The 248,307-nt window shown below is 39.3% G+C and overlaps 6 protein-coding genes and 2 long non-coding RNA genes across 19 annotated transcripts in view; 5 read left to right on the forward strand and 3 right to left on the reverse strand.

Annotated features, from left to right (window-relative positions):
• The window catches only part of CDK6 (cyclin dependent kinase 6), a 256,008-nt gene extending 174,862 nt beyond the window's left edge, over positions 1-81,146 (forward strand). For both annotated transcript variants that reach the window (XM_058725094.1, XM_058725095.1), the window contains 4 exons: positions 5,674-5,783; positions 59,773-59,823; positions 65,011-65,146; positions 70,712-81,146. In XM_058725094.1, the coding sequence (XP_058581077.1) occupies positions 5,674-5,783; positions 59,773-59,823; positions 65,011-65,146; positions 70,712-70,858 (444 nt within the window). In that variant the 3' untranslated portion in view covers positions 70,859-81,146. The remainder of the gene's footprint in view (positions 1-5,673; positions 5,784-59,772; positions 59,824-65,010; positions 65,147-70,711) is intronic.
• A 13,907-nt stretch (positions 81,147-95,053) lies between these two features.
• LOC131509412 (uncharacterized) lies at positions 95,054-96,618 on the reverse strand. Its single transcript, XR_009260480.1, has 2 exons — positions 96,168-96,618; positions 95,054-95,270 (listed from the first exon to the last, which is right to left on the reverse strand). It is a non-coding gene; the product is annotated as an uncharacterized LOC131509412 (long non-coding RNA).
• Positions 96,619-96,723: 105 nt separating this feature from the next.
• FAM133B (family with sequence similarity 133 member B) lies at positions 96,724-127,267 on the forward strand. Of its 6 annotated transcripts, none has more exons than XM_058725101.1 (11): positions 96,726-96,862; positions 107,361-107,458; positions 109,338-109,416; positions 110,565-110,639; positions 110,752-110,784; positions 111,255-111,317; positions 111,882-111,974; positions 113,304-113,354; positions 120,936-121,028; positions 122,576-122,623; positions 125,776-127,267. In XM_058725101.1, exons 1-11 carry the CDS (start codon positions 96,839-96,841, stop codon positions 125,860-125,862), a joined length of 744 nt encoding a protein of 247 aa, XP_058581084.1. In that variant the 5' UTR covers positions 96,726-96,838; the 3' UTR covers positions 125,863-127,267. The 6 variants fall into 6 exon arrangements, with proteins under 6 accessions (XP_058581089.1, XP_058581087.1, XP_058581088.1 ...); XM_058725102.1 differs by having other exon boundaries at positions 96,727-96,862; positions 122,576-122,617; XM_058725103.1 differs by lacking the exon at positions 96,726-96,862 and adding an exon at positions 96,976-97,211.
• A 230-nt stretch (positions 127,268-127,497) lies between these two features.
• Positions 127,498-160,757, forward strand: LOC131509410 (calaxin-like). 3 transcript variants are annotated; one of them, XM_058725108.1, is made up of 6 exons: positions 127,498-129,564; positions 145,137-145,292; positions 145,545-145,649; positions 152,259-152,410; positions 155,622-155,726; positions 160,634-160,757. In XM_058725108.1, exons 1-6 carry the CDS (start codon positions 129,417-129,419, stop codon positions 160,670-160,672), a joined length of 705 nt encoding a protein of 234 aa, XP_058581091.1. In that variant the 5' UTR covers positions 127,498-129,416; the 3' UTR covers positions 160,673-160,757. The 3 variants fall into 3 exon arrangements, with proteins under 3 accessions (XP_058581091.1, XP_058581090.1, XP_058581092.1); XM_058725107.1 differs by lacking the exon at positions 160,634-160,757 and adding an exon at positions 157,642-157,738; XM_058725109.1 differs by lacking the exons at positions 127,498-129,564; positions 160,634-160,757 and adding exons at positions 140,029-140,869; positions 157,642-157,738.
• RBM48 (RNA binding motif protein 48) lies at positions 158,381-165,915 on the reverse strand. Its single transcript, XM_058725100.1, has 5 exons — positions 165,678-165,915; positions 164,581-164,771; positions 162,498-162,643; positions 160,457-161,022; positions 158,381-158,632 (listed from the first exon to the last, which is right to left on the reverse strand). Exons 1-5 carry the CDS (start codon positions 165,786-165,788, stop codon positions 158,546-158,548), a joined length of 1,101 nt encoding a protein of 366 aa, XP_058581083.1. The 5' UTR covers positions 165,789-165,915; the 3' UTR covers positions 158,381-158,545.
• An 85-nt stretch (positions 165,916-166,000) lies between these two features.
• On the forward strand, positions 166,001-221,372 carry PEX1 (peroxisomal biogenesis factor 1). Of its 3 annotated transcripts, XM_058725096.1 has the most exons (24): positions 166,027-166,275; positions 171,396-171,539; positions 174,596-174,679; positions 175,352-175,466; positions 175,558-176,243; positions 178,130-178,249; positions 181,560-181,683; positions 181,932-182,032; positions 182,924-183,006; positions 184,122-184,254; positions 196,018-196,114; positions 198,031-198,201; positions 199,614-199,768; positions 205,082-205,271; positions 205,475-205,641; positions 207,077-207,211; positions 210,501-210,565; positions 213,982-214,124; positions 214,203-214,306; positions 215,076-215,252; positions 216,882-217,112; positions 218,269-218,466; positions 218,752-218,882; positions 220,605-221,372. In XM_058725096.1, the coding sequence occupies exons 1-24, from the start codon at positions 166,147-166,149 to the stop codon at positions 220,687-220,689; spliced, it is 3,768 nt and encodes a 1,255-aa protein (XP_058581079.1). In that variant the 5' UTR covers positions 166,027-166,146; the 3' UTR covers positions 220,690-221,372. The 3 variants fall into 3 exon arrangements, with proteins under 3 accessions (XP_058581081.1, XP_058581080.1, XP_058581079.1); XM_058725097.1 differs by lacking the exon at positions 220,605-221,372 and having other exon boundaries at positions 166,017-166,275; positions 218,269-218,461; XM_058725098.1 differs by lacking the exons at positions 218,269-218,466; positions 218,752-218,882; positions 220,605-221,372 and having other exon boundaries at positions 166,001-166,275; positions 216,944-217,092.
• Positions 221,373-221,646: 274 nt separating this feature from the next.
• LOC131509414 (uncharacterized) lies at positions 221,647-234,176 on the forward strand. The gene is made up of 2 exons (XR_009260482.1): positions 221,647-225,819; positions 231,747-234,176. It is a non-coding gene; the product is annotated as an uncharacterized LOC131509414 (long non-coding RNA).
• GATAD1 (GATA zinc finger domain containing 1) lies at positions 233,045-243,446 on the reverse strand. Of its 2 annotated transcripts, none has more exons than XM_058725110.1 (5): positions 243,056-243,446; positions 242,148-242,273; positions 240,442-240,501; positions 236,770-236,953; positions 233,045-234,438 (listed from the first exon to the last, which is right to left on the reverse strand). In XM_058725110.1, the coding sequence occupies exons 1-5, from the start codon at positions 243,305-243,307 to the stop codon at positions 234,248-234,250; spliced, it is 813 nt and encodes a 270-aa protein (XP_058581093.1). In that variant the 5' UTR covers positions 243,308-243,446; the 3' UTR covers positions 233,045-234,247. The 2 variants fall into 2 exon arrangements, with proteins under 2 accessions (XP_058581093.1, XP_058581094.1); XM_058725111.1 differs by having other exon boundaries at positions 236,748-236,953.
• Positions 243,447-248,307: the final 4,861 nt, after the last annotated feature.

Below are 248,307 nucleotides of genomic sequence, written 5' to 3' on the forward strand. Positions count from 1 at the left end.
TTTTTAGGTGTTCTATGTATATACCATTTCTCCTTATACATGGTGTAAAGTAGGGATCAAACTTACTTTCTTCCAAATGGATGGCCAGTTGTCTTGATTTCAAATGTTGAAGTATATTTTCTAACTAAGATGAAATTCAGCACCTCTAATAAGAGTGTTAAACTCCATAAATAGATCAGTCTCTTATTGGACTTCATTCTTTTTTTTAACCTGTTAGCACCTACTGTTTTCATTTCCATACCTTAGAATATATTTGCAAATTCTCCTCACCCTTATTTCTCAAAACTAGTTTTAGCTCTTTTTTAAGCATTATTCTGCCAGAGGCCGTGTATTGTCAAAGTTAAAGTCCTCCCACAAATCATTGCATTGCCTTAAACTTTCATGTTAATATAGGAAGGACAATTTTTTTTTATAGTATGACTTTTTCCCCATCCTAGTCATGGTCTGTCTCATCATTTATTTAGTTTTTAAGTTCTTCAACAATAGTATATCATTTTATTTATATAGATTTTTTTTTTTTTTAATTCTTCAGTGTTTTTTTGTTACTATTGTGAATAGGATACTTTTTACATTATATTTTGTAACTGACTTATTAAGATTTATGTATTTATTTTATATCTTATGTCTACCATCAGCTAAATTATTATTATCCTAATAATATTTTTGTTGTCATAAATTTTATTTACCAGAATATAAGGCCAATATGTATAGGGCAGAATCCCTTAGAAATACAAGGAGATTCTGCGGGGGAAACAAACAAAAACTCAATTCTCTTCCAGAGTTTGACAAAGTATAGAAAAATATAAGGATCTGTATGAGACAAAGCCTTATTAATAAAGAACCTCAGATTTAAGAGAATTGCTCTTCTGATACCCTATGATACAAAATCCAGGTATGCACATAGTCCTTCAGAAAGCAATAATAAATTCTTTCAAGTAGAAATTGTACAGGTTACATTCTCTGACCATGGATTTGTAAACCTAAGATTCCAACAATTAAAAAATAACCATAGGGGCACCCAGTAGGTTGAGAGTCTGACTTCAACTGAGGTCACAGCGGTTCTTGAGTTCGAGCCCCGTGGGTTCTGCACTGACAGCCCCTGCTTCAGATCTTCTGTCTTTCTCTCTCTCTGCCCCTCCCCCACTCACTCAAGCATGTGTACTCTCTCTCAAAAATAAGCATTTTTTTAAAAAAGAAATAAATAACTTGACCATATGGAAATTTTAAAACATTTTTTTTGAGTTTATTTATTTATTTTGAGAGAGACAGAGAGAGTAAGCAGGTGAGGGGCAGAGATAGAAGGAGAGAGGAGGGATCCCAAGCAGGCTTCTCACCGGCAGCACAGAGTCTTACTCGGACTCAGACTCATGAAACTGAGATCATGATCTGAGCCAAAACCAAGAGTTGGACACTTAACCAACTGAGCCACCCGGGCACCCCTAAAACACTTTTCTACATAATGTATTCTTCAAAGTAGTTTATTCTTGGATTAAAGAGAAAATTAAAGTTAAATTATATATTATTTAAAGAACGAAAATGAGAAAAGTCCACTTAAAAATATATAAGTAAATCTTCTATCATTATTTAGAATTGAAAATAAGTCAAGTTTCGACTTAGACAGATAAAGGCAAACAAAGAAACTAGGATGGGGAAATTTATAAAGATAAAAGTGGAAGTCAATAAAGTATAAAATAAAACAGTTATTCCCCCAAAAGGGAAATAAAGCTCTATGTCAGTTTTTAATAAATAATACAACTTAAGCTCCTGGAAAACTTGATATGAAGAAAAAACAAAATTACACAACATTAAGAAAGAAAATTCGATTTTCTCTTTCTCAGAAAACCGAGGAAACAAATGACATTACAATAATTATAAGAAATACTATGTACAGATTTAAGCCAATACATTTTAAAATCCAGATTAAGGGTTTTCATGGGGAAATCCTTCATCATTACCAAAATTGACTCAAAAAGAGACAGAAATCTAAACAGACTTAAGAAATTCAAAAGATTGTTAAATATGTAACTGCTAACAAAGATCCTGACCCAGATGTTTTATGAGTGAGTCCTTTTAAGAGACTGATCATTCTGATGTTGCTTATAATATTCCAGAATACAGAGGATAGAAACCTTGCACATTTCTAATATCAAAACATGAAAAATTAACCCAAAAAATAAAACTGTAGATCAGTCTCACTTATGAATATAAGTTAATATTCTAAATAAATATTAACAGATAGAATCTAAGGGTCTATGAAAAGAATAATATATCATGATTGGGAGTGATTTACTCCAAAAAGGCAAGGATGGTACAATATTAGGATATCTATTAGTGTGATTAATATACCACTCATAGAATGAAGGAGAATGATCACGTGGTCATTAATAGACATTTAAAGATATTTCATAAAAATTCATTATCCATTTTGACTGGTAACTAATTTTTAAAAGGAATAGAGGGGCGCCTGGGTGGCGCAGTCGGTTAAAGCGTCCGACTTCAGCCAGGTCACGATCTCGCAGTCCGTGAGTTCGAGCCCCGCGTCAGGCTCTGGGCTGATGGCTCGGAGCCTGGAGCCTGTTTCCGATTCTGTGTCTCCCTCTCTCTCTGCCCCTCCCCCGTTCATGCTCTGTCTCTCTCTGTCCCCCCCCCCAAAAAAAAAAAAAATTTATAAAAAATAAAAAAAAAATAAAAGGAATAGAAAGGAACTTTCTAAACATATCAGTATAGTTATTTTAACTGTCTACACATTGATTTGATGATCATGATAGGTACACTGATTAAAGTACTACAAGTGAAAACAGTCCTACTAAAGAGTTTGGGGATGGGTAATCAGTCAGAAATCAGAGCCTCTTTAGAACAGCTTAAAATAATGCAATATTCAGATTAAAATTTTCATTCCATATGATGCTAGACTTTATTTCAAATGGAAGTGAGAAGGTGGGTGTGTACACTATGTTTATAAACCACTAGCGGAAGAAACTTTATGGGCCATTTACACCCACACTTTTGTTTGCAGTGTATCAGAGAAGCAGGGAAATATTGATAAAGCAGAAATAATTTATGCAAGTAAAAACTAGAGCCCAGAATTAGATGCTCTTCTTAGCGAATGGAGTAAGTGCCTTCTTTCTCAGGAATGACTGGTGATTGAATTTTGCCCAATTATCTTCTAGTGATGATTGCCTTCAATCATTAATTAAGTATTTGTTAAACCCCAGTTGTTATGCGAGCAGTATTATGATGGGTATTTACAGATGTAACCATGGATAAAATCGGGTCCATGCCCTCTGAAACAAACCGTATTATGAACTATGTTACAAGGTGTGATTTTTCAGGTGGCACTGGGTTCAGGGAGGTGATGGCATCAGAGGCAAGCTTTGTAAGATAAATAGAATTTCCACATGTGGAGAGAAGAAATGCTTCCCAGACCAGAACAGTATCAACTAAAGCATGGAGGCAGGAGCTGGAGGAAATGTCTATATAATTGAGTGGTGCTCAGACCTAGCCAAGGATCAGTATTACCTGAAGAACTTTGTTAAAAAAAGAGAGAGAGAGAGAAGAACTCCAAGGACCCCACCTTGGAGACCTAATTCAGTGACAGAGATAAGGCCCAGACATCTATGTTTTTCTAAAATCCCCATGGATGATTTCTGATGCACAGTCAGGGTTGAAACCCAGTGATGTGGTCTAGTATGTGACCAGCCTGTAAGGATTATGAAGATACTATGGGATATACTGCTGGAAAGATAGAGCAGAGCCAATGATAACTGAGTAGCACTATATGGTATTGTAGGTTTGTTTGCTTCCTTTTTTTAAAGTTTATTAATTTTATTTTGAGAGACAGAGAAAGCACACACATTAGTGGAGAAGAGAGAGAGAGGGAGGTAGAGTATCCCAAGCAGGCTCCACGCTATCAGCACAGACCTCAATGCGGGGCTTGATCTCCTTAACTATGAGATCATGACCTAAGCTAAAATCAAAAGTCGGACACTTAACCAACTGAGCCACCGAGGCACCCCATCTGCTTCCTTTTTTTAATTTCTATTACATCACCACCATCCTTCCATTAGATATCAACCAGATATCCCTTACACAAAATTTGACCTCTTGTGTGAATTCAAAGGAAAACCTGTTAAATGAGAGGAAGAGGAGGAACCGATCAAGAATCTTGTTCCAGTAAGATATGGCTGTATAATCCGCCCCCCCCCCAAACTTAAAACAACAGTCATTTTATTATCACTTCTAATCCTGTGAGTTGACTGGACTCAGCTAGGCAGTTCTGCTTGCTCACTGTGACATTGGCAGGGGTGGGCCACAGTTGTCTGGGGGATCAGTCCAACTGGAATGTCCAAGACGGCTCACTCGCATGGCTTTCAGCCAAGAGCTCAGCTGGGGCTCTACAGTGGAACATCTTTGTGGGCTTCTCACTGCGTGGCACCTGGGCTCCAGAGGAAGTGTCTCAAGGGTAAGCATTCAAAAAGGCCCCGACTACCAGGCTTCTGCTGACCTAGTTTTGGTAGCCTCGGATATATTCTGTTAGTTGAGTTGACCAGATCACTGAGGCCAACTCCTCAATGGAAGGTGAATTTAACTCCATCCCTTGATAGGAGGAGCAGCACGTGCCCACAGGAAAGAAGGAAATAGATGGCTGTCGTGTTTTGGAGAATTGCTACTGCATTCTTCATGCACCAAGTACTATAGCATCAAAATACATAAAGGAGAATTTTAGGAAGTTTAGATAGATGTCAACAAAAGTACAATTAAACAAAAACAATAAGGATAAAAGGAATCTGAATAATACAAAATGCTTATGTAATAGATTTATGTCTTGAATTCCTTATCTGACGGTAAAGAATATTACTTTATTTCAGGCATCCATAGAATATCTGCTCTCCCCAAAAGAGAAGCACTTGAACCCCTATATACTGTATACAGTATTTATATACAGTATAAGGCTGAAGCCTATACATCTGTTTCCTTACCTCCCAGCCTTGCAGAAGTAGTTACAGTTGTGTTTGTTTCACCTGTTACTGTACACTACTCTGTATTAAAGGAGATTCTTCCTATTTGGGAATCCGGTACTCTGGATGGCTTTTTTACATATAGTATAAACAATTCAGTTACACATTCTGTCTTAAGTTGTTTTTTATTTGTTTTCTGAAAAGAGCGGCATTGAAGGGGGTTTATTTTAATTTTGCACAGTCTCATGATACGAGTAGTTTTGACTTGTCCTGGGTGCTCTTTATACTTCAAGGTCAACATCTAGCAACCACTGGACTCATCTTCTGATTTCCCAATACTACTGACCTAGGAATTGAGCTAGAATCATTACCTACACTTATTTTCCATGTATTTTTTTTTAAGCCCCTTAACAAAAAGAACAATTTTAAGATTCGTGTTTTTTTAAGTCTTTGCTTTGCTTTCTGAAATTCAGTTATTTTACCATCCTAGTAAGAAACACCCAAGTCTGAGGTGGGAACCCAGGTTGTGGGGATGATGTCATTTCCTGACCTGTCAGTAATGAGTCCTAGTTGTTTATTGCTTCTATCTCAGCGTCCCCATATGATGGCTAAGAGCTCTTTCTGAACTGGATCTTGGCATTAAACCAGCCAGGATGAGAAGTTTAAGCAACCAGCCATCTTCCTCAGTAACGCTCAGATCTGTTTGCTGTTGCAGGTCGTCACGCTGTGGTACAGAGCTCCAGAAGTCTTGCTTCAGTCCAGCTACGCCACCCCCGTGGACCTCTGGAGTGTTGGCTGCATATTTGCAGAAATGTTTCGTAGAAAGTAAGAGATGCCTTTTGTTTCACTCTGCCTTCCTTAGAAAGAGGCTTTTTGGTCTTCAGTAATTTAAGTGATAGCAAAGCATTTCTGTTGCAAGTAAGCTCATGCTAGGTCCAGATCCACCTGCCTCGGGTACCGTGTCAAAGCCTGTCCTGGAGATGCTGTCTCTATGGTGTACTTACGGTGTAAGTCCTTACGGTGTACTTTTGTATGACTCTAGCTTCCAGCTCTCAGAAACTCTGTTTGGAAAGTAACATGCCACTGTTCTTATGACTTATTTTTGTTGATGATGATAGGACATAAAAATATCCTCACGGTGGACTTTGTACACAGGAGAAGGACAAAGGCTGTTAAATGTATGGAAATTTTGATGGTGAGAATAGTTGCTTAAACAGAATGTTCAGATTGAAAAGGAATAGGTAAAGAAGATGTCAGCACTGCTTCAGAATATTGAAAATGCTGTCAGATGGAGGAGAGATTAGACATACCCAGGCACCACAGAGAGCAAGACAAGGACCAAAGATACAGAAATTACAGAAATAAAGACTTTTGCACAGAAGTGGGAAAATCTAATGTTAGGCAGTCCCCTGAAGAGACGATTGGGGTCACTGAAAGTGGTGTATCCTCACTGGGTATTCAAGAAGAAACTGGACCACCACACATTGGAAGTGTTTGCAATGGCATTCTTGGAGTGGGTGGATGGGCTAGATGACCTCCAGAGCCCTCTGATTCTGAGAGTCTATGATTCATTTGATTTTCAGGTCACAACAAGTAGCCAAACAATACAACAAAGATCTGCCGGGAAAATAATCCATTCCCAGGCACGAAATTCAGCAAATCAAAATTAAGCAGAGAACCTAATCATAATCTAATGACTCCTTGTTTTCTATTTTCATTTCCCTATGTCCCTGGGAAACGTGAGTTGGGAAGCTGAGTATATTCCCGTTGCGCATGTTATGTTCAGAGTGTTGGCTACATGATAGCTCACAAGGAAGAGAAGTGCTTGACTCTTCTTCTGTTTTAACCAAATTAAGTTTAGTGCATGTAATAAATTTGAGGACCTATTTTTAGAATTCAGCATTTTTGTATATTGCTCACAGGAAGGGATCATGCCAAAGAAATCAAAATACATAGATGTTTGATGCAGGCCTACTGTATGCCAAGTACAGGACCAAACTTCTTCCCTTCTGTTACCTTTTTATGCTTCCTTATCAAAGATAACTGAGAGGCACCTGGGTGGCTCAGTGCGTTAAGCGGCTGACTCTTGATTTTGGCTCAGGTCATGATCTCTTTGTTCGTGAGATCGAGCCTCACCTTGGGCTTTACCCTGACAGCCCAGAGCCTGCCCTGACAGCCCAGAGCCTGCTTGGGATTCTCTCTCTCTGGCCCTCTCCTGAGCACATGCTCTCTAAATAAATAAATAAACTAATTAATTTTAAAAAAGATAATTGAGATGCAATGATAAATTCATTTGTCTAACATCAAGCAGCTAAAAAGTAGCAAGGGTATTATTCCAAATGAAGTCTTGTGAGTTTTAATCCAATGTAGTTTTTCTACCAAGGAAGGAAGAAAATAAGTAATATTGAATTCAGCTGCAATGTTTACCAAACAAGCTAAATAAGTGGTTTGGAAGTGTAGTCCTTGGACCTACGGCATCAGCATCACTAAGGACCTTGGTAGAAATGCAAATTCCCAGCTTCCCCCATCCCTACCCCAGCCCACTGGATCAGAGGCTCTTGGGCTGGGGCTCAGCAACTTGTGTTTTCACCAGCCCTCCTGGCTAGTCTAATTCACCCTCCAGGGTAAGGACCACGGGATTGGATGACAAGATCACCAGAGATGAGCAATGTAGATGTGCAATTCCCAGACCTCTCCCTTAGAGATTCTGATTCATTACTAGGCTGGGGCCAGGCATTCTTGTTTTTAATTCATCAGACAAGTGTAGAAAACATTGGGTTAAAGCATTATGGTCAGAACAGGAAATAATTTACTGTCAGTATGGCAAGGTGGGAGACAAGCAGGCATTCTAGTTCATCCCATAAATAACTTCGTTCACCTAAGAGCTGATTAGAGAAATGTCTGTTAAAATTACATTGATATGTCCGGAATTGTCCTCAGATATAAAGATTGATCCTGCTTTTGTAATAAGGGGGAGAGTGATCAGTTTTGGGGGTTTTGTTTTGGAGGGGCTGTTTATTTTTAAATAGGCTTCATGCAGGGTTTTTGTTTTGGGGGGACTGTTTGTTTTTAAGTAGGCTTCATGCCCAGTGTGGAGCCCAGTATTGGACTTGAACTCACAACCCTGAGATCAAGACTTGACCTGAGATCAAGAGTTGGATGCTTAGGGGCACCTGGGTGGCTCAGGTGGTTAAGCGTCCGACTTTGGCTCAGGTCATGATTTCTACGTTCTTGAGTCGAGCCCTGTGCCGGGGTCTGTGCTGACAGCTCAGAGCCTGCAGCCTGCTTTGGATTCTGTGTCTCCCTCTCTCTCTGTTCCTCCCCCACTCACACTCTGTCTCTCTCTCAAAAGTGAATAAAGATTTAAAAACAAAACAAAACAAAAACAAAAAACGAGTTGGACGCTTAACCAACTGAGCCGGCTAGGCACCCCTGATCGGTTTTTTTTCAATAGTACAAGACTTGAATACCAGCCACTATTGATGATAAAACCATTATTTTTCTGAAAGATGTTAAAAGAAAGATAAAATTTAAGATATGTAGTGTTAAGCATTCACTAGTAAGGAATTTGCTGTATTTCTAAGCTAGTTGCTACCTATGCAACGGTTGTAACCTGAATTTTCATTTTATAGCATTAAAGCACTTTCCCACTGAAGTGGTGACATAATTGCTAATCTGGTTCCCAGTCTAGCTTGCAGAATCCTATATAACCTGGGATATATATGAAACATTTCTACTAATTCATCAAAACCTATTTTCCATTTATAACATTTTTTTTCTACGGAAAAACTCATTCTCTCTTCCAATCCAACATGACAGGGATACCCGTCTCTTCACCCCAGCATGGAGTCTGGGAAGGGGGACTCAATGTTGGAGGCTTAGGGAAACGCTGCTTTCATGATGGCAGCAACAGTCTGCTTCAGTTTACTAGGAAAGTGAGATGATGAGTAGAGACCCGTTGGCTTTTTAGATGTGCACAAAAGAAAGTACTCTGTCTCTTGGACCCTTGCATAGAGGTAGTAAATTGAGAATTAATTGCCTGAAGGAGGAAGCAATATCAGAATCCAGGCCCATGTGGACGAAGGAGAATGAATCCAGGCTTAGTACACACCATTCACAGGGTGGGTGCCCTGTCTCCTAAGTAGTTCCTGCTTTGGCTTTGACCTTGAATATGGCCGTAGGATCTGACCTTTGTTCCTACTCTGTTCTTGTTTGGTATTTCCTATGATAATACCAAGATAATCTGATTGTGCCCTCTTCTTACTTATGTCAGATGAGTTCTGTGGTCCAGTCCCCAGCTGGTCCTGATTCTGTCTTGTTTCCTGAGTCCATCTTGACACACCTATTGCAGTGTCCAGCTGAGAATTGACAAGCCATAGATTCTGAAAGCAGACTCCCTCATTACCTTAGGCTAACTCTAAATCAGAGAATCCTGACATGTGTCCACTCTGGGTTCCTACTTGTTATTATGGCAGTATTTCCCCAAATTTTGTCATCTTTTTTAACACTTTCATGATTTTTGCCATATCCTCGGGACAACTATACTTACTTAATTTTTTAACCTAAACAATTTACCTTTTTTTTTAATTGGAGTATAATTGACATACAATATTATGTTAGTTTCAGGTGTACAACATAGTGATTCAACATTCGTATACATTACAGATCAATCGCCACATTAAATCTAGATCCTATCTGTCACCATACGAAGTTGTTATGTATTATTAACTCCAGGCATACCTCATTTTATTGTGCTTTGCAGATGCTTTTTTTTTTTTTTATTAACAAATTAAGGTTTGTGTCCTGCCCCAAACAAGTCTGTCAGCACCATTTTTCCAACAGCATTTGCTTACTTCATGTCTCTGTGTTACATTTTGGTAATTCTTGTAATATTTCAAGCATTTTAATTATTATCATATTTGTTATGATGATCTCTGATTAGGACTCACTGAAAACTCAGATGATGATTAACATTTATTAGCAATAAAGTATTTTTAATTAATGTATATACATTGTGTTTTTAGACATAATGCTATTGCATACTTAATAGACAAGAGGGTAATGTTAAACATAACTTTTTTATGCACTGGGAAACCAAAAAATTCATTTGGTTCACTTTACTAATATTTTATTATGGTGGTCCGGAACTAAAGCCACGGTATCTCCAAGATTTGCCTATATTGCATTCATTTCTCCTCTCTTTATTATTATCTTTCTTTTACTAACTTTAGGTTTGTTCTTCTATTCCTTTAGGTATAAAGTTAAATTGCTTATTTGAGATTTTTCCTGTTTCTTGAGGTAGACTTGTATTACTGTAAAATTTGGTCTTGGAACTGCTTTTGCTGTGTCTCATAGATTTTGGACTGTTGTCTTTATATTTCATTTGATTTCCTCTTTGATTTTTTCATTGACCCTTAGGTTGTTTAGTAGCATGTTGTTTAGTCTCCATATGTTTGTGGTTTTTCTAGTTTTCTTGTAATTGATTTTTAGTTTCATACCATTGTGCTTTGAAAGACGCCATATATGATTTTAATCCTTAAATTTATTAAGACTTGTTTTATGTCTTAACATGTGATCTATCCTGGATAATGTTCCGTGTACACTTGAAAAGAATGTAAATTCTGTTGCTTTTGGATGTTATGTTCTGTAAATATCTGTTCAGTTCATCTGCTGTAAGATGTCATTTAGGCTAATGTTTCCTTATTGATTTTCTGTCTAAATGATCTATTCATTGGTATAAAGTGGAGTGTTAAAGTAGTCCCCTGCTATTACTGTGTAACTGTCAGTTTCTCCCTTTATATTTGCTAATATTTGCTTTATATGTTTAGGTGCCCCATGTTGGGTGTGTACATATATGTGTTATATCTTCTTATTGGACTGATCCCTTTATGATTATATAATGTTTTTCTTTGTCACTTGTTACAGTCTTTGTTTTAAAGCCTGTTTTTTTCTGATACGAATATTGCTACTTTAGCTTTCTTTTCATTCCAATTTGCCTGGGATATCTTTTTCCATCCCTTCATTTTCAGTCTGTGTGTCTTTAGATCTGAAATGAGTCTCTTATAGTCGACATATAAATAGGTCTTGTTTTTTTTTATCCATTCAGCCACTCTGCCTTTCTATTGGAGCATTTAGTCCATTTACTTTTAGAGTATTTATTGATGGATAGGTAATTATTGCCATTTTATTGATTGTTTTCAGGTCCTTTTGTAGTTCTCTGTTCCTTCTAATTTTTTTCTCTTCCCTTGTGACTTGGTGACTCTCCTCAGTGTTATGTTTTGTATTTCTTTCTCTTTATTTTTGCATGTCTGTCAGAGGTATTTGGTTTGTGGTTACCATGAGGTTCATATATAATATTCTATATATACATATAGCAGTCTATTTTAGGTGGATCGTTTCCTATTTTCACACACATGCTAAAACCACTACATTTTTACTCCCTTCCATCCATGTTTTATGTTTTTGACACTATTATATACTATTTTGTGTATTCCTTGACTGATTATCATAGGTCTAGATGATTTTACTATTTTCGCCTTTTAACCTTTCATACTAGCTATGTGGTAGATAATCTACTACCTTTACTATAAATTTACCTTTACTGGTGAGATTTTTTTTTCTTTCATAATTTTCTCCTTTCTAGTTATGGCATTTTCTTCTCCATTTAAGAAAAAAAATTTTTTAAGTTTATTTTTGAGAGAGGGAGTGCACGCAGTCAACACAAAGCCTGAGTGCACAGTCAACACAAAGCCTGAGGTGGGGCTTGATCTCACAAACTGTGAGATCATAATCTCTGCCGAAATCAAGAGTTGGCCACTTAACCAACTGAGCCACCCAGGTGCCCCACCCCCCCCCTTTTTTTATTTTATAGAGAGTGTGCAAGCAGGGGCGAGAGGCAGAGCAAAAGAGAAAATCTTAAGCAGGCTCCACACTCAGTGCAGAGCCGTCCACTGCAGGGCTGAATCCCACAACCCTGGGATCCTGACCTGAGATGAAATCAAGAGTAGGATGCTCAACCTACTGAGCCACCCAGTCACCCCTCTTTTCCATTTAAAGAAATCTCTTGAAGATTTCTTGTAAGGTTAGTTTGGTGCTGATAAACTCCTTTAGCTTTTGCTTGTTTGCAAAACTCTCTATCTCTCCTATTCTGAATAATTACCATGATAGGTAGAGTATTCCTGGTTATAAATTTTTCCCTTTCAACGCTTTGAATATATCCTGCCAGTCCCTTCTGGCCTGTAAAGTTTCTGCTGAAAAATCAGATGATAGCCTTATGGGGGTTCCCATGTTTGTAACTAGTGGTTTCTCTCTTGCTGCTTTTAAGAGTCTCTATCTTCAACTGTTGACACTTTAATTATAATGTGTCTTGGTGTGGATCTCTTTGAGTTTATCTTATTTGGGATTCCATATGATTCCTGGACTTGGATGTCTTTTCTTTCACCAGGTTAGGGAAGTTTTTAGCCATTTTTTTTTTTCAAATAGGTTTTCTGTACCTTTCGTTCTCTCTTCTCCTTCTAGGATCCACAAAATATCAAATATTAGTGTCCCAGAGGTCTCTTAAACTATCCTCAATTTTTTTTTCATTCTTTTTTCCTTTTTCCTATTTCAGTTGGGTGATTTCTACTTACATTGTCTTCCAGATCACTGATCCGTTCTTCTGGGAACCTCTAACCTGCTATTGATTCCCTCTAGTGTGTTTTTCATTTCAGTTATTGTATTCTTCAGCTCTGATTGGTTCTCTCTTTTTTTTAATTTTTAATTTTATTTTGAGAGAGAGAGAGCATGCACACATGCAGGGGAGAGGGCCAGAAGTGGGGGGGGGGGGAGAGAGAGACAGAGAGAGAGAGAATTTCAAGCAGGCTCCACACTCAGCATGGAGCCCAATGTGGGGCTCAATCCCATGACCCTGGGATTGTGTCCTGAGCCAAAATCAAGAGTCAAACACTCAACCAACTGAGCCACCCAGGCACCCCTAGTTGGTTCTTTTTTATATTTTCTAGACAATTTACTTTTGTTAGCCTCATCCTAAGTAAAAATATATAAAATCACAAATTTGATGAACCAGTTATTTATGTGTCTAGTACACACTCAAATAGATATATAACCATTAAAATTATTGAGAAACTTAGTCCATGTTCAACCCCTAAAATCATCTCTCTCACATGTCGCCAGTGGTCTATGTCACATGTTGGAAACCTTTTAACAAGCATTTCATTTAATCTACAAGTAACTTACTGCGTGGCTACTATATGCAAGACCCTTTTCTAGAGAGATAAATTAAATTCTAGTGGGGAAGAGAGGCATTGCGTGCATGATTAGTTAATTAGCCAGAGCCAGGTAAATGCTATGAAGAAGCATAGGGTTCTGTGAATAGGTATAATGAGAAGAGTGTTTCCAGAGAGGGAAAGAGATTTCTTAGTGGAAGGCCAGAAGTCAGGATTAACCTGACTTAGAGGTCACATCCTAGTTGTTTAAATAAAATTATTGAGGAATAATCATTTATGTATTAGGAAGGCTCACCATTCTCCATAAAACCTAAGGAGAAAAATAAGAAACAAAGGGAGGTGACATTTGTCTGTCATGTGACAGACACAGGGCCAGGCCCTTCACACACATTATCTCACTAAACCCACATTCTGAGGACTATTATCCAGTTTCCAGATGACAGGCCAAAGTCTCCTGCAAGGAGAGTAAATAATTGTCTATGGGCACACAGCTCTTAAATGGCAGAGCCAAATTTGAACCCAAGTCTGCCTGACTGTATAACGTTTGATTGTTTTTCACTCTGTCATGTTTCTGCCCTTGCTGTTGTTTCACCTATTAGGTTATATTTTTATCTGGAATGTTTTATGCATTATTACAGTGTAGCAGCAATGACATTTTAGAAGGTCAAGAAGCAAACCATGCATTTAATACCTTTGATTTCCAGTCTCTCCTGTCTTAGAAAAGTTGGCCAATTCTCTGTGATATTATTAAGAGTTGACAGAGAGGGACGCCTGCGTAGCTGAATTGTTTAAGTTACCAACTTGATTTTCGGCTCAGGTCATGATCTCATGGCCTTGAGAACGAGCCCTGCGTTGGGCTCCACGCTGAGCATGCATGGAGCCCACTTAAGATTCTCTCCCTTTGCCCATCCCCACTTGTACACGCATGCTGTCTCTCTCTCATTAAAAAAAAAAAAAAAAAAAGAGTTGCCAGAGAGTTTTAATACTATCTATCAATATCATCTGGGTTTAATAATTGCCCCAATGACTTACAGCAGCATTTTACAAAATGGATGAGAGTTGAAGTTTTTTTTATCCTCCTTTAGCTCTTTGTCTATGGGTAGTCCATCTGTACTCCACATTGAGTTACCTTCTAATACTAAAAAACAGTGTTAGGAATTTGGTCAGCTAGCCAGGCTGAAGGATGGGACGAGATGGGATAGGATGGATGGATGAGATAGATTGATTTTTAACGTCATAGCAAAGTAAATTCACAATTGCTAACTATCCAGGTTATCTTGTGATCCTGATCAGAACTATTGTCTGTGGTTTGAAGGTTATGGGGTTTTCCAGGTTATAGCAAAGTCATAAAAAGAAAATGCACGTTCGAAAAAAAAAAAACTAATATAAAACTAGTTCTTTGAATATGGAGATTGTGGTAAGCAGATAGTAATTCTTAGAAGTTCTCAGTTGCCAACTCTACTGATGCCTAGCTAAGAAATGCCAAATGCTATTAGGAAGAATATAATAAATACAGTCACTGTTGGAAGGAAACAAACAAGGCTTCATGATTATATTATCCCATGTATGGTGGCCTCTCTAGGCTTGTCGTCATTGATTTCTATGAATTAAATACCCAGTAGCTGAGAAACAGACAGTGAAACTGTCTTTTGTGGCTGAGTGGTCTGTGAACAGATGTCTTTAAAATGTCACTGAATGCCTTGCCAGTTTTCCCATTGGTTACTGTGTTGGTGGTTCCCCATATTTGAATGCTCTCTCCTTAGTGACATCAGTAAAATGTGGTCCTTAATTAAGGGCTGACCTGAATAACAAGGCACTAGAAGGCAAGCTGTAGCCTGTAAGTGGAAACCCATTACCTCAGGTTAGGTCAGAACACGTGTGTGGAAACCAGGGCACTTAGCTGGACCTTGAGATTTCTTATCTCTTCTTGGGTGCTTTCCTAGGCCCTTTTATTTATGCATTTATTTTTCTTTAAAGAACCAACCAACCAAGTGGGAAGAACTTTAAAGAAGCCTTTTCTTGAGTAAGGAAATACCCACAATGGTACTTAGGAAAAGAACTGATCTTGGTTGAATAATGCATAAAAGGTAGTTCTAATAACAAAGGAGCACCATTAATGTAATCAGTGTTGATTTCTCTTATTCTTAATATGTGTTTTACTTTAACATGAATTTGAAAAATGCATTCGTTTTCACGATGTATATCGAGATACTGCCTTAAGCCGTGGCCTTTCCCTGTCGGGACAGCTCTGCGGCACTTGGGCATCCCAACCCATAGCCACTTGAGTCTGGCGCCCTGGGTCTGCCTGTTCTGTGGTCTTCTCTGCAAACTGGATTTTATCTTTATAGTATTCTTCTGCCATTCTGTCATCCTGTGCTTCCCTCCAATTGCCCGAGTCATTGCTTCCCTTTTACTGACAATTACTGCTCTGTGACTTCTCCCCATGATCTCATCCCTGTTCTTTTTTATTTTTTAAGTTTATTTATTTATTTTGAGAGAGAGAGAGAGAGAGAGCAGGAGGGTCAGAGAGAGAGGGAAAGAGAGAGAATCCCAAGCAGGCTCCACACTGTCATTGCAGAGCCCCACATGGGGCTTGAACTCATGAACCGCGAGACCATGACCTGAGCTGAGATCGAGTCGGATACTTAACCGACTGAGCCACCCATGTGTCCCTGGTCTCATCCCTGTTCTGAGCAGCTGCTTCCCCCTTCTCTGGCTCTCACAACTTCTGCTCCTTTCTACTCTGTCCCTTGGAATCCCTGTTCTGAGCCACAGGTTGCCCCACTTCGCTGAAATTTCCTCACAGTCTCCTTCTCCAGGGCATTTTCTGTCAATGCTCTCTTCCCTCAGAATAGAACTGGAATGTTCTTGGGCATCTGCTCCTGAGGGCAATATTCTGCCATTATTCTCTCATCTCCTTTTTGCCATCCTCTCGTCCTCCCTCTCCCCCATCTTAATTACATCACCTGTCACATACAGGACCAGTGATTTTGTTTTGGTTTTTTTTTAAGCATAAAGCTTTTTTTTTTTTTTTTTTTAAACGTTTTTTATTTATTTTTGGGACAGAGAGAGACAGAGCATGAACGGGGGAGGGGCAGAGAGAGAGGGAGACACAGAATCGGAAGCAGGCTCCAGGCTCCGAGCCATCAGCCCAGAGCCTGACGCGGGGCTCGAACTCACGGACCGCGAGATCGTGACCTGGCTGAAGTCGGACGCCCAACCGACTGCGCCACCCAGGCGCCCCCATAAAGCTTTTTTGAAGCATAGTAGCTTTTTCAGAGCTACGCTGAGGTAAGAACTGTTACCAATGGAAGTGCTTTGCATGTAGAAGGAAACATCAGATTGAGAGTCCTGACTGACTTCGCTCACATCACTCAGCTTACCCTCTCTCCCTGTCCCCCAGCCTGTACTTAAGCATTCAGGACCTTCTGATGTACTTGTGTCCTTTGCTCACTCCTCATGGGCTCTGCACCTTAGGCGTCATCATCCAAGTGTTCCACCATTTAAAATAAAGCCCGGCTTACAGACAGAATCAAGGGCAACTAGAGCACACAAGCTTTCCAACACTTGCCATCTGAGCTTTTGGTGGCCACATCTCCTGTCCTCTGGATCCATAGTCTCAGACCTGGTCCCATGCACAATTTCTTACCCTTCGAACCCCTCTAGTCTTTAAACCCAGTCCGTTCCCATAGTCCCAAACCAACATTCAGCCAGGTCTCCACTTCATTGAGATGAGTGAGGCTATCCAAAGTGAGCTCCTCTGTGCCCCTTCTTTCAACCCAAAAAAATCTCTCCTTATCCTCGCCCTCTCTCCTTCTTCTCTCCCGTTTGCAAGAAGGTTGCATTCTTCTTCCTTATAAGACAAGCCCTTCAACTTATGTTCTTGATCCTACCCCGCTTCTGGACTCTCCCCACCATCCATCATCCCTTCTGATTTTCTGCTCCAGAGTCTCCCTGTCTAATAGCTCTCACGGCTCCATCCTAGAAAAGACCTCACTCCCCCTTTCTGTGCCCTCAGTCTTTCTCCTTCCTTTCATGGCCAAACGTCTAAAAAGAACAGTCTCTACATGCAGCCCCCACCTCTTTACCATTTGCCATTCCCTAAATCTTTCCAGTGATAAAAATAACAGATAATATTTATTAGGAACTTGCTATGAGCTAAACACTATACTAAGGGCCTTAAAATATATGATTTCTTACATCTCAGAGTAACTTCACGGGATACTGTTGTCCCCCACTTTACAGGTAAGAAAACTGAGGCCTGAGAAGATACAGTAGTACAGAATCCCACAGCTAATAAATGCTGAGGAGATGCTCTGAAGCCAGGCTCATCTGACTGCACAATCCTCCTAGCGATGCGTCTGCTGCCTTCTGAGTTGATACGAACCATCTCTCCATCCTCATCTTGCTTGGTGTCTTCAGCATCTGAATCCCATGACCATTTGTCCCATTAAACCCTCCCTGTCCTTGCTGTTGGTGAAGAGCACACTACAAGGTGCCTCTGCCTTTGTCCTCTTTACCGGCTCTTCTTCATCTTTCTCTTCCAAACCTAGATGTTCCCGAAGACTTTCTGTCTAGATAAGATGCAGATGGGCTCCAGAGCCACGTTCCTGTTCCCTGATGGACTGTCTGCCAACCATCTCACAGACACCTTGCCTTCACCAGACCCCCCACACCAGCAATTCCTCTTGCCATCATTTTTCCTGTTAATGGAACCGACATCCTCACAGTTACCCAGCTGGGTCCTCAAAGTCACTTTGGGATCCTCCTCATCCTTCTCATATTTCCAAGCCGTGTGGTTCCCATCTCCACAGGGTCAATCAGATCTTGCCTCTTTGTACCATGACTTCTGTCACCTCAGTTTGGGCCTTGACAGTCAGCCTAAAGCACTAACCTGCCAGCCTGCTTTCCTGTCTCCTGCCTGTTTATGGATTCAGGATAAATCGGTCTTTCCATTGTCACCCCTTTACAAAAACCTGTTAAAACTGGTGTAGGATCTTTGGCTCTCAAGACCTTCTAAAGAAGCCCAACTTTATTCTGGCCTCAGCACATATTCCTGTCCAAGATGTAACTTACAGGTTAGTGAAAGCAACCTACCTTTTGACCCCAAAATACGCATCATGATTTTCCTCCTTAGAACCCATGTGATTCTCTTGACCTGGGTGCCCACCTGCCCCCTTTCATTTTCCAGAGCTAAACCTAGAGGCTACCTCTTCAGAAGGAGACCTGCCGCACTCCCCCCACCTCCATGACTCCTCAGCACCCTGTGTGCACCTGTCTCATGGCACTTTTCTCAGCCACTTTCTTCCTGCACACGTACGTCGTCCACCACAGCTACAGTAATAATGTGATACAGAGCCGTATTCTTTCTTAGGAACCAGATACTTAGCCCTGTTTTGGCCCTGCCCTGCCAGCTCTGTGACTAAAGGCAAGCCATCAGCCTGGAGTTCAGTGTCTTTATCTGTAAAATGGAGAGGCCACGAAAAGACGCAATAGCCATGGTGTCCAAACTCCTCTGCCTAGCTCAGGAACTACCGTCCTTTCTTGCTCCCACACTCCGTTTTATTCAGAGCAGCCTCACTTCATCTTTTTTATATATTGGGCTCTTGAGATTGACAAGAGTTTAAAATTTTTTTTTCAACGTTTTTAATTTATTTTTGGGACAGAGAGAGACAGAGCATGAACGGGGGAGGGGCAGAGAGAGAGGGAGACACAGAATCGGAAACAGGCTCCAGGCTCCGAGCCATCAGCCCAGAGCCTGACGCGGGGCTCGAACTCACGGACCGCGAGATCGTGACCTGGCTGAAGTCGGACGCTTAACCGACTGCGCCACCCAGGCGCCCCAAGATTGACAAGAGTTTTAAAACACAGCAGTGGATAATGGCCAAGATTCATTCTAACTCTGATATTCTTTGCTTCTGAGTAGAAGCATGACTTGGTCATTTCTGGAACCCTTGACCATGTCTGGAACAGCTAACATTTGTTGACAGAGTTTATTACATACCCTTGCATGTGGTCCTGAGCACTTGACATGTATTCTGCAGTTTAATCTCCCCAAGTGACCAGCCCCAGGATCCATATCTGGTCATTGGCAGAACTTGTACTCACAGCTGAAGACCTATAACAGGTACACTGAATTGTAACAAGCAACACTGAATATTAGAGAGACATCAAATAATAGAGAGTAGCATTATAATGGTTTGTGTGTGTGTGTGCATGCATTCGTTCCTCCCTCTCCACCCTGCTCTTCCTTTTCCTAAATATTTGAATATATAGATATCCCATCCAAAAAGCTCTAAAGCAGCTCTGTCCGATAGAAATACAACGTGAGCCACGGTGTAAGTCAAAATTTTTAGGAGCTTCGTTAAGAGGGGGGGAAAGAAACAGGTAAAATTAGTTTTATTAGTATATTTTATTTTAAATCAATATATCCAAAATATTATTTCAGTAATGAATATTTAAGAATATGAATGAGTATTTTACATTCTTTCTCATAAGTCTTCAGACTCCAGTGTGTATTTTACACTCACATTTCAGACGAGCCACACATCAAGTGCTCAGTAGCCACCTGGACTATACTAGACAGCACAGATCTACACCATCAAATAGAAGGAAAAGTAAAGAAAAAAACAGGCTGCCATTTATTGGCAAGAGGAGAAAAAGTGAGTCAGTGCCCTTCTCTCCTAAACTCATTGAATCTCAGTGAGATTCCTTTTTCTTCTGTCTCCTGTGTCTTTTCTAGTTGGGGCTGTAAAAGTTGGGGTCCTCATATGTAAAACTAAGAGAAGTGACGTTGATGCAGGTGCTTAGCCTTTGTCCCTGACTTGGTGGCACTTGAATGCCAACCTGCACGTGGTTTGTCAGCACCAGCAGATCTTCCCCACTATGTCCTCTTTTAAAATTTCTTGCACCTGGAGCCTTGCCGTCTCTGTGATCTCTCCACATACCACTTTCAGAAACAAGAATTGCTGAGTGCAGGAACAAATTAGGAGATGTAGATGCCAGCTAGCTTTATTTAAAAGAAAATAAAAATTTTTAGGGGCGCCTGGGTGGCTCAGTCGGTTAAGCGTCCAACTTCAGCTCAGGTTATGAGCTTACAGTCAGTGGGTTCAAGCCCCGCGTCTTCAGAGCTGCTTCAGATTCTGTGTCTCCCTCTCTCTCTGCCCCTCCCCAACCCAAGCTCTGTCTCTCTCTCTCTCAAAAACAAGCGCTAAAAATTTTTTTTAAAAAAAGGGAAAAAAAATCTTTAACCACAAGGTAAAATAGTATGGTTGCAGAAATGCTGAGTAGTACAGAAGTATAAAAAGTGAATATTATCTTTTCTGTACTCTCATCCAAAATCTGCTTCCCCAAAATAATCCCCTGAATACACCTCCAGATCTTCTTTATTGCAAATTCAAAAGTGTGTATGTTTATAAATGCATATATACATGCTCACACAGGCACATCTGTAAATCTATGTCACAGGCACATCTGTAAATCTATGTCAGAGAGATGGGCTTACACTATATACCACACTCTTCTGTACATTGCTTTATTCGCTTTATTTTATTATAATGGGTTATGTCAGTTCATAGATATCTAGCTCATTTTCAAACTGCTGAATAACTGTCAGTTCATTTATTTCATAATTTAGTTTCCCATTGATGGACATTTAGGGGTTGTTTTTAGTCTTCTTGCAAACAATTTTGCAGTAAAATCCTTGTGCTTATTTTGTGGAACATTTGTCCAAGTATTTCTGTATGGTGAATTCCAGAAGTGAAATTACAGGGTCAGATAACATGCATATTTAAAATTCTGCCAGCTAAACCAAATTGCCCTCCAAAAAGCTTCTATTAAACTCGTTTAAATTTAAGGTGGAAGGTAGGATTGAGTTTCTCAAAGATTAAGAAGAGTTGTCAAGACTAAAACAAGATACAGACTCTCATGTAAGCCCTGGCTTCCTTCTCTACCTGCATTTTAGAGTAATATTAAGAGGCACTTGGCTGGCTCAGTCAGTTGAGGGTCTGACTTTGGCTCAGGTCATGATCTTGTGATCTGTTAGTTCAAGCCCCATGCCGGGCTCTGTACTGACAGCTCAGAGCCTGAAGCTTGCTTCAGATTCTGTGTCACCCTCTCTCTTTTCCCCACTTGTGCTCTGTTTCTCTCTGTCTCTGTCTCTTTCTCTCTCAAAAATAAATAAACATTAAAAAAATTTGGGGGGGGGGGGGCGCCTGGGTGGCTCATTTGGCTAAGTGGCTCAGGTCATTACCTCACAGCCTGTGGGTTCAAGCCCCACATCGGGCCCTGTGCTGACAGCCCAGAGCCTGGAGCCTGCTTCAGATTCTGTACCCTCCTCTCCCTCTGCCCCTCCCCCACTCATGCTCTGTCTGTCTGTCTCTCTCTCTCTCAAAAATAAACATCAAAAAAAATTTTTTAAGAAGATAATCGGGGCGCCTGGGTGGCGCAGTCGGTTAAGCGTCCGACTTCAGCCAGGTCACGATCTCGCGGTCCGTGAGTTCGAGCCCCGCGTCAGGCTCTGGGCTGATGGCTCGGAGCCTGGAGCCTGTTTCCGATTCTGTGTCTCCCTCTCTCTCTGCCCCTCCCCCGTTCATGCTCTGTCTCTCTCTGTCCCAAAAATAAATAAATAAATTTAAAAAAAAAAAAAAAAGAAGATAATATTAAGAGTGAAATATAAGTAATATGGTAATTTTATAAAAACTGTTGTTAATCTTGGTTTGAAGCTTAAGAGACCTCCTTCAACCGTAAAATTCACTGTGGGTTTCCTTTTTATCAGTTGTATAGCGATAGGGAAGGAATCAACCTCCTTTTGTCAGTTAAAAAAAAAAAATTATCTCAAGATTAAAGTCCCCAGCAGTTTTGCAGACTAGTTTTTTTCCAGTTGACAGACAACATGAAGGTCATTCTGCAGAGCTGCAGAGTGCCTAGGCTTGGAGAATAATGTGTATTGAGTTCTGATCTTCCTTCAAGGCAACACTTGGAACGTGGCCCTCTCTTCACATTGCCTTCCTTATTAGTCTTCTTATTTTCCAGACCCCGTGCATATTTACTTCAGATTTTGCATTCTGAGTCTACTCACTGGAATTGTTTCAGAAGCCCTTGCATTGCTAGCACTAATAGTCTCTGTTCTACCTTGGTCATAAAGTCTCCGGTCTTCCTGGTCACCTCTTTCAGCCATTGTTTGGGATAAAACCATTTGGTTTGAGACCAGAAGCCATCTACTTCTTAGTATAGAACAGCGGCAGAGAAAGTAGCTATTTTATACAGTAGGAGCCAATTCTTAACAGTCTAATCTTCAGTTGATGGCAAACTTGTCTTCGTTGTCCCCTGGCTCCCATGAATAAGAGATGCCTCTCAGGCCTGCAAAATAAAAAGTATCAGGCCTTCACAGAATTACTTCAGCCGGACTTTGGACCTCTGATTTGGGTCGAGTCTGGCCTTGGTAATTCCTTCAAAGCTTCATGTAGCATTTTATTTGTGGCTTTACAACAATCTTGCATATTTACTAGACAAGACAATAATTCTCTCTATTCGGGAGACTTTTACTATATACCTGAATAGTTTCCCACAGAACAGTATTAAGGCACCAAATTAGAACAAATAGTAAGATGTGACAAATGATTCTACTTGGTCTTGTCCTAAAATGATAGGGTGTAATGACAATCTGTCCATAACTCCATGTGGCCCAGTGCTGTGGGGTGGTCTGGTCCATCTGGTACCCATGCTTCATTGTTTCATACTGAGTTTCTGCCTCCCATTGGCCTTCTCAGGGTGACTAGATGAGCTAGTCATCTGATAAGACCCAGAACTTGGCTTCACTGAGAAGCATTGGACATTTTTCTTATAAAAATTAAAGAAGTTTCCTAGTTTTTCTTATTTTTCTCCTTTCAGCTTTTCTCCTCTTACTTCCTTCAGACTTCTGTCCTCCTCTTCTGACTCACTCTCTTTCTTTCTTCCATTCTCCCTGTGTCACTCTCTCCCCTCACATTCCCAGTTTAACCATGGGAGACACAGGGCATTTAACACAGCCTTCCCTGTATCCTTCTCTGATAAACACATGGTAGTACTGAGTTTCTGGTTTATTGCTCCTGTTTTGCTGGCTCAATTACATTTTCAAATGATAGAATCTACTCAGAGATAGGCCTAAGAGTGATCAGCTGCTTTAGGGGTGTGTGTGTGTGTGTGTATGTGTGTGTGTGTGTGTGTGTGTGTACATATGTGTACACATGTATGTGCATATGTGCGGCCATGTGTTTTTATAAAACCAGGAATCTGGTTTATCATTTCTAGATCCTTTCTTGTTTTCTTACACACATTTCACAAAATCTTAATATGTGAAAGATGTGACACAGAGACAGCTATAGACGTGTGGGCTGTATTTACTTGCTAATTAAACCATTGCAAGGGACTATTCAAAAAGCAGGTTTCCATTGGAAATTAGATTTTACTGTGAGGTGAATTGGATAGTGCTAGTTCTTTTCTTATCGCTGGCACAGTTCTAGTTTGCTGGACATTCTCAGTCCAAAACCTGGGAGAAGATTCAAAACCTTAGAATCAAGCATCAGGAGGCTGCCAAATTTGTTTGTGCTATGTTGCCCAACCATTTAATAATCACATAACATACTAATATTTTGATATTCAGAAGTAATTTGGAAGCCAGTTGCTCTGTGTTTGGCTGCTCAGAGTCCTATTGGATTCTACAGGTATCAGCATGCAGTAAAGTTAATTTGGAAGACACTCAGTTAAATGGTATATAGACCTGATTAAAAATGGGAATGAATTGAATATATAGACATTTCGCATTTTTTCTCTAAACTGGCACCTTTTTTTAAGGATTACAAATTAACAGCTTCTTGTAGTGCCTCTGTGAGCCCTCAATCAAAAGTCATTAAAAATGTTAAGAGCTTGTAGTTTAAAATGATACCTACTACCCCTCTCAGTTTCTGACACCAGAATTAAAACTGGCACTGAAATAATTATCAGAATTATTTGGAAAAATTCCCATTTAGCCTGAACTAGATTTAAAAACCCATTTGGGGGCACCTTGGTGACTCAGTCAATTAAGCCTTCGACTCTTGATCTCAGCTCAGGTCTTGATCTCAGGGTCATTAGTTCAGGCCGCACATTGGGCTCTGTGCTGGGCTGGAGCCTACTGGATACGGTAGGTAGGAAGATAGATAGATAGATAGATAGATAGATAGATAGATAGATACCCATTTGGTGACTCGGGTTTGTTATGTGCACCTAAAAATTGTTAGATAGACCTTTTTTCCTCTCCCTCCTTCCCTTGTTTCAGAAACACAGGTTGACTCCAATTCAGAAAATGGTCAGCTGTTCCCACCACTGTTTCTGTTGAGATCTCCACTGTGTGTTGCCTCCCCTCTGCCATCAGCATGGTATATCTCTTTCTTTTGCAGGTATGAGTGTATATACCAGAAAAACAGATGCAAAAAGGGAACAGGGGAGCTGAGAAGAATGGGATATTTAGGAGGTAGACACGTGAGAGCAATATTAGATGAAACATGGTAGATGTTAAAAATGGAGCTAAGAGCTGGGATGCCTGGGTGGCTCAGTCGGTTAAGCATCTGACTTTGGATTTTGGCTCAGGTTACGATCTCACAGTTCACGAGATTGAGCACCATGTTGGGCTCCATGCTGAGAGCATGGAGCCTGCTTGGGATTCTGTCTCTCTGACCCTCACCTGCTCATGCATTCTCTCTCTCTCTCTCTCTCATCAAATAAACATGCAAACTTTAAAACATTTTTAAAATTAATCTAAGAGCTACTCAGAGAGTACTCAGTATTTACATAATGCATTCAAAGTAATGTCTACATTTTGTTGCCTACAACTTGTCTGGATTGATTGACCCTCTTTGAAGAATGAGAAAACCAAGCCAACTAAAAGAATAAAATTCTTATGACTTTTGAAAAAATACTACTGATCAAGAGAAGTAACATTATCCAGAAGCCTAAGTAAAAGATATAAAACTGAAAAGATTAGTGAAATCAGAAGAAATTTTCTAAAAATTAGTAGACTAATTGAAAGAATACTAGAAGACACACTCTCCAAAACAAACAAAGGCCGCAAGAATTGAACATTTTGAAATGTAAAAATAGCAAACTAAGATGGAAAGGGAAGTGGATGAGATGTGGAATTGTGAGGAAACCCAGTACAGTGGCACAATTAAAATCTGGTCAGAGGGTGTAAGAAGTAGAATTAATACTATAGGAAATTGAATCATTGATTTAAAGGACAGTATTGAGACATTGTCACAGAATGCTGAGGAAAAGAACAAAAGGTTTGAAATGGTAAGAAAATAACAAATATGAAGGATAGAGAATGGAACTCTGGTTTAAGAAATTGATGGCCTTGGGGCACTTAGGTGACTCAGTTGGTTACGCATCCGACTTCAGCTCAGGTCACAATCTCACATCACAGCTCATGAGTCCAAGCCCTGCATTGGGCTCTGTGCTGACAGCTCAGAGCCTGGAGCCTGCTAAAGATTCTGCGTCTCCCTCTCTTTCTGCCCCTCTCCCGCTCGCTCACACGCGCATGCTCTCTCTCTCTCTCTTTCTGTCAGAAATAAATATTTTAAAAAAAAGAAAAAAAATTGATGGCCTTGAAATGCAGTAATCAAAAACATAATTATAGAAATGTGTTCCTGAACAGAGACAGGACTTGGGTATGTGGATTAAAAGGTCTCAGAATATTTGGATGGAAGTCATTGAAAAAGAGACCCTAGTAGTTTGGGTGCTCAGGGCTGTGAGTACAGAAAATTCCATTTGGATCGACTAAAGAATAAGGAATTTATTAGTTCACATGAATGGTGATTCCAGAGATAGGTGAGCTTCAGGGTTGGCTTAATCCAGAGGCTGCAGCTCCATTTCTCTAAGATTCCCTTGTCTATGTCTTGGCATCTTAGAAGACTGTCTTCCCACATGGCAAAGTGGTTATAGCGGTTCCAGGTTTCACACCTGCACACCAGGACACTCAGACAAAGAACACATTCTTCTGGACCAGGGCTCCAAAGAAAAGTGCAAAATTTATCCTTAGGACTGCTTATGGTCTATGCCTGCACTTGAACCAAGGACTGAGACCAGAGGAATGGATTCTGTTGACCAGATAGATGGTGGTCTGAAGAACATCAAGTTCTCTTACAAGGTGAAAGGGAAAAATGGATACTAGGGAGGCAACCCACGGAATCTGCCACAAAGGCTGTCACAGAGCACATCTGGCGAATGCCTGAACTGCATGGAGAAAGGGAAAAGCCTACAGAGAACAAACTAATTTATTTGACAGTTATACAAAAAGGTAGGAAAGTTGGACTGGCTTCAAACTTCTCTTTTATTTAACCTTTAAAAGGCACAAGAGATTAGAGAAAAATCTATAGCTTTGTCGGGGGGAGTCTGTGCCCAAGACCCTTATACTCAGGTGAGTTATCTTAAATAAGTGAAGGCAGGGGCACCTGGATGTCTCAGTTGGTTAAGCATCCTACTTCAGCTCAGGTCATGATCTCACGGTTCATGGGTTCGAGCCTTGTGTCAGGCTTTGTGCTGACAGCTTGGAGCCTGGAACGTGCTTCAGATTCTGTGTCTCCCTCTCTCTTTCTCCCCTTCTCCTGCTTTTGCTATGTCTCTCTGTCTCTCAAAAATAAATAAGTGTTTAAGAACATTTAAATAGGTGAAGGCAACAGAAAAGGTTCCTATGTACAAGGATTCAGTTACTGTTTGTTTGTTTAATACAATTTGAGCAAATTTGAGCTAACTGAAAGAGATACCAAAATTAGCACATCAAGAATGGGAGGCCACAGTCTGAAAGGACTGGCTGTCTACAGACCGAACTCCCAACTTTTCACAGACGTTCTGAGGGGAACTGGGACTTAAGCAGACCTCACCTGTTTGTACTGGCCATACTAATGACCCTATAGGAATGTGGTTAGGTTAGTATATTTTTCACAACAGGATCTGGATGAAGCTTAAAAGCAAATAATTCCATTATGAATTAATAGTCCTTATTATGAGACTAGCCCCGTAATTGGACTTCAGAAATTCCCCTGAAAAAGCTTCAGGCAGAGAGTACCATCAGATTTAAAAGTCTAATTAAATACGACTAAAATTATGTTTCATTTTAGCCCGCCTATAAGTAGAAAAAACAATGGTTTCTAAAGACCTTTAAAAATAACAGAAGAGTAGGTCAAAGTGAAACACTAAAGATGAAATAGAAAGGGAGGTAAATGGGATAAACAATTATGAAGATGGGAAATGGAGTAGCTAAATTAAAGTCCCTTAAGGAGGCACAGAAAGCTGAATTGACCCTTAAGAAAACTGCAGAAGTGATACAAAAGACAGATTGGGTTAAACTTTCAGGTTGGTGATTTGTTCCTCCTGATATCATAATTTCTGGCATCTTCCCATTTTTCTTGAACGCTGACTTTTTCTATTTAAAGATTATATTAATACAAAAAGTGGAATTGATCAAAATGTTCAACATCAATGGAATTGCTTCATAAAATAATTGTATCAATATAATTTATGAAAAGTTATAAATTATCTCTCATGATATTGTCTCTCATTGTTGGATATCTTAGAGTTGCTAATAGTACTGCATCCCGTACCCATTGTTAAAATACTGGCATACTTCCATACCCATTAGTACAAAAGCCACTGCCCGGAGCACTCTAGCTGCCTAGATGCTGCTGCATCCCCCAAAGGGTCACCATCTGACATGCCAGGGTTGGTCCAGAATTCTGCTTCTGCCCTTCCATGTTAAAAAAAAAATTGGGGTTTTTTTTTTTGTTGTTGTTGTTGTTTTTCACTATTATCTCAGTCAATGGAGATGCACTCCTAGGTATATACATTTGTAGTAACCCTCTTTTAAGTTCCTGGAAATCATCCTGTGCTTCTGCCCATCATTTCTTCCAGCTCCCATTTGAACAATTGTTGATCTAAGGCAATTCATTATGCAATTTATGTCATAGACCTTCTACCAGTCCCTAACTGGCTGCTGATCTTTACCCTATTTCTTGGACCTAAAAAGTCTTCTGGAAGCAGAGTAAAACTTGGAATTTAACATCAAGCTGTGAAATTCTCCCTTTGTTTTGTTTTGTTTTGTTTTTAAGTTTATTTTTATTTATTTTGAGAGAGATATATAGAGCAAGCAGGGGAGGGGGCAAACAGAGAGGGAGACAATACCAAACAAGCTCTGTGCTGTCTGCGCAAAGTCCATTTTGGGGCTGGAACTCGCGAACAGTGAGATCATGACTTGAGCCAAAATCAAGAGTCATATACTTAACCAACTGAGCCACTCATGTGCCCTTGTTTGGGATTTTTGTTTTTGTTTTTTTGTTTTTGAAGCAGTGTTAGTGTTATCATTCACTGCTGTTTAGCGATCTTGGCCAGAAACGTTCATCAAAAGTTGTACCAAAATGACCCATAAATATGTCTGTACCCTACTCCCTGTGAATTTGTTTCGTTATAATGGCAAAAGGAATTTGGGAGATGTAATTAAGGTTATAAACTTCAAAATAGGAAGATTACTCTGGATTATCTGGGTGGGCCAAATCTAATCACAGGGGTGCTTTAAAAGAGAGAACTTTCTCAGGCTAGAGGCAAGAGATGGGGCAGAAGGGGAAGTCAGAGAGATTCTAAGTGTGAGAAGGATTCAGCCCACTGTTGCTGCCTCTGAGCCGTAGGGGCCACATTAAGAACCAGAAGGAGGCCCCTAGGAGCTAAAAGTGGCCTTCACTTGACAGCCAACAAGGAAGCAGGAACCTCAGAACAGCAACTGTATGGAGCTGAATTCAGCCAACTCCCCGAATGAGATGTGAAGCAGTATATACCCCAGAACCTCCAGAATGGATTGCAGCCCAGCCAGTGCTTCAATTTCAGCTTTATAGGACTCTAGCAGAGAACCAGCCGAGCCCAGCCAGCCCTAGACTTTTCATCTACAGAACTGTGAGGTGGATCATGGGTGTTGTTGGAGCCAGTACACTTATTATGATGTGTTACAGCAGCAAATAGAAAATTAACAAATATACCCACATATAAAAGAATGGCAACACTGCAACAAAACCAGTGGAATAAACTATAAACATTGCAGAGTACAGAAAAGCTGTTGAATTGCTAAACTCAGAAAAGCTGTTGAATTGCTTTCTGGCTGAGAATGTCTACACAGTGAGGAGCACCAGTTCCAAAGGCCAAAAGGACCTAGTGGTACACTCAGCCAGCACTAGGCACTCAACTAAGAGCATACAAAGGATTGAGTATTAGGGGCATGGGGCGGGGCATGAATATGCATACACATGTGTATCATTTTTTTGTAAGAAAGATATTTTAGAGATGAACCATTTCAACAAAGTGGCCTTGAGCATTACTGTGATTAAAAGAGGATATTAGTAGTGTCTTGTTTCTTTACATAAGGTTAATGTTGTACATGTTGTACGTAGTAACAAATCAGTGAAAAGAAATCATGCCAGGGGAAGATTGTTTTGACAATGGGTACATGCTGTCTCTTTTGTATTTTCTTTCTTCTGGCACAACTGTAAAACTTTGACAGACTTTTCAAGTTGTGTTAGCATGTGTTCTGGGTGTAATTTTATGGTCCCTGAGCTCTGCAGGCTACTTACATAAGGCTTCTTGACCCAACTGGAAGGTTTGGCGAATTGCTTTGTGGTCTGAATTGCACTTGTAATATGGAAGTTTGCCGATACATGCTGTAATTCCAAATGTAGTAGAGTATAAGTAGGGATCAATAACTCTCGAGCCAGACTGCCTGGGTTTAAATCCCAGCTCTTTCACTTACCAGCTGTGGAACCTTAGCCAGTTACTTACTCTCCCTGTGCCTCAGTTTCCTTTTCTGTGGAAATGGATAATAAGAGTACCTGTCTCCTAATTTATTGTGAGAATTTAATGTAAAGTGCTCAAAATAGCACCTATCACATTGATTGGCAGCAATAAATGTTGGCTATAATTATGATTGTTAGGCTTTGTGGAAAAATGGAAATATTCCTGAAATTGGGGCTTTTCAGACCCAAGAAAACAGAAGATCCTGAGGATCCCCTCAAGTTAAGATGATTCTACACATCCTGTATCAGCTACCCAAATCAGGAAATCTTTTCTGTTCCTGTCCACTGTTACTTTCCACTTCAATTCAAATTAGTGAGGCTTTATAGATAATGTTGGCTTTATGGTATATTCCTTACCATAAAAATCTTTATCTTTTTAACACCTTTAAAGGACATTTCTCTATCTGCTGTTTCATAGAATAGTGTTTCATAAGATGTGATATAAGGCATGCTGTGAAGTAGTAGGATAATACTAAAACAATCTTCTGACAAACGCTGGGTTAAACAAAAGTTTCCTTACTTGGGACTGACTCATCAGAGCTCTTAATATTAATGTAGATTTTAGAATTTCCAGGATATATAGTGCATTGCTCCCCAAACATCTTTAACCACAGAACTTTTTTTTTTTTTTTTTTTTTTTTTGTCTTCAAGATATGCCTGTTAAAGTTTACTGGAAGTGTTCTGCACATCCAGTTTGGGAGGAAACTGCCCTAAAATATGAGTGTTATTTTACCAAGATTATTTCAGATTTATGGTTAAGATTTTTATGAACTGTATTTTTGCTGTATAGTTACCCATCTCAAATATATATCTGTATGTATGTGTATCTAAATTAGACTTCAATAAAACAGTGAAGAGTTTAATTTTTATTTTGTAGATTAAAAAATGGCCCTGGTGAGGTCAGATTAATAATTTTTCCCAATAATCCTTCTCTGACAGAGATACTGAGAATTGTGTTGCAGAAGGACATGATCCTACACTTGGTCAAGACTGAGTCATCAAATACATATTGAATTGGGCATTCTAGGTCTGTTATCCATAAACTGAGTGAGGCCTTTTGAAAACAATTTATATTTTCAGCCAGCACCATTTACTGAGATGGTAAATTCTATAAGGTGAAGAAATGCCTCTTTTGTCCTAAATTTACCTCTCCTAAATGTTAGGGATTTACCCCTTGTTTTGATATTCATGTTTGGTGAACACAACCATGTTTCCTCTGGTTGATTTTAAGACTTTGGCCTTATCTCCCTCTGGGGTTTTACTTTTCTGAACTAAAAAGTCCCCATTCTTCAGTGTGTCCATTGACTAATGGCAAGAGCTGTGAGGCATCTGAGATTTTACCCTCCTTGCAAGCTAACAAATTAGCCTGCCACAGTTTCATGGAGGCTGGCAGAAGACACAAGACTTCTAGCTAAGAGACAAGGACAGTTTATTACTACCAGCAATAGCAGCAGCTAGAGTACCAGTGTATGCACAGTTCCCTTAGGGAAATGAGAAGAGGGCCAGTGGGTTGTGTTACACAATCAGACTCCAGGGAACCTGACTCTTCTAATGGGCAGCATGTCCACCTGACCTTTGCCCCAGCAGGAGACATTATTATGTTGAAGAGTAAACCGACCTGCTGGTGCTCTAGAGGGAGATACTGTCTATCTTCCAAGGCTGTTCACTTGAAATTCTAGTCCAGGACAAAAGCTGCCAGTGCCTCTAACTCAAAAGATGCACAAAAACACAAGGTTCCCATGCAGAATTATAACAGCTGTCCCCTCCATCCCTTACATCACGATTCTTTCCTCTGCTTTCATCACATACGTACCAAGATCTGTTGCCAGACCTGCAGTATTTAGATGAATATAAGTTTATAAGTGAATGCTTTATGTCTTGTTACAGAACATAAACTCCACATGGAAAGGGACATTTGCTTTGTTTACTTGGATATCCCAAGGGCATAGAACTGTATCTTGCACATAGCATTCCATAAATATCTGTTGAATGAGTCCATGAATACCCCAAATCCTTTTTCTTGAGATTCATACGTGTATTGGCTTTGCCATGCAGATGCAGCAATTATATCCATGCCTCCAAGGGACTGCTTGCAGTGATTCCTGAAGTCCTTGCCTGAACTATTCCCCGCCCACCCCCCAATTCACCTCCTGACTGCTCCATTTCATCCTTCAGATTTCATCTTAAATGTTATTTCCTCAAAGAGGTCTTCTCTAATGCAAAATAAAATTAGAATCCTGTGGTATTTTCACTGGAATAGCACCTTGTTCTTTTCTTTTGTAGCACTTACCACAGTTTGCAAATACATGTTTATTATAATAGTGTTTCCAGGTTTAAAACCCGTCTGTCTCACCACTCATGCTGACCACCATATACCTAACATCTAACACCCATGGCATAAAGTAGGCCCTGAGCAAACAAGTATTGAATGCATGAATGAATCAACATGCAGCCTATGGCTCACAGCCTATTCTGAGTAGTTTGGACATAAAGTGGACCGAATGCATCATTCATTCCTTGCCTTCCTCAAAATAGTTTTGCCGTATTTCTCCCCAGTCACACAGTCTCCACATTTTTCTTCAGTGAAGTTTGGTTTTTACTTAATATTCCCAGAAAGCACTTATTTTAAATATTGAAATGTTATACCATTTTACTAATCAAAATGATATAAACATATTAAGTAGACACTGGTTCTAACATGTTTCCTCTGGGTAATTCTAATGTTTATTTACACTTCTAAATATTCAGTCCACTTGAATCATAAGGAAATGAAACTTTACCAAAACCAGGGATTCCTATGGGTTTTTTTCTCTGAAAAACCTACCAGGTGGTTAAGATTATTCTGGGCACTATGGAAGATACCAAAGAAGTAAAAAGAAAAGACCACTTCTCTCTTATACATGCCAAGGTTGGTGGCCAGGACCTCAAAGAGGTTATAACCTACATGAACAAGTAAGAAAAATGGACCTGATGTGTTAGGATGTCATGATTAGCAAGTGGACCGGAGTCTGTGCACATGTAAGTGCTAAGCTACATGGTCCAGTTTTAAATACTACAAGAGCTTAGAAAAGCTCCATATCATTCTGAACTGGACTAGAAAAATAGAGACTTCACGAAGTTAGTCCTGAGCTGGATCTTGGAGATAGTCAATTGCATCTTTAACAAGAACTGCATTAGACAAGCCACAGGAATAGCAGTGTGTTCTGAGAAAAACATGGCCTGTCTGGAGTGGAAGGTGTAATTTGGGAAATAGTGTGTTTTATGGACAATCCCTGCTGGACTGTGAGAGCTGCACACACGATCTTTAGGACCCCTTTTCCAGTCAGTTTAATGGTGCGCAGCGATGAAGCCACACCTGTGGGCAAATACAGGTGGGATGAGAGAGGCCAAAAGATGGAGCCCTTCTAAGGAGTATCCATGAAGTAAAAAAAAACTCTAAAGGGAAGACTTGGAAGATCATCCAGTGTACTCACAAAGTCCAGCTATTACCAGAGATGAAAGAGAAGCGAGAGGCATGAAGAACAATAGGAAAGAGTGTTCCTCAGGCCCCTCCAACTGCCTGTTTACAGTAGGGGAGGAGCAGCGGGCCGCCCAGATGGCAGAGCCGAAGTTAGAATGATGCTTCCTTGCCCTAAGACCTCGTTAGGAAATCCTGTTTGTGACAGTGGCTTCACTGCAAAGTAATCAGCAGCCCTCCTTGTGTTGTAGAAGCACACTTCTGGATTGAACTACAGTTTCTAATGAGCTTGAAATCTTATTATCATGTGCACTCGGCAAGATAGAAACTGCGGATCAGGTGAGGCTTGGATCAGACCTTATTTTGCAAGCGTTTACTTATCTTTCTTGTGCCATTGAAATGCTGGTAACACAATAGTTTAAAAACAAGATAAGCCTCCTCTTTCTTCCTGTATGGGTATGTTAGGGAATGATGGTTTTGATGGCCTTTAAAAAGCAGGAAAGGGCAAAGCCCTGTGATGCCATTTCTTTGGCATTGTGTTACTTCATTAATAGAATTCTCTTAAAAGCCTAGGAAACACAGCTTAAGATTGGTGAGAGCTGGGTGAAAACACCCTAGAATCCAAATCAAATTAACCAGAAGGTTCATCTCCAAAGAGATCCCCTTTTATGTCCACACTTGGGGTCTATGCTTTTCCCCTCTTTTGCTTCTGCCACTCAAGTGCTTTTGGATATGGAGGTAGACAATTTGCTTTCTATGCCAAGCCTCATGAAATAGGATTTTCTTCCCTCGAAGACAGGTGGCCAAGCTGTGACCAAGAGAGGGCCCTGCCTGGCTGGCTGCTGGCCTCTTTGGAGACACAGCCCTGCCCCGGCGCAGCGCCAGGCCACATATCTGACCCTATGACCTCACGCTCTGGAGGCCCACACTGGCAGCCCCAGGTGCTGACAGCTTCGGTCAGTTGGTGTGAAGTTCCACTGGCAGACAAAGCAGGACAGCATGCTGCTCCATGTCACTTCTGTGTGATGGAAGAAACCAAGGCCCTGGATATTTGTGACACAATAAAATGGCTGCTCTGATCATTCGAGTACAGGCTTTCCTCCCTCTTTTTTGCAGGGGGACTAGGCCTTGGGAAAGGAGCGCTGGCCTTGTCAGACCGTACACGTTACTTAATGGGTAATTCTGCACTTACTCTGTGCATCTCTGTGCATCAGGAGCAGATTTCACAAGCCTTTTTCTTTGAGATTAGATTAGTCATTAGGGTTAACATTTGGTATAGAGGAAGTATTACAATGCAGAAAAAATAGACTTCTGGAAGCCAGAGAGTAGAGGGTCTTGGAATATCAAATTGCCCCATGTAGAGAGCATACAACCATTTTGTTACAGGCTTTGAACACAAGAAAATAATCATGATTTGAATCCTCTAAACATCAGAAATACTGCCTTCTTAACTGTAAATGGCCTCCAGTCCCAGTCCCACATATCTTTAGAGGGTTTCCCTTCCCTCAGAGAAAATGCAATCAGATTCTAGTAAAGAAGGAGCCTGGGTCTTCTGTGCTGTTGCCTTCAGCCGACTCTCCAGAATCTCTACTCATGAGATGATAAAATAACCATTTTCAGAAATACAAAGAGGCTGGGTCAGGACTCCCCAGTGCCGACTATGAAAAAGCCTTTGGTTCTGAGTGGCGTATCTGACCACTACACAGACCGCATTGGTGGGAAAAAAATTGGAACCAATTCACTGCTTTTGCCTTCTCCTGTCCCCCTCAGGGCTCATATGTGAATAGCACATTTGGCTTTGTTTCCTTAGGACCCTCCGGACCCATTTCTTTTCTTTCATCATCTTTCCTAGAACTGATTATCACCATTCCACAGGGAGGAAACAAATGGTACACTTACTTGGATGAACTCCGCAAAACACAAAGAGCTTCTCTCTTATCCCTGATTCTGAAGTGATTTGATTTTCTGTATTAAAAAAAAAAAAATAGGGGCGCCTGGGTGGTTCAGTTGGTTAAAGCATCTGACTCTTGATTTCGGCTCAGGTCCTGATTTCATGGTTTGTGAGATCTGTGAGATCGAGCCCCACATTGGGCTCTGCGCTGGCAGCAGGGAGCCTGCTTGGGATCCTCTCCCCCTCCCTCTCTCTTTGCCCGTCCCGTGCTCTCTCGGTCTCTCAAAATAAATAAACTTTTTTAAAAAAAATTAGAACAGTCCTAGGCTGAAGCATAAAATCTCAATTTGTATCTAATTTGGGACATTTTTAACTACCGGGAGAAAGCACTAGTGATAGAGCACGTGGATTGTGAAGTGTAGTGGTTGACCTCCTTAACAGAACCCAAGGAAAGCATTCTTGAACAATGCCTGAAAATTCCAACTACTTTCACAGACGAAAGGGACGTGAATAGACCTCATTGGCTCTGCCTCTTCTGTGTCATCTTTTAGATTAAATGGCACCCCCTTTAGGTGGCCATCCCTCATTGCTCTGTTGTTCCCCGCCAGAGCATCTTACTTACTTCAAAGTGCTCACTGCTTATCTAACGATTATTTTCCTTTCTCTCTCCCTAAACCGTAAGCCCCACAAGGTCAGGGACCACCCACGTCAGTCCTGTCGTTTCTGTAGTCCCCACGCTCACCATGGTGAAGAGTCTGTCACAGACCCCCAAACGCGTGGAAATAACAAATGAGCTACTGAAGTGCTAGGTGGCAAACGCACTCCGTGTTCTCCGCCGACTCGCGGTTACGTGGGATCCCCTCTTTTCTTGGGTTCAACCAAAGAACGTTCCTTGGTCTCAACATCAAGCTCACCAGGATGGTTTCCATTCATTCATTCATTTTTCTTTTTGAAAACCTGGAAATTTTTGTTCAGGCAGGGTCTCAAGTCCCAAGTCCGCACACGGTTCCGTAGGCCTGTCTGAAGGACACCATACAGTGAAACAGCCGCAAACTGGCTTTGGAGCATCTGATGTTGCCTCCACCACTTCTTAGCTGGGTAGTGATGACTCATTATTAACCATCTCTCGACCTCAGTTTCCTCAACTGTAACATGAGGGTATTATTATAGACTTCCCACCTAGGGTTGATCTGAGGTTAAATGAAACAGTGCATGTAAAGCACTGAGCTCTGTGTTTTGCATTGCCTATGCTTCGTAAAACCGAGCCACTGTTATTATTGTTTATGTTGTTAAAGCACCTGGGTGTGTCATGTTTCTAGATCAGGATAAGGGCTAGATTCTTGTCACAAGTAATATCGGATGTTAGAAGAATTTAGTCAAAAAGCCTCGGGCCTGGAGTGCCAAGATTTGGGACAGAACCTCATGCCTAGGGCACAGAGTATGAACTTAGGTCACAGCTGACTGGGCAGTATGGCTAAATGACTCAATAATGAAGTAATGACTAATCTTTGCAGGGCTCCCTGTGTCCCCTCCACCCCACCACAGTCACCACAAAGGCTAAAACTGATCCTGGCATCTGGCAAGAGGCTGTGAGCATATGATGAGTTTCAGTAAACCCATCTAATAAGATTAGAGAAACCAGACAGTGCACTCTTCTGGTGAGGGGTCTACTCACTCCTTGAAAGGGAGGAATGGGGGCTCCAGTTTTCTTTGCCTCGGTGCCTTACAGAATAGAGGGTGCAGTTCCCAACGTACATCGGCCCTCATGGAGTCTTACTCTGAGCCACAGGAAGCAGTGCCTCACACCAGCTCATAGGGAAACTCCAGACAGTCAGCAGGAAGAAACTCAATCACAGATGAAAATGATTTTGTCTCACTATTCTGTGCAGTTTTCGGGAGCAGCCGGGGAGGGGCCAGGAGGGGGTGGGGAAAAGGAGACGTTTGGCTATGACAAATTCATTGGACAGAGTGTACTTTAACCATTTCCTTTTGTATCTGGTGTTGCATGGTTGCCTTATTGGTTTCAATCAAGAAAAGAGCCACTTACGCATTTAATGATTTTACTGGATATAATTGCCTTTCATACCGCTTTGTAAGGCAGATGCTCCCCTCTGCCATCTCAGTTGGAACTCAGAGAGAAGCCCCATTTGTTTAATATTTCTAAACCATACAGTGTCAGCAATCTGGACTTTTTAAATAATCTTACATTCTATGTAAGGTTTTTTTTTTAATAGTATATATTATGTTCCTTCATTTAACAAAAGTAATACGTGGGTATTTTAGAACTGTTTTGAAAATATGGTTAAAGAGGGGTACCTGGGTGGTTCAGTCAGTTGAACATCCAACTCTTGGTTGCTGCTCAGGTCATGATCTCATGGTTCGTGAGATCAAGCCCTGTGTCAGGCTCTGTGCTGACAGCACGATGTCTGCTTAGGAGCTTAGGATTCTCCTCTCTCTCTCTCTCTCTCTCTCTCTCTCTCTCTCTGACCCTCCCCGCTCTCTCTCTCTCTCAAAAATAAATAAATATTAAAAATATAAATATATATGTGAGAAAAGAATATAAGATAAAGAGCATCTTGCTGTACCAGAAAGTAAGAAAATAATAAAAATGGGAACATGTCGAAAGCACACGGAATTTGGCTTGAGGAGACCCCTGGACAAATCTGAGACAATTTGAGCATGAAAATATGATTACATATTACTATAATTACATATTAATGGATTATAACCCATTAAAAATAATGAGTTATTTTATCGAATAAAACAAAATCCATGAGTCCATACTGACATAAATAGGTAAAAAGAAGAGAAGAAAAAGCTCTTTCTTACAGTAGAATGGTAACTAATAAATACAAAAGGAATGATAGTGTTAGAAAATCATCAACAGATGCTAAAACTTTGAGTGAACATTTGATACAGATCAGGAGATTTACACCATTTCAAAATTGATTTCTATAAAATACTTTCTCTTTTACAAAGGTAAGGAGAAAGAAGAAGAAAGAAAAATAAACCATAAGCCAGTGACCCAAAGATTACTGTTACTGATGGTTTAGCAAGTTGTCTTTTGACTGTTTTCCTATGCACTATAACCTTTTGACTTTCTTATAAAAGTGAGCTCATGGTTTTTTGTAACCTACTTTTCTCATGCAAAAATACATCCTGATCCTGGGGCAGCTGGGTGGCTCAATTGGATAGGCATCCACTTCAGCTCAGGTCATGATCTCACGGGTTTGTGAGTTTTAGCCCCGCATCATCTGTGCTAACAGGTTGGAGCCTGGAGCCTGCTTCAGATTCGGTGTCTCCCTCTCTCTCTGACCCTTCCCTACTTGCTCTCTCTGTTTCAAAAATAAACATTAAAACGTGTGTGTGTGTGTGTGTGTGTGTGTGTGTGTGTATACATATATATGTATATATATATATGTATATATATATATACATATATATATACGTATATATACATATATATATATATATACATATCCTGATCTCATTTATGTGTATATAAACATTCACGGGCACATAGTAAGCATGTAGCAGATATTTATTGAATGAGTGAAATTTGCAAGAATTTTTAAAGCATACCTGTTATACCTGTTCTGATACTAAAGTTTTCCACATTTTCACGACGGTTTCGTTGGCACTAATTCCTGGAAGTGAAATAGTGTGGTGAAGAATATTAACAAACCTAAAGCCTTTGATGCATGGAACCAATTTGTCCTCCAGAAAGATTTTTATTCTTTATTTATGACATTGGTGTCTTAAACACATGCCTTTCACTACATTTTTAAAGAGAAAGATTGGGATTGATGTGTTTGAAATACCATCCAGAGTAGGACGTAACAGTTGTCAGTTAGAAAATAATAATCGTCAAGTCCTCCTCTCTCTATGTAGATAGATTCTGTCAGGACCAAAAGATGAAGACTACTAACAATTTCCCAAACCCTTTACTCATCTAATGGAAAATTCTGTTAATGCAGAAAGCTCCAAGGTGGGATAGACTCTGATTTTTGCTGAGCCAACCATATATTATATCATATACCATACCATCCTCTCTTAGTATCACCTGCACTAGGCCTGGAGTCTGCTATGTCAAGGTAAATGATGACAAGAAAAACCAGGTTCCTGACTGTGATAGGCTAGCATTGAGTGGTACCTCCATTATCAACACAGAACCTCCAAGAGGGCCTCCTTCACTTGGACTTTGATGCTGGATACTTAACATCCTTGAACACCAGCATCCAGTGCAGTTTCCAAAGGTGGACAGTGCAAGGTGAAGGATACAGAGGCATTCTGTGGGCAGCTGAGCACTTTGCCCTCTTATGCCATGGCAGCCCTTACCAGCTGACTTCAGCCTCCAGCTGGTTGTAGCAGGAGGGTATTATGTCCTGATCCACACATTAGGCAGATCACTAAGGAGAACCAAGTAGAGGATATCCAGAGAGGTACTTTTGGATTCAAAAGATGAGAAATCAATAGAACTACACCATGATTTGGATTTGCTTCTATTTTCCCTTTTGGCTTCACTGGCTCTCATGTTCTCAAGTGATGACAGTTAGGCTGATTGAGAGCCGTTAGTCAAATCCAGTAATAGTATTAATCTGTGGTTGGAAATGACTGTTAAAGTAAGTGCCAGCCTATTCAGTTGTGGTTTTTCTTCCAGCTTCCAATTGTGCCAGGCTTCCAGCAGAAGGAATAGAGGCTGTGGTAAAGGAAACCGTTGATAAACGAAAGAAACCAGAAACTGTCACTACCCATAACAACGAAACAACAACCAAAAAGTTAGAGAAAAGGTGGGGGAGACAAAGGAAATTGTACAAAGCAGCTTAACCCTGCACAGTCTGATGGGATCTTTGGGCATGAAGCTAGCATGGTGGTACTCAGGCACTGACTCCAATTTTCCAGTGAGAACAGGAAGACTTTAAGTACCAAACCCGAGCTCTCTGGTAATACTGCTGAGCAAGAAAGCTTCTCTTGAGGGAAGAGAATGACTGGAGCTTAACTGAAGCTATTTTTATCAGCTTCCTAACATGCTCCTCAGTCCACTAATACACAAAGGAAGCTGGAGGTCTGGTCACCAAATTGTGTCAAAAGAGTTTACCCTATAAATCCTCTTTACTGAATTTTCCATGGCAAGTATTCAGTAAAGTTGCTACCACTCGTCAGTTATCAAGAAGTGCATGTTGTAACTGAGAAGTGCTTAGCAATCAAGGTTTCTGTTTGCTGTTTTTATTTTAAGAACTTTAGACTGGCAGCTCTCCATGTTTTTTCACCAAAGCTCCAATTTTTTTTTTTTAATACTTTGAAAAAAAAAAAACTATAAGTAAATCTGTATTCAGTGAACTGGAAAATTAAATGGATCTCTAAAGCAACAGAAGACACAAGTTCCAGAGTAATATTGAAGAGAGTCTGAACACAATACCCGGAATACTTCACTACCTCCCTATGAGAAAATAACTATTTTATCAGCTATTCTACCCTATTTCAGTGTTTCCAAGATGTTCATTTTTTTTTTTCATATTTGATTATTTCTTGGTGGTTGTGCTTGAAAAGCAGAAGTTAGTAATTTTCTTTGTACCATTGGTATCCAAGAGCTGGTTAACTCTGAGGGTCAAAAGACATTTTTCAAGCATTAGTAGGGAAAATGTATTTAATTTGTGGACATTTTCATTATAACTTCGTATGTGAGTGATGGGACATTAAAGGAGTAGACTAAGGAAACAGAGTTCATGTTGTTCTCTTGGGTCACAGCTGGTCAGTGGCAGAGCAGGTCTAGAGTCCATGCCTGCTCTGGAGGGTCCATACAGGGTGTGTTGTCCTTCTGTCTGCCTGTTAGAGCCCACGCCTTGCAAAAGCAAGACTCTGTGAGGCAAACCCCATTTTCTCTGAAGCGTCCTTCTATCTGAGCATTGACCAAACGCCCAAACAAGTGGGAAGAGGTACCAGAAAAGTTCAGCCTGAAATGAGTGCATCAGTGAAACCTGAGACAGTAGGACATTGTTCTGTGACAGCGCTGTGGGATCAGTGTGGCTACGCAACTCAGCCACTCCTAGCTGAGCCTGAACACTCTTCCCTGGTATCAGAGACTTCCACTTCTCAGGTGCCAGGCTTATCTTTTGAAATAAATCGTGTATTTAAAGAACAGTACTCATGTTAATAAAATAATAACATCAAAGATATCCTAAAGGTATATTTTGGTAAATTAACATGCTGTTAATTATATCATATACCATACCATCCTCTCTTGGTGTCACCTGCACAGTTGATACTGCACACAGGAGAGCGGTTCGGTTACCGCATAAAGAAAATTTAAATGTCTTTGAGACTTCAGAGCATGAAAACCCGAAGTAATCCAAGGTGTGTGTTGGTTACATGCTAAAGCAACACAACCTGAAAGTGGTTTTTTTTTTTTAATGTTTATTTGTTTATTTCGGGGGGTGGGGCAGAGAGAAGGGGAGAGAGAGAATCCCAAGCAGGCTCTGCACTGTTAGTGCCAGAGGGTGACATGGGGCCCAAACCTACAAACTGTGAGATCACGACCTGAGCTGAAATCAAGAGTTGGACGCTTAACCAACTAAGTCACCCAGGTGCCCCCTGAAAGTACTTGTCTTAACCAAATGTTTCATTTGTATGACTGGCATAAAACCTCTTGCCCATGATAACCCTTCTCTTATAAAGTCAAATACGTGGCAGATAGACTCATACCTCCCTAGAGAATATGCAATGTGAACAGATTGTAAGTAGAATCCTCTGCCCTCAACCTCCTCATTCTTATAAATTCATTTGTTTTCATAAATAGAACAAAGACTGTGCTGAGGCCAAAGACTGACCTTAATATTTGTTTGGTAACATACGTTTTTCAATGTGCTTTGGTAGATTGCATTTAATATATGATAAAATAGTATCAAGAAGCAGTCGGAATTAGCAATATTGATTCCAGCTCCTACACTTACCACATACATGACTGCGTCTGTTTAAGTTACAAAACTCTCCTGAGCCCCAGCTTCCTCATCCATAAAATAAAGCTAGTAAGGACTACATTTCAGAGTTGCTTGTAAGGATTAGCAAAGTATGTCTTACCTATCATTCTTACCCCATTTCATTAAGCAAAATTTATATGCCTGTGTTAGAACTGAGAAGTAGAAATTCACAGAAGTGTTACCAATGATAAATAAATATAAGAATTAAAATGTTCAAACTCACTACTAATGGGGGAAATACACATTCTAATAATAATTTATTAATGTGTTCAGAGAGAGGGAGTGTATTTCATTTACTACTGTACTGAAGAGGGAGAGGGAATGATCTAACTAATGAGCTTTACTGCCATGGATACTCAATAAGGAAACACATTTCCCCCCATATTTGTCCTTTTCCTGACTGCATCATCTTTAAATTTTCTAAGCCAGTGATCTTTATGAATAGCCCAGCAGAATATCATGGGTAAATTAAATTCAGAGATTTTTGTTCAGAGATAGGACCAAAACAACAGCATTGCATTTTCTTTGCACATTGAGACACAATGAGAAAAAGAAACCACGAAGGGGGTAGGAATGGGGGGGAGGTAACACAATATTAAGCAAAAAGGAATAACTTTGGAATGAAAGTTCATTACATTTGCTGTTTGATAGATAGCATTACTTCCACTGAGAAGCTAATTTTACTTCTCACTGGCTCTAACTGCTTCATCCACATAGTTTATTATTTTGGTAGCACGTCTGTGGTATAGAGTAGGGCAGAAGCTGTGATAACCGTCCTTTAACAGATGAGCAAGAGGTTAAGTGGCCTGCCTGCCTGCCTGCACTCAGTGATTTGTTAATCAGTTACAGAGTCAGCATTAGGAGCTGGGTCTTCTGTCTCCTGGTTTATTCTCCTTTCCATTACACATGGCTGAGTGCTTCTATCTTGTTCTACAGAAGTCTCTACAGGGCACACACCCCTGCCCTGTTCTAGAAATAGCATTGTTACCTGATAGGCTGGTCTGCCAGGGTGACCATTTTCAAATGTTTTGGGGAGCTAGGATATAACAGGGTTTTTTTCCCCAAGAGGAAGTAGCAATGAATCCTGCACCAAAAATAACGCCTTAACTGCTAATTCTGCTTAGTAGGTGGTTTCCCAAGGATGATCCAATGCAGTGAGTCATCAATCTGAGTGCTTATTAGCACATTATTTCTCTTTTATTACTAACCCCTGGTGCTTTGGGTTGCATGTTTTTTAACCTTTACAGCCTTTCTGGGAGGTTTATAGTCTTCATACTATGAATATAAACCATTCCCCCCAACATCTCCCTCTTTTCCTTCTTCCTCCACTCTTCAAATCTAAGATAACCCATGACTCAAGAACAGTCAGGATTATGACCTCAGACAACAGAGTGACATGTCTTCAGAGTTGGTAGTAGCTCCATTTCATTCCCAGTAAAAATTAAAAATGTAGACTCAGGGGCGCCTGGGTAGCTCAGTCGGTTGAGTGTCCAACTTTGGCTCAGGTCATGATCTCACGGTTCGTGAGTTCGAGACCCACGTCGGGCTCTGTGCTGACAGCTCAGAGCCTGGAACCTGCTTCAGATTCTGTGTCCCCCTCTCTCTCTGCCCCACCCCTGCTTGTGCTCTCTCTCTGTCTTTCAAAAATGAATAAACATTAAAAAAAAATTTTTTAATGTAGACTCATGTGAACAAATGTGTGGGACCTATATCCAGAAAACTATAAACTTGATCGAGAGATCTAAAATGCCTACATAGATGTAGAGAACAGTTAAATGTTAGAAAGATGCTACATCTTCCTGAATAAGAAGATTGAATATTGAAATTAATTCATGGGTTTATGCAACTTCAATCAGAATCCCAGGGGGATTTTCTAAAATGCATCTGAAGAGTTAAACTCGTGAAAATAGCCAAGAATTAATTAATACACACACACACACACACACACACACACACACACACACACACGCGAAGGGAAACTCTCCACCGCGAACCACTAAAATGCATTATGCAGCTACAATAATGAAAACAATTTAGTACCAGCAGAAGAAATGATAGACATTTATAGAACTGAATAGAGACCCCAGTTTAGGAAGTGATGTGACTTATCAAATTCACAGATTCTGGAGGACAGACTGGCTTGTTCAACAAGTAAGATAGGGTAACTAGTCAACTTGTTAGGGAGGGTGGGTGGGGAATGATAATCTAATTACTTAGCATGGAGCAAATAATAGTTTATTTAAGTATTAGAAATGAAACCATAAAAGGATAAAGAAACTACAGGAAATACTTACAACCTTAGAATGGAGTAGACTTTCAAAGCATTAAAAAGTCACAAAGAAACAGACGCCTGGGTGGCTCAGTTGGTTAAGCATCTGAGATTGAGCCCTGCATCACTCTGGACTGAGAAGTACGGAGTTTGCTTGGGATTTTCTCTCTGCCCCCTCCCCTGCTTGCTCTCTCTCAAAAATAAATAAATAAACTTTTTTTTTTAAGTCACAAAAATATTTGACTGTATAAAAATTGAAAACTTTAGTTCATCAAGAAATAAAAATACCTCAAAAAGCATACGGTAATCTTGGAAAAAATGTTTGCAATGAGTATGACAAAGGCAAAATAGACTTCATGAATAAAGAACTCTTAAACCAATAGCATACCTCAGTGTAGCTATACCATTTTCCTATCACATTATGCCCATGTCACAATGCTAATAAATAGGTTTTGTAAACAGTACAGTTCAGATGACACAAGAGAATGAGAGAAATTTAGATCTTATTTTTCATTCATATATTCTTTGTTCAAAGGCAGTTTAAGGAAACTACACATTATGCTATAAATACTTGAGGACAGTTTGTCCACATTGACACTTCCATTTCCTAAAATGAAACCCTCAGTGGCCCACAGGGAGAAAAAAGCCTGGCTTTGTTAACCAGCTTTATTTCAACAAGCACATCCATATGGTAAGAACTTCCTCTGATGAGTCATCCACAGTTGTCAAACATCAACTTTCCTTTGTTTGACCCGTGCAGAAATAAGGTCTGTGGAAGCACAATGCAAGAGTCTGAATCATTTAATTGTGTTTTTTTTCATATCTGAATTTGCATCCGTCACAAACCCAGTGTGTACACCCTGAAAAATTACATTCCTCAAATATCACTGAAAAAATCCCATTCAAATGGGTCTGTTCTGTCTAGATAGTCTGTGAAATTTCTAAGGAATGTTGTGGGCTTTGTTTCCTGTGCTAAATTGTTGAGTTATCACACATTATTGGATTCTACCCAAAATGTACTGGATAGGAATATTATATTCATACAGGATACCAGTTGTCTGTAGCATTCAGAAAGGAAAAAAGAATAAGATGACTGCTGCTCCTTGTCATAAGATATAAACTCTATCTAAAAGGATAGGTAGAAATATGTGTGCAAATATTTTTTTCTTAAATATGTCCTTGATTCTTCTCTTTATAGAGGCTTGAGTTGTATTCATTCACAGCTTTGTTATGACTGCTAACCACTGTCTTGTCTCTTTGTTCTTGTTCAAACCAAGGACTACAGAGCTGGGATTCAGATTCTGCTGTGGGGCATGGTACCATCCTTAGTTTATTTGAAAGGGAAGACATCTTTAGAGATACCATCTTATCCATTTGTATATAAAAAGAGAAAAATAATTGAAGTGATGCTGCATGATTTTTTTTCTTCCACATACTTTTCTCTATTTTCCAGATTTTCTTTAGTGCATATATATTTTATAATCAGCAAAATAACAAAATAAAACTTATTTTGTTTTAAGTAGGCTCCTTGCCCAGCGGGGAACCCAAGGCAGGGCTTGAACTCAGAACACTGAGATCAAGAGTCAGATGCTTAACTGACTGAGCCACCCAGGCACCCCATATTGGTTATATATTTTAAAGTACCCACCCATCGTTAAAAATATAAATGCAATAGGGACACCTGGGTGGCTCAGTCGGTTAGGCGTCTGACTGGCTCAGGTTATGATCTCATGGTTCCTGAGTTCGAGCCCTGCATCAGGCTCTGTGCTGACAGCTTGCTTTGGGTTCTGTGTCTCCCTCTCTCTGCCCATCCCCTGCTTGGGCTCTGTCTCTCACTCAAAAGTAAATAAATAAACGTGTGTGTGTGTGTGTGTGTGTGTGTGTGTGTGTGTGTACATACATACATATATATATACACAATATATAAGCCTTTTATTTTTTTAAGTTTATTTATTTATTTTGAGAGAGAGACAGAGTGCAAGGAGGGGAGGGGCAGAGAGAGGGGGGGAGAATTTCAAGCAGGCTCCGCATTTCAGCACAGACCCCAGCTCAACACTCGAACTCACGAAACTGTGATATCATGACCTGAGCTGAAATCAAGAGGCAAACACTCAACCAACTGAACCACCCAGGTGCCCCTAAATAAGCTTTTTAAAAAATTAAGGTGGCTCTTGAGTCAATAAAATTTTATCCAGAGAGAATAAATGCTAACTTTTGCTGACTGATCACTGCACTAATTTTTTAATCTTAGTGTCATATGTAGACATCACTAACATTTAAGGGCCAGCACCCATATTTGTATGCTAAGCAGATTTTTTTTTTAAGGAAAAAATGAGAAAATCAGTCTTGCACTGTTTGGAGTATTTTTAACCAAAGATTGAATCCAACTTAAGGATATTTTTGGATCATTTGTAATACTCTCCGAGTGATACTTTTGGTTCTCTTTTGAGCAGAGCTTTTTTTTTTTTTTTTTTTTTTTTTTAATAAGCCACTTCAACCAACAGACACTTCTATTTGAGAAAATTTCTAGTGATTATTTTCCCCCAAAATCAACATTAAAAACCTTCATCCCTGGATTATGTCATTTAGCTGACAGATGGTTGATGTCAATATTACAGTGTTTGCAAGAGAAAGCATGTGTAAGTGAGCATAAAGGAGGTCAGAACTGCCTACTAAAAGACCCACAACAGAGCTTGTAAGACTCTCTTTGGCGAAAATATTGTGTCAAAGACAAAGTCTGATGGATTCCTAGAATAAATTTAAGAAGTGGATTTGAAAGCCACATTTTTGTTACCTTAATATGTGTAATATTTGCTCTTGGAGTATGTCATTATTAGACAGGCTAACTTTTACATTTGCTAACTTTTATTCCTTGTGTATTGCTTTGATGTCAGTTTATCAGAGAGAAAAAATTTGATTCGCCTGGGTCACCTTGATTGCCATGGCTAGTTTATTTTCCATATGTGTTCCTGATTAGTCTCCGCCCTCTCTCCTGCTATACCTAGGCAGTACTTCAGAATTATTCTCAGCCCAGCTCACGGCCTATTGCTACCAGTCGATGAGGTTGAACAAGATGAATACTTCTTGTCATCTTAGATGAGTAACTCCACCCCAGTCTCTATTGGTGGTCACCTCTTTAGATCCTGCACTTCCCTCAGACTGGGTCACCATACTGTAGACAAAGCCGCTGGCAGTGCTCTTTCCTTAGGCAAGATATACAGTTGACCCTTAAACAACAACTGTATTTGCTACAGTTAAAGGCACCAAACCCTTCCCCAGCACAGTTGAAAATAGGTATATAACTTTTGGCTCCCCTCAGACTTAACTATTAATAGCCTACTGTTGACTGGAAGCCTTACCAAGAACATAAACACTTATTTTATATGTTAGATGTATTCTATGCTGGATCCTTCCAAGAAACCTGGGGAAAAGAAAATGTAACTAAGAAAATCATAAGAGAATATTACAATACTGTTTAAAAAAAAAATCCTCATACAAGTGAGCCCATGCAGTTCAAACCTGTGTTGCTTAAGGATCAACTATAGCTTTATGAGGTCATTTGCTAGAAGAGAATAATAACATCTTGAATTATGGTAGGAGGAGGGAGCTTACCAATAATCTAGTCCCTTATCACATAATAGCAGTCAGTTGTTAGGAAAAAAAGAGAATGAAACCTGTCTGAGCCACCTTCATTCTTACTGTTTTGAGAGATGTTTCTCTGATTTTTCAAAACAGCCCTCAGAAATAACAACGAAAAAAATTTTTTGTAGATTTCTCTCTCTTTTTTTAATTTCCTTTTCTACACCCTCTTGTTCTGGGTTTCCTGGATAATGTAACCAACCACCCCATTTGCCTGGAACAGAAAAGCTTCTTGGGATACAGGATTTTCAGTGCTAACACTAGGTCCATTGTGGGTAAGTTGGTCACCCTGTTCCTGGGGTGCTCTACCCAAATGGCCAAGTACTGAGAAGCATGGGTGCTAAGGTTCTCATTCATGAACCGGCTAGCTCCCTATTACAGCTTTTCTTTCTCTCCTAGGAAGGCACAGTGTAAAGAAAGGCTAGGACTGTGGACAGATGATTTTATGATGGGGTCTAATGAGTTTCAAGTTTGGTTGAAGAAGGTCTCTAGTTCACAGTTCTGCAGAGTGAAGGTAATTAATAATTAATTATTAATTATAGCCCAATTAATAATAAATTAATTAATTTATTATTTAGCCCAATTAATAATAAAAAGCCTGACTAATTAATCTATGGCACCGATTCAGCCAGATGTCCTGGTAATCTCTGATCATTTTTCTGTGTTTCCACATACCACCATCACCCTTGCCCCAAATGATCTTCCAACAACGTTATCATTAAAGTTTCTCAATACCAAGCCCAACATAAAATATAGTGAGTATTACAGCTACAGTTTCCATATGGGAGAAAGATCCATGCCCTGGGTTTGTTTATATGACAGACCAGAAGACCGCTTTCCCCAGGGCACTGAATCTAAGATGTCTGGACCTAAGATGTCTGGCTGTTAGTGAAGCTTACTGCCCATGAGGCGCGAGGTGCTTCTAATAGGCGTCACAGGTCACACATTCTGGACTGTCTCCAGTTTCCTGGTAATTAGTAATACTGATATAAATGCTTCACCTTGCGAGTTACCTCCTTTTAGGTTTGACTCAGATTTCTTTGCCCTGTGCTAAAACTTTCTTTCAAATGCAGTATTATATAGTATTTGGTCAGACAACAGGGCAAGAGTGAGGACAAAAATGTAATAATGCAACTAGGAACCCAGCCGGTAGAAAATGATCAATGTACGGCCATTTCTTCCCTGCCTTAAGAACTCCCCTGAGCCGTATGAAGGGAGAGCAAGAGATAAGGGAGGCACTGGGAGAGTAATGAACATGTAATTTGGCAAGAAAACTTACCAGAAAGTATGTAAAATGAGTACTTGGATCCCAGACATGGAATGAGACAAATCATGTTTGTTGCTCCTATTGGAAAAGAACGCGTCCAGCTTTCTAACTTTAAAAGTCGGAAGGGTATTGTATTTAGTAATATGAGGAAGGAAGTGTTACGGACTGAACATTTGTGTCTTACCACCACTACTGCCAAACTAAGATGTTGAAGCCTTAACCTCCAATTTTGATGTTATTTGGACACAGGGCCTTTGGGATTATTCAGGGTTAGATGAGGTCAGGAGGGTGGGTCCCCCATAATGGCATTAGTGCCCTTATAAGAGAGACCAAGGGAGCTTGTTGCAAGTGAGTACACAGCAAGCAAATGGCCATCCACAAACTGGGGAGAGAGTCCTCACCAGACACCTTTGTCTAGGACTTACAGCCTCCAGAACTATGGGAAATACCAGCCTGTGGTGTTTTGTTACGGCATCTCAAGTTGACTGAGACAAGAAAAGCTGGCGCTGGAAGAACAGAAAGATAATTCTGTAATTAAATAGGTATTTAAAAACAATGATTATTTCTGGCAAACAATAGATAATTAATACTTATTGAAGTGCTTAGAAATGATCTTTTTTTATCTTCATGACCACTTAGGCTTCTTGAGTCATATATAAAATTGACTAAGTCAGTAAATGTATTAATTTGTAAGTTTCGTAATGTTTCAGAAGTCTCAAGTGGTTTGGTGAAGTCTGGTTTAGTTTTAATTCTCAATTTTGAATTGAAAAGTGGTGGGGTTTTCCTCTCTGCCTCTCTCATGTACTCTCTCTCTCTCTCTCTCTCTCTCTCTCTCTCTCTCTGTCTCTGTCTCTGTCTCAAGGAAGTTACTCATACATAGTCCAGTAAAATATGAGCCCTCTATGGAGAAATAAATTATTCACATCTGGTAACAAGGAAAAAAGTAAATTCAGCTATTTATTTGTAAGGAAATGACCAGACTCCAAATCCCCTACTATGGACAGATAGGGCAGCACACTCTCTAAATTGTGTTCATCTGGCCTTTCCTGTGAGGGGCACCTCCCTTTCCTGGTAGAGGTTTTTTCCTATCTGTCTCTGTCTCAGTGACAGAACTTCATCTCAGATTCTTCTTTTTGCCCTAGTACTTGCCTTGTATTACTTGGGCTTTTATTTTATTTTATTTATTTTTTTTTTTTTTTCTCACTTGCTCTTTCCCACCAGCCCTTCCTTTCTGGGCTGGTTTCCTTCCAGAGCCTCTTTCCCCTCCACACCCTTTTTAATCCTTCACTCTGTTTGGCCTTTGCTACACTTCTTTTCATCCCTTCTCTTTCTTTGTCTTCCAAAGAGCCCATCCCTGGCCTGCCTACCTGATGAAGTAAAGCACCTGAGGGCAAAGTTCCTATCCAGATTGCCTCTTGCTGCTTCTCGGGTGATTTTGGTGGCATTTGAGATGTAGGAGACCAATGGTCAGCCAGCCCACATTTTTAAATACCCATTAGTTGCAGGATGATACCGTCTAGTAATACAGTAACACAGGCCAGTTAAAGCATAAACAGATACAACAATATAAATCAAATCGGTTTTGGCTCTAAATGCCTACACATCTATTCATATATATATATATATATATATATATATATATATATATATGTGCAAATACACATGCTCACACTTGAATTTCCCAGAGATGAACCAAGGGCATGAATTTTGAGATGAGAAGAACTGACGTTGATGGGAAGAAGGGAGAGAAGGCCTTCTCAGTGCAGGGAACAGTAACCACTCCTGTGTATTAAATAAGTGCCAGTCATGGACAGAGTAAGCAGTAAATTATGTGCCCTGGATACAGAAGCAAGTAAGGGTTGGCCCTGTCCACAGAGAGCTTCCAGTTTGGCTGGAGACCAACAAGTAACCGAGTAATAGAAGTGGGTTAGCAGAAGACATGGGAATGCAGAAGTGAGGTGGGCAGATTGCACTCATTTAGTACTGTATTGCAAGTAACAGTGTTGGGGGTTTTTTCTTCTGATTTTAAAAAGTTATTAGGGCTCATACAATGCTCAGTGAAGAATATTAGAAAAATGCAGAAAACAAATCACCCATAATCTTGCCATCCAGAGGAAAGTAAAAGATAGTAGTTCTGTAAGCCCTTTTTGTACAAAGACTTTTTTTGTCTTATTATTTAGTTCTAATCTGATAAATCAAATGTTTGGGGAAATCCAGATTCTTATTAGTAGGTTATTCAGAACTTCCAGAGCACATGTCTTCAAATGGGTACTTGACCGAATATATGGTAAAATAAATGTTCGTCATTGTATTCTAATACCATGTACTTAAGCCTTTTTTTATATATATTTAGGCCTAAATCAGTTTTTTTACTGTCCTTCTGAATCTGTAATGTTTGCTTGGAAATAGTTTCTTAACTATTTTTTAAAACTGCTTTATTGACATAAAATTCACATACCATACCATTCACCAATATAAATTGTATAATTCAGTGGGTTTTAGTTTAGTATATCCACAGAGTTGGGCAACCATCACCACAGCCAATTTTAGAACATTTTTATCAATCCACAAAGAAACTGTATACCCATTAGCAGGCACTCCTCATTTTCCCTCAAGCCCCCCAAACTTAAACAGCCATTAATCTACTTTCTGACTCTCTAGATTTGCCTCTTCTATATAAATGGAATCCTATGATAAACATGGTCTTTTGTGACTGGGTGCTTTTACTTAGCATAATGTTTTCAAGGGTCATTCATGTTGTAGTAGTGCTTCATTCCTTTTTATGACTGAATGAAACTCCATTGTACGGCTCCATGGCATTCTGTTGACATTCTGTTATCCCATTGTCGGTTGGTGAACATTTGGGTTGTTTCTACTTTGGGGCTGTTATGAATAATGCTGCTGTGTGCATTCATGTACAAGTGTTTGTGTGCACATACATTGCCAGTATTCTCGGGTATATACCTAGGTGTGCTAAACTATCATTTGCATGTTTTTCATTCTCAGATTTCAAAACATTGTTTTATGCATTATTTTGTATTGTAAAGGAACATATTTAAAATTAATTACCTTCCAATCTTCTCCCCACACCACCCTCTCCTCACCTTTTTCATTAAGCTTGATTTTACTAATACTGGAAACTTAAAACCACACTGCTTCTCGCAAGTCTTGTTGAGCCTTTTTTTTTTTTTTTTTTTTTTACCAAATTCAGATCACCTTCCCTTAAATGTCTTTGTGGCCTTTCCCATTTGCTTGTCCACCTAGTTTAGGTCCTTGTCATCTCTTTCATACACTGACCTCCCCACTGGCGCCTCTAGTTCTGTCTCTGTCCCCTCTGAGTGACTCAGTAAATCTCTGCCATATTAATCTTTCTAAAACACAGCTTCTGTTTCCTGCTCTTTGGAGTCAGATAGACCAACTTAGCCACTTACTGAATAGAGTTTCCTTGGATAAGTTTCTTTAGTTCTCATCTGTAAAAGGCAGTTAATCAGACCACCTCCCAACATTCTAGTAAAGATTAAATGATTGCCTTGAACTTTTGTCTCCCACCAGTAAAATGAGATAAACATCTTTAATTCATGATCCTGCATTTGTATCTCTTGTCTCCCAGAAAGGCAAGGATCGTTATGGTGATGTGTAATACATATATCTTGTAAATATTATACATTTATATTGTAATGTATTTATATCAAAATGTGTAATATAATTTAAGCATATGTATAGTATATATTAAGACCATATATTATATAATATTTATATTTAATATATTTTTAGGGGGAAGGGTTCTCTCCCAGCACCTAATGCAGCCCTGTGTGCTTAGTGAGTGATCACTCAATTAGTGTTTACAAAGTAAATCAATTAATTGGTTTTCTGCTTAAGGTGGTTATTTGAATAGGTGGTAATTGAAAGGTGATAACATTTTTAAGTGAACAGATAATAGCTCTATCTAAAACTGAACATGGGAGCAAGTATAAAATAGTAGGAAATATTTTTCAAAAGGTCATTTTATGAACATGGAAAATTGCTCTACTAATCAAGAAAGATAGCAGTTAAAGCATATAGCTGCGGGTCAAATACAGGTTACAGAGGTGTTCTATAGAGTGATCCATGATTTCCTCATCTTTTTAGTACAATGAACATATTGTAACCAAACGTAAGCTTTTCATCTTCCTTTATGGGTGAATCATTTCCTTTCTATAGCAGACTTATCAGCATACACGTCTCATCTGCTAGAAAACATACCCTACTTCTAAATGTTTTCCACTGTTTATTGAGCTTATGAATGACATTTATATGTTCTTTTAGTTGTTTGTTTAAAAAAGCACGTAATCTGAAACATGGTACCCTTTGTATTTTGACCCAAGGAAATTCACTTCATGGTTAAAAGATAGGGTGCGTGAGTGTGTTGCCGAAACTACATACAGAGGAAGAAATTATATTGCCAATTCAAAATTAATCAAACTTTATCCGAAAATTTGACATTCTTTCTTTCTTTTCTTGATGATAAAGGTGTAAAAGTTGTAAGGGTGTGTGACCCTAGCAGAAGAACTACTAGGCTTTAATATGATTTGGGCATCCACCAGGTGGTGACAAATGTCCTCTTCCTTTCTGGTTCACTATGTGAAATACTTTGTCATCTGTGTATGATAGTGGCCAAGGAGCAGGAGAACTAGCTACCATGTGTGAGTGTGAGAAGGTATGTGTGTTTAGTTGCCATTTATTTTATAGGTCTGCTATAAACTGGACATTTTACAGATAAAGCAAATAAGATTCAAAGAGGCTAAGTGACTTTCCTAGGGTCATTCAGACAGAAATGGCTGAGTGGGGATTCACACCCAAGATAGTCCATCATCAAAGTCTATGCCCTTTCTCCAGTCCTGAAAAATCAACATGTCAGGGGAGGGGGACTGAAGGTGGTGTGCATTAAGGCTGAAACTCACAAATTCAAAAAAACTTTGGTAAAAATCCTTGCTAAAGAAAACCCCAAGAACCATTCTTGTTTTGATATGACAGTGCCTACACTCATATGAGAAGAAAATTGAGTTTGCTATGGTTTGAAACGAATGCAATCTGCCATTATATTTGGCAACAATCCTTTTAGTTAGAAAAAATGCTTATATGTATAAATTAAAAATTTTTTTTCAGAAAGAGTTTATCTTATCAGCATTAACTATTACCAAGTATAACAGTGAAGGAAGATATTTGAAGAAAATACTTGGAAATAACCTAAAATTCTCTTTCATCATAACATAGCAATACTCAATTTCAGATATTTCCCCCCAAATATGATTTATCTTGTCAAATAAATTGGCCTCAAAGGTTGAAATGGTATGGCCTTCCAGGACGGTCTTCTGTAGTTTAGGTGGGAATTTGAAATAAAAAAGAGGTTGAGAGCCATGAGAGGCAGAAGGAGGTTTATGCAAAAGAATGTGAATAGTCCTAGCAAATGAGTGTGGAGAAAATCTTCTGAGGAAAAGGGAAGATCATAGGCCAGGTGAAGAGAAAAGAAATGTATAAAATTAAAAATGGTTTCATGAAGTGTAGATGCAACAAAGGTCTTTAACAGATAATATTTGCCAGCCACTACCCAAACCTTTGCTTAAACTACTGAGAAGTGATCTGAAGCAACTAATAAATCAGAGTTTTTTGTTATAGTAAAGTGCATAAAAGTTACTGGCCTTAAGTAAGGTCAGTATAATAAATAAATAAGTCCTGTATAATAAAGGGATTTTTAAATATATTAATCCAGTAAAACAATTGCACAGTTTTTATTTGGGAATGTTCTTGATAGGCATAATCTTTCCATTTTACTAGTTAACCCCTCCAAAAACTGTGTATATAAAGAAATGTTTTAAAAAATATAACACCAAACTTCAGATTTACTGCTTTCAGCAGAATATCTCTTCTGTTAATTTTACTTTTAAGTAATTAGTGTAAAAGAATTTCTAAGTATGTTACCTGGGAGGCTTATGGGATAATTTAGTGGATCCTCTCCCTACAGTGACTCAAAAAAAAAAAAAAAAACAAAACAAAAACATGACTTTTTAAGAGCCTTTGTCTCATGATATATAATAGAATATTCCCCTTTCATCTTAGGCACTAGGCAGAAACAGAGTTCAGAGTTATTTTGGACCTCCTCACATTGTCTCTGTCTGATCATCTCTAGCTCAGTCTGTGTTTCAGTCTTCTGTGTCTTACTCTCCCCCATTTTGGTCCTTCAACCCTCTACTTCCTTCCTTCCAGCTCAGCCCTATGTCATGGTAATAAAGAACTAGCCAAGTTTGACTCATATATTTGTGTGTTTTAGCTGAATCATTTGTACAATTATAAAAATTATTCAAGGCAGTAGAATTAAACTCTCCCTCACCACTAAACCAAAGAATATAGTCAAAGATTATGTCCATAATGGTCCACCTAAGATATGACATAAATTATATGAATTGAAGGATATTTAACTCAGCTTATCTGAGGAAGGAAGAAATATTCAAAGTAACCTCTGAAAATACAATCCTTCTGGCCTGATGCACACAGGTCAGAGACCTGATACAGCCAAGACTTATGACCATGGAGCCTTAAAGACAGATTGTATCATATAATGTCCTTGATGATCTTATTCTTCCATTTCCATACTCTACCATAGCACCCCCAAGAATTCATCGTGATGGAAGGTTTCACTTTTCCTCTAAATCCACCTTAACTCCCCATGCTCCTGACAAACTTAGCATCCTCTGTCATAAAACCAGCTCAAACTTGAGAATTTTCAGTCAAAAACTGAATGGATGGTTCTAAGAGTTTGATCACATTCATGACCAACCTTTTGGTCAACTAAGAGTATCAGTACCAGTACCAACTAAGTAGGTCTGTTACCCACTTCATGTGACTCCTTTTGATCATCTTGTGACTTTGTTTTTGCATCCAGAGACCTATCTTATAGGAGTTATTGCATGCAGTCAGGATTTAGTGGTTCTGTATAACTCAAGCTAATCCATATCTCTTATAAAGCCAAATTAATAGACTACAGAGTCACATGCCAGGTCTTCCTGTGTGGCAAAAGTCATCTTGGGCTGTACACTGAATTGTTGCTTCCAAGTTTCTAGTATTCCCCATAGCAGGTCACAGAAAAGTGGTTATGATTAAGACCTTCTGCTTGTTGCACTCATCAAAGGATGCCAAACTAATGGGCCAGTTCTAACTCAAGGATGTAAAGCACATTTCATTTTGTGGGCCAAGTCCAGCCAATAGAGATAAAACTTCAGGCTCTCACAGTGTGGTAGACTATATGACTTGAAAGCCCTCTGCTAAAACATGTAGCAAATGTAAGATAAAATATAGCAAGCATTTGCTTGACTGCACAGGGGAGCTAGCAAAGATGTTAAACTATTGCCAAGAAAGAAAAAAGGGAGCTGAAAACCAAACCAGTAAGGGCATAAGCCACTGCTACCCCTGAGCTTCAGGCTTGGGTCTTGGTACCCCTCTCTGGAAAAAGGTGCTCTTCTCCTTTTACCTGGGAACAACATCCATTTAAGTTAGTCTGCTTTGTTTATTTCCCAGTAGCCACAGCCAGTTGATTTTAAACGGTTCCCTGATTCTCAAAGACAATTTCACTCTTGCCTCTGTGGATACCAGTCTTCTCCATGAAGGGTGAGGGGCTTGGCATGTTTACAAAGCTGCCTAACCAGCTCATCAGATTAAATGCATGCTCTCTGTTCCCTCTGGGCCTACTCACCTGGCATGTCCATCACTCGAGCCATGTGAGATACCTGCTAAACAAAGAGGGGTCGTTTGTGTTTGTCCAAACCTTGTAATGCTGGTTACACTTAGTTTTGTAATTTCATACTTTAATATTAAGGAAACAGATGAATGTGAAAATAAGGAGCAGTGTTGTTTCTGTGCAACCCAAGTTCTATGCTTTGGAAAGGAAAAGAAAAAATAATGTACCAATTAAGATGTGAGCAAAACAGCTGTAAAAGACTACACTGGAGGGAAGAATGTAAAAATCTAGAAGGGCCTAACACAGTATGTTAACTATACTAGAATTAAAATTAAAATTTTAATTTAAAAAATCTAGAAGGGCCATCAGACAGTAAGTTTATGGAAAACATAGAAAACTTCAGTCAGTCTGGTGGATTGCTTTGTTCCTTGTTAAAACGGCAAGAATTTAAAGACACTTGGACAGTTGCAGAGTAGTATGGATACAGAATCCCGCAGACACCTGCTTGTGAGACACCACATTCTCTATAAAGTGCCCTTCACACATTCTCTGTGCTGTTTCACCCCACAGCCTCAGCGATAGGTACTGTCTATGAGTGCAGAGGACATTAGTAAACAAAATAAATGTATCATAATATAATAATGAAGCAGATAGGCTTTGGGGCAGGGCAGACCTGTTTTGAATTTTAAGTCTGCATTTTGTTATTTGTCCTTAGATAAGTCATGAAACATCTCCAATCCTATTAGCTCAACAGCAAATAGGGATAATAATAATAACTACCTTGGTCCTGAAATTTTTGTGAGAATTAAATGAGATAATGTTTGGGGAGCACATGGCACTATGTCAGATTCAACATTAGTGTTCTGGAAATAACAGCTGTTAAGATTCCATTGTTTGGCTTTTCTAAAACTTGCTCTTTGAAGACCTGTCTGGATGGCTTTCAAAAGCCGTCTCCCTGGTTCTTTCCGAACTTGGCTGCATTAGTGATGTGGGAGTTGCCTATCTTAGTTTGCTATGGCTGGCATAACAAAATACTAAACGCTGCGAGGCTTAAACACCATAAATTTATTTTCTCACCATTCTGGAGGCTAGAAGTCCAAAATCAAGGTGTCAGCAGATTTGGCTTCTTCCGAGGCCTCTCTCCTTGGCTTGCCTTCCTGCTGGGTCCTCACATAATCATTCCTCTGTGTGCACACATGCCCCTGATGCTCCTGTGTGTCCAAATTTCCTCTTTTTATAAGGACACTAGTCAAATGGGATTAGGGCTCACCCTAATGACCTCATTTTAACTTAATCACCTCTTTAAAGACCCCATTTCCAAATACAGTCAGTCCTCTGACTGGGGGTTGGACTTCAGCATGAATTTTGGAGGGGATACAGTTCAGCCCATAACTTTGCCACAAATTAATTATTTTTGGCTGCATTTGCAAATAACCCTTTTAAAGAATAAGAACCTGAAAAAAATTAAAAAGAATAAGAACCTGAATAGAAACTATGGTTGAGGGATTTTAAGATATCTTCTAGCCACTGAAATGCTAGGACTTTGCAGGATTCTCTATATATGATCTATATAACAAGTTTACTTATTATGCCTAAAAAATATTTAAAAGGTTTAAGGCTTTATAAAATAATATATAATACTTATATTTATAACTTGTATATAACATTTTTAAAGTACGGTCTCTGGTAATAGGCTAAAAATAGTTTTTAAAGCACATTGTTGAAAAATACCTGTGAGGCATTGAGCAGGGGGTTAAGAAACATTTATGTGTGTACCATAGGAATATATTAAATGAAATATTTATTAACTGAGCACCTGTTCAGGTACAGCATTAGGCCAAAGATTAGGGGCAAACCAGAGAAGTACTTGCCCTTGAGGGGTATTGATCTACTTGGGAAAATGCCGGAAATGTCACCAAGTGAGCTCATTTAATTGCCAGTTAAATTCTCAGTGTAGACACTGAGGCCTGTGTGTTCACAGTCACCTCTGAAGCCAAGAGTGATGGTTGGCTTCCATAGTGTGAGAAAGGAAGGTGAAAATCAGAAAAATAGGTCCAGGGGTTTTCTCACTGCAGCATCAGGACAAATGGAAACAGAAAGCCCTGAGGAAGTACTGTATAGCAGAGAGGTGGGGCAAGGGTGCTCAGAAAAGAATCTGACTAAGAGCAGTTTCCAAGCCCACAGACCCCGCGGTTCAGACTAGGACAGTGATGTGTTCCACCCTTTCACTAAGTTAAGTAGGATTTTGAAACTGAGGAATGTATATGCTGGTGGCAGTTTTTGGAATGAGTACAAATAGGATACCCATGGTTAGAAAACGTGGGAGTCAGGTACCACCAGATACTTAGGAGAGATCCTCACCATGAAGTGAAATGCAAGAAAAACCTTCATTTACCAAAGGAAAGAGGTCTCACTTCTTTACCTCATCCTCACCCTTAAGGAATATTTTACTTCGCGTAAACCATGGTAATGACCAATATGATGGAAATGTAACTTGAGAAAATCCTGTTTAATGTGTATCTTTACTCTTCTAGGCCTCTTTTTCGTGGAAGTTCAGACGTTGATCAACTTGGAAAAATCTTGGAGTAAGTAGTAACTCTAATTTTGCATCAGCATCTGTAGCATTAAAACATTTACAGTGCCTTTCATATAAAATGTTTATCTCTTGTCCTTCCTTCCCCAAGCTGCTTCCTCAGACAGTGTTACTATTTGTGTGGTGAGTGGGGACATGGCAGACATGCTGTTTTATGCAGAGCCCATCATGACATGTAGCCTGTCCGGGCTCTGTTCTGGCAGCTTGTATGTTGTTCGTGTGGATCTTTTCGCTAATCCTCCTTCTCCATTTGGCTGAGCTCCAGTTCTTTTCAGATGTGTTGTGTGCTTGGGCCGTTTCAGATGTCCACTGTTAGAGGTGGGGCGCTTGGTAGCCTGGTAACCCATTCTTGCCCACTGGGCTTCCTGTCCCCATTGAGTATCCTTTTGTTATCCAGATTGGTTTTGCATTGTTTTGTTTTCCTGGGCAAAAGATGGTATGCTACACAACCCATTTTTCTTGGGAGCACCAAAATAGGAAATGAGAATCCTAGATTCTAACCCTACATCTGTTGCTAAATAACTATGCAATGTTGAGAAAGTCATTTAAAATGCCTCATAAAGTGCTTACACAGTGCCTGGTGCATAGTGAATACTTTAAAAATGGTAGCTATTATTATAATTCATCCTTAATTGTTTAACCTTTTTGTTCCTTAACTTCTTCACCTGAGTAATGAAACTTTGGATGTAAATTCTAGGATTCTTTCTTGTGCTTAACATTCTTTGGTTCTAATTGTCTGTTACTTGGCTTGTTGATGATTTGCAGAGTTCCATTCATGTCTACATGTTTATGCATGTGGGGGTATGTATGCTTTTATGTTTCTAGAATGTTCAGAGGGAGCTTTTCTTCTCACAAGGCATGAAGCATGGCATCCTTTTGGGATATGTGCTTGTGCCAAGCCCCATCAGAATTGGGGGGGGGGGGCGGAAATAGGGCGCCTGGATGGCTCAGTCAGTTAAGCATCTGGCTCTTGATTTTGGCTCAGGTCCTGATCTCCCTGTTTCTGAGTTCAAGCCATGTATCGGGCTCTGCTCTAACAGTACAGAGCCTGCTTGCAATTCACTCTTTCCCTCTCTGCCTCTCTCTCTGTCTCTCTCTCAAAAATAAATAAATAAACTTAAAAAAAAAAAAAAAGAATTGGGGGGAGTAAGAAAAAAGTGGGGATTCTAGAACCAAAAATAACCCTGATCATTGGTCTATAATATTTTATAGGAATCCCAGAGATTTTTATGATACTTTCAGTCCATCTGTAAAACTGATGAAAAGTATCCCTAAAGAAAAGAATTATACTTTAACACTGTCTACTCAAACAGGACTGCTTAAAACAGTTGGAATAAAACTGGAACCTGAGTTTTGTCTTTTAGTGACTAGAAAGCTTCAGTAGGCTTCCATTGGTGCTATTGCCACTGCCGAATCAGAACCCAGTGGCCTTAAGGCCTAAAAAATATTTGCTGATTTTATTGCCTGGGGGCTTCCCAGGTCCAGGGAAGCTGCCAAGACTACCACTCCTCCTCTTCTTCCCTCTCCCCCTCCCCCCCCCCAAGCCACCTCCTACCACTACTACGGCGTAGACAGTGACTATTACTGCTATTACTGTCACTCCATAAGGTAGACAGATTCAGGACAAAACTCATGTTCTCCCTGCTTCTGAATGTCAGCTTCTCTGATCATACAGTGATAAGCCCTCCATCTATTCTTCCCCCTCACTGTGTATTTTGTGTGCAGTGCAGTGGGAACTTGAAGCAGGAACTGTGAAAGTCAGACCTACCAGTGACTCTGTTTAAAGGAAAAATGATCTTGACCGAAGCCAGCTTGCCAGACATTGAAACCTGTCACCACCTTTCCCTTACTGACACTACCGGGGCGTTCTCTCCAGCCCCGGGGTCTGCAAACTTGTTAACACTATTAGTGCCTCTTAGTATCTGAAGCCACTGAGATGGACCCGAAAGAACCTTTGACAACCATGTTTGACTTGCTTCCAGTGGAAAGCCAGTTCCACTTTTGGCAAAGGCCTGAGACCCTAGGTTGCCAGCAAAAAAGAAGCCATAAAGTTCTATATATGTTGTGCCTTCAGATATTACTTCTTGGTTTCTGACGTTGTTTCACTGAAATTATGTTCTGTTTACTCTGCGTTTGTTACTTTGGCATAAAGAAAAGGGACAATGCTGCACCCTAGTGTCATTTCTAAAGTACTTGAGAAATGATTTCTGTCCCCACTGCCATTTATAGGTTTTGTGCTCTGTCAGTCTTTCCAGTACAAATGTCAACTTTTAAGGCTTATATTCAGCTGTCCAAATACTGAAACTTGATGCAAGCACTTGTTAATGGACCTATCAGAATTTCACAACACTCATATATGGGCCATAAAAGTTCATACTGGATGTTAAACTGAAAAAAAATTTTTTTTGAGGAAAGCCACATTCACATTCTCTTAAGGGCAGAAATGTTTCTGCCCTTGGAGAGACATTTATACTTTCAAAGAACAACAAGTACTTTGAAAGTGAAACTAAATGCTTTTAGCTCGTGACATTTTAGAGCATTTTTAGGAGCAGAGTCATAGTTAAATGGAAACAAAATATTGGATTTGGAATAAGGAGAACTGGGTTCACTCAAGTGAGCTGAACTCGCTGTGTGTGACTTTGGCAGTTGATTTCACTCCTGTCCTTAGTTTCCACATCTATAAAAAGGAAGTAATAACTGACCTACATGTCTCAGAAGGTTGTTATGAGATCAGAGGAGGTGATAGATTTAAAAATACTTTTGAAAGTTATTTCTATAGGTAGCTATGTATATATACATGTAATTATACACCACATATACACATACATACAGAGACGCTGTTTCTTTAAGGGCTTTTGGCAGTCAGCTGCCCATATCGCCAGATTTATTTCGACATAAGTATATTCAAAGCTGCAAATAAAAAGATTTTAAATTGTTACTAAGAATTATTATAACTGATTTCTAGATGATTGGTGATGATATGCAAAAAATGATATACAAATGACTAAAAAGCTGAAAATAAAAGGAAGAAAATTTTTAAAGTTTTTAATAAGTATTCTTTTTTCTTCCTCTGCCTATTCCATTCTATCCAAACACACACATTGATGTCCTTTAATAATCAATAGTGCTATCTTCTTTCTCTTTGCTCTTATTCTAGATCTTGCTATTAAGCAAATTTGTATGTTGCCCAAGTTATTTCCATTTATTTGTTCTGGTAAATATGTCCAAGAATCTATCTTTATTTGCCTCAACAACATGGCTTTCCCAGCATGTCCAACAGATACAGGCATACAGTGTCTTTCCCCGGACACCCAGTAACAGGTGCAATTATGGTATGAGTATTTGCTCTTCCCAGGTGAGGTCTGTGACCTGGGCTCTGCTGAAATAAGAGAAGGAGGAACAAAGCCTTACAGAGAGCCTGTGATTTTCACCACCACATCTTCCTAAAACCTGGGAAACCCAATCAGGAGAACATATCTCAGGACCTCAGTCCCAGGCCAGCACCATCTCTAACTGTAGTTAAAGTAATTTGGTCATGGGGCACCTGGCTGGCTCGGTCAGTAGAACATGTGCCTCTTGATCTCAGGGTTGTAAGTTTGAACCCACCTTGGGTGCAGAATTACTTAAAGATAAAATCTTAAAAAAAATAGTTTGGTCAATTTGAAAGCTATATATTCTGTCCACTAAATTATAACTTTTAGTTCGGAGTTAATCAGAGTCTGTAAGTGAGATGTAATTTCTTGTGTCCCTTAACTTCCCTTGTTCAAACCTACTTACTATCTATACATAAACTTTAAATAACATCTCTATAGTGTATAAGTTGCATAAGGCCACTGACAATATTTCTGAAGAACCTCGGCACATATCAGTAGGACTCAAGCAGTTCATATTTTTAGCGTGATAGCAATGCATTGCCCACACATTTTAGATTAATAGCATTATTTTCTTCTCATGATAATAATAATGGGTAATGTATTGATATTGACAAGTGCTGTTTATCAGGCACTGTGCTATGCACTTTATATAAATTATTGCTGTAAATTATCATTTTTTTCTTTTATTTGTTTATTTTGAGAGAGAGAGCGCATGTGTGCTTGAGCAGGGCAGGAGCAGAGGGAGAGAGAGAATCCTAAGTAGGCTTCACACTTAGTGCAAAGCCTGATGCAGGGCTCAGTCTCACAACCAGGAGATAATGACCTGAGCCGGAATCAAGGCTCGGACGGTAAACCAACTGAGCCACCCAGGCACCCCTAAATTGTCGATGTCAATAAAGAAAGACACTAAGAAAGAAGCTAACTAATTTGTCCTTACCTAGCAATAAGTGGTAGATGCAGAATTTGAACCTAGGTCTACCTTTTCTAAAGCCTGTGCTGTTTTTTTTTAATTTATTTTTTGTATTTGAGTATAGTTGACACACAATATCTATGCTGTTTCTATATCATTGGATCCTCTCTCCATGTTTCTGATTCCAGAATGATTTTCAGCAGAAACATAAATGATACTGCCTTTGGTTATTGTTTACTCTGGAATACCATAAAATAGTTTGGTAATATAAAATATATATAAGCTAAGTTTAATTCAATTAATTTGAAATTAAATTATAAAATAGCGTGTGCCTGATAGTTACACAAGATTAACATACTTTTTAGCCTCTTTTTGGTCTGATTCTAGTGTATATAATTACTGTTTGGAGAATTATTCTTTAACCAAAAGTGCAACCAAATTTATGTGTTAATCATGTTAGATGAGCATCATAAAGCATGTCAGTATGAGTGTTTGATCAGAACACAAAAAGCATTCTCGGGTGTAAAGGAAATATTATATGCTCTTATGAGCCTCCTTTGAACATATAGGTTCTACTCTGTCAGTACATCAGGACTTACTGGTAATATAATAATTTCCATTTCTGCATCATCCTATATATTTGGTATCTGCTACCAGAGTAATCTTTTATCTCTTCCCAGTGAATTATACAATTCTCCCCTGAGATCACCCTGTGATCACCATACTGCAACAGGACAGAAAGAGATGAGAATCCCGCCAGTAATATAAGTGAGGGGCTCCTGGGCTCTGTGTCCCCCATACCTGCCTCTTAGACTGTACCATCATCTAGAATTTGGTAGGAAAACAGCTTCAGCATAGCATCTAATGCTTATGTTCACATGTGGTTCTTTTGTAGTGTAATTGGACTCCCAGGAGAAGAAGACTGGCCCAGAGATGTCGCCCTTCCCAGACAGGCTTTTCACTCAAAATCTCCTCAACCAATTGAGAAGTTCGTAACAGATATTGATGAACAAGGCAAAGACCTACTCCTGGTAAGTTCATGCGGTGCAGAGTTGGTCTGCACTGGGCGGATCAGAGCCTTGCCCTGTCCACTGGGTGGTCTGCTAGGTGGTGGGCACAGTATCAGTTCAGCATCATGTGCCACAACCACACAGGGCCGAGGCCACAACCTCTCTCTGCAGCTTTCATTTCCACACCTGCGGCAGCTGGTGGCTTTTGATTCTGGAATGTCTTCATTTCCTATAGAAAGAGAAAGAGAAAGAGTCTGATCCACAAACTTTCAATCTGCCATCTTTAAATGTTCGTTTGAATGCAGCCTTTGAAGCCTCTCAAATTCATCTAGACATATGCTTCTAATAAGTATTGAATGTGCCATGCACATATAAAATACCTCACTGAAAATAAGGACTCGTGTTCAGCTTAAGATTCAGACTCGTAATATTTGGCCTTGTATGTAATTCCCTAACGTGGAGGACAGAAAAGTAGGTAGAGGAGTATACCTGTTGAGCTACTCTTGGTGTTCAGAACCCAGTGACTGATGAGTGTTTCCTTTACCTACTGAATAACAACCTATGATAGCTAGCCAAGAAAGTACTCCTAGACCTGGAGGAGCTAGTGCTCCCATTCTGTCAGTGTATTATAAATTTCAAATATAGACCTAAGAGTCTATAGGTCTCAGTAGAAATGTTATACCTTAGCTCTGTGTGGACACAGCCATTGATTGGCATGTTTGCAGAGCCACAGATTCTCCCAGTGAAAGCCCTAAGTCCCATCTTCACCTGATGGGGGCTCATTTTCTGATGCTTACTCTACGGTTCCCTCCACTGCCGCATTATGGAGAAGGACAGCTATTTTCCCTCCCCACCGTTTATTTCTAAGACACTCACTGAGAACTTTGGCCCACATCCTTTGAAACAAATTCTTATTAGAAGGGAGAATATTCTCCTATACAAAAACTCACTATATATACACACTTGCTGGCTCATCTACTATTTAGGAAAATTTTTTCTTGGTTTCAATTAACAGACAAGTATTTGCATTACCTTAAGAAAAGGAGGTTTGGGGCGCCTGGGTGGCGCAGTCGGTTAAGCGTCCGACTTCAGCCAGGTCACGATCTCGCGGTCCGTGAGTTCGAGCCCCGCGTCAGGCTCTGGGCTGATGGCTCGGAGCCTGGAGCCTGTTTCCGATTCTGTGTCTCCCTCTCTCTCTGCCCCTCCCCCGTTCATGCTCTGTCTCTCTCTGTCCCAAAAATAAATAAAAAAACGTTGAAAAAAAAAAAAAGAGAAAGAAAAGGAGGTTTGATGGAATGTTTCATGTGGCCTGGAAGTGAAAAGCCATCCAGAGTGTAAATGCTCTCCCAGTCCTGCTAAGAGCATCACCTGCTCTTAGCAACTCTGCTTTTCTCTGCCCTGCAGGCCTTTTCTCCTCTTCATTATTTCTTTTCAGTTGTGCTGTCTGCTCCCCTTAACTTTGGCTGGCCCCTGACTATCAGAATTTCAGCTAACTCATGGATCCTTTTAGCTCTAACCCCCACCACTAACATTTGCTCTGTTAGTATTTCCTACATCAGATTCCTGAAAGGAAGAATGTGGCTGACACACCTCACCTTTTTGCCAACCCATGATATGGGTTGCTGCCTAGGGCCTGCATTCCTGGTCCAGTCAGCTGTGCTAGGAGGGAGGGAGAGATGATGTGTTATAAAATATGGCTACCACAGGCTTTCCTTTTCAGCAAGAACTCTGAATGAAATGCTCCTCTTAGAAGAAGATTCTGGACAGTCAGTCACAATGATAAGCAACTTTAGTAGTGAAGTATTCCACTTCTTCAGCTACTGGAACATCCAAAGACAACTCAGAGTCTCTCAACATCATTAGGAATCACCAAAAGGAACTTAAAATGTAAAGCTAGTGGACAGTGCCACATGCTCATTCATTCAGTGTCTCCACTGGTGGTGCTGGCTTTCAAAGTCAGACCACACACTAGTGCTGGACTAGAGAAGTAGCAGGAAACAAAGAAGAAAAAGGAACAAAGAAACTACCAAAGAGAGAAGGAAGAGGGTGGACAAGGAGTGTCAACAGAGATTAGAAAAAGCAAAGGAAGGGAATAAGAAGCAGATTCAGTGACCTCAGGACTAGAAGCAACTTAAGGACAAAGCATAGTAATCCGAGGGCATTCAGGGAAAGGATAGCCCAAGACTTCAAAGCCTAGAACCCCCTGAAAGCTGTCACTGTTTCATGCTAGAGGGACAGAAGGTAGAACTGTTATAATGCAGAAGAAAGCAGGCTGTTCAATACCAGATAGGCAGCTGAGATCCCGGCAGGACTTGTTGCCTCTATTGAAATTTATTCAGTAAGGAAGGAAAGTGAAGGGTATTTTAGGAAGTTGTTTTATTTAAGATACAACATTTAAAAGTTTAGCACTGTGAGAGTTGTCCTTTGTTTTATCTGAAATAAAGGCTGACTATATAATGCTCAGCCATGTATGAATGGATATATACATTGACATTTATAAATGCTCTCACATACATATGTAAGTTGGGCATAGTAATAACGCCATTCAGAGGAAAAATTATTTTTTAACAACCAGAACCTACCCATCTTTACAAGCTTTGTCCCCTCCATCATGGTTAACTGGAGAGGCCACGTACTTATTTTCTTGCTGAAAAAAGTTTTAGAGTTTCTGCTAACTGCTTTCAGGGCCTAAGGTATATATTTGTGGGGGCTGGCGGAGGGCACGGTCCTTGGATTAGTCTACTTTTGCTGCATAACCAACAACCCCCCAGAAATCTCACTAGCGTACAACAGTAAACATTTATTTCTTGCTCATGGGTCTGCAGATGGATAGACAGCTCTGCTTCAGCCTATGGGTCAAGTACAGATCTTCTCCATGTGTCTCATTCTAGGGCCCAGAACAAGAGGGGCTTTGGCTCCCCAAGGCCTGTTTTTCTCATAACAGATGTTATGATGCTCCCAGAAGGGCAAGCAGAAACACATGATGCCCCTGAAGGCCTAGGCTTGGAAGAGGCACCCTGCTACTTCTGTCCACATTCCATTGGCCAAAGCAAGTTACGTGGTCAAGGCCAACTCTAACAGAGGGAAGAACACTCCTCCCATGAAGGAAGGGTGGGAAGAAGGAGGCTATGTGCTGAAAAATGATCCAGTCCATCATAGTATTCAACCCTTGACTAAATAGCAATCCCAGAAGCTCATTTTATAAGACAGTTATTTGGCAAGTAAATTAGATTTTCTTAGAGAAATAATATTCTTACAGAAGATTTTGGATTAATTCTCAAGTCATCCAAGTTGCTCTGTTGAAGTAGAGCAATGATAGAACTTAGCCACCATTTCTATGTTCTGTAGAACATAAAGGATTAAGACTTCCAACTGGAGATTCTCACACACTTCCACATTAGGCTAAGGATTTCTCCTTCTCTCCACCGTCTTCCCAGCTCTAAGCCATCAAGATAGCTGTGCGGACAGGCTTCCTCCGAGACAGTCCTCTAGGGACATGTCTCTCTATCTTGAACATATTCCCACATTTTTTTTTCTTCTTTCCTATGTCCTAGGGATTACATTGGCTGCTTCTTTCTCTAATGCCGCTACCTAATTTTCTCCTTCCTAGACTCTGGGAAGAGAGAACCCAGGCTTAAGAGTTTTGCCCCTGCTCTTCTGTCCTTACAGAATTCAGCCCATGCAAAGCTTTTCTCACAATGTTTATTGCTGTTAGGGACAGTAGAACCATTCTGCCACCAAGCTCCCTCATCTGCTTGCCTTTTGGCTCTTTGGTTTTCAGGAGACACTCTGAGAAACTGGCATCCATGGACTGGTGGGGAGTTCAGGATAAATAAGATTTCAGGGGACCCAAATTTCCCTGGAATTATATATAGAGTTTTCTATTTGTGAGTGTTTTTCTAGGTCAGTAGCATTCAACAGAGTGTTAAAGGGTCCCTAATCGTCAAGATCTGATGGAGACTTTGAGGTCCTTGAGGGCAAAAACCCAGATTAAATGGAAGTCAGCATAACCATGATAATGTTAAGTCTTCAGATTACACAGAGGACTGAAATTCATAGACGTGTCAGATACCCAGCTCACTAAAGTGGGCACTGCATCACAAAGACGGAGAAGCTGGTAGAGTTTCTCTCCTACTTGTGTGTTCCTGGGCAATGGATAGGTCTTACTCATCCTCCACTAGTGCTTACCACCTGCTAGTCACTCTGGAGGTGTTGGTGGAAGGACAGGAGGAGGAAGTGAAGAACAGGATTACCTGGGGTTGGTGTGGAAATGGAACTAAGATTAGGGAAGCGTTCTGTCTAATTGATTATGAATTGTCAGTTTGAGAATGGAGATTGCTGCCCCAGAGGTTCACCATTCCCCCCCCGCCCAACCCTTTCACCTTCTACCTACACTTGAGTTGACAGCCTGGAATAGAGTTTAGTACCAGAACTGAACCTAATGGACATTGCTGCTGCCCATGAGGCACCTAGACATGCACCAGAGGAAGGAATCATTTCCTCTGGATGGTGCAGCCCTGGGCCAGAGTGCACAACTTGCTAGCAGGTCAGGGTAAGTTGGGCCTAGGTTTTAGCTCTTACTTGCCCTCCTTAATAGAGAAAACCTTTATTTCCTGCTTTAAAATGTATTTCCTTTTTTTTTGTTTTCTTGTTATTTTGTTTTGCTTTTGATATTAGAAATATGTCAGAAACAAGGGCGCCTGGGTAGCTCAGTTGGTTAAGCATCCGACTTCAGCTCAGGTCATGATCTCCCAGTTCGTGAGTTTGAGCCCTGCGTCGGGCTCTGTGCTGACAGCTCCGAGCCTGGAGCCTGCTTCAGATTCTGTGTCTCCCTCTCTCTCTGCCCCTCCCCCACTTATGCTCTGTCTCTCTCCGTCTCTCAAAAATAAATAAACGTTGAAAAAAAAATATGTCAGAAGTTGTTACTGTAGTTTAATAGTTACCCTCTTACCCCTAAACAAGACAACTCCGTTCCATTCCTGACTCATCAACAAACCTTGGGGAAGAGTAAAAAGTTAGGGTGACATCTCTGACTACAGCACTAAGTTTTCTAGCATTAGAAAAATCACTACCTAGGGGTTCCTGGGTGGCTCAGTCAGTTAAGCGTCCAACGTTGGCTCAGGTCGCCCCCTCATCAGGCTCTCTGCTGTCAGCACAGAGCCCGCTTCGGGTCCTCTGTCCCCCCCTCTCTGTTTGCCCCTCCTCTTCTTGTGCTCCCTCTATCTCAAAATTAAACTTAAAGAAAGAAAAATCACTACCTAAATAAAGTTATATACATACTATGATAATACTAATAATATCTTTTAAAGGACCTGGGATAGGTAGAAGAGAAAGCCTGGGGAGGTAAAAGTACACAGGCAACCCAAAAGCTATTGCTTTTTCCTGAAGGGCAGTTTATACATTGGGGACATATATAAGATAAGATATATATAAGACTGTCTACATTTTATTTAGTGTCCCATGAAGTAGATACTCATTCTGATTCTAGACACACTTAATTCATGGCAGTGAACAAATGTATAACTGTGTAAACACATTATTTAAATGGACATGTTTTATGTCAGTTATTTTTTTTCTTTATCACAGAAGTGCCTAACCTTTAATCCGGCCAAAAGAATATCTGCCTACAGTGCCCTGTCTCACCCCTACTTCCATGATCTGGAGAGGTGCAAGGAGAATCTGGATTCCCGTCTGCCTCCCAGCCAGAACAGCTCAGAGATGAATACAGCCTGAGGTCCTGACGGCCATCTTGAGCTGATCACCGGGAGAACACCCCTGGGGGCTGATGGGCCCCCCCCTGAGTAAGCCCCGCAGAGCCACTGAGGATCACTGGCTGGGGACCTTCTAGTTGCCGTCGTCTGGACGGGCTCTGCTTCTCCATGGAAACCGCCTAGTTTACTGTTTTGAAATCAATGCAAGAGCGATTGCAGCTTTATGTTCATTCGTTTATTTGTTTGTTTGTTTGTCTGTTTGTTTGTTTGTTTGTTTCAAGAACCTGGAAAAATTCCAGAAGAGAAGCTGCTGACCAATTGTGCTGCCATTTCATTTTTCTAATCTTGAATGCTGCCAGTGTGGAGTGAGCAATCCAGGCACAGCTGAGTTATGATGTAATCTCTCTGCAGCTGCCTGAGCCTGCTTTGGTACTTTTGAGTGAGAGTGTGCACGCGCGTGTGCATGTGCATGCATGCGTGCGTATGTGTGTGCGTGAGATTCTTGATTTCTTAAAGTGTTACTTTCTGTAAACAACAAGAATAATTGAATTTTAAAGACTCAAAGTGACCTATAAATAACAGGTGTCTATTGACTAAAGGTGATTTACCAGAATGGGCTTCTCAAATTACACAGTTGAACCTATGTCCTCAGAATTTCTTTTATGGCCAAAAACAGTAAATTTGTTAGAAGTAAAACATTCACTATCTAGATGAAGTTTTATACACACAACAAAAGGAAAAAAAATGCTAGTATCTTTTAAGAGACCTGTTTTTTAAAGCATACACTCTATTTACTCTTGATAAAAGCTGAAAATTACTCACTGTAAGTCCATTTTAACCTGTATTATATGCTTTGTTATTTCTTTTGAAAAACACCCTATAAGCTTTTTCTTACTTGCTATAGATTTAGGGAGTGTACCTCAAATAGGTAAAATGGTCAAAAAAAAAAAAAAACAATTAGAGAAAGCCTTTATTTCCTGATTTGAAATCTGTTTCCTTTTTGGATTCTGTTGTTACTTTATTTTGTTTTTTTGATTTTAGGAATTTGTCAGAAACTGTTTCCTGTTTTGACTCAGAGAATAGCTTTCTCTGACGAGACAGGAATACCATTTAAGTTTTCCCTATTACACTGTACTTTTTCTGCCATGCACTGCCTTGTTTGCAGAGTTTCCATCTTATCTCCTAGGGCCTCTAGTATATATTACTACCATTACATAACTAATAACAGATTGTTTAAGCCATTCCCATGCACCTCCTGCTTGCTTTCTTTCAGTGAACCTTTTGTAAATAGTTAGATTCAGATTGTGGCTTAATGGATCCAATTTTTCAGCCCTAACAGGGTCCTCTAGGCTCTCACTCCAGTGTGATCTTCCCAGCCAGCATTTGTTGTTGTTCCCTAGGCAGTGAGTGGAGGATTGGCTCTTCTCTATCACCAGCACATAGATCGCCTTAAACTGTTACTTAGTGTTTTACAATTTTTTTAGAAGATGTCCGTGTAGAATCGGAGAGAATGTCTTTAACTATTTTTTTTTAGACGTATATATTTACCCTATAAAATGATCTTTTCTCCATCTCCCAGGCTGTGCTTATTTCCAGTGCCTGTGCATACTCCCTCTCCATGCAGAGCCAGCCTGACCTGGGCATTGTGAACAGCTTTACGTTTTCTCTCGCCATTTTCTCTACCGTTCTTTATATTTCATGTCATCTCTGCCTTATGTGTGGTTAGTACTCAGTTAGCTCAAGTAACCCGAAGACACAGAGATGAAGTATCCTTTTGGAAGTTTAGCTGTCTTTGCTCTCTGACTCATGTTTTGAGTACATGCAACAGATAGGCTATGTTTAGAGTTAAGGTTGTCAAAGAATGAACATCGCTTCACTCAGTAGAAAATGTTCCAGTTGATGTTTATATATTGTCTAGCCTTACTGAATTCTTCACAGCTTAATATTCTATACTACCATGATGAACAAGGGAAAAATTAAGACTTTTCTCCTTGAAAGCTTTTTGGGTTGGAAATTACTCTTTTTTTAATATGTATATTGTTTAACATTTTTCTAATTCAGTAACTTGAAGAGCAGGAAAATTGGTCTAAAGCTAGATATGAATGAGAAGATGGGCCACAAGAATGTTTGATGCTTTCTTCCTTGTTGACAATATTGCTTATGTTTTGTCATCACTGTAAATGCTTGAGATATAATGAATCCATAGCAGTCGGGGCAATGTCTCCCCTGGAAAAGTGATTTCTGCCTTTCCTTTGAAGACATTTTTTGCTGGGCCCTAGAAATTCAATTTTAAAACTCAATATAAGTACTGATTTCATCATGTGCTTTCTGGTTAGTATCCATGGCTAGAGTGAACATAAGTTGAGTTTCTGCTTTTTTCAGGTTTTCAGAAGTTCTCTCAAGAAAAATGCAGCCGTTCTGAACTGGAAGTTTTCAGCATTCTTGGGAATTCTAAACAAGTAGAGAGCTCCACTTTATTTCTAGCATATACTTTTGGTTCATTTCTCAGTAGTGTTTATGAAGAAAACTTAAAGCACAAACATTTTGGCATGAGATTCATTAGATGCTTGGCAAATTATCCCCTGAGAGGCAGAAGGAGAGGGTATCTGGCCTCTCTGACCCCAGCTCTTCCATCTGTGTGGTTCTTGCAGTTGAGTAATTACCCTCGTTTTATGTCTTTTACATCCAGGCTCACCAGTTCTGAAATCCAGATGCCACACAAGCACCCTTCCCATTAGGGCACTTTGAAGCATATAGCAGCATAGGAATTTACTGAATACAGCTTATTCTTCTGTGACATATGGTTTCAAACGTCTTTGCCAAAAGCCAAGCAGTGGTCAGCTAAAAAAGTCAAACTGCCCCAGGGATATACTGAAGCAGCTTATATCAATAAAAATACGGTGTCAGATTCAAAATCACATTTATATTCACATTTGAGGGCTGGTGCTAGAATGTGCCTGATAGTTTCTATATGATAATTGTTCTCTTAGGGCCCAGGCATTGTGGGAACCATAGTGCATGGTGAAGTTGTAACAATCCCATTTAAGAATAAGAGAGAAACCTGTCCATTTCAGCATTATAAGCTATCATGTGGCAAAGGTAATAAAGCCCTAATCTTACAAACTTAAAAACACAATACCCAGTGCATTGGCACCTCCCACTTTGTCTCTCCTTGCAAGTAGATAAGAACCCAAGAAACAGAACCTGTTTTAAACAAGACGTCGGAGCCATTTCATCCCTCTGTATTCTCATGATTTTCTCTCAGGAATCACACACTAGGAATGGCATACTTTTCATTTAGCCCAAGGTGTCTTACTAAAATAAAAATAGTTCAAAATATTTACCTAAGAATGGAATCTCAGCCATTTAGTTTTAAGTAAAAATGAAAATTTCAGAATGCACAGGACGTTAATATCTTAAAGAAAATGTACACCTTTCAATAGAAATTTATCATTTGACTCCAGAACGCAGTACTGTCCATCTTGATTGGGGGGGGGGGGGGGGACAACCAAATAGTACCAAATATTTTGAATCTTAAATTATGTATTTAAATTGAGCTTTTAACTATATGCCTCTTAAGGTCAGTAATGGCAGTCCTCATGCCATTATGGAAATTAAAATCATGTAAGCTTCCTAATATCACAAACATATTAAAATTCTTCTTTCCAAAGAATTGCTTTTAAGTGACAACTTGGCTATTTTTATGATAAGCACAGAAGAGAGTGTCTCACATTTTCCAAAAGCAGGCTTTTGTTGCATAGTCAGGTCTAGGAAAGAGTAATGTTAAAAGTTAATAAGCTGCTGTAATTACTTAATTGTGTTAGTACAGTAACTATAGAATATTCACCTTGGAAAGAAAATGTTGAGACATTATAAGTTCTTAGGTATTGACAAAATTCAAAAGAATGCATGTTTTACATTGTGACACATAAAAACAGTGTATTTTAAAAAATAAAGATGGTAGCATGATTTCTAAATCTTTAAAAGGCATAAAATAATGGACAATGGATAGAGGAAATTCTAGAGAAAATGCAGGTATTCAAAGAAGGATAGTTTCAAAGTTAGATATATTTTGAAGGATAAATATTTATTAGCAAATATATTGTAAGAATTTCTATTAAAGTCATCCGGCAACTATGAAGTTGATAACGTTCCAAAACATGTTTTATGGAAAAGCTTTTCCGAGCAGTTACCATTTCAAAGGGTGACCTGAGCAAACTACCATACTCCTTACTTCGTGGGAAGAAGCAGCCATGTGAAACTAACGCTTGTTATGCAAGCCTAAGAATGTTCACTGTAAATAATAATAATAATAAATTTTAAAAAGGCACATATTTCCTGTGCCACCAAGATTTTTTGAAAACTGGTAAAACCCAAATCCTTGATCATATGCACTTGATACATTCAGATGTATGATATGGAACATTGCTACATGTTTCCACAGTAGAAAAACTTACTGAGACTGCAAAAGCCTATCACGCAATAGAAGTCCCCAGGTAATTAGTAGTGGTGTTCTCTTCAAAAGCATACGAAAATAGCATTTTCATTTCTTATTAATGCAATTTTCAACCTAGTTGTGTTACATACCTATATCTCAAGCATTTCTGACTTGTACTTTTTCAGAAAATAAGCCACAATATTCCTTTGGCCTTTTCTATCTTCTGACCTTTGTAAACAACAGAAATGTAGAAAGAGGAGGGGTCTGATTTTTTAAATGTTTTTTTTCCTCAGTTTGTTTGTTTGTTTTAATGACGTACGAATCAGCTCTTCAAAATGTTTTGTTTCTTAGCATTCCCAGGGAGTTGAGATAAATGAATGAACTTCCATCACCATATTTATGTTTCCTTGATACTGGTGCTCTGGCTGTCAAGAAGAAAACAAGAGCCTCTTGAAAACTAATACAGGCTTTTTTCAATCATCTATTTAAATATTGTTACAGCAGTTTGAAGGTTATATGGTAGGAAAGTGAGATGATTTTTCTTGGAAACCTCTTTTAAAATTCACACTGTCCTAAAACATGGGCTTTCTTCTTTTATTCCAGTATTTTCCACAAGGTGGCACTTTGGGGCTGGGGGCCTGGGGGTGGGGGTGGGGGCTAGGGAGGGGGAAATCTGAGCAAAGCTAAAGAGGTACTTCTAAAATCTTCATTCTAACCTTGTTTTTCTGCACATATTTTACTCTTGCTTAGCACTTGTTTGTCAGGATGATGAACAGTGTTCGTAACATTCTAGAACTTAAATATTTTAGTTGTTAGCTAGGTTCTGAATGATGATCTGCAGGGAAGTTGTTCTTGAGAATGGATAATATACTCATTTTGATCATTTAAGTGCATCAAGAGAGCCTAGTCATCCATTTTTTCAAGAAGCATTTTTTTAAGGTATTTAATTACCTTACTTTTATAGGTGCAGAAGTTACAAGGATGTACAGGCTTATTAGCTAAAAGGCAACACTCATCTGTGAGCAGGGTAGTTTTGTTAGGAATGTAAAACTCCTCCAGTGGCCTCAGCCAAAAATACCTATGCCCACTGTCTGCTGTTCTCATATTTCCTACCATGATGGTCTTTAAACACTGATTAAAATTTTAAATCCTAATTTAAAGATCAGATGAGCAAAGAAGTAACATCAGTATGTAAGTACACAAAACTATTTTTTTTCTAAAGAATTGCCATGCTGAAATACAGCCCTTAAATGCTAAAAGACCTGGTAATTTTTTTTTTTTACATTTATGTAATCACAAGTGTAAATTCACAAGAAATTCTAATTTTTTAAAAGTCCTGTCCAAGCATGTGAGCATAATAACCTAGGAATATATTTACATAAATCTTTAATTTCTCCATTAGTGAAATTCTTTGGCAACTACACACACACACACACACACACACACACACACACACACACACTCCTATGTTTTAATTCACAGGTCTGCTCAGAGACGCATTACCCCCAGATGATTTTAGTTAATTTTAGAAATCATTTTCCTCAGTAAGTGTCACAGAAATTTAGGAGGAAGGAAATAGTACTTTTCAGAGTTTCCTTATTAGCACGGCATGACAGAAGGCAGTTTATTCCTTCTGAGTGGCAGAAACTCCATCCTGCCTGCCTAACTTTCCTGCAGAGTAGCGGGCAGGCGAGTCTCACTAATTCATACTGAATCAAAATGGGGCTGTCACCCTAGGGGCTGTCAAAAGCTCTTCGGGAACCCAGCCTCGTCCCTCTGCTCAGAATCCCACTGAAGTAGATTCCAATTTAAGCCCCTAAATGGAAGGCCGAATTCCAACCTCGAGTGTTATCAGTTGGGCCAGTCTGAACTCTATTTGCTCGCGGTGAACACTTGACGCCCACCTGAAAACCCTCTGGGAGCGCTGCGCCGTCACTCCGCCCCTCTGGCCGCAGAGAGGCAGTGGGCGGAGCTGGCTGGGTCCCGCTCGCCGCTCACCTGTTCGTGCCTGAGATGACGTACAGACCCGGAGGGCTACTGTCCGAGGTCCATGTGCCCTGCTGCTGTTTCAGAAGCACCTGTTCTGCCGTCTTAGGAAATAGAATGCCCCTAGAAGCAAACGGGTGTCTTCTGTGCATAAGTAAGTACAACACAATTCTTCGAAAGTTCGGGTATAAAGAGATGCTGGTCTGTATGAAGCGTCTACCAGGCATCTCTCAAGCTCTAAGCTCAGCTTTTTTTTTTGTTTGTTTTAAAGAGAAGATGTATAATTACAGGAAAGATTTTTTATTTTTTTATTTTCTATCATTCTACATATACGATGGCAAAAGATAATGCGTGGAAGAGTTTTGTTTTGAAAATGTGTTTATTTTCTGCTTAGGCAAAAGCTCCTAACTCTTTCGTTTCTGATCTCTTCTTTTGTTTTTGTCGAATAGTTAAAGGTATGTAAGCAAATTATCTCATGTAGTGTAGGGGATTTTCCTGTTTGGAGGAAACTTTTGTGTGAGTTGTTTTGTCAAGCAAATAATCAACCCCTTCTCTACTTGAGGAGTTTGAATTGTCACATACAGGTTTCCTTAAAGGGGGCACATAACTGTACATATTGCTATAAAGAACTGTGACCGTAGCACTAATGAGCAAGCATAGAGCCCCACACAGTTCATTTAATTTCTAACGCTCTGTGGTTTCTGGCCAAATTCTGTTGACATGCTTAGGTTACGGTCCTGAAGATACCCTTTGTACCCTTAACTTGAAGTTTTCTACTCTTAAGTAATTGAGATGCAATAATATGTATTAGCTAGCAATATTTCTGTGATCACCAGCAACTCCTGATTTAACCTAGAAGTCTCTGAATAATTAAAATAAATCCCAGCAGTAATACATTTCTTGAACCACCCTCCCCCAGGTGCATTATATAGCTTGTCATCTTGGTCCTGTGTTTGCAACAATGTATACGTGAATATTAGAGTTCCTCACTTAACTTTGTATTCATGTGTTTTCCTATGACCAGTAATAAATATATTAGTTAGTACATGGAATAAATAGCAGCAACGACACCTAGAATCAGCACTTAACAAGGTGGGGAATTTCTATTTCAAGTTGTTCTGCATTTGCGTAAATTATTTCTGTTATTATTCATGTATGTTATTTATTTCTGAATCACACTAGTCCTGTGAAAGTGCGCCTTAAAGGAGATGGCATTAGGATTTGCATTTAATGTTCATTACCATGGTCTTGATGGAGCTAAGTAAATTAAAATTAGACTAAGCCCCGAAATAAGCTGCATGCATTTTAACATGATTAGTAGAACTTAAGTTTGTAGGTGTTTTCGTATCTAGGTGTTTTATCATTATGTAAAGGAATTCAAGTGGAGGACTTTGTAGCTTTTCTTTTGTCAAATATGCGTATAGTATAGTGTGAAGATACAGCAAAAATTAAAACTTGAGATACAAAGCATCAGATACTGCCTTAATTTAGGGACTCTGCCAGATGGCCATCAGAGTAGAGGCCAGGCAGAGACAGGGGCTTGGGTGGTGCCTCCTCTTACCTGGCCTCGAGAAGAAGCTTCCCCCTGATATCTGGTGCCCTTCTGGTATCGTGTGCCGTAGTGGGAACAGGTGGTACTGTTGCAAGAACAGCGTGAGAGTTTTCTGTAGAAGTAAACTGTCAGCTTGTGCCTTGAGGCTTCCAGAATGTGTCGGATGGAGAAGTTCAAGTTCTGTGCTTCAAGCACCTTGGTTTTGTACAGAAGCGATTCACTCTGGTCATAAAAGAAGGACTACATGTACAGTAGTCAACAATGGATTTTAACAACCGACAGTCCCCAGCACCTCAGAAGCATGTTGCATTTCTGGTATTTTAGGTTTTGATCTGAAGGTTAATCGGCAAGTGTCTGGTATAGAAGAACAGTAGGTGTTAAGAAAAGCACAATATCGGTTCCCGTAGAAATTAGAACTAGAGGGTTTATAAGATTATCATGTCAGAGATGTCTAAATGCATGTTTTCACTGTAAAATGTAGTAGCATAGTGTCTTTGCATTCCCATAGGGCCTAGTTAAAGCTTTTATTCGAGGTTTTCAGCAAAGCTGTCATACCCAGTGAGCTTCTTCTTTTCTTTTTTCTTTTGTTTTTGTTTTTGTTTTTTTTTTGGACTTATAACAGAAAATGTGTTAAACGTAGGGAAAAAATCTTAATTTGGACACTTGACTTGTTGGTTTCTGTGTTTAAAGTCACGGTTCTGGAGATGTAGAGATTGTGCATGTGCATGTGCACGTCCGATACTAATCTAGGCTGTGTGAACCAGCCCAGGATAACCGATGTCCTCCCAGGCCCTGCATCCTTCCTCCCTCCCTCCCACTGCTCCCTTCCCCTGACCCGTCCAGGCCTGTCTGCATGGTGCTCTTTATTCTCTTCGGCCACTCTCTGGGCATCAGGGACATGACAAGAGAGATGCTTTAGGCATCACGGGTGTGCCTGCCCAGGCTTGGCCACCACTTTTACTTGACCTTTGGCTGGGCACAGAGTGTGCTCACAACACCAATCACAGATACCCTCTAGCATGTTTGTATGCATCTTGATTTCCAAACCAAGTCCTCTACAGAGCATTCAGTTTTGGCTGTGGTACAAAGAGAAAAACTAAACAAGACTATAAACCACATTCCAGGCTGCTGTTTTCTATCCATCTACAGGCCATACTTTTACTGTATTTCTTCATACTTGAAACTCATTCTGCTATTTTGATATCAGGGTACAGACTTACAAGGGTGCATGTTCCTTAAAGGTGCAAAATTACTCTCATTCCGTTTGCTCATGTTGCTACAGAATGCTGTTTTGGTGCTTTGAGTTGAGCAGGTCAAAGAAGCAGTGTGGAAATTCACTGCCTGGAACACAGTCTTACAAGAATGTTGGCAGATGGCTTGGTGTTAGATAGTGCTTCTGCTCTTTCCTCTGTACACAAGGTTGAAAGTTACCACACTGGCCTGTCAGGTTCACCTGGGTATCCTTTCTCACAGAGCACAGAAACCCTGTGCTCTCCCCAAATGTGGGTGCGGTGCAGCTCTCTGAAAGCAGGGACCTTTCTACATACCAGATAATTTAGCCCGCAAAGAAAAATGGCTGTGGGTGTAGACAGGGGCAGGATGGGAAAGGCCCTCTCACTCTAGCGACCATCCCTCCATTCCGTACAGAAAGCTCTCCTGGGGCAATAAAAAAAAGAAAGAAAGAAAAGAAAAAGTGAAAGAAAGAAAGCTTATCTGTTAAGATACCCCCTTCATAGCATCCTGAGCTAAATGATCTCGCTTCTTTCCCTTTAGGTAGTTTGAAAAGACAAGTCAGTTTATCTAGACTATTCCTACCTGAAGAGGAAAATAGAAAAGTAGATTGTTTGTATCATGTAAACCATGTAATCCAAGGACTGCCAAAACTTACATTAAATCCCCCATCACTAGAAATCTGTTTAAGTAGCTCAAGTAAAAGATGCTTTATGACCGGGACTGCCTGAGGTCAGAGGCAGCCATTCTAGCATGCGCCGTACTCTGAGACTTATTTGGAGAGAGAGAACTGCCCGTGCTGACGCTGTTACTGTGGCCAAGGTAGCACGTCAGAAAATTCAGAGGGTTGCAGATCACAGATCCTTTGGAAACTGGATGTCTTACCGGGTGCTAGAATGCAAATTTAGGTATTTATTGTCAGATAATGGAATTCATTGTTTTATAAGAATTAGTGTTGAAACGTCACTGTCCAGTTCATTGTTTTCACTTATGCACAAGCGAAATTGAAGCAAAAAGAGCAAATGGTTTGTATATTTGTCATACCTTTTGTATTTCTTACAATAAAAATATTGGTAGCAAATAAAATAATAAAAAACCCAACAATCTTAGACTGCTTTCTTGGAGACGAATTACTATCCTAGCTATTTTTCTTTTTACTTAACGTAAAATGAATATAATTACGGTGAGTAAAGTAAGTTATAATCAAATAGCACATTTTAGCATGATGTTTTCAACTTTTGTTACAAGAGACTCCTTTTCGGGCTTCAGATGTGTTTAAAAACTAAATAGCAGCTCATTGAGCTTAAAGTTTCAGTAACAAATGTTTAATTAGCTCTTACTAGTTGACATGCTAAACTCTGACAACTCAAAAGTAAGACATGGCAGTCCTTTCCAAAGCTTACAGATGGGGAATGTGAAAAGGTTTGTATGACCAACTGCTGATAATCTGGAGATGAGCAGAGTTTTCCCACTGGAAATGATGCTTGAGTGGACTCAAAACCAAAAGTCAAGGTCTGCCAAGCATACAAGCAGAAATACTTTGCATTTGTAAAGGCATGCAATTATGAAGGAGGGAGCAGGAAGATTGGTGAGGCCACCCTGGGGGCAGTGGCTGTTAACATCTGGTTCATAACCTACAGAAAGACCTATAATTTCACAGCATGATCTATTATACACACATGTGCACAGATCCACACATACATGTACTGGAAAGTTACATTTCACAAAATGATGCTGGGTGCCCCACGTGTTCTCTTTTCTATTTTGTTATTCTCCACTCTGAAAATACTGGTGGCAACTCACTAAACTGATCCCATAACCCCGCTAATAGGCCATGACTTACAGTTTGAAAACAGTAAGGGGGGATGGGTATATGCAGGAATCTGGAGGTGATGTCGAGGGGTTTAATATGCCATATAAAGGAATTTGGAACCACCAAAGGGTGTTAAAGAGGAAGACAATTTCTGTTAATGTGTGCCTCTTGTTCGACTGCTTATATACAGAGTGACAGATGAAGCAGCTGCTGAGTTATTAACACAGCAAATCAGAAGTGTTGCTTTCTCATTCATTCTCCTCTTCATGTATGATATCAGGGGTTTTTTTCTATAATTTATTTTTTTAATAATTTGCATCCAAGTTAGCACATGGTGCAACAATGATTTCAGGAGTAGATTCCTTAAGCCCCTTACCCATTTAGCCCATCCCCCTTCCCACAACGCCTCCAGCAACCCTCTGTTCTCTGTATTTAAGAGTCTCTTATGTTTTGTCCCCCTCCCTGTTTTTATATTATTTTTGCTTCCCTTCCCTTCTGATCATCTGTTTTGTATCTTAAAGTCCTCAAATATGTGAAGTCATATGATATTTGTCTTTCTCTGACTGACTAATTTTGCTTAACATGATATCCTCTAGTTCCATCCACATCGTTGCAAACAGCAAGATTTCATTCTTTTTGATTGCCGAGTAACACTCCATTGTATATATATACATACATATATATACATATATACATATATACATACATATATACATACATATATATACATATATACATGCATACATATATACATACATATATATACACATATACATACATACATATATATACATATATACATACATATATACATATATACATACATATATACATATATATGTGTATATATATATATATATATATATACACACATACATATATATACATATCTTTATCCATTCATCCATTGATGGACATTTGGGCTCTTTCCATACTTTGGCTATTGTTGATAGTGCTGCTATAAACATTGGGGTGCATGTGTCCCTTCAAAACAGCACACCTGTAGACCTTGGATACATATCTAGTAATGTAATTGCTGGGTCGTAAGGTAGTTCTATTTTTAATTTTTTGAGGAACCTCCATACTGTTTTCCAGAGTGGCTGCACCAGTTTGCATTCCTACCAGCAGTGCAAAAGAGATCCTCTTTCTCCGCATCCTCGCCAACATCTGTTGTTGCCTGAGTTGTTAATGTTAGCCATGTTGACAGGTGTGAGGTGGTATCTCCTTGTGGTTTTGATTTGTATTTCCCTGATGATGAGTGACGTTGAGCATTTTTTCATGTGTCGGTTGGCCATCTGGATGTCTTTGGAAAAGTGTCTATTCATGTCTTTTTTCCATTTCTTCACTGGATTATTTGTTGTTTGGGTGTTGAGTTTGATAAGTTCTTTATAGATTTTGGATACTAACCCTTTATCTGATATGTCATTTGCAAATATCTTCTCCCACTCTGTTGTTTGCCTTTTAGTTTTGCTGATTGTTTCCTTTGCTGTGCAGAAGATTTTACTTTGCTGAGGTCCCAATAGCTCATTTTTGCTTTTGTTTCCCTTGCCTCTGGAGACGTGTTGAGTAAGAAGTTGCTGCGGCCAAGGTCAAAGAGGTTTTTGCCTGCTTTCTCCTCAAGGATTTTGATGGCTTCCTGTCTTAGGTTTAGGTCTTTCATCCATTTTGACTTTATTTTTGTGTATGGTGTAAGAAAGTGGTCCAGGTTCATTTTTCTGCATGTTGCTGTCCATTTTTCCCAGCATCATTTGCTGAAGAGACTGTCTTTGTTCCATTGGATATCCTTTCCTGCTTTGTCAAAGACTAGTTGGCCATACATTGTGGGTCCATTTCTGGGTTCTCTATTCTGTTCTATTGATCTGAGTGTCTGTTTTTGTGCCAGTACCATACTGTCTGGATGATTACAGCTTTGTAATACAGCTTGAAGTCTGGGATTGTTGATGCTTCCTGCTTTGGTTTTCTTTTTCAAGATTGTTTTGGCTATTCGGGGTCTTTTCTGGTTCCATACAAATTTTAGGATTGTTTGTCCTAGCTCTGTGAAGAATGCTGGTGTTATTGTGATAGGGATTGCATGGAATATGTAGATTGCTTTGGGTAGTATTGACATTTTAGCCATATTTTTTCTTCCTATCCAGGAGCATGGAATATTTTTCCTTTTGTGTGTGTGTGTGTGTGTGTGTGTGTGTGTGTGTGTGTGTCTTCTTCTATTTCTTTCATAAGCTTTCTATAGTTTTCAGTGTATAGATTTTTCACCTCTTTGGTTAGATCTATTCCTAGGTATTTTATAGTTTTTGCTGCAATTGTAAATGGGATTGATTCCTTGATTTCTCTTTCTGTTGCTTCATTATTGGTGTATAGGAATGCAACTGATTTTTGTGCATTGATTTTATATCCTGCAACTTTACTGATTATGGATCAGTTCTAGCAGTTTTTTGGTGGGATCTTTTGAGTTTTCCATATAGAGTATCATGTCATCTGCAAAGAGTGAAAGTTTGACCTCCTCCTGGCCAATTTGGATGCCTTTTATTTCTTTGTGTTGTCTGCAGGGGCTAAGACTTCCCATACTATGTTGAATAACAGTGGCAAAAGTGGACATCCCTGTCTTGTTCCTGACCTTAGGGGGAAAGCTCTGTTTTTCCCCATTGAGGATGATATTAGCAGTGGGTCTTTCATATATGGCTTTTATGATCTCAAGGTATGATCCTTCTATCCCTACTTTCTTGAGGGTTTTTATCAAGAAAGGATGGTGTATTTTGTCACATGCTTTCTCTGCATCTATTGAGAGGATCACGTGGTTCTTGTCCTTTCTTTTATTGATGTGATGTATCACACTGATTGTTTTGTGGATATTGAACCAGCCCTGCATCCCAGGTGTAAATCCCACTTGGTTGTGGTGAATAATGTTTTTAACGTATTGTTGGATCCAGTTGGCTAGTATCTTGTTGAGGATTTTTGCATCCATGTTCATCAGGGAAATCGGTCTACAGTTCTCCTTTTTAGTAGGGTCTTTGTCTGGTTTTGGAATCAAGGTAATGCTGGCTTCATACAGTTTAGAAGTTTTCCTTCCATTTCTACTTTTTGGAACAGCTTCAAGAGAATAGGTGTTAACTCTTCTTTAAATATTTGGTAGAATTCCCCTGGAAAGCCATCTGGCCGTGGACTCTTGTTTTTTGGGAGATTTCTTTACTGGTTATGGGTTGATAACAGGTATTTTTAAAGTAGTCCTCCAGAATTCCCTGGGAGCTTTCAGTAGGACTTGCCTTAATTTTGTGCAACAGGTCCTGAATTGCATCTAAATTTTAAAAATTTATATGAAATATTTAGGAGGGATCATACAGAAAGTCAAGAATATGGCCTTTATTGAAAAATTGAAAGTTTGGGGCGCCAAGGTGGCTCAGTTGGTTGAGTGTCTGACTTCAGCTCAGGTCATGATCTCACGGTTTGTAGGTTCGAGCCCAGTGTCAGGCTCTGTGCTGACAGCTAAGAGCCTGGAACCTGCTTCGGACTCTGGGTCTCCCTCTCTCTCTTTGCCCCATCCCCACTTGTGCTCACTCTCTCTCAAAAATAAATAAATATAATTTTACAAAATTGAAAGTTTGTACTTCAAGAAGTCACTCATATATGTTTCCACAAACTGTGGGCATCAACAACCAGGTTTGACTGAACCATTTTCTTCAAAAGCAGCACACAGAAAGATCCTTCGGTTGAGCTCTAGTTATCTCTGCTGTGCTCACTTAGAATTTCATTTTATAAAAAGCCCAAAGGCCTTTGCCACTGATTTTTGCCCTTTGAAGCGTCAGCCTAGTTTACTGCTATCTAGGGAAGAACTCCCAGCAGGGATGGGCCCCAGGAGATCATACTTGTTCTGCAAATCCCCCCTTTCCTGGATGGAGCAGATTGGGGAACCATAGCATCCCAGGGGATATGGGACCAAGAGACTGTGCATCCGTCTCTTCTACGTCTGTGAGTGCTATCTATAAATTCAGAGCTGCAAATAGCTGTATTTCTCCCTGTGTACACAGGGGATCATGGGGTGCTGATCCGTGGAGATCGAGATGGTAATGTGCAGAGACTGGATCCAGACAACCTTCTGGCTCCTCTTCCCCAGGCTCTGAAACTCCCCATAATCCTTATAATGAAGTCTGTCTCTAGCTTTTTTTCTTTTCTCCGATTAACTTACGTAGGCCAAGTAAATTTCTATCAATTGCAGCAAAAATCCTAACCCAGCTCCCTCTCTCCTCTATCAGTACTATAACTTGAGGTCGCTGCTCTGCACTATAATTTCAAACTATTGAAAAGCTAAGTGCAAGAGTAGTATCCTTATTTAAATGTGGATAAAAACCATGATAGTGGAGCCTGCAACTTTTCAAATGGGGATTCCCAGAAATCTGGAGTATAAGGGGAGAATACAAAGCTACACATAAAAAGATCTACATTCCTCGAACATCAATTTTCTTAAAAGAGAAAAATGTTTCATTAAGAAAGACGCTATTTTCAAAATAACATTTAAGAAGACTGGAATAGAATGCAAAATTAAAATTTTATAATAATATTGATGACTTCAAAGACATTTTATGACTTCAGTAACTGCCCGGGACTACTACATCAACAGACCCCACCCCCTACTACAATTCACTCTTCTGCAGAACATTTTGAGAACACTTGTAATGGGGCCCATTGTTCTAAATCCTGTACCTCCTTTGGTCCCCATGATTCCTCATTGGAAAATGACATCTATTATGACAGTGTATTCAAAAAGCTGATAAGGAATGTCAAGTTCACTCCTATTCACTCAACATCTACTGGCCGCAACCTTTCAAACAGCATATGATACAAAGATGCAGAAGTGTCAAAAGTGATGGTTTGTGATAAAAGACCCTCTCTCCTGCTTGTTGGATTTCATTGTGATACAGTGTTACTTAACTGTATGTGCAGCAAAATAATGGCGCTCTCAGGGAGAGAACAAGGGAGGCAATTAACATTCAAGGAACCACCGCCTGAAGTGCCAGACATTCTGACATGCTATACAAATACAAATTATCTTATTTCCTGAAGTCATTCTCTCCAAGTCAGAAGTAGATGGTGTTAGCTTCAAATAGTCCTGGCATACGATTGCATATAACACACAAGAAAGAAATATGAGCGTATGCTCTAGGGTTTAGAAGTGAATAAGTGAATGAGTTTCCAGTGACCAGATGATTTATATGTAGCTGGTGAAATAAAATGATTACATGTTGACCATAAAATAACTTTAAAAATACAAAAACTAAAGGAAAAAATACGTTTCTTAAAAACATACAAATTCTACCACCTAGATAAGACTACTGCTAATATTTTGATAAACAATTTCTAGGTACCTAACTTTACAAAGATACATCAATATAATTTTATACCACAGAAATGGGCTGTGCACTCCAATAAATTGTGCTTTGGGAGTTGTTTGTTTATTTGTTTACATAATATCCTGGATAATTTGTCATTTGAATAAATACAAATTTACATCACCCTTTAGTATGGCTGTATAGTGTGCCATTGTGTAAATGTATTCTAATTTACTTAGTCGATCCCCTATTGATAGACCTTTCTCCCCAGCCATCCCATTGTTTTCTATATGAAACAGTGCTTCCATGAGCAGTACTATGAATGCATTTATTTGCACACATGAGTTAGACTTAAGTCATCTAGTCACTGGAAACTCATTCACTCATTCAACATTTATTGAACCTTTACTCTGTGCCAAGCACCTTTAAACTCTATAGATACAGCTGTGAACAAGACAAATACGGCACTTGCTCTTGTGGAGCTAACATTTTAGTAGGAGACAGACAGTAAATAAATATGTGCTCAAGATAATTACGTTATGATAAGTGCCATAAAGAAAAGAAAGACGTTGGGGCGCCTGGGTGGCTCAGTCGGTTAAGCGTCCGACTTCAGCTCAGGTCACGATCTCACGGTCCGTGAGTTCGAGCCCCGCGTCAGGCTCTGGGCTGATGGCTTGGAACCTGGAGCCTGCTTCCGATTCTGTGTCTCCCTCTCTCTCTGCCCCTCCCCTGTTCATGCTCTGTCTCTCTCTGTCCCAAAAATAAATAAACGTCAAAAAAAAATTAAAAAAAAAAAAAAGAAAAGAAAGACGTGATAAGATAAAAAGTACTTGGATCATGGTGGGCAGGAAAGGCCCTATAAGAAGCGTTGAGTTGAAGCATAAAGGAAGAGACAGGAAACCAGGTGGAGTACTGAGCGTACAGGCACAGAAAGGAGGCCGATGTGCTGAGGGCATAGAGAGCAGAGCGAGGGGAGAAGAGTAGTCAGAGATGAAATTAGGGAGGTGGAGAGAGAATGTTAGACAACCTCTTCGAGAGACTTAGCCATGAAGCGGAACAGAGAATTGAGGTACAGCTTGAAAAGGATGTGATATCAAAGGAGGACTTCTTTTCTGAGTGAGATGGAAGAGAGTCTGCTGGGGGGGACACAGTGATTGAAGGGGAAGGAGTGAGAAAGAACAGCAGCAGGAATGAAGGAGCACAAGAAGGAGAACTGCACTTTGATAGAGAAAAGCTCTAATAGGAGGGCCAGCAAAGACAGTGGGTGCAGATTTAAAGATTTGGTGGTGGGAATATTCATTGATTCGTTTAGTATTTATTGAGCACCTGTTACGTGCCTAGCCCTGTCCCAGGCACCGGGTTATGGCAGCAGACAAAATAGTGAAGATTTATTGCCTTAATGGAGCTTATTTCTACTGAAGGGAGGCAAGCAAATAACTATCACAATATATCTAGGATGTTACACACGTGCTGTAGAAAAAAAACAAAACAGAGAAAAGGCAGAGAGAGTGCTATGGGGATGCAATTTTAAACAGGATGAAAGCCTCATGGAGAAGGACATTTGAAGACCTTAAAGAAAAGAAGGATCCAGGTGGAGATGTGATGAAAGAAATAGCAAGTGCAAATGCCTTAAGGCAGGAGCATGACAAAGATTGTCAAAGACCAGCAAGGAGACTGGCGTGGCTGCAACTGATGGCTAGAAAAGGCTAGGAGATATCCAGAGAAGTGGCAGGGGGAAGTATATCTTGTAGGGGCCTGTAAGACAATGTAAAAACTTTGTCATTTACTGTGAATAAGATGGAAAGCCATTCAAAGGTGAGATGCACAGAACTGGCACACGATCTGATGTGTGTTTTAAAGTACCACTCTGGCTGCTCTCTCGAGAATAGACTTTAGGGTAGCAAGAGCGGAAACAGGGAGACCAGTTAGGTGGCTCTCGATATAAGCCAAATGAAAGATAGCAGGGGCTTCAATCAAAGTGAAAACAGTGGAGAAGTGGAAGAAGATTATATTTTGAAAGTAAAGTTGACAGTATATACACTGAGAGAGAAGAAGCTAGAACGTTTCTAAGGATTTTGGCTTGAGCACTTGGAAAAATCAAATTGCCATTTACTGAGATGAGAAGAATATAGGAGGAGCTGCTTTTAGGGGTAATACTGAGAGCTGGATTTGGAACGTGTTAAGTTTGAGACACATATTAGACACTGAAGTGGGGATGTTGACAAGGCAGTTAAATGTGAATCTGAAGTCCAAGGAAGAGGTAGATTGGAGATGAAATTTTTGGAGTCATCGGTATATGAATGGTATTTGAAGCCAGAGACTGGATGAAATCACCAAGGGAAAAAGTATATATAAAAGGAAGAGATCCCAGAACTAAGCCTAATATTTATAGACCAGAGATGAAGAAGAAGAAGCAACAAAGACTAAATGGCCTTTAGAAGGAACATGTGGTGATGTCTAGAAAGTGAAGAAAAATCTTTTGAGGAAAAGAGAATAATCATTGTGACAAATACCACTGAGGGGCGCTTGGGTGGCTCAGTCGGTTAAGCGTCCAACTCTTGATTTTGGCTCAGGTTGTAATCTCACAGTTCATGAGATCGAACCCCGCATTAGGCAGAGCCTGCTTGGGATTCTCTCTCTTCCTCTCTGTCTTCCCCTCCCCCTTTCTCAAGATAAATAAACTTTTAAATAATGCCACTGGGGCACCAGGGTGGCTCAGTCGGTTAAGCGTCCGACTTCAGCTCAGGTCATGATCTCACTCACGGCTGAAGGGTTTGAGCCCCGCATCAGGCTCTGTGCTGAAAGCTCAGAGCCTGGAGCCTGCTTCCGATTCTGTGTCTCCCTCTCTCTCTGTCCCTCCCCCACTCGCACTCTGTCTCTGTCTCTCAAAAATAAATAAACCTGAAAAAAAATTATAATGCCACTGATAGGTCAAGGAAAATGAGGGCTGAGAAATGACCATTGATTAAGCAATATGGAGAATATGAGTGACCTTGAAGAGAAGTCCTGATGAAGTGGTGCAGTGGTAAAAATTCTCTTTAGAGTGGATTCAAGGAAGAATCGGTTGGTACGTGGATGCGGAAACTGTTAGATATAAAGTGAGAGGTACTAAGTGTATCATAAAAGATGTGAGGTGCAGAGTGTGACCCGGTACACTACTGAGCCTAAATAGACTTTAAGTTCAACTTACTTTCCTCCTAAGTTCAAGAATGAGGCAAGGGTGTCAGTTTTCACCACTTCTACTCAGTATTGTGTTGGGGGTCCAAGCAGTACAATAGGCAAGAGAACAAAAAGCATATAGATTGGAAAGAAAGTAAAGCTGTCCTTATTCATAGGCTGCATGAGAGTCTGTAGAGAAACCCCTAAAGAATCTACCGCAAAAAAACTAACAGAACAAATTCATTTAAGAAGGCCATAGGATATAAGTGCAATATACAAAAAATAACCATATTTCTGTCTACTTTAAAATCAAAATTGCAAACCATAATTTAAAAATACCAATTAGAGTGGCATCAAAAAAACGAATGAAGTCATACTGGATTAGGGTGGGCCCTAAATCCAATGACTGTTAGGCTTAAAAGAAGAGGAAAGGGCATACAGAGACACAAAAAAAGACGGCCACATGAAGACAGGGAAAAAGATTGGGATTATGCTGCTCCATATCAAGGAATGCCGGGGGCTAAAAGAAGCAAGGATGGATTCTTCCCTAGAGGCTTCACAAGAACCATGGCCCTGCTGACACCTTGATTTCAGGCCTGATGCTTTGTTGTGGCAGTTCCTAGCAAACTAATAGAGGAATGCAATGGCAGAAGGACAATCTTTTCAACAAACAGTTCTGAATAAATTGGTTATCCATATGGATACAAAAATGAATCCTGACCTGTACATCCCACCATGAAAAACAATTAATTCAAAATGGATCATAGGCCGAAACATTGTAGGCTAAAACTATAAAACTTGCAGAAGAAAACATAGGAGAAAATCTTTGTGACTTTGGGTTAGGCAACAACTTCTTAGGACACAAATAGAAAATACTGATAATGGCACTTCATCAAAATTTAAAACTTTTTTCTTTGAAAGGAATCATTAAAAAAATGAAAAGACAGGGGCGCCTGGGTGGCTCAGTTGGTGGAGCCACTGACTTTGGCTCAGGTCATGATTTCACGGTTTGTGAGTTCAAGCCCCGCATCGGGCTCTGTGCTGACACCTTAGAGCCTGGAGCCTGCTTCGAATTCTGTGTCTCCCTCTCTCTCTGCCCCTCCCGCACTCATTCTCTGTCTCTCTCTGTCTCTCTCTGTCTCAGAAATAAATAAACGTAAAAAAAAAATTTTTTTTTAAAGGAAAAGACAAACCACAGATTGGGGGAAAAAGATCCAAAAATATATTCTGGGATTGATATTCAGACAAATGATCCAATTTTTTAAAGTACTTATTTATTTATTTATTTATTTAGAAAGAGAGAGAGAGAGAGAGAGAGAGAGAAAGAGATAATCCCAGGCAGGCTCCACACCCAACATGGAGCTGGATCTCACAACTGCGAGATCATGACCTGAACCAATATCAAGAGTCAGTCACTTAACTGACTGAGCCACCCAGTGCCCCATCCAAGTTTTTAACTGAGCAAAAGATTTGAAATAAAACTTCACCAAAGAAGATCATAGGCTGAAACAAATAAAATAAGTACCTGAAAAGGTGAACAACTGCATTAGTCATTAGGGAAATGCAAATTAAAACCACAGTAAGATATCACTACACACCTCCTAGAATGGCTAAAATTTTTCAGTTTGACAACTCCAAGTGTTGGTGAGGATGTGGAACAACTGAAACTCTCACCATTGATCTCACCAATGCAAAATGATACAGTATGCTATTTTGGGAAGAGTTGGGAGTTAAACATACACTTACAGTTCAATCCACCAACCTCACTGGTAGTTATTTACTCAAAGAAAATCAAAGCATATGTGCACACACTTATATATGAATGTTCACAGAAGCTTTATTCATAATAGGCAAAAACTGGAAACAATCCAAATGTCCATCACAATGTCAATGAAGGAGCAAATTGTGATTTATAAGTACAGTGGAATACTACACAGCAATAAAAAAGGGACAACTGTTGCTACACACAACACAGGTGAATCTCAAAAGTATCATTAAGTGGAAGAAATCAGACACAAAAATATATCTCATATTTGATTGCATTGATATGAAATTCTAGAAAAGGCAAAAAACCATACTGACAGAAAATAGATTAGCCTCCCACCCTGGGAGACAGGGAAGGGAATTAACTGCAAGAGGGCACAAAGGCACTGTTAGAGAAATGAACACATTCTATATTTTGACTGTAATGGTCAAAATATAGACTAGGCATTTGTTAAAATTCAACAAACTGTATATTTTAAACTGGTGAATTTTATTATATGTAAGGTATTCCTCAATCAAGTTAATTTTTTAAATTAAAGGTGTTCTCTTTCATTGCTAGCAAAAGTCAACCTGAAATAATTGGCAAAGAACTTTTATAGCTTGTGAGTCACCTCAATAGAGATGGGAACAAGAGGAGAATTATAGTAAAACTGTAACACGTTGATTTAGTTGAAGCTCTAATGAACATCAGGAATTTTCCTTTCTGACTCACTGTGCTTGGTAACTTCCACTGCCCCTGCCCATTAATAGTAATGAACCATGGGTTTACAAAAGGAAATGTAAGTAAAGTAAATGGCTCCCTTTTGGACGAATCGCCATCTTCCAGTAATTCACCAAAATGACCAACACAGAGGGAAAGAGGAGAGGCACCCGCTATATGTTCTCCAGACCTTTTCAGAAAACACGAAGTGGTTCCTTTGGCCACATACATGCCTATCTACAAGAAAAGTGATATTGTAGACATCAGGGGAACGGCACTATTCAAAAAGGAACGCCCCAGAAACGTTACCATGGCAAAACTGCAAGAGTCTACAGTGTCACCCAGCATGCTGTTGGCATTGTTGTAAACAGACAGGTTAAAGGCAAGATTCTTGCCAAGAGAATTAATGTACATATTGAGCATAGTAGCACTCAAAGAGCCAAGAGAACTTCCCGAAGTGTGTGAAGGAAAATGATCAGAAAAAGAAGGAAGCCCAAGAGAAAGGTACTTGGGTTCAACTGAAGTAACAGCCTGCACCACCCAGAGAAGCACAATTTGTGAGAACCAATGGAAAGGAGCCTGAGCTGCTGGAACCCATTCCCTATGAATTCATACAATGATAATTAAAAAAAAAAAAAAAGAGAGACCCCAAGACTATAAATAGATAGATGATAGGTAGATAGATAATAGATAAAGTGAATGGCTATTTGGTTTTCGTGATTCAAAATCTTTTTAAAAATGTATCTTTTTTATATTTTTTGCAGTGAGAAATACACCTGTTTAAAGCACAAGATGATCATGTTTACTGGTCACTGTTTTCTCTCTGTGTAAGTAAAATTACATCCAGAACTGACACGGTGAGAGAGGAATCAGAAAGGGGGGTTGATTAGTTGAGCAAAATTTTAATAAAATAAATCAGAAAAGAAGGCTATATGCTGAAAAATATGCCCCCCCAACACTTCAACTCACTAATACTATTATAAAGTAACCAGCAGTAAGAGTTTAGTGTGTAAACTTTCCAGAAATTTTCCTGGACATATTCAAGCATATATATGGAATAAGTTAAACCATATGATTGCCATTCATATAGGTTAGAAATTGCTAAATATCAACAATTTCATATGGTTCAACCAATATATCCTCTTGTTAATGCTCGTGCTCTCATATTGTATATACTCTTTTAAAATTTTCTCTCTTAATAATGTATCATGCCTGTTTTTCCATATCAGTACATACAGCTGTACATCACTTTCTAAATACCTGGGTAGTTTGCCATTGCATGGATGTACCATACTTTATTTTACCAGTTCCTTTGTAATGGATATTTACCTTGGTTCCTGTCTTTTCCTGTCTTTTCCAATTAAGATAGTTGGATAATCACATGGCTATGTCTTCAAACATGAAAGCTCCATGCTTCCATCTCAAGTCTAGGGATATGCCCACTCAAACAACGAACACTTGCGTTTTGTGGATTGGGTTTCTGTGTCTCTGTTGTTGAAATTCTTATATACCCACACAACAACAATGAAAAGTATATAATATTTAACTACAGTATTAAATATGGATACAGATCCAAGTCAGTCCAAGTGTATTTAATGTTAAAGATGCCTTTTGAGTTAAAATCATTGAATGCTATTCAAGTTGAAAATCCCTGTACCAGCGAATAATAATAATAATTATTATTATTATTATTAGACCATCACTATTTGGAGCTTTGTGTTTTATCATTGCTCAAGTTATTCCTTTATTCAAAAACTTTGCAGAATAAAATAAAACTTCTTCCCTTAGCATTCCAGGCCCTTTGCCTCTAGCTACAATGTACCTTTCCAGCCTTGCTTCCCCGCCCCCCCAGCACATTTGGTCTATGCTGCCACACCTGATTACCTTTCCTTTTACTCAGACTGTTCCCTCTGTTTGCAGTATCTTTCCATTTCAGCTCCTCTGTGGGAGTTTGTCACCTTCCCAATCCACCTGTAATGACACTTCTCTATCCCTCATCCTTCAAAGGCAGTGTGATATTGTAAGGAAAGTGTAGGCTTTCAAGTTTGTCACACCTGTATTTGAAGCCCCAGCTTCTCCACTTTCTAGCTATGGGACTTGGGGCAAATTACCTGGCCTATCTTAGCCTCAGTTTTTCTCATGTGAAAAATGGAATGCAGTTGCTTAGTTCTGTCTAGAACATTTGGGAGGGTTATATAGGTCCATAGCTAGAAGGGAAATGTGTTTATTAGCAAATCACACTGTACAGAGGAGGTATAAAGCATTTCTTTATTCTTCTGATTGAGTCACTGTAAGTTACATCCTGAGAAGGCCAGGACCAACCCTTTCTTTATGGAGTCCACTCAGGTGAGCTCCCAATTGCTCTGGCCTTCTTCATTATTTCTACGGGTCATTTTCCTGCTTCTCTATCCTCCCATGGCATCCATGTACCATCTGGAATGTGCTGTATACATTACCAGAGGGGGAACCATCTACAAGAAACAAAAAAAAAATTTCTGTTGGATTATATCATTATCATATTTTAAAAATCTCTGTACTCTGTATAACCAGCCAAAGGAAGTCAAAGGTAAGAAGGAGCTAAAGAGAAAAACTGTATTCTTTCACAGATATCATAATGCTTATGTTGGAGCACTGGAAATAATATCTATGAAGTTTATAGACTATTAAAAACACTGTAAAGTAGCCATGAAAAAAAAAAAACTTTAATATTCACAGATTCCTGTCTTCCTCTTGTGCATACTGGGAAGCCTGTCTTTGGTGGAAGTCCTCAGCTTAAATCAGGGGTAATGGAAGAGGAGGAGGAGGAGGAGGAGGAGGAGAAATGAGACTAGAGGACCAATTTACAGTAAAAAGCAAAATGAATTACTCAGGAGAATGAACATCTAGTGGGGAGTAGAACCACCAATGGCTGCATTTAAGAGAGTTTGGGAAATTTTTGAGAGAAAATGGGAGTTGGCAGCATCTGTTGTGCAATGCAGTATGAGAAAGGGGAGAGAGAGATGGAAATTGGGAAAGAGGGGTGTTTTTGTTTTTGTTTTTTAATGTTTATTTTAGAGAGCTTGCGGATGGGGAAGGGGCAGAGAGAGAGGGGGAAGAAGATCCAAAGTGGGCTTTGTGCTGACAACAAAGAGCCCCATGCGGGGTTGGAACTCACAAGCGGTGAGATCATGACCTGAGCTTAAATTGGACGCTCATCCGACTGAGCCACCCAGGCGCCCTAGGAAAGATAATTTTAAGGAGTGTTCATGTATATAATGATATAAGCCTATTTTGCTTTTTTTCAAGAGTCCAAAAAAGATTAAAGTTGATTTTCGATTACTTTCTAATGACATTGTGCTTAGATGGGCCCAGAGTGGCCCAGCTCTCACCATGTCGATAAATACTTGGCTCTTTCTCTGGAACCCAGATCACCTCCCTTGAAGTTTTAGAACTGTATTTACGTTATTATGACACACCGTGCAATAAAGTTGGCTCTGTGTATGTATATCCCCTAGCAGGTTGTAGATAGGCCATTTGAAAGCAGGTTTGGTGTGTTTTAATCATCTTCGTGTCCACCGTATCCAGCTTCCCATCACCTAGTCTATGAATTGCCCACCGCCAGACTCTGAGGGAACATGTCTGTCCTGGTCTTCACTTTACCGCCAGCACTTGCACTATGTTAAGCCCACAGTAAACGTTGGGATTATCTTTGTATCCCCTAGAGTAAGGATTTCAGCGCATAAGGAATGGAAGAGAGTAAAAACGTCTAAGCCGAGTTGGTGAGAACGCAGTACAGAAGAGCAGTGGCGGCCGGCCCGGGGCTGGGTGGTAACGAACAGGAATCCGCCAGGAGAAGCCTGGGAGAAGCGGGTGATCGCCGGCGCCCTCCTCTCCTCCACAACGGCAGGTGGCGCTGTGGTCGGGTGCGGCCGCTAGGTTCGCGAGGCGCCTCTCTCTGGGCAGGGTGGGGAGTAGGCAGAAGGACCTGCGGCGGGCCCATCTCGGCCGCCTCTCTGGCTTGATCTTCCTCGGCGTCTGACTGTGAGCTTAGTCCTGCACCATGGGGAAGCGGGACAATCGAGTGGTGAGTACTGAGTGGGGAAAACAGTGGGGCGACGCGGGGCCGGCGGCAGGGGAGCGGAACCCCTTGCTCTTCCCGACGGGGCCTGAGGGTCAGCAGCGTCGCTCGGACCTCGAGCCGGGAGATCCAACTCCCCCTATCCCCGTCGGCCCCAGACGCGCGTGCGCCGAGCACGCAGTTGGCGCTTTCGGGCCCCCCACTCTCTGTCCCCTCTTTCCTCTTCCCGTGTCCCCCTCTTTTTTTCAACCCCGCCGCACCTTCTGGCAGTGCTCCCTAGCTCCCTTTCCTCCGGTACTCCGACTAGCAGTGCCCAGTTTTTACAGCTACAAGGGCTGGAGGAGTTCTGTCTCCTGTACATTTGTCGTAAGTCTGAGGCCCACAGAGGCCCGGCACTGGCCCCCTACCCGGTATGGAAGATCTGGCTCCGCGCCCCTGTCGTGCGCACGCTGGTGGGATGGAGGGGCGGAGGCCTCAGGCGCAGCTCCTTTTTCTGGGCTTGCTGCGCGCCTAGTTTTAGCGGCAGGTAGACTCCCGTTTGAGGACCAGGATCGAAACATTTGGCTTCGTGTCCTCAGCGCCTAGCACTGCCTGGCACTTAGTAGGACCTGTGTAGGAATGAAGGGTGAAAAACAATTGCCTTTGAAGTCAGGTATAGACGGCAGTGTCAGTTTTGGGCCCTCAGGGGTCGGGTGACTAGGATAAGTTGCTTTTCTTCTCTGAGCCTCTGTAAAGGGACATTAGTGTTATCCACAGCTTTGCAGAATAGTTGAAACCGCAAAAGGCAAATGGCCAGAGAACGTTTGGCATGGAAGTTGTTCTAGTAAATGAGATAAAAGAGACACAGGAATGTAAGAAATAACATGATGCAGTTTCGAAGTTCTTGAAGGTATTCGAAAGAGAAGGTACTTTGGACAGGAGGAGATGGGAAGAAGGCATTCTAGATGGCTACTAGGTTGGTTTGGAAAGTCCGGATTATAAATCAGACTGGATGGGCCGTAATCATTGGGGATTAACAATAAATTTAGGTTGCAGCCTTCAAGTTCCTGGATTTGTGATCGACTTTTAACCACCGAGCAGCAAAATGAAAAAAAATAAATGCAGTTAAAGTTAGTGTACCTAATTGGGGTGCCTGGGTGGCTCTGTCGCTTAAGTGTCCGACTTTGGTTCAGGTCATGATCTGTGGTTGGTGGGTTCCAGCCCCATATCGGGCTCTGTGCTGACAGCTCAGTACCTGGAGCCTGCTTTGGATTCTGTGCCTCTCTCTCTCTCTCTGTCTGTACTCCTCCTTGCTCATGCTCTGTCCCTGTATCTCAAAAAAATAAATAAACGTTAAAAAAGAGTTAATGTACCAAATTTAATGAACTTTTATATTCAATGATTATTGCCTTTTTGGGTTGGGAGGGCTACTAAAAGAGCTTTAGTTTTATGATATGGTGACATTTCTTCAAAACATTCGTTTTAATTTTATATACTACTCATAATCAGAGATGTTTAGGAACCACAGTGGTGAACTTTGATTACAATGTTAAGGAATGTTCTTTTCTCCTGCTTTGCCGGCTGTGGGTCAGACCTTGTGGTATCCAGTTTCTCATAGGGTTGAAATGGTGTTCTGATGGAGCATCCTTATTAGGTTTGAGGTGTTCAGAGTGTTTGGACTCTTTAAACTGTGGACTTGAAAATTTAGAAATCACCAGACCTTGGATATGGTTTCATATAGAGGCCTAAGATGTTTTGTCTTTGTTTTACTTAGGAGAAGTGTTGCTTTACACATACCTTTAAAACATTTGAAACTTTTCAAATTAGCTTCATTTTACTAGAACATTTTGATAATAACTCTGGGCTCTACTTATTAGTTGGTATGCTTTTGTAGCATAGAGTGTTCTGGTAACATATTATTTGCAGTTAAAAAGTGGAAAAGAGGGATGCCTGGGTGGCTTAGTCATTTGAGTGTCTGACTTTGGCTCAGGTCATGATCTCGAGGTTCATGAGTTTGAGACCCCCGTCGGGCTTTGTGCTGACAGCTCAGAGCCTGGACCCAACTGTTTCAGATTCTTTGTTTCCCTCTCTCTCTGCCCCTCCCCTGCGCGCGCTCTCTCTCTCTCTCTCTCTCTCTCTCTCACAAATAACATTAAAAAAAATTTTAAAGGTGGGAATGAAAACATGAAATTAAGATTTAGAAGACAGATTGTCTAATTTTGTGTTCTCGTTGCATGGAGGAGGAGACGGAACTTTTTTTCTTCCAAATTTTTATTTAAATTCTGGTTAGTTAACATATAGTATCATACTGATTTCAGGAGTAGAATTTAGTGACTCAGCACTTAAGTATAATACCTAGTGCTCATCATAACAAGTGCCCTGCTTAATACCCATCACAGGTTTAGCCCATCCCCCACCTCCCTCCATCAACTCTCGGTTTTATTATCTTTCATTAAGAGTTTCTTATGGTTTGTTTCCCTCTCTCTCTCTCTTTTTTAATGTTTATTTTTGAGAGAGAAGGAGAGGGAGAGAGAGTGTATGTGATTGGGGGAGGGGCTAAGAGAAAGGGAAACAATCCGAAGCAGCCTCCAGGCTCCCAGCTGTCCGCACAGAGCCAGATGTGGGGCTCAAACTCACGAGCCTGAGATCATGACCTGAGCCAAAGTCGGATGCTTAACCGACTGAACCATCCAGGTTCCCATTTCCTTCTCTTTTTAACCCCCTTCCCATATGTTCATCTGTTTTGTTTTTTAAGTTCCATATAAGAGTGAAATCATATGGTATTTGTCTTTCTCTGATTGACTTATTTCGCTTAGCATAATAGAGTCTATCACCATCCATGTTGTTGCAAATGGCAAGATTTCTTTCTTTTTGATGGCTGAGTAATATTCCTGTGTGTGTGTGTGTGTGTGTGTGTGTGTGTGTGTGAGAGAGAGAGAGAGACATCTTCTTTATCCATTGGCTATTGTTGATAATGCTGCTAGAAACGTCAAGGAGAACATACCCCTTCGAATCAGTATTTTTGTATCCTTTGGGTAAATACCTAGTAGTGCAATTGCTGGGTCCATAGCGTAGTTCTATTTTTAACTTTTTGAGGGACCTCCATACTGTTTTCCAGAGTGGCTGCACCAGTTTGCATTCCCAGCAGCAGTGTTACAGGGTTCCCCTTTTTCTGCATCCTCAACATCTGTTGTTTCCTGTGTTAATTTTAGCTCTTATGACAGGTGTGAGGTGGTATCTCATTGTGGTTTTGATTTGTATTTACCTTATGATGAGTGATGTTGAGCATCTTTTCATGTGCATGTTAGCCATCTGGATGTCTTCTTTGGAAAAATGTCTATTCATGTCTTCTGCCCATTTCTTAACTGAATTATGTGTTTTGGGGTGTTGAGTTTGATAAGTTCTTTATAGATTTTGGATACTAACCCTTTATCAGATATGTCATTTGCAATTATCTTCTCCAGTTCTGTAAGCTGCCTTTTAGTTTTGTTGATTGTTTCCTTCCCTGTGCAAAAGCTTTTTATCTTGATGAAGTCCCAGTAGTTCATGTTTGCTTTTGTTTTCCTTGCCTCCTGGGACAGTGTGTCTCGTAAGAAGTTGCTACAGCCAAGGTCAGAGAAGTTGCTGCCTGTATTCTTCTCTAGGATTTTGATTGTTTAGTGTCACACATTTGAATTTATTTTTGTGTATGCTGTAGGAAAGTGGTCCAGGTTTATTCTGTATGTTCTGTGTGGTGATGCCCAGCACCATTTGTTGATTCTTTCCTACTTTTTCAAACATAGTTGACCATAGATGGAACTGTTTAAACTGGGACCAAAACTTGGGTCATTTGGTACTTAGTTCAGTAGATCATAACTTTTAGGGTTTTTTTTTTTTAATGTTTGTTTATTTGTTTGTTTGTTTTGAGAGAGAGAGCACACACATGAGCGGGGAATGGGCAAAGAGAGGGGAGAGAGAGAATCCCAAGCAGGCTCCATGCCCAGTGTGGAGCCTGGTGCAGGGCTTGATCCTACAACTGTGACACCACAACCCCAACTGAAATCAAGAGTTCAGTGGACTGAGCCACCCAGGCACCCCATTATAACTCTTGGTTTTAAATAAAATGAATGTTTGCCTCTGAAAATAATGGCATGTTTTTCTTCATACATTGATGGTAAATTCATAGTTCTAAAGATGATAGAATTGCTTTCTAAAAAAACCATAAAGTCCAGGTTGAAAGTTTTGTTGTTGTTTTTGTTGTTTTTTAAAGACTTCTGGGGTGCCTGGCTGGCTCAGTCAGTAGAGCATGAGACTCTTGATCTCAGGGTTGTAAGTTTGACCCCACGTTGGGTGTAGAGATGACTTAAAAATAAAATCTTTAAAAAAATAGATTTTTCAGAGTGGTTTTGAATTCACAGCAAAATTGAGCTGTAAGTGCAGAGAGTTCCCATATATTCCATGTGCACAGTTACGCACAGCCTCTCCCTACTTGCAACCCTGCTCTGAAGGGCGTTGTTATAGTTGATGAACCTATCTGGCCACATCATTTTCACCTGAAGTCCGTACTTTACATTAGGGTTCATTCTAGGTATTGTACATTCTTGAACAGTTATTTTTTTAACTGAACATTTTAGTTCTCAAGATTTATGAAGAGCTGTTAAATTCATAATGGCCACCCTTTGTCCTCATTGTTTTCCAGAAGTTTCATGTTCTATTTGGTTACTTTGTGCCCTCTAAAACAGATGTATCCTCTAGATAAAAATAGGTAATCAAAGTAACAAATGAAGTTCTGCACATTTTGTTCTCACATTGCTCTTTTCAGTACCTGCCCACTTACCTATTCCTTCAGTTTGATTTGCTATCCTGAATTTCAAAAACAAATTGCTTTGTTACCAAACTCATGCAGCAGTTTGGAGCCACAGACAATTCTAGTTATATATGAATACAAGTATTTGATTTGTAAGGTCACAGCATTTAATGTGATTAAGTCATAGTGAGACAGTTCAAGAAATTGCACAATTTCTGTGTTTTAACTGGTGCCTAACCACCCAGCCCCTTAATGTTAAGAACATTGTTTTTAACACTGCTGCATAATAAGCAAAAAGGCTTTATCTTTGTAAAATTAATTTTTTTGTTTTAAAAGCCTTTCTCTTCATAGTAAAAAGAAGCACTGTTGCTTATTGATTATGAGCACAGACCATCAAGTGTTTTTGCAAGGAGCCTGGCATATAAGATGTCTTTAATAAATATTGCTATTTTTTTTAAATTTTTTTTTCAACGTTTTTAATTTATTTTTGGGACAGAGAGAGACAGAGCATGAACGGGGGAGGGGCAGAGAGAGAGGGAGACACAGAATCGGAAACAGGCTCCAGGCTCCGAGCCATCAGCCCAGAGCCTGACGCGGGGCTCGAACTCACGGACCGCGAGATCGTGACCTGGCTGAAGTCGGACGCTTAACCGACTGCGCCACCCAGGCGCCCCAGTATTGCTATTTTTAAAAAAGTTTCATTTGTTTTGAGAGTGCTCACATGAGCAGGGGAAGGGCAGAGAGAGAGGGAGAGAGAAAATCCCAAGCAGGCTCCCTGCTGTCAGCTCAGAGCCCCCCAATGAGGGGCTTATGACCTGAGCTGAGATCAAGACCTGGATGCTTGAGAAACTGAGCCACCCAGGTGCCCTTTGCTGTTTTTTAAAATAAATATTACTGTTATAGTTGAAATAAATAATGGAGATATTTGGAGTGTACTTAAGCGAACTAAGGATAGTGTTTATAATCAAAAGCTTATGTTAAGCCTATTACATAGACAATGATAGCTCTTGTAATTGTATCATAAGTTGTCTGTGATTAATAGTCTTAGGATGTGAATATACTACTTTACTATTTAATTTTCCTCTGAAAAGTAAACCGTAAGACAGACTGTATGTACTTGAGGGAAGCAATTTCACAGTAGACATAACATAAAAATGTTAATGTACTTTTAAGATACATGCGAGTATATTTGAAGACTATAAAACATGGTGAATGTGTTACGATTTTTTTTTTAAGTAGGCTGTATGCCTAAAGTGGGGCTTGAACTCATGACCTTGAGATTAAGAGTCACATGCTCTACTGACTGAACTGGTCAAGCGCCCCCCAATTTTTTTTTTTTAATTAAAGTGATAAGTTGTCACTGTACTGTTTGTGAATTTTTACTTGAAAACAGTTCAGCTCTTGGAATTGGAGTGGCAGTATTGTGAGTGAATTTTTCTCATTTTGTTTACCTTTATTATTATGATAATGTTCGTGTGTAGTTTTTTTGATTTTTTTCATTTATAAAGGTAATGAATTGTTGTTTTTAAAAAATTTTTCCAGGGTATGAAATGATGAAAGTGGACATCTGCCTTTACATTTTGATGCATATAGATATTTTATTGATTTATTTATTATGTTTTATTCATTTTTTTGGTAGAGAGAGACAGAGCATGAGCAGGGGAAGGGTAGAGAGAGGCAGATGTAGAATCTGAAGCAGGCTCCAGAGTCTGAGCTGTCAGCACGGAGCCTGACACAGGGCTCGAACTCACAAACCCCAAGATGATGACTTTGGCTGAAGTCGGATGCTTAAACTGACTGAGCCACCCAGGCCCCCTAATGCATCTAGATTTTTAAAAAATCTATAGTTGTTCATTAAAATGGCATCTTATATTTTGGCAACCTGCTTTTGCTTCACATTTAGGAAATCTCAGACATCTTTCCATATCAGAAACTATAGATCTCTCTTTTTATGGCTACATACTATTTCATTTTGAAGGTATATTTTAATATATAATTAATGAGGGGCGCCTGGGTGGCGCAGTCGGTTAAGCGTCCGACTTCAGCCAGGTCACGATCTCGCGGTCCGTGAGTTCGAGCCCTGCGTCAGGCTCTGGGCTGATGGCTCGGAGCCTGGAGCCTGTTTCGGATTCTGTGTCTCCCTCTCTCTGCCCCTCCCCCGTTCATGCTCTGTCTCTCTCTGTCCCAAAAATCAATAAAAAACGTTGAAAAAAAATTAAAAAAATATATATAATTAATGAATCTCAATTTGATGGCTCTTTGGGTGTTTTCAGTTTTCCCTATTTTAGTAATTTAGTTTTGAACATCCTTGTATATATTTGCATTCTTTGGAAATAAACAGTTTTTACAGTTTTAAACTTAAGATATTTTACTGGTAAGTGCTACTAAAATTATGACATAGGACCAAAGAAATGGGAAGGTGATAGATACCTCCTGTTTTAAAAATGATGAACTTAGCTTTGCACATATATTTGCTTCTTTTTATTAGGATTGTCAGTGTCATTATTTGGGCCACAGTTCCTCTATTGCAGCTTCCATTGGTTGTCATATTTCCACATGAACTACATGAACTGAGTGAAATTCTCAGCAGAGGCAGTTGATTGAAATACTCAAAGACATAACAGTTGATGTAAAGAATGTCACTATATGCCTCTCTCTTGAGTTGGATTTGATATTCACATCTAGCCCTGACTCTGTAAACATGCCTGACATTAGGAGTTCTAGCATTAATTCCTGCATGGAAGAAAATTATGTTAATGGATTTTTTCATCCCACGTAATTAATTAGGCAGTATCCGGTTGAATGGGACTAGTTCTCAGTTTGTACTGTTTATAGTAGTTTTATGTTGTTTGATCTGCCAGAAAAATCTGGAAATAATATAACTCATACTTGTTTTGAGGGTGGGAAATGTTGGTTATTTTCAAGGGTTTTGTTAAATAAAATGCAACAAATACATTCTTTCACTTCTTTTGGAATATTAAGTCTTAAGTTTAAGGCCTTAAAATCAATGTTGATAATAGTCATTTTTGACCAGAATTCTTTTTGTTTAAACAGTGGAAGAGTTTTTATAAATGATTGTTGACTTGGATTAAATTTGGAAAACCAGATATGAGGATCAAGGAGTTGAGACTAATTTAAAGACCAAATTTTATATATGTAGCACAGTTAATTTTAATAAAACAGTATCTCTTTGCTAGATAGTGTCATTAATAAAGAAACCTGCTTTATTTTGTCTGGATATGTTTTTTTTTTTTTAAGTATCTAAAAATGTGTTTTTCTGTCATAGTAAGTTCAGTATAGACAGCAGAATTTGATTTTTGTAGAGTTCCTTATTGTGTAAAAATAAACATAACATAAAGTTCATTGTCTTAGCCATTTTTAAGTGTTTGTCAGTGGCATTAATATATTCACAGTGTTGTACAAGTGTCACCACTGTCCATTTCCAGAACTATTTTTTTTAAAGTTTATTAGAGAGAGAGGGCACACATGTGTGTGGGGGGGAAAGGGGCAGAGAGACTCCCAAGCAGGTTCCATGCTGTCAGAACAGAGCCTGACTCAGGGTTCAAACCTATGAACTATGAGGTCGTGCATGACCTGAGCCGAAATTTGACCCAGATGCTCAACTGACTGAGCCACCCAGTTGCCCCCTCCAGAACTTTTTCAGCATCCCAGATAAGAAACTTTGTACCCATTAAAGAGTAATTCTCAGTCATTTGTTCCCCTCCAGCCCCTGGAAACCTTTTTACTTTCTATCTCTATCCATAATTTGTTTATTCTAAATACCTCATATAAGTTGAATCATACAGTATTTGGCCTTTTATATCTGGATTATTTCACTTAGCATGTTTCCACGGTTCATTCATATTGTAGCATGTTTAAGAATTTCATTCTTATGCAAGGTGGCATCTTGCATTGATGCATCTTGATTTGCATTTTCTTTGCATTTGCATCGTGATTTGCATTAATGGATTGTCAGTGTCATTGGTTGGGACAGTGACTAGGGAGTTGAACATCTCTTCATGTGCTATTGGACATTTGAATATCTTCTTTAGAGAAATGTTTATATAAGTCCTTTGTACATTTTTTACTTGGGTTGTTAGAGTTTTTTGCTGTTGTATGATTTCTTTAGGCATTCTGGATATTAATTCCTTGTCAGATCTGTGAGTTGCAAATACTTTCTCCCATTCTGTGGATTGTCTTTTCATTCTTGATAGTGTTCTTTGATACACAGATTTTTTTTTTTTAAGTTTATTTATTTTGAGAGAGAAAGCAAGAGCACAAGCAAAGGAGGGGCAGAGAGAGAGGGAGACACAGAATCTGAAGCAGGCTCCAGGCTCTGAGCTGTCAGTACAGAGGCCGGTGCAGGGCTCCAACTCACAAACTGTGAGATCGTGACCTGAACCAAAGTCAGATGCTTAACCGACTGGCCACCCAGGCACCCCAATAAACAGATATTTTAATGTTGGTGAAGTCCTGCTGTTTTTTTTTCTTTTGTTGTCTGTCCATAATTTAATATTTGACGTTAACAATTGGCAAGTAAAATTGCCATCAGTATGGCATAGTATTTCCTGAGATAAAAGATATAGTAGAATAAGTGATGAATTTAAAGTTCGATCTTTGGGACACCTGGGTGACTCAGTTGGTTAAGCATCTGACTCTTGATATCCACTCAGGTCATGATCTCGCTCTCCTGGGATGGAGCCCCACATCAGGCTCCCCACTGGGCATGGAGCCTACTTGGTAGTCTCTATTCCTTCCCCCCTCTCTCTGCCCCTCCCCCACTCTCACTCTCTGCCCCTCCCCCGCTCCGTCTCTCCTCTCTCAAAAATAAATACACCACTTAAAAAAAAAATAAAGTTAGATCTTTAATTATTTTGCAACCAAGTTTCTTAATTTGCCAGTAAGCATAGTGTTACCGTCTCATGGGGTTATTGGGGTTTAGGAGAAAACATAAAATTATCTTACAGTAAGAAAGAGGTATCAGTATTATTTTTATTAAATCTCTAGTTTAAAAAAAAAGGTGGGGGGGCGCCTGGGTGGCTCAGTTGGTTAAGCGTCCGACTTCAGCTCAGGTCATGATCTCACGGTCTGTGAGTTCTGTGAGTTCGAGCCCCACGTCAGGCTCTGTGCTGACAGCTCAGAGCCTGGAGCCTGCTTCGGATTCTGTGTCTCCCTCTCTCTCTGACCCTCCCTCCGTTCATTCTCTGTCTCACCCTGTCTCAAAAAAATAAATAAATAAACGTTAAAAAAGTTAAAAAAAAAAGGTGGGGTGACACCTGGGTGGCTCAGTCACTTAAGTGTCTGACTTCAGCTCCTGTCATGATCTTGCGTTTGTGAGTTCGAGTCCTGCATTAGGCTCTGTGCTGACAGCTCAGAGCCTAGAGCCTGCTTCAGATTCTCTGTCTCCCTCTCTCTCTGACCCTCCCCCTTTCGCACTGTGTCTCCCTCTCTCTCTCTCCCTCTCTTTCAGAAATAAATAAGCATTTAAAAAATTTTTTTTAAATTTTAAATCTCTGGTACAAAAAATTTTTTTCTATGTAATAGTGATATGATTCATCTCCTGAACTTCTGAGACTTAATAGAGTATTAATTTTTTTTTGTAATGAAAAATCTGGTTAGATTATACATGCTTAGTTGGACATAGTATGCATTTATAATAAAAATTGCTTGGTGAGTAAGTGAACATTTGCATTTTTGATTTTTTTTTTTAATTGAGTTAATTTTTGTTTTTTCCTCAAGGCCTATATGAACCCGATAGCAATGGCCAGATCCAGGGGTCCAATCCAGTCTTCAGGGCCAACAATCCAAGATTATCTGAATCGACCAAGGCCTACCTGGTATATGTGTAACAATTTAACCATTTATAAGATTTTCATAGATTTTTTAAAGGTTACTGTTACAGTTTTAATTGATTGCAAAGCAGTTGTCAGATACATAATTATTTGATGTGATATTCATTGGTGCTTTCTTTTCAATGTATGAAATACATGCATCATGCATGAGCATAGAACAAATATTTGAGAAGCCACCACCCTGTGTAGCTAAAGAGCTAGCAGTTAACCTTTCATATCAATCTCTTCTCTATCCCCTAAAAGAGACCTTAAGCTTGCAGTTTTAAGCTATTTAAAATGGTAGGTTTGACTAATCTCGCCCTTCATTGAAGTGTAAGTAGGTGTTAGGAAGGATAATGTTAAGCCATGTTTCTATTCTTACCTGATGGCTTTTCAATAAGTTGAATTTCCCATTTAAAAATGTTTGTTTTAAATTGTTTTTTGGGTTTTTATTTGCCCTCATTGAGTAACTCTGATTATTTGTAAATAAAGCATCACAGCACTGGCCTTACTTTTTTTTTAGTACGTCTTATTATTAAATATCAGACTCCTGAGATAACTTATGACAAGTTTCAGAGTTGTTAGCTTCATAATGCTTGTAAGTGCCCCTAAAAGCTGGATAACTATGGTTGAAAGTTGTGCTTATATGTAACAAGGACTCTTCCTTTGAGTTAAATAGAAAGTAAGCCATGTCTACCTCTTAGAGTTTTCATGAATGCTGTTGTTGACTGTTGCAGCATACCAGAAAATTATCCCAAAACAAAATACATTTTACCTTCAAAATTGGTGAGAAGAAATGAACTTTAAGGGGAAGTGCTCGAGAAAGTATATTATGTGTGTATCAGAGTCCCCCAAGATAGCCCTTCCGTTGTGTAATTTGCTAGAAGGACTCCCAGATAGTTGTACTCTTGGGTAAGACTTATTACACTGAAAGAGTACCAGCCACAATCAGCAAAGAGAAAAGTTGCATGGGGTGAAGTCCAGGGGAGATTGGGCTCAGGCTTCCAAGGCTTCTTCCTATATAGTCACATGGAATGTGCTTAACCCCCACAGCAATGAGTTGTGTTAACATACATGAGATGTTGCCAACCAGGGGAGTTCATTAGAGACTCAGTGTGCCCAGGGTTTTTACTGGGGACTAGTCAGCCTCTCCCTATCAGATCCCAAAATCCCAGACTCCCTGAAGTACAGGTTTAGCCTAAGCAGTAGTATTTGTACAGATAGGCACAGTGAGCCACTCTTAACGGAATGGTAAGGAGCCTTCAAAATCCAAGTTCCCAGATGCCAGCCAGGGCCAAACTTGTAAGCAGGCCATTCTGAGAATTAGCAATCAGGCATGTTGTACCAACTCTTCTGTGCAGTATGAGAGGTGCATTGTAAAATAGATGTTTAATAATAAAATTTAGTAGTCTATTTAGGTCTATTTAGGTCTAAGGTCTATTAGGTCTTTAGCCTAAGGTCTTTAGGTCTATTTAGACCTTAGCTCTCCCTAACACTGAAACTATCAGCTTTGGGACCCTAGGCAGATTTCTTACCTGCCTCAAGCTTTGCTTCGTATCTGTAAAATTGGTGTAATAATACTGTGTTTTCTCACAGGATTGTTGTAAGGATTAAAGGAAAATGTATTGAAAACAGTGCTCAAATGTTTGGTGTATTAGCTCTTGTAATCCATGTTTGGGAAAGGAATAATCAGTGTTATCTGAAAGACTGTGTTAATGATAATTGACTTATAAGGCTATGAACAAAGAACTTTAAAATGTGTCAACACTGGAATGGAAGTTTATTAGGATACTAATATTTTTTTATTTACGAAATTTTGGTTTTGTTTGTAAGTATTCATCTCTAATTTGAATTGCTTGAAAACTTATGTGTCTATTTTATTAAGGGAAGAAGTGAAAGAACAACTAGAGAAGAAAAAGAAAGGCTCCAAGGCATTGGCTGAATTTGAAGAAAAAATGAATGAGGTTTGTAAATAGTACCTGTTTGAAAAAATAGACACATATGTTTTCTTAAAAGAAATATGACATTGGGGCGCCTGGGTGGCTCAGTCAGTTGAGCGTCCAACTTCGGCTCAGGTCATGATCTCATGGTCTGTGGGTTCGAGCCCCGCATCGGGCTCTGTGCTGACAGCTCAGAGCCTGGAGCCTGCTTCGGATTCTGTGTCTCCCTCTCTCTCTGCCCCTCCCCCCGCTCATGCTCTGTCTCTCTCTGTCAAAAATAAAATAAAACATTAAAAACAGGGGCGCCTGGGTGGCGCAGTCGGTTAAGCGTCCGACTTCAGCCAGGTCACGATCTCGCGGTCCGTGAGTTCGAGCCCCGCGTCAGGCTCTGGGCTGATGGCTCGGAGCCTGGAGCCTGTTTCCGATTCTGTGTCTCCCTCTCTCTCTGCCCCTCCCCCATTCATGCTCTGTCTCTCTCTCTGTCCCAAAAATAAATAAAAAACGTTGAAAAAAAAATTAAAAAAAAAAAAAAAAAAACATTAAAAACAGAAAAAGAAATATGAAATAATTTTTTAACAAATCAGGGGTCGGGCATGGTTTTTAGGTTTAAGGGCGCTCTGTACATTGAATACAGGTTTGTATATAAATGCACGATTTTTTTAAAATAAAAAGAGCAAAAAGTTAAAAAGTGGAAAATCATCTTACAGTAATTTAGGTCATCTGGGTTCTTCCCTTTATCTTCCCCTGCCCCCATGGCCCCATATTGCTCTGAGTTTTCCATGATGTTTGCCTGTTTTGGTCACAAACATGTATGTAGTATTTCAGGTACAATATAGATTAATTCAGTTTTTACTGTCTGGAGAGAGAATCTAACTCTTTTTTTTTTTTTTTTTTGTAAAAAAGAAAAAAGTTGTCAGCCTCAGTGATAATACCTACTCCTCTTCTCAATATGCACTGGAGAGCTCCCACTCTTTAATATCTCCCTTAATAAAGAGCTTTTACAGGATTCTTTGGTGACAGGGTTCTGGCACCTGGAATACCTTTTCCCTGTTCTTAGAGGCTGAGATGGTGAGAGGTAATAGAGGATAGAGGGAAGGAAGTAGTAGCTGTCTATATCAGGTGTGTTAGAAGGGGATAGATAGCCTTTGATGTTGTTCATAACCTTTTTGCAGAACTGGAAGAAAGAACTAGAAAAACACAGGGAGAAATTATTAAGTGGAAGTGAGAGCTCATCCAAAAAAAAGCAGGTAAGAGTTTAATGTTGTTTTTAATATCACAGTTGGGTGTACTACTATCAGTATAATATTAAAAACTCATATCAGCTTATTTAGATTTGTACTTTTATTTGTTTGTTTTTAGAGAAAGAAAAAAGAAAAGAAGAAATCTGGTAGGGTGAGCAAAAGTTTTCCATTTTTCTAAATGTTACGATTAAGAGCTTACAAGAAAAGTAAGATAATTTATACAACCTGTATGCTGACTGTAGATGAGTCAAGGAGCCTGGAGGTCCTTTGGTAGATATGGGTGGTTTTGTTCTATTAGCAATATAAAGAAAGGCACCACCCGCCTTATAACCTTGTAGTAACTCCTCTGTTGCTCTCAGGGAGGGAAAGGGGAAAATTGACTACCATTGCCATATCTGTTACTTTGTTGAGCCTTTTTCGTGTGTGTGTGTGTGTGTGTGTGTGTGTGTGTGTGTGTGTGTGTAAGGGCGTGTGACATTTCACTTTTTAATGTTTAAGTCTTCAGAATAATACAGCATCTGTTTCTCAGCCACTAGATTGATTTTGTTAAGTATTTGAAAGACTTAGTAGTAAAAAAATTCCTGCATCTCACAAGCTTTAATTGTTTTGTGCTTGGTCAAGTATTCATCTTCTTCTTCATCAAGCTCTGATTCTTCCAGCAGTTCTTCGGATTCTGAAGATGAGGTAAGGTTTGCCTGTGATGGCTCATGAAATAATAATCTCTAATTTATTTAATGACAAGAGGAAATCCATTATGTAATATTTTAGAAATGTTGACTTGCAGGTTTTGGTTAATTATCCATAACTGAGAGCACTGACAGGAATGAACAGCTAGATACTTAAATATTAACATTTTTTTTATATTCCTAAATTTATCTTATTCACTTAAAAATATCAGAGAAGAAATACAGTTTAAAAATCTAAAATGCTATCTGACTAGAAGCTAGAGGGTACGTGTGACTCAAATTACTTGACTTTTTTTTATAAAACAGGAAGGTTAGTATAGGTTATACTTTACACAATTATTAAGGGGGTGCTTGGTTGGCTCATTCGGTAGAGTATGTGACTCTTGATCTCAGGCTCAGGAGCTCAAGCCCCACATTGGGCATAAAGTTTACTTTAAAAATACTGTTAAGTAAAACATGTATTTACAACTTGGTTCTTTCATGGATAAAGTTTTTATATTAATAAAATGCATCAATTATATTTTTGAAACAAAGCAAATGTTTGTAAAAATGTTTTATATAGGATAAAAAACAAGGAAAAAGAAAAAAGAAAAAGAAGAATCGTTCACATAAATCTTCTGAAAGCTCCATGTCAGAAACTGAATCAGACAGTAAGGTAAAATTACTTAAATTAGCAGCATTTTGGATAGCAAACCACATTTAATTAGCTTCTTTTAAGTCATCCTATCTTAAATTGCTCTCAGTTTGGAAATGAGATACTATTTTTTTTGTACTTTGATGGTCTGTGCCATTTAACTGATATACTTAATATCTTACATATGGTTTTCAATTGTTCTCTAAGTACTTCCACATATGTCTCCATCTCTCAACATTTCCATGATAGCTTTATGATAAATGTGACAGATACTATTTTTTCCATTTTCATAAAGAAGTCAGAGTTTAGAGAAAAAAACATACTGTACTATCTGGTCCAGTATCCTATTCCTAAATCTGCTCTGTGCTGTCCAGAATTGTGAAACATAATTGGCATTGGCTCTCAGACATTTGTGATAATAAGGAATACATGCAAGTTGTAATAAAAGTGTAGATTCCTGGGCCTCATCGCCAGAGAGTATGATTCAGTAAATCTGATTAGGCTCAGAAGTCTACATTTTTAATAGATGTTCTCTATGATTCTGATATAGGGGTGTCCTCGGACCACAATTTGACAAACACTAACCTAGGGTCTCAGAAAAACAAAGCAACTGTCTGGTTTTGTGGCAGATCTCTACTAGTCCTAGTGTCGTTTCTTTTGACAAAATTCCTGGCATCCAGAAAGTATTCAGTAAACACTGGTTTTCTTTTTGTCTTTTAAGGCTGAAGACTCAGTCTCATGATAATGATAGCTAATATTTGTCCAAGTGCCTCCTCTGTGTTAGGCATAGTTCTAAGCACTTGACATTTTAACTCAATCCTCATCCACTTTTTGGATAAGGAAGGCTCAGGGAGGTTAATGGCTAGAACTGAAACAATCAAAAGAAAGAAATTCTAGCCTCTTCTCCTTATGAGGAGAGTAGGAAAATGAGATTGGTGGACGTCCACACTCAGTGTGAATTAGAACTCCCATGCATATGACCACCACGGGCAAAAATAGGCAGATGGCATTAAGTCTTATTTTTTAAATAAACTAGGTGGTTATTATAGATAATCTGTCATTTGAGGTATACCTAGATTTGATATGTAGCTAGATAAATGAAGAATGCCCATTTCCTTACAGGCACATATATACACAACATAACGTTCCTCCTACATTTTCAGAATAAAATTCTGGCGTTGAAGTAAACTTTTTCCAGTTTATATAATAAATTGAGTGAATCATAGAGCAAATCACTGTCTTCGTATTTTTGTCCTTATACTATTATGCTGTATCTTTTAAATTTAAAATTTATATATATATATATATATATATATATATATGTATATATGTATATGTTTGTGTGTTTAGGATAGTTTAAAAAAGAAAAAGAAGTCAAAGGATGCAACTGAGAAAGACAAGGTAATTATAATTTTACATTGCCTTTAGTCTGTCATACAATACTTCATTTACTTCAAAAAATTGACAATATGTTCTCCCTTTTAACTTAAAGAGATTTATTTATTTTGTTTTTATAGCATTTCTCGCTGATTTAAGGAAATCATTTATTGAATTCATTATTGAAGGTTAAAAGATCACAAAAGTATTCCTGCAGAGTTTGAATTTGTACAGATTATTATCTCAGATTAAAAATTCAAAATGATGGAGATTAAATATTTCCTTTGTTTCTTCAAGTCATTTTATTTTATTTATTTTTTAAATGTTTATATTTTGAGAAAGGCAGAGTGTGAGCGGGGGAGGGGCAGAGAGAGAGAGGAAGACAGGATTGGAAGCTAGCTTTGCACTAACAGCATGGAGCCTGCTTGGGATTCTCTGGCGTGCACGTGTGTGCTGCGTGTCTCTCTCTTTCTCTTTCTCTCTCTCCCTCTCCCTCTCCCTCTCCCTCTCCCTCTCCCTCTCCCTCTCCCTCTCCCTCTCCCTCTCCCTCTCTCCCTCCCTCCATCACTCTCTCCCACTCTTCCTCCCTCCCCCGCCTCTCCCCTGCTCACATTCTGTCTCTTTTTCTCTCAAAATAAATACATAAACTTTTTTTAAAAAGTTAAAAAAAAAGACTTTTTAATTACAGAACCTGGAGTTCTGTTTCAAATTGAATACATCGTAGATAAGTTTTGAAAAACCTTTTTACTACTATGGATATTTTATTTTTATTTATACTTAACTATAATTAATGCAAGTTTATTCCTGTGTTTCTGATGTACGATTAAAAATCTTTTTCTGGTTCTTAGTAATAAAAACCTAAAGGAAGCAGTTACTAATGAAAGAAAACTACAGATCAGTGTCATTATATTTTATTCAGTCTTTTTAAACATATTTTTTAAATTGGGGTGTAATTCACATAATATGCTATTAAACATTGTAAAATTACAATTTGGAGGAATATTGTGTATATACAGTGTTGTGCAATGACCACCTCTGTAGTTTAAAAACGTTTTCATTACCCCCTCAAAAACAACCCATACTCATTAACTAATTACCATTCTCCCTTTCCCCCTTCCTCTAGTAACTTCTGTTCTGCTTTCCATCTCTAGATTTATATATTCTGGATATACCTTTGTTCTATTCTGTTTTGTGTTTTGTTTTGTTTTGTTGAATCAAAAGTGGAACTTCATGGGCACCTGGCTGGCTCAGTTAGTAGAGCATGTGACTCTTGATCTTGGGGTTGTAGGCTTGAGCTCCATGTTGGGTGTAGAGATTACTTAAAAATAAAATCTTTTTTAAAAAAAGTAGGAACTTTAATAAGTGTATCACTTGTATTTACATTAAAATAAATGGAATTTATTAGAATTAAAACAGTCCTTGCTATTTACGAATTGAATGTATAAGACAAATTATCCTTTGTATTTGTTTTCTGTTTGTTTACAAATTCAATAGTATTACACTTCGGAAAGCCAGTTACTTTTTGTTAACTCTGATACAAATATAAGGTAGCATTAACATAGCATATTCTACAGATTTAAGGACAGGTAAAACTTAGCATTAAACCCTCAAACACTGCTTCTTCTCCTACATTTTTTGGAGTAAAACACTGATATTCTTTTGTAGACTGTTTAGCTTAGGCCTGATTTTTTAGTGAGAACCACTCAGCAAGTAGGTGATTTCAGCTCCACATGGAAGAGCTTCAACAGAAGCTTTCAGGCAGCACCAAGGGCTGGGTGTGCCAAACCCCTGCCAGCTGTGCTGGTCACTGGGGCTACAGGTGGTAGCTTGTAGTGAAGTCAAGTGAAGCTTGACTTTACCGGGGCAGGTTGAAGAACAATTCTCTTATAACTTCCAGGGCTAGATCTTGACAGGGACACTCTGTGGATCACAGAGGATGACATAGACTCAGGACAGGTCCAGGTCCCTTCCCCTCTGAGTATATCATTTAAAAGCAGTCATACAATGTATTGCTTTTTGTGTCTGGCTTCTTTCACTTAGTATAAGGTTTTCAAGGTTCATCCCAAGTGGTAGCATGTATCAATACTTCATTCCTTTTTATGGATGATTAATATTCCACTGTGTGTGTATGCCACAATTTGTTTATCCATTTGTCTGTTGATATTTAAGTTGTTTCTACCTTATGCTGTTGTAAACATGTATGTACAAGTTTCTGTGTGGACATATATTTTTACTGATCTTGGATATATACTTAGTAATGGTTTTAATATCAATTTGCAAATAAAAAACCCATTTAGACACTAAAAAAAAAGCCATCATGATCAAAATGGGTTAATTTTAAGAATTCAAAGATAAGAACTTTATTAATACAATTTGCCATATTGTAGTAACTGCCCAAATGAAAGAAACCGTAATTGCCAAAGGGATATGATGTAATTTGACATTAATTCCTGATTTTCTAAATCATTATAGAATAAGTAGTACCTTTCATATTTAAAAAGATATATGTGTTAGGGGCACCTGGGTGGCTCAGTCAGTTAAGTGACCGGCTCAGGTCATGATCTCATGGTTCATAGGTTCAAGCCCTATGTCGGGCTCTGTGCTGACAGCTCAGAGCCTGGAGTCTGATTGGGATTCTGTGTCTCCCTCTCTCTGCCCCTCCCCGACTTACCGTCTGTTTCTCCCTGTCTCAAAAATGAATAAACATTAAAAATTTTTTTTTTAAATACACGTGTGAAACTAAAAACTGGTAGTATACAAACATGAAATACTAAAACAACTGCATTGTGATTTTGTACTTCAGTATAAGGTACAGAGTAATAATGTGTTTTTACAGAGTAAAAGACAAATAATACAATAAACAAATACCCATATACATACCAGCTGGAGTTGGCAAATGATTTACATTTTGTCATAGTTGCTTCAGGTCTGGTTTTATTAAAGAAAAAGTACAGGGTACCTTGGTGGCTCAGTCAGTTGAGCGTCTGACTTCGGCTCAGGTCATGATCTCACGGTTTGTGAGTTCGAGCCCTGCGTCAGGCTCTGTGCTGACAGCTCAGAGCCTGGAGCCTGCTTCAGATTCTGTGTCTCCCTCTCTCTCTGCCCCTACCCCACTCACACGCTTGTCTGTCTCTCACAAATAAATAAACATTAAAAAAAAGAAAAAGTACAAGACACCCTCTCCTTCCTTAGAGGCAGCTGTTTCTGAAATTAATGTGAATTTTTCCCATCCACATTTATACACTTTTATTGCATAAGTATATGTTCTTAAATAGCATTAGATATTTTGCATTTTCAAAATGGTATCATGTTTCCTTCTGGCACCTACTTTTTTCATTCAGCATTGCTGTGGACATTTATCCTTGTTGATGCCCTCAAGTCCTTTTGCTTATAGTATTCTGTTATATTAATGTGCCATAATTTATTTCTCCATTCCTTTTTTAAATTATTTTTATGTTTTAGAGAGCATGAGCAGGGGAGAGGGACAGAAGGAGAAAGAAACTCAAGCCAGGCTCCATGCTCAGTGCAGAGCCCGATTCAGGGCTTGATCTCCTGACCCCCTGGGATCATGGCCTGAGCCGAAATCAAGAGTCGGACACTCAACCAGCTGAGCGATTCAGGCGCTCCTGTTTCTCTATTCTTCTGTTTTTGGGACATCTAGCTGTTTTCATTTTTCAGTAATGCAAACAGTGCTGCAGTGACTATTTCTTATCCATTTTTCCTTTTCCACAAGTTATCATTACTTTTCTAAGACACACCTGGGGAAAAAGGAAATAAATAAGATATACCTGGGACTATAATTTCTAGGTTCAAAGATGTTCATACATTTAACTTGTCTAAATTTTGCCCACCCAAATGCTCATTAATTTGTATCCTGCTAGTAATGTATTGACCGTACCCTTGTTCCACATACGTGATGGTCAACACTATGAAATTTCTTTTTGCCAATTTAATATGTGAAGATGGTTTAGCCTCTTCATTTGCTTATTAGCCATTCAGATACCATTTTCTGTGAATTGCCTATTCATAGTCTTTGCCTACTTTTCTGTTGGTTTTTTGTTTTTATGACTCATAGGAGTTTCATATTTTAGATATTACTCATTTTTCATATACATGATGAACATTTTGGGGTCCATGGCTTCTCTTAATATTGTTTAGAGTGACTGTTATAATCATAAAAAGGGTGTAATTTTTTCCCTTAGGCAATATTCTTTGTTTTTAGGGTTTTCGTTTTAATTCCAGTATAGTTAGCATAGTGTTATAAAAAAAAGGGTGTGATTTCAAGTCATATATCAGTCATTGTTTTCAGCTCATTTTTAAATTGTTATAAAAATGGAATATGATACCTAATAATGGAAGGAATATCCTGTTTCTAATAGTAACAAGACTATATAGGAAATTTTTAAAAAATTGATCAGAACTTACTTGAAGAAAATATGCAAATCTATTCAGAGAAGCACATGAAGATGAAGATTCAGTAAATTTTCCTGGGTATGAGCTACCCTATTAGACATTAATGCTTTGATTAAAAAATAGTGTGGTATGGTACAGGAATAGAAAACAACAACAACAACAACAAAAAGTGGATAAAATGGAACTAACAGTTGGGGGAGGAGGGAACAGTCTGGAGTCCAAGTAAAACTTTGTAAGTATTTGTGGAACTTAATATATGATACAAGTGGCTTTTCTTGGACAAAATGATTGTCCGTTTGGAAAATATAAAGCTGGGCACTCCTTAAGGCCAGATAAATCCCAAATATGTCTGTTTTAAGTCTGAAAGTATAACTGGAGAAAGACCATGGAGAATATGGTATTGGGGTGGAGAAGGCCCATGACTCAAAACTCAAAACTTTTGACCAGATAATTCTAATTCTGAATGACAAAGATCACAAAAAGGTAAACCATGAACAGAGTTTAAATATAATGAACAGGGGCGCCTGGGTGGCGCAGTCGGTTAAGCGTCCGACTTCAGCCAGGTCACGATCTCGCGGTCCCTGAGTTCGAGCCCCGCGTCAGGCTCTGGGCCGATGGCTCGGAGCCTGGAGCCTGTTTCCGATTCTGTGTCTCCCTCTCTCTGCCCCTCCCCCGTTCATGCTCTGTCTCTCTCTGTCCCAAAAAAAAAAAAAAAAAAAAAAATTTAAATATAATGAACAAACTTAGTAAAAACTAGGAATACATAATTTAAAACTTCGTAATTAAAAAATGATACTTTATATTTGCTGTGGAAGCAGAGGCAGAAACAAATACCTTATATACACAGAAAAAGTGGTAAAATTCATGTTTAGGCATTTCTTAAAATACGACTGTATTCCAATTATCTGAGATTGATATGATTGATAAAAGAGCCCGATAAGGAGGCTTCTTGGTAAAGTGTGATTCATAAATGAGTGAAATAAATGATTGAGGGGTGGTGGTGGGAGAATGAGCAAATCATTTGGGTGAAGGCTACTTTGGTCTTTCATTTAAACATTGTTATTAGGTAAAGATTTTGTACTCACGCACCCTTTACTGTATTTCAACTTTGTTTTTGTTATTTTTTAAGTTTATTTATTTATTTTGAAATAGAGAGCGAGGAAGTGCGAGGGAGGGAGAGAGAGAGAATCCCAGGCGGGCTCCGTGCTGTCAGCGCAGGGCTCAATGCGGGGCTCGATCCCACGAACCATGAGATCATGACCTGAGCCGAAACCAAGGGTCGGATGCTTAACTGACTGAGCCACCCAGGTGCCCCTCAAGTTTGTTTTTGTTACTTATTTATTTATTAAAGTTTATTTATTTTGTTTGTTTATTTGGAGAGAGAGAGAGAGAGAGCACAAGCAGGGGAAAGTCCGAGTGAGAGGTAGAAAGAGAGAATCCTAAGGTGCCCCCAGGTGCCCCTCAACTTTTTTTTTTTTTTAATTTTTTTAAAAATATTTATTTATTTATTTTGAGACAGGGAGAGACAGCATGAACGGAGGAGGGTCAGAGAGAGAGGGAGACACAGAATCTGAAACAGGCTCCAGGCTCTGAGCTGTCAGCACAGAGCCTGACACGGGTTTGAACTCACAAACCGTGAGATCATGACCTGAGCCACCCAGGCACCCCTCAACTTTGTTTTTAATAGCAAAGAACCCATATGTATGCCTGCCCTCCAAAAAGAGATGGGTTAAGTAAATTCTGGCATATGCTGTCAATGAATGTCAAAGGCAGCCATAAATGACAATGTAGTTGCATGGAAAGGTACTATTGGGTGAGAAGAGCAGGTTCTAAACAAGAATTTATGTAAAATAGTAAATGTACACATAGCTGTTTCCAAAAATCTTCATGATGTTTAATGCCTGGTACTGGGCTTCAGGTGAATTTTCTTACAGTGAGCATTTATCATTTCTACCAAAATAATAAGCTGTTTGCAGAAACAAAATTAAATCACCTGTAATATAACACAGATCATCACTGTTAGCTTATTTTCTGTATGATTTATTTTTGTCCAATAATCTTCAAAATTGGGTCCATGCTATATAGTTTCGTGGTTTTTTTCTATATGATTCAGTAGTGCTCATTTTTTCCATTGTAGTTTTTTTATTGTTACGAACTAGTCAGACATACAGGAAGAGTATATGGAAAATAATAAAATGACAACCTGCATATCCACTATGAAGCTTTAATAAATCTTAACATTTTGCTGTACATCAGATGTTTTTGAAATTTTTTATTCCTCAGAGTGTATATTTTTAAGTGTCTAATAACTCCTTCAGTCTTTCTTCTTCCCCAGAGTTACACATTTTCTCATCATTAAGAATACTTAGAGATGAAGATTTTTTTAAATATGAATTTAACACTGGGAACATACTAAAGTAATTTATACTGTGTAGAGATCTTTTTCAATTATCACGATTACCCTTTGGTGTGTGTGTGTGTGTGTGTGTGTGTGTGTGTGTGTAGCACTAGGCTTTTCTGATCCAACACTGGGTAGAAACAAAACAATCCAAATACAAGGGACTTAAATCTTATGCCACCTGTATGGTTTCTTACGAGTTTTTATAATTCTGTCATTTATAATTAAAATAAGAGGGGTGCCTGCCTGGCTCAGTCAGAAGAGCATGTGTCTTTTGATCTCAGGGCCATGAGTTTGAGCTCCACGTTGGGTGTAGAGATTACTTAAATTAACAAATATTTTTTAAAAAAGAGGCGCTTGGGTGGTTCAGTCGATTGAGTGTCTGACTTCGGCTCAGGTCATGATATCATGGTTGTGAGTTCAAGCCCCATGTCAGAGGCTGTTCTGTCAGTGCAGAGCCTGCTTCAGATCCTCTGTCTCCCTTTCTCTCGTCCTTCCCCCACTCATGCTCTCTCTCAAAAATAAATTAACTTTTAAAAAAAAGGAAAAAAATGAGGATATTACATCTAAAAGGACATGTAGTTATGTCTTTTAGGGTTATGTAATAAAAGCATTATTTTATTGGGGTTAAAGACTGAATACTGGTGAATGTCATCAATTTTAGACATTTCTAAAATGAAAATAGGTAATTTTTGTGATAATTGGAGGAATTGTTAAATAGAACTTAGAAGCGAATTTGTGTGGCATAGCATTACATCTTTTTGAGTCAACATACATGTATTTATTTTTCATAGGACATTAAAGGACTCAGCAAAAAAAGAAAGATGTATCCTGAAGATAAACCTTTATCATCTGAGTCCTTATCAGAATCAGATTACATTGAAGAAGTAAGTATATGATCAAATCCATTTTCTTCACTTGAAAATGTTATTTGATTTTGGGGTGCCTGGGTGGTCTAGTTGGTTAAGTGTCCAACTCTTGATTTCAGCTCAGGTCACAATCCCAGGGTCATGAGATTGAGCCCCACATCCGACTCTGCACTGACAGGGAACCTGCTTAAGATTCTCTCCCTCTGCCATTCTCCCCCCATCATATGCATGCTTGCTCTCTCTCTCTCTCTCTCTCTCTCTCTCTCTCTCTCTCTCTGAAATATAAAAATAATTGTTCAGTTACTTGATTTTAATAAAAGAAATTAGTTAAAAGAAATACGTCATGAATATTTGATTTACTCACTTCTCTAGTAAGTGTGCTATGAAAAAGAAATGGAAGTTCTATTTCAGAATGAGTTTTTCATTTCCTAGAAGATAATTATATAGCTAATATTATAATTAACCGTATTTACAAATATCTATTCTGAGCTATTTTTTAATGTTTATTTATTTTTGAGAGAGCACAAGATGGGGAGGGCAGAGGGAGGGGAAGAGAGGATCTGAAGCAGGCTTCGCACTGACAGCAGCGAGCCCAGTGTGGGGCTTGAACTCATCAACCATGAGATCATGACTTCAGCTGAAGTTGGACACTCAACTGACTCACCCGCCCAGGCGTCCCTATTTTATTTTATTCTTCTAATATTTACTTTTTACTATACTGCTATTTTGATTACGTGAAAGATGCTGTTTGATGTGTAGTGTATTGAAACCTAGCATTCCCTTGTTTTTATTTGGAACTACTATTTAAGAAGTAGAACAGTGATGAGATAGAGCAGAAATGTTGCTGTGATCTTTTTTCCTATCTATAAGGTTGAGAGGAGAATTAGGTAGTCTCTATACTATGGTCCTTTTCAGCTCTGATATTCCTATCTTGGATTTTGTTAGATAATTTTAAGTCTGTAAGTTACCATCTTTAAAGTGTTTTTCTCTTGGATTTTGTTTCCTCATTTATAAAATAGGGCCTATTGCTCCCCTTTTGTAATAGTATTTTGTAATACCCCCCTGAAATGAAATTGAAATGAATTGAATTGAAATTGGCAGCATATATGTATGTATTACAGATATGATCTACACATTTTATATTAATATCCCCTAACATATTTTTTTAATATATAAGAAAATATTAATGTATAATTTTACTAAATTTTATTTCAGTGCATAAGTGCTGAGTGTGATAATACCAGAATACATAAAATCTTAAGACATAACAAAATCCAAGCTGTAACAGGTACATTACATAAGCCCTTCAAAAACTCTAAAGTAACATTGTCATCAATGCATTTTCCAAAACTCAGTAATGCTCTGGATGAATGAAACAAAATACAGTCTTCCCTTTGTTTATATGATATCTGCATTTCTGGGATGTGCAAACAGGGGTTTAAGGTATAAGAAGGCATTTAAAATGCCATTTGATTGTCAAAATGGTTTTTACATATAAATTTTAAAAAAATGTCTTGAGTGCAAGTTACATATTTGTTTTCTCAACAAAAATTCAAACTTTTTAGGTACGAGCAAAAAAGAAGAAAAGCAGTGAGGAACGAGAAAAAGTAATAGCAAGTATCATTTAAATTTTTTACATGACATTAGTGTGGTTCTTTTTGTTAAGATAAAATGAATCCTTATAAAGCATGACTTCATTTACTGGGCCTAAATATTTATTGGGAAAAATGTGGTATTCAGCTTTACTTAATGGGTTAAAGCAAGTTAAATTGGCTTAGGAGAAAGGAAGAGTATCCTAGTAGTAAACGTGTCCTGTTTCCATTTCAGTGTTTTATTCAGCATTTCATTTTATTTTATTCCATATTCAGTGCTGTTAGAAATGAAAACTCAAACTTTTTTTGATTTTCTTAAGCTGTAATATGAAATATGAGATTTAAGTATGGTGATTCCCTCATCTTCAATAGAAGTTACTTTCAGATCAGCCAAACCTTATATAACAACAGAAAAACCCTCTAAGCACAGGACGCAATAAATAATGTGGCAACATAAATAATTCACTAATAAAGATGATTCTTTTGATTGTTTCTAAAGCCAGCTCTGCTATTATGCAAATTGAGAAGTATAAAAGGAGAAAGAAGGAAGAGGAGAATAAAGAAAATGGAAGTGATATTCAAATGAGAAGCAGACCAACCTGGGGAAAGTAGATAACAGATTATCAAAGAGTAATTGCAGACCATATCATTAAAGTAATTTAGGAGCACTCAGTATAAGCATGGGTGATTGCATTTGAAAATATTTTCTTAGGGAGAGGTAGAAGAAAAATGAGAACAGCATCTTTTGTAGGTTTGAGGGTTAACTTCCCTTTCCCGGAATTTCCCTCACTCTTAAATGAGGGTCTTTTTCTGGTAGAAAGAATCACCTGGGAATATATGACTCAGAAGTAACATTTACTGTACTTCATGACCAAGGCGACATTTAAGAGACTTTTTTCTGAATGGGAATATAATTTGAGTGAAAACTGCTTTGGTCTTTGGTTCAGATTAACTAAGACATAATAGTTAATTTAGGATAGTTCTAATTTGTACTTGCATACCACACTGTTTTCGTGCATTCAGCTAGCATATGTTTATTAAGCATCTCTATGCAGGCACTATTGGTGTTAGTAGTGTTGCTATAATGGAATACAAGATGGATAAGAGGATGATATGTAAGAAAGTGACTTTGGGGAAGGAAAGCCTTTTTGAGGAAGTAAAATTAAGCTGAAATAGGATTTACAAGAAAGAACCAACCATGTGAAGATCAAAAGAAGAATATCCTAAACAGAGAGAAGAGCTGAGGACCTGTGGTAGGAATGAGCTTGATTTGTTTGAAGAATGGAAAGAGTAAGCATGGCTTACACCTAGTAGATGAAGAGGAATTGCATACAGTGAGGTTGGGAAGTAAGCAGAGGCCATGTCACCTAGCCAGGTGTTTCAGTTTTAATCAGAATGCTTTGGGAAGCTATTTTGAGTGTTTTTAACAAAGAAGTGACCTAAATCAACTTTACATTTTTAAAATACTGTGGCAGAGATGGAGTAGAGAGAGGTGAGGAATGGTGTTCGTATCACAGTGGTAGTAGTGAGGATGGACTGGTGTGATGGATTTGAGTTATGTTTTTGGACTTAGATGGTAGGGCTTACTTGCTGCTTTGGATGTAGAGAGTGGAGTTAAGACAGAGTAGAGCCAACCGCAGCTTAGTTTCTTTGCCTTAATAGAGGTGCCATTTACTAAGATAGCTAAGAGAATTTGGAGAGAAAAATTAACATTTTTATGGTAATTTTAGATACACTTGTTAGGTATCCAGGAAGAACTCACAGTCTTGAGTTCAGAGCAAGGACTAGATAGGAAGATTTGGTATGTAAGTACTATTTAAAGCATGGGAGACTGAGAGAGCATGTGGAAAAGGAAGGAGGTCCTGAAAGGTCAAGCAGAGGAATAAGAACAAGCACGGGAGGTGAAAGGGTCTTTGCAGTAGAAGAAAGCAGCAGATTGAGGTGTTGTGGAAGCCACGAAGAAAAGTATTTTAAAAAGAGAGTAGTCAACTGTGCTTTTATGAAAAAGCAACCTAGACCCAAAACGTTAAAGGGCCAAATACAGGGAATTTTGTAAAATTCCCTGTGCACTTGATCTTTTCATGAAGAGAATGATGAAAGTTAGCTTAAAGCTGCTAAGTGGTAGAGACCTTTGAGAGGGGCAGGGGGGATTGTGGAAAGTTCTTATTGATTCAGAAATGATAGGAAGCTTTGCTTTTGCTGTCTTTACACGTCTCCTTTCTTGCTTTTTTTTTTTCCTTTCTTGCTTTTTATTTTCTTTTGCAACAACTAGTCTCTCATTTGATACCACTTTTCTAAGTATCTGTTTCTAAGAGTTCTGCCTTCTCTTCTACATCAGAAATAGTCACAAGAGTCAGAGTTCAACAAAATTGTAGCTCTCTTTATCTAGTCATGAGTTGACTACTTTTTCTAGGCTTTAGTGGCATTTTTGTCTAAAAAGTAAGCATCTGAATGCATGGCTGGTTCTGCAGGTACAGTGTATAACTCTTGATCTTGGGGTTGTGAGTTGAAGCCCCATGCTGGGCATAGAGCTTACATAAAAGCTTTTTTAAAAAATTAAAGTTACTAAGCTAAGTAGACTTTTCAACTGTACATCAATATTTTGTACCAGTTAGTTGTTGTTAATTTATTTTTTTTAATTTTATTTATTTATTTTTTTCATGAAATTTATTGTCATTTGTCGTTAATTTAATAATTAAAATAGTTACCAGTGAAGACAGGACCTAATAATTATGTTCCTGTTTACCCAAAAAGTACCAGATTTAATATATATTTTTTCCAAAAACTGTCATTTATAAAAACAGTTGTGTTTTGCTGTGATATGAGGACTTCTTTGCAATAACTACAATTACTTCGCCTTTACAAATTATATAGTTTGAGATACAGCAGTTGATATGATTATTCATAGAATTTATTTTCTATAGAAAGTTTTATTTAGAAACTACATTAATGTGCTGATGACTTAAGAATTTTTCCATATCTTTTTGAAAACAAGCACTCTTAGTCCTCATGATATTAATTATTTAGACTTTTCCAGAAATGTTCCGAATAGTTTACTTGGTTGTGTAGATTGTTTGAAATAATTATATAGTAGCTTAGAAGTACCATGGTAAAGTTGTTTTAGACTTGCATATTTTCCTGTAGAAATGTCTAACAGGGAACTCTCTTTACAGGAAAAAACAAAAAAGAAAAAGAAGCATAAGAAACACAGTAAGAAGAAGAAAAAGAAGGCTGCTAGTTCAAGTCCCGACTCGCCATAATATTAAGAAAAATCAGGATTCCTTTATAAAGAAAGTGCAATGTCTAAGGAAATCTCAACTGTGAAAATTATGACATAATTACTAAAATGCATGAATTTTCTTGTTTTTAGAATTATTACTGGACTATTCAGTAGCCACTTGGATGCCTCTGTGTGAAAGGGCCATAATTGTTGCCTGCTGCTTGAACATCAGTCTTTTCTCTTCCAGTGCTTAACAACTCTGGGAGATAATACATTGCAGTTGTGCTAGTGGTTAAGATATTTGGGGATAAAGTTAATATTTTTGACTTGAAGTATCTAATGATAAATCAACAGAAATCGAATCTGGATATATCATTAAGATGTAATTAGAAATGACCAGATGACTCGAGTTAACATTTTGGAAATAGGGATTACATTGATATTTCAAAATCCTTATTCTGTAGATAAGTGTATTTTAATTTTTTCCCCTTATATACTTTTATTTACCCGGGGAAGGAGCTTTGAGGGTTGGGGGGGTGGTTTGCTATCTCTTTAGCTAGCAGAATAGCGTGCCTTTTATCCTCACACATCCTATTTTTGTGGACACAGTAGCCATGCTTCATTGGGAGCTCAGAGCTGGTACAGCAGTCTTGCCCTTAGACATCCTTGGACTCTTGTCATTTGCTGCTTTAAGTGAACCAGAGTAACAGCCTTTTGCAGCACGACAAAGCCCTAAAAGCTCTGGGATTTACCTCCACTTCAATAATACTGAATGTTTTTTAGCATTAGAATGTGTTATAACATTTGAATTAATTTTGACTACACTTTGGCTTTGGAGAGGAATCATTTCCAATAGACACTGGTACTTTTTGAACTTGATAGCTAAAGATTATAAAATGCATGTTTTATACTGTTAGTTTTAACCAGTCAGGAAAATTTTATGTAACCAGTGATAGTTATTTTATTTTTGTATGAATTTTGTTTAGGCTGCAGTGTTTAGCTTTTATTAACTCCTTATTCTTGCTATCTTAAATTCCATACTGTGTTTAATGGCATACTTGCCAAGATACTTAGCATGTAAAAAGAAAAAAGCAGACTTCTAATTTTTTTTTTTTTTTTCCAAACAGCTTCATATTGAAGCTGAGTCTTACCATAAACAAGTTGAGTGGCAGGCCTGGTATGCTGTGTCTTGTTACATAAAGCTATTGCCAGAATCTTAGTAAATATAACATTTTAGAAATTTGTCTTTGTATATTCATAACAAATTATGACAAGTTAAGTGAGAATTACATTATTGCTCTTCCTGTCATATTTTACTAAGATTTTGTGCCTCATATCTACTGCTGAATTGTTTACTAGTAACGTTAAAAGGAATTGATAAATCATTTTCACTTTACATTTTTATATAATCAGGTAACATGAAATATAATTTGATGTACAATTTTGCCTGTTTCAGAGGGTGTACTAATTATAGTGGTATATGCACAAAACATTTTGGCATGACAAGAGGCTGAATAAATAGCTATTTTACTTAAAAATAGCTGTGTTCTTATCAGCTCCCTTTGAGTTGCAAGTAAAGTTATAAAGATTAAGAAACACTACTAGGGGTTCAATGGTAGGTGGATAAGACATATCCCCAAATTTTTAGCTGTAAAAATTATTTATTTCTTGGTAAACTTCCTTAAATTTTATGCTTAAAGCTTCATACTCTTTCCTAATAAAACATATGTAGGGGCACCTGGGTGGCTCAGTCAGTTAAGCATCCAACTCTTGGTTTCGGCTCAGGTCATGATCTTGAAATCGTGAGATTGAGACCCATGTTAGGCTCTGTGCTGACAGCGCAGAGCCTGCTTGGGATTCTCTCTCTCCCTTCTCTTTCTGCCCTCTCTCTCTCTCTCAAATAAATAAACTTAAAGAAATAAATAAAAGATATGTATATGCTCTTGAGTACACAATAAGTTTTGAGGAACATTTTTTTATCTGAAAGGAAGTTTCTTAGAATCGTTGTTCAAGAAAATGCTAAAAGATAAGTTTATCAGTTTATTTGGTGATCAGTTTTGGTATGAGCACACTGGTCCAGAATGTGATGATTATATCAAATTAGAAAGCAACGGTTAGTAGACCGAGGAATAAGGTGACCTGGCAGAAAAACTGTTCTTTCCAGGCTGTGTTGACTGTCTGCGAAACACCTTTTTCATTGCTTCTGTGATGGTAGCCTTAATAGTCTTCTTTCTAATAAGCTATGGGAAGAAAATTTGATAGAGTAATGTTATGTGCAAGTCCCTAACATTTCTTACTTCTTCTTTCCACCAAACCACCCTTTTTCTTGAATACTTTTATACCAGTTTTATAAACACAGGGCATGTTATGTGGATAATGATGCCAAGGTAACCGCAACAAAATTGATTAGTGTCTGAATCGAAAAATTGAATTTATACCAGTACTTCTCTGTCTGATTGTTTTGGATTCATTTGGTTGCCTTTAGTATATTTAGGTGTTTTATTTTAAATACCGTAAGATTGTTCTGAGTTGACTTTATCCAGAATATAGGTTCATATTCCTCCAGTCAAGGTGTGCTAAAAGCCTATTGCCTCATTTGCTTTCATTTCATAGAGAATAATAGACTAGCCTTGGAGAAACTGAGAACAGTTATTCTTCAGACTTAAGTGACAGGTTTCACACTTTTAAAACATTGCCAGTTTTCAACTTAATTCAGTGAACACAGTATTTCCTAAAGAAAAGTTTTGGGAGAGCTTTTGTGTTCCAGTTGTATTTGCATTATTTTACTTTTTTATAATTTGTTTTAATTTTTTTTTTGTAATCTCTATACCCAACATAGGGCTCAAACTCATGACCTCAAGATCAAGAATTGCACGCTCCTCCAGTCGAGCCAGCCAGGCGCCCTACATTTGCCTTATTTTAAAATTTACTTTATATTTTATTTAAAATTTGTAAGAATATTGTATTCTAAATTCTAAAATTCATTCTGGTACATTCTCTTGCCTTACTATAGTGAAAGCCAGTAAACAGACTAGGAAATGTTTGTTCCCTGTGTTAGGATTTGACAGTAGAGTTAGAACAGTTATTTTGGCCAGCTTTGGCATAGTCACACCATGCTTTCTTACCAGTCAGTCAGGTATAAGTTGGAGGGGTACTAGTGGGGTTTTACATTTTTCTAGGAGCTCCCAGATTGAAGTCTCTCTTACGAGAAGATGCTTAAAGTTTTTTAAAGGAGGTTATGTAATCTTTGAAGGAGCTATTTATAGCCTAGAAAAATATGTCCACTTAAAAATAAGATCCTTATAATTTTATTTAGTTGTGTGTTCAGATAGGAAGGAAACATTTTCAACCATACAGTTTGTGCTGAGGAAATATAAATGACAATAATATCAAGTACCACTTTAAGTGGTGTTTAGCCCTAAAGAAAAGATAAATGTAGGAATTGCTGTAATATTTCAGATCACAGTAACATTCATGGAATCATTGCATTTGTTTTGAGTGCTAACAACCGTTGTTGCATATTTTTGCAATCACTTGAGAACCTTCTGTGGTTGCTGGAATGTTGCCGCTGTCACATTCTGTTGGTATAGAGTAATGAACTATGGAATCAGTGACAATCCAAGACATGTAGGCTTGGAACTAGGCTATCTGAGAACTCTACAGTGTGTTGAAGCAACACTTGACATGGACCAGAAGACTCTGAAGAAACTGGTGGAATCCATTAGTAATACTGTCAAGAACTGTGAGTACTAACCAGACATCCAGCACTGCCTGAACATCTTTATTCAATCAAATAGAAACATTGATAGATACATTGGACATTAACAGGTTCTTTGTAACACCCAAAATAGAGTTCCTCTAATTTCTGTCTAATGTTTTGGCCATTTAAAAAAATAGATTATAAGTGAATTTACAAGATCCCTGCATTACACTGAGAATATTTTAATCAGGTTCCTAAAATATATTTGTGTATGTGGAAAGAAGAATTTGAGAACTTATGTGACATATGTACTAAAGGATTATCTGCCAACCAAGGACTCGTTCTGTTAACAGTCTGAAATTTAATAAGAGATCTCAAACTCTAAAGGTTTACCTTGACCAATTCCCTGACACAAAACCCATAGAGGCAGAGGATTGATAGAGCTATAGAAGATATTTTAGTTGCTGAAGAAATAAGCATGGTACTTTGCACATAGCAAATGTTTATTAAAATTAATGTAACAGATTGGGGGAGGGGGGAATCCTTGCCCTGACAGACCTTAAAAAGTATCTTGTCTCACGGGCATGACAACAAGCAATCCTGACTGAGATCCATTTTGACAATGTCTTTAGACTTTGAGGAAATGACTTTTATTTCTGACACTAGTACAGCCTTGTTGTTCGGCACTTCCATTTTTCCTTGTGTGGTCTCAGTAGGTCTCAGTAGTACCACCCTAAGAATCTCGTTGGTAGACTTAATTCAGTTTTCTCTCATTCCAGTTATATTTTAAATGATCCTCAAGCACTTCTAGGGCCTGTTTTTGCAGTCTTGCTGTTCTTCAACCCTTAAAATCCATCTAGCAGATTTAACCAAAGTTGAATGTAATATCTACTGTTATTTGCCGTTTTCTTTTTCTTTTATTGTTTGGAGATTGGTTTGCTTTCTTTTTAATTTTTTAAACATTTTTAATGTTTATTTTTAAAGATTTATTTATTTTTATGTTTTATTATTTTTGAGAGAGAGAGGGAGACATAGACTCCAAAGCAGGCTCCAGGTTCTGAGCTGTCAGCACAGAGCCCGACGCAGGGCTTAAGCCACCCAGGTGCCCCTTTAATGTTTATTTTTGAGAGAGAGAGTGTGAATGGGGGGAGGGCAGAGAGAAAGGGAGAGACAGAATCTGAAGCAGGCACCAGGCTCCCAGCTGTTAGCATAGAGCCTGACATGGGGCTCGAACCCATGAACTGTGAGATCATGACCTGAGCTGTAGTTGGACACTTAACCAACTGAGCCGCCCAGGTGCCTCTTTTTTTTTTTTAATTTTTTTTTTACATTTATTTATTTTTGAGAAACAGACAAAGCGTGAGCGGGGAGGGGCAGAGAGAGAAGGAGACACAGAATCTGAAGTAGGCTCCAGGCTCTGAGCAAGCAGTCACCACATAGCCTGATGCGGGGCTCGACCCCACAAACAGATCATGACCTGAGCTGAAGTCGGACACTCGACCGACTGAGCCATTCAGGTGCCCCTATTTTTAATTTTAAGTTTATTTTGAGAGAGAGACAGCCGAGTGGGAGAGAGGAGAGAGAGAGAATCCCAACCAGGCCCCGCACTGCCAGCACAGAACCCAATGCGGGGCTTGAACCCACGAAGCCGTGAGCTCATGACCTGAGCCAAAACCTGGAGTTGGACACTTAACCGACTGAGCCACTCAGGTGCCCCTATTTGCTGTTTTCTTAACCTGAGTTTTAAACATTCAAAAGGAAATTTTGCATACTTTAAAAATCTAACTCCTCTCCCCATCCAAATGAAACTACTTTTAGCCTGCTACCCAAATGAGTGTTTAATACCATAATTTGTTATTTGAAAACAATTCTCTGAAAGTATAGGTAATATAAGTAAAGAATATGTAATACTAGATCAGGCCCGCTTCCCATACAGTCTCCTACAAAGAAGATACTGAATAGTATCTTTCAAAAGAGGAACGAGTTGCATTCCTTTTGCAGAATTTTGACACTAAATTAGGATCAAAAGTTCAGTGTAACCAGATTACTATTTTATACTGAGATTATTAACAACTCATGTTTATTAAGCTCTTCATTGGGGAAATGGTATGCTTAATGGTTTATCTTCATCTTTAAGTCTCAGGAAAAAAACCCAATGAGGTAGGTGAAATTTTCCACATTTTCAGATGAGGAAACCAAGTCTCAGATTCTCTAAAATGACAGTGAACTTTTCTGGTGGAGGCAGAGCTAGAACCCAGGTAAGTCTGATGCCAGAACATGCATTTCATCTTCATTTCTCGATGCAACTAATAAGCATTCTAGACTCTCACGGTCATTCTGTATAGTACTGTCCCATAGTGAATGCAAAATAAAAATTGTTGAATTCAGCTCAGTTCTTGGGTCCTTGAGTTGAAAAACCAGACTGGCCTCTCATGACTGGAACTTGGGTGTTTTTTTGTTGTTTTGAGATTTTGTTTTTAGTTTGTACACCCAACATGGGGCTCAAACTCACAACCCCGAGATCAAGAGTTATATGTTCTACTGACTCAGCCAGCCAGCCAGGTGCACCTAGAATTTGCTTCTCAATGGGTAGGACTGGGGAGAGCTAACAAATAGTAACCACCTTGGCCTTCCCTTCTCAGGAAGAGATTGTCTTAGGGTGGCTGCATGGCTCAGTTGGTGGAATATGTGACTTGATCTCAGGGTCATGAGTTCGAGCCCCACACTGGGGGTAGAGTTTACTTAAAAAGACAAAAGGGATCGTCTTACTATTTCTCTTGGTGTACATAGTTTTAGTTGTCATGTGCCAGAAAGTTGAGATGGCTTTTCTTGGGCTTTGCTTTAAAGTTTCTTAAGAGGGAGCCTTCATAATTTACTAGGCCTACATGTGCCACATGGCTTCTTGAGTCCAAACTACTAGATTGCGTGACTCTGATCCTCCACTATTTCCAGTGACCTCACGAAGAAAATTCATTACCTTACCAAGCAGCTGTTGATTTTTTTTCATACAGCTCTAGAATATAAAACATTGTAGACCTGTATTCCAGTAGAGTAACCACTAGCAATGTGTGGCTATTTATTTACTTAAAATTTTTTTTAAGTAATCTCTACACCTAAAGTGGGGCTTGAACTCGTGACCCTGAGATGAAGAGTTGTCCCATGGTCTACCGACTGAGCCAGCCAGGTGCCCCATTTTTTAAAAAGTATGTGTGTGGCTATTTAAATGTAAATTAAGATTATTACAGGAAGATGGCGGCGTAGGAGGACGCTGGGCTCACCGCGCGTCCTGCTAATCACTTAGATTCCACCTACACCTGCCTAAAGAACCCAGAAAACCACCAGAGGATTAGCAGAACGGAGTCTCCGGAGCCAAGCGCAGACGAGAGGCCCACGGAAGAGGGTAGGAAGGGCGGCGAGGCGGTGCGCGCTCCACGGACTGGCGGGAGGGAGCCGGGGCGGAGGGGCGGCTCGCCAGCCAAGCGGAGCCCCCGAGTCGGGCTGGCAAAAGCGGAGGGGCCGGACGGACTGTGTTCCGACAGCAAGCGCGACTTAGCGTCTGGGAGGTCATAAGTTAACAGCTCTGCTCAGAAAGCGGGAAGGCTGGAGGACAAAGGGAGGGAGAGCTGCTGAGCCCCCGGACAGACGGCAGAGCTCAGCTTGGCGGGGAACAAAGGCGCTCGCCAGCGCCATCTCCCCCGCCCATCCCCCAGCCAAAATCCCAAAGAGAACCAGTTCCTGCCAGGGAACTTGCTCGCTCCGCGCAAACACCCAACTCTGTGCTTCTGCGGAGCCAAACCTCCGGCAGCGGATCTGACTCCCTCCCGCTGCCACAGGGCCCCTCCTGAAGTGGATCACCTAAGGAGAAGCGAGCTAAGCCTGCCCCTCCTGCCCCCGTGCACCTTGCCTACCCACCCCAGCTAATACGCCAGATCCCCAGCACCACAAGCCTGGCAGTGTGCAAGTAGCCCAGACGGGCCACGCCACCCCACAGTGAATCCCACCCCTAGGAGAGGGGAAGAGAAGGCACTCACCAGTCTGACTGTGGCCCCAGCGGTGGGCTGGGGGCAGACATCAGGTCGGACTGCGGCCCCGCCCACCAACTCCAGTTATACACCACAGCACGGGGGAAGTGCCCTGCAGGTCCTCACCGCTCCAGGGACTATCCAAAATGACCAAACGGAAGAATTCCCCTCAGAAGAATCTCCAGGAAATAACAACAGCTAATGAACTGATCAAAAAGGATTTAAATAATATAACAGAAAGTGAATTTAGAATAATAGTCATAAAATTAATCGCTGGGCTTGAAAACAGTATACAGGACAGCAGAGAATCTCTTGCTACAGAGATCAAGGGACTAAGGAACAGTCACGAGGAGCTGAAAAACGCTTTAAATGAAATGCAAAACAAAATGGAAACCACCACGGCTCGGATTGAAGAGGCAGAGGAGAGAATAGGTGAACTAGAAGATAAAGTTATGGAGAAAGAGGAAGCTGAAAGAAAGAGAGATAAAAAAATCCGGGAGTATGAGGGGAAAATTAGAGAACTAAGTGATACACTAAAAAGAAATAATATACGCATAATTGGTATCCCAGAGGAGGAAGAGAGAGGGAAAGGTGCTGAAGGGGTACTTGAAGAAATTATAGCTGAGAACTTCCCTGAACTGGGGAAGGAAAAAGGCATTGAAATCCAAGAGGCACAGAGAACTCCCTTCAGACGTAACTTGAATCGATCTTCTGCACGACATATCATAGTGAAACTGGCAAAATACAAGGATAAAGAGAAAATTCTGAAAGCAGCAAGGGATAAACGTGCCCTCACATATAAAGGGAGACCTATAAGACTCGTGACTGATCTCTCCTTTGAAACTTGGCAGGCCAGAAAGGCTTGGCACGATATCTTCAGTGTGCTAAACAGAAAAAATATGCAGCCGAGAATCCTTTATCCAGCAAGTCTGTCATTTAGAATAGAAGGAGAGATAAAGGTCTTCCCAAACAAACAAAAACTGAAGGAATTTGTCACCACGAAACCAGCCCTACAAGAGATCCTAAGGGGGATCCTGTGAGACAAAGTACCAGAGACATCACTACAAGCATAAAACATACAGACATCACAATGACTCTAAACCCGTATCTTTCTATAATAACACTGAATGTAAATGGATTAAATGCGCCAACCAAAAGACATAGGGTATCAGAATGGATAAAAAAACAAGACCCATCTATTTGCTGTCTACAAGAGACTCATTTGAGATCTGAGGACACCTTTAGATTGAAAGTGAGGGGATGGAGAACTATTTATCATGCTACTGGAAGCCAAAAGAAAGCTGGAGTAGCCATACTTATATCAGACAAACTAGACTTTAAATTAAAGGCTGTAACAAGAGATGAAGAAGGGCATTATATAATAATTACAGGGTCTATCCATCAGGAAGAGCTAACAATTATAAATGTCTATGCGCCAAATACCGGAGCCCCCAGATATATAAATCAGTTACTCATAAACATAAGCAACCTTATTGATAAGAATGTGGTCATTGCAGGGGACTTTAACACCCCACTTACAGAAATGGATAGATCATCTAGACACACAGTCAATAAAGAAACAAGGGCCCTGAATGATACATTGGATCAGATGGACTTGACAGATATATTTAGAACTCTGCATCCCAAAGCAACAGAATATACTTTCTTCTCGAGTGCACATGGAACATTCTCCAAGATAGATCATATACTGGGTCACAAAACAGCCCTTCATAAGTTTACAAGAATTGAAATTATACCATGCATACTTTCAGACCACAATGCTATGAAGCTTGAAATCAACCACAGGAAAAAGTCTGGAAAACCTCCAAAAGCATGGAGGTTAAAGAACACCCTACTAACGAATGAGTGGGTCAACCAGGCAATTAGAGAAGAAATTAAAAAATATATGGAAACAAACGAAAATGAAAATACAACAATCCAAACGCTTTGGGACGCAGCGAAGGCAGTCCTGAGAGGAAAATACATTGCAATCGAGGCCTATCTCAAGAAACAAGAAAAATCCCAAATACAAAATCTAACAGCACACCTAAAGGAAATAGAAGCAGAACAGCAAAGGCAGCCTAAACCCAGCAGAAGAAGAGAAATCATAAAGATCAGAGCAGAAATAAACAATATAGAATCTAAAAAAACGGTAGAGCAGATCAACGAAACCAAGAGTTGGTTTTTTGAAAAAATAAACAAAATTGACAAACCTCTAGCCAGGCTTCTCAAAAAGAAAAGGGAGATGACCCAAATAGATAAAATCATGAATGAAAATGGAATTATTACAACCAATCCCTCAGAGATACAAACAATTATCAGGGAATACTATGAAAAATTATATGCCAACAAATTGGACAACCTTGAAGAAATGGACAAATTCCTAAACACCCACACTCTTCCAAAACTCAATCAGGAGGAAATAGAAAGCTTGAACAGACCCATAACCAGTGAAGAAATTGAATCGGTTATCAAAAATCTCCCAACAAATAAGAGTCCAGGACCAGATGGCTTCCCAGGGGAGTTCTACCAGACGTTTAAAGCAGAGATAATACCTATCCTTCTCAAGCTATTCCAAGAAATAGAAAGGGAAGGAAAACTTCCAGACTCATTCTATGAAGCCAGTATTACTTTGATTCCTAAGCCAGACAGAGACCCAGTAAAAAAAGAGAACTACAGGCCAATATCCCTGATGAATATGGATGCAAAAATTCTCAATAAGATACTAGCAAATCGAATTCAACAGCATATAAAAAGAATTATTCACCATGATCAAGTGGGATTCATTCCTGGGATGCAGGGCTGGTTCAACATTCGCAAATCAATCAACGTGATACATCACATTAACAAAAAAAAAGAGAAGAACCATATGATCCTGTCAATCGATGCAGAAAAGGCCTTTGACAAAATCCAGCACCCTTTCTTAATAAAAACCCTTGAGAAAGTCGGGATAGAAGGAACATACTTAAAGATCATAAAAGCCATTTATGAAAAGCCCACAGCTAACATCATCCTCAATGGGGAAAAACTGAGAGCTTTTTCCCTGAGATCAGGAACACGACAGGGATGCCCACTCTCACCGCTGTTGTTTAATATAGTGCTGGAAGTTCTAGCATCAGCAATCAGACAACAAAAGGAAATCAAAGGCATCCAAATTGGCAAAGATGAAGTCAAGCTTTCGCTTTTTGCAGATGACATGATATTATACATGGAAAATCCGATAGACTCCACCAAAAGTCTGCTAGAACTGATACATGAATTCAGCAAAGTTGCAGGATACAAAATCAATGTACAGAAATCAGTTGCATTCTTATACACTAACAATGAAGCAACAGAAAGACAAATAAAGAAACTGATCCCATTCACAATTGCACCAAGAAGCATAAAATACCTAGGAATAAATCTAACCAAAGATGTAAAAGATCTGTATGCTGAAAACTATAGAAAGCTTATGCAGGTAATTGAAGAAGATATAAAGAAATGGAAAGACATTCCCTGCTCATGGATTGGAAGAATAAATATTGCCAAAATGTCAATACTACCCAAAGCTATCTACACATTCAATGCAATCCCAATCAAAATTGCACCAGCATTCTTCTTGAAACTAGAACAAGCAATCCTAAAATTCATATGGAACCACAAAAGGCCCCGAATAGCCAAAGTAATTTTGAAGAAGAAGACCAAAGCAGGAGGCATCACAATCCCAGACTTTAGCCTCTACTACAAAGCTGTCATCATCAAGACAGCATGGTATTGGCATAAAAACAGACACATAGACCAATGGAATCGAATAGAAACCCCAGAACTAGACCCACAAACGTATGGCCAACTCATCTTTGACAAAGCAGGAAAGAACATCCAATGGAAAAAAGACAGTCTCTTTAACAAATGGTGCTGGGAGAACTGGACAGCAACATGCAGAAGGTTGAAACTAGACCACTTTCTCACACCATTCACAAAAATAAACTCAAAATGGATAAAGGACCTGAATGTGAGACAGGAAACCATCAAAACCTTAGAGGAGAAAGCAGGAAAAGACCTCTCTGACCTCAGCCGTAGCAATCTCTTACTCGGCACATCCCCAAAGGCAAGGGAATTAAAAGCAAAAGTGAATTACTGGGACCTTATGAAGATAAAAAGCTTCTGCACAGCAAAGGAAACAACCAACAAAACTAAAAGGCAACCAACGGAATGGGAAAAGATATTTGCAAATGACACATCGGACAAAGGGCTAGTATCCAAAATCTATAAAGAGCTCATCAAACTCCACACCCGAAAAACAAATAACCCAGTGAAGAAATGGGCAGAAAACATGAATAGACACTTCTCTAAAGAAGACATCCGGATGGCCAACAGGCACATGAAAAGATGTTCAACGTCGCTCCTCATCAGGGAAATACAAATCAAAACCACACTCAGATACCACCTCACGCCAGTCAGAGTGGCCAAAATGAAGAAATCAGGAGACTATAGATGCTGGAGAGGATGTGGAGAAACAGGAACCCTCTTGCACTGTTGGTGGGAATGCAAATTGGTGCAGCCGCTCTGGAAAGCAGTGTGGAGGTTCCTCAGAAAATTAAAAATAGACCTACCCTATGACCCAGCAATAGCACTGCTAGGAATTTATCCAAGGGATACAGGAGTACTGATGCATAGAGGCACTTGTACCCCAATGTTTATAGCAGCACTCTCAACAATAGCCAAATTATGGAAAGAGCCTAAATGTCCATCAACTGATGAATGGATAAAGAAATTGTGGTTTATATACACAATGGAATACTACATGGCAATGAGAAAAAATGAAATATGGCCTTTTGTAGCAACGTGGATGGAACTGGAGAGTGTGATGCTAAGTGAAATAAGCCATACAGAGAAAGACAGATACCATATGGTTTCACTCTTATGTGGATCCTGAGAAACGTAACAGAAACCCATGGGGGAGGGGAAGGGAAAAAAAAAAAAAAAAAGAGGTTAGAGTGGGAGAGAGCCAAAGCATAAGAGACTGTTAAAAACTGAGAACAAACTGAGGGTTGATGGGGGGTGGGAGGGAGGGCAGGGTGGGTGATGGGTATTGAGGAGGGCACCTTTTGGGATGAGCACTGGGTGTTGTATGGAAACCAATTTGACAGTAAATTTCATATATTAAAAAATAAATAAATAAATAAATAAATAAATAAAAAAAAAATAAAAAATAAATGTAAATTAAAATTAAGTAGAGTTTTTTAAATCTTTAGTGGCAGTGGCAGATCATTACCTCAGGGCATAGTAAATGGCTTCATGTGTGTGCAACCTATGCGTTGTCATGGGGCCCCACGCTTAGTTTAATGCTCCACTAACACTTAATGTTTTCAATGAGGGACCCATGTTTTCTTTGCATTGGGCCCACAAGTTCTGTAGTTGATCTTGGCTGTATATCTCTTATTCATAGTATGGTAGGAGTATCTCCAGCATCAGAATCACCTAACGATGCTTACTGAAAATGTAGATTCCTGGATACCACCCTAGGCACATTTAAATATCTCTGCGAGTAGAGCCAATCATCCAGATTGTTCACTCCATTTATTCTTAGACACACTGAAGTGTAGGGTTTCCTGATGAATCCCTAGTCTCTCCCAGGTGAAATTTCAGTTCTATCAACCTAATTGCAATCACAGCTTGATTAATAGTGAGTTAGGAATTGACCCAGTCTTATTCACACATACTGTTCAGCCATAATTTTTACACATATAGATTAAGAAATTTTTTTAAAGCTCAGTGAACAATTTTAAAACTTTCTAATTTCATGTTGTTTGATTCAAGTGATTATTTTGGCATCTAGAGCTTACTTTGGATCCTGTCTCCTCCAGTATATTCCTTTACCTCATTTGTGTACAAGGAGTTATCATTTACTTAGCAAACATTTATGTGAGAGCCTACCATTGTGCTTGGCACTACTGGATACTGAGTAGATAATTGACATAAGAGTAAGAGATTTTTGTTATATGCCTTCCTAAAATGCAAATATTATGTGGATTTTTTTAATATGTATTTATTTTTGGGGCGCCTGGGTGGCTCAGTCGGTAAGCATCCGACTTCAGCTCAGGTCATGATCTCACTGTTCATGAGTTTGAGCCCCGCATCGGGCTCTGTGCTGACAGCTCAGAGCCTGGAGCCCCCTTCAGATTCCGTGTCTCCGTCTCTCTCTGCTCCTCCCCCACTCACACTCTGTCTCTCTCTCTCAAAAATAAATGAACATTTTTTTTTTTTAATGTTTATTTATTTTTGAGACACAGAGAGACAGAGCATGAACAGGGGAGGGTCAGAGAGAGAGGGAGACACAGAATCGGAAACAGGCTCCAGGCTCTGAGCTGTCAACAGAGAGCCCGACGCGGGGCTCGAACTCATGGACCGTGAGATCATGACCTGAGCTGAAGTCGGACGCTTAACCGACTGAGCCACCCAGACGCCCCTAAATGAACATTTTAAAAAAATGTTTTTTAATTTATTTTGAAAGAGAATGGGGGAGGGACAGACAGAATCCCAAGCAGGCTCTGTACAGAGCCCAACAGGAGGCATGATCTCACAAATCGTGACATCACGACCTGAGCTGAAATTAAGAGTCACGTGCTTAACCAACTGAGCCACCCAGGCTCCCCTAAAATCCAAATACTTTGTGAACTGCATTTCTCTGATCCACTCCTACTAGAAGGAGGAAATAAGTTAAATCTAGTATGATTAGCCCTTATGAACTCATGACCCCTGAGTGTTCGTGAGGTAAAAAATACAATTGATCATCTCTTCTGGGACTTAGCCCAGGACCACCTATAGACCCATTGGTCCAATATTTGGCTTTCACTTCATTTGTCACACATAACATGGGCCCATATGTATGCATATATAGGTAAGTATACATACATATTTTCCAGCTTTGTCTGCTGAGAGGGCTTAGAAATATTCCACTGTACCCATCCCAGCTCCTGGTTATGTATTGGGCTTAGAAATATTCATCTCCCAGTAGTAATAAGCACACCCAGTGCATAATCCTTGGTGTCTAAATACCAGTCTCCAATAAAAACAACCAGGATTCCTTGAAGAAATAGCCACACAGAGTGTAAAGGAAAACCTATGCTATGCCTTGTTTCTCTTTTACTGACACTACTGCTACACTTCTTGACACTTCCAGTCTCCAACTGTGTGGTTTTTTCAAGCAAGCAATTTTCTGTGACATCGGCCGGGTACCCTACAATTTCTCAGTTCTGACACTACCTGAGATGGCATCAGATCCTGTACGTTGAGTTCAATGCCACAAGACTGTCTCCCACTTCAGATGCCCATCACAAGTCCAGGTTGTTACCTGCATTTCAGACTAACTGGCTATAAATTTGAGGCCCAATTAATTTGCTAGAGCAGCTCATAGAACTGAGGAAAATTGTTTACTTAATAGATTACTGATTTATTGTAGAAGGATACAGTTTTTGAAATACAAGGATACAATCAGGAGCAGACAGCAGAGATGCACAGGGCAGGGTATGTAGGAAGGGGCATGGAGCTTCCATTCCCTTTCCCAGGACCTTCATATGTTCACCATCCCAGAAGCTCCCTGAACACTTTGGGGGTCTTCATGGAGTTTTCATCACATAGGCACCATAGGTCATTAACTCAATATCCAGCCCCTCTGCACAATGGGGGATACAGCTGAAAGTTCCAAGCTTTTAATCATGGACTTTTAATCAAGTCTTTTTGGTGACTAGCTCCCAGCCAGGAGCCACCAGTAGTCGCCTCCTTAGAACAAAAGATTCCTATCACCCCTGATGTTCTAAGGGATTTAGGAGCTTTGTGTTGGGGGCCAGGGTCAATGACAAAATTGAACAAAAGATACTCATGCTGCTCACATCATTTAGGAAATCCCAAGAGTTTTGGGAGCTATGTGCCAGGAACCAGGGACAGAAGCCAATATATATATATTTCCTGTTACACAGGGAAAATATAAGATTGGCCTGGCAAGTAGTGCCAGAAAGCGAAGAAGTGAAAAAGCCAATGGGGTTGTGTGATGTGAAACATACAAGAGCCAACTTGAAAGCTCCCAAGGGCCAAAACTGGAACAATTTGAGTAAGATGACAGGATTGTGATAAAATAAGTGTATGTGACCCCCCCCCCCACACACACACCCTGACATAAATAATTGAGTAAATAGGGAAAAAAAGACCTCTTGGTTTCATGAATAGTATAGATACTCCTTCCCAAGAAGTGGAATTACATTTTCCCTAAAAGATTGGCTTCCAAAGAATAGATTGTGGAAAGGATAAATAGCAACTACAGTGGAGAACCCTGTAGACTAGCATAATCAAGTGATCAAAGTTCTCAGCAGTTAACCTTGTATGTGTCCCCCTGACATGTGAGAAGAACAGCAATTTATCTCTAGAATTCACCCCCCAAACCCCTAACCACAGCTTATTATGCAAAAAAAACAAAAACAAAAAACAACAACCACCACCATTAGACAAACCCAAATTGAAGAATATTATGCAAAATGAAAAGTCAAGGTTGGGCCCTCTGGGTGGCTCAGGTTAAGCATCCAACTCTTGATTTCAGCTCAGGTCATAATGTCACGGTTTGTGGGATTGAGCCCTTGTCCATGCTCAGCATGGAGTCTGCTTGGGATTCTTTGTTCCTCCCCTGCTCATGCCCTCTCAAAATAAATTAAAACTTTAAAAAAAAAAAAAAGTCATGAAAGACTAAAAACTATCATAGATTGGAGGAGACATGCCAGCCAAATGTATTCTGGCTTGGATTCTGGAATCAAAAAAAGAGCATTAGTGGAAAAGTGGTAAGATCTGTAGTTTAGTTAATAATGTGCCGATGTTCGTGTATTCATTTTGATAATTGTACCACGGTTCTGTAAAATTTTAACGGAGAAACAGTGAAGATTGGGAACTCTATCATCATTGCTTCTCTTGTGTAAATCTAAAGTTATCCCAAAATAAAGTTAAATAACATGAGCCAATGCCTAGCACCTCACAATTCTCATTACCCAAGATCATTCAAATATCATTTACAGTGGTTCCTGGACTGCATGAGTAAGGTCTTTAGCTGTAATGACATGTGAGCTTACATGGATAAAACTCAGAAAAAATTACTACCTGCTGAAAATTGTGCCTAAAATCCTTGATAGCTGTGTTGGATGACTTGTTAATATTTGGCTCAGAGCAGCATCTGACTCTTAAAACCTCCCTTTCCTCAAGGAGGAAACTATTGTTGGTGCTAACGTTTGCACTCCCGATGATTCTCCATCAGAGTTAAGCAGGCTGACTTTCAGGCAAACATTAACATACTCTACACTTCATACAGCACATCCACACCTGAGCTTCCTCTTTCTCTGTACTTTTTATGAGAAAAAAATATTTCCAAGTTTTTTGTCCTCAGAGCAGCTGCAACCCCTTTAGTGACCTAGCCTTGAAAAGTTCACACTGCCTCATTTCCACTGAGCTCTACTGGTTGAAATGTCAGAAAATGCCTTCCCTGTTTCAAGTGAAGGAGACAGATCCCATCTCAGAGGAGTATCAAAGTCTTTGTAGAAAGAGCATATGGGATGGCATAGACTGTTAAAATTGTTTTGGGGAAGACACAACCTTGTCACATGTGGACTCATCATTCATAATGTGGTTTTGAGAATCTACTGCCAAAGTGACCCTCCTTAAGTGCAAATATGATCCGTTAACTTGCCAGCCAAAATTTTTCAGAAACTCCCCATTGTAAAGTCTAGTCTGCCATGTGGCCATACCAACCATCTGCAGCTAGCTTTCAGAACATACCTTCAAGCTGCCTCCTCTGGCAAGTGACCCCTCCTCCTTGGGACCTTTGTTAATTTCCTGCTACCTCCCCAGTTGATTATTCCTTCTTTTGGGTAACTGCCAAACACCATCAATCATAGTGCTTGCACTTTTTTTTTTTTTTTTTTTCTTATCTCTTAGCCAAAGTGTAACAACTTTGTGGGCAGAAACCGTGGTGTATTCACTGCCCGGTTCACAGGAGGCCTTCAATATAAATTCTTATTGGGTGGGTAAAAATGAGCTTTTTGTCATATTTCTGAGCTTATAGTTACACTGTGTAGCCTGCTAAATGGAATCCCTTAATTCTCAGTCCTGATCAATGCACTAAAATCACCCTGCACTTCTTTAAAAATACCCTTTCCTAAGTCTGGACTGAAATCCAAGTGTGTGAATATTGAACATTTCTGTTTGAAAATTAGTCACCAAGTCCCACTGATTTTCTGCAACATCTCAAGCTCCCTCCCACTTTTTCAACCCTCAGGGCTTAGAAGAGTCAACTGAGGTCTTGTTTTTTAAAAGCTAATTCCTGGGTCTGATGTTAGTGATTCTGACTTGGTAAGTCAAGTAAGGCTTGGGAACCTGCTTTTGAACAAACAAAGGAGAGGCTGTGGATTTCTCTCATTCAGATGGTCCTGGACGGTCCATTAGAAACACGGCTCCTGGGGCGCCTGGGTGGCGCAGTCGGTTAAGCGTCCGACTTCAGCCAGGTCACGATCTCGCGGTCCGTGAGTTCGAGCCCCGCGTCAGGCTCTGGGCTGATGGCTCGGAGCCTGGAGCCTGTTTCCGATTCTGTGTCTCCCTCTCTCTCTCTCTGCCCCTCCCCCGTTCATGCTCTGTCTCTCTCTGTCCCAAAAAAAATAAATAAAAAAACGTTGAAAAAAAAAATTTTTTAAAAATAAAAAAATAAAAAAAAAAGAAACACGGCTCCAGTAAAATGTAGTTGATCCTTGAACAAAGTGTAGGATGTAAGCACCAACCCCTGCAATACAGTTGAAAATCCATATATAACTTTTGACTCCCCAAAAGCTTACCTACCAATAGCCTACTGCTGACCTTACTGATAACATAAACAATTAATTAACCTATTTTGTATGTTTTATATATTATATACTATATTCTTAAAGTAAGCTAAAAACTTTTAAGAAAATCATAAGAAAAATACATTTACAGTACTGCGCTATATTTATTTTTTATTGCATTTAAGTAGACCCACAGTTCAAACCTATGTGGTTCAAAAGTCAACTGTAAATGTTAATTTTCTGACTAGGCATTCAAGGCCCTCTGCCATCAGCCCGTCCTCTTCAATCTTGTTTTTTCACTTCTTCCTAACTTGCTGTGCTCCCAATAAAGCATGTTCAACTTCAACCACAATTCTACCTCTTTCCTTTACCCATATTATCTCTCCCTGGAATTCTCCATTTTACCACCCCCAACACATTCCTTCCTGTATAAATACAATGTATCCTTCCAAGTCTCTGTTCAAAGTCTACTCCCATGAAAATGACCTAACTCCTCTTTCCCACACTGATTTCTCTTTCTTCACATGTCTGTAGTAGTGAGCATTATGTTACATAATTTTTCATTTACATACCGTCTTAGGAGTCTTCTGGTGACACCCATCTTAATTGTGTAAGCCCTTAAGTAACAAGTGATGTCATTCTTTTTTTAATCACTAAAGCATCTAGCATCATAGGAAAAAAACAGCTGCTTAGTAAAATATTTTTAATTGGAGTACTCATTGAGTAAGTCTAAGTTGTACTTATTTGTATTTTTATTTTACAGTCAAAAAAAGTGAAGTAGAATGTCTCATAAGACTTTTTCACAGCTTGGTGGAAAGAGCTAATGTAAGACTTAATAACCTTGGGCTAGATCGTAATGCTTTTCGAGCGATCCTGCACAGCGTATTTGGAATGACTGACGATATGCTAATGAACAGGGGTAAGAGGCTTAAGAAATGGAAATGGGCCAAGCTGAGATGGCGATATATATGGTGTTAATAATTAATATGTGGCAAACATTTTTGTAATGACAAAATATATATATATACACACACACATACATTTCCAATAATTTTGACTCTTAAAGATGGCCAAAACCTTTTTTTCCTCTCAATTTGGGAAGAAGGTTTATATATTTGAATTATAAAATAGCTTTAAATTACAATATACTTCTATGGTCTTTTTCTTTCAGTATTTTTTGTGTTTGACAAAGACCACGATAACTGCATAAATGTGAAAGAGTGGGTTAAAGGATTATCAGTGTTTCTTCGAGGGACTTTTGAAGAAAAGCTGAAGTGTAAGATTTCTATATGTGATTACTGACTTAGTAATATACTGTGTCAATTTTGTATTTAGTGAATGCTTAAACAATTTTTAAAAATATAAAATCAATGTTCTCTATAGCAACCTTTCGAAAATAGTTTGTGACAGCTTTAAAAAAAATCAAAACAAATGAAATGGGTGGTCTGTTTCTTGGGAGAGTCCCTCCTTTAGACCTACACTTCCTTCACTGGTTCTGTCATGCCTAAATGTCACCAGGATGGGTCTTTGGGTCAAGTCCCAGGCGAAGACGAGCAAGTCAATGTCAGGGCTTGTGCCAACTCCGGGTTTCCCAGGCTGGCACTGGGCTCAGCAGGAAATGTGCCTTGATATTGGGCAGTGCATAAGTCACAGTGAAGACATTCCTCATCTCTTGAACAAAGAAAATAAATGTGAGGGATTGACACAAAACAAAATGAAATACACATTAACCACCAATATTCTAGTGTTAGAATTTGTGTAGATCAGTGAAGAGAGGAAAAGAGATTGAGGACAGAGAATGCCCACAGGAAGAATGGTTACAGAGAGAATTTCCTACAGGAAAGATATGTTAGTAATTCCAAAGACAAAAATCTTCCCATTCACAATTTTGCCTAGAAGTGAATAGCTCTGGCCTCACCTCACCTGTACCATTGTTGTGATGTGTATTTTCTATGTTTTATACCTCTGGGTCCAGGTTTTGGGGTGAGGAACCCAGGAAAGAGAATAGGAACAATTTTTTTAAGTTTATTTATTTAGAGAGAGAGAAAGAGAGAGTGCAGGAGGAGCAGAGAGAAAGGGAGAGAGAGAATCCCAAGCAGTCTCTGCACTGTCAGCACAGAGCCCAACATGGGGCCTAAACACACAAACCATCAGATCATGACCTGAGCCGAAACCAAGAGTTGGATGCTCAACCAAGTGAGCCACCCAGGCGCCCCAAGAATAGGAACAATTTTAAATGACAGTTTTCTAGGGAACAATTGCTTAAAGTGTCAAATTGCTTAGGAAAAGACTGCAGAATTCTGAGTAAGTAAACAAATCTTTATCCCTTGTTCTTCCACTTAAATTTGGATTTGGAATGTTGAAAAGAAGATCCCTAAAGTTAAACACACATTTTACTTATTTGTTTTTAAAATTTTTAGGTATTTATTTACTTTTGAGAGACAGAGTGCGAGTGGAAGAGGGGCAGAGAGAGAGGGAGACACAGAATCTGAAGCAGGCTCCAGGCTCTGAGCTGTCAGCACAGATCCCTATATGGGGCTTGAAACCACGAGTCATTGATATTATGACCTGTGCCAAAGTCAGAGGCTTAACCGACTGAGCCACCCAGGTGCCTCTTAAACACACATTTAAAAAAATGATAGCAACATTTAAAAAAATCACCAACTTTCTTTGACATTTACAATGTTTTGTGGTTTTTTTTCTTTTCTTTTCTTTTCTTTTCTTTTTTTTTTTTTTTTTTTTTGAGGTAAAATTGACATTCAACATTATGTGGGGTTTTTTTTTCCTTAACTTTTCTCCAGTTTAATTTTTCACAGGATAACACTGAAATATAGTTGCTACTTAAGGTTGTTGCAGCACTCTTATACAGAAGTCTCACCAAGAAGTGAAAAGCTAAGTTTTCATGGATGTAAATTCTTATGGTAATACATTATAATACATGGTGAAAATGGCTGTGACACTGAATACAGCTGTTATGTGATTGAATAGCATCATGCTGTCAATGAATTTTCCTCCTCTAATCCTACTTCCTAAAACTGTTTCATATATATTTCAAGATATGTTAATTTGGGAAAAATGCCACTTCTCATAGGGTTGAGCTGCATGTGATGAGGAAATGGTGGGGTTCTGAGTGAACAGTCAAGCAAGAATTCTTGAGACACCTCTGGTGCAAGAAGGTGGTTTTATTAAAGCAGGGGGACAGGAGCTGCACTGGGGTTGTGACAGTGGCTGATTATATACTTTCAAGTTTGGAGGAGGTTAGGGATAGCATAAGTCTCTAAGGAATTTGGAAGCAAGGTTTCCAGACCCTTGAGGGGCTGTTAGGAAAAAGTCATTTACTACTGTCTAATAAAACCTTAGTCATCCGACCCTTCAGATGTATACCAGTGGGTCATATGCCCACTGTTTACTAACATACAACTTGGCGGGGGGTGGGGGTAGAGAAAAAGGAACTGGTTACCAAAGAAATTTTTATTTATTAAAGGAGACTACTGGAGGTTGGGTTGATGTTAAGACTGCCTTTTGCCCATAGCAAAGTATCGACATAGAGGCAGTTGAGTTCCTAAAGGAAAGTCACTCTGCCTATCTCAAGGACTTGTCCATGTGCTACGAGTTGTCAGGAAATTTAATTTTTTTTTTTTTTGCCTTTGTTCCCCACATCACATGTATGCTATGGATTGAAGAAACTCAACAAAAAGACACAGCTAATCTGATACTCTGGAATTTTATATTGATTCTATTGCTTTTGCTAAAACATTTAACTAGATTGCGAACTCCAGAAGAGCTCCTTCATTACTGTATTCTCAGGACCTGAGTAAGGTCATCTGTGGCATGAATGAATGTATAGAAGTCACAGAAGTCCCTCTTTAGGGAGAGAGTGGTCATTTTGGATAGTGCAGATGGGCAGACTTCCAAGGAGATGATGGACTCACTACACAGATATACTGAAAAATGTTCTTTGCCAGGGATATGCTGAAGTTTGTACTTAGTTTTGTACTCTATGTAAGTGAATAATAATGAGATATATATGCACGTATGTGTACACATGTGTATATATGTATTGCATGACCAAAGGTTTAAAAAAAATATTTACTTCTAGGGGCACCTGGCTGGCTCAGTCAGTAGAGCACGCGATTCTTGATCTCTGGGTTGTGAGTTCTAGCCCCATGTTGGGTATAGAGTTTACTTAAAAAGAAATTATTGGGGCACCTGGCTGGCTCATTTGGTTAAGTGTCTGACTCTTGGTTTCAGCTCAGGTGTCATTACCTCACAGTTCATAGGTTTGAGCCCCGCATCAGGCTCCTCACTGACAGTGTGGAGCCTGCTTGGGATTGTCTCTCCCTCCCTCTCTCTGCCCCTCCCTAGCTCTCCCTCAAAATAAATAAATAAACTTTTAAAAAAAAGCAAATTTAAAAGTAAAAAGAGATCTCTTTTATTGCAGCTTCATCACATTTTTTTTGAAGTCTATACAGTTATTGTCTTTTATTTGTGTCATTCTTCTACAGGAGATGCTCAGTTCTGGGTCACATAATACATATAAACTAATAACTGTAATATAACATGATTACTTCAAAATCTATGTATTTTCAAAATACTATATGGGAGTGATGAGAAAGTGCTTTCTAGTGGATCTGGTGGATCAGAAGACACTTCCACAGAATAACTAGCATTTCAGTTAATTCTTGTAAATCTTGAGCAGAAAGAAACTAGAAGGAAGAGCAGGCTAACCAACAGGAATGAACATGTGGAGTTGGTAGAACTGATGTTGAGACATGTAATATTAAGGTCAACTGAATGTGTATTATTAAGGTTGAATCGTCTACTGAGCAACATTCCTCTCCCCAACATTCCCTAAGAGGACAGTTGTGAATCAACTATAATAAATAATGAAATATTGGATGGAGGCAGGAGAGTTTCCTAGATTGTTGAAGTTACCTAGGAAATAACAGTGGGGACAGAGAAGAGGAAAAGGACTATTAATATCTACAAATTGGAATTGATGGTTATCTCTGAACACAGAAAGTATTGTTTGTTTATAAATAGTTTCAAGTACCTAAATTAATGTCATTGATTTCAAAGTATTCCAACTTTATTATTTTAAGTTTATTTATTTTGAGAGAGAGAGCATGAGCAGGGCAGGGGCAGAGAGAGAAGGAGAGAGAGAATCCCAGGAAGGCTCCCCGCTGTCAGCACAGAGCCTGACGTGGGGCTCGATCCTACAAACTGGGAGATCACAACCTGAGCTGAAATCCAGAGTCAGACTCTTAACCCATTTAGCCACCCAAGTGCCCCTAAAGTATTCCAACTTTAAAAAAAAAAAAAAAAAAGGCAGGGGGCAGTCCTTGAGTGGCTTAGTCGGTTAAGAGACTGGCTCTTGATTTCAGCTCAGGTTATGATCTCACAGTTGGTGAGATTGAGCCCCACATAGGGCTCTGCTGTTAGCGCATTTGGGAGTCTCTCTCTTCCCCCAATTGTGTTCTCACTCTCTCTCAAAATAAATACATGAACAACAAAAAGTATTACAGAAACAAGAAGTCCCCAATGTAGATAATGTAGTATATTAAAACATAGTTCATAAATGCCAAGACAGAAAGAAAAATCTTAGGTATGTAAATTTCTCATGAGCCACTTTTTTTTTTTTTTTTTTTTTTTAGTGTGTATTTTGAGAGAGACAGCATGGAAGTATGGAGGGGCAGAGAGAGGGAGAGAGAATCCCCAGCAGGCTCCATGTTGACAGTGCAGAACCCAACACGGGGCTCGAACCCACAAACCATGAATCATCCTGAGCATAAACCAAGACTCAGACACTCAGTCAACTGAGCCACCCAGGCACCCCTTTAAGGAGCTGCTTTTTAAATTAAGGCTACAATGTAAAGTACCTATAAGACTGATTCTCCAATGTGGATTGAAGACTGGTTTCAACTGGCTACATCGGTTTCACCTTGGGAATGTTTTAAAATAGCATTCTCTGAGCTACTACCACCAAGGAATCCATACTTATTTTGTGCTATATCAGGAAAAGTTCTGTTTATTTGTGTTTTTTTTAAAATGTTTATTTATTAGAGTGTGCAAGTCATGAACATTGAGATCATGACCTGAGCCAAACTCGGAAGCTTAACTGAGCCACCCAGGCATCCCCATTTATTTGTTTTTTTAATTATGAAGATTTAGTATCAAATCTGTTCCTTACAAAGATCGCTTGATATCTAATCTGTAACTGTTTCCTCTCCCATCTAGGTACAGGTGAACAGGAATCTGCATCTTTATCAACTACTTTTTTTCCCCCAAATTCTTTTATTTTTCTAGTTTTATTGAGAAATGATTGACATATATCACTTTATAAATTTAAGGCATACAGATCAGTTCTACATATACTACAAAATGATTACCACAATAGGTTCAGCTAACATCCATCTTCTTATATAGATACAATAAGAAGAAAAGTATAAAGGAAAAAAAATATTTCTCCTTGTGATGAGAACTCTTAGAATTCACTCTCTTAACAACTTTTCTATATATCATACATCAGTGTTAGTTATGGTCTTCATGTTGTATGTTACTTTCCTAGTACATTATTTATCTCATAACTGGAAGTTTGTGCCTTTTAGCCATCTTCCTCTAGTTCCCCCTCCCTCCAACTGCCCATCTTTGATCACCAGAAGTCTGATCTCTTTTTCTATGAATCTGTTGTTATTGTCAAGTTTCTTGTTTGTTTTGTTTTGTTTTTGTTTTGGGGATTCCACATATAAGGGAGGTCATAAGAGTATTTGTCATTCCCTGTCTTAATTATTTTCCTTAGCATAATGCCTTCAAGTTTCACCTACGTTATTGCAAATGATAGCATTTTCTCATTTTTTATGGCTGAGTAATATTCTTATTTATATTTATTCATCCATTGATAGAAACTGAGATTGTTTCCAAACCTTGGCTATTGTACATAATGCTCTGTGAACATGGAGGTGCAGATATCTTTTTGAGTTAGTGTTTTCATTACCTTTGGATATATTCTCACACATAGAATTGCTGGGTTATATGGAAGTTTTATTTTTAATATTTTGAGGATCCTCCATACTATGTTCCATAGTGGCTCTACCAATTTATAATCGTAACAACGGCAAATAAGTGTTCCCTTTTCTACACATCCACACCAGCATTTGTTATCTTATTTTTGGCATTTTTTGTTTATTTGTTTGTTTTAATGATAGCCATTCTTGCAGGCATGCGGTGATATCTCATTGTGGTTTTAATTTGCATTTCCCTAATGACTAGTTATGTTGAGCATCTTTTCCTATAGCTGTTGGCTTTTCATTTATCTTCTTTGGAGAAATGCTATTCAGGTCCTTTGCCTATTTTTAATTTTTTTTTCTTTTTTGCTATTGAGTTGTAGGAGTTCCTTATATATTTTGGATATTAACACCTTATCTGATATTGTTTGCAAATATTATTTTCCCATTTCACAGGTTGTCTTTTCATTTTGATGATGGTTTCTTTTACTATGCAGAAGCTTTTTAGTTTGATGTGTTCCCACTTGTGTTTTTATTTTGTTGCTTGTGCTTTTGGTGTCATAGCCATGAAATCATCACCAAGACCCATGTCAAGGAACTTGTTCCTATGATTTCTTCTAACAGTTTCATGGTTTCAGGTTTCATAACATTTTTAAACTCTCAATTTCAAATTCCACATTCCAAGGAGTATTTAATCTTGTGCCAATAAGTATAAAAGGTGCTTTATTTTAAAATTCATCTGTCATACAGACCAATAATTGTAGGTTGTATAAATTGTTTTTATCTTTTTAAAAACTATATATTAAAATAACTTAAGGAGAAGACTAGTGATATTTTAACTGTTCTTATCCAAGTCTTTACATTTCTTGTGCTGTGGGCAGTCTGTTTTGAAGTTTACTATTTGAATGGTGATGGTTACATTTCTCGAGAAGAGATATTTGACATGTTAAAGAACAGTCTACACCAACAGTCATCTGAAGAAGAGAATGATGAAGGAATAAAAGAGTTGGTAGATATAACACTGAAAAAAATGGTAAGAATGAAAACCTATAAGCAGATATTGGGGAAAGCTAAAGACAAATAAATTATTTATTTCCCTTTATAATGAAAGTAACCTTTATGAGGACAGGAGATTTTGTTCTCTGCTCTATCCATTGCCTACAACAGTGCCTGGATGATAGTGGGTGCTCAATACTTATGGAATGGCTGGGTGATTAAATGAATCACTACACAAAATATTAACTGTATTATTTTAAAATATTTTACTCAATGTGGGGGTTGGGAGGGAGTGGTGCAGCAGATTCAGTTTGTGTAAAATTGGATGCCACTCTAGTCTGTCTGCATGACCTTAGCCCTCCAATCCATCTAAACATTCGTTATAACAAAATAACATAATTAAAATAGCTGTCCCTTATAAAGTACTTAACTATATGCCAAGGGCCTTCATAGAACTTTAATATAGGAACTCATTTTACCCTCAAAACAACCCTATGCAGTAGAAATTACTATCTCTATTTTACAGATGAGAAAACAGAAATACTAATAGTTTTACCCAAAATCATGATAGAAAATGGGGTGCAGAATTCTTCTTTCAATGAAACAAAAAGTACCACTTTATTATGGACATAGTGATTTCTTCCCTTTTCTTACTATGCCCCTATCCTGGATACCAGTGAAAAGTTGTTAACTCTAAAGCATTCTGGACCCAGCTCATTTCCATTACTCTGGAGATGAGGAAATAGATGATGGAGGCTGCCAAGTCTTAGATTCAGCTAACACAGACTCCAGCATACCTTCTTCCTTCAGAAATACTCTCACTGGGGACGCCTGGGTGGCTCGGTCAGTTAAGCATCTGACTCTTGGTTTCAGCTCAGATCATGACCTCATGGGTTTTGGGGGTTCAAGCTCCACAAAATAGGGATTAAGAAATACTCTCACTAGCCACTGCTAGGGCTGAGGGTAGACTTCTTGAGAGACAGTATTTTCCCCAATTCCAAATTCACTCTTTTTTTGTTCAATTAAAAAAAAATTTTTTTAACATTTATTTATTTTTGAGAGATAGAACATGAACACAGGGGAGGGGCAGAAAGAGAGAAGGAGACACAGAATCTGAAGCAGACTCCAGGCTCTGAGCTGTCAGCACAGAGCCTGATGCGGGGGCTCGAACCCATGAACCATGAGATCATGACCTGAGCCAATGTCGGACACTTAACTGACTGAAACACCAAGACACCCCTTTAATTTTTTTTAATGTTTACTTATTTTTGAGAGAGAGGAGCATGCGCGCATGAGCGGGGTAGGGGCAGAGAGAGGGAAACACAGGATTCTAAGCAGGCTCCAGGCTCTGAGCTATAGCACCGAGCCCGACGCAGGGCTCAAACCCACAAACTGCGAGATCATGACCTCAGCAGAAGTTGGACACTTAATCTACTGAGCCACCCAGGCATCCCTCTTCTTTTTTTAAAGGACATGTTATGGAGTGAAATTTTTCCTTTTTTAATTTTTATTTATTTTTGAGAGAGAGAGGAAGATACAGAATCTGAAGTAGGCTCCAGGCTCTGAGCTGTAAGCACAGAGCCTGACATGGGGTTCAAACTCATGACCCATGAGATCATAACCTGAGCCAAAGTCGGACGCTTAACTGACTGAGCCACCCAGGTGCCCCTGGAGTGAATTTTTTTCTGGTAATTATTCAAACCTTTCTCTAAGTTAGACTCTCAGCAACCCTGAGTTATGCTCAGAAGTGAAAAAACAAGGACCCATCAAATCAAACCCAAACTGAATTAAGCAGTTAAAGCATTTATAATCTACGTATATGGTCCCCTGCCCCTCCCGTGATTTAATCCCCCACAGTCCCTGTCATTAATGCTCCACTCCAGGCAGGTCTGTCTTCTTCCTGACTTACATCGCCTCATGTTGTCAGACTTCAGTTTGGGCCATTCTTCTGCATTTCCACCCCAGACCTCTTCAGCTACCTAAAAGTCCTCTCAATCATCCTTAAAGGCCTCCCAGTAGTCTGCAAGCATCTTATGATTCTAGTCCATCTTGAACTGTTACTGCTCTAACTCCCAGTGCCTTGCTCCTTAAGTGAGTAACTTCACTTTTATCCTTTTTACATGATGAGCTCTCAAGTCAGAGATCCTTTGAGGAACAAATTCTACTACTAAAAATTAAGTTTGAAAATCTTTGCCCTATGGCACTGATTTTATCACAAATGTAGCACTATATGTCCTCTTTTTGTTTTACTCCCCAGTTACAGTATAAATCCTTTAGAGACACGACCATATTTTATATATTTAAGGTAACTCAGGTGTCTTAGTCTGCTTGGACTGCCATAACAAAATACCAGACTGGGTGACTTAGACAATAGGAATTTGTTTCTCAAAATCCTGAGACTGGGGAGTGCCTGGCTGGCTCAGTTGGTGGAATGTGTGACTCTTTATCTCAGGGTTGTAAGTTCGAGCCCCTGTTGGGTGTAGAGATTACTTAAAAATAAAGTCTGCCTGAGTGGCTCAGTTAGCTGAATGTCCAACTTCGGCTCAGGCCATGATCTCGTGATTTGTGAGTTCAAGCCCTGCACTGGACTCCCATGATCTCGTGATTTGTGAGTTCAAGCCCTGCACTGGACTCTGTGCTGATGGCTCAGAGCCTGGAGCCTGCTTCGGATCCTGTGTCTCCCTCTCTTTCTGCCCCTCACCCATTCACACTCTGCCTCTCTCTCAAAAATAATTTAAAAATATTAAAAATGAAATAAAATACATAAAATCTTAAAAAAAATCCTGAGACTGGGAAGTCCAAGATCAAGGTGCCAGTCAATTTGCTTCCATAGTGAGGGTGCTCTTCCTTGCTTGCAGACAGCCACCACCTCAATGTGTCCTCACATGGCAGAGAGAGGGAGCTCTGGTCTCTATTTACAGAGATGCTAATTATATCATGGGGGCTCCACCTTCAATACCTCATCTAAACCTAATTACCTCCCAAAGACACCTCCCAAATCATCACACTGGGGGCTCTAACATTGGATTTAGAGGCAAGAGGGACACAAATTTTCAACCTATAATAACAGGTATTCTAAACAGACTTCCAGGAATAAAGTAAGTAGCCTTGATAAATAAGTACCTTTTGATTTATGTAAGTAGTGCTCACAGAGATGTAAACTAATAGTTTTACTTGGCAAAGAGTTATTTTCCATGCAAAATTAAAAACTACTCTATCATTTATCAAGAACTCATCTTCCTCTCTAGGATTATGACAACGATGGCAAGATCTCTTTTGCAGACTTTGAAAAAGCAGTTAGAGAAGAAAGACTTTTGTTGGAGGTATTTGGACCGTGTTTACCAGAAGCAAAGGTACAGTGCCAATAGCTCAAAGTGGTTAAGAGCAAAGCTTTTAAGGGATCAGACAGTAATACCTGGACACTCACCTCTGTAGGGACTTTAGCCCACAGCTGAAGTTCAGGCAACCATGACGATCTCAGCTCCATCCTCACGTTTTGGGAATCAACAATAGTGAGGATTCTATTCAACAGACTTTTTGAGCTTGCAGCCTCTTTAGCTATACACAATTCCTGATTTCTTGTATGTTAATATTTTCCCAAAGAAAACTAGAGTCTATTGGCAGGCTTAAGGGATAGAACATTGAATAGTGTACTCAGCAAGTACCCACCATAACTGCCAGGACAAAATCTGATCTCTTTCAACCCAAATGTTGCCAAACCATGAGAATAATTATTAAAAATCTTGAATACATTTAAAGTACTTTATAGTATTTGTGCTTAGCAAGGTTTTTCATGTATGAATTTGACAAGTTTTCTGAGCCAGAAGAGCCAGCCTAATAATTTGACACATTAAAATTTCCTTTAATTCTTCCTTTGAAGAAGAAAGTAGAAACTTTTTAATTCTCTGCAGTGATCTAGATGGCGATTTTATGCACAAACTTGCATGTTAAGTTCTCCTATGCTATCTTCGGCTCATTTCTCTAACTTGTCCCACTGTAGTTTATTCCTGGAAATAGTAAAATGCAGTGTGTGAAAGGCACACTTCTCATTTTGAGACTGATGGAGGAAGCCACATAGAATGGACTGGATTGGAGCAACTACTTAGGTCAGATGGAACACCAACAGATCTCCAGTTGCTCCCAGAACTCAGTAGCCCAGTTACTGAGAACCTTGCTACTCACCAGCAGCAATGGTGTCACCTAAGAACCTGGGGAAAATGGGGAATCTCAGGCCCCAACCCAAACCAACTGACTCAATCGTTGTTGTTGTTGTTGTTGTTGTTTTTATGATGCTTGACACAGCAAAGGTTACTTCCACTCATCTTGATCAAATATTGTGCATGTTGGTGGGGATGGGGAGGCATGCTGGCTTCCACATGGTCACTGGAAAGATCCTGCAAAGTCCTGAGAAGATCAGGAATCTATTCAACAAAACTGAACCCACTGAGCAGCTCCTCCTTTTAAGGCTGTCAGATAATTTTTTTTTTTCAGTTGTGGTAAAATACATCTAACACAAAATTTACCCATCTTAACTAATTGTAAACATACAGTTCAGTGATGTTAAGTACATTCACAATGTTGTACAACCAATCTCCAGACTGCTTTCCATCTTGGAAAACTGTAAACCGTTCTGCATTCCCATCACCCACCAGCTTCTGGCCACCATTATCAGAATCTACATTTTAATAAGACCCTGAGGTAGAAATTCATAGCACCTTAAAGTCAGAAGCATGTTGTAGACAGTAACTTGCTCTTTCCAATTCTATGCTTGGGTCTCTAACGTGTCTTTTACCTGGGAGTTCAGCAGAAAAAAATAATTACCTTACAAGGAAGTAAGGCCAAACCCCTTGCCTCCAGCTTCTTTTAATACCATCTACCATTTGGTGCCATCCCAGCAAGTTTGAATCAGGTCATAACTGATGATGAACCTTCTTAACCGGTATGTTCAAATTCAATCCATTAGGTAAGAGGCCTTTAGGTATATAGAGAAAAGAAAAACAGACAGTTTGGTATGGGCCTTCTCAAGTTATTTTTAGCAGTTAAAAAAAAAAAAAAAAGGACACAGCTTGAACATACTTGTTCCAGTTTCCAATTTTGTAGTCTGATAGGACAAACAATGTAGGTATGCTAAATGTACGGGTTAGCAGTCTAGCATTGACAAATACAGATTTGTTTCTGCCATAGATAAGCAAATTCTTCTTAGAGACTAACTAAAGAATATAGGCTCTTAATTTCAGCTTTGTTCTAATTAACTTTTTTACTTTACAGAATTGTATTGATTTTGAAGCCCTGGCATTCAGACACATCCTGAATTCTACTTTTTGAATGTGAAACACTTAATACTTGTATTAAAATCAGAAACAGATCCTGGTTGCCTGTCTTTATTTGCATTGTAAAATTTTTATCGTTTGTTCATTTAATTTACATATAACTATTGCAAAGTGAGAAGTAATAATAGAAAAACACTTTCTGTAATATTAAGTAATGATAAACTAATTTTGTTTTTTAAGTTAGCCAACGACCTTGGCCCCTGTGGGAAATACTTTCACAACCCTCTTTTCTCCTGCTTCCTCAACCAGAGAAGTTGGAAACCTAAAACATTCACCATTCCAGACCTTCCCAGTTAGGAACAGCCATGAGCCCAGTTCTAGCCAATAAAATGTAACCAAAGTCACTGGATGGAGCTTCCGGAAAACTTTTTTTTTTTTTTTTTTTTTAAGGAACATACTTGGCTGACATGTATTCTGTGAATGATACGCTAATTTTATTTTCAACGTTTTTTTTTTTTTTTTTTTTTTTTTAATTTATTTTTGGGACAGAGAGAGACAGAGCATGAACGGGGGAGGGGCAAAGAGAGAGGGAGACACAGAATCGGAAACAGGCTCCAGGCTCCGAGCCATCAGCCCAGAGCCTGATGCGGGGCTCGAACTCACGGACCGCGAGATCGTGACCTGGCTGAAGTCGGACGCTTAACCGACTGCGCCACCCAGGCGCCCCAATGATAAGCTAATTTTAAAAGATGAACATTTATTAGATACAATAGCTTGAATGGTATCACAAAGAAGAGTGCACTAAAAAATACCAGCAGTAAAATCTCTTAAAGAATTAAAATGATAGGCTAAAAAATAAAAGATAAATAGTCCCTTAGAAAATATAATTTGCTGCTGGCAATCTATATTCTTCTTCTTTGTTTTAACGGACGACTTGTATGTGCATCTTCCAGCTTGTCTTCTGGAGGTTTTGGCGTAGATGAAATTACCTAGTTTAAAAAAAAGAGAACCACCAAAACTTAATTTTTATAGTACAAGAATAAATAAACTATTAGGAGAGGTAGGAGATACATCTAGTAGTTCAATTCTTGCTGTCACATTTAAGGCAGTTAGCCCAATTTCAGGTTACAGCCTATGGTCTACGCACAAAGTTTTCTGTCCAAACACTGATGGGAGCAAAATTTCTAAAGCCATTTAACAAGAAAAAAAAAAACTTGAGGGGATAAGAGTAAACATATATTCTACTTTAACAATCCTTTATAGATGTGAAGTCACTTGCTATTTTATAGACACAGATAGAGATCTCCATTCTGTGTAACCTGAAACACTGATAACATTTGATGTATTTACAGACTTGGAGGCTTGACCGGGCGGGGGGGGGGGGGGGTGTATGAAAAATTGGAGAGATAAGTAGAAAATGGTATAATCCTCAATTTCCTAGGGAAGTGAAACCAAACACATCATTGGAAAAAGAGTTGACAATGAGTTAAAGCAGAGTAAGACAGTCTTCACTTAACATGTAAAATTATTAGAAACTGTGTAAGTTGTATTCAGTATTTCTCCATTTTGTTGTTCTATTGTCTCCTTACTTAGGATTTGGACCTAACAACTTTTTTCTTGAAAATATAGTCATTTCTGGCTGAGGGAGCTATGTATCCGCATCTATGCCTCAGTTCAACTGTATCTGAAGGAAGAAAAGGGCCAGCACAAACTCAAACATTTAAAAAGAGGCTTAAGCATGGAAATTGTGTTCACAGACTTTTAATATTATAACATAAGCCCTCATCCTTAATCAGATAGTAATTTTCAGGGAAAAACATATACATAAAATAAATGAAGCTACCTTAGATTCCCTTAATCACATTGTAAAATACATTTACAACTGCGTGAAAAGCACTTTCTGAACCTCCAGAGTTAAAGTTTAAAAGAAGGTTCTTTTCCCTCAGTTTGATTTACAAAAGGCTTACCCCACAAAAAGCTATCTTTCAAAAGCTAACTCAAACGTTAGCTTTCTTTTATTTGTGCTTAGAAAATGGAAAATGATTATGTAAATATGTAAAAAAATTAGTACTTAATTAGGACAGTTGAGTTGTAATCTAAGAAGTTTACATTTTGAAATGCAGACCTTAGGGCCTAGTCTTTAGAATAATCTCACCTCATTCTATGGCTATCTTTATCAAAGAAGCAAAAACCATTTTGATGTAATTTGTAAGAACACTGAACTTGAGAAAAAGTTTTCCTTCAACACAATAATTCTGTACTTTGACTCATAATAGAACCATTTGGGGAGCTTTAAAAAGAGAGGGCCTGGGCTCCACTCTCACAGATTGATCTCACGGACTGAAACCACTGCTTTTATGTTTTATATCTAGAATGACATAGAATATGTTCTGTTCATTTTTTTAATGTTTATTCTTGAGACAGAGAGAACAAGTGGGGGAGGAGCAGAGAGAAGGGGACAGAGGATCCAAAGCAGGCTCCCTGCTGACAGCAGAGAGCCTGATGCAGGGCTCAAACTCATGTACCAAGAGTTCATGACCTGAGCTGAAATCAAGAGTCAAATGCTTAACTGACTGAGCCACCCAGGCGCCCCTGTTCTGCTCACTGTTTAAAGCAAAGGCTAATGATATCAAAGCACATACTTTTCTGTTCATCAGATTCAGTTAATTCAACAGGAACTGTAGAAAAACACATCAAAAAACTGAAAACAAAAAAAATTAATGACAATACTTTAGTTGCCACAAATCTCCATTTAGTTGTTAGCCCTATAACCAAATGGTCTCTTAAAACAGTTTTTTTAAAAATGATCTTACCTCTTTAAGTTTATTCCGAATTAAATTTGCTGTCGTGTTCAACGAGTCATCGTGCATATCCACTTTGGGTAAGTCTGGTAACAGAGGCCCAATCATAACCTCATTACTACTCGTGCTTGTTCCAAGAAAAGTTCCAATTTTACGATCATCTTCTCTTCTTCTTTTCCGCTCCTGCAGTTGTGTTGTCCTAGGCATAAATCTGTCAACTGCCTCTGAAGAAGTAATAGCCTTCTGTGCGCCAGGGCAGGCCGATGAATTTTTAAACGGTTTCACCCGTATTTTCTGCAAAGAGTCACTGTGCATACAATGCTCCAATGTTTCTTCATGGTTTCTACCATCCTGAGAGAAGTTTGATGTCCTGTCCATATGCTCCCCTGATGAACATGTACATTTCGAGGAAAAATAACATAACGGCAATTCACAAGAATAAGGAAGACAAGGATCTGAGTTGCCAGTAGAAGTGTTCAAAGTGGCTGCACATCCAGAGGTCTCTGAATGGAAGTCCTGTCTAAAATCTTGTGTGTTTTTAAGCTCCGTAACCAGTTTCTTCTTTGTCACGTAATGATCTTTATGTTACAATTTAAAAGATGAGAGAAGAGGAAAAAAATGGTTCGTTTACTGTTTTCATTATTCAGAAATGTGTGATTTTAAAAACAAACACTACTTTAAAATGTTAACAAATGCTACCCTGAAAATTTTTTTTTCTTGAGCAGGTAATACATTCATGTGTTTAAAAAGCATAAAGGGTATATTAGTGTCACGCTTCACACTTTCTTTACCCCCTATATGCCTGGTTTCCACCCTCCGCCCATAAGTAATCCCATTCTTACTTTCTTATTTATCTGTCCAGTATGTCTTACTTTTCTTCCCCCTGCCTACTCCTCTTTTTTTCCCCATAATAGCCATTTCTCTGCACCTTTGTGTTTTCCACTTAATTATAGATCTTAGAGATTTTTTTTTCCTAGGTCATTACATAGAATGCTCCTTTTTTTACAGCTTTGGAGCATTCTACTACATGAATGTATCATGCTGCTTAGTTGGTGTTTGTTAGTTTTTAAAGGAGGCAACAGGCTGGACCCATATTTTGTAATTTTATTTGGCACACAAACATAAGTTCTCCTGGAGCTATTCACATATCCCACAGGTTAAAAGTTCATTGTCTACAAGTGATCAGGGACTCTCAACAGCTCTCTTGCCAAATTTTCAGGTAAGTTTTCCAAGAGTCTTCCTACCTTCTATCTCTCTTCACCTCTGCCACCTGCCCTTTCCCTAATCACTCATTATATTCAATAGGTGTCTGCAAAATGACTTTGTCCTTCAACTAAAGGGTAGATATTTAGTAATGTGGATTTCCAGTACTATTCAGATTTCAGACCACACACATTATTTCAGTCCAATTCTGAGTACTCTGTTCCTACAGTCCATGTACCAAAGCCCATGGCTCCATTCCAGGCACCTAGAATTTGTGTCTAGGGAAACTCAGTTGGGCATATGGGGCACCTGGCCAGCTGCTGGTCAAAAGTGGAACTTTTCCACAATTAGCAGTTTTAGATTAGCAGTTGGTAACTGGTCTGCAAATCATAATTGTTTCTCATTGCCTTTAGGTCAAACCTTAATTCCGCAGCCTGTGACACAATGCCCTTCATGATTCAGTTCCTGTCCTCTTCTCTAATCTTCCCTCTCACTGCAATCCCTGTGTTGCGGTTATCCTGTATTATTCATAGTTCCTTCAAACGCATACTGCTCATTTATTCCTCTGGACCTTTAAACTTTCTACCTGGCCTACCTTTTCATCTCTTCCTCTTGCCTCCTGAGTAATGTCTACTCCTTCAAAACTCAGCCACCTCTCTCATCCTATAGGAAGGCTTCCACAAACCAACATCTCTCCCTTTCCAGCCCATATTCCATAAGAGTGCTGCAGAGTTCTTAAATATTGTGATCATTTATTTGCCTCTCTTCACACCAGACTGGGAGCTCCATGATGATATACCTAGCAGAGTGCCTTACACGTTGAAGGTGTTTAGTAACAGGCTTTCCATACCTTTATTTTTAGTAGTTCTTGCTATATAAGCCTTCCTCTCCTGTAATTTTTTTCTAGTTTCTTCAACTGTTTCAAATTCTGGAGCATAGCACACGTGAAGCAGTCCACCAAAGAAACTCTGTTCATCCATTTTTCTCTTGGCTGTCCTAAACAGAAATACATGATAGCATGGTGTATTAATCTTGACTTACTTAGGATGATAGCTGAACTAGGATTCAGTGCATTGATCTAAACAGTAAAGTTCAGCTTTTGTTATGTGTATATACTTCCTATGGGTTGGGAATTAAGATGTTCTCCTTATGGATGGTATTGATTCTACTGATGTAGGGAATACTCTTAGAACTCTCTATAGTGCTAACAGGTTTTGAGCTAAGTCATCCACACATATCCAGACCCCCTTTCACCAACTTAGGATCCCCAGCAGTTAACCTGAGGTACACAATCTATGGTCATGAAATACGGATTTCTCTGTGTTAATTAAGTGGCCCTTAAGAGTTAGCTCATACCCAGTTTAGTCTTCACCACAGTTTTGTTCCTATAATGGGATTCATATATAAAAATTAATAATATTATAATTATAAAATCTTCAGTAATTGAGTAAATGCTGAATATATAACTAATCAATGACAAAGTCAAAGAATGGTATTCCACAAATATTTATTAAACATTTATGACTGGCCAGGCATTATACTACAATAAATATTTAAGTACTTCTGTGCCCAGGGATAATGATAAAAATACTGAGATTTTTCATGCACCAGGCAGTGCCTGAAATGCTTCACCTGAATTAATACTTCATAAAAACCCTATGATGAAACTGAGGCCTAGGAAGATTTATAACTTAGCCATGCTCACATTGGTTTGTAGAGCTATAATTCGAATCAAGATATTGAACTTCACATAATGTACTATGTGCTATGGGAGGTGCAAAAGTTCTAGCAAATGTGTTTCCCTGACCATGAAGAGCAGGCTAGGGGGAAGTGATTAGGGGAAGTGAGATTACATATAAGAGCAAACTGAGAATAATATACAACCACATAAAATCAAGTGCTTTTGTGGCAGGCTGCAAGTGCTATTTGTAGTACAGAAAGAAAATATGAATGATGGGGCTCCTGGCTGGCTTAGCTGGGTAGGGCATGCAACATTTGATCTTGGGGTTGTAAGTTTGAGCCCCATGTTGGGTATAGAGATTACTTAAAATCTTTAAAAAATATAATAAAGAAACTATGAATGGCAACAGCCAAAGAAGGATGAGTCTTGGAGCAAATTAGTGACAAGAATGGGGTCAACATAAAACTAGATAAGGCATTTCATACTTCAGCCTTATCGGAGCAGAATTTATGTTAAAGAGAAGACTGGAGGGGCGCCTGGGTGGCTCAGTTGGTTGAGCGTCCGACTTTGGCTCGGGTCATGATCTCACAGCTTGTGAGTTCGAGCCCCGCGTCGGGCTCTGGGCTGACAGCTCGGAGCCCGGAGCCTGCTTCGGATTCTGCATCTCCCTCTCTCTCTCTGACTCTTCCCTGCTCACACTCTGTCTCTCTCTCTCTCTCTCAAAAGTAAATGTTAAAAAAAATTAAAAAAAAAAAAAAAGAGAAGACTGGAAAAAATGGGGTCAATTCACATAGATGCATAACAATAAGAACTTCAATACCTAACGTTTACTGCATTCTGAACAGGAGGCACTACACTTAGCCCTTTACATAGGTTATCTCATTATCCTCACACAACTTCAGTGAATAGGTCCTTTTACCATACAGATTTTACAGAATAGAAAAAAACCAGGCTTACTGAAGTTAAACAACTTGTCCAAAGTCATGATGTTAGTAAGCAGTGGAGCTCAAAAACTTAACTCCAAACCCATTTTTTATCTACCACAATACACGACAGAAGATTCTTAAGCATGGGAATGACACAATGTGAATAGTGTTTTCATAAGGCTAACACTTAAGACTAGAGTAAGACCAGAGTAATACGGGCAATGTTAGGTTATTGGGTAATTCAGGTATAAATGAGGGAAAACCAGGGCCAAAATGATAGCAATGGGGATGGGGGAGACAAAACTTATGCTTAACTTGTAAATTACCTTGCACTTTGTAGATTCATAAATTTAATAAGATAAACTTCTGTAAAGTCTTCTGCTGGGTATTCATCTAGAGCATTATATTGTTCAATTGCACCATACAAAGCAAATCGCTCAACTAATTCCTTCATCGCTCCCACTGCAGGAACTCCTTGTATTAACAAGTACCGAGATTCCAAATTGATTGTATATACCTAAAAGAAATGCAAACACATAAAAATATACTTCCCCAAAAAGCCTAGGACAAAACTATTTTTAAAAACTGCTCTAGGGTTAATGAGTACACTTATCATGAAGAATACTGAGTAATATACAGAATTGCTGAATCACTATATTGCCCACCTGAAACTAACATAACACTGTATATTACTTACACTGGAATTTAAAGTAAAAAAGCTTAAAAAAAAAAAACCTCTGAAAACAAAAAACATTCTGTTCAACCTGTCTGCAGAAAAAATAAAAAGTAAATTCACCCCACGAGAATCTAACTAAAGAATAAATTTTCGGGGCGCCTGGGTGGCGCAGTCGGTTAAGCGTCCGACTTCAGCCAGGTCACGATCTCGCGGTCCGTGAGTTCGAGCCCCGCGTCAGGCTCTGGGCTGATGGCTCGGAGCCTGGAGCCTGTTTCGGATTCTGTGTCTCCCTCTCTCTCTGCCCCTCCTCCGTTCATGCTCTGTCTCTCTCTGTCCCAAAAATAAATAAAAAACGTTGAAAAAAAATTTTTTTAAAAATAAAAAAATAAAAAAAAGAATAAATTTTCTTCAATCGACATGTTTTCCAGAAGTTGGCTTGGGAGAAGTTACTACAAAGAGAGAACAAACATTCATTGAGTGCTTACCACGCACCACGCACTATTGTAAACATGAAAGATGCAATGACTAACACAAAGCACTGTGTTTGCGGAGCTGACGTTCTAGCAGTTGACCGAAGGGTTCTTGAGAATCTTTCGTAACTTGAGTACCAGAGATTCTCATATCCATCTCCAATGAGTGACGGATAGGATCGCAGCCTTTCAAACCTTTATTTACATATGCTGGGATGTGGAATCACAGCGAAAATAAAACTCTCAAGGACAAAGGATGAAACCGAAATCACTTTACCTTGACAGCACGAGGCCGTCGCCCCTCCCGATACTTGGCCCGCGTGTCGCATACAGTCCTCTGGACATGGTGATCAAATACACCTCCAAGCTCCCCGCCACTACCCGCCATCTTGACGGCTTGGCCCCTTGCGAAAACGACAACATCCGTCTCGTCGCACTCCCGCTCACCCAATAAGAGGGGGAGATAGGTCAAGGCGTGCCACGATTGGCTGGAGAATCGATAGCGTCGGGCATCGTTTCCTGTGAGTGTGACTTTGGTGAACGAGATGCCGCCCTCCAGCGGACTGGCGGAGAGGCCTCGGAGAGTTGGAGGAACTTGCTTGCCCGCCCGGTACGGGGGCGAGGCGAGAGGGGCGTGGCCTCAGGGGGCGGGGCCGATCGATCTTCTCCGGTTCTGACACTCTCGGCAGGCCCAGTGGCCCGAGTCCGCTGGAGCGTACATTCGGGGGAATTTGTGCTTGCCGGCGATGTGGGGTGGCGATCGCCTGGCGGGTGCGGAGGGTGGTGGCGTAGCGGTGACTCTGATCTTCACCAACGCTCGAGACTGCTTCCTCCACTTGCCGCGGCGTCTCGTGGCCCAGCTTCACTTGCTGCAGGTAAGGCGCCGGCCCCGGACGTGGGCTCCCAGCCCGGACTCGGGGCACCTGGTCGGCAGCCTGGGGGCGGACCGAGTCAAGGTCTTTCAGGGACGCGGCGGCAGCTCGGGCCTCTCCCGGAGGCGTGGAACGGGCTGCCTTTCCGTCTCCGCCGAGCCGTTCCGAGGCCAGACTGAAGGCCCCTCGAGGGCAGGGCCCGCAGGAGGCACACTCTGCAGCCCACACCATGTCTGGTGCAGCACTGGGCCTTAAACTTATCCTATTCCAGGTGTTTTCACTCGCCAAGAGTGGGCTTTCAAACATCCCAGTATTGTACGTGTGCTTTGGGAAATATTCCTCACTCCAGTTTGGAAAGGCTCCTGGGAAGTCGGTAATTTTTATTACCTTAAAAAATGTTTTTCCTGCTAGTGATTTCCTGGTGCCTGCCCGACTGCCGTCCGGGCCTCCAGAGGGAGGGGCAGATTTGGTTTGCAGAGTCCCTGGTAAGTGAAGGGCACGTTAACAGAGACTAAGCACCGTCTCCCTGAGCAGGGTAGGTTAGAAAAAAAATGAAGGTTCTTCCCTGTGTCGCCGATGCTCGGAACCCATCCGAGGTGTACCAGGAATGTGCAGTAGAATTATGCATACTTGGAAGTACAGAGGTAGGATTGCTTGAAACTCTGTTGTCAGTTGCCCTTCTAAGCACTGGCAGAGACAGCATCCGTATTTTCATAAGTAGAAGTAGAGGCACATAGTCTACAAGTGTGAGTGTGCTTATGCGGGCAGAAGGATAGGATATTTGAAATCCTCAGAAATCGTGGATGCATGGTACCCAGCACTGACTGATCATGCAGGAAATATTTAATAGTTTACAATAATTTTTTTTTATTTTTTTTTAACATTTATTTATTCTTGAGACAGAGAGAGAGAGACAGAGCATGAACGGGGGAGGGTCAGAGAGAGAGGGAGACACAGAATCCGAAACAGGCTCCAGGCTCTGAGCGGTCAGCACAGAGCCCCATGCGGGGCTTGAACTCACGAACCGCGAGATCATGACCTGAGCTGAAGTCGGACGCTTAACCGGCTGAGCCACCCAGGCGCCCCAATAGTTTACAATAATTTTAAGTATCCTACTTTTTCACTTTACTTCTCTGTAGTTTTTTCTAGATAATTTTCCCCCTAGAATTACTGGGCTAGAGGGCATGGGTAATTATTAAAGCATAAAGTCATGAGTTGGGAGTTAATGGGTTGAATTATTTTATTTGGGTTGAAGCATAGAATACATAATATCTATAATGTTGAAATGAGAAGAGGGCCAGAACAATGGCCTTCTGGCCTGTGTCAGACTTACCTTGAGCTTTTAAAAATACAAATGTTCTGTTCCTTCCTCAGGCCTACTGAATCAGAATCTTGGGGAGTGAACTTCAGGCATCTGTAATTTAAAAAGTAACTTTGGGCTATTTGGATGTACAAGAATTGAGACCCACTGTTACAGATTCCTAGGTTGTTGATGGTGAAAGGGACGTTGGGTATCTAGGCTATTTCTGTACTCACTGGCACTCCTAGGCTGGTATTTCCACACTGTTAATTTGTCCTCTTGTTTCTCACTCATTGTGCAGCACTGTTTCTTCCATAACCCTGCTCCTTTCCACTTGTGTATTTGTGCTATTCTTTCTTCCCAAAATGTTTTCCCTCCTTCCATGACTTTAAAAACTGAGCATAATCAATCTTACCTCCTCTGCCTAGCTTTCAGATTCTCTGTTGCTCACCTGTGTCTCCTTTTCAAAACTTCACTGCTCTGTTTATGTGACACATCTCCCTTGTCATGCTCTGTGTTTCAAGTATTGTTTTGTTTATCCAAGTCCTTATTTCAGGACTGGGTACCCAGTAGATGCTTTAACTCAGGATTTTTTAATCTTGGCTCTTTAGGCTGGATAATTTTTTCTTATGGGGGATTGTGCTGGGTATGGTAAGATGTTTACAGGAACTTTGCTCTCTAGGCCCTACATACCAGTAGCATCTCTCCCCTTCAGTAGTGACATGTGTCCCCTCCAGTGTCTGGAGACATTGCCGGATGTCTCCTGGGAAACAAAATCACCCTTGCGTTGAGAACCATTGCTTTACCTGAATTATTTTGTCTGTATGCTAGGCTCAGTGCTTGCTGTGACGGCTGAAATGGGGGAAAGGATTCACGTCCACACTGAATTCAAACAAATAAACCTAAATGGCCATCCGGAAATGGCCAGGTACAGACTTGTCATTTCTTTTGTGTTAGCAAAAGATAACCTAGGCCTCAAATCTGGCCAGTCCTAAGGCATGACTACCTGTGATTTCACCTGAAAGTTCCCTCCAGATTATACCAATACCACAGGTAATGGCAAAAGCAGATATTTATTTATTTATTTATTTATTTATTTATTTATTTATTTATTTTTTAACATTTTTTATTTATTTTTGGGACAGAGAGAGACAGAGCATGAACGGGGGAGGGGCAGAGAGAGAGGGAGACACAGAATCGGAAACAGGCTCCAGGCTCCGAGCCATCAGCCCAGAGCCTGACGCGGGGCTCGAACCCACGGACCGCGAGATCGTGACCTGGCTGAAGTCGGACGCCCAACCGACTGCGCCACCCAGGCGCCCCAAAAGCAGATATTTATTGATTGAATTCCTGGGAGAGGAGCTCCTCTCTTTCCAGTCTGTGGGTTTCTTCTCTTTACCTGAGTGCCCAGTGGTTCTGCAGTTCAGGTGGAAAATGTTTTACATGAAAATGGACTCACAATATTAGTTTGCAAAATCCAGCTGAACGTGTATTATGATTATGGAGCTGGTTATTACACATTGACCAAAGGAATAATTGAAGTATTTTTCCTGTTTAATAAAGTCAGTTTTTCCCTTTTCCAGTGAGTTGGTAGAATTCTCATTTTTGACATTTCAGGCCATATTTTGTATCTCCTTATTTAACATCTCTAGTTTTAAAAGTTTCTTCTGTAGGGGTGCCTGGCTGACTTGGTCGGTGGAGTGTGCGACTCTTGATCGCGGGCTTGTGAGTCTGAGCCCCACATTAGGTGTAGAGATTACTTAAAAATAAATAAATTTAAAACCTGCCCCATTTAAAAAAATAAAATTTTCTTCTTATGAAATAAGAGTTGATCTGGATTATATGCCGCTGACTGATGAAACTGTGGAAAACACCTAGGGAGTTGGTCATCTTCACCCTGTAACCTCAGCTAACATACGTACAGCTGACATAATAATCTGGAATTTGACTCCAGTCCAGTGCTCTGTATACTTTATTACACTGTGCTTAGCATCAGCAAGAACAGTTAGACTATCCTGTGTATTGTGAGAAAAATTATACAATTAAGAGATACACGATGACTTTCTTGTATAAAAAGTTTTAATAACATGGTTAGTTGGAAGTACATTATATTGCCTCAAAATCCTTTGAACTTTTTCCTATTTAAAGAAACACAGTAGGGGTGCCTGGGTGGCTCAGTCAGTTGAGTGTCAGATTCGACTCAGCTCATGATCTTGTGAGTTCAAGACCTACATGGGGCTCACTGCTGTCAGCACAGAGCCCACTGTGGATCCTCTGCTCTCTCTCCCCCTACCCCGCCTGTGCCCTCTCTCAAAAATGAAATATTTAAAAAAAAGAAAGAAGCACAATAAGCAGCCTGTAACCAGTTTTGAGGTAGTAAGATTTGATGGAAATGAATGAATTTAATATTTAACAATTCAGTGCATCAATGACTTAATTTTAATATTAATAAATGACTTTAATAATACTAAAATGTCATGAAGTGGTAAGTTTTCATGGCTATCAATGAAGTCCTTTTAATTTTTTTAAGTGTTTATTTTTGAAAGAGAGAGAGAGAGAGACAGAACAGGAGTGGGGGAGGGTCAGAGAGAGAGGGAGACACAGAATCTGAAACAGGCTCCAAGCTCTGAGCTGTCAGCATAGAGTCTGATGAGGGACTCGAACCCACGAACCATGAGATCATGACCTGAGCTGAAGTCAGACACTCAACTAACTGAGCCACCCAGGCACCCTGAGAACACATTTTTTTAAATAAATATTTTTATTTTTAAGTAATCTCTATACCCAACATGGGACTCAAACCTAGAATCCCGAGATCAAGAGTCGCATGCTGCACCTACCGAGCCAGCCAGGCGCCCTGAAAATACATGTTATATTTTGATTTAATTACTTGCACATACAATTTCTTAGTTCTAAAGCTTAAAGTTATTTAAGAAGCTGCATAATATAAAATTTCTGGAAGTGTACATAAGAAGCTGCTAATAGTAATTACCTCTGGGAACAGGAACCTGCCTTCATGTTTTATGCTTTTGTAATTTTTGTGGCTTTACCATGTGCATTTATTCCCCTTTAATAAACATACTGTTACATTAAAAAAATTTTTTAGTGTTTATTTATTTTTGAGAGAGAGAGAGAGTCAGAGTGCAAGCTGGGAAGGGGCAGAGAGAGAGGGAGACACAGAATCCAAAGCAGGCTCCAGGCTCTGAGCTGTCAGCACAGAGCCTGACATGGGGCTCGAACCCACAAACTGAGATCATGACCTGAGCCGAAGTCGGACGCTTAACTGACTGAGCCACCTAGGCGCCCCAGTTATATTTTTAATGATCATGATATATTTCTACTTACTGACTCATGCTTTACCAAAATGGTAAATTTGTAACTTATTTAATGATATTCCTATTAATAGATATTTGAGACAGTTCTAAGTTTTTAGTGTTACAGAAAATACTGCAGAGATATGTTTTGGTGTGGTTTTCTTCAGTCAATCATTAATTCAGAATAAATATTCAAATATATACATCTAGCTCAAAGTGTATATAAATTCATTGGCTACCTGTTGCCATTTTGAATTCTGGAATGGTTGAATCAATTTGTATTGCCATCATAAGAATGTAAGAGTATTGGTTTCACCCACAGCATCACCAGTCTTGGGTATTAGAAATGATTATAGTTTTTTAAATGCTCTAATGTGCACAACCAAGACCTATCGCTATCTATAGAACTCTTTTTGTATGTGTGGATTGCAATAATAGTTTATCTTTAATGTGAATACAGAAAAGCACACAAAAACTCTCATACACCTCCTTTCTTCTTTAATAAATAGAATCAAGCTATAGAAGTGGCCTGGGGTCATCAGCCTGCATTCTTGAGCTGGGTAGAAGGCAGGCATTTTAGTGATCAAGGTGACAGTGTGGCTGAAATTAACAGACAACTTGGTCAGAAACTTGGACTCTCAAATGGGGACCAGGTGAGTACAAAATGTGATGACTATAACTTTTTCCTGATGTCACATAATATAACAATGGAAAGTAAACATTCAAATTAATTTTTTAAGGAGGTGAGATGACACCTAACTTGTGTGCTGCTATAACCAGTCTAGGATATGCAAGTTGACTGTAAACTCTGTTGTTAAATCTTTATCTTGTATTCTGCTCCCTAGTTGATTTTGTGTTCTATCTATTTCACTCACTTTCCAGGTTCCCTGATTTTGTTTGTGTGCAATTATTTTTACTTTATGAATTATTGAGTTTTACTTACTATTACTAGACTTCATTTGCTTCCAGCAAATCTTCTAACCTTCCAGAATCATACTTGATTTTTAAAAAATCTATCCAACAAAAAAGTTGTTATTTTTCTATTTTTGTCTTGCCTATGAATTTAATTGTAAACCTCAAAGTTTAAGGACTTACGTTTAGTTTTTCATTTTATTGTATTCACCAATTTATGTCCTTCTAAATACTTTAAACTATGGAAATAATACATATTCATTGCAAATATTTTACAATTGAAAGTAAAAACAAAACGTATTTCTCTAACCCCAGCCTCAGAATGAATGTGTACTGTATGTTGGGATCTTAGTACACCTTTAGGATTTAAAGAATGGGAGGAAGGAGGGGCGCCTGGGTGGCGCAGTCGGTTAAGCGTCCGACTTCAGCCAGGTCACGATCTCGCGGTCCATGAGTTCGAGCCCCGCGTCAGGCTCTGGGCTGATGGCTCGGAGCCTGGAGCCTGTTTCCGATTATGTGTCTCCCTCTCTCTCTGCCCCTCCCCGTTCATGCTCTGTCTCTCTCTGTCCCAAAAATAAAAATAAAAAACGTTGAAAAAAAAATTAAAAAAAAAAAAGAATGGGAGGAAGGAAAGGAAAGGGAAGGAAGAATACACATTTTCTTTTTTTTTAATCACACACATTTTCTGCAGTTTTCCCCACAAAGTATATCAGAGGTACCTTTCCACATACTACAGTATGCATTGAACATCTCTGAATCCGTATAGGATGAAACATTACAGATTGACTTACAGAGTCCAGGGGGCTACACATTGAAAATTCTGATAGATGGGGCTAAACTGCATTCTATTACCAGCTTTCCATAACAGTATATGAGAATGTTACATCCCTTTATCTTGGTTTGAACATAGACTAATTTTGTTCATGCTTGCTTTTGATAATGAGAAAAGGCCACTAATGAGAAATCCATAGTCCTAGTATTAGTCCTTCGCTTACCCTAAGTCTTTGTTAGAATCTTAAAACTTTAGCACCAGAGTGACTTAGACTCACTAATTTTGGTTCCTTGCGCTACAAACCTAGGGAGACAGAACATTTTGCCCAGGATTGCACAGCAAGTTAAAGTTCTGCTCTCTTAGAATATGTGGTACTTTCCAGAGAGAAACACCAGCTTCTTGTTCCTGATCTTGATGTCTTCATCTGCCTCTGAACAGGCCTGTTGGTTTCTAATGCCTGTTTGCTTCAGAGTGAACTTTTACCTGATTTTCTGCAGATCTTCTTTATTGTAGCAATACCACTAAGTCACTGTCTCCCAAAGAATAGGAACAAGGTGAACTGGCTCGCCCAGGACTCTAGCTTCTTGGTGGGTGGGAGCTGCTCTGTGCTTCCCTGGAATCGCCCCTTTCAAATAGGGTGTATGGGGAAATACTAACGGGAAATTCACTGAGGGTGAGGCACTTGGGGGAAATTCTGCTCCAATCCGCAGAAGCCACAAAGGAAGGGCTGGTTAACTGGAGCATGTAACATTTGGTGGCTTTGGATTTTACTCCTCAATCCTCAGAAATGCCTAAAGAAAGGGAAAAGAAAGTTAGGTGGTAGATTGCAGCTTCTTGAAACACTAACATTTCTTTCTTTCTTTCTTTTAAATTTTTTTTCTTTTATTTTGAGTGAGAGAGGGAGAGAGAGTGAGTGCAGGGAGGGGTAGAGAGAGAGAGAATCCCAAGCAGACTCCACACTGTCAGCATGGAGCCCAGTGCAGGGCTCATGAACTGATGTAGGGCTCATGACCATGGTGAGATCATGACCTGAGCTGAAATCAAGAGTTGGACACTTACTGACCGAGCAACCCAGGTGCCCCATCTTTCTATTTTTTTTTAAGTTCTATTTATTTATTTCTCGAACTCACAACCCCGATATCAAGAGTTGCATGCTCTGACTGAGCCAGCCAGGCACCCCAAAAGACACACTGGCATTTCATATGTATCTGTAGACTGGAATGAGGGTATATTTGTCTTACTTTACTTTTAGCTGTGAATGTTTATACTTCTAAACAATTTTCTCTGATCTCTGAGCATTTTTTTTTTTTTTTTTTTTTTTACTTTTCTAGACTTTTCTAGAAGTACCATGCAGGTTAGTTATAAAACTAAAAGTCTTAAAACTTCTAGAAATAATAGAGTGTGTATATGCTAGATTAAGCCATGACTTGATGACATTGTTTCTTCTTCTATTTTCTTTTAAGTTTATTTATTCTGAGAGAGAGAGAGAGAGAGGGCTTGGGCAGGGGAGGGGCCAAGAGAGAGGGAGAGAGAGAGAATCCCAAGCAGGCTCCATGCCATCAGCACAGAGCCTGACGCAGGGCTCAAACTCACGAACTGTGAGATCATGACCTGAGCCGAAGTTGGATGCTTAACCAACTGAGCCACCTAGGCACCCCTTCTCGCATTTTTAAATTACATTTCTTTTGTTAATGGTTATCTTTATTTTGTTTTTTTAAAAAAAATCTGTTGCGCTAGGGTGTATTTTCTTTTTTTCTATAATTAGTTGTGAAACAATTTTTCCTAAAATGTTGGGGTATATGAAGGCCTAGCTAAGAATAGGTACTTAATGAATATTTGTCAAATGAAGGTCCACCCAGTGCAGGCAGGCACACACTCACACAGGCACGCACACTCATTCATTCACTCACTCACACTTTATTATTTACCTAAAGAGAGAACTTCTTCTTTTCTAGGGATGCAAAAAAAAAATTTTTTTTACAAAAAATATTTTAAAACTAGTTTTACATTTTTGATTTATTCCAGGTGTTTCTCAAGCTGTGCTCCCATGTGGTGTCTTGTCAGCAAGTGGAGGTGGAACCCCTATCAGCAGATGATTGGGAGATACTGGTAAAGAAAACACAATGAGAATTATCCCGATTTAAGGTTAAACTGCTTCAAAATAGTTGTTTGTTTGTATTGAAGTATAGTTGATGTACAGTGTTACAGTAGTTTCAGGCATACAACATAGTGATTCAACATCTCTGTACATTACGCTGTGCTCACAAGTGTAGCTGCCATCTGTCCCCATACAACACTGTGATGATACCACTGACTATATTTCCTATGCTGTACCTTTTAGCCCTGTGACTTACTCCTTCCATAACTGGAAGCCAGAATATCAGTGTCTCTAGATTTCTCTTTTCTGAGCTTCATTATATATTCTGAGCTGGTTCGAGTTATAAGAATGACTTGTGAGGGGCGCCTGCGTGGCGCAGTCGGTTAAGCATCCGACTTCAGCCAGGTCACGATCTCGCGGTCCGTGAGTTCGAGCCCCGCGTCAGGCTCTGGGCTGATGGCTCAGAGCCTGGAGCCTGTTTCCGATTCTGTGTCTCCCTCTCTCTCTGCCCCTCCCCCGTTCATGCTATGTCTCTCTCTATCCCAAAAATAAATTAAAAAAAAACGTTGAAAAAAAAAAATTTAAAAAAAAAAAAAAAAAAAAAGAATGACTTGTGATTTCCTTACCAGACACAGAATGGACTAAACATGAAATGAATTGATTTTTTTGTTTGTTGGTTGTAGGAACTGCATGCTGCTTCCCTTGAACAGCATCTGCTAGATCAAATTCGAATAGTTTTTCCGAAAGCCATTTTTCCTGTTTGGGTTGATCAACAAACTTACATATTCATCCAAATTGGTAGGTGTTATTATATTTTCCCACTGTACTCCATGGTAATGCATCCATAGCAGAGGTGAACACGTACTAATGAGCTTTATTTTCCACACAGTTGCACTGATTCCAGCTGCTGCTTATGGAAGGCTGGAAGCTGATACCACACTCCTTATTCAGCCAAAGACCCGCCAGGCCAAAGAGAAGACAGTTTCAAAAGCAGATAATGCACATGGGAAATTTCACAATAGGTCTAATAAAACAGAAGTTACAGTTGACTCACCATCCATGCCAAGCTTATGGACTTTGATAGGAAGCATTTTTTCTTTTGGGTCTGAGAAGAAACAAGAGCTGTCTTGGGGTTTAACTGAAATGAATGCATTCAAAAATATGCAGTCCAAAGTCGTTCCTCTAGACAATATTTTTAGAGTGTGCAAATCGCAGCCTCCCAGTATGTGTAATGCCACAGCAACTTCTGAGTTTCGCAGACACTATGCCGTTCATGTATTTCCATGGGACCAGGAATATTTTGATGTGGAGCCCAGCTTTACTGTGACCTATGGAAAGCTAATTAAGCTACTTTCTCCAAAGCAACAGCAAAGTAAAACAAAACAAAATGTCCTGTCACCTGAAAAAGGGAAGCAGATATCAGAACCACTAGATCAAAAACAAATCAGCTCAGACCATAGTCAAGAAGCTGCTAAGTCCTGTGTGCTAAAGGTTGTCTGGAATGGACTTGAGGAATTGAAGAATGCCATAAAGTACACCAAAGACATAGAAGCGCTTCATCTTGGGAAAGTCTGGGTTAGTATAAATTTTATTATGAGAGAAAGCAATTTCATGTTGCTTGAAATTCTCCAAACTATGAGTTAGAATAATATTTTATATACAATTTGAAAATCAGTATAAGAAGTGGTGTCTAAAGTCCCTGCAGGGGCACATTTCTGATTATATGGTAAAGTCCTTGTTTGGGTGAAAATTGTGTATATTCTGGTTAAGTAAACTTGGACAGCTATAAGCTTAGATAGTTATAGGCCCAGAGCGGTAAAAATTACTTGCCTTAGGTTACACAATAAATAAAACTAGGATTTACGCCCAGGTGTGCCAACTCTAGAGTTCATGCTTAGCATGGGGTGCCCTACAAAGCCTCACAATTTTTTGTTAAAGTGTATTTATTTTGAGGGGGCGCCTGGGTGGCTCAGTCGGTTAAGCTTCCGACTTCGGCTCAGGTCATGATCTCGCGGTTCGTGAGTTCGAGCCCCGCGTCGGGCTCTGTGCTGACAGCTCAGAGCCTGGAGCCTGTTTCGGATTCTGTGTCTCCCTCTCTCTCTGACCCTCCCCTGCTCATGCTTTGTCTCTCTCTGTCTCAAAAATAAATAAAAACATTAAAAAAATAATAATAATTAAAGTGTATTTATTTTGAGAGAGGGCACGTGCATGCATGAGCAGTGGAAGAGCAGAGAGAGAAAAAGGGGGAGGGAGAACCACACTCTCAGCATGGAACCCTACATAGGGCTCGAACTCACGAACCCTGAGATCATGACCTGAGCCAAAATCAAGAGTCGGACACTTAACCGACTGAGCCACCCAGATGCCCCATGAAGCCTTACGTTTTTAATACCTGCCAAAGGTTTGTTCCCCAGTTCCTGAAAGCAGAGGAGGGACTTGTTATATGTTGGGGGAAATGCCCAGGTAGGGAGATACCTATGGTGTGAGCTGGCACCAGGATGGGAACGTGTCCAGAAGCTGCTTACCCTGATGAGGTCAGCTCTTTAACTGTGGGCCTGGCGGGGAGGTGGTGGGGGGTGGGGGGGTTGGGGGAGAGAGGAGAGCAGCTGTTGTTTCATCTTCTCATCCCGGCCTCAGGTAGTAATGCTTCATTTATGTGAAATGAGTCACTATCCCCCTCTTACTTGAACTTAATTTGAGCATTGTAGAATGAGACTTCATGGTGATAAAGGGAGGAAATTGTTAGGGAAGAAAAATGGGAAAGGAAAAGGGTCATCTTTGTAGATTTCTTTTACTGCCAGTTTCACATACGACCTCTGTGCTGGCAACTTACAAAGTTTTAATATCTTTGGCTTATATCATTTTGTAAAATTCTAGACCATCAGCTCATTATTTTCTGTGAGCTCTAAACTCCCAGTTTAAGAGATCCTGCTACATCTTCAAAATAAAAATGTCTAACACTGAACTTGTTAGGACTTTCCTTCTGTGAATGGTTCTGCCACGTGGTGGGAATACTTTTTTTTTTTTTCTCCTTATGAATATGTGGTGAGTATGGGGTGAAGAAGTGCCAGGTAAAGGCCTGGAGACCATATAAGATAGCAGCAAGGAGTCCACACTTCCCACTCCACTTTAAAGGTTGGCAGCCGTGGGCACTGAACAGTGGTGGTACAGCAGCAGGTGCCATCCCGTACTCACACAGGCTTGACTCAAGAGAGCACAGCTGATGGATTACATTCTGAGGAGGGTGTGAGAAGAAAGAAATGAAGGGAAAAAACTAAAATGTTTGTGATACAACAGTACCTGAACATCCATCTGGTTACTCTCTGAATCATGATAACGCAAATTTACTTACCCATTAATTTACCCGAGTTTATGAAAGTTAATACCAATATTTACACTGTGGAATATTTTTAAATCAAGTTTTAGACATATTTATATTTTTATTTATTTTTATATTTCAGATTCCAGATGACCTGAGAAAGAGACTAAATATAGAAATGCATGCAGTAGTCAGAATAACTCCAGTGGAAATTACCCCTAAAATTCCAAGATCTCTAAAATTACAACCTAGAGAAAACTTAGTGAGTTCAAATTTATGTTTTGTCAGTTGTTTTACACATCTTATGAGATGCTTTGGCTAAATAATAAGAATGTTGTATTTCTTTTTGCTAGAAGGGCGAAGAAGTCTTTTTTGTGGTAAAATATATATAACAAAATGCTGTTTTAACCATTTTTAAGTGTACAGTTCAGCATTAATTACATTCATAATGTGCAATCATTGCCACATCTATTTCCAAAACTTTCCCATCTCCCCAAACAGAAACTCTATGCCCAGTAAGCAATAACTCCCTATCCTGTCCTCCCCCAGCTCCTGGTAACCCTATGTACATTCTGTCTCTGTGAATTTGGTTATTCTAGATATTTCATATAAGTGGAATCATATGGTATTTGCCCTTTGTGTCTGGCTTATTTCACTTAGCATGTTTTCAAGGTTCACCCATGTTATAGAATGTATTAGAACTTCATTCCTATTCATGGGTAAATAATATTCCATTGTATGTATATACCACATTTTGTTTACCCATTCATTTGTTGATGGACCCTTGGATTGTTTCTACCTTTTTGGCTCTTGTGAATAATGCTGCTATAGAAACTGTTTGAGTCTCTGCTCTCAGTTCTTTTGGGTATATACCTAGGAATTGAGTTGATGGATTTTATGGTAATTCTGTGTTTAATTTTTTGAGAAACTAAGAAGTCTTTAGTAAGCAACACACATATTATGTATATTGTGCCAATGCAAATATGATAATTTAGCTTTTTTTTTTTTTTTTTTTTTATTAAGTAAGCTTTACACCCAACATGGGGCTTGAAATCATGTCCCCAAGATCAAGAGTCACATGCTTTATTGACTGAGCCATCCAGGTGCCCTGATAATTTGGCTTTTAGAAGATAGGTATTTTTGCTATATTCATGTAATTTTTAAAAATTTTCCCATATTACAGCATTAATATTGGAACCAAAAGAGCGCTAGACTGCTCGCTAATAGAGTATTATCACCTGTACCAGTTTAGTTTACCAGTTCTCAGAGCACTACAATCCAAGAAAATTACTGTTTTCTAGGTTTTGAAACTTCCAAACATGACTTTATCCTTCTCTGATTATTTGAATGGCCCTTTTGGGTCTTTAGGATCATGATGGTCATTATAGCATGGAAGAGCCATTTTAACAGAACTTTGATGAAACCCCAGATAAGATTGCTTGTATTATGTACTGGAGAAGAGAAAAATAAATAGAATAAATGCCATTTCCACAATAGTATGGAACTGAACATTTAACACATTGGCAGAACCGTACACAGTGATTTCTAGTTTTAACTTTTTAGCTAATTGATCTTCGTATTTTTCAAAAGTTAGGTCTTGTGTACAGACATTTGCCTTTTTTTTTTTGTCTCAGTATGAGGCTCTTAGTGCAGAATTCCTTTTTTAATCCTGAGTTGCATATTTTAGTGGAACTTTTAGGATGTTGGCAGGTGTCTCTGGGGTGATTATATCTCTTAGGACCTAAACATGTTTGATTCTAGAGGAACTGTGAGTTGCTTTCTGATTCTTCAGGTCATGATTTTAAATATATTTTTTTAAGTAAACTCTACAGTGGATGTGGGGCTTGAACTCATGACCCCAAGATCAGGAGTCTCATGCTCTACCAACTGAACCAGCCAGGCGTCCGGTTTTAAATAGTTTTCATTTTCAGACTTCCTTTAAGTCTTTAATCCCATTGCCCAATAAAATCCAAAGAAGTGACAGATGGTTTCTGTGATCTTTAAGAATGGGAAAGCGATGCCTGTACTTAGTTTAGCCTGCTTTTGTGGTGATCAAGTTCTAAACCGAGCTTAATCAGCAGAGCTAAGCTTGACTCTGGATGAATAGAGGCTTATTTTCCTAGGCAGATATTAATGATCTTTCCTATATGAATTTTTGTGTATTCCTGTTTTTGTCTTCATGTAGGTTTTAAAAACTTAAAAGCTTTAAAAATTAATAGTGTTTTTCTCAGAATTTCTTTATACCTTTTAACATATTAACGTTACACTTACTGGGTATAACAGTACTACAATCTGCTTAACAGAAAAACAAAGAAAAGTGACTTGAACATACAAAGAATTTATTTTTCTTTTTTTTTTTAAATTTTTTTTTTTTCAACGTTTTTTATTTATTTTTGGGACAGAGAGAGACAAAGCATGAACGGGGCAGGGGCAGAGAGAGAGGGAGACACAGAATCGGAAACAGGCTCCAGGCTCCGAGCCATCAGCCCAGAGCCTGACGCGGGGCTCGAACTCACGGACCGCGAGATCGTGACCTGGCTGAAGTCGGACACTTAACCGACTGCGCCACCCAGGCGCCCCAAGAATTTATTTTTCTTATGTACAGAGAAGTTTGGAGGAGCTCATAGGTGGTTAAACCATGTCATCAGGGACCTAGGCTCCTTTGGTCTTTCTGCCATCCTTAGCCTATAACTTTCCTCCTCTTAGATGCAAGGCATTTGCTGTACGTATAGGCATCACATATGCGTTCTTGGCAGAAGGAAAGACACAAAGCAAAAACCTCCTTGCAAGGTTTGTATACCTTTTAATTAGAAAGAGAGGCCCTTCTCAACAATTGCTGATTGCACACTATTGGTCAGAAGGGAGTCACATGTATGTGCACACATATGCACACACAGGTCCACTCTGGGAATTGGAGAGTTTTCTTTCTCACCTCTTTAATAGAGGGAAGCAAGGGAGAATGGAGTTGGAATGGTTTTCCATCCAGTGAGCCAAATTATGGTATATGTGTCACTGGTCCTAGAGGTAGGGAGTGTTAAAACTTTGCCACTTGTGTAAATGTTTCTTCCAGCTTCAGTGTATTCCTTGTGCTATAATATCAATTCCCAGATCTGTGCCTCTAAATATGAACATCCTTCCTGGTTTTGTTTGTTTGGTAAGGTTTGCTTTTTTTTTTTTTTTTTAAATGTTTAAGTTGTTTCTTTTTAGTTGTTCCATTTAATAGATTATAAAATTGAGGTTGAGACAGTTTCATTAATTTGCCCACAGTCACACAGATAATAAATGGTCATGCCAGACTGGTGTGCACCTTGAACTAGCACATTTATTTTTGCCACACTGTTGTAGAATGGGTATACCGTGATTTACTTCCCCAGTCTCCTACCAATGGATACCATCTTATGGTTCTCACATGAGGTGAGCAAGGCTCAGAGAGGTTAAGAAGCTTGCTTAAGGTCCATCAGCCATATCAAGGTTTACATATTATTAGCAAAGTAAGGTGTTAAACTAAGGATGTTAACGTTAAATTTAGGTATTTGGATAATTCATTACTGTTCTTCCCTTTTCTCTGGCAGCCTAAAGATGTAAGTGAAGAAGATGTAAAAACTGTGTTCTCTTCATGGCTACAGCAATGTACCACTACCACACTTCCTTTGATAATATCAGAGGAAGAATATATTAAGCTGAGAATTAAAGATGGTGGGTAAATTTTGTTATTTTGATATTTTTCCTACTAAAGAAGTGAAAAATTTTTCATTGTTGTTACAACCTTTAATACATGTGAACAGGAAGCATTAATAATGATAAGTAAATGGTAGATTTTACATATTGAAGAATGCTTTTATTTAAATTTAAAGAAATTTGAATCTTAAATTATCTCTGTTTCAGTACTAACTCGCATTTATTACTTGTTTTTTTCTTTTTCTTTTTTTTTTTTTTTTTGATAGAGTTGGAGGAGTTTTCTCTAAATATAGTTCATTCTGGGGAAAAAGAAAAAGAAAACATTTTTTTATTGAGTCCCAATCTGCTGCAGAAGATCACAATACAAGTAATCACATAACTATTGAATCTTTAATAAAATAATATTTGTCACATTGGATCAACAATAAAGTATGAATTTACCTGTAAGACTTTGCATCCTGAAGTGTATTAGAAACGTGAATGATAAGAGTAAGGAATAACTTGATTTAAAATATTTTATTATATAGTCTCTTTAAGTTATCTAAACAAATTGATTTATCCTAAATTTAAAATCAATGCACAATTAAGTTTCAAGGATAGAATTGATTGTGTTAACTGGCAGATAGATCATGATTTCAAATTATTCTCGTATTGAAACAAAGGAAAACTTAGCTTTTGGGATTTGATTTTTAAAATTCCTATTTTTAGTTGGAGTTCTGCACAACCCATATTATTTTGTCACTTCTTAAATTCTCAACTCTTCACAAATATTACCAGATCACTTTTCTTCTAGCAGTATTTTAAAAGTGGTCTTTTTTAGAATATTATGTTTTAGCTAGGATATTCATTCCCATTGTTAAAGAATTGAAGATGCTCTAGTCGTTTAGAATTTGAATGGTTTGGAACTAGACCTTGTCTCTACTTTTGAGATAAAATTGAAGGAATACCATTCAAAGAAGATACAAATGGTAGAATTTTGGAGAGTAAATGTGACACAAATCAAAATTATAAATAAAGATGTATGTATCTGCAAAATGTATGAAGGAGATGACATTCTTTACTGCTTGGATGAGTAAATTATGTTCCTTGGATGAATAAATTATGATTGTCAAGGCTAATTTGAATAATGATCTTGCATGCACAATATATCTTTTCTTGGTGGTGTAACAAAATCAGTAATCAATTTCCTAGGACCCAAGAAAAACAGGCCACAGATATAACTTTGAAATGTAAAATTGATTTTTCCTTGCTACTGTAGGTCCTTCTAGATCCTATGGTAAAAGAAGAAAACAGTGAGGAAATTGACTTTATTCTTCCTTTTTTAAAGCTGAACTGCTTGGGGTAAGAAGTTACGGCCAAACTAATATGTTTACAGACATGTTTGACATTATCTCTGGCAGGGTTTTTATATGTAAATATTAAAGTAGATGTTAATGTCATTGAATAATCTCAGTAATGCATTAGTAGATATTTTTTCAAGGATTGTTTCTGTTTTCACACCTAGCTTAGTAATTTGCCTTGTCTTCTTAGGTAACTACATAAAAGTCTGAAGCTTATTAGAAATTTTACTTCAAGATTTGATTTGTGAGAAGGAAACAACTGGTTATGACCTAGATCATATGTGCTCGAATAAAACAATAATTCTTAAGAGTTAATACATTTACTTTAAAAGTTAATCTAAAAACATTATTTGAATGTTTAAAAATATTTCAAATTAAGTTATTCCTTCAGCTATTTTATTAATGTACTAATTGGGATTATTTGTGTTTTCCTTAACTTTTAAGACAAGTCTGAAAAGAACCTCCTGTTAACTTATCTCTTAGGAAATATGAGACTCTCGTATAAACATTACATCTCAGAATTCCTCACAGAAACCTTTAGTGGTTATAGTAGCAGTGATTTGATTTCCTATAATAGTATAATCTGTAAATGTTTTAATAAAAGGACTAAACCATAAAGTAACAATGTTTATAGCATAATGCTCATGTAGAAAGTAAAATCTCTTCAGTTCAGATTCTGATTTTCAGAATTTATATTATCAGAAATAAAGTGGTAGAGTCAGGAAGTAGGTTGAAGTTCATGCTTGTATAATCTACAAATTGAAACCAGATTTCAAAGCTTAATTTAAGAGGAAATAAGTCTTCAATTCTTTTAACACTTCAAATGCTCTCATTTATGATTTGTTGTTTGTGTCTGTTAAGACAAATTCCTTGAGATGTCCTGTTAAGACAAAACTTTTAGTTACTGTACATGTTTGAAAGTAATAGAACTAATTTTAAAAGTTGTGACTCAGATTTGGCATTAATTCAATACGCTGTCAACCAAGGGAAACTTTCTAACATTTTACTCTTTTAAAAATCATTAATTAGCCTGGAAAGGAAAGTTTCAGAATTTTTTACAGCTGGATTTTATCCTGCTTCAGCGTTTTATCATGCAATAATGTATATATTTTGCAGAGGAGTGAATTCTTTAGGTGTGTCTTCCATGGAACACATCACTCACAGCCTCCTGGGGCGCCCTTTGTCTCGGCAGCTGATGTCCCTTGTAGCAGGACTTAGGAATGGAGCCCTTTTATTCACAGGAGGAAAGGTACGTGGTTAAAATGTGCCCATTTCACTAATAACTAATTTTATTTTTTTCTTTGAGTTTTGATCATCTGTTATATAGAGTTGTTAATACAAGATATAGGAAGTGGTGATTTAGAAAGGGGTGATGAATAAAATGAATAAGGTGTCGTGCTCACGGCCTTTTTTATGTATCATATGATACAATTGTATGATTTTTCTTTTTTAGGGTGTTGATAGGGTTGATTTTTTTTCACATGTTGAACCAGCCTTGCATGTATGTAATAAATCTCACTTGGTCGTGGTGTATTTTCTTTGTATACATTGCTGAGTTCTGTTTGCTAAAAATCCTTTTTTTTTTTTTAATGTTTTAAAAAAAATTTATTTAATCTCCATACCCGACATGGGGCTCAAACTCACAACTGAGAGCAAGAGTCTTTTCTGACTGAGCCAGCTAGGCACCCCATTATTTGCTAATATTTCTGTTGAGGATTTTTGCATCTAAATTCATGAGCAACAGCCGTTGTTAATTATCTGACTTTAGCTCAGGTCATGATCTCTCAGTCCCTGGGTTTGAGCCCCGTGTCCAGATCTGTGCTGACAGTTCAGAACCTGGAGCCTGCTTCGAATTCTTTGTCTCCCTTTCTTTCTGCCCCTTCCCCACTCACACTCTTTCTCTCTCAAAAATATATAAACATTAAAAAAATTGTTTTAATTCATGAGCAATGTTAGCCTATAGTTTTCTGGTTTTGTACCACTTTTGTGTGGTGTTGCTATTAGGGTAATACTGGCCTCATAAAATGAGTTGAGAAGTGTTCTTTCCTATTCTGTTTTCTAGAAGAGAGCATATACAGTTGGTATTCATTGTTCCTTAAATGTTTAGTAAAATCTCCAGTGAAACCATCTGGGTGTTGAGATTTTTGTCACCTTTGACTTTTTTTTTTTTAATGTTTATTTATTTTTGAGAGTGTGAGCGGAGGAGGGGCAGAAAGAGAGGGAGACAAGAATCCAAAGCAGGCTCCAGTCTCCAGTCTCCAGGCTGTCAGCACAGAGCCCAGTGTGAGGCCCTGACTCATAAACCATGAGATCATGACATGAGACATGTAGGACACTTAACCGACTGAGCCACAGAGGCGCCCCGACCTTTAACTTTAAAAAAAAATTTTTTTATGTTTATTCATTTTTGAAAGACAGAGAGACACAGAGCACAAGCAGGGGTGGGGCGGAGAGAGAGGGAGACACAGAATCTGAAGCGGGCTCCAGACTCTGAGCTGTCAGCACAGAGCCCGATGTGGGGCCCGAACTCATGAACTGCGAGATCATGACCTGAGCCAAAGTCAGACACTGAACTGACTGAGCCACCCAGCTGCCCCAGGACCTTTAACTTCTTAATTATAAATTAAATTTCCTTAATTGTCTTATTTCACCATGGCAGACATTTGGTAGTTTGTAATTTTAAAGGAATTGGTCCATTTCTTCTAAGTTGTCAAATTTATGAGCATAAAGTTGTTTGTAGTATTCCTTTCATTATCCTTTGAATGGCTGTGGAATCTACTATGGTGTTCCATTTCCTGATTTTGGTGTTTTGTGTCTTTTCTCTTTTTAATCTTCATCAGTTTTGCTAGAGTTTCCCTGCCCTTTTTTTTTTTTTAATTTTTTTTTATGCTCATTTATTTTGTTTTTCTTTCAGTAAATTTTTTTTTTAAATCTTTTTTTAATTTATTTTTTAATATATGAAATTTACTGTCAAATTGGTTTCCATACAACACCCAGTGCTCATCCCAAAAGGTGCCCTCCTCAGTACCCATCACCCGCCCTACCCTCCCTCCCACCCCCCATCAACCCTCAGTTTGTTCTCAGTTTTTTTTTTTGTTTTTTTTTTTTTTTAAATTTTTTTTTCAATGTTTTTTATTTATTTTTGGGACAGAGAGACACAGAGCATGAACGGGGGAGGGGCAGAGAGAGAGGGAGACACAGAATTGGAAACAGGCTCCAGGCTCCGAGCTGTCAGCACAGAGCCCGACGCGGGGCTCGAACTCACAGACGCGAGATCGTGACCTGGCTGAAGTCGGCCGCTTAACCGACTGCGCCACCCAGGCGCCCCAGTTTGTTCTCAGTTTTTAACAGTCTCTTATGATTTGGCTCTCTCCCACTCTAACCTCTTTTTTTTTTTTTCCTTCCCCTCCCCCATGGGTTTCTGTTACGTTTCTCAGGATCCACATAAGAGTGAAACCATATGGTATCTATCTTTCTCTGTATGGCTTATTTCACTTAGCATCACACTCTCCAGTTCCATCCACGTTGCTACAAAAGGCCATATTTCATTCTTTCTCATTGCCACGTAGTATTCCATTGTGTATATAAACCACAATTTCTTTATCCATTCATCCGTTGATGGACATTTAGGCTCTTTCCATAATTTGGCTATTGTTGAGAGTGCTGCTATAAACATTGGGGTACAAGTGCCCCTATGCATCAGTACTCCTGTATCCCTTGGATAAATTCCTAGCAGTGCTATTGCTGGGTCATAGGGTAGGTCTATTTTTAATTTTCTGAGGAACCTCCACGCTGCTTTCCAGAGTGGCTGCACCAATTTGCATTCCCACCAACAGTGCAAGAGGGTTCCCGTTTCTCCACATCCTCTCCAGCATCTAGAGTCTCCTGATTTGTTCATTTTGGCCACTCTGACTGGCGTGAGGTGATACCTGAGTGTGGTTTTGATTTGTATTTCCCTGATGGGGAGCGATGTTGAGCATCTTTTCATGTGCCTGTTGGCCATCCGGATGTCTTCTTTAGAGAAGTGTCTATTCATGTTTTCTGCCCATTTCTTCACTGGGTTATTTGTTTTTCGGGTGTGGAGTTTGATGAGCTCTTTATAGATTTTGGATACTAGCCCTTTGTCCAATATGTCATTTGCAAATATCTTTTCCCATTCCGTTGGTTGCCTTTTAGTTTTGTTGGTTGTTTCCTTTGCTGTGCAGAAGCTTTTTATCTTCATAAGGTCCCAGTAATTCACTTTTGCTTTTAATTCCCTTGCCTTTGGGGATGTGCCGAGTAAGAGATTGCTACGGCTGAGGTCAGAGAGGTCTTTTCCTGCTTTCTCCTCTAAGGTTTTGTTGGTTTCCTGTCTCACATTCAGGTCCTTTATCCATTTTGAGTTTATTTTTGTGAATGGTGTGAGAAAGTGGTCTAGTTTCAACTTTCTGCATGTTGCTGTCCAGTTCTCCCAGCACCATTTGTTAAAGAGACTGTCTTTTTTCCATTGGATGTTCTTCCTGCTTTGTCAAAGATGAGTTGGCCATACGTTTGTGGGTCTAGTTCTGGGGTTTCTATTCTATTCCATTGGTCTATGTGTCTGTTTTTGTGCCAGTACCATGCTGTCTTGATGATGACAGCTTTGTAGTAGGGGCTAAAGTCTGGGATTGTGATGCCTCCTGCTTTGGTCTTCTTCTTCAAAATTACTTTGGCTATTCAGGGCCTTTTGTGGTTCCATATGAATTTTAGGATTGCTTGTTCTAGTTTCGAGAAGAATGCTGGTGCAATTTTGATTGGGATTGCATTGAATGTGTAGATAGCTTTGGGTAGTATTGACATTTTGACAATATTTATTCTTCCAATCCATGAGCATGGAATGTTTTTCCATTTCTTTATATCTTCTTCAATTACCTGCATAAGCTTTCTATAGTTTTCAGCATACAGATCTTTTACATCTTTGGTTAGATTTATTCATAGGTATTTTATGCTTATTGTGCAATTGTGAATGGGATCAGTTTCTTTATTTGTCTTTCTGTTGCTTCATTGTTAGTGTATAAGAATGCAACTGACTTCTGTACATTGATTTTGTATCCTGCAACTTTGCTGAATTCATGTATCAGTTCTAGCAGACTTTTGGTGGAGTCTATCGGATTTTCCATGTATAATATCATGTCATCTGCAAAAAGCGAAAGCTTGACTTCATCTTTGCCAATTTTGATCCATTTGATTTCCTTTTGTTGTCTGCTTGCTGATGCTAGAACTTCCAGCACTATGTTAAACAACAGCGGTGAGAGTGGGCATGCCTGTCGTGTTCCTGATCTCAGGGAAAAAGCTCTCAGTTTTTCCCCATTGAGGATGATGTTAGCTGTGGGCTTTTCATAAATAGCTTTTATGATCTTTAAGTATGTTCCTTCTATCTCGACTTTCTCAAGTGTTTTTATTAAGAAAGGGTGCTGGATTTTGTCAAAGGCCTTTTCTGCATCGATTGACAGGATCATATGGTTCTTCTCTTTTTTTTTGTTAGTGTGATGTATCACGTTGATCGATTTGCGAATGTTGAACCAGCCCTGCATCCCAGGAATGAATCCCACTTGATCATGGTGAATAATTCTTTTTATATGCTGTTGAATTCGATTTGCTAGTATCTTTTTGAGAATTTTTGCATCCATATTCATCAGGGATATTGGCCTGTAGTTCTCTTTTTTTACTGAGTCTCTGTCTGGTTTAGGAATCAAAGTAATACTGCCTTCATAGAATGAGTCTGGAAGTTTTCCTTCCCTTTCTATTTCTTGGAATAGCTGAGAAGGATAGGTATTATCTCTGCTTTAAACGTCTGGTAGAACTCCCCTGGGAAGCCATCTGGTCCTGGACTCTTATTTGTTGGGAGATTTTTGATAACCGATTCAATTTCTTTGCTGGTGATGGGTCTGTTCAAGCTTTCTATTTCCTCCTGATTGAGTTTTGGAAGAGTGTGGGTGTTTAGGAATTTGTCCATTTCTTCCAGGTTGTCCAATTTGTTGGCATATAATTTTTCATAGTATTCCCTGATAATTGTTTGTATCTCTGAGGGATTGGTTGTAATGATTCCATTTTCATTCATGATTTTATCTATTTGGGTCATCTCCCTTTTCTTTTTGAGAAGCCTGGCTAGAGGTTTGTCAATTTTGTTTATTTTTTCAAAAAACCAACTCTTGGTTTCGTTGATCTGCTCTACAGTTTTTTTAGATTCTATATTGTTTATGTCTGCTCTGATCTTTATTATTTCTCTTCTTCTGCTGGGTTTAGGCTGTCTTTGCTGTTCTGCTTCTATTTCCTTTAGGTGTGCTGTTAGATTTTGTATTTGGGATTTTTCTTGTTTCTTGAGATAGGCCTCGATTGCAATGTATTTTCCTCTCAGGACTGCCTTCGCTGCGTCCCAAAGGGTTTGGATTGTTGTATTTTCATTTTCGTTTGTTTCCATATATTTTTTAATTTCTTCTCTAATTGCCTGGTTGACCCACTCATTCGTTAGTAGGGTGTTCTTTAACCTCCATGCTTTTGGAGGTTTTCCAGACTTTTTCCTGTGGTTGATTTCAAGCTTCATAGCATTGTGGTCTGAAAGTATGCATGGTATAATTTCAATTCTTGTAAACTTATGAAGGGCTGTTTTGTGACCCAGTATATGATCTATCTTGGAGAATGTTCCATGTGCACTCGAGAAGAAAGTATATTCTGTTGCTTTGGGATGCAGAGTTCTAAATATATCTGTCAAGTCCATCTGATCCAATGTATCATTCAGGGCCCTTGTTTCTTTATTGACTGTGTGTCTAGATGATCTATCCATTTCTGTAAGTGGGGTGTTAAAGTCCCCTGCAATGACCACATTCTTATCAATAAGGTTGCTTATGTTTATGAGTAATTGTTTTATATATCTGGGGGCTCCGGTATTCGGCGCATAGACATTTATAATTGTTATCTCTTCCTGATGGATAGACCCTGTAATTATTATATAATGCCCTTCTTCATCTCTTGTTACAGCCTTTAATTTAAAGTCTAGTTTGTCTGATATAAGTGTGGCTACTCCAGCTTTCTTTTGGCTTCCAGTAGCATGATAAATAGTTCTCCATCCCCTCACTCTCAATCTAAAGGTGTCCTCAGGTCTAAAATGAGTCTCTTGTAGACAGCAAATAGATGGGTCTTGTTTTTTTATCCATTCTGATACCGTATGTCTTTTGGTTGGTGCATTTAATCCATTTACATTCAGTGTTATTATAGAAAGATACGGGTTTAGAGTCATTGTGATGTCTGTATGTTTTATGCTTGTAGCGATGTCTCTGGTACTTTGTCTCACAGGATCCCCTTTAGGATCTCTTGTAGGGCTGGTTTAGCGGTGACGAATTCCTTCAGTTTTTGTTTGTTTGGGAAGACCTTTATCTCTCCTTCTATTCTAAATGACAGACTTGCTGGATAAAGGATTCTCGGCTGCATATTTTTTCTGTTTAGCACACTGAAGATATCGTGCCAAGCCTTTCTGGCCTGCCAAGTTTCAAAGGAGAGATCAGTCACGAGTCTTATAGGTCTCCCTTTGTATGTGAGGGCACGTTTATCCCTTGCAGCTTTCAGAATTTTCTCTTTATCCTTGTATTTTGCCAGTTTCACTATGATATGTCGTGCAGAAGATCGATTCAAGTTACGTCTGAAGCTAGTTCTCTGCGCCTCTTGGATTTCAATGCCTTTTTCCTTCCCCAGTTCAGGGAAGTTCTCAGCTATAATTTCTTCAAGTACCCCTTCAGCACCTTTCCCTCTCTCTTCCTCCTCTGGGATACCAATTATGCGTATATTATTTCTTTTTAGTGTATCACTTAGTTCTCTAATTTTTCCCTCATACTCCTGGATTTTTTTATCTCTCTTTCTCTCAGCTTCCTCTTTTTCCATAACTTTATCTTCTAGTTCACCTATTCTCTCCTCTGCCTCTTCAATCCGAGCTGTCGTCGTTTGCATTTTGTTTTGCATTTCATTTAAAGCACTTTTCAGCTCCTTGTGACTGTTCCTTAGTCCCTTGATCTCTGTGGCAAGAGATTCTCTGCTGTCCTGTATACTGTTTTCAAGCCCAGCGATTAATTTTATGAGTATTATTTTAAATTCACTTTCTGTTATATTATTTAAATCCTTTTTGATCAGTTCATTAGCTGTTGTTATTTCCTGGAGATTCTTTTGAGGGGAATTCTCCGTTTGGTCATTTTGGATAGTCCCTGGAGTGGTGAGGACCTGCAGGGCACTTCCCCTGTGCTGTGGTGTATAACTGGAGTTGGTGGGCGGGGCCGCAGTCCGACCTGATGTCTGCCCCCAGCCCACCGCTGGGGCCACAGTCAGACTGGTGTGTGCCTTCTCTTCCCCTCTCCTAGGGGCGGGATTCACTGTGGGGTGGCGTGGCCCGTCTGGGCTACTTGCACACTGCCAGGCTTGTGGTGCTGGGGTTCTGGCGTATTAGCTGGGATGGGTAGGCAAGGTGCACAGGGGCAGGAGGGGCAGGCTTAGCTCGTTTCTCCTTAGGTGATCCACTTCAGGAGGGGCCCTGTGGCAGCAGGAGGGAGTCAGATCTGCTGCCGGAGGTTTGGCTCCACAGAAGCACAGAGTTGGGTGTTTGCGCAGAGCGAGCAAGTTCCCTGGCAGGAACTGGTTCTCTTTGGGATTTTGGCTGGGGGATGGGCGGGGGAGATGGCGCTGGTGAGCGCCTTTGTTCCCCGCCAAGCTGAGCTCTGTCGTCCAGGGGCTCAGCAGCTGTCCCTCCCTTTGTCCTCCAGCCTTCCCGCTTTCTGAGCAGAGCTGTTAACTTATGACCTCCCAGACGCTAAGTCGCGCTTGCTGTTGGAACACAGTCCGTCCGGCCCCTCCGCTTTTGCAAGCCAGACTGGGGGCTCTGCTTGGCCGGCGAGCCGCCCCTCCGCCCCGGCTCCTTTCCGCCAGTCCGTGGAGCGCGCACCGCCTCGCCGCCCTTCCTACCCTCTTCCGTGGGCCTGTCGTCTGCGCTTGGCTCTGGAGACTCCGTTCTGCTATGCTTATTTATTTTTGAGACAGAGAGAGACAGAGCATGAACGGGGGAGGGTCAGAGAGAGGGAGACACAGAATCCGAAACAGGCTCCAGGCTCTGAGCTGTCAGCACAGAGCCCGACGCGGGGCTCGAACTCACGGGCCGCGAGATCATGACCTGAGTCGAAGTCGGACGCTTAACCAACTGAGCCACCCAGGCGCCCCTCCCTGCCCTTTTAAAGGGCTTACAGTTTTATTCTTTACCAGTGCAAAATTGTTTTCAGAGGTACAGTGTGGTCTCTGTGAATCTTTGTTCTTTTATTCAATTCAAAATTTTAAGACTTTTTCGTTTCCATTCACTTTTAACTTTAGTAAAATAACTCTTTTTCCTGTTACTAGTTCAGTTGCTTTCTTCTGATTCTTACTTAAAATATAACAGCTACTCCAAGGGTGCCTGGCTGGCTCATCAGTAGAACATGTGACTCCTGATCTTGGGGTTGTGAGTTCAAGCCCCACACTGGGTGTAGAGGTTACTTAAAAATAAAATTTAAAAAAATACATATTTATATATACATATCTATATGCAGTAAAAAATATATATGTGTGTGTGCATGTGTATGTGTATGTGTGTATATATACACATACATGTATATATACATAGTTATGTGCAACTACACCAATAACCCTAGTATTCCCTTTAGGAAACCAGAAAAAAAGAGCAAATTAAGTCCAGTGTAAGGAGAAGAAAAGAAATAAGAACTAGAGCATAAATCAGTGAATTAAAGACAGGAAATCAACAGAGAAAAATCAGTGAAACCAAAGCTGCTTCTTTGAAAAGATCAATAAAATTGATAAGCCTTTAGCCAGTCTAAGAAAAAAAAAGAAGACACAAATTACTAATACCAGAAATGAAAGAGGGAACATCACTACAGATCCCATAGACATTAAAAGGATAATAAAGTCATAATAGTAATAGACAACTCTATGCCCACAAATTTGCTAACCATCTTAGATGATTGGACCAATTCTTTGAAAGACACAAGTTCCCAAAACTTGCACAAGAAGTGTACAATATAAAAAGGCCTATAAGGAAGATATTATACCAGTTTTCTACAATCTCTTTCAGAGGATGGAAGCAGAAGGAATGCTTCCTAAGTCATCCTGTGAGTCCAGCATTACCTTAATACCAAAACCAGACAAAGACGTTAAAAGAAAACTGCAGACTGATAACCTCTCATGAACATAGATACAAAAATCCTCAACAAAATATTAGCAAATCAAATCAACCAATGTGTATAAAGAATTGTATACCATGATCAAGTGGAGATTTATCCCAGGTATGCAAGCTGGTGAAATATAGGAACTATTCTATGTGGTTTCTAGGTTTCTGTGTCACATTTCAAAATGCATCATCATTTTGTATTTATTTTGAAAAAGCAGTATCGTATTGACTCAGAAATCAGACTTTTCCATCTCACCTAGGGGTATCATGGGTAATATGAAGAACAAGCAGAAGACCTGGATTTGAGTCCCACCTCTGTCTTGTACTTTCTGACTATGACCACAGGCAGTTTTGTGGTTTCTTAATCTGCCTTCTTAGGATAAACCTCACTTAAGGGAAATAATATATGGGAAAGCACTTTGTAAACTCAAAAGTGCTATACAAGTGTGATTTACTTTGTGAGGAGAAAGCCCTCAAACTAAGCAAAGTATGATAGATGGGACCTGCACCCCAGCACCCTTAATTTCTTTATTTTTTGGAGCCCGTTGACTTTAAATGTAAATACAATTCTGTAAGGTGTAAGTGTGGTAGTATTTGTTGAGTGGCTGCTAAATTTCAGATTTTGTGTAACAAGCTTGGCTGTTTTTCCAGTCCACAGTGCTGAAAAACAAAATGTTAGAACTGGTGCAGGGCTGTTAAAGCTAGACAAAACAGCAAGGGTAGGAAATGATACTAGATCGAGGGAAAAAACCTATATTAAAAGAACTGTAAAAACCTGCCAACATTCAGCTTTTCTAGGGGGCACTATAGCAACGGTCAGCAAAATTTTTTTTTTTTAATATTTGTTTATTTTTGAGAGACAGAGAGAGACAGAGTGTGAGCAGGGGAGGGGCAGAGAGAGAGAGAAAGACACAGAATCTGAAGAGGCTCCAGGCCCCGAGCCGTCAGCACAGAGCCCTATGTGGGGCTCAAACTCGCAAGCGGCGAGATCATGACCTGAGCTGAAGTCGGACGCTCAACCGACTGAGCCACCCAGGGGCCCCGGTCAGCAAAATTTTAAATATGTGTGTGTACCTTTTGATACATTTATTCTGCTTCTAGAAATTTATTCTAAAGGTGTAATCTGACAAATAAGTTAACACATATATGGTTATTTATTTTAGCTTTATTTATAATAGCTAAAAATTAGAAACAACATTAGTATACATTAGGAAGGGGCTTATTAAACGTGTTATGTGCAGTATGTCCCACAGTGGGGGTGTTCTGGGGAGCCGAAGCAGCTCCATAATTGTGGATAAAGAGGACAGTGATTTATCATGAACCCACATAAATAATCCCATCTTTACAAATTTACTTAAATGTGTATGAGGTGTCTGGAAGGGTGATACCTCAGAACAATGGACTGTGGTTACTTCTGTGAGGTGGTAAGATTACAGAAAATTTTTTACGTTTCCCTTATACTAAGTGTTTACAGTTCCTTTGTATGCTTCACATGTTAATTTATAAACCTGGAAAAAAATAAAGCTTTTACTTGAAAAAAAGAAGTACACATTGGATCAAACTCTATATAGTCTAGAGTCACTTAATAAAAAAGTAAATAGTTCTGCCCACTTTAATAGTCTCTGAGGGCTACATAGTACACTAAGGTCACAGTAATACTGTATATCACCAAGAAACTGTAAATTAAAATTGCAGTTAATTTAAGATAACAAGGAAGTGGGTAATAATTTTTTTTCACTGAAAATAGTTGAAATTAAATGGGATTAGGTTTCATTTCTCTAGAAAGATTATTTAATGTTTACATTATTCCCTTCTAGTAACAAATAATGAAGCATTGACTGTTTTTAAAGGTAAAAGATTTAAATATCAGTGATTTAAAAAATTGTAAAAACAAATTAAATGTTTATTTTCTGTCTGTGTGGTGTAATGAACATAGGACACATCCAGCTTTTAGCAGGTTAAAAGAAAAGACTTATTTTGGTGATATCTGCATATCTTCCCCAGCAACTAGACCTGGTGTATTTTTTTTTAACTTTCTCAAAGCAATTGATTATTTTTAGTATTAGTACCAATTAAGGTTGAAGTTGGGGTGGGAAACGTACCTTTTTGGGGGGTTTATATTCCTGAGATTGGGTTGTCATCTGTTAACCTTGCCTGTGTTTATATACCACTTGAGTCATTCTATTAGAGCTGGGAAGCTAGAGCCTTCTGGGTTTTTTTGCAAAATATTACATATTTTTCTTTGCCAGACTTGAATACATGTTTAGGAAATCATTCTTTCCCACTTAATCCTGGAGTGCTCTTAAAACTTCCTGAGTCTCTGGGGCGCCTGGGTGGCTCAGTCGGTTAAGCGGCCGACTTCGGCTCAGGTCATGATCTCGTGGTCTGTGAGTTCGAGCCCCGCGTCGGGCTCTGTGCTGACAGCTCAGAGCCTGGAGCCTGTTTCGGATTCTGTGTCTCCCTCTCTCTGACCCTCCCCTGTTCATGCTCTGTCTCTCCCTGTCTCAAAAATAAATAAAATGTTAAAAAAAAAAATTTAAAACTTCCTGAGTCTAGAGTTTCAGTCCTTCCTATTAGTTTACTTTATGCTAAATGTCACGCACCATAATGTGATCCTAGAACTCCAGGGAGGTGGGTTTTCTTTTTTTCTTTTTTTTTTTTACCCCCAGCTTTATTGAGTTAGAATTGGCATAGAATGTTGTGTAGTGTATACTTGATTGGTGAGGCTGAGTCTTGGTTGCCACAGTAACAGAAGCTATTTCTGTGATTGAATATATTGCTTATGAAGCAATTATTTTCTAGGGCAGTGGAAAATCAACTTTAGCCAAGGCAGTCTGTAAAGAAGCATTTGACATATTGGATGCCCATGTGGAGATAGTGGACTGTAAAACTTTACGAGGTATGAATATGGTAACACTCTACATAAATCCCTTTTTTGCTAGAAAGGCAGAAATGTTATTTCATGCTGTTAATCTAGTAAGTACAAATATCTAATCTTCCCTTATCTTTTCTGTTAGTTGTTGAAATTCCTTAGGAAAAAAATTTTTTTCCTTTGGAAAGAGAGCATGAGCTGGGGAGGGGAAGAGGGAGAGAGAAAGAATCTTAAGTAGGCTCCATACCCAGCACAGAGCCTGATGTGGGACTCAGTCTCAGAGATCATGACCTGAGCCAAAATCAAGAATCAGACGCTTAACCGACTGCGCCACCCAGGTGCCCCAATTCCTTAGAAATTTTAAATCTTTAGCTTTCTAATATTTTCAGCAAAATTTTCTAAACTCTCTATACTTGATGGAGAGCCCCCCTCCTTTTATTTTCTTAGCCAAAACTCTTTGTAGACTATATTCCTGGAAATGCCAACTTAGACCATTCTGAAAAAGTTTGTATTTAGGATATACCCTAATGGGTGTAAATATTCCTAAATTGATAGGGAAACTCGGCTGTGGACAGTGAAGAGGAGAATTGCAATTTACCATATATATACTTTTGTACTTTTAAAAATCTTTAATGCTTATGTTATCATCTATTTGATCAAAAAACAAGATTGGAAAGATTTTATTTTGAGTAACCTTTTTTTTCCCCCCTTGGCTACCTCTACCTTGTCATCCCAACCAGTCCATGCTCTGTGTGTGTATGTGTGTGTGTGTGTGTGTTTTATGTCTACCATATGGTAAGAAACTAAGAAATAGACTTCAAAAACTAATTAATTCATATGCTGCAAAGGTGGTTTTAGAGATACTGTCCATCTCTCAGAGTCATGCTTGAACTTCATGTAAATTTTTGTTTTATTTTTTATATTTATATTTTTTTAATAATTTTTTTTTTAAAGTCTGAGATAGTGTATGTGCATGAGTGAGTGTGCTAGTGGGGAAAGGGCAGAGAGAGAGAGAGAGAGAGAAGGAGAGAGAATCTCAAGCAGGCTCCATGCCATCAGCACAGAGCCTGATGTGGGGCTTGATCCCACGAATGATGAGATCATGACCTGAGCTGAAATCAGGAGTCAAATGCTTAACCAAAATAGCCACCCAAGAACCTCCAAAATTTTGTTTTTGACCTAAGTAACAGAAATTCTTTACATTGGCTTATGAATGTGTATGTTTTCTATTCTTTGAAAATTAAAACTTGGTAATTCACCAGGAAGTTTGAAGCCAAATGTATGATTCAAATATAGCAACTCTGGGATCTCTAGATAGCTACATTTGTGTTTGATTTTATTTGAATCTTGATCCCCTAGTCTTTCATTTATGTTTTTCCATATCCTGCTTTTATTTTGCTATTTTTTAAGATAGTAATTTTTTATGCTGTCTAAAATTTTCTGTGGAATGAGTCCAGGTAAAAATAACATGCATAGGGGCGCCTGGGTGGCGCAGTCGGTTAAGCGGCCGACTTCAGCCAGGTCACGATCTCGCGGTCCGTGAGTTCGAGCCCCGCGTCGGGCTCTGTGCTGACAGCTAGGAGCCTGGAGCCTGTTTCCAATTCTGTGTCTCCCTCTCTCTCTGCCCCTCCCCCGTTCATGCTCTGTGTCTCTCTGTCCCAAAAATAAATAAAAAACGTTGAAAAAAAAATTAAAAAAAAAAAAAATAACATGCATAGTATCATATTCCTTTTTTCAGCTTTATAAAATTCAGCACTTTACTGAGGTCCTTTGAGGTTCTATTAATTAAACCACGTTAATGATCAAAGTTTAGTGATTGGTATATTAACAAAATATGGATCAAATTTTCATGGTTAAATCAATATTGAGCGTTTCTAATGCTCTGAAAAGGGCAACCTATACTTACCAGCCCTGAAATAACATTTCATATCTTGCATATTAAGGAAAAAGGCTTGAACACATACAAAAAACCCTGGAGCTGGCTTTCTCAGAGGCGACATGGAGGCAGCCTTCTGTGGTTCTGCTGGATGACCTTGACCTCATTGTTGGCCTGCCTGCTCTCCCAGAACATGAGCATAGCCCTGAGGCTGCGCAGAGCCAGAGGCTTGCACATGGTAATGGTAACGCATCCACTCGTGGCCATGGGCCTTTTTCTTTGGTTAGACAGAGGTTTTAGTCTTAATGTTAAATCTGCTGTCTTCAGAAAACAGATATATGTTATATTGCTTTTGTGGCCTCTGTATTAGCAAAATTGGTAAATAAGAGCCATGTGAAAATTCTACAACCTTGTGATTAGTCTGTTGGGGCCTTTCATTCTCATATACTTATTAGAAATTGCTTAAGTATACAGATTTACTCTGTTCATTTGAAAAATATTTCTATAATGCTTATGCAGAGTCTCTATTCTTAAAATCTAGGAGAGGAAAGAAAAGGAAACCATTTTAGTACAGAATACTGATAGTAATAATGACAGCTACCATGTGCTGAGTGCCTTTTCTGGGCTAGGGATTGTTTTGTACTCTACAGTAAATATTCTGCTTTTACAGGTGAGTAAATGGAAATTCAGAGATTAGGTAACTGACCAGGGTAGCATAAGTAGGAGGTGGTAGGCTGTGCTCTGCTGGAAGTGTGCACAGGGCACTGTAGGAACATGCACCCTCAACCGGGACTGGGAAGGGGTGGATAAGGAGCTATCAGAGAAGGCTTTTGGAGCGAGTTAACAACTGAGATTAATGCAATTTTGAAGTATAAATTAGCATTAAGTAGCTTCATGCTAATAAAGCACAGGAAGCGTGATCCATAGGCAAAGATACAGAGGTACAAGAAATCGTGGTATGTTAGGGAATACGTGGCTGGAGCTTAGAATTCATGGAGAGCTCAGGTTGGCTGCTGGAGGATTTGGTAGCGTTCGGCTGCCTCAAGGTTCTTGAGATCTGGAAATGATAGAAAATGCAACCACAGTGCCTTGGTTATTGCAAATAGTGTTAACCACACAGTTTGAATCCTGTAGCATCTGCGAAACTTATTAGAGTAGTGTTTAATGGAATGCTGCAGATTTCTAGGTCACGATTCCTACACATTGTTAATGCTTGTTTCAGTTCTGACAAAGAACTGGCGTAGAAAGAGATTGTTTAGAAAGTCATAGGAATGGGAACTGTATTTTGCCCAATCAACAGAACACAATATTGGAAATTTATCTTCTTTCTATATTTCAGAGACTCCTGTTTGTTTACTTTCTGAGATCCAGAAGTAAGGAACCTCCTAGGCATTGTTTTGAGCTTATAAATCGAGTTTACAGTACCTGCTAGGCCTCCGTTAGATTGGTTAGAGTGTGGCAGATATTAGGTCCTCAGTAGATAAATCAATGAATGAGTGGCAGATGTAATATTTAAAAGGTATGAAGGATCCATACTCTTTGTACTCCACCTTAAAGCTCGACTTTAGGTTATTATTTTTAGTGATTGTATAATTTTTAAATGTCATGTTTATATTTACTAAGCTTCTAAACTATATTGCTTAATTCTAGCTTTGAATGATGCAATGAAAGAGTTTATTTCCATGGGAAGTTTGGTAGCACTGGTTGCCACAAGCCAGTCTCAGCATTCACTGCAACCTCTGCTCGTCTCGGCTCAAGGAATTCACGTATTTCAGTGTGTCCAACATATTCAGCCTCCTGATCAGGTAACATACGACTTGTGAGAATTGCTGAAATATATCCCTCTTTATATAAACCTTTTTTCAGTTTTATTAATGATTTATGTCTTTAAACTTATGGTTAAGGATATTTAAAAGGTGACATTTGGGGGGAGGGCTCAAAAAGTGACATTTGGTGCATGTTGTGCTTAGATGCACAGTTTCCATTTATAACCATCTGAAATGTTACGATGTACTTTCCAAGGCTTTTTTGAAAGCATTTCTTCTTCTTCTTAAAGTTTTCTTATTCCATTTAAAAGGAAACAAAAACCCTAAAAATTCTGAAGTGCTTCATTTCCCATTGGTGAAATCTGTAAATACATCATGGAGATTAGAATTTTTTCAGTTTATTCAGATATAATTGACAAATAAGTTTGTATATATTTTAAGTGTACAATATGATTTATACATTGTGAAATAATTTACCACAATCAAGTTAATTGAACACATCCATCACCTTACATAATTACCTTTTTTTTCTTTTTAATAAGAAAGAGCATTTAGTGAGAAATGTGTATCGGTTTTATACACATATTTTATATATATATATAGTGTATATATACTATATATACACATTATATGTATATATATACACTATATATATGTAATGTGTATATACACTATACACTATATATATATGTATGTATGTATGTGTATATATATATGTATGTATGTATGTGTATATACATATATATGTATGTATATATATATGTATGTATGTGTATATACATATATATGTATGTGTATATATATGTATATGTATGTGTATATATATATATATATATATATATATATATATATATATATAAAATTCCCCCTGTCATCATGATAAGTCTACTCTTTAATCCCCTTCATGTATTTTACCCATGCTCCCACCCACCTCTCTTCTGGTAACCATCAGTTTGTTCTCTGCAGTTAAGAGTTTCCTGATTTGTCCCTTTTTTTTTTCCTTTTCCTTTGCTCACTTGCTTTGTTTCTTAAATTCTGTGTATGAGTGAAGTCATATTTATCTTTCTCTGACTTATTTCACTTAACATTATACTATGGTTCTAGGCATGTCATTGCAAATAATAAGATCTCATTCTTTCTTATGACTGAATACTCCATTGTATGTATATACCACACCTTATCTATTCATCTGTCAGTGGACACTTGGGCTACTTTCATAGTTTGGCTTTTGTAAATAATGCTACAATGAACATAGGGGTGCATATATCCCTTTGAATTAGTGTTTTTGTATTTTTTTGGCAAATACCCAGTAGTGTGATCACTAGATTGTAGGGTAGTTCTATTTTTAATTTTTTGGGGAACCTCCGTGCTTTCCACAATCGCTGCACCAGTTTGCATTCCCACCAAAAGTGCAAGAGGGTTCCACTTTCTCCACATCCTCGCCAACATTTGTTGTTTCTTGAGTTTTTGATTTTAGCCATTCTGGTGAGTGTCAGGTGATATCTCACTGTAGTTGTGATTTGCATTTCCCTGATGATGAGTGATGTTGAGCATCTTTTCATGTGTCTGTTGGCTATCTGGATGTCTTCTTTGGAAAAATGTCTGTTCATGTCTTCTACCCATTCTTAATTGGATTATTTGGTTTTTAGGTATTGAGTTTTATCAGTTCTTTATGTATTTTGGATACTAAGCCTTTATCAAATGTGTCATTTGAAAATATCTTCTATTCAGTAGGCTGCCTTTTAGTTTTGTTGATCTTTCCTTCAATGTGCAGCAGCTTTTTTTTTTTATGTAATCCCAGTAGTTCATTTTTGCCTCTATTTCCCTTGCCTCAGGAGTTACATGTAGAAAAATGTTGCATTGGCTGATGTCAAAGAAATTACTGCCTGTGCCCTCTTTAAGGATTTTTTTTTTCTTTAAGGATTTTTATGGTTTCAGGTCTCACATTTAGGTCTTTAATTCATTTTGAGTCTATTTTTGTAGATGGTGAAAGAAAGTGGTCCAGTTTCATTCTTTTGCATGTGGCTGTCCAGTTTTCCCAACACCATTTGTTGAAGAGACTGTCTTTTTCCCATTGAATATTTATTAATTGACCATATAATTGTGGTTTATTTCTGTGCTTTCTGTTCTGTTCCATTGATCTGTGTGTCTATTTTTATGCCAGTACCATACTGTTTTAATTACTACCAATTTGTAATATAACTTGAAATCTGGAATTGTGACACCTGCAGTTTTGTTTTTCTTTTTCAAGATTGCTTTGGCTATTTGGGGTCTTTTCTGGTTCCATATAAATTTTAGGATTGTTCTAGTTCTGTGAAAAATGCTGGTATTATTTTGATTTAGGGATTTCATTAAATATGTAGATTGCTTTGGGTAGTATAGACATTTTAACAATATCTGTTATTCTAACCTGTGAGTGTGAAATGTTTTCCCATTTCTTTGCGTTGTCATGAATTTCTTTCATTAGTATTTTATGGTTTTCAGGGTACAGATCTTTCACCTCTTTGATTAGGTTTATTACTAGATATCTTACTATTTTTGGTGTGGTTGTAAATGGGATTGTTTTCTTAATTTCACTTTCTGCTGTTTCATTATTAGTGTATAAGAATGCAACAGATTTCTATACATTGATTTTGTATCCTGCAACTTTACTGAATTCATTTCTTAGTTCTAATATTTTTTTTGATGGGGTCTTTCTACATATGGTATCATGTCATCTGTATATGGTGAAAGTTTTATTTCATCTTTACCAAATTGGATATCTTTTATTTCTTTTTGTTGTCTGATTGCTGTGGCTAGGATTTCAGTATCATGTTGAATAAAAGTGGTGAGGGTAGACATGCTTGTATTATTCCTGACCTTAAGGGAAAAGCTTTCAGTTTTTCACCATTGAGTATGATGTTTACTATGGGATTTTCATATAAGGGCTTTATTATGTTGAAGTATGTTCCCTCTAGGCCTACCTTGCAGAGGATTTTTATCATAAATGGCTGTTGCACTTTGTCAAATGCTTTTTCTGCATCTATTGAAATGATCCTATGGTTTTTATCCTCTTTTATCCAAATAAATGTTTTAAAATTTGATTAAACATTGTTTCTTTACCAGCACCCTGATATTCTTTTTTTTTTTTTTTTTAAAGTTTATTTATTTATTTTGAGAGAGAGAGACCACGCAAACAGAGGAGGGGCAGAGAGAGAGAGAGGGAGACGGAGAATCTCAGAGTCTCTGCACTGTGAACGCAGAGCTGGATGCGGGGCTCAAACTTAGGAACTCTGAGGTCATGACCTGAACTGAGATCAAGAAGAGTCAGATGCTTGGGGCGCCTGGGTGGCGCAGTCGGTTAAGCGTCCGACTTCAGCCAGGTCACGATCTCGCGGTCCGCGAGTTTGAGCCCCGCGTCGGGCTCTGGGCTGATGGCTCGGAGCCTGGAGCCTGTTTCCGATTCTGTGTCTCCCTCTCTCTCTGCCCCTCCCCCGCTCATGCTCTGTCTCTCTCTGTCCCAAAAATAAATTTAAAAAAACGTTGGAAAAAAAAAAAAAATTTAAAAAAGAAGAGTCAGATGCTTAACTGAGCCACCCAGGTGCCTCCTGATATTCCTTACCCACTATGATTTTAGCACTCATTTCTAATGTGTGGGTTTTTCCCTCACACCACCAAGCAATTCTCAGACACCAGATGGGTGTGCTACAATTCAACTCAATTCTGACACCATCTAGTCAAGATATCATCAGATTCCACAGGTTAAGTAAGAGCTGAGTCCTCTAAGACTGCTCTCCACTTCCAATGCCAATTGGAAGTCTAGCTTGTTACCTTTGCTTCCGACCAACTGGCTATAAATCAGAGATTCCCACGACCCACTCCTTGGCTTTGATTGATTTGCTAGAGTAGCTCATAGAACTCAGGAAACTAGTTTACTCAGTAGATTACTGGTTTATTACAGAGGCTATTAAAGGATACAAATCAGTAGTCAGATGAAGAGATGCATAGGGTGAGGTTCTATTCTCACAAAGTTGCTTCTCTCCTTGTGAAGTTTAGGTCCTGGCATGGTGGCTTAGGTTTTTGTGGAGGTTTCATTACATAGGCACAATTGATTAAATCTTTGGCCGTTTGCAGTTAATTCAACCTCCAGTCCTGGAGGTTTCCCCTTCCTGGAACCAAAAGGTGGGGCTGCAAGTTTCAACCCTCTATTTATGGTTGATTCCCTGGCCACCAGCCCCCCATCCTTAGGTGCTTTCTGAAAATCACCTCATTAACATAAACTCTGGTGTGTTGTGAATATCAGGACACTTTTATCACTCTTATCACTTAGGAAATTCTAAGGGTTTTAGGATATCTGTGCTAGAAACAGGACAAAGACCAAATATATGTTTCTTATTATGAATCACAATATCACAAGCACATATGGTCCATCATCCCCTTTGGAGACTTCTGTTCATGAAGGTTTTAGAGGCAGGGAGCTCAAAGAAGAATGTTCTAGGACTGACAAACACATTTTAACCTACTCTTTAAATTAAAAAAAAAATTTTTTTTTGAAAAATTTTTTTGAAAAAAATTTATTTTAGAGAGAGAGAGAGAGATAGAGTACGATCAGCAGGGGGCAGAGAGAGAGAGAGAGAGAGAGGGAGAAACAGAATCGGAAGCAGGATCCAGTCTCTGAGCTGTCAGCACAGAGCCCGACGTGCGGCTTGAACCCATGAACCTTGAGATCATGACCTGAGCCGAAGTCGGATGCTTATCCAACTGAGCCACCCAGGCGCCCCTTAACCTCCCCTTTAAAATTTTTATCCTAAATATTCAGGCCCTGTGCTAATTAACTGTTGTTGAAAAAAGAAAGTATTATACCTATTATTAAGCATAACACAATGGTAGTGGGATTGATCATTGAATATCATTTTAGAAGTAAGTTTTATAGGAACAACAACAAAAGCCACTCTTGAACCAAATGTTACTAAAAAGGCTTCTTACTGGAGAAAGAAATAGCAATCGTTTATCAATGTGATTTTTTTTCTTGCAACTTTATTGAGGTATATTTGAAGACAACAAACTCAGTATTTAAAGTGTACAATTTGATCAGTTTTAACATGTATATACATTATATATTGTATATACACCACTTAATATGTATAGACCATAAAACCATCACCACAGTTAAGGTAGCAAACATTGCCATCACTCTCAAAAGTTTCCTGGTGCCCCTTTGCAATCCCCGCCCCGCCCCCCCACTCAATCTGCAGACAACCACTAGTCTGCTTTCTGTCACCGTAGATTATTCAACCTGATTTTTTCAAAATATATGTACTAAAATTTACATTTGAGTAAAATTAGAAATCGAATTTTGTGTTTTTTCTTTAGGAGCAAAGATGTGAAATGCTACATAATGTAATAAAAAATAAACTGGGCTCTGATGTAAACAAGTTCACTAATCTTGACCTGCATTGTATAGCTAAACGAACTGAAGGGTTTGTGGCTAGAGATTTTACAATGCTTGTGGATCGAGCCATACATTTTCATCTCTCTCACCAGAGTATATCCACCAGAGAAGGTATGTGTTCTTATTCAAACCAAAATCTGAAATTGTTCCATTGCAGAGGAATGTTAACACCCATTAATGTAAGTATTAAATATATTCTATTTTAGTATATAAGCAGTTTAGTAGAAAATCGGCATCTCCAGCTAAGATGGTAGCATATTTTGAAGATTCATACACAGACGTGACTACCAAAAGTTGTGTTTATTTTTAAACAGAATTAGTTTTAACAACATTGGACTTCCAAAAGGCTCTCCAAGGATTTCTTCCTGCATCTCTGCGAAACGTCAACTTGCATAAACCTAGGGACCTGGGCTGGGATAAAATTGGTGGATTACATGAAGTTCGGCAGATACTCATGGATACTATCCAGTTACCAGCCAAGGTAACTTTTTAAAAAAAAAAGAAAAAAAGAAAAAAAGAAAAAATCAAGTATCCCAGAAGAATTACTGAATGGCTTTATGTGTTGACTTGCCTACTCTCAGTTTGGTTAAAGAAAACTTTATTGAGTTATCAAATAAATGCCAGCACTATTTTTCGCACTCTAATGGATTTTTTAAAGTATTTGATAAAGTCCTTGTCTGTAAGAAACTTAGAAAGCTGGGATGATATTTACAGTAAATATATTTTGATGTGAATTTCACAATTCTTGTGTTTTGCTTGAATCATTCAGATTGTACTAAAGCAAGATGAACTGTCAGCTGGGATTTGAACAAAAATGGGTAGAAATAAGCTGAAAGAGTCATCTAGGTCCACAGAACTGATGGAGTAAGCCAGATTTCCAGACTCTGGGTGTCAGTCCTGGAAAGATAGAGTTAGCAGGCAGCATAGACCAAGCAGGTGGCAGGATAAAGGGGGCAGAGGTAAATTGTTCAGAATCTAGGTGGTAGTGCATTTGAACCACAAACCTGAGAAATGAGTATCATTGCATGAGATCAGGGATCCATGCAGAGAGATAAAGATATGGGTGAGTAAGGACCTCAGTTATATGTAACTAGATGGCAAGTCCTGGAAGTGTGGCCAGTGGGGCCTGGGACACATTGAGTGCAGCCCAGGACTGCAGGTTGAAGCCTGTCAGAGAGAATGCAGGCGTGGAATAACTTGCCAGCAGGATCATGATGCCAAATGCTGAGTCTGGGCATTGGAAACCAGATGCGCAGAGACTCTCTGCATGATGGCTGACTCTGGGGCCTCTTCAGATCAGAATGGAGGTAGGGACGGGGTTAGAATTTTGTCAGCAGGTGGAACTCAACAGGCATTTCTCACAGAGGAATCCAGGATATTGCTGACAGTAGCCTGATGTCTGACTTGCCTGTTGACACAGTCTTCTTGCTCTTTGGTAATTTAGAAGCAGTCAGTCGCTTGCTTAGCATGGAGACTCTTGGGAGAGCTTACTGTTATCATTACACATACTTCTCTATTTTTCTTTCTTTGATGGAGTATATTTGAATATGCATAGTTACCATAACTTGCCCTGTGAACCATACAAGGGGAAGGCAATCTACTTGTTAAAAGATTGTTTTTATTTTCTTAATGTACTTTTTATAATATTTTTAAAAGCCAGGAAAAAAACACAAAGAAGTTCTGATGCAGTTGTGCCCACTTTATGTAGAATGTATTCCATGGTCCAGTTGGTAAAAAATCTGTGGTAATTCCTTTGAACTTATGTACTGAGTAGGAATTTTATTTTCTGTCCTTATCCTGTTAATAAAGGTGGCAGTTACTAACAAGCTGAATACTTTTTCTCTGTACATTGACTTGGGCTGCTCCTTAGTTATTTTTTTAGACTTAGCTCTTGATCATAGTTCTATATTTTTCAGTACCCAGAACTATTTGCAAACTTGCCCATACGACAAAGAACGGGAGTACTGCTGTATGGTCCTCCTGGGACAGGAAAAACCTTACTAGCTGGAGTAGTTGCACGAGAGAGTGGAATGAATTTTATTAGTATCAAGGTATGTTTTGCATTTATCTTTTCTTCTTTTTTCTATCGAGGTAAATTTACATAACAAAGTTATGTGGTGTGTAATGCAATTACAGTGCTATGTAACCACCACATCTCTCTTACTTCAAAACGTTTTCATCCTGTTCCCTGTCCCCCGAGCCCCTGACAGCCACTAATCTGCTTTCTGTCTATGGATTTTCCCGTTCTGGACATTTCATGTAAAAGGAGTCATGCAGCATGTCGTGTTTTGTCACCGGCTTCTTAGCATGTTTTCAAGGTTTATCCAAGTGGTACTGTGTGTCAGTACTTCAGTTCTTTTTAAAACTGAGTGATAATTAATGGTGTGGGTATGTGAGTTTTTTATCCATTCATCATTGGGGGATATTTGGGTTATTTCCACCTTTGGGCTCTTAGGAATAATGTTGCTGTAAACACTTGTGTACACATTTTTCTGTGGACATAGGTTTTCATTTCTCTTGAGTGTGTACCTAGCAGCATAGTTGCTGGGACATGTGCTAATTCTGTGTGTGACTTTCTGAGAAACTGCCAGACTGTTTTTCCCAGTGACTGCATCATTTTCTATCCCCTCTGGCAATGCTGAGTGTACCTATTTCTCCATATCTTTGCCAACATCATTTATGTTTCTGGATTGTAGGTTAGTCTCATATTTGGAAAACGAGTAGCAGCTATCCATCTGTTAGTGAAAGCTGTGTGGGAAATTGGATAATGAGCCACTTCTTTTTTGTAGAGCTTATGATAGTCTTAAGGTAAACAATTATAAAATAGAATTATAATTTCTTTAATATATAAATATATAAAATTTTATAAATATAATAAACTAGAATTATAAATTATATTAATATATATAAATATAATAAGACATTATAAAATAGAATTATGTATAAATACTCAGATAAAAAAATCAAACTGTACCTGAAGGGAGGAGAAAACCTAGAAGACTAGGGGCTGGAGACCACATTGAGACAGGAAGCTGGGTTTTTATAGCTCTGTTCCTTGTTGGCTGTATTTCATCCTCACGTGGGCCACACTGTGCCTGAGTTTTCTCCAAAGGTGCATGTAGTAATTAAGGGACACAGTAGCATACAGCTTTGGGTAGTGCCTCAGTTTGCCACGGATTTGTCATTATGGTCTGAGGTCCGATATATTATTTGTACTGTTTCAGCAACCCCACAATATTAGTTTACCAAAGAGTGATTAGATTTCAAAGGAAAGGAATCATATATTGTAGCTTTATTCATAACTGATTGAGAAATCTGCAGTTGGGTTATGCCTACCCTCTTTTTTTTTAATGTTTATTTTTGAGAGAGAGAGAGAGACAGCAGGAGGAGGGGGAGAGGCAGAGAGAGAAGGAGACACAGAATTCGAAGCAGGCTCCAGGCTCCTACCTGTCAGCACAGAGCCCGATGCTGGGCTAGAACCCACGAACCATGAGACCATGACCTGAGTTGGAGTCGGACGCTTAACTGAGCCACCCAAGCGCCCCAGGCTGACCCTCTTTTTAATCACATGATTTTTTTTTTTTTTTTTTTTTGTGATATGATTACATGGCTACTGGCTACCCTGGCAATAATGGAGAAACACTGTAACTAAAATTTCCCTACTTTCTTTTTCTGGATTCTGGAATAACTGTGATTATACATACTCTTCTTTTCTGCTTATGACTAAACTGTAGTTTCACTGTTAAAAAAATAATATTCAAGATGAAAGATATTGTTGCATTTCAGATTGTTCCATTAGGGAGGACATTTTATCCCTTTTAGTAAACCTTCAAATCACAGTTTGGGATGAATTCTCAATGGAAAGGTTTCAGTGAAGAGAATTCTCTCTGGGTGGGTAAGAGTAGATCCTAGGAGACATGCATCAAAGACCGGGGCCATCCCTGACACCAGTATGTTGCCTTGTTCCCAATATTTTGCCTGGCTTCTTGTTCCATCCTCTTTGGCTCTTGATTGACTAGGAAATCTAATTAAATGCTAGTATATTAATAGATATCTAGCTGGCTTAATATTAGAAAGTCCTTATTGTGGTCACATATCCTGATCAGTATTTGGTCTTTTGAGGTAATGATTTTTCACTGGAGATCATGTTAGAGCCTATTTAGTTTTTTAAAAGATCCCAATTTTGGCGCCTGGGTGGCACAGTCGGTTAAGCCTCCGACTTCAGCCAGGTCACGATCTCGCGGATCTCGCGGTCCGTGAGTTCGAGCCCCGCGTCAGGCTCTGGGCTGATGGCTCGGAGCCTGGAGCCTGTTTCCGATTCTGTGTCTCCCTCTCTCTCTGCCCCTCCCCCGTTCATGCTCTGTCTCTCTCTGTCCCAAAAATAAAAATAAAAATAAAAATAAAAACACGTTGAAAAAAAAAAAAGATCCCAATTTAAGCAAAGTTTATCCTCATTATTAATTTTGTTAAATGGAGTAGTTTTGAAAGTTTTTCAGTTGACTTAGAAAAGATGATCTCTTCTGCACCTCTGTACAAATAAACTGGTTTCAGTAATTGAAGATGATTAAAATAATTCATGTCTCATTACATATTTTTTGTAGTCTCCAAAAATTTGAGATAGATGGAACATTTTCCCTTTTTAAACCATTTGTTACTAAACAAATAATTATTCAGTATTTATGCAACACTGTTTTTGGCACTGGGGATTCAGTAGTGAACAAACCCACCTTTTTGGAACATACATTTTACTGGCAGAGAGAAACAAGAAACAGACACATTCGCTATATAATGTATTATCAGATGGGACAAGGTTCTATGCAGGAAGACAAGCAGGATAAGATGGGGTCATCACACAGGGCCTTTCTGGGGCTGTGGCCTTCTGTAGAGAGCTACACCATGAGATGGCTAGACAGAGGAGACACAAAGTGTGGAACTTGTGATGGGATATTTATTCTAGCCACATAATTTTTGAAATGTATTTAAGAGACATCTGTTTAATCATATTAAAATAATTTCCCATGAGGGTCCCCTAGGTGGCTCAGTCGGTTAAGCATCCGACTTCAGCTGAGGTCATGATCTCGCATTGTGGGTTCAAGCCCTGTGTCAGGCTCTGTGCTGACAGCTCAGAGCTAGAGCCTGCTTCAGATTCTGTCTCCCTCTCTCTCTGCCCCTTGCCCGTTCACACACACTCTCTCTCTCTCTCTCTCTCTCTCAAAAATAAACATTTAAAAAAATAAAAATAAATTTTCCCATTAGTGCATTTGGACTAAGTCCTAAACAAAAATTATATTTTGTTTTTAAATAACTTTATCTCAGGTCTAATTTAATTTTATCTCCTAGGGGCCAGAGTTACTGAGCAAATACATTGGAGCAAGTGAACAAGCTGTTCGGGATATTTTTATTAGGTTGGTTCCCTCTGAATATTTTTTAAGTAATGGACACTATCATTTTTCAGTGCTTTTTGGTATTCACTTGTTTATTTTAGAGAACTGATGTTTAAAACTTTAATTTATGTGGATTAATAAGCTAGAGAATTCTCCAAATATCACTTAAAATATAACATCTTTGATATTAAATTCTGGAAGTTAGTATTATATTTACAATAGAAATATTCCTAAAATGCTATCTCAAAGGAATCTCAAAGTAGATTTTTATAGGAAACACATAATTACTCCAGTTTAATTAAGCTGGCCAAATGCAATGTTAATTATAAAAGAGATAAAATAAAATTATTATGGCATTTATATAAAAATACAGAAGCTAATATTTAAGGATTAAAGTAAGATTTTTAAATGCAAAAACTACTGTTTTATCCCAAAATTTCATTATAAAATATGATCTGTAGTTAGGAGAATATAATGTCCTTATATTTTATAACTTTTTAAAATATTTATTTTAAGATAAGTCTCAAACCATGAGATGATGACCTGAGCCAAAAAGTCAGACACTTAACCTACTGAGCCACCCAGGTGCTTCAAGTTCATAATTTTCTAAAATATTTATTTTAAAATAAGTCTCAAACCACGAGATCATGACCTGAGCCAAAGTCAGACACTTAACCAACTGAGCCACCCAGGTGCCCCAAGTTTATTTATTTTGAGAGAGAGAGAGAATATGAATGAATCTCAGGCAGGCTCCATGCTGTCAATGGGGCCTGATGTGGGGCTCAGTCTCATGAACCATGAGATCATGACCTGAGCTGAAATTGAGAGTTGGACATTTAGCCCACTGAACCACCCAGGTGCTGCCTCATATACATTTTAACTAAAATGAACTCTGGCAGCACCTGGGTGGCTCGGTCAGTTAAATGTCTGCCTCTTGATTTCAGCTCAGGTCATGAGTCATGAGATTGAGCCCTGTGTCAGGCTTTGCTTTGAGTGTGGAGCCTGTTTAGAATTATCTCTCATCCTCTCTCTCTCTCTGCCCCATCCCTACTCACTCTGTGTCTCTCTGTCTCTAAAATAAATAAATAAGGGGCGCCTGGGTGGCTCAGTCGGTTAAGCATCCGACTTCGCTCAGGTCATGATCTCGCGGTCCGTGAGTTCAAGCCCCGCGTCGGGCCCTGTGCTGACAGCTCAGAGCCTGGAGCCTGTTTCAGATTCTGTGTCTCCCTCTCTCTGCCCCTCCCCTGTTCATGCTCTGTCTCTCTCTGTCTCAAAAATCAATAAATGTTAAAAAAATAAAAATTAAAAATTAAAAAATAAAATAAATAAATAAATAGTAATAAAATAAATAAAATGAACTCTTATATATCCACCACCCAATTTAAGAACATTAACAGGAAAGCATTATTAGAGCTAAAGGCAGTCATCACCATATGGTGACAAAAGATTCAGTTTACCAGGAGGATATTACAGTTCTAAAATTGTATCCAATACCCTAGCTCCAAACTATTTAATAAAGGCAAAAATTGATAGAATTGCAAGGAGAAATTGACAAATCCACCTTCATAGAAGACTTTCACATAGTTCTTAGTAAGTAGTTAGATTGAGGTTTAAGAAAAACCAACAAAACAGTAAAACTTCAGAAGATTTAAAAATCATATTCAAGATCTAAGCATATTTAGAACACATACCCAACAACTGGAGAATACATTCTTTTTAAGCACACTCGGATATTTTTGAAAATTGGCCACATGGGTGGCCAACTGTAGTAAGTTTCAAAGAAACAGTATCATACCGTCTATTTTTTGAAAACACAAGTTAAAATAAATAACAAAAAGATAATCCCCTCATGTACTTTTAGATTCTTAAAAATAAAACCCTTCTAAATAATTCATGGGTTAAAGAAGAGATCATAATGGAAAACCCTGGGCACTAAATAATAATGAAAATGCTATTAAAATTGTGAGATGCTGCAAAATTTATTTCAAGGAAAATTTATAGCCTTAAATTTTTAGGGGAAAAAAAGTTAAAAATCACTATGTACCCATCTCATGAAATTAGGAAAATATAAGCTAAAAAAGATAAGTAAAAAGGAAATAATAAGAGCAAAAATTAATGAAATAAAAAACATTTCAGTGGAGAAGTTCATAAGCCCAGATATTTTTGACAACCTAGTACAATTGATAGATCTCCAGCAGGACTGATAAAGAAAGCAAGCATGAATTAATAGTATTAGTGATAAAAAAGGGGACATGACTAAAGTTATACCAGAAATGTAAAAGATAGTAAGGGAATATTATGGAATAATATTACAGACTTTATGCTGTTAATACATTTAAGACTTGGGTGACATAGACAAAAATATAATTGACCAAAATCAAGCAAAGAAGAAACAAAATCTGAAAAATCCTGTAACTATAGAAAACAATTGAGTCACTAGTTAAAAATCTTTACCCAAATCAAACATGGTTTTCTGAGAGTAAACTTTCAAGGAACAGGTAATTCCAATCTACTTATTGGCCCTGGGAGATTTATATTATGTGCCAGTATTTCATGAGATATGTATTGGGTTTTTTTCATTCAGCCTGACAGGCTCTATACAGAGCAAACTGAGGGTTGGTGGAGGGAGGAAGGGTGGGGATTGGCTAAATGGGTGATAGGTATTAAGGAAGGCACATGGGATGAGCACTGGGTGTTATACATAAATGGTGAATCACTAAGTTCTACTGAAATCAATTTTACCATATAGGTTAACTAACTAGAATTTAAAAACTTGAAATTAAAAAATCAGCACGACAAGTATTCTGTATGGGTATTCTGTATGGGTGATTCTTCAGACATCTAGTTCACCCTGTTACCAGGTATGGAATTTGTTTTTCATTAAAACAAAATTTAGTTAATAAATTAAAAGCAAAGTTCAAATTAGGAAAAGATATAATATATGTAACTAAAATATATTTTATAGAGATCCCCTATAAAAATATGTGAAAATAATGAGCTTGTCAAATTTTAAAATAATGAGCTTGACAAAAGACGTGAATCAGTATTTCACAAAAGAAGTAAAGGTGGCCAATAAGCATATAAGAAATGCTTACTTACAATAAGAATCAAAGAAACATTTCACTTATTGAATAAGACTCTAGTTTTTGGTTTAGTCCCTGTCTAAAAGGTATGAGTCTTAGGCATACATCTTGACTTATTTATTGAAAACAAGTTTACGTATACCTTTTATTCTTTAAGGATTTGTTATGAAGATTTAAATAAATACACAGATACATATACATATATGTCTATCTGTATACAGATACATATATGTACCTACATATATATGTGTATATATATATATATGTATATATATATATATATATATATACATACACACAATTACTTTACAAACACCGAAGCCCTATTCAAATATGAAATACTGTTTTTCCCAGAGCACAGGCAGCCAAGCCCTGCATTCTTTTCTTTGATGAATTTGAATCCATTGCCCCTCGACGAGGCCATGATAATACAGGAGTTACAGATCGTGTGGTTAACCAGCTGCTGACTCAGTTGGATGGGGTGGAAGGCTTACAGGGTAAGAACTGCAAATACAGAAATATCTTATTGTAACAGATTTCACCAGGACTTAGTAAAGAATTTTTTTTTTTCCTAGGTGTTTATGTATTGGCTGCTACTAGTCGCCCTGACTTGATTGACCCTGCCCTGCTTAGGCCTGGTCGACTTGATAAATGTGTATACTGTCCTCCTCCTGATCAGGTGACAGTTTCATACTTTGAGTCCAAAACTAACAAATGCCACCAGCAGTTGTCCTTAGAAGACCAGCTTTAGGCAAGGCCTTTGCCATGATTTGCTCATGGCATGGAAGGATTCTGAATTAGATGGAAAGCCCAGCCATTTCCATGCAAGTCTGAAAACTTTGTAGTCTTTCAGTGTTAGCAGGTTGGGAAAAAAGGAAAGAAACCTAAAGTATCTATGTCCACATGCCCTGTGCTCAAAGATCACAGGCCTCATTATCCTGGCAAGACTCTGAGAATCAAGCGTACGACTAGTGTGCATCTAAGCAGGTTACACAGAGATGAGGTTTTAATGGTTTCTGGTCTGTGTTGTTCCAGCTCTTGTCCTCAGATTTAGAAACTGATGAATAAATGAGGGAAAGAGCAAATAGACAAATGAATTGTCGAAGGTATAAAATATCTAAATATGTCATTTGTAGCTATTACTTAGATGTTTTCTTTTGAAACACTTTCTGGGCACATTTGTTGAAATCTAGAAAGTAAGCACTAAGAAATGATTTACACTGAATGGTTAAGAATGTCGATTTTCATTCACTTTCCTATGTCTCTTCTGTTAGGGAGAAAGTTCATCTATCCTCCACAGAGGATACATAGTAGATTGGCGGTACATTTTTCAACTTGTAAAAGCTCATTAGAGATACAGTTAATTTGTAAAAACAAAAACATAAAATACACAGTTTAATATTTAATTTTGTTTTATTTGTTAAGTCAATTAGTTTTTCTCCCTTCAGGTGTCACGTCTTGAAATTTTAAATGTTCTCAGTGACTCTCTACCTCTGGCAGATGATGTGGACCTTCAGCACGTGGCATCAGTAACCGACTCCTTCACGGGAGCTGACCTGAAAGCTTTACTGTACAATGCCCAGTTAGAGGCCTTACAGGGAAGGCTGCTGTTCTGTGGGCTCCAAGTAAGTTATAGGAGATCATTGCTGTGGTGTTTTTTTTTTTTTTTTTTTTTTTTTTTTTTTTATTTATTTTTGGGACAGAGAGAGACAGAGCATGAACGGGGGAGGAGCAGAGAGAGAGGGAGACACAGAATCGGAAACAGGCTCCAGGCTCCGAGCCATCAGCCCAGAGCCCGACGCGGGGCTCGAACTCACGGACCGCGAGATCGTGACCTGGCTGAAGTCGGACGCTTAACCGACTGCGCCACCCAGGCGCCCCTGCTGTGGTGTTTTAAGAGGAAGAAGAGCAGTTCACAGTTAAAATTCCAACCTTAAAAAAATCCTATTTTTTAACAACTTTAGTAAAACTGTATAGAAATATACCTGTAGTCAAATGTTCCATAGTTGGAATATTGGCTGTGCAGAGAACTTGTAATTATGAAGTATTTAAGTGTCTGTTTCTTTAATGTTACCTTACTGCTGATAAAATATGTTGGGGAATGGAAGGATATTATTTAAATTGGGACATCATGAATGAGAGAATAGGAACAGAAATATATTGAGATTTTTAGTTAGTTTTACACTTAAGAAAAAAAAATCAGAGTATTTATTTTGAAGCTCAAATAGTCCCAGATCTGGCCCATAGGAGCTGCTTTTAGATGGCCTCTGTGTCCTTTTGATTTGTCCTCTTCATTCTTTGATCATGTACTTTCTTCCTGATACAACAAGGTATTCTAGCTGTATTTTGTACTTTCTGTACCCCAGACCTAACATCAGTCTTTTCCTTTAAGGATAGTATTTTTACAGCAGATAATTTGACCTCTGCTACATTATGGTCTTTACTGCATAGTTTCTAGGAAGGGTTTTCCTGTGTACTCCTCTCCCCTATGTTTTGTTGGAGATTCTTGCAGGGCCTAAAGTTCCTAAATCAGATACTACCAAGTTTTTGCTATTTATTTTGGCAAGTCACTGAACTTCTCCACCCTCTTCACTAACAGAAAACATGTTCACGTATAAAGCACTCTGTAATGACAAAGCACTGCATGACGTGGTTGACTCATCATTTCACAGTTGAAAGATTCATACAAATAAAATTCAGAGTATGAATCCTAGCTTTGTTAGAGTTCCTGGGGAGATGTTTGGTAAATTATGTACACATTCCATCTTATTTTAATAATTAAATTTTATTATGTGCCTCATAACCGTTAGAAAAGTAGTAAGAGCCAAAGTTTGGCTCAATGCATGTTTCCTGAATGCTGGTTGTTTTCTTTCTGTAAGCGTCAGACACCCTGATCATGTGCTGTCTGCTGGTAAGGATTTGTTACATAATCAGGCAGCCTACTTAGTCTGCCACTGAGTCATATTAATAATGGCTCAAACAGCATTTGCACAAAAGAAACATAGTTGGTGCCTGGCTCTCAGAACTGTTGTATTCTGGGTGTGGGAGAGCTGTAACACCTTTGCCATTCGTGCCATACGTACTGGTCTGTGGGGATCATAGAGGACAAGAACCTCACCAAAAAAATAAGAGCTTTTTTGGAAAGTGCCTCTGGTTTTCCTCGTACTGGTCTGTTAAAATGCTATCTGTGTTGCTAATTTCAGAGTCATAGAGTATTTAGATTTTTACAACTGTTGTCCTTTTGTGTGTTTTAGGATGGAAGTTCCAGCTCTGATAGTGACCTAAGTCTGTCTTCAATGGTTTTTCTCAACCACAGCAGCGGCTCCGATGATTCAGCTGGAGATGGGGAGTGTGGCTTGGAGCAGTCCCTGGTTTCTCTAGAGTTGTCTGAGATGCTTCCAGATGAATCAAAATTCAATATGTACCGGCTCTACTTTGGAAGCTCCTACGAATCAGAACTTGGGAACGGAACATCTTCTGATCTGGTATCGTGTTCAGTCGCCATTGTACAGTTCTGATGCGTAAACCCATAGTGTGTCCAGTTGGACAGTGACTGACCCCCTAACCGGCCCCACATGTACTTTCTGGTTGGTTGGTTCTTCAGTGAAGTAGTCTTGTTTTCCCTTACTCACACTGATGAGTCATCTCATTCCTTGTTAAGAGCTGTGAAATGTAGCTGGCAACAAAGAGGGAGCCAAAGTAGCCACTGGTGGTGAGGACCCTTTGGTTCCTCGCAGGCTTATTATCTCCTTCATTAGTTGTTTTAAAACATCTTTAGTCGCAGATCCATTTTATATTAAACTCTATTATCATTAAGATAGTTGAAGATGAGAAATTTGATGTAACGTTGCAACAATGAAAATGTTGTGGGTGATATCCTTGCTTTTCTAAATTAAAATAGCATTTCACACATGTCTGCAAATTATTTACTGTGGTTCACGATTACTTTATTGGTACAAGTAACAGTTATATTTTTGTTTTTTGTACATCTGCTTTAATCTAAAAATGAACTATTTTGGGGCGCCTGGGTGGCCCAGTGGGTTAAGCATCCATGATTTCAGCTCAGGTCATGATCTCATGGTTTCATGAGTTCAAGCCCAGGGTCAAGCTCTGCACTGAGTGTGGGGCCTGCTTGGGATTTTCTCTCTCTCTCTGCCCATCTCTCCAGCTTGTGCTCTCTCTAAAAAAAAAGTAAAAGTAAACCATTTTTATTTCAAAGAATAGTAAGCTGTTGTTTTTGTTGTTTTATTTCTAGTCTTTAATTCTGTTTTCTGTTTCTTAACTTCTGTACTATGTTCTCCAACCTTATACTAGAATTAACTCTATTTGCTGAAACTGAGAATAAGGCACATTTGGAACCTGTCGCTAGGACATTAGTGTGGTGAATTTAATAAAAAAGCATTAAAACAATTTTTTGTGTTATGGCAGTTTTCACTTTATGATGGTTCAACAACATGTAGAAGATAAACGTATTTTGAACTTGCTTATTAATTCCAGTTGATTCAAATGTAAGCTTGTCCATGTTAAGGTTTTACTGCTTAAAATGTTTAAATTTAGCCTTGGTAAATATATACTTCTTTTCTCCCTCTCTTTTCCTCCTTTTTCCTTCCCCTTCTCTCCTTCCTACACTTAACCTTGCAGAGCTCACAGTGCCTGTCTGCACCAAGCTCCATGACACAGGACTTTTCTGGAGTCCCTGGGAAAGATCAGTCGTTTTCACGACCTCCAGTGTTCAGAACATCCTCACAAGAGGGTTCCCAAGAACTTACACAGGAACAAAGAGATCAGCTACGGGCAGATATCAGTGTCATCAAAGGCAGATACCGGAGCCAAAGTGGAGTATGGCTTTTCTCCCCCCACCCCCATGAAAATTGTAAAAACTGTAAAAACTGTTTTTCCTTTTTTGATGTGTGTTTTGGTTAGTAAATGAGCTTTATTTATAAAGAAGGGGCTGAAACACATTGATCATTTGATTATATGCATCCTGCTTTCAAACAATTTTTAATCTTATGAGAAAGAGAATGTTTGGTCTCCTAAAAAAAACCTGATGGAAAGAAACAACACATGGGCTGCTACTTTTTCCATCACAGCCCTAGGTTAACTTTGTGTCCTTTTCTGTTTAAGGAGGATGACTCCCTTAACCAACCAGGACCAGTCAAAACCAGTTTGGCTATTAGCCAGTCGCATTTAATGGCCGCCCTCAGTCACACAAGGCCATCCATTAGTGAAGACGACTGGAAGAATTTTGCTGAACTGTAAGTAACCGATTCTCCTTCAGAAGTACAGATATTACAGGGTGACAGTTCTTCACTTAAACTTTTGAAGTTACTTATAGTGAATATATAAAAGGCCACGTCGAGCCAATAGCTATGCATTTAAACACCCCAAAACTTAAAGAGTACTGAAGTAAAAAATGAATTTTCATTAACTGGTTCACTTGATTATATTTGAATTATTTATAATGAACTGATTTCATTTTTAAAGCTTTGAATAAAAGGAAAATTAAAATCTCAAAATGATTCCAATATAGTTTGTAAAAATTGTTCTGAAAAATGTACCTGTTTTACTTTCTTTAAATGCATTCGAATTTATTCCCTTGTGGACTGTGGCCAGCACACATTTAGATTTACAGGCTTCTTGCAGTTGTCTCTGGGCACCTTAGAAGTTGGAGACCCATAGACTGGGGACCATTCACGTTAAGGATTTCACTTAATTCAGTGCAAGAAAGGTTTATTCCTGGTTCTAGAATTTAAAACTCTTTGTTTAATTTTGTAGTAGTTGGGATGGGCATGTGTGGGTACACTGTAAAGGCAGAAAGATTTTCCCTTCTTCCCTTCTTGTTCTTTGGCTGGTCTATTAATTAACTGACCTAAGACAGTAACAGGCGAAAAATAATTTCATACATACAGGAGCTCCATTAAAATAGATATGCCATCCTGAACTAAAGAAAGAGGTTAGGGGCCTGGGGCTTCAAAGGGGAGGCAGGAATTCACAGAAGGTGAAAAGAGCAGATGTTTGCCCTGCTGTCAGTCTTGCAGATTAAAAAGTCTTCTCTGGTAATAGGAAACTAAACTCATCAGGCAGGTAAGGGAGGGAAAAAGCTTCTCCTGAATCTGCTGGGTCTTGATCTCCTTCAGCTCAAAATAGTCTACATGCTAGAGTGGCACTTCTGCTCCGCCTCAACATGTATAAGTAATATGTGCTTACTGTACGAAAATCAGAAAATAAAGAATAAGAAAACAAATTTCCCTTAATCCCACCCCTCCCAAAGTATACATTTGTATGTTTTTTTTTTCTTCACTAAAACACTCTGCACGTATTGCCATATAGCAGGCCCGCTTTCATCCATCTTGAACATTCTTTCACATTTTAAATGTTATTGCTTGGTTTTTAATGTCATTTTATAGTATGGCTAGGCCACAATTTCCAATATTTGGATATTTAAGTTGCCTCCGGATTTTCCCTATTACACTAATATGATAAAGAACTTCCTTAGAGCCGAATGTTTGCACATATCCTCCATTATCTGAGTTTGAGGTGGAATTGTTGGAGCATAGGATACATTTTGTTTTTATGGCTTTTGAGATCAGTTGCCTTCTAGAAACACTGTACAGCCCAATACATGGAAAGGGCCAGTTTCACCACAACCCTCACTAACATTGGGCATAATGTCTTTCTAAACTTGGCCAGTGTGACTGGAAAAAAATCTAACAATTTACATGCCTTTGATTAAAACAGTAGGGTTTTTTTCATGTCACTGCCATGTGCATTTTATCTTTTCTAACTTGTCTCTTTATCCCTTTTGCTACTTTTTTGATTGGAATGTTTAACTTTAGAAAATTTAAGAACTATAATTTGTTAGGTTTTCTTCCCCCAGTTATTTCCCTTTTGTTTCTTAAAATATAATCTGTTTGCAAACAATTCCTTGTCTTTTGTAATTTAGAATTTACATGTATTAAATATTATCTCTTTTTAAGGTATGAAAGCTTCCAAAATCCAAAGAAAAGAAAGAATCAAAGTGGAACAATGTTTCGACCTGGACAGAAAGTAACTCTAGCATAAAACATACTTTTGATTTTGTTTTTGCTGGCTTGTTCTTATGTCGTGACAGTAAAAATGGGATCCGTAAATTTCTTTTTAACAAATGAGGTTAATCTATAAAATCACAGATTGGCAAACCTGTGGTTATGTCATAATCAGGATTACTTGAGATTAATTCTGTAGAATAAATTGGGATATTTATAACTGATTATCTTATTTCCTATAAATCTAAATTAAATCCTTAGTGAAAAAATATTGTCTTAATGGTGTAACTAATTATTTTCTCATCTGAGGAAAATACATTTCTTAGAACTCACATATTCAACATCTTCCTTGCGTTTGACAAACCTTATACTTAGCACCTTTGGCCATTTGAAAATGCCCTATTATTTACTGATCCAATGCTCTGTTCTTCTATCAGAACATGTAGACTTTACATACAATTCCAAATAAATTCAGTTATTCCCACCACCAGAAATGAGATCGTATCCCCTTAATATACTAAATCTAGTTCCAAGGCCAAGATCTTAAATGAGGTCCATTCCCCCCCTGATCCATCATGACTTTGTCTGGATGTTCTCTGATCTGTGAACTAGATGTAAACTGAGCCACCATCAACACAAACTGTGTATAGTAATGCAGTAGGAGAAAGGAAAAGGGAGAAAGTTAGGTGAAGTATATAAATAAATGCATGAAATGGCAAAGAGGGGTTGCCTGTGTGTTTCTGTCCATTGAGCATCTGACTCTGGACTTCACCTCAGGTCATGATCTCACGGTTTGTGAGATCAAGCCCCATATTGGGCTCTGCACTGGTGGTGTAGAGCCATTTAAAAAACATTTAAAAAAGAAAGAGAGAAAGAAAGAGCAAAGGATAATGTACAGGCAGCAACTATTGCCCTTTCTACAATTAATCATGAGGTCATGGTTGGTAATTTTGATTTCTTTCTTTTTTTTTTTTTTTAAGGCTTATTTATTTTTGACAGGGAGAGAGAGACAGTGCATGAGTGGGGGAGGGGCAGAGAGAGGGAGACACAGAGTCCAAAGCAGCCTCTAGCCTCCGAGCTGTCAGCACAGAGCCCGATGCGGGGCTTGAACTCACGGACTGCGAGATCATGACCTGAGCTGAAGTTGGACACTCAACCGACTGAGCCACCCAGGTGCCCCTAGTATTTTTGATTTCTGTCTTCAGTTACTTATTCCATGTTTCTTTGAGTTCAGCCAGAACATCAGTGGATTAGTCTTTTAGTAGGTGGAAAGGTCTAAACCTTCATTGCCATCTGAGCTACTGGTGGTCTGTTTATTATCACAGAAATCTTCCATTAACTCCTACTATATGTAGTATTACCACAGGGTTCCATCCATACTTCTCCCATCCTTTATCATGCAGCAGCAAGACTGTTCACTCAGCCAACACTCTAACCCTCCCCACACCTTCCAAACCACTGGAATCATCACTGTGTTCCTCTTGTATTTCTCCTTTGCTCACTTCTCAATCAGCAAAGCCCAGAATCACAGGGAATGGAGGCAGAGATTTGGGGTCACTGAGGTATTAACAGAGGAGTGCTATCCCCCTTCCTCTTTAGTTCCCAGACCCTTGCTTATATAGAGGCCGTGGTCATGAATTCACAGCATGTAACAACTGTACTGTATTTATTCCAACCTCACAAATCGCGGTCTCCTTGGAAGGCCAGCTGATTCAGGGTGCTGGGTGTTTATGTTGAATATAGTGAATTCTGCTGGCATAGCCTACCATCTTCCTCTTCAATGTGAAGAAAATTTTGTGATCAGAAAGCAAGTGTCCAATGGGATAACTTAACAACATAAAAACATGTGAGTGAGTCCTTGAAAGATGGTATTGGCAGAAATTTGGAGGACAAAGCAAACCCAATTCCAGAATGTGCCCCTCCAGGGAGGACAAATTGCTGCTTCTTCCCCTCTGCTCATTCTAAGAAATCGGACCATACTTTTCCCGCAGACCTCCTCACTGCCAGTGCTCTAGTCCTGCTCTTACAAATCTCTGATCTCCAGGTTATTAGCCACAGACTATGGATTAGCATGGATTTTTATATCAGTCATCTCTACCTCCTGCCACAATGGAAGAGACGTGTTGCTCCAGAATTCTGCTGCCTTGGAGGGTTTTCTGTGTCCACTGGTCATCAGGGCTAGTATAGTGACAGTGCCTTCACTTAGACGGGTAGGTCACAATGGAGTTCTGGGTCTCCGGGAATTAACATTAGCACAGGCCCAGTGTCTCTGATAATCTCCAGAATGTCTGGTTATTTCTCAGGATACCTGGACAATGGTCTGGTGAGTGGCTTCAGGTCCTTTGGGGAAAACTTGGAGGAAGCAAGATCCATAGCAAGTACTTATGATGTTATTTCAGGGCCCTTTCCCTAGACACCTGGCTTCCTCTTTCTTTGACCTAGACCTGAGACTGGGTCAGGTGCCATGACTATGTTGTGACGACTCCAATCAGACCTTTGTTTATTAAGTGGAAGATTTTTAAATTCTAAAAATCAAATAGGATCTTTGACCATCTATTTTGGTCTTCAGGACCCCACAATTAGTTGGGCAGCACCAAAGAACCCTGCGGGTCAGACCCTTGTAATAAATGCACTGTCTTCTGGTTATGGTAGCCACATCCACCTGGCTTCACACATTGCAGCTACCTGGTCTCTGCTATCCCAGGATCCACTCATCCCCACTGAAACCAGAAAGCCCATTTGTACTGCAATGTCTCCCTATCAATTGCATCTCCCACCAGTTGTCACAGTTTCTACGGACAGAGTCACTCAACAATCTTTCCAGCACTCTCTCCCTTGCCTTCCTGTGCTCCTTGGCAAGTGAATTACTGAGTCACATGATTTCCATTACAGCCACACATGGCTATGTGACATAGTTCTAGATAGCACAAGGAAGTAGAAATCCCTGGGACAGGCTTTCTTCCTGAAATGAGGGCACAACGTTTAGAGATGCAGCAACCGTCTTCAAACATGAAGGTGAGAACCATGGGTGACTGAGGCAGTGCAAGAACACAAGGAGCCTGTTTCCCTGAGAGCACCACTGAGGTGACCTACTAGCCCTAGATGTCCTATGCCCAGATTTTTTTATATGCTAGAGACAGATAAACCTCTTGATTACTTCTCTGAGTAGGGTACCTATTACAACCAAGATCAATCCTAACAAATACACCAGTGTATTTCTAAGGCCTTGTTGAGGGAGTATTTTCTGACACCCTCTCTATCTTGGGGGACATGGTTGGGTAGTGGTAAGTTGGTGAGTTAGACATGATTCATTCACTCAACATGTCTATCTCACAGTCTTTGAATTTCTTCTTTTATGTTACACAAAGGTATTTCAGCCATCTCAGTGAGGTAGGAGGGCTAAAAGGACTCCACTTATTTTTATTTATTACTTTTTCAAAGAAAGTTTTGGTTTATCATTTATTTGAGAGAAAGAGCATGTGCGCACATGAGCAGGAGAGAGGGGAAAACGGAAACAAACAGGCTCCACACTCAGCACAGAGCCCTACTCGGGGCTCTATCCCATGACCATGAGATCATGACCTGAGCCAAAATCAAGTCAGAGGCTTAACTGAGCTACCCAGGTGGGTAGCTACCCAGGTGGGACCCCTAAAGGGTTCCATTTTATAAAGGCTCCATCCCTGCTGTTTTTCTGCTAGGCCTCATTTACTTGTATTCCATATTTTGCCTCTGAAGAAGCCCAGGCAGCCATGTTCTCACTTCAAGGAGGAAGCAAGAAAGTCAATCCTTTCCTGAGTTTTGTCCTAGGGCCCCAAACACCTGATGACATCTAAGAAGATCCAGATCCCAAACATGTTCTAAGACATTAGCTTCAAACAAATCTTAGGTTACACTGGCATCAAAACCCCTTACCTTCGGTAATTTATGGAATAACACCTGTAGTTCACCTGACACGCACCTTTGGTCAGATCCTACCCTGGATTCCCCCGGGGGAACATGTACCCTAGATTCCTCCCTTCCAGTACAAACCCCTAACCCCAAGTGACAGACATTCTTTCCTTTCTGAGTCTCCCAGACCTCCATCTGCTACTCTCTACCTGTCACACCACTCAATAAACTCTGTTTTCACTTTCTCTGGCTCACGTTTGATTTCTATCCTGCACAAAGCCAAGGACCCTCCTCTGGGTCCTTGGACCTGGCTTACCCGCATCATATTTTGATGACATGAAGGAACCCTTAGAGGAACAACGGTACCCCAAACTACATCTGTGTAGTACAATTTGACCTCCTCACCATGCTGGGGTACTGGTATGTTCCTCCTCTGGGAAACAGAGTTGGAAAGTACAGGGTTACTTCCTATCTCTGTACTTTTTCTGTGAACTGGACTGTTCTCTGGGAAGAAGGAAATGTGGAAAAACATGTCTGGGGACCTGTTCTCACTCTCTCCTCTCCTGGTGCACCTCCGGGGATCCCAAGACAGCAGAATCTCATGGTGGTGCACCAGGGCTCACTGGTGCATTTCCCCGGGCTAGTAACTCAGATGACCACAGGAGGTTCCTCCTGCTCTCTGTGTGCTCTGCTGGCTCCAAGTTTTACTTTCACCACAAACTCTCTCCACTCTGGCTTCTGGACAATTTCAAGGTTGTTGGTTGGCATAAGAGACTGAGTCACTAGCTCTGAAGAAATGGGACTCTTGCTTCTTTTCCCCAAAGGGAACAGTCCTATAGGGAACTCTCTCTCATGGCAACTAATTTCTGGCTCGGCCAGGAATGCACATGGAAGGATTGATCATCCAGTGCTGTGATACACCCCTACAGCAGTTTTAGACTGCTGCTTGGGAGAAACCAAGACACATCAAAGAGGAAGATCAGTTCCTTGGTGACTATCTGAGAAGTTGTCCCCGTAAGTAGCCCATTCCACCCACCACTTTGTTCCCCTAGAATAGACTCCTAACTGTCTCTTTACTTTTTTGTCCACTGTCAGGTGACTGTGTCATTGCAGCTCTGGTACATCAAGATTGAATTGAGGCAATTCCGGGACAGTAGAACTGCCTTAAAGATTGTTGGACAATCCTGTTGTTGGACCAAAGGATGGTCCTGCCGCCCCAGTTGTGCTGGGTTATTGGATGATGGTAGAGGAGACACATGGCGGGCTGGAAATGTGGCAGGTATGAAGGAGTGGGATTTACACCCAAGCTGGTTTTCTGTCTTTTGTAGACCACACCCTCCTACTCACAGTGCCAGACCTTATCATGCTGCTGTGTCTGCTGTGTCACAGGCTCAGTGGCATCGCTGGGCATGTCCAGAGATGTCTACTTCCTCCCTTCTATCTTCTTCTTCCCACTTACCTTTGAGCTGTTTGCTTCACTATTGTTTACAAGCACATTGGAAACTATCCCATTTATAGGATTTGGTTTGTCTGTATTACTATCGTCACATTGATGAATGGCATAATTCCTCGTCCCTCAGAACCTCTCTCTCTCTCTTCTGTTTCTAGGAAACCCTGTGACTTTCATCCACCTCACTCAGCTGGGACCACCAAGGCCAGGAACTCTTTACCTTAGCTCTCTGGCATTCCTGACAATACTTTCCTAGAATCTTATCCTCCCTCTGTACCCAACCTGATTTTTGCTTAATGCAACACAACTGTTTGACTTCTGTTGTGCATTTGGATCCTTTTGTTGTATTTGCCTGGAAGGACAACATCCAGACCTGTCCTTTGTCTATTTCTGCCTCAAGTGCCATTTAAAACATCTGTTTTGCCAGATTCCCTATTCTGGGCTAGCAAGTCAAATTTCCTCTCCCCATTTATATTATACACTTAATTTCAGGATAATTATCTAGCAAACTCCATCTAAAACCTTAGCAGAGTGAACTGCTGTTGCTTTCCTCTTGTGCCTGGAAAGATAAAGGCAGGAAAACAAAGTGCAGAATCTGGGTCTTATGTGACTGAGGTAAACCATAGTGTCACGGAAGAATCCCCACATGCAGGTCCTAAATGGGGGCTGCTATGAACATCCCAAGGATGCACTAGGGTGCATCCTAGAGAATTGGGCACAATTTAAATTGGGTAATTTAAAGAGAAACAAATTAATATTGCACTGTAATGAAACTTGGCTTCAATATCAACTGCATGTCGCTGTCCAGGTTTCCTAGCACAACTTGCCGAAGAGACTGTCTTTATTCCATTGGATATTCTTTCCTGCTTTGTCAAAGATTAGTTGGCCATACGCTTGTGGGTCCATTTCTGGGTTCTCTATTCTGTTCCATTGATCTGAGTGTCTGTTTTTGTCCCAGTAAGTACTGTCTGGATGATTACAGCTTTATAATACACCTTGAAGTCCAGGATTATTGATGCCTCCTGCTTTGGTTTTCTTTTTCAAGATTGCTTTGGCTATTTGGGTCTTTTTTGGTTCCATACAAATTTTAGGATTGTTTGTTCTAGGTCTGTGAAGAGTGCTGGTGTTATTTTGATAGGTGTTGCATGGAATATGTAGATTGCTTTGGGTAGTATTGACATTTTAACCATATTTGTTCTTCCTATCCAGGAGCATGGAATATTTTTCCTTTTTTTGTGTGTCTTCTTCTATTTCTTTCATAAGCTTTCTACAGTTTTCAGTGTATGGGTTTTTCACCTCTTTGGTTAGATTTATTCCTAGGTATTTTATGGGTTTTGGTGCAACTGTAAATGGGATCGATTCCTTGATTTCTCTTTCTGTTGCTTCATTATTGGTGTATAGGAATGTGACCGATTGCTGTGCACTATTTTATATCCTGTAATATTGCTGAATTCATGGATCAGTTCTAGAAGTTTGTTTGTTTGTGTGTTTGTTTGTTTTGATGGAATCTTTTGGGTTTTCCACATAGAGTATCATGTCATCTGCGAAGAGTGAAAGTTTGACCTCCTCCTGGCCAATTTGGATGCCTTTTATTGCTTTGTGCTGTCTGATTACTGAGGCTAAGACTTCCAACACTGTGTTGAATAACAGTGGTGACAGTGGACAGCCCTATCTTGTTCCTGACTTTAGGGGGAAAGCTCTCAGTTTCTCCCCATTGAGGATGATATTAGCGGCAGGTCGTTCATATATGGCTTTTCTGATCTCGAGGTATGCTCCTTCTATCCCTACTTTCCTGAGGGTTTTTATCAAGAAAGGATGCTGTATTTTGTCAAATGCGTTCTCTGCATCCATGGAGAGGATCATGTGGTTCTTGTCCTTTCTTTTATTGATGTGAAGAATCACACTGATTGTGTTGCAGATATTGAACCAGCCCTGCATCCCAGGTATCAATCCCACTTTGTCATAGTGCATAATTTTTTTAATGTATTGTTGGATCCAGTTGGCTAATACTTTGTTGAGGACTTTTTGCCTCCATGTTCATTAGGGAAATTGGTCTATAGTTCTCCTTCTTAGTGGGGTCTTTGGTTTTGGAATCAAGGTAATGCTGGCTTCATAGAAAGAGTTTAGAAGTTTTCCTTCCATTTCTATTTTTGGGAACAGCTTCAAGAGAATAGGTGTTAACTCTTGCTTAAATGTTTGGTAGAATTCCCCCGGAGAGCCATCTGGCCCTGGACTCTTGGTTTTTGGCAGGCTTTTGATTACTAATTCGATTTCCTTACTGGTTATGGGCCTGTTCAAATTTTCTACTTCTTCCTGTTTCAGTTTTGGTAGTTTATATGTTTCTAGGAATTTGTCCATTTCTTCCAGATTGCCCATTTTATTGGCATATAATTGCTCATAATATTCTCTTATTATTGTTTTTATTTCTGCTGTGTTGGAGGTGATCTCTCCTCTTTCATTCTTGATTTTATTTGTTTGGGTCCTTTCCTTTTTCCGTTTGATCAGACCGGCCAGGGGTTTATCAATTTTGTTAATTCTGTCAAAGAACCAGCTTCTGGTTTCATTGATCTGTTCTACTGGGTTTTTTTGGGTTCGATAGCATGGATTTCTGCCCTAATCTTTATTATTTCCTGTCTTCTGCTGGTTTGGGGTTTTATCTTGCTGATCTTTTTCCAGCTCCTTAAGGTGTAAGGTTAGGCTGTGTATCAGAGACCTTCCTTACCTCTTTAGGAAGGTCTGGATTGCTATATACTTCCCTCCTATGACTGCCTTTGCTGTGTCCTGGAGGTTGTGGGCTGTGGTGTTATCATTTTCATTGGCTTCCATGTACTTTTTAACTTCCTCTTTAACTTCTTGTTTAGCCCACTCATTCTTCAGTAGGATGTTCTTTCGTCTCCAAGTATTTGTTATCTTTCCAAGTTTTTTCTGGTTGTTGATTACGAGTTTCATGGTGTTGTGGTCTGAAAATATGCATGGTATGATCTCGACTTTTTTGTACTTGTTGAGGGCTGATTTGTGTCCCAGTATGTGATATATTCTGGAGGACGTTCCATGTGCACTGAAGAAGAATGTATATTCCACTGCTTTAGGATGAAATGTTTTGACTATCTCTGTTAAGTCCATCGGGTCCAGTGTGTCATTCAAAGCCATTGTTTCCTTGTTGATTTTGTGTTTAGATGATCTGTCCATTGTTGTCAGTGGGGTGTTGAAGTCCCCTACTATTATGGTATTGTTATCAATGAGTTTCTTTATGTTTGTGGCTAATTGATTTATCTATTTGGGTGCTCTCACATTTGGAGCATACATGTTTACAATTGTCAGGTCTTCTTGGTGGGTAGACCCCTTAATTATGATATAATGCCATTCTTCATCTCTTGTTACAGTCTTTATTTTAAAGTCTAGATTGTCTGTTATAAGTATGGCTACTCTGGCTTTCTTTTGGCGACCGTTAGCATGATAGAGGGTTCTCCATCCCCTTACTTTCAGTCTGAAGGTGTCGTTAGGTCTAAAGTGGGTCTCTTGTAAATAGCACATATAGATGGATCTCGTTTTCTTATCCATTCTGTTACCCTATGTCTTTTGATTGGAGCATTTAGTCCTTTGACGTTTAGAGTGAGTACTGAAAGATATGAATTTATTGCCATTATGTTTCTTGTAGAGTTGGAGTGTCTGGTGGTGTTCTCTGGTCCTTTCTAGGACCTTTGTAGTTTTTGGTCTCTCTCTCTCTCTCTCTCTCTTTTCTCTTTGACTTTTATCCCCTCAGAAACTCCCCCTAAAAATTTCTTGCAGGGCTGATTTAGTGGTCCCAAGCTCCTTTAATATTTGTTTGTATGGGAAACTTTTAATCTCTCCCTCCATTTTGAATGACAGCCTACTGGATAAAGAATTCTTGGCTGCATATTTTTCAGATTCAGCACATTGAATATATCCTGCCACTCCTTTCTGGCCTGCCAAGTTTCTGTGGCTAGGTCTGCTGCAAACCTACCTGATCTGTCTTCCCTTGTAGGTTAAGGACTTTTTTCCCCTTGCTGCTTTCATGATCCTTTCCTTGCCTGAGTATTTTGTGAATTTGACTATAATATGCCTTGCTGATGGTCGGTTTTTGTTGAATCTTACGGGAGTCCTCTGTGCTTCCTGGATTTTGATGTCTGTGTCTTTCCCCAGCTAAGGAAAGTTTTCTGCTGTGATTTGCTCACATAATGCTTCCACCCCTTTTTCCCCTCTCTTAATCTTCTGGGACCCCCCTATGATTCTGATGTTGTTCCTTTTTAATAAGTCACTGATTTCTCTAATACTTATTTGTGCTCTTTTGCCTTAGTCTCCCTCTTTTTTTCTGCTTCATTATTCTCCAGAAATTTGTCCTCTGTATCACTGATTCGCTGTTCTGCCTCATCCATCCATGCTGCTGTGGCATCCACTCGAGATTGCAGCTCAGTTGTGGCATTTTTTATTTCATCTTGACTAGCTTTTCCTTCTTTATCTCTGCGGCAAGGGATTCTAATCTATTTTCGACCCCAGCTGGTATTCTTAGCATCATAATTCTAAATTCTGGTTCAGACTTCTTGCTTGTATCTGTGTTGAGTAAGTCCCTGGCTGTCGTTTCTTCCTGCTCTTGCTTTTGGGGTGAATTCCTTCGTTTCATCATTTTGAAGGAAGAAAAGAAATTAATAAGGTAAAAAAATTAAAATTAAAAAATTTAAAATAACACACACACACACACACGCACACACACACACAAATCAAATAAATGATGCCAGATCCTAGGTGTGTTTTGGTCTGGGTGTTTAAAGGAGCTTGATAGATTAGAGAAAAAGTGGAAAAAATAAAAGGAAAATGTTTGAAAATTTGAGAAAATACAATGAAATAGAATAAAATGAAATGATGGAAGTAAAATAGAATTTGAAATATTTACAAAGAATTAAACAATATAGTAGAAAAAATAAAAATATTTTTAATAAAAATTGAACATAAAAATAATTTTTTTCTCTTTCTGTATTCATGAAAAAGAAATGAAAAAGAAAAAAAGAAAATTAATAGATGGACCAGCAAACGGACTGAAATTCGTGAAATTACATTGTTTTCCCATTGAAGTCAAGTTATTAGGCACTTTATATTCTGGACACTAACCAGGCGGAGAGACATGTGGTGTTCCTGAAGAGCAAGGTTGGCCCAATTTGGGGGCTTAGTGCAATGGCTCCGTTCCCCACTAGATGGCGCTGCTTAGCTTACTGGGGTGGATTGTTGTGGTGCTTGTAGGTGTGTAAGCACATGTGCAGGGAGGGGTGGAAATGGTGTCACCCAGCTACCCAGTGTCTAGTATTGTAACTCTGCTCTCCCCAACCAGCAATCGCGTACCCATCCTTTGTCTTTGGCTTCCATCCACTCCCTGCTTTTACAGTCTGTGACCAAGCCATCAGGTTGCCAGGTGGCATCTCCCTCCTGAGTTTTATCTCAATTGGGGCTGTTTTTCCTGCCCCTTGCTTCTGAGGGATGGAAGCTTTGACCTGTTCTGACCCTCTGGGGGAGGGTCTCACTGAGCAAGGCTGAGTGCCGGCCACACCCAGGAATGTTTGCAGGACCATGCTGTTGCCAATGGCCAGAGACTGCAGTTGGGTGGCAGCCTGACCCAATACAAGTTCATGGGATCGTGTAGCAGCAGTGTTTCATGGATTATGGAAAATCACAACACACATCTGGCACCAGGCTTAACCCTTAACAATCTTGTTCCAGCATCAGCAAATATGGTTGTTTTCCAGGGTCCACTGGGGCCTTTGCCTGTGGGGGGAGCCACACAGTCTCTACCAAACAACCTCCCTGCAGTGGAATCGCCTCTCCCCATGTGGCTCAAGGACCCCTGTATTCACTCTGCTCCTGGGGATTTGCCCTTCTCGCCAGAGCACTGTCAGGTATTGACTTGTGGTGTTTCAGACTCTGTGCTACCCCTGTTTATAGAGTCTTAATGGAATTTAAACGCTCTCCTTTCTCCCCTTTTAGTTCAGTCCTTGTGGCTGTTTTCACTTTTCCACTTTCTCTCCAGTTGCTTTTGGTGTTGGGGTGGGGGGGGGGCTTTCCCATACTATCGCCCATCTTTGTCCTCTCTTTGCAAGCAAAAACAGCTCCCTGCCCTCCATGGTTTCTCTCTCCTGTTCACCTCTCTGCGCCTCGTACCTGCTGAGTTCTGTGGTTCGGGTTGTGTAGATTGTTGTGCTAATACTCCAATCAGTTTTCTAGGTGTGCAGGATGGTTTAGCATTGATCTGGCTGTATTTCATGGCTAAGAGACACACACAAAAAAACCTTCCATGCTGTTCTGCTGTCTTGGCTCCTCCCCTTGGTTTTTAATTTTTCTTTAAGTTTATTTTATTTTTTTGACAGAGAGTATGTGCACATGGGAGGGGCAGAGAGAGAAGGAGAGAGAGAATTCCAAGCAGGATCCTCACTGTCAGCACGGAGCCTGACTTGGGGTATGATCCCACACACTGAGAGATCATAACCTGAGCCAAAATCAAGAGCTGGATGCTCAATTGACTGAGTCATCCAGGCACCCTGGTTTTAATTTTGTATACACATTTTACTGACAGATAGAAATTTAAAAATTTTGGGGGGTACCTGGCTAGCTCAGTCTGTAAAGTCTGTTGAGGAAGAAAGTGAAAGTTCAATCTTTATTTTAAAAGATACTACACAAGTATTTACCAATTTATAAACACATGGTATTTATTGTTTTTTCAATATTTTCTAACTTTATTAATTAATTTTTAAAAGATTTTAAGGAATCTCTACACCCAACATGAGGCTTGAACTTACAACCCCAGGACCAAGAGTACCATGCTCCCCTGACTGAACCAGCCAGGCCACCCCATTATTTTTACATTTTAATAAGTATCTTACATTAAGTATTTCTTTTCCCAAGTAGCCATTCTTTGAAATTTTCCTAAAATCAAGTATATGTTGATCAATCTGTTGCTCCAAATTAAGAGTATAACCTTGGTGTTTTCTATTTATACCATTAGAAAGCCCCACATTTAAATGTTTAAATGAAATAAATCCAAAGTGAATACAATATGAAAAATACATTTTAATCCAAAAGTTTGAATATTGGCACTTAGCTATTTACAATAGTATTTACAACAAATTTTACTGTAACTTTTGTAGAGATAACTATGTACATAGAGCTATCTACAGTTGCTTGCTTCTAACATACAAACCATCACTGTGTAGAAAAATGTGAACAGGTAAAACTGCTACAACTCAAAATCACTACGATTAAATAAGATTCTGACAAATTTTCCTGGAGTTGAAAAATGCTGGTTAAGTCACAACAGAATTGGAGGCACGAGTGTATGGTCCCCACTTCTTCCCATTTTCACATTGTTGTCCCCTTACTTAGCTGGCCTGCATTTGAAGTAAAACTTACACCTGAATTCTGGACAATTTCATAGAAAACAGGGCTTCTAAGTCTAAGACTTTGTTTTAGGCCTGTTACTATGACTCTATAGCAGATGGTAGACTTTTTGAAGATATTAAATGCTTATGGCCCATTAATCATTTTTATGACTGCCAAAAGGTTGTTCTAATGGTAGTCAAGAAACTACCAAGTGGGATGCCTGAACACTAGGTGTCTCCTATGTGCTTTTCATGAAGTTCAGTCTGCTCTACAAAATTTTATTGTTTGATTGGAAACCTTAGTTTGAGAAAGGGAGGTAAAAACAATGAAGAATGAGCAGCTCTGTTAAGATCAACAAAATAATTCTGAATCTGTTTGCTGCAGAATAAAGTTTTAAAAAGCCCAGGCTAATACAATCATCCATCTATCAGTTTCTTTAAGGTTTAAGTAGCCAAGAGTGTACCTAGCATTTTCTAGATGAGAAAATAAAGCTTGTGTAACTTTGTGATAGATACAGTTGGTCATAGCTATATTTTATTTGATTAAGTCCTTAGTCAGAAATCTAAACCTTAATTACCGTTTTGTTCTTGTAGAAAACTACAATCCATTTAGAGAAATACAATCCATGGAGAAAAACAGATACCACCTGTTCCTAATGGTCTCCCTGGAAATTATAGCCTTTGCCTGTAATTTAATTCCTTGTTATCCCTTTTCACTTTCCAAGTGACTAGTAATAAATAAGCTACTGGTTACTGGGTAGTAGGGAAAAACTTCTTAGTCTTCTTTCCATCTAGGAATTTCATGAAAGAAATATGTGGCAAGTCTTAGAGTACTATGAATCCAAGATAACTGGAAGTAAGTTTTACTTTCTAAACTACAAATGGTTGGCAACCGTTTCCTTAATAGTGATTGCAGGAGTAGGTCCAACATGAGTCCATATATAGCCCTTCTCTGGTCTGGTTGGAACCGTGGGAAATGGTGATGAACGTGACTTGAAATATTCAGAAGGTGCGTGACACACAAATTCCAAGTATTCCATCTTCCTTGGAAGATCCTCCTCTGGTCCTAAAAGGCGGTCAGTGGAAAGATTAAATATCTTTCGAACATATATGTCATTTTCACAAAGGGTTAAAATTCCTAAATGGTAGGGCAAACCACTCTGGTGACCTGACATTAGTCCTTGACACATGTATTACTCTGAAGTCACTCTCCACTACTTTTTCTACTTTACCTGTTTAACTCCCCCAAACAGTGACTCAATATAGGAAGGACTCTAAAAATATTAGCACACCAGTGTTTATTATCATGTGCCCATACTGTTCTAAGTACTACACATACACGGATACTTTGAGTCCTCACAACTTTGCTTGGAGGAAGGCACTATTATTATTCCTGTTCTATGTATCAGGAAAATGAGGCAAGAGAGATTAAGGAACTTGCTCAGGGCCACACAACTAGTAAGTGCTTGGCTATGAACCCAGACAGTCTGGCGCCAGCACCTGTGTTCTGAATCTCTATGCCATACTTCCCACTCTAGTATCTGAGGATTAGAGGAGGAGGTGGGAGAGGAGCCCCAGCGGTGATTCTTCACATCACCGCCTCTGCTGAGAACCCAGTCCTAGAAGTCAGGGAGATGAAAGTCCACTCTTCTATGTACCTACAAGCAGAAGACTTAGAACTGATTGTGTATCAAGCTTCACCCATAGGTGAGAATAACAGCAGTGCTTATTTGTCCCTGAGTTCCCTCTGGAAAAAACGAAAAACCCTTCATATGAAAAGTAATGCAAGTTCACTGCAGAAAGGTTGAAAATATGGGGTAATTTAAAAACTCTGAACACGTTTTAAACTGTATTAATCAGCAACTTCTTCCTGCAAGTCTATGAGAAACATTTATACCACTTCTTTTGTCAGCTTTGAAATGCATAAAAGTACAGTGGCTGCCATTCCAACTGTACACAATGACATCATAAACGTCTAGGATGAATATGTGTGACATGTGGAGGGATACGTAATGAAAATTTGTTAAGATGCCAGAAATAATAGGGACAGTTGCTTTTCAAATTATTTTTAATTAGATTTTTATAAGTCAATATGCCTAAATAAGCCTAACTCCTGAGCAATAAATTCTTTTAATAGAGTTTAACCTGGGTCGCTCAGAAAAATCTTATCCACATCACTTGTTAGTAGGTATGTATTGCCCTAACTCAAAAACTGATAGCACTCAAACCCCAACTATATAAAGTATCTTTCATATTTTCTATAAAGTTCTTTCCTTTTTAACATTTAATGATGCTTATGTTTCTTTGCCATGGACTAAGTTATAGTCCCACAAATTCATATGTTGAGGTCCTAACCCCTGAAGTGATGGTGTTTAGAGATGGGGCCTTTAGGGAGATAATTAAGGTTAAATGAGGTCATAGGTGGAAATGCAAGCTGGTGCAGCCACTCTGGAAAACAGTATGGAGGTTCCTCAAAAAACTAAAAATAGAACTACCCTATGACCCAGCAATTGCACTACTAGGCATTTATCCACGGGATACAGGTGTGCTGTCTCAAAGGGACACACGCACCCCAATGTTTATGGCAGCACTATCAACAACAGCCAAAGTTTGGAAAAAGCCCAAATGTCCATCGATGGATGAATGGATAAAGAAGATGTGGTGTATATATATACAATGGAATATTACTCGGCAATTAAAAAGAATGAAATCTTGCCATTTGCAACTACATGGATGGAGTTGGGAGGTATTATGCTAAGTGAAATTAGTCAGAGAAAGACAAAAATCATATGACTTAACTCATATGAGGACTTTAAGAGACAAAACAAATGACCATGAGAGAAGGGAAGCAAAAATAATATAAAAACAGGGAGGGGGACAAAACAGAAGAAACTCTTCAATATGGAGAAAAAACTGAGGGTTACTGGAGGGGTTGTGGGAGGGGGGATGGGTTTAATGGGTAAGGGGCACTAAAGAGTCTACTCCTGAAATCATTGTTGTACTATATGCTAACTAATTTGAATGTAAATTTTAAAAAATTAAAAAAAAAAAAACAAGTTAATAAAAAAAAAAATGAGGTCATAGGGTAGAGCCCTAATTTGCTAGGACTGATGTTCTTCTAAGGAGAGGAAGAGACACTAGGAGTGTGCACACACAGAGGAAAGGCCATTTGAGGTCTTAGGGAGAAGGTGGTGCCTACAAGCCAGGAAGAAAGCTCTTATCAGAAAGTGATCTTGACAGCACCTTGATCTTCAACTTCTGGCCTCCAGCATTGTGAGAAAACAGGTTTTGTGTTTATGGCACTCAGCCTGTGCTATTTTGTTGTGGCAGCCTGAGCAGACTAATACATTCCTTTATGTAATAGTGGAGACTTACCTGTGCCACTTGTCATACTCACCGATGATGTAGGATGCAGGATCAAACTGGCCCCGGGGGCTAGAGAGGGTGGGAATGAGCCACGTCAGTGCGGCACTCTTCTCGCAATACTGGTCCTGGATGAAGCCCCTGATCTGAGCATAGTAGGGCTTTCCATCTTGTTCATCAATCACAGAAACAACGTCTCCAATTTGGTAATAGACTCCCTGGGGGAGACAGAAGATAACCCCATATTTGAAGTGAAAATAAAAACCACAGCTATGAACTGAAACCTCCTTAACATGAAATAAACAGTTTGCAAAGTGGTCAGTAAAACACCTTTGAGAGGGTCTAATATGCATCAACATTTATACTGTTGATGCCAATCCTGAAGTTTTTCACTCCTGAATGAAAATTACACACACATGAAACTTGCATCTGGAGGAAACATTTATTATTTATAATGACACTTTGATTTCATATCAGAATTTTCATATCAGATTTTCATATCAGACTTGCTGAAGGCTACATAAGGCAGAGAACGCAGCTGGGGCTCCTTTATCAGCTCAGTGGTCCTTCTCTGTCCTGTACTGAAAAGCATTGCTTCCTGGATGAGAATATGCTCTACACATCTCCCTCATTGGCGTCCATAAAGAAAACGGACATGACAAATTCAAACCCAAAGAAATGACAGAAACTCTTCTGATTATAGTCAGTCTTCAGGATAGGTCTTTTCCCATTCACTTTGATATCCTCCCACAAGACAATTACCTGTATGTCTTTTTTTAATGTATTTTTAATTTATATTTATTTTTTTAATGTTTATCTTTGCGGGGGGGTGCAGAGAGAATGGGAGACACAGAATCAGAAGCAGTCTCCAGATTCTGAGCTGTCTGCACAGAGCCTGACGCTCCAACTCACAGACTGTGAGATCATGACTTGAGTCAAAGTTGGATGCTTAACCGACTGAGCCACCCAGGTGCCGCTCAAGGCCTCATGTCTTATCCCCACTCTACTTCACAGCCAACTAACTAATCTGTACATGTCCTGTGTCTAGCCCTCCCTATGACTCTGTCTGCTATCTGTTGTTATGTTTTCTCCCCTAGGTCTTGAAAAGGAAATAATCTCTCCTTCCAACACCTATAATGGCTGATCCAAATGATACTCAGCACTTCCTTAGGTACGTGTGGTTCTCAGCTGGTGAAGGAATCCTTGACTTGCAGGAACCAAGTGTGATTTATCACCGCTTCACTCAAAATAGGGCCTTGGCAGCCGGTAAAGCCATTAAAGATATTGTGCGTCTCAACCCTAAAAATAATTCTGAAGAAATACTTGCAGTGAGTGAACTGTGACAGGAGTTTCTCCAGGTGGATACTTCTTCATTCATGTGTCTAAGGCTGACTGCTGTATGTAGATCACTATGGACAGGTAGGGTTAATGGGGGCTACCATCTGCTACTTCCTAGTTCACATCCATCATCATCTGGTCCTTGTAGACACTACTCAAAGCTCTTTGTCATATAAATACTTTACACTTATGGTTTACTTTGTCTACACATAGAATCATTATTCCCAAATTACCAATGATTAGTTTGTTTTTTCACACATAAAAAAACAGGACCTTGCTTATCATAGGCACTCAAATATATGCTTAATGAATATTAACTCAAAATATATAATCATGTGAAAACAGAACTGCAAGGCAAAGACAATATCTTGGTGAAAGATTCCAATGGCAAGCAGTACCTGGCACATGGTAAGTGTTTATTAACATGTGTTGTGTATGTACCTACATAGAGCAATGGACGTGACTAAGGTACTTGATCTAAAGAGTCCCTTCATTTGCAGGGAGGTTTCAGGGTTTTTGGCAGACAAGAAAGAAGGTCAACACAATATACTGAAGAACACTGGATTAGGAGTAAGCAGAGTGGTTCATGGAGCTCTTTTGCCACAGGAAGGCCATTTAACCATCTGGGGTCTTGGCTGCCCATACTCTTGGCCATCAGACCCAGTGGTTCCCACTCAGCTCCCCCTAGCATGCCTGATCTGGACTCCAGTTCAACAGATGGCAGTGACCTTTTAACTCTCCTGCCCTGGCGCTGACCACAGTGGCACTGCAGCGATGGCCTCTGCAGTACTGGGTATGATATCTGCAGCATTACCCGAATATCTTGTTGCACTTTGTCCTTATTGTTTAACAAATGTGGATGGTAGACAGCAATAAGAAATCCTGATACTTGTGATAACAGGTCCCACACGCCATTGCCTTTTTGTCAGTTGAGACATGCGTGGAAATCACTAGTACACTAAATCCTTAGCCAAACCAGTTGCTTTTTTTTTTTTTAAGTTTATTTATTTAAGTAAACTCCACATCCAGTGTGGAAATCCCCAAGATCAAGAGCCACATGCTCTTCTGACTGAGCCAGCCAGGTGCCCCCCAAACCAGCTGCTTCTGGACTCAATCTGTAAACTGTATGTTCAGCTGTGAGAGTGATACACAAATTTGAAAACATGATGGATATCAATTTCTACTCTTCATTGAGTGCTTACTCTGCTAAGTGCTTAACATACATGATCTTGCTTGACCCACTGAGGTAGCTGCTATTTACAATCCCTATTTTATAGATGAAGAAACACAAGAGAGGTTGTCACACAGCCACTTGCCAGTGCAGCCAGGAGCCGAGCTCGCTCCATGACTTGTTGACTATTTTATCTTTGACAAGTTCATTAATTTCTCTGTGCCTCACTATTTTCATCCATAAAGTGGGAATAACAGCAGCACTTCATGGAGGGGATTGAATGAAGTAAAGCATGTGACATGCTCATCTTGGTGGCTGATGCATAGCAAGCACATGCTAAACTTCAGCTATTTTATTCTTAACAATGATGAAAGGCTGGAAATACAGGACAGATGTTTGCCTGTGTATACAGACTGTTAGTCTAGGCTAACAAAAAAAAAAAGGTACACAGTATAACACTTGAGTTTCTCAGCGTTTGGTCCACTTCAGTCAGGTATGAAGCACTAATTTGTGTCACTGCCCCCCAAAAGATAATTCAGACCCCAAAACATCAACAATATTTAATGGCTGCTGCCTGTGCCAGGCCTGCAGGTTTTTGGGGCTCTTTTCTATGTTGCAACTGCTTTCCTAAGGCTTCTGGTTAAAAAATAACAATAGGTCATGTCTCTCCGGAGTAGCAGATGTCTGTGGGCTTTGGATCCCAGGAAACCTGACTTCCTCACTCTTGTATCAAAACATTTTGGACTCTTTCACCATGGACTTGTAGTAGATGTTAATCACCACCACTATCCTTATTCCTCTCACTTCTCCTTAAAGGCATTTTAGAATCCCTGTGCCTCCTCTACCCACCAGATATCAGGTCTATACAATCTCTACTAGTCCAAGCCCCTACTCTGCTTCTCACACAGTGACTGTCACAGTGACTAGGATGGTTCACTCTTTCATGACTCCACACTATACGTTAGCATTTTGAGATACTTAAAATAGTTAAAAATAACACGTTTCAATAAGCAACTACCCCTCAGCTCTGGATGAGATGTCTTATACCAGCCACCTATGAGGGAAAATAGTTTAGAAAAGAACAAGAAATAATCACATACCGTACAGAGGAGCAGAGACCTTTGGACTAACCCAACATTTGGCAGCATATCACACAACAGGTCCAAATCTTCCCTCAGTGACCCTACAGGTGCTTACCTTGTAGAAGATCGATTCTGCAGTGATTATAGTGGAAACAGACTCAGGAGCTTTGATGGGCTAGGAAAAAAAACAAAAGCAAACATATTAGCACATTCATAGTGTATTATTATATGTGTGTAGTGTGTATAGACATTTTCCCAGCCATCTATGAGAATTCTGTAACTTCAGAAATCCTAAATCTATTTATTGACAAGGAGTGCAATAAAAAGACAAACGATTTTCTGAATGTAGTGGTAAGGCAGTTTGAATATTTCCACGGCTATTTCTGCTACCAGCAGCTTAAAAATTGCTGAGAACCAAAGCGCAAGCTTCTGATTATGCTGCTTAGATCCACTGCATGCACTCTCAAAGCTTTATTACATATTAACATTCTAGTTATAAAAATATCCTGGCTCCGATGGCCTGGGCATGATAGGAGTGGAAGTCATAAAAAATGTGTAGGTGAACACAAGGTGAAAAAGTGTCTCCTTTGAAGACATTTTCCATCTCAGCTTATCTGTGGAACTACTAGGATACTCATTGTCATCAGAAGTAATTTTCTAGCAAGGCTGAACTAAGGCTATATGAAGCTTCCTTGGGAGTTCTTAGTAAATTTGTCACCACCCAACCATTCCTGAAATCCCTTCTAAAGCTGCAGTATACGCTGTGTGCCACAACACAAAAACCAGGCCTCCCCAAATATGTCTTGGCATCATCCTTGAAGAAAGGGGTTGCTAGAGAAATTGATACTGAAATAACTGCAGGGCATATTCAGCCACACATGAGAGGAAAATATGTGTTTAAGTGACACAACTATAGTCAAATGCACATTTACTTAACATGCTTTGTCTAGTCAATAAATGCCTCATTTTAAGAAAACTAAATTATAAAAGTCTTAAGTAAATTAGGGGCAACTCTTCTTAATGGGAAAAGAATCTGCAATCTGCACAAGAATATACTGCAGGGCCCCTCTGTGTTTTACAAATGAATATGCCCAACTTCAGAAATGCCTTTGCAGGTAAGTGAAACATTCCTGTTCTGAAAGAACACCATACTAAGGTTGATTTTATTTTATTTTATTTTTTTCACCATACTAAGGTTTAAAAAAAGTAGTCTACATTTGTGTTTGACCATTTTCCCCTTGTGTTTACAAAAATCCTGAGTATTTAACTGCAAAAAAGGCACTTTCAACTACCCCCAGCACAAGTCTGTCAACCATATATTTTCTTACAGCAGCAGAAGAAAAGGTTAGCAAAATATTTGATTCATATTCATCAAACTGATCATCATAAGTCAGTAAGCTACATTTTCTGGGGCTGTAATAACAAACATGTAAATGAATAAGTTACGGTATTATTTACTTCAATCTTCAAAGAATAAAAAGAAATTTTTTTCTCCTAATATACCTGGTGATACCAAGAACCATAATCCCACCTCCTCCTTTGCACAGAGGACCCAGTAAAATGCATTTGAGGCTTAGGTTTCTTTTAGACTCATATTTTATATTTCCCAGTGGAAAAAATTAAAAGCTAAAAAAGAGAGAAAGGATATTATTAACTATAAACAGTAAGCCTCCTGCAACAGTGTTAACTTCCTTTCAGGTAGTGTAGACCACTCCCCAGAATACTGCAAGAGCGAAGTCCAAATGAGAAATGAAGGCAGTGACAGACACACTACACACACAATGCCATTACCGTAAAAGACACTGTCCACAATCATCTTACATTTTTTAATTTAAAAATATGTCTTCTCCCTTTTCCTTTGGTGGAAACTTTCTTTTCAGCAGCTGGAGCAGATTTGTATTTAGTGTTTCTCAGCCGAGCAGACCTCCTGTGAATTTCCTGCTTACTCTGTTATATGAACAATTAAAGAACAAAAAAGATAAAATTATAGAAAGACTGCTGTCCCGATACAACCATCTTACAATGACTCCAGACTACGCACTTTATGCTGATTTATAAAAATTAAGTAAAAATGTACCTTTTCCTTTTATGCTGGGTAATCACAGGAACTGGGCTAATTAGAACGCCCTGGGCAAGCATCTCCATAGCCTCCAAAAACGTGTGAACTACTTACAGAAGGGCAGGGGGGCAGGAGTGCGAGTAAGTCTAGGCCAAGGCAAGAACTATTCATTTGTTGACATTTATAGTAGTGAACAACCCTTAACGACTGAACTCTCCAGGGCGACGGTGGGTTAGGTATGGCACTTCCTACAATGGAATACTTATGCTGCCATTTAAAGCAATGACAATGATATTACTTAATATGACATAATGGTAAAATCACTTTAACAGAGAAAGGTCCAGTAGCGTGATCCTGTTTAGTGTCTGTGTATACGTGTGTGTATTGAGATGTCTGGTTACTCCTGCAACTGTTATTACAATGAGGGCGATTTCTGAAGGGTTTTTAATTTTCTTACTTTCTGTACACTTTCAATTTCTGAAAATAACAAAAGGTGCTTACGATGGGCCAAATCAACGAAGATCTTTTCGTGGTGGGAGGAGACGGCCCACTCTAGCAGGGTCCCACGGTCGGGGAAGGCCCCAGTGCGCGCCCCCTCCCCGCCCGGCCGGCCTCCGCCCACCTCAAGCCCAGTCGGCCTCCGCCTGCGGGAGGGGCCATTGGAGCTCACCTGCTTGCCGCCCCCGCCCCCGTTGCTCTGCGGAGGGGCAGCAGAGGTGCTAGCGAAGGTCGCTGCGCCGAAGCCGCCACCGCCGCTGCTGCCCCCCGTCCCGCCAGTCGCCCCTGTGCCGGCGCCCCCGCCGCCCGCGCCGCCCCGGCCCGTGCAGTGGTGGCAGAGGATCTCCCCTTGCGGGCCCTTCTTCCACATAGAGGACGACGTGGTCTTGCAGACGCTGCAGGTAGGCTTCAGGCCCAGTGGCATCGTGGCGGGCTCGGGCGGCCCCCGCGGGCGCAGCGACACGGGAATGGCGACCGCCGGCCCGGGCCGCCCGCTGGTCGGCCCGCCACTCCCAGCGACAGGAAGAGCGGCGCGGGCGCCGAGCTGTCCACGAAGGGACCAGAGCGCGGCCGCTGCCCCCTGGAGGCAGGAAGGCGGTTCCACCCGCTCTGCGCGGGACACCTACACCCGGAGGCTCTCAGCGCCAGGAGGTGGGCTCGGAGGTGGGACCCGGCCTGGGAAACTTCCGGCTATGGGCGGGGCCTGCGCGGCGCTGGCCTGCCCCCCATGACCGGAAGTGCCCCACCCGGGATTTCTGGAATTGGACCCTTGATCTCCTACTAGGGGAACTGATCTCCTACTAGGGCAGACTTTTGCAAACTTTTTGGCCTTAGGCATGGGACTGGCAGGTAAAATGCAGAATGCCAAATTAAATTTGAATTTCAGATAATATTTTGGTATGGGTGTATCCCATGCAGTATTTGTTTATCTGAAATTCAGATTTAACAGGGTGTGCTGTATTTTTATTTGCTAAATCTGGCACTCCTTTTTTTTTTTTTTTAATTTTTTTTTTAACGTTTATTTATTTTTGAGACAGAGAGAGACAGAGCATGAATGGGGGAGGGTCAGAGAGGGAGACACAGAATTGAAACAGGCTCCGGTCTCTGAGCTGTCAGCACAGGGGCCCGATGCGGGGCTCGAACTCACGGACCGCGAGATAGTGACCTGAGCCGAAGTCGGCGCTCAACCGACTGAGCCACCCAGGCGCCCCTAAATCTGGCACTCCTACTGAGGACCCCTTTACGGTCTTAAAAATTATAATTTAGAACCCCCTCTCCCCCCCGCCCCCCAATACTCTTGTTTACAGGAGTTACATCCATGGACATTTATGCATTAGGAGTTGAAATACATTTTATTTTATTTATTTTTATTTTTATTTTTTTATTTCTTTTTTCAATATATGAAATTTATTGTCAAATTGGTTTCCATACAACACCCAGTGCTCATCCCAAAAGGTGCCCTCCCCAATGCCCATCACCCAACCTCCTCTCCCTCCCACCCCCCATCAACCCTCAGTTTGTTCTCAGTTTTTAACAGTCTCTTATGCTTTGGCTCTCTTCCACTCTAACCTCTTTTTTTTTTTTTCTTCCCCTCCCCCATGGGTTTCTGTTAAGTTTCTCAGGATCCACATAAGAGTGAAAACATATGGTATCTGTCTTTCTCTGTATGGCTTATTTCACTTAGCATCACACTCTCCAGTTCCAACCACGTTGCTACAAAGGGCCATATTTCGTTCTTTCTCATTGCCATGTACTACTCCATTGTGTATATAAACCACAATTTCTTTATCCATTCATCCGTTGATGGACATTTAGGCTCTTTCCATAATTTGGCTATTGTTGAGAGTGCTGCTATAAACATTGGGGTACAAGTGCCCCTATGCATCAGTACTCCTGTATCCTTTGGGTAAATTCCTAGCAGTGCTATTGCTGGGTCATAGGGTAGGTCTATTTTTAATTTTCTGAGGAACCTCCACACTGTTTTCCAGAGTGGCTGCACCAATTTGCATTCCCACCAACAGTGCAAGAGGGTTCCCGTTTCTCCACATCCTCTCCAGCATCTAGAGTCTCCTGATTTGTTCATTTTGGCCACTCTGACTGGCGTGAGGTGATATCTGAGTGTGGTTTTGATTTGTATTTCCCTGATAAGGAGCGACGTTGAACATCTTTTCATGTGCCTGTTGGCCATCCGGATGTCTTCTTTAGAGAAGTGTCTATTCATGTTTTCTGCCCATTTCTTCACTGGGTTATTTGTTTTTCGGGTATGGAGTTTGGTGAGCTCTTTATCGATTTTAGATACTAGCCCTTTGTCCAATATGTCATTTGCAAATATCTTTTCCCATTCCGTTGGTTGCCTTTTAGTTTTCTTGGTTGTTTTCTTTGCTGTGCAGAAGCTTTTTATCTTCATAAGGTCCCAGTAATTCACTTTTGCTTTTAATTCCCTTGCCTTTGGGGATGTGTCGAGTAAGAGATTGCTACGGCTGAGGTCAGAGAGGTCTTTTCCTGCTTTCTCCTCTAGGGTTTTGATGGTTTCCTGTCTCACATTCAGGTCCTTTATCCATTTTGAGTTTATTTTTGTGAATGGTGTGAGAAAGTGGTCTAGTTTCAACCTTCTGTATGTTGCTGTCCAGTTCTCCCAGCACCATTTGTTAAAGAGACTGTCTTTTTTCCATCGGATGTTCTTTCCTGCTTTGTCAAAGATGAGTTGGCCATACATTTGTGGGTCTAGTTCTGGGGTTTCTATTCTATTCCATTGGTCTGTGTGTCAGTTTTTGTGCCAATACCATGCTGTCTTGATGACAGCTTTGTAGTAGAGGCTAAAGTCTGGGATCGTGATGCCTCCTGCTTTGGTCTTCTTCTTCAAAATTACTTTGGCTATTTGGGGCCTTTTGTGGTTCCATATGAATTTTAGGATTGCTTGTTCCAGTTTTGAGAAAAATGCTGGTGCAATTTTGATTGGGATTGCATTGAGTGTGTAGATAGCTTTGGGTAGTATTGACATTTTGACAATATTTATTCTTCCAATCCATGAGCATGGAATGTTTTTCCATTTCTTTATATCTTCTTAATTACCTTCATAAGCTTTCTATAGTTTTCAGCATACAGATCTGTTACATCTTTGGTTAGCTTTATTCCTAGGTATTTTATGCTTCTTGGTGCAGTTGTGAATGGGATCAGTTTCTTTATTTGTCTTTCTGTTGCTTCATTGTTAGTGTATAAGAATGCAACTGACTTCTGTACATTGATTTTGTATCCTGCAACTTTGCTGAATTCATGTATCAGTTCTAGCAGACTTTTGGTGGAGTCTATTGGATTTTCCATGTATAGTATCATGTCATCTGCAAAAAGTGAAAGCTTGACTTCATCTTTGCCCATTTTGATGCCTTTGATTTCCTTTGTTGTCTGCTTGCTGATGCTAGAACTTCCAACACTATGTTAAACAACAGCGGTGAGAGTGGGCATGCCTGTCGTGTTCCTGATCTCAGGGAAAAAGCTCTCAGTTTTTCCCCATTGAGGATGATGTTAGCTGTGGGCTTTTCATAAATAGCTTTTATGATGTTTAAGTATGTTCCTTCTATCCCGACTTTCTCAAGGGTTTTTATTAAGAAAGGTGCTGAATCTTGTCAAAGGCCTTTTCTGCATCGATTGACAGGATCATATGGTTCTTATCTTTTCTTTTATTAATGTGATGTATCATGTTGATTGATTTGCAAATGTTGAACCAGCCCTGCATCCCAGGAATGAATCCCACTTGATCATGGTGAATAATTCTTTTTATATGTTGTTTAATTCGATTTGCTAGTATCTTGTTGAGAATTTTTGCATCCATATTCATCAGGGATATTGGCCTGTAGTTCTCTTTTTTTACTGGGTCTCTGTCTGGTTTAGGAATCAAAGTCATACTGGCTTCATAGAATGAGTCTGGAAGTTTTCCTTCCCTTTCTATTTCTTGGAGTAGCTGAGAAGGATAGGTATTATCTCTGCTTTAAACGTCTGGTAGAACTCCCCTGGGAAGCCATCTGGTCCTGGACTCTTATTTGTTGGGAGATTTTTGATAACCGATTCAATTTCTTTGCTGGTGATGGGTCTGTTCAAGCTTTCTATTTCCTCCTGATTGAGTTTTGGAAGAGTGTGGGTGTTTAGGAATTTGTCCATTTCTTCCAGGTTGTCCAATTTGTTGGCATATAATTTCTCATAGTATTCCCTGATAATTGTTTGTATCTCTGAGGGATTGGTTGTAATGATTCCATTTTCATTCATGATTTTATCTATTTGGGTCATCTCCCTTTTCTTTTTGAGAAGCCTGGCTAGAGGTTTGTCAATTTTGTTTATTTTTTCAAAAAACCAACTCTTGGTTTCGTTGATCTGCTCTACAGTTTTTTTTAGATTCTATATTGTTTATGTCTGCTCTGATCTTTATTATTTCTCTTCTTCTGCTGGGTTTAGGCTGTCTTTGCTGTTCTGCTTCTATTTCCTTTAGGTGTGCTGTTAGATTTTGTATTTGGGATTTTTCTTGTTTCTTGAGATAGGCCTGGATTGCAATATATTTTCCTCTCAGGACTGCCTTCGCTGCATCCCAAAGAGTTTAGGTTGTTGTATTTTCATTTTCGTTTGTTTCCATATATTTTTTAATTTCTTCTCTAATTGCCTGGTTGACCCACTCATTCTTTAGTAGGGTGTTCTTTAACCTCCATGCTTTTGGAGGTTTTCCAGACTTTTTCCTGTGGTTGATTTCAAGTTTCATAGCATTGTGGTCTGAAAGTATGTATGGTATGATTTCAATTCTTGTATACTTATGAAGGGCTGTTTTGTGACCCAGTATGTGATCTATCTTGGAGAATGTTCCATGTGCACTTGAGAAGGAAGTATATTCTGTGGTTTTGGGATGCAGAGTTCTAAATATATCTGTCAAGTCCATCTGATCCAATGTATCATTCAGGGCCCTTGTTTCTTTATTGACCGTGTGTCTAGATGATCTATCCATTTCTGTAAGTGGAGTGTTAATGTCCCCTGCAATGACCACATCCTTATCAATAAGGTTGCTTATGTTTATGAGTAATTGTTTTATATATTTGGGGGCACCTGTATTCGGCGCATAGACATTTATAATTGTTAGCTCTTCCTGATGGATAGACCCTGTAATTATTATATAATGCCCTTCTTCATCTCTTGTTACAGCCTTTAATTTAAAGTCTAGTTTGTCTGATATAAGTGTGGCTACTCCAGCTTTCTTTTGGCTTCCAGTAGCATGATAAATAGTTCTCCATCCCCTCACTCTCAATCTAAAGGTGTCCTCAGGTCTAAAATGAGTCTCTTGTAGACAGCAAATAGATGGGTCTTGTTTTTTTATCCATTCTGATACCATATGTCTTTTGGTTGGTGCATTTAATCCATTTACATTCAGTGTTATTATAGAAAGATACA

Source organism: Neofelis nebulosa, chromosome 4 (genome assembly GCF_028018385.1).
Source record: "Neofelis nebulosa isolate mNeoNeb1 chromosome 4, mNeoNeb1.pri, whole genome shotgun sequence".
In the NCBI taxonomy this organism is placed as follows: domain Eukaryota; kingdom Metazoa; phylum Chordata; class Mammalia; order Carnivora; family Felidae; genus Neofelis; species Neofelis nebulosa.

Bases quoted from the DNA above. Each gene is read 5' to 3' on its own strand.
- FAM133B (XM_058725101.1), top strand. From the start codon at position 96,839: ATGGGGAAGCGGGACAATCGAGTG. The intron at 111,975-113,303 runs GTAAAATTACTT...TTGTGTGTTTAG, and splicing joins AAACTGAATCAGACAGTAAG to GATAGTTTAAAAAAGAAAAA. The intron at 121,029-122,575 runs GTAAGTATATGA...CAAACTTTTTAG, and splicing joins AATCAGATTACATTGAAGAA to GTACGAGCAAAAAAGAAGAA.
- LOC131509410 (XM_058725107.1), top strand. From the start codon at position 129,417: ATGAACTATGGAATCAGTGACAATCCAAGACATGTAGGCTTGGAACTA. The intron at 145,650-152,258 runs GTAAGATTTCTA...TGCTGTGGGCAG, and splicing joins TTTTGAAGAAAAGCTGAAGT to TCTGTTTTGAAGTTTACTAT. The intron at 152,411-155,621 runs GTAAGAATGAAA...CTTCCTCTCTAG, and splicing joins ATATAACACTGAAAAAAATG to GATTATGACAACGATGGCAA.
- RBM48 (XM_058725100.1), bottom strand. From the start codon at position 165,788: ATGGCGGGTAGTGGCGGGGAGCTTGGAGGTGTATTTGATCACCATGTC. The intron at 164,772-165,677 runs GTAAAGTGATTT...CATTTCTTTTAG, and splicing joins GACGGCCTCGTGCTGTCAAG to GTATATACAATCAATTTGGA. The intron at 158,633-160,456 runs GTAAGATCATTT...TTTTTAAACTAG, and splicing joins TTCGGAATAAACTTAAAGAG to GTAATTTCATCTACGCCAAA.
- PEX1 (XM_058725096.1), top strand. From the start codon at position 166,147: ATGTGGGGTGGCGATCGCCTGGCGGGTGCGGAGGGTGGTGGCGTAGCG. The intron at 171,540-174,595 runs GTGAGTACAAAA...GATTTATTCCAG, and splicing joins GACTCTCAAATGGGGACCAG to GTGTTTCTCAAGCTGTGCTC. The intron at 196,115-198,030 runs GTATGAATATGG...TTGCATATTAAG, and splicing joins GGACTGTAAAACTTTACGAG to GAAAAAGGCTTGAACACATA.
- GATAD1 (XM_058725110.1), bottom strand. From the start codon at position 243,307: ATGCCACTGGGCCTGAAGCCTACCTGCAGCGTCTGCAAGACCACGTCG. The intron at 240,502-242,147 runs GTAAGATGATTG...TTTTTTTCCTAG, and splicing joins ATATTTTTAAATTAAAAAAT to CCCATCAAAGCTCCTGAGTC. The intron at 236,954-240,441 runs GTAAGCACCTGT...TGTCTCCCCCAG, and splicing joins CAGAATCGATCTTCTACAAG to GGAGTCTATTACCAAATTGG.